General features: G+C 43.6%; 2 protein-coding genes and 1 long non-coding RNA gene across 8 annotated transcripts; 1 reads left to right on the top strand and 2 right to left on the bottom strand.

The window, feature by feature from the left end:
- Positions 1-45,332: 45,332 nt before the first annotated feature.
- DCAF5 (DDB1 and CUL4 associated factor 5) lies at positions 45,333-150,759 on the bottom strand. 4 transcript variants are annotated; one of them, XM_054715965.1, is made up of 10 exons: positions 150,678-150,729; positions 150,499-150,610; positions 122,023-122,166; positions 119,105-119,141; positions 117,583-117,722; positions 115,425-115,554; positions 95,610-95,823; positions 77,213-77,279; positions 57,719-57,846; positions 45,333-49,053 (listed from the first exon to the last, which is right to left on the bottom strand). In XM_054715965.1, exons 3-10 carry the CDS (start codon positions 122,132-122,134, stop codon positions 47,290-47,292), a joined length of 2,592 nt encoding a protein of 863 aa, XP_054571940.1. In that variant the 5' UTR covers positions 122,135-122,166; positions 150,499-150,610; positions 150,678-150,729; the 3' UTR covers positions 45,333-47,289. The 4 variants fall into 4 exon arrangements, with proteins under 4 accessions (XP_054571940.1, XP_054571938.1, XP_054571939.1 ...); XM_054715963.1 differs by having other exon boundaries at positions 150,499-150,759; XM_054715964.1 differs by having other exon boundaries at positions 117,583-117,719; positions 150,499-150,759.
- On the bottom strand, positions 77,611-89,109 carry LOC129149119 (uncharacterized). The gene is made up of 3 exons (XR_008556073.1): positions 88,852-89,109; positions 80,719-80,752; positions 77,611-77,630 (listed from the first exon to the last, which is right to left on the bottom strand). It is a non-coding gene; the product is annotated as an uncharacterized LOC129149119 (long non-coding RNA).
- A 345-nt stretch (positions 150,760-151,104) lies between the features above and the next one.
- EXD2 (exonuclease 3'-5' domain containing 2) lies at positions 151,105-221,185 on the top strand. Of its 3 annotated transcripts, XM_054715962.1 has the most exons (10): positions 151,105-151,415; positions 186,284-186,666; positions 201,789-202,045; positions 210,633-210,759; positions 214,391-214,722; positions 215,939-216,045; positions 216,295-216,430; positions 216,921-217,277; positions 219,706-219,940; positions 220,227-221,183. In XM_054715962.1, the coding sequence occupies exons 2-9, from the start codon at positions 186,331-186,333 to the stop codon at positions 219,920-219,922; spliced, it is 1,869 nt and encodes a 622-aa protein (XP_054571937.1). In that variant the 5' UTR covers positions 151,105-151,415; positions 186,284-186,330; the 3' UTR covers positions 219,923-219,940; positions 220,227-221,183. The 3 variants fall into 3 exon arrangements, with proteins under 3 accessions (XP_054571937.1, XP_027997310.2, XP_008137135.2); XM_028141509.2 differs by having other exon boundaries at positions 151,106-151,415; positions 219,706-221,185; XM_008138913.3 differs by lacking the exon at positions 151,105-151,415 and adding an exon at positions 181,267-181,335 and having other exon boundaries at positions 219,706-221,185.
- The last annotated feature ends 18,413 nt before the right edge of the window (positions 221,186-239,598 follow it).

Raw genomic sequence — 239,598 nt, 5'->3', positions numbered from 1 at the left:
CCCCCCCCACTCCCCACTCCACTGTACTTCCCAGCAAATACCAGAGCAAAAACACCCAAGTCACAGCTGGGAATTTCCTGTAGAGTAGGACACTCGCCTCCCCCCTTTGGGAGTTGGCAGGCAGATTCCAGGTTGGGGGAGTAAATTGCAGGAGAGTCTGATTCATTCCAGCTCCACCCATCACCCACCCCTCCCAATAGCAACTGGGTCCCACTGGTTTTCCACAGCAGCTCAATCCTAGAGGCCTGCCCAGGTCACTTCCATGGATATAATGGGGTAGCTTTTGGGAGCAGGTATCCCATCTGGGTGGCAGAGAAAAATAGTGAGACCTGCGCTCACTGGGCTTCAGTTTCTTCATCTGCAAAATGAGAGGGCTGGACTCACCAGATGATCTTTAAAAAATATCTTTTTATTGATTTCAGAGAGGAAGGGAGAGGGAGAGAGAGGGATAGAAACGTCAGTGATGATAGAGAATCATTGATCTGCTGCCTCCTGCACACCCCCTGCTGTGGACTGAGTTGGCAACCCAGGCATGTGCCCTGACGGGGAATCGGAATCAAATTGTGACCTCCTGGTTCATAGGTCAACACTCAACCACTGGGCCACATAGGCTGGGTTCACCAGATGATCTTCAAACTCTGAGCCCTGTTCTCACATCTCACCTTTCTCAGGCTCCTCCTTGACAAGAGCGTCTGAGTCTTCTGAAACAGTGTTTCTCAACCTTGAATACTAAGCAAGTTCCTTTAGAAAGGACACAAATTCTCACAAAGTTACCTAATTTTTGTTTTAATGTTCCTTAAATGTGCAAAGACATAACCAACTAGGTACACACTTCTTAGGATTTTAGGCTTACAATCAAAACAAGCTTACAAACTCTATCTAAAAGAAACTATAAAATCAGTAAGATTCAAATTAGTCATTAATTTAAATGTGACTGTTGGTTTTTGCTGAAACCAAACTGCTACTCCCAGCAAGATTGAAGTTCTGACTAGAGCAGGTGGTTCTTTTGCTCTCAGGATGCCTGTATTACCATGTGCCAGAGGATGACTCAATTCTCCTACCACATTCTCTATTTGAACCACTTCATCAGGGCACCATTTAACCTCACTTGGTGGGAACACACTGTAATGCATTAAGTCCCCTCTGATGTTTTCTCATTAGTACTCAACAATTAAAATATAAAATAAACAATTTTTTAAAATAGTTTATTGATTTTTTTCAGAGAGAGAGGAGGGAGAGGGAGAAAGAGAAACATCGATGTAAGAGAACAACATCGATGGACCAATTCCTGTATACTCCCATAGGGGATCAAACTCAAAACCGGGCATGTGCCCTGACCAGGAATCGAACCAGCAACCTCCTGGTACACAGGAAGATGCCCAACCAACTGAGCCACACTGGCCAGGGCTAAAAATATTTTTTTTTCTTTTTAATCATTTTATTTTAAAATATCTATCTATTTTTATTGATGTTAGAGAAAGAGGAAGGGATAGAGAGAAACATTAATGTGAGAGAAAAACATCGATCAGCTACCTCCTGCACGGCCCCTACTGGGGATTGAGCCCAAAAACTGAGCATGTGCCCTGCTGACCCGGAATCGAACCAGTGACTTTTGGTGCATGGAACGATGCTCAACCAACTGAACCCCACTGGCCACAGCTCTTTTTAATCATTTTGCCAACAGGATCCTTCTCTCAAGTTTCCATGCCTTTATCTATAACAGAAAGAGAATCACCTTCATCCACCTACTCCACAGAATGGCTGTGAACATTTATTCATTCATCCAATTCATTATTGATTGAGTACCTACTACGTGTCAGACACTGTCTGGGCATAGAGGGTGTAGCAATAACCAGAATGGACAAAAATCCTTGACCTGTGGAGCTTACGTTCCAATGGGAGAGGCATAATAAATACATGATGAAAACAATATGATTCTCTTTAGGAAAAAAATAAAGCAGGAAAAGGGAATAGAGTATGGGGACTCAATATATGGATTTTCCAACACTATCATGCAATTCTCTGACTACCAGCTGGGTGTTCAACAATTCAATTCATTTCTGACACTATCTACCTGGAGATAGCATCAGATTCCACAGGTGAAGGACTCAGTCTAAGACGCCAGAGCCAACTGCAGTGCAAGTCTAGGTTGTCACCTGTGCTTGACTGACCCACTATAGATAGGATGTTCCCATCACACCTTCCCTGGGTTTGATTAATTTGCTAGAGCAGCTCACAACACCCAGAGAACCATTTTACTTACTAGATTACGGGTTTGTTATAAAAGGATGGAAGAAATGCATGTGGAAGAAAGGAATGCATATTCAGGAACAGATGGAAGAAATGCATGTGGCAAGGAAGGCACCACTGTCCTGGAATCGCACCTGTTCACCAACCTGGAGGTGCTCCGAACCTTGTCCTTTTGGGTTTTTACTCAGGTTTCATTACGTAGAAAGGACTAAGTCATTGGCCATTGGCAACTGATCCAACCTCCAACCCCTCTTCCTTCTCTGGAGGTCAGGGGGGTGGGGTTGAAAGTTCTGACCTTGCAGCTCCCCTGCCCCCCTCCTTAGGTCACCTCATTCCCAAGTCACCCTATTAACATAAACTCAGGCGCGACTGAATGTTTTTGTGATGACTATCAAGGCACCTTTACTGCTCTTATCATTTAGGACATTTCAAGGGTTTTAGGAGCTCCAAGCCAGAAATGGAGACCAAACATATTTCTTATTATAAATCACTAGAGGTCCAGTGCACGAAATTCATGCACTGGTAGGGTCCCTAGCAGCTGCTGGCTGCTGGCTGGGTACTCCCTCCCTTCCCCCGGCCGGCCCTGCCCCCTGGTCAACCCCCAGAAGAACTCCCGGTTGAGGGGACAATTTGCATACTATGCTTTTATTATATAGGATAATAGAAGTGGAGGACAGTTACATTTTTTTTTATAAATGAGGTGTTCGGGGTAGTCTTCCTTGAAAAGGTAACATTTAAGATCTAAATAGATGAAGAAGCAAAAACATTAAAGGAACAGCCATGAGGTCAGGTGGCTAGTGTGGAATAGTGTGGAATAGGGCACATGAGACACACACAGAACAATACAATACTGATGTGGGTTTAATAGATATCTGTTGTTTCGCTGCCCAGCAACTCTTTCCCTCCTGGCAACAGTACCTCTAGGATTTTCCTCTAGGAGGTACCTCCCCTGCCACAGCAAATCTGTAGCACAGGTAGAGTTGACGCCACCCTTAACCATCAGGGCTGGGCTAATGATGGGCCTGGCCAATTAGAGCACAACAATTGGCTTAGGAATAGGCCTGGGACCCAATCAGAATGAATGCCACACAATGAGACTCTTGCAGGCACTCCTGGGAGAGAGGCTCACAGTCTTTCCCCTGGAGATCCCAGCAGTAAGGATGGTATAATATGAGTCTGTGGCTTTCAGGAGCCACCAGATGGAATCTGCCCAAAAAGCCATGCAGAGGAAAGCAGATCTAAGAGGTAAAGAGGAACTGAGTTTGGGTAACATCCTTTTTAAAAAATATTTTTTTTATTGATTTCAGAGAGGAAAGGAGAGGGGGGAGAGAGATAGAAACATCAATGATGAGAGTCATTGATCGGCTGCCTCCACGCCTTTGTCCATGCTGTTCTCCCATACAGTTCTGTTCATCGCTCAAAACTCAATTCAAATGTCATCTCTTCTGTGAAGATGTCTCTGACTTCATCCCCCAAAAATGATACCACTTTATTAATGCCCCCTGAGCATGAGGCACTTTATATTTATTTTGTCCAACCCATAAATCCATAACCCTGAATGCATGAGCGCATGATAGTATCGCATTCTACAATGGGAAGATTCGGGCTCCTCTGGAGAGGGTAAGCAGCAGAGCAGATTTTGGTGCTCCCTCGTTATTCACTCCTGTCCTCCTGAACCACCCCGTCTACACGCACTAGATACGCTTATTGACAAATCTGGCTCCCCTGAGAGACCATGGGCTTCTTGGGGTCCCGGCCCCATCTTGATAAGCCACCATTCACGGAGTCCTCACTGTATGTGGTAGGCACTGGGATTCATGTTGCCCATTTTAATGAAATCAAGGCTCAGAGGGACTGAATGACTGAGGCCTGACTCCAAACTTGCCCTTATCCCTCACATATAACTGTGCATGAGATATGATAAGCACTTGATATGCATTTGTTGGGAGGTATGACTAACGTGAATGTGAACTGGATGGGCCCACAGGCTCTCCATCCCCCACCAGCTCCAGCTGGCGTTGACCTGCTCCTGGCCTGGCGGGGCCTGCAGACAAGATGGAATGGAAATACTCCCACTGGAAGCCAAGGGCTCCAGCTTCTGGTCTTGGTTCAGCCTCCATCTAACTGGGTGCCCGTGGGAGTTCTCCCCACCTCTCAGGGCCTTCTTTTCTTTTTAAGTTGTTTTGATTGATTTTTTTATTATTATTATTTAGAGAGGGAGGGAGAGAAACATCAACTTGTTGTTGCACTTATTTATGCACTCATTGATTGATTCTTATTTGTGCCCTGACCCGGGATCAAACCCAAAATCTCGGCCTATCAGGACGACACTCTAACCAACTGAGCTACCCAGCCAGGGCAGGGCCTCCTTTTCTAACGTAGGATGAAGAGGTAGCGGTACTGAGATTTCACCAATGAATGCCAGGTGGGATTTGATGCGACTCCAGACAGAAAGGGGCAGCCCAGACTCCCTGGGGGTCCAGCAGCTGCTCAGGGGCCAGAGCCCAGAGCCCTCCTCGCTGGCATGCTGCTTGCTCTGGGGACTAAGGTGGGCCTCTGCCCTGAGCGGACTGAGTGCCCAGCCTCTGCCCTGCCGCAGCCTCTCGGGCTCCACCCCGGCCCTGCATCATAGAAGAAGAGATGGTGTCTTGCCTTGAATGTGTTCAAGTTAAACTTTAGCTGCCACCCTTGCCTGGGACCCAGAGAAGATGAAGTCCATCTGGAGTTGCTCGCAGGCCTCCACCGCCTCAGCCAGCTGAGCCGTGTTTGGATCAACGGCAAATTTCATCAACTCATTTCCGCCTCCAACCCTTACTAAAAGCATTAGGCAACAGCAGCCCCTGGGCTGACCTTTGCAGCATCCATTGTTATGGCTGTTATTACAGACACAAATAACAGCCAGCGTAATAATTCACGGTTAAATGGTTCTTTAGCCAGAGGGCCAGAGGGCTCTGGGGCCATTACCTCCTGGGCCTCCTGGAATACTCCCACAGGCCTTTTCTTCAGGTCCCTCTTCCACCCCGCTGCCTCCGGAAAGCCCTCCTCCACATTCCCTCTAATTCCACGTTGGCTCATTCCCGCTAATTCCAGGTCCTAGCCTTGAGGAGACGCCTCATGGAGGACAATGCTCAGGCTTCAAAGATCTTCTTGTCTCCCACCTTAATACTGAGCAAGTGCCTTCACTGACCCACTCCTCTATCTGCTCAGAAGGAAGAAGGATTTACTTTATTTACTTTTTATTTGAGGGAAGGGGAGAGAGAGAGAAACATCAGTTTGTTGACCCACTTATTTATGCATTCATTGGTTGGTTCTTATATGTGCCCTGATCAGGAACAGAACCTATAACCTTGGCGTATCGTGATGACGCTCTAACCAACTGAGCTGCTGGGCCAGGGCGCGAAGAAGAAATATTAAGGGTAACTGTATCGAAGTGTTTTCAAATACGAAGGATGAAAAAACAAACACAAAAAACACAGCTGGCTAACTGTAATCGTGTAGTTGGTACATGGCTTGCTGTGCTTATTGGTACATTGGTGCCCCTGCTCCTGGTTGGCTGGAGGAAGAGTTATCTGCAAGTGCAAGCTGTTCCTGCGGAACTATGACCGTAACGCACTTACAAACTTGGTCGTTGGGTTATTGGTTTCTGTCTTGTTTTCTTCCCTCTCCTTTGTTCTTTCTTTCTTTTCCCACCTAGAACTCAGAATACATTTGTTGTCACGCCAAAAGCACCCAGCCTAACTAAGCCAAGAAGAAGCTAGCCTAGATATCTCCAAAACATTCTGGAATCACAGCAGGTCAAAATATGTAGGCTAAACACCCGAATTGTTTTGGAAACAAACCCACAGGCTGGGGGAGATTATCTGGAATGTACAAAGGAATGTACAAAGCTGCTTTGTACAGTGTGCTCTGAACCACTGAGCTCAGAAGAGAATGTCAACCCGGAGAGGCTGGGTAACCGGCCTAAGGTGTCTCAGGAACCATATCCTAGAGCTGGGCTTCGAGCCCCCACCCACTGCCCTTCCCTGAGAAAGGAATGTTCAAAGAGGTGGGGAAAGAAATGGAGATGAGAAAGACAGTCTCCAGGAAATACAGCCTTCTCTCCAAAACAATGGTGTGGCTTAACAACCAAATGGAATATGTGGGTTCTGAAATATTTGCAACAGTTGAAAAGGGAAGTGACTGCAGAGCCAGGAAAGGCCAGTGAATGTGTTTAGCTCCCCCCATGAGTATGGTTTCCCCAGGGAGGACTCACAGATCCTAGATCCAGGCATAGGGTGGTCCCAGTGAGGAAGGGGATGAAGATGGGGCTTCCACCTGGACAACAAAGACCTGGGCAGAAAGGAGGGGAGGAGAGGAGAGCTAGAATGAGCAAGAGCGGGCAGGGCAGTGGACACCTGAGTGGGTGTGGTGGCTTTGATTCTGAAATATTTTATCCATCTGCAAAATGGAGATATTAACAAGATCTCTGAGGCAAGGTGTATCAGTCAGGGTCCTCCAAAGAAACAGAACCGTCAATGGGGGGTGGGAAGTGGGGGAAAGGGAGACATATGTAATACTTTCAACAATAAAGAGTTAATTTTAAAAGTAAACACAGAAACAGAACCAATAAGATGAATATATAGAAAGAGATTTATTAGGAGGAGTTGTCTAATGTGATTATGGTGGTGGGCAAGTCCCAAGATCTGCAAAGTCAGTAAACTGAAGACTCTGGAGAGCCAATGGTGTGGTTCTAATCTGAGTCTGAAGACCTGAGAATCAAGAGAGCTGATGGTGGCCCTTGCTGGTTTGGATAGAGCGTTGGCCTGAGGACTGAAGGGTCCTGGGTTCGATTCTGGTCCAGGGCATGTGCCTGGGTTGCAGGCTCAATCCTCATTAAGGGGCATGCAGGAGGCAGCTGATCAATGATTCTCATCATTGATGTCTCTCCCTCTCCCTTCCTCTCTGAAATCAATAAAAAGATATTTTTTTAAAAAGAGAGAGAGAGAGAGTTGATGGTGTAGTTCCAGTCCAAAGGCCACCAGGCTCCAGACCCAGGAAGAGCCAATGTTTCAGTTCAGTTCAAGTCCAAATGCAGAAAAAAAAAAGCCAACATCCCAGTTTGAAGGCCATCAGGCAGAAAGAAGCACCTTTTACTCAAAGAAGGATTAGCATTTTTTTGTTCTATTCAGGCCTTCAACTGATTGGATGAGGCCCACCCACATTAAGGAGAGTAATCTGCTTCACTCAGTCTACTGATTTCAATGTTAACCTCATAAAAAACCACCCTCACAGAAACACCATAATATGGCCCAGTCAAGTTGACCCATAAAATTCACCATCCCACAAGGTTATTTTGAGGATGCACCAAATGAATTTGAATGTGTAGAAGCAATTCATTTATGTTCAGGTGTATAGACGGTGATCAGCCGAGTTATCACTATACCTGTGCCTTGTTCTTGGCCTGAAATTTCCTCTGTTGCTTCCAAGATAAAGTATGTCCTTGAGTTGAGGGAAAGGGGTGGGGACTGCCACAGAGGAAAAGGGAAGGGAAGTAGCAAGTAGATGAATGTTTCTGTTAGTATCAAAAAGCTAATGGAGAGCCAGAACCTGAGCATCTTGGGGAACTTTAGGATTAAGAAAAAAGACAACTAGAAAGGCTGGAATATAGGGCCACAGACAGAGGGACCCAGGCAAGGCCTGGCCAGTCCCAACTAAAGGTTGTGGGTGCTGACGCTTACCCACACAATCCCTGCAAGGCTACATGAGAGTAGGGCTTATGCCGTGGTCCCAGGAGAATGTGCTTTTTAACAATCTCAGTGCGGGTCAAGAGCATGTTCACGAACATGGCCTCTCCTGGTCTGGACCTGACTCCAGGGCCATGTCCTTGTGTGGGGGCTAAGCAGAGTCAGCTCTCAGGGGTCCCTGAGCATGTCTACACCATTTTCCAGCACTCCAGACAGCACCTCCCACGCAGATGCCTTTGTCACAAGGAATCCAACATTGTGGGTGAGAGCAACACCTTCAGAGCTGGGCAGACTGCAGAGACCATCAAACCCTATTCCTCACCCCTCATCCCTGCTGGCACCCCACGCTCAGGGGCCCCCATTTGGGTCAGGAGGGTGGGTGTGCTCAGAGGAAGGGAAGGGCCGTAGGTGGGGGCTCGAAGCCCAGCTCTAGGATATGGTTCCTGTGGCACCTTGGGTTAGTTACCCAGCCTCTCCGGGTTGACATTCTCTTCTGAGCTCGGTGGTTCTCAATCCTGGCTAGAGTCGCTTGCTGAACTTCAAAAAACAACCATGCCCGGGCCCAAAGCCAGACCTATACAATGAGACTCTCTAGGTGTCAAACCGGGGAACTGATAAGTTAGAACGTCTACAGTGCATGCCCATCTTGTCTAATATGCTGCTTCCAGTCTGCCCACCTGGCCACTAGATAACGAAGCTGATTAGGATGGAGTCGCGTGGGGAGAGGGGTGATGAGGACAATTCCATGTGGCTCCACGATGCAAAGTGGAGCCACAAGAGCAAATTACAAGGAGGCCGGTTTGGGTTCAAGACGAGGAGGAAAATTCCAACAGTTCCTGCAATACCTCTTCTGGAATGGCCTTCATGACCAGCCTATAAACCACACAAGATGATCAGTCTTGCGTAAAATTTATATTGAACGTGTCTAATACTGCCAAACTGGATGAAGTACCTAGTTTAGAAGACTTTGCTCAAAATAGCTTTTGGCTGCTTCCAAAAATCAAATCCAAGAGTTATTGCGTTGGCTCTTTTATTTTATTTTTTAAATACACTTTTTATTGATTTTAGGGAGAGGAAGGGAGAGGGAAAGAGAGAAACATCAATGATGGGAGAGAATCATTGATCAGCTGCCTCCTGCACACCCCACACTGGGGGAGACGGGGCGGGGGGGGGGGGGGGGAGGGGCACGCGGGGCGTTGAGCCTGCAACCCAGGCATGTGCCCTGACCAGGAATCGAACTATGACTTCCTGGTTCATAGGTTAATGCTCAACCACTGAGCCACACTGGCTGGGCTGCATCGCCTCTTACAGCAAGTTCCTTAACCTCTCTGAGCACCCTGGCTTCTTCCCTAAGCCAGTTGTGAGGATCACCCACATGCCTCACTGTGGTGAGAGTTCAATGACATTAGGAAGTGCAAGTTCCCTGATTTCCCTGGTTGAACCTAAATGAAAGTGAATCCTCACACCATCAGTCAGTATCTGATAGGACAACATTCATTCCAAGTTCTGGAGTCATTCTAACCCTGGAGTGGAGAGCTCTGGGCCAGGCTTTCACCAGGAGTGACAGACTTGACCTCTCTGAACCTCGATTTCCTCGTCTATTAAGAGGTCTAAGAGGGTCAAATGGGAAATTCTTATAAAGCTCTTAGCACAGCTGAAACCGGTTTGGCTCAATGGATGGAGCGTTGGCCTGCAGACTGGGAGGTCCCAGGTTCGATTCCGGTCAAGGGCGTGTGCCTTGGTTGCGGGCACATCCCCAGTGCGGGGTGTGCAGGAGGCGGCTGGTCGATGTTTCTCTCTCATTGACGTTTCTAGCTCTCTATCCCTCTCCCTTCCTCTCTGTAAAAATCAATAAAATATATTTTATAAAACAAAAAAAAAAATAAAATAAAATAAATAAAGCTCTTAGCACAGAGCCAACCATTTGGCCAATGGTCCATAAATGTTGATGCCTTGTTATCATTATCATTATCATTATAGATTACCTTGAGGTAAATCCACGGTCGGCCTAGGGGCCTGTTTGGAAGGAGACACAGTTACGTGGATGCGTAAGTCTGGCCGCTTGTTAAGGAAGCGGCCCCACCACCGTGTCCACAGCTCACCTGTGTTTGTTGAGTTCCATTCCAGACCCAGGTCCTGGGCTCAGGAGCTCCGCTCCTGCGGAGCATGTCTGGGCACGGGAACAGAAGCCAAGACAAGTGTTTGCTTTGGAACGAAGAAGGGACAAGGATGGATTTCTGGAGGCGCCCGCCAAGTCCGAGAAAGGAGTCATCTGTTTCTCATAAGATGGAATGCTGGGAGTGGATCCATTTTCCTGAACTGTCTGGGGCCGTTTGTTACTAGCCTGGCCACGGCTTCCGTGGGTCCGGAGAGGGACTGCAGTAGGACCAGGGCCCACCGCAGCCAGGCCTAGATTTGAAAATAGACTTGAATTTCTTTTGAGTCTTCAAAGATTAGTCTAAAAATATTTCTAAGTTCCTATGCTCTGCTCCATAACTGGATGAGAGAGAGAGAAAGAGAGAGAGAGAGAGAGAGTATGGGGGCGGGGAGGGCGTGGCTGTGGATGGGGAAGGTGTCCAGGTGAGCAATCCTGAGTCACTGGCTCTGGGAAACACTGCTGTAGCCCTGGTTTAAATGTCTAAGGGCTCTTGAACTTCTCCTGTCCCTCAGCATAGGATTCAGGAAACTGCTTTCCTGATGCAGCTGAAAGTATCAGCCTGATTGCAAAGCCCCACCCTCCCCACCCACTCCGGTGCAGCGCAGAGCCCTGCCTGGGACGAACCCACAGGCCAAGGTGCTTTTTCCAAGGGGGTTTGCTTCTCCCTATTGAGCTCTCATGTTCATGCTTTGCTTCTAACACCACCACCATGTCATTAAACTTTACCTACCTACCTACCTACCTACCTACCTACCTACCTACCTGCATACATAAATGGCACCCACAGCTCAGTTTTGTGTTTAGTTTATTTATCTTCTAAATGTTGTTATTAGAGTCAAGGCATGGACTAGCGAGGTTCAGAGGCTCTGCCGAATGCTGATATTCCCCAAAGTATTTTGTGCTGCTTGGCGCTGAGGGGACAGTGCAGGGCAAATGAGGCAGGAAGGCTCCCCTTCATCACCCCTTCAATACCCCTCCTCCCCCAGTGGTGGCAGTGGTGCGGGGAGATGGAGTTGCCACAGCTTGTTGCAAGTGGAAGGTGGATGCCAGGGGATGTCAGTGCCACATCTCTCAACAGCTCCAAATTACGGCCCCAGGATTTGCATGGAAAGAACTGGGAAGTGTGGAGAGACAGAACCCATAATACCCGCTGCTGAATGAGGACTGTGTGTCAGGAGGAACTACTGACCTCATTGCTGTGCCCCTGAGGCCCATGGGAAGGTCTGGTCAGGTGGCCTGTCTACCTTTGCCAAGAATGACCATCTTGCTAGGGGAGGGTAAGAATCAAATGCTCAGTGAGCTCATTCTGTGAGCCAACATTGAGCTAAGAGCTTGACACACATTCGCTCATTAAATCTTCACTGCAACTAGGAGACATAGGTATTCTCCCAGAGGAGGGGAAATAGAGACTCAGGCTGAACATTAGCCAGGATAGGCTAGGTTGCCTTGCAGTAACAAACAGCCCCAAGAACCTCAGGGTTTTATGTAATTAGAGTGTATTTCCGCAAAGCCTCACCCATGTCAAAATTTCAAAATGTACATTGCTTCACCAAATCCCTGAAACACCATGAAGAAGCAAGCAGGGCAAATTTCATAGCCCCATTTCTCGAAACTGAAAACACAAAGGTGGAGAAACTTGACATGCTCAGAGCTAGTCACTGAAATACCCAGACTCAAGCCTAGTGCTTCTGAAGCCTAATTTGAAGTCCTTCCCAATACGTCCAACTCCCTGTCATTTTAGTCTCTGGAAAGAAGATTCTTTGATTTCCCCCAAATTAACTCCTCTTCTCTACCTGCTCACTAATGCCTAAAACCAAAATCAAATGCAGGTTCCATCCCTGGCCCCAGTTGGATGTGTCTCACATTGAGACATCCTGCCTTCACTGGGCCCTGCTCTCGGGAAGTCATCATTAATGTGTACAAAACAAAGTGTCACAGTGTGAGGCCCTGGCCAGGTAGCTCAGTTGGTTGGATATCATCTCAATATGCCAAGGTTGTGGGTTCAATCCCCAGTCAGGGCACATACAAGAAAGAACCAAGGGATGCGTAAATAAGTGGAATAACAAAGAAGTGTTTTCTCTCTGTCTCTCAAAAATAAATTTAAAAACAAATGTGTCCTTGTATAGCCTTAAGTTTAAGAACATCTGAGAGAGAATTCAGAGAACAGAGAATCAGGCGAATGGGAGGGCCCAGGAAGCCTGCGCTGAGAAGCGCTGAAATTCCCTCCTCATTCTCTTTCCTCTGTTCTCCTGCAGTTTAAAATGTGCAGCGCCTGCCCATTTCCTATTGTTCCTGAACAATTCTGTTAGTGAAGTGAGAAGTTGGTCACATCTTTTTTCCATTTGACCAAAAACTGAAACCTAGAGAGGATAAAGTGACGTTGCTAACACGAGAGCAAACCAGAACCTGAACTGGAATAAAGAAGCAAAAATGTTACAGAGTAACAATCATCAATCTGTTGTGTGTATGTGGTTAAACTTAGAGCTACCTGTGGTGTATAAATTAATATATTTTATAAAAATCAAGTTTTTAGTATGAAATATTTCATATATAATGGAGTTTATATAATGCATATTTAATATCTACACCAATAAAATGCTATATCTACCACCCTGCTTATTACCAATGTTCTAAAGCATTAAGTCACTTTAAATTATAAAAATGGGCCTGGCCAGTGTGGCTCAGTGGTTGAGCATTGACCCATGAAGCAGGAGGTCAGGGTTTGATTCCTGATCTGGGCACATGCCCGGGTTTTCGGCTCTATCCCCAGCAGGGGGAGTGCAGGAGGCAGCTGATTGATGATTCTCTCTCATCATTGATGTTTCTATCTCTCTCTTTGATAGATCCTCCCTTCCCCCAACTGGTGGGTGGAGTATGACATAACCTGCGGCCTGGACATACCTGAGTACCTAACCAGGCACCTTATATGGACTATACATTGAACCACCAATCAGCACCTGCCAAATACCCTAAGCCCTTGTCCCTAAGTACCTGAGTGACTATGTACCTTATATGGACCATACATTAAGCCACCAATCAGCGTGAGCCGAGTACACTATGCCCCCATTCCTTCCCATTCCTCCCCTCAAAAGGCGTGTTCACCTCCGCACGTGTTGCTGTTCTCCCCTTGTGAGACAGCCCGGCAGGTCCTTCTCTGATAAAGCCTGTAGTCCTGGTTTTCGGCCTCTGTCTGATCTTTCCCTCTTCCTCTCCCTTCCTCTCTCTGAGATCAATAAAAACAATTATTTTTTTAAATTATAAAACTGATATATACTCACCTTAGCGGCTTCGGCTCAGTGGTAAGAGCATGGGCCCGCAGACTGAAGGGTCTCAGGTTCGATTCCTGTCAAAGGCACGTACCTAGGTTGCAGGTTCCATCCCTGGCCCCGTTGGATGTGTCTCACATCGATGTTTCTCTCTCTCTGTGTCTCTCCACCTCCCTTCCACTCTTTCTAAAAATCAATGGGAAAATATTCTCAGGGGAGGATTAACAACAACAACAAAAGATATATAGTCTTGGCACAAAATTCAAATCATGCAGAAGATGGAAACTTTAAAGTCTCTTTTCCCATGCTGTCGACCTCTGAATTGCACTCCCCAGGGAAAATGGCTGTTAACAACTGGACACATAGTCTTATATATATTCATTTTGGAAAACAATCCAGCAATATATATCAAGAGCCATAAAAACGTCTGTAACTTTTGGTCCTGTCACCCCACCGTAGAATTTACCCCAGGAAAAGACCTCCTAGGCTTCCTTCCCTTCTTAGAGACGGTCAAGCTCATTACCACACGTCTTTCCCTTTGCTGTTTCCTCTGTCTGGAACTTTGTTCCCCCAGATTTGCTCATAATTGAGTGTCCATTTAAGTCTCAGCTCAAATGTCACCACCTCTGAGAGGTTGCCCATAGTCAGGCATCTAGACTTGCTCCCTCTCCCCAGAAACCACCTGGCACGCGGTAGGAATGCAGATCTTAGTGGAGGGGATAAATGTGCACTCGTGAAACCACCACCTGATCTATTGGGGAAGGGATGTTATTTGACTCACCTTGGAACCCAGGCAGCTGCTTCTGCAAAGAAACCATTCATCCTGGCTTCACCAAACAAGAAAAGCCTGTGGGAGGTCTGGCCGGCCTGGGGCTGTCCTGCCTGTCATTTCTTCCGGCTGAATGGCTGCCTTTCAGATGTAGATACTGCAGGGAGGCATTCTAACCCCCCTCTAAAGCCTTTTCGTTCTTGGCTTCTAAAACAAAGAGGAGGTAGAGAAAATCCGTGAGTGAGAGTCTCTGTCAGAATAACACCTAGGCCCTAGTTAATTAGGATGAATAATTGAACACTCTCAAGTCAGACAATGGAAACATTAAGACTTTCCACCAAAACATAAACTTGGCCAAGTGGGCGGGGTGTCCAGAAGTCTCCAGAACATTGGGGGTTGGAGGAGTTTCTTATAAAGCCTAGGGGTAGAGGAAAGACGGGTGAAAGAGACCTAGATCCCTATCCAAGCCCCCCAACACTTGCTAGGTTGCTTGGGCTGAGTAACTCTAACTTTTTTTCCTTATAGAAAAATAAATCATGTTTCTATAGAGGAGTTAAAACAAAAATTAAAACCTACCATCTAGGAAGACAATATTGTTATAGTGTCCTTTGTAGTCTTTTTAGTCTGTTATAGTCTTTTTTTTCTTAGCATACTTTAAAAAGTTAAACTGTGATTATATTATGTACTGTCTTATAAACTTTTTTTTACTTAATAATATATTGTGAACATTTTCCCACGCCATTAAACACTACTTAATGCTGTAATTTTTTAAGGCTGTGTGGTATTCCATTGTATGGCTGCATCATCCAACCAATGCCCTGTCAGACATTTAGGTAGTTCCCAATTTTTATAAGCAGCTTGTCATTTATTATTTCTCTTCTTTTCTTTTTTTAAAATATATTTTTATTGATTTAGAGAGGAAGGGAGAGGGAGAGATAAAAACATCAATGATAAGAGAGAATCATTGATTGGCTGCCTCCTGCACTCCCCCTACAGGGGATGGAGTCTACAACTCTGACCAGGAATCGAACTGGCGACCTCTCAGTACACAGGACAACACTCAACAAACTGAGCTACACTGGCCAGGGCATCCTAAATTAATCCTATGTGATAAAAGGCTAATATGCAGATTGACCAAACGGTGGAATGACCGGTTGCTATGATGCACACTGACCACCAGGGGGCAGATGCTCAATGCAGGAGATGCCCCCTGGTGGTCAGTGCGCTCACACAGGGGGAGCACTGCTCATCCAGAAGCCAGGCTCATGGCTGGCGAGTGCAGCGGTAGTTGCGGGAGCCTCTCCCGCCTCCGGGGCAGCACTAAGGATGTCCAACTGATGGCTTAGGCTAGGGAGAGCAAGCCTAAGCCGTCAGTCGGACATCCCCCGAGGGCTCCTGGACTGCAAGAGGGCACAGGCTGGGCTGAGGGAACCCCCCCCCCCCCCCGCCCAGTGCACAGATTTTGTGCACCGGGCCTTTAGTTTAATAATATAAAAAAATAAATAAAGGAAGACCTTGATCTTTCTTGTTCTCTCTCATTAAATATTTAGTTAGATTTGCCACATGTGCATTTGAATTCATTTGTACCTTTTATGGCTGGCTACCCAGTAGCCCTTTCCAATCCCCTTCTCCATTTTCTGCTTTCTATTATAGACAATGAAAAAGCCAAATATCCTCTTTCCCAGACTCCCTAGCAGCTAAGGGTGGCCTGTTGAGAATCAAGGAGACATTTGTTATTGGGATATGAGAGCCTTTTTTCCCTTTCTCTCCCCACCCCCCCCCCGCCCCCACACACACACCAAAAAATCTCTTATTACCTTGGCTCTGTCTATGTGGGTACATGATTCCAGGAGCTGTGGCAGCCGTCTTAGAATCATGAGGCAAAAGCCTAAGGATTTTTAAAAAGAAACCTCTGGTAATGGGGGCTGCTGTACCTACACTGGAGCTGCTCTGGAACCTAACCCCAAAATAATAACTTTATGGTTTACGTTAGTGGTTTTCAAAGTTAGTGGTTAAATGAACAAATTAGAATCACCTAGGAATTTTGTTAAACTAAGATTGACTCGGCAGGTGTGAGATTCTGTATGCCCCCAGATGATCTTGCCACTGCTGGTTCAGGGACCACACTTTGAGTAGCAAGCATCACTGTTACACTAGCTCGACGTATCCTAACTGATACATCCTTTTCCTGGATGCGAAGGTCACCCTCCTTACTTCACAGGTGCAAGTATGGGGAGCCCTCTGGGAGCACTAAGACAGCAGGAAGGGCCCCTCCCTGCCAGGGGCCCATTAGCCACTGTGGCACCAGCCCCCAGCTGGTGGGTTCCTAAGTTACGGCATCATCCAGGGATAAGCCAATCCTGTTCATGAGGCTGTGGAGTATTCGTGCAAGTCCTGCCCTGTGCTCACTACCCCAGCCAGGCCAGCTTGTCCAACCAGACCCCCGGGGCAGATTCCGCCTGAAGCAAAAGGGATTCTAACTAGCGCTCATCCTTTTTCTGGGACCTTCCTCCACCAGCCTTCCTCTCAGCTACACTCCAGGTAATGAGGGGAGGGGCACTTTAGGTAGCATCTTCCTCTTTGGTTACTAAAAGTCAGGTCTCCAAAGACAGTGGTGGTGAAACTTCAGGCCAGAGAGACAGGATACTGGCAGGGGCCTCCCACAGACTTATCCACATATTTATCCTTGCTTTTCTCTTTCCTTCCAACCTCAGGAAGACTGCGGCTTCCCGAATGACTGACACACAGGGCCCGCCTCTCTGCTCTGCGCTCTGAAACCCTCAGCAAGGTCGCAGTGGCCGCAGGATTCTCCTCCTTCTCCCTGCAGGTCCCACGGGCCCGCCTGTGGCTCCATTTCTCTGTTCCCTGGTAAACCACATCCCTCAGATTGATTTGTCGGTTCTTGTACCTCCGTCTCCTGGGGTCCCTTCACTCCTGTCCTCACCCTCATCAGGCCCAAGTCCTCGCCACCTGCTGAAGCTCTCTCGTCAAGGTCACCATGACCTCCAACTTGCCAATCTAAGCATTTCGGGGTCCGTCCCTGTCTTACCAGCTTTGGGCACAGTGAGACCCTCCCTCTTTCCTGTCTGTCTGATTACCTTTGTCAGCACCCTGTCGCCCCCCCTCGCCCGGCTCACTCTTTCCTCGCTGCTCCTCTTTTTCAGTCTCCTGGGCTGGTTCAGCCCCCTCTTCTGGACCTCTCCAAGGTGGAGGCCCAGGGTTCAGTGCTCACTCCCCGTGCCCTCCCTTCTAAGTGTCCCCCGGGATCCCATCTCTCTCACAGCTGCCAGTTCCATCTACAAGCTGTTGAAATGGGTGTCACCAGCCTTACCTCCCCTCCAGGACCCTCACCCCAGATCCATCAGCCTCACACCTCCAGCTGCACACCCAGCATCTCCCATAGGGTGCCTGACAGACACCTCAAAGAGAATTTTTAAAATATGTGTATTTTTATTGATTTCAGAGAGGAAAGGAGGGGGAGCGAGATATAGAAACGTGGATGATGAGAGCGAATCATTGATTGGCTGCCTCCTTGCATGCCCCATACTGGGGATGGAGCCTGCAACCTAGGCATGTGCCTGACTGAGAATCAAACCTTGACCTCCAGATTCATGGGCCTACACTCAAACGACCCTGGAACGGCCCTGAAAGAGACGGTAAGAAATGCTGATGCCTGGGCCCCGGCCCTGGAGATCCTGATTTGGCTGGTGTGGCTGTGAGCATCTCTGGGAGGGGTGAGTCACTCAGCGCCGTGAACAATGCCGCCTGGCAAGTGTTTCTGAAGGAGCCTGGTGCCAGGCCCTTGCTGGCTGCTTAGAAATACAAAGGGATGTGGTTTCTCAGAGTTTCCATTTGCCTTGGAAAGCCAGACTCAGGAAGTGAGCTCAGGGTTCTGGGGATGAAGTGCAGGGTGAGGGGAGGAAATGGCTGCCGTGAGGGGCATCTACTAGTACACTGTGCCAGGCCGGCTCCGTTGGTTCAATCTTTCCTGCAAACCTGTGTGTTGGTGTAAAAAGGACCCAGGTGGCCACCCAGGCATTTGGCCCCGGAGGGCTGGGAGATCTTGCACGCTCGCTGCCCAGGTTAGGATCCCACCAGCCCACCCGCCTGCCCCCAGTCCTCCGTTTCCATGTGCCCCAGGTATAGACCTTGGACTCTGAGTCTGAGCTCCTGCCCTGGACTTCTCCAGCCCTTTTCTTCATCCTGGGGACAGTCAGGCCAGGTGACCTTTACAGCCAATGACCTTCATAGATTTGGGGCTTGGTACCTAGGAAGCCAGTGGTGCTTAGTTGGCTGCCTGCTAGAATCACCTGGGGAACCTTTGAAAATGCCCCTGAGCCCTGGCAGGTTAGCTCAGTTGATTAGAGCCTTGTCCCGATTAGCCAAGGTTGTGGGTTCAATTCCAAGGTCAGGACACATACAAGAAGCAACCAATGAGTGCATAATTAAGTGGAACAACAACTTGATCTCTCTGGCTCTCTCCTTCCTCTCCTTCTCTCTAAAATCTATTAAAAATTATTTTTAAAAAATTAAAATGCCCTATTAACTTAAAATCTCTGGCAGTAGGACCCAAGTATCAATATATTTTTTAAATTCTTTATTGTTAAAAGTTTTACATATGTCTCCTTTTCCCCCCTTTGGCCTCTCTCTGCCCGCTCCCACCCCCCAACACATGCCCCCACCCCACTATTGTCTATGACCATTGGTCATGCTCATATGCATGAATACAAGTCCTTTGGTTGATCTCTTACCTGCACCCCAACCTTCCCCTGCCTTCCCTCTGAGGTTTGATGGTCTGTTCGATGCTTCTCTGTCTCTGGATCTATTTTTGTTCATCAGTTTGTATTGTTCATTATATTCCACAAATGAGTGAAATCATGTGATATTTATCTTTCTCCAACTTGCTTATTTCACTTAATATAAGGCTCTCCATGTCCATCCATGCTGTTGCAAGTGGTAAGAGTTCTTTCTTTTTTACAGCAGCGTAGTATTCCATTGTGTAGATGTACCATGGTTTTTTAATCCACTCATCTGCTGATGGGCACTTAGGCTGTTTCCAAATCTTAGCTATTATAAATGATGCTGCTTTGAACACATATAGGGGTGCATATATTCTTTCTGATTGGTGATTCTAGCTTCTTGGGATATATTCCTAAAAGTGGATTACTGGGTCAAATGGGAGTTCCAATTTTAATTGTTTTCCACAGTGGCTGCGCCAGTCTGCATTCCCACCAGCAGTGCACAAGGGTTCCTTTTTCTCCACATCCTCACTAGCACTTGTCCTTTGTTGATTTATTGATTGTAGCCATTCTAACAGGTGTGAGACAGTACCTCATTGTTGTTTTGATTTGCATCTCTCGGATGATTAGTGAACATCAATATTTTGTAAAGCTCCCCAGAAGGTTCCAACAAGTGGCTAACGCTGGGCAGTGCTCAAAGCTTATTCCTCCTGCACAGGAGAGGCCGTCCTCTGGTAGCTAGAGCCTGGGCTTGGGAGTCAGACAAGTTTGACCAACTCTTGTCCTACTAGCTACATGATGTGACCTTGAACAAGTTACCTAAGATCCCTGTGACCCAGTTTTCTCATATATGAAGTGGGGGATGGTACCAATCTCACAACTAGGGTTTTTTTGTTTGTTTGTTTGTTCGTCTGTTTTGTTAATCCTCACCTGAGGATATTCTTTCCATTGATTTTTAGAGAGAGTGGAAGGGCGCGGTAGACACAAAGGGAAACATTGATGTGAGGAAGACACATTGATTGGTTGCCTCCCACATGCACCTGACTGGGGCCTTGGATCGAGCCTGCAATTGAGGTAGGTGCCCTTGACCAGAATCGAACCCGCAACCTTTCAGTCTGCGGGTCGACACTCTAACCACTGAACCAAACCGGCTAGGGCCACAATTAAGTTTTGAAGAATAACATTAAATTAAATAGGGTGCCTGATTCATAATGGGCATTTAATATGTATTATGATTTACTAGTATAGTCCATAGCTCAAACTTGTCCTCATTGGTTGAGTAAAGCTTCCAACATGCCAAGGAGATATTCACACACACACACACACACACACACACACACACACACCACATTTTAAATTCTGTTCCCTGAGGCTACATACTGTAAGCCTTTTTAGTTTCCTTCTTGCCTCTCACCATTGCCAGCCACTTTCTTGGGATTGTAATGTTTAGGAGGTTGCCCTTGGCTGCCATCTTTTGTGTTTCTTAAATATTTATTGATTGATTGATTGATTGATTGATTGATTTGAGAGAGAGAAAGAGAGGAGAGAGAGAGAGACATCGACTTATAAGTTGTTCCACTTATTTATGCATTCATTGGTTGCTTCTTGTATGTGTCCTGACTGGAGGTTGAATCCAAAACCTTGGTGTATGGGGATGACACTCTAACCAACTGAGCTGCGGGTCAGGGCCTGGCTGCCACCTTCAAAGCCTCTCTGTGTCCAGCTTGAGTCCAGCTTGCAAGGCACTGCTCCTGCTGGTGGGTCCCACCAGGTAGGACTTTTTCATTTTAAGTCTTCAAATCCCTGGGTTAGGAACGGGGCAGGGGCCCCGGTGCATTCACCCAGGAAAAGCTGCACAGCCTGATTAAATTGTTGTTACCTTGCTTTGGGCTAACATTATCTCACTTGGCAGGTGAATGCCTTGGATTAATTAAAATGCACAAATAAATCAATGAATACTTATTCAATGCATTTTTCCTCAACAGAACCTCTCAAATGTGAGATTTCTAGAGAAAATCCTGGCAATAGAAGGGATCACTGGCCATGACATGATCAGGGACCCCTGGACAGGATAGGATCAATCAGAGGGGCAGTGGGGGGAGGGTGCAGTAGTGGGACAACGTTTAGCCAATTCATATTCAGGCCTTGGGGTTTGGGTTAAAACCAAGATGTGGTGGCTGACCTTTGTGCTCTGAGTAAGTGTCAGGAGGTCACACACACAGAACCTGTCTGCCATCCTAGGCCAGGACTGATGTCTGAGGTGAGGGGTGGGAGCTGAATTACTAGTACAGGGAAACCTTCATGGTTGAGCCTTTGCCTTAATAGACATGATTATTATAATAGACTAGAGACCTAGTACACGAAATTCATGCATGGGGGGGGGGGCCCTCCCTCAGCCCAGCTTGCACCCTCTCGCAATCTGGGACCCCTCGGGAGATGTCTGACTGCCAGTTTAGGCCCAATCCCTGTCAGACATCCCTCTCGCAATCCAGGACCGCTGGCTCCTAACCGCTCACCTGCCTGCCTGCCTGCCTGCCTGATCGTCCCTAACCACTCTGCCTGCCTGATCACCCCTAACCGCTCACCTGCCTGCCTGCCTGCCTGCCTGATCGTCCCTAACCACTCTGCCTGCCTGATCGCCCCTAACCACTCACCTGCCTGCCTGAGCACCCCTAACCCCTCTGCCTGGCTGCCTAATCACCCCTAACTGCTTGCCTGCCTGCCTGATCACCCCTAATCACCTCTGCCTCGGCCCCCGCCCCCACAGCTTCATCTGGAAGGATGTCTGGAATGACGTCCAGAAGGTTGTTCAGCTGTCCGGTCTAATTAGCATATTATGCTTTTATTATTATAGATATCATATCTGAATGCCTACCTTATATCAAGCATTTAACATACTTTCTCTTGGTTAAGTTCTCCCAACAGCCCTATGAATTAGGTACTAATGTCCCCAGAGAGAGTATCTTCATTAATTCATTCAACAATATTAAGCTCCTGCCCAGCTGGTGTGGCTCAGTGGTTGAGCATGGACTTATGAACCAGGAGGTCAGGGTTCGATTTCGAGTCAAGGCACATGCCAGGGTTGCGGGCTTGGTAGGGGGTATGCAGGAGGCAGCCCACCGATGATTCTCCCTCATCATTGATGTTTCTATCTCTCTCGCTTCCTCTCTAAAAACAATAAAATTTTATTTTAAAAATATATATTAGGCTCCCATCATATGCTCAGTTCTTTTTGGAAGCAAAAGCCAACATGGTCCCTGTCTCGTGGAGTTTGCAATCTAGTGGGGGAGACTACTATTACTGAGATAATACACAGACAGATGTATCAGAATGCTTTTGGCAACAGGGCAGATTAAGCTATTTCAGACAACCCTTTCTTACTACCATATATAAATCCTGCATAACATACAAGAAAAACACCTGAAAATATGCAGCTGACCTCAAAAGAAAGAAAGGAACATTCTCACATTCCAGAGATAGTATAAGAACTCAAAGCCAGAGTAAGCTGGTCAGAGGGATGATTCACAGGGTTTTGACTAGATAAAGACTCTAAAGCCTGGATCCTAAGAGTTCTATGGCCCTTGAAAAAATAGGAGGCAGCCCCAGGCAGTTTGAGGCAGGAGAGCTGGAATTTGTCCCTTTGAATTTATCCTTTTAAGGCATGGAGCCTTAAAGAGAACTCTAAGGGAAAAAGGCTACAAAAACTCTACCAACCAGGGCTGCAGAAGGAGCCACAAAATGTTCTCACTGTCCTGGGCTTGGGAGGGAAGTTGCTGTGAAAGATGGAAGGTCTAGGCCTACCCCACAGGGAGGAGAGAGGTGCATCGATCTACCACAAGCCCCCTCCCTCAGCGAGCTCCTGACCCCAGGACTCTTGTGCCAAAAAGTTAATATAAAAGTTAGTCCAGCCAAAACCGGTTTGGCTCAGTGGATAGAGCGTCGGCTTGCGGACTGAAAGGTCCCAGGTTCGATTCCGGTCAAGGGCATATACCTTGGTTGCGGGCACATCCCCAGTAGGGGTTATGCAAGAGGCAGCTGGTCGATGTTTCTCTATCATCGATGTTTCTAACTCTCTATCCCTCTCTCTGAAAAATCAATAAAATATATTTAAAAAAAAAAAAAAAGTTAGTCCAGACCTTAGGGCCCTGACAGAAGCATAACCCAAAGTACTCTGTAAGAATATTTTCACAACTCAAGGCAAAAACAAACCCCAATGAAGATGCGTTCCCAATCAAAATTTACAAACTGCAAAAAAAAAAAAAACAAAACACCAAAAAACAAACTGCACAGGGAAACAAACTACTATAAGAGATAATCAGTAAATACAAAAACAAGACCAAAAAATACAGAAGAAGTATTTACCCCCTAAGAAGTGGAAATAATAGAAAAATCTGAAAACATAAAATAAACATTTTAAGTGATTATGAAGAATTTTTAAAAGAAAGAAAATAATAATAAAGAATAGGATAATATGGCCATGACCGGTTTGGCTCAGTGGATAGAGCGTCGGCTTGCGGACTGAAGGGTCCCAGGTTCGATTCCGGTCAAGGGCATGTGCTTGGTTGCGGGCACATCCCCAGTAGGAGGTGTGCAGGAGGCAGCTGATCGATGTTCCTCTCTCATCGATGTTTCTAACTCTTTATCCCTCTCCCTTCCTCTCTGTAAAAAATCAATAAAGCATATATTAAAAAAAAAAAAAAAAAGAATAGGATAATATGGCCCTGGCCGGCTTGGCTCAGTGGATCGAGCGTCAGCCTGCGGACTGAAAGGTCCCAGGTTCGATTCCAGCCTGGGTTGCAGGCTTGATCCCCAGTGGGGGGGGGGGGGCGTGCAGGAGGCAGCCAATCAGTGATTCTCTCTCATCATTGATGTTTCTATCTCTCTCTCCTTCTCCCTTACTCTCTGAAATCAATAAAGAAATATATTTTAAAAAATTAAATTTCTGAAAAATGTGAAGAATCTTTAAAAAAAAAAATAGGATAATATGAAAAAATTAGAGGCCCAATGCATGAAATTCATGCCGGGAATGGGATGGGGGTGGTCCCTCAGCCCGACCTGCGCCCTCTCATTATCCAAGACCCCTTGCTCCTAACTGCTCGCCTGCTCGCTCCTAACTGCCTGCCTGCTCCCTTGGCTCGCCGCTCCTTACCTCCCGCCTGCTCACTCCTTACCGCTTGGCTTGCTGCTCCTTAACGCTGCCGCGGAGGCGGGGAGAGGCTCCCACCACCACCGCTGTGTTCGCCAGTCCAGCTTCTGGTTGAGTGGCACTCCCACTGTGGGAGCGCACTGACCACCAAGGGGCAGCTCCTGCATTGAGCGTCTGCCCCCTGGTGATCAGTGCACATCATAGCAACCTGTCGTTCTGGTCGTTCCACCGTAAGGTCACTGGGCTTTTATTATATAGGATAGATGGAAAACAAGCCAAATAGAAGTTCTATAAATGAAAAAATACAGTTTAAATACTTTATTAAAATTGGTAAGTTGAACAGCAGAATAAGACACAGCTAAAGAGACATTTAGCAAATTGGGTGATACCTCTAGAAAAAAATCACTTTGCTAGTAGCACAGTAAGAAAAAGCAGAGAAGAAACATATGGAAGGAACCAAGGCTAAGAGAAGAGGAAATGATGGCAAGATCTAGCACCCTTAGCTGGCGGATCCAGGAGAATAGGGAGAGAATGGGGGAGGAGCAGTATTTGAAGAGTTAAAGCTGGGAATGAATCAAAATGGGGAAAAAAACCTAAATCTTCAGATTGATTAAGCACCCAGAGACCTGAAAAGAATAAATAACACACATTCACACCTTAGGCACTGGAGAACAGCAAAGCTAAGCAGACAGTATTAGGAAGTGTCACAGTTCTATGATGGGGAGGCAATAAACACATTCCTAGAATTGCATGCAAGTAGGAGCAGAAGAGGGAAAGGGTGTTGATGCTGATGCTGATCTTCCCTAGAGGTCAGGGAAAGTGTGATGGTTAATTTTACATCAACTTGGCTAGGCTATGGTACCCAATTGTTTGGCCAGACACTAGTCTAGGAATTCTTAGATGTGACTAACATTTACAATCACTAGATTTTAAGCAAAGCCGATGACCCTTCATAATGTGGGTGGGCCTCGTCCAACCAGTGGGAGGCCTTAAGAACGAAGGCTGAAGTTTCAGAAAAAGAAATTCTGCCTCAAGACTGCAAGTTAGAAACCTTGCCTGAGTTTCCAACATGCTGCCCTGTGGATTTCGGAATCAAGACTGCGACATGAAATCTTACCTGCATTTCTTTATTTTTTTTTATAATATATTTTAATTTTTTACAGAGAGGAAGGGAGAGGGATAGAGAGTTGAAACATCGATGAGAGAGAAATACCGACCAGCTGCCTCCTGCACATCCCCCACTGGGGACGTACCCGCAACCAATGTACATGCCCTTGACCGGAATCAACCTGGGACCTTTCAGTCCGCAGACCGACGCTCTATCCACTGAGAAATCTTACCTGCATTTCCAGTCCACCAGCCAGCCCTATGAATTTTGAACTTACCTGTCCCCACAATCAAGTGAGCCAATTCCTTAAAAATCTCTCTCTCAGACCGGCTGGCCGCTGTGGCTCAGTGGTTGAGCGTTGACCAGGAGGTCATGGCTCAATTTCCTGTCATGGCACATGCCCGGGTTGTAGGCTTAATCCCCAGTGTGGGACATGCAGGAGGCAGCCAATCAATGATTCTCTCATCATTGATGTTTCTATCTCTGTCTCCCTTTCCTTCCTCTCTGAAATCAATAAAAATATATTTTAAAAAAAACACTTAAAAAATTAAAAGTCTCTCTCATATATTATATAGATACAGGTCGATGGATATAGATATGGATACAGTTTCTCTAGAAAACCCTGACTAAGCCTGCTCTTCTTCAGAGACCCTCATCCACCTCCAGAACCTTGCCCGGCTCCTCAAGCTGAAGTCATTTGTTTGGTCAGTGCCCTCAAGTGCCAGTGGGTATGTGGAGTATCACCCCACTCATGAACTTTCTGTACCCAAGACACCAGCTGCTTCCTGGCCGAGGGGTTTGGCATGGGAACGGGCAGAAGAACCACTTAGCTAAGACCACAGGGGCTGGCCTACACAGGATAACAGCCACAGAGAACTCAGGTGGCACTTGGCATTCCTGCAGGGTTCTCATGGCCAGGAAACGGCTTTGGGAGAACTGTGCTCCCTGTGCTGTGGTGGAAACACCCCGTACCTCGGAGCCAGAAGACTGGGTCCTACTCTGGTTCTGAATACCTAGCTGTGTGACCTTGAGCAATGACCTAATCTCTCTGAGCTCCTGAAAATATCCCTTGCATAAGGTTGCCAGGGGGATGAACACATTGAAGACTTGGGAGCTCAGTCCCTCGTCTCAAGGTCCTGTGCTAAATGCAGACCTGTAAATATAGCAGAGAGGATCTGCCCCCGCCTGCTGGCTGCTGCTGTTCCCAGAAGTACTCCCAGTCCCTGGCGATGGTTACCAGGATGCCGGCTGTAACCAGGTGCTCCTGTGGCCAAGGAGGCACTTCCCTCCTCCTGAAGGGCCTGTGGATAAACAAGCAGGGACTTACTGGAGGGGCTGCTGGCCCACATGCCTTTTCTCTGCCCTGTCTGTTCCTGGTGAGTAGGTCTCATTGCTGGGGGGCAGGGGGACATGGTCACCCCCCACTAGGACTCTTCATCCTCTCATCTTCCTCCGCTCCATCCCACCAGACACTCATGCGCACTATACACTCAGACACACTCAGGAACATATACACTTACACTCATTCTGACACACGCACACACACCTATACTCACCTACCAGGCAGCAACAATTACATATACACTCACATACATATTCATACACACGCCCATGCTCACATTCACCCATATGCACACACATGTATAACTACACACACATCCCATTAGATACACACATACATGCTGACACTCATTCATACACATATTCCTAAGAACGTGTAAAAAGTACAGTATGTGAAATAATTTTAGGTGGTTCGCATATTTTAAAATATTTTTAATGGTTAGGGATTTATTTTAATATGCAATGAAGAATAATGACATACCTGTCAAACTAGTGATTTCACAGCAGTGATTGTTTAGGACAAAGGTAAGAAGGTGGGACAAGATTTAAGTTGCTTTAAAGGGAATTGTTGAGTGAATTGTGGCAGGGGTCCTTGAATGATATGGTGGCTATGGAGTGGAGGGCTGGGGGCTCTGCGTGGAGCATGTGGGGAGTGTTGGCACCTCGAGGTGCAGGGGGGCATGGCTGCTGTGGAAGCAGATTCTCAAACTCTCCTAGAAGGAAAGGGAAAGTTATACATTTTTTTCTTTAAATCCTCACCAAAGGATGTAAATTTTTTTTTTTTTTTTTTTTTTTTTTTTAGTGAGAGGAAAGGGAGAGAGAAACATCAATGGGTTGCCTCCTGCATGCACCCTGACACAACCTAGGAATTGAACTGGCAACCTTTTGTTGTACTGGACAACACTCCAACCAACCCAGCCACCCAATGAGGGCATATACATTTTATTTTATGGTTATTGCTTTCTGTGCCCTGTATTTTTAAAACAATCTTTGCCTACAAAGATAGCTTATGAAGATAGTCTAGTCTCCCATGTTCTCTTCCAGAAGCTTTAGAGTTTCAGCTTTTGTGTTGAGGTTTGTGATATATAATGAACTACTTTTTGTGTAGGAGATGGGGCCGAGGTTCATTTTTTTCTACATGAGTAACTTATTATTCTAGCACAAATTGTTGATATGACTTCCTTTGCCCATTGAAGTGTCTGCTGTCTTTCTCAAAATCATTGACTGCATTTTGTGTGGATCTGTTTCTGGACTCTACTTGTTCCACTGATGGATTGGTTAACCTTTGCCAATACCGCAGTCTTTTTTTTTTTTTTTTAATTTATCTTTATCATTGAAAGTATTATAAACACTCCCCCTTTTTTTCCCCATTGACTCCTTCCACCCCACACCTACCCCTCCCAGGCCTTCACCACACTATTTTCTGTGTCCTTGGGCTATGCATATATGCATATAGGTTCCCAGGTTAGTCTCTCTTCCCCTAAACCTCCCAACCCCATCTTCCCTCTGAGATTCATCAGGATTATTACAACAGCCTCCCAGTTGGTCTTCCTATTTAAGTTCTCGCTTTTCTTTGTTTATTCTCCACATAGCAGCACACGCAGGTGATTGTGCTAAAATTTCAGTCAGATCATGTCATCCCTTTGCACAAAATGCTCCTTCCTCAGGGCCTTTTGCACTTGCTGTTCTCTCTAGCTGAAACCCTCTTACTCAAGAGACCTGTGTGATTCACCCCTCACCTCCTTACATCTTTTTTTTTTTTTATTTTATTGATTTCAGAGAGAAAGGGAGAGGGGAGAGATAGAAACATCAATGATGAGAGAAACATCAATGATGAGAGAGAATCATTGATCGGCTGCCTCCTGCACACCCCCTACTGGGGATTGAGCCCACAACCTAGGCATGTGCTTTGACCGGAATCAAACCCGGGATCCTTCAGTCCATAGGTTGATGCTCTATCCACTGAACCAAACTGGCTAGGGCTAGTCAGTCAACCTTTTTTTTTTTTTTACAAAAGCACCAAGGTTGTTTAATGGAGAAACAATAATGTTTCCAACAAATGCTGCTAGAACAATTTGATATCCACATGAAAACAAGTAACTTCAACCCTTACCTCACACCATATTCAAAAGTTAACTCAAAACAAATTATAGAAATACAGATGATTTTTGTATATTGACTTTGTATCATTTGACCTTGCTAAACTTGTCCAAGGAGATGGGCATTCAGGACAATGGAAAGTAGGGTGAGGTCAAGTATGCGATGGCTAATTTGGATCAGGGAGTCAGGGAGGCCCTCCTGGGCGAAGTGACATATGAATGGATTTGAAAGAGAGGCAGGGAGCTCTGTGACAGGGGGAGTGGGTGTCTTGCAGGGCTGCCCAGAATCTTCACTCACAACAATGGTGGCAGCAGAAGCAGGGGGCTGAGCCCAGCCTGAGAAAAGGAGCTTTTTTGGGGATGGGGGGTAATACAGACTGTAACTTGGGGCATCCAGAGTGATTCTGATAGCAGGCTGACTGCCTGGGGAAGCAGGTGCCTATTGTCTGGATGAAGTAATGCATGGAAAGTTACTTGTCACTTCCATGGGTGGCAGTAGCTGGGGGCCCAGTACTATTGGGGCAGAGCATGTTTCACAACAAGATACTTTACATATTCATTCATGTATTTGTTGTCTGTCTGTCTCCATGAGGACAGGGATCCTCAAAGAACAAGCAGGTGACCCCAGTTTCCATGTGATGAGCAACATGGCAAGTCCCCTTGCATCCTCCCAAACTCTGTGAGGACCCTAGGATTCCTGGGGAGGAAGTCAAGTGGAGGGCCAGATGGCCAGGGACAGGTGGTGCGGGCTCTGGGAAAATTCTTGGGCAGTGTGAGTCATAATTCTCATCCCACACAGTGAAACGGAGACTAGGTTGCATGTCCTTTACTTCATTTAATTCTCAGAGCTGCCAGTGTAGATTATACCATTGCCATTTCCCAGATGAGGAGTTCCCGGCTCAGAGGTTAGATAACCTGTCAAAGGCCACACAGCTAAGAGGTGGCGAAGCTGCTTCTCCCCAGGGCCCAGTGTCCTTCTTTTCACCTGTCCACACACCCTCCAGGATGCTTGGCAGGCTGAGCGTGGATGTCCCAAGTGGCTAAGGGCTCCCATTAGGCACTAGGAGGCTTGGGTCAGATGCTGCTTCACACTCAGCCAGCCATCTTGCCCTAGAAACACTGCTACTCTGAAGATTACACAAGAGCTGGCCAAAGACCCCAAACCCAAGGGCAAGTCCATTCAAATGGAGGGAGACACCTGTGAGGAAGGGGATCATTAGCCAAAGGACCAACTTGGAGCACCTGTGAACTCACAATGGTGACAGCACACCTGGTGAGTCTTCAGATATAAAGCACCTGGTGCTGTGTCTGGCACACAGTAGGTGTTCAATCTCTGGTTGCTATTATTATAATAAAGACTTAATTTCCTTCTGCAGAAATTGAATTGGAAGCTGGATTTCCTTCTGGGCTGAGACTTGGAGAGCTCTCCAGGGCCAGGGCTGTGGAAACCAGATGAAATTTGTCCCTAATGGGGGTTCTGTGGAAGCTCAGCAAGTAGTTCTATCAAATTAGCAGGCCCAACAGACACGAGGGAGCGGATTTCTTCCTGAGCCTGGGCCCTGCCACCCCTTAGTCCCTTGAAAATCAGATTACCAGGAGGGCAGGGCCAGGGAGGAAACTGAACTAACACAATTACCAGCCCCAGCTTGTCCGTCTCAGCCTGGGAACAGGGCGGGGAGGAGGGGAAGCAGAGGGGAGTCAGAGCCTCTCTCAGGAAGTTACGAATCCAAGAAAGTGGACAGGATGAGCCCATCCCTGCTGTAGGGCCCATCTCCACCGTCCCATCTTGGGAGTAGTTGTCTCATCTCTGTGCTGTTCCCACAGAGCACCAATAATAGAAGCCTCTGTCCTCCCTTGAAGATCACTGTGGTCATTCCTTTTATAGCTATGATGCCATCCAGTCTCGCTTGACTCTCCCTAGTGATGGGGTGTTTGTTACCCATCAAGGCCTTCTTTTTCATTATTGATGCAAAACCAGCCAGCTGTAGACTTGGGGTGGTGAAGACACAATACAATATACAAGATGATGTGTTATAGAATTGTACACCTAAAGCCTATATAATTTTATTAACCAATGCCCACTCCCCAATACATTCCATTAAAAAACAAAACAGCCCTAGCCGGTTTGGCTCAATGGATAGAGCATCGGCCTATGGACTGAAGGGTCCTGGCTTCGATTCCGGCAAGGGCATTGCAGGCTTCCAGCTCTGGTCAAGGGCATGCGGAAGGCAACCAATTGATGTGTCTCTCTCACATCTGTGTTTCTCTTTGTCTCTCCCTCTCCCTTCCATGCTCTCTAAAAATCAATGGGCCGAAACTGGTTTGGCTCAGTGGAGAGAGCGTCGGCCTGTGGACTGAGGGGTCCCGGGTTCGATTCCGGTCAGGGGCATGTACATTGGTTGTGGGCACATCCCCAGTGGGGAGAGTGCAGGAGGCAGCTGATCGATGTTTCTCTCTCATCGATGTTTCTAACTCTCTATCCCTCTCCCTTCCTCTCTGTAAAAAAATCAATAAAATATATTTTAAAAATCAATGGAAAAAATATTCTCAGGTCAGAATTAAATAATGAAATAAATAAATAAATAAATAAAAAATAAATAAATAAAATTCACCTGGACTCAAGTTGGGAAACTTTTGGGAAAACAACAACAACACAACAGAAAACCAGCAAACTGTAGCCAAGACCACTGATATCTGGTCTTAGATTTGCCACAAACTAGGCATAGAACCTTGGGATGTCTTTGGCTCCATTTCCTCATCTGTAAATGAGATTTGTGGCCCCGTGGTAGGTAGGCAGTGGCTATGTTCTTAGTGTCCTTCCACCCTCTCCCACTGTTAAGTTGTGCTTTTCCAGTTGAACTCTGATCTATCAAAATGCTTCAGCCCAACGCCATGCCTCTTGCCATTTAGTCTCAGGAATCATCGTGGGTGTTGCCCTGGCCATAGTGTCCAGGCAGAGCCACCCCTTCAGACTTTCCTTCAGTGATTACAGGAAGCCACTCTTGGCCCATCCCCAGCTGGGAACAAGGTACTGCGTTGCTCTGACTGATTATGATGGAGGAAGCCAGTCTGAGACAAAACAGACACATATGGAGACAGAGCTAACAGAACTGCAGGGGAAGAGACAGAGCCCTGACGAATCCAGAGGCCACTATGCCGCAGGACTTTTCCATTATGTTGGGAGCCAATCAATCACCATCATTGTTGGAGAAACCAAGATGGCGGCATAGGTAAATACCTATACTGCTGCCTAGCACAACAATTCCAAAATTGCAACTGGAAGACAGAGCAGACATCGTCCAGAACCACCGGAAAGCTGGCTGAGTGGAAAATCTACAACTAGAAGGAAAGATAAAAGGACACTATAACCCCGAGGAGCTGTGGAGGACAGGTGCGGAGGCCCACGCGCACGGAAAGGGTGGGCGGCTGAATACGCGGCTGGCAGACTCGAGGCGCTGCTCGGAGACTCGCGGTGCTGACCGCCGGCAGCAAGTGCGTGTGGCTAGCTTCCTCGTTCGGGAGGGGAAGAAAACCTCCCGACTGCACTGAAATCCAGTTCCGGGTGAGACTTTGAGTACCCAAACTCATTCGGGGAGAAACTGGACTGTCTGGCAGCGGGCGAAACTCAGGGCAGCCTTCTCTCAGAGGTGCGTGCGGCCATCGTCGCGGGACACTGAGATACGGGCCTTGTAGGGCTGGGCTGCTGGGAAACAAAAGCTGTCTGCTCAGCCCTGAGACTCCGCCCCACCCAAGCTGAGCACAGAAGCTCTCCCAGCGGAGACACTGCTGATCCTCACAGCCAATTGGCCTGGAGGTCAACTTCCCCCAGTAATACCAGCAACAATCAAGGCTTAACTACAACAAGTCTGCACACACAGCCCACAAAGGGGTGCACCAAGAGTGTCCACCTCAGGTAACTGGGGAGGCTGAACCACTGGGCCCTGCTAGGACACCTAGCACGCAAAACCACTCCATCAACTCAGGGAAGCAGCTAAAATGTGGAGACAAAGAGGCAGGCAACAAATGAAGGAAATGGACGAAAGCAAAAGACTGGATATAGAGCTCAAAACCACGGTTATAAGGTTTTTCAAGAATTTCCTAGAAAAGGCCAATAAATTTAACGAGAACCTCGAGGATATGAAAAAGGATCAACTAGAAATTAAGCATACACTGACTGAAATAAAAAATATTATACAGAGACCTAAAAGCAGACTAGAGGATTGCAAGAATCAAGTCAAAGATTTGGAATATAAAGAAGCAAAAAACACTCCTCCAGAAAAGCAAAAAGAAAAAAGAATCCAAAAAGTTGAAGATAGTGTAAGAAGCCTCTGGGACAACTTCAAGCGAACCAACATCAGAATTATGGGGGTACCAGAAGAAGAGAGAGAGCAAGATGCTGAAAACCTATTTGAAGAAATAGTGACAGAAAACTTCCCCCACCTGATGAAAGAAATAGACTTACAAGTCCAGGAAGCACACAGAACCCCAAACAAAAGGAATCCAAAGAGGACCACACCAAGACACATCATAATTAAAATGCCAAGAGCAAAGGACAAAGAGAGAATATTACAAGCAGAAAGAGAAAAACAGTTAGTTACCTACAAGGGAGCTCCCATACGATTGTCAGCTAATTTCTCAACAGAAACTATGCAGGCCAGACGGGAGTGGCAAGAAATATTCAAAGTGATGAATAGAAAGAACCTACAATCAAGATTACTCTACCCAGCAAAGCTATCATTCAGAATTGAAGGTCAGATAAAGAGCTTCACAGATAAGAAAAAGCTAAAGGAGTTCATCACCACCAAACCAGCATTATATGAAATGCTGAAAGGTATTCTTTAAAAAGAGGAAGAAGAAGAAGAAAGATAAAAATTATGAACAACAAATACGTAACTATCAACAAGTGAATCTAAAAACCAAGGGAATAAAAAATCTGATGAACAGTATTAACTGGTGAATATAATAGAATCAGGGGCATAGAAAGGGAGTGGACTGACAATTCTTGGGGGAAAAGGGGAGTGTGGGGTGTGGGAAGAGACTGGACAAAAAGCATACACCTATGGGATGAGGACAGTGGGGGGGGAGGTAAGGGCAGAGGGTGGGGTAGGAACCTGGTGGATGGGAGCTATGGGGGGAAAAAAAGAGGAACAATTGTAATAATCTGAACAATAAAGATTTATTAAATAAAAAAAAATCACCATCATTGTTCATGCACTTTGAGCTGCATTTTCTGTCACTTGCCACCACCAGTCTCCTAATGAGGAGAGACATCATTCAGGCTTAAAAGTGTTGGAATTCTTGACAGGAAATTGGCTTCTCTGTCATTTCCATCCAATGATTGTAGTCCCACCACTGGACATATCCACTCTGTTTCTACAGGAAGGGGGTTAGGAATCTGTTGGAAGATTCCTCTAATCTCCTACCTCTGTCCATAAGCTAGGAGGGATAGGAATCTTCTAGGCCATAAAGCAGAAGCCCACCCATAGAAAATGATATGCAGGAGGAAAAGGAGGAGGAAGAAGAGGAAGAGGTGGAGTGTAGAGAGGGAGGAGGAAGTCCCAATAACTCAGCTCTATTACTGAACCACGGCAATCCCTTTTTCTTTTTTTTTTTAAATACGTTTTTATTGATTTCAGAGAGGAAGGGAGAGGGAGACAGAGAAACATCAATGATGAGAGAGAATCATTTATCGGCTGCCTCCTGCATGTCCCCTACTGGGGACTGAGCTTGCAACCTGGACATGTTTTCTGACTGGGAATAGAACCGTGACCTCCTGGTTCATAGGGCAATGCTCAACCACTGAGCCATGCCAGCCGGGCCTGCAATCCCTTTTTCTGCTGCTGTCACTTTAAGTTGGGTTTCTGTCATTTGTACCTGACAGAAGTTATAAAAATTATAATTTATTCTTCCCATGATATGGACTCTTCTACCAATTTTACCAAATTCAAGATTGTACTAGTATTTTTGATTGGCTGTTTGGAGGAGCAGGTGAGGTTTTTTCGGAAGCAGATTCAGCAAACATCTACCAGGTACTGCCTGTGTGTTAGGAACAGGGCTAGGTTTTCACATGGATAACTTCATTCACTATCCCAAACCGCTCTAGTTAATTTTAGGCCCACTTCTCAGAGAGAGAAACTGAAGCTCAGAGAAGTTAAGTAACAGTTTAAAGTTACACAGCTAATACTGGCAAAGCCAGGAAGGAAAGACATGTCTTCTTAGAGTCACACTGTTGACTGGTGATAAACTTAAGGTTAGTTAACAGAACAGCCAAGACGTCCTTTCCAACTTCCAGGATGAGAAAGCCCTCTGTGGAGGCTGGGTGAGCCTCCTCAGGCACTGAGGAAGTGGTCTGCTGTGGCCCATTAGTTCTGCCCTGGAGTCAGCTTTGAGTCAGTTCCTGGGAGCCTTTGGCCAATGCTGTGTTTTCAAGCAGGAAGGGCCAGAGGCAACTGTGCACCACTCAAGGGCAATGGCCTGTGGGCAGGGTTAAGGTGGGTGAAGCTCACCCAGTTCCCACAGGAAACCAGAAGCACAGAGCAGGGCCAGAGGGCAACCACGTGAGCACATGCTCCCCCTCGGTTTTTCTTTTTATACATGCTTATGGAGATATAATTTGCATACCATAAAACTCTGCTATACAAAAAGTACAACAATGTTTTTTTTAGTCTATTGTGAGTTGTACAACCGCCACTACAATCTAAGTTTAGAAGATTTCCTGATACGCCAAGGTTACGGGTTTGATTCCCAGTCAGGGCACATACAAGAATCAACCAATGAATGCACAACTAAGTGGAACAGCAAATGGATCACGCTCTCTCTCTCTCTCTCTTTTCCACTAAAATCAATTTTTAAAAATAGAACATTTCATCACCCCCAAAAGAGCAACCCTACGCCCATTAGCAGTCACATCCCACTTCCCTCCCCCATCAGCGCCCCCACTCCAGCCCTAGGCAACCTTAATCTGTTTCTTTAGATTTGCTTATTCTGGACATTTCATGTAAGTGGAATCATACAATATGTGGTCCTTTGTGACTGGCTTCTTTTACTTAGCATAATGTTTTCAAAGTTTATCCATGTGGTAGCATGAATCAATACTTTATGTCTGTTCATGGCCAACTCATTGCATGATGGGCCACAGTTTATTTATCCATTCACCAGTTGATGGACATTTGGGCCGTTTCCACTTTCTGGGTATTAGGAACAATGCTGCCATGAGCATTTGTGTACACATTTTTGTATGGTCCTCTCTTCTCTGAGTTTCTTTGTGTGTTCATCTCTGCTCCCCACTCTCACTTTCCTTCCCACATTGGTAACAGTTCTTGTGCATGTAATGTGTAACTTTTGTTTTACGTTTATGATAAACGTGTATTCCTCTAGTGTGAGTGTACTTTTAATTTATGTTCGTGGTATTGTTATAATTCTTAATCTATTTGTTCACTCAGCACTGTGTTTTTGGATCTACCTATGTAGGTCCCGGGATGGGCTGCTACCACATTTTGCACATTCACTCCCACAGAAACAAATATTTTACTGCTCCCACTTCCCTGACACCACCCACCAACCCACTGTGGACATCCTGGTACACGTCCCCTCCATGACCTGGTGAGAATGTCTAGAGCGTATGTTCAGGGGTGGATTGCTGGGACACAGAATATGCACACACTTACTCTGGGTAGGGCCGGATTGTGAACGGTCTCCTGACAGCAGGCAACAAGGAGGAGATGGAATTGTTCATTCATTTTTCTTACATAGAAATAATAGCCAAAACACATACTCACCATGCAGGTCCGCAAAGCCGCAGGACACCAGTGCTGAGATGTACCTTGCCCAGGAAGGAAAACAGACAGACGTATCATTTTGTTTCATGTCTTATAACACTTTGCTAAGTTTCTAGAACACTGGCTCCATTTAAACATTCTGGTCTCATAAAGTGAGGTTGTTCTTAATCCCTCGTGGATTAAAATTTTGAAGGAAAACTACTGTGCCCAAAACTTTTTTTGTGTGCAAAGATCTGTGAACCTATAATGACCATTTTTGTGTTATAACTGAAGAGGAGGTGCTGGGGGGATGGGGGACTGGCTCCTAAAACCCGCCCCAGCACTCAGGAGTGCCCAGGAATGGAAGGAGAGGGAGGAGTCAAGTGATCAGCTGGGAGTTTTTACCTCTGATTTGCGGTGACCTCCTAGAGGGAGAGGTTAAAATCCTTACAGATAGTGGAACCTGAGAAGTTTCTTCCCTGGGGGAAGGTCCTACATGTGTTAGGCCTATTGCCCATCTCAGCAACGCTCAGGATGGTCATAGCACTGCGGGTCTACAGAAGAGCTTTCATGTTAAAGGACTCACCTCCAGTTACCCTGCATCCCCACACCCAAGGGTGCCCTTTTACACACCAGATGGGCGCCAGCAGAAGTCTTTAGCAAAGAATCTCCTTACACATCTTGTGAGTCCCTTTGTCCTCATTTTGGTTTGTCCTAAGTTTGGATTTCTCAGACTTGGCTTTTTAAAAGTGAAAGCCATACTCCTGCTGGACAGTCCCAGCAAGTCCCTGGGAGGGCAGCTGGGAGGGGACACAGTAGCTGTGAGTGCCTGGTGCTCCCTCCATCCATTGCCCCTTCTTTCCCCTCACTAGCTTCAGGTTTCCAACTCTAGCTCTGTGGCTGGCTTTCCTTGGAAGTGTTCAGGACAAAAAGAGAACCCAGCATTACACAACACCAAGCTTCATTTCCAGTGCCACTTTCTCACAAATGCTGAGGGAGCAGAGTAGGAGGAGGAGAGGACATCTCTGGAGTCCTCAGGACTCTCTTCTGCCTTCTGTCCTCATCGTGGACATGCAGGTCATTGTCCCTGGAAGAAGACATGATTATGATGACAGTAATAGCAGCTCTCTTTATCCAATGCCTATGGCCTGCTGAACATTGTGCTGGTGATATATAACATAAACATAAATTTATTTATTTATTTATTTATTTATTTATTTATTTATTTATTTACTACAGGCAGTCCCCAGGTTACGTCGGACTCGACGTACATCGTTTCATGGTTACGTCGCCATCTCCCATTTACAGTATTTATATAAAAAAAGTTCCGTCATTTCGACGTATATACGTATGTGCTTTATGTTTTTTATTATTTACCACAAGTAAAGGTCAGGAATTATCTTTCTTTTAAATTTTTTTTACTGTTTCACTTTATTACTGCTGTGTCTATGCTCCATGTGAGTGACGTAGGTGCTTATGTAGGTGGGTTCCGACTTAAGGCGAAAATCGCGCTACCTCGAGCCGTAGGAACGGATCTCCGACGTAACCCGAGGGCCTACTGTAATCCACACAGCAGGATCACAAGGTAAGCTCCATCTCAACTTCGTGGGTGAAGAAATTCAGGTTTCGAAGCCGGTTCCATGTCACAAAAGCAGAGATTTGCCGGTCTCTCGGGCTCTTCAGGCCACATTCTACTACCCCAGGCTACCCTGGAGCCCCACTTTCCAGCCCACCACGGGCCTCATCTCTCCCTGACTCACTACTTCTGCTATTCTAGGCGCCTGGGCTCTGACTCAGCGCATGAGGGAAAGGAGGTTTCTTGGCACCAAGAGGGAACATGGGGCTCAAGAGACAGTTTAGAGATGGGGTAAACCTGTTAGTTCCCTCTCTGCCCGGACGAAGGGGAAGCAGCAGCAGCAGAGGAGAAATGCCCCGAAGTGGGCAGAGGGGGGACCTGGTCATGAGAGGCTACTTCTCGGTCTCACCCTCCGATCCCGCTGCCCCTCCCAGAAGCGGGGCCCACAGCATGGCTCAGGGGAGGAGGACTGGACCGAAGCAGCCTGGGAAACTGGGCAGCCCAACCTCTCCTAGGCCTTGAAGTCACACTGAGGGCCGAGAAGAAGAAAGTCCCTGTGACTGGGCTCAGCAAGTGTCACAGATGTTTTCCCTCCACCCCTGACTGCACAGCAACCTGGGCTCCCAAGCCTGGCTAGTCATGGGGCCAGTGGGTCTGTCAGAAGAGGGGAGAGGAAGGAAGACTGGGGAGGATAATGTGCAAAGCTTTGGGGAAGATCCCTGGTGCACTTGGCATGGGGGGCAGGGAGAGAATAAAGGAGGAAACCACGGGGCTCACATGCCCCCCTCTCTGGACTGAGTTCCACTTGACAGAGCTTGGGGGAAGGACTGTGATGTACAGCTGAGCAGGTCATGCCTCCCACAGCTCTGGGGGGTGCCATTCGAGTAGACCACGGGGGTTAGGCACTCCACAGGCTGCAGAGGCATAGGAGTGTCCTGCCCTCGGGTGCTGAGAGATCACCGCAGAGAGGCTCCCTTATGCTAGATTTTGAAGATAGGAACCCTGGAGCTTGAGCACCGTCCGGGAATTGAAGAGGACATCTACTGTCCCAAGGTCAGCTGTTCCTGGCAAGGGCCTGGCCAGAGTCTCCTTCCTGGCTGTCCAGGCCTTGCCCCTGGCTCTCTAGGCCCCCAGGGCCGAAGGGGCAGAGTCTTTAATCTATCACCGCATCAGCTTCACAAGAGCCAATCCCACTTAAACACAAAGTCTAAATGATTTTGTTGGACACAACAGCTGATCCCCTTGAAGGCATAGCCTGGCCTCTCGGGCCTCCTGTTCCAATAATTCCAGTCTATCCAGTAAGTCTGACTTCTTTCTGAAGGAGACCCCAGAGGCAGGCTTGCCCATGGTCCTCCGCCTTTTCGGGCTCCCATCCTCCTCCCAGATCTCTGCAGCCCCTGTTGTCCAGTGCACCATGTTCAGGATCGGCCCGCCAACCCTTCTCTCCCCTCCCTTCTGGGTGGAACCCAAGAACTCGCTTTTCCCTGAATTCTTCATTTCACACATGCTAATTTATAGAATGAAGAGGTGGAAACAGCATAGATGTTTACAGGCTGGGGGTCCAAATCCCACCCCTCGGAGATACCATTTCATCTTAGGAGGAAATGAGGTTGCCAACTGCACCACGAATCAGGAGAGGACAGAGAGGGGGTCGATGGGCCAGATGTAGCTGCTGACTAGACCCAACTGGCCTCAGGAGGAATAGACAGAGGGCCCTGATTCAGCAGGAGCCCGGCCTGGGACAGCCTCACAGGTCTCGCCACAGAAGGACAAGCTGGCGGAGCTGTAGGCTTTGGACTCTGGCCTGAGCAGAAGGACACACTTGCCTTCCAGCCAACTCTTGCCCCTCCGGTCAGCCAGACCTGGAATGAGCCAGTCTCCACCAGCTGTTCTACCTACTGGGGCTGGGCCCAAGGCTGTCACGTTGGCACTGACCAGCCTTCCCCAGGAAGGCTAAACTTGGCAGCTCTTGCCCATGAATTCCAACCCAGGCAGCTGCTTGAGGAACAAAGTGCCCGAGTTTCCTTTGGGCAGGGAAGTTGAAAACTGAGATAATGATAAAGGGATCTGAGCTGTAAGCTGTTTCTCACAGCTAGTTTAGGAAAAAGATATTACTTACCAGGCAGGGCCCGACAGCCAAGAAGAGCACAGCGCTTTGAACCAGTTTTCTGAGCCTGCAACTTGGCGATTCCACTTAAAACTTGTTCTTTCCTCTTCTGATCCTTGGGTGCTTACAACTTAAAAGGTCTTCCACTGTTGAGCCCCCGCCTTCCTAAAACCTAAGGACCTCAGCCCCCACCCCCGCCCCCCAAACCTGAGCCTTTTATTTTTTTCTCGTTTCCCAACGTGTTGATTGCTCCTCTTTGAAAGGCATTCGAAGGGATAGGGATTTATTGACACCTCCTGGTGCTGAAACACCAGGATGGCATTCAGCAACCCAGGAGTGGTCAGAGTTGCTGAAAGGTACAGGGAGGGACAAGGCACATGTTAGTTTGCGTGTAGGGCCCTTGTGTTGATTTTCTGAGGGTGGCCCAAGCTCAGCTGGCCCCGTTTTTTCCTTTGCATAAAGCTTTTCCCTCTTAACCCTGCCTCCTTCCAGGCCATTTTCAGCCCCTTGCTACAGCTGCATATTGTAAGCAGAAACCCACTGGAATCAGGCTGAGTGAGGGTGGGGAGATCAAGGTAAGCAACCCCCCTAATTAAAGAACCACATCTAGGAAGAGCAAGATGTGAGGAGAGCACTAGCCTTAGGAGCCAGGCCAAGCCACTCTCTGGCCTTGGGCTCTCAATCTCTAAAATGAGGGCTGGACTGGATGATGTCGCTAACCACCCCACCTCCTTCAGGATAAGGTCAAAATGCTAATTTAGGCCTGAACTCATCTATGACCTCTCAGTCTACCCCACCCTTGCTCTGGCTTCTCTCTGAGCAGATGTGTTTTATTTGAAAAGCTTGTTCTCCCAAGTATAATTCCATTGCCTCTTTTCCATCAGCAATTCAAAACCTTCCTCTCATATTTCTCTGCCTGCCCTCTCCACGTGCCACAAACAGGCTAAAGGATCTCTACTCCAGATCTGTCCTGAGGGTTTAGTAGGATGGGACTGAACTCTGACCCTTTTTCCCCTTGGCTGAGCCCAATGTTGCAAAATATTTAATACACACACACAAAACAATCCTGCATGGAAAACTCTGGTCAAAACCTTTCTTTAGCACAAACACGGCGCATTCCCATGGCTTGCAACTCTCCTGATTCTCTAGGGCTGGCCCAGCGCCAGATGGGGGAATTTCAGCTCAGAAGGCCAGAGAGAAGTTTGCTGTCCCAGCTCCTGAGGTCTGGGTCATCTCCAGCACCACCATATTAAGACTTCAGTTTACTCTGCCACTCCTCCCCTACCCGCTGCAGACTTGCTGCCTAAGCAAGGATCTGGAGGCCTCTGTCAGCCAGACCTGGCTTTTTTTTTTTTTTAAAGCTCCCAGCTCTCAGAGTCTTTATAGACAGTTGGCTCCCCAAGTTGGAGGTGGTGTCCAAGGTTCCAAACTCAGCTTTAGTCAAGTCCACCATAATGGGGATACATTACTTTTTTCCTATGGTTTCAGACTAATAAACAGTAAATTCTTTCTCTGGACTTACTTTCTATATTCCTTGGCAGACCCCATCCAAAAAAGCCTTCCTACTATGTGATGTGCATGTTGCTATCAACAAGCAATGAGACCAGAAAAGAGAAGATATGCTAATGAAGCAAATACTAGTGCTTTCTGTATACAAGGCACTGGTCCAAGCTAACTATATATATGCTCATTTAATCCTCTAACAATATGCCAAGACAGGCATTCTTTCCCCATTTTACAGATGAACTTGAGGCTCTAAGCAGTTATACTCTTGTCAGAGATCCTGGCTCACCCACTGGTTCTGATAGGCACTTAGACAGACATGGGCAGAGCAAGGACGATGGGCCAGGTACAGAAGGTCATCAGGGCAGAAAGCCACAGGTGCCTAGCAAAGGACAATTGTAGGGTGGGACCTTGCCTCCGGGGAGACCTTTCCTCCCCTAGCATATCGATGGTCACATGGTTTGGATCCCCTGACCATTCCTCCCTAGAGATAACATCTGGGCCTCAGTTGTATTTCAACTCCATGCCCAGAAAAGCAGCAAAACCAGTCAAGTGACGCTAAGGCTGATGGCAGGATCAGCTGCACTGAATGACCCCCTGCCCTGGTGCTGACCAACCAATGAGTAGAAACTCCAACCCTGAAAGGATCCAGCTGGAAACCTGCTGAATATTCTACGGAGATCTTCCCCTGGGACCTCCCCTAAAATCTTCACCCTTAAAACCCTTAGGACAGAGGACCCAGGGTACTCTCCCTCTTGATAGCATGCCGTGCCTGTCCCTTCCCCACCGCCATCCCCTCAGGCGTTACCATTGCCTTCCTCACTCCCAAGCTCCAAGGGCCCTTCCTTTACTAGAACTTGTTTCCAAAGCCCATTTCTTCTACAAATTACTTGTACTTCTGTGATTTTCCAAATAAATGTTCTCTTATAGTTTGAGTCTTGGCTCTGAATTCTTTTCTAGCCAGAACTCAAGTACCAAGGTTGATGAACCCGGGTCCGGTCTGACCTAACACCTGGTGCCATTCTCACCATCCCCAACTTGAGAATTCATGGAATGGAGGGAAAAAAATCAGATTTCAGAGTTGAGAGGGACCTCTGTATTTCAGTTTTCAAGAATTTGAGTTAGGCTTAACAATTTAAGGAAGGGTCTTGGACAGACTATAAATGTTAAAAAACAATGACTCTGAGGTATAGAGAAAGAGTGGAAAAGGTGGTAGGGGTAGGCCCCGCGTAGCATCACTAACCTGTCTGGGAAGTCAAGTTGGGGGATGTTTGTTTCCCTATGAAAGCCTATGCCAATCACCAATAATCACACACTCACCTGTTTTAGGTATACAGTTTATTTAAGTGTGCTGGTGTTCAGGTGATTATATGATCATCATTGCATGGAATTTATGCATTCTATAAAAGAGAGTTGCTCCCAAACCAATCCTGCATTTTTACTGATGCCCATTATTGTAAATGAAGAATTTTACTTGGGGATTTTGAACAATCTTAATGACTAAGTGTTTCAGACGCTGGTTCATGTTCTGTTCAATGCTAGTTCTGTGGATCTGGAAAGCTGTTGAACCCACCTGATACTTCATTTCTTCCACTGCTGTCTTCCTAATCCCCTTCCCTACAAGTGTCTTCCCTAGACCACAAGAACGTCTCTCATGCCTAAGGATCCTGGGTCAGCACCCAGATTCCTTAGTGTTTTACTGACTTTCTCCGGCGTTGTTGGGGTTACTAACAAAGCCAGATAGAGGGACACTTGTAAGCTAGCATTCTGTACTTCAGCTGGAATATCCCATTAGCTCATGGCATTGGGCTCCAGAAAGAAGTCATTTCCCAACTTCAGTCATTTGAAATGCTAGACATCCCATTTCCTTACTGTGACCGTCTTACAGATAAGCACTGCAGGGCCCTTCTGCACGGCTCCAGTAAAACCTGTGGTGCGACGAAAAGTGAGCAACTCCTCCTGCTTGTTCCTGGCCATGTTAGTGCTGGGCCCAGTGACATTTATCTTTGCCGCTAAACCTCCATTTTCAGAAGCATCTTATCACCTTTGTACTAACAGTAAAATGTAATGAGGGTACAGATGGCTCAGATTTTCTTTCATACACTTTTCCTCTGTTGCATGCGGAAAGGACTGTCCTTTAAAGAAATTCAAAATCACTTCCAAGCACTTGAATTCACATTATTTCATTCCAGGATGAGTACTCAAGGACAAACAAGCACTGAGACCGAAATCTCTCTTCTGAGAGAACCACACACCTTGTCCATTTTCCTGCTGCTGTGGGCAGGTCTGGACTCATGAGCCCTATTCACCTAGTGTTTCAACCCTGGCACAGTGTCTTGCTCAGGTCCTAAGGGAAGACAGTCTTTCATTGGAAGGTCTATTTTCCTCACAAGAGTCTTGGCTGGCAAGATTTTTCAGTTAACTGGAGGCAGTTTTAGAGGCAGGATGTATAAGGCCTTTTGTTTGTTTTTCTTTTAAGAAAACAAGTTTGTAGTGCATGCCTGAGACAGGGCAGGAAAAGCAATCTGATATTTGGAAACATCAGAAAACATTTCTTTGGGGGCTGTTTATAATGTTGCTTTACTGCCTCACTCCCTCAGTTCCAACTAATAAAAGGGTCAATTCCAGACCAAGAGGATACCTCTGCGTATCCTACATTTTGTTGTTCAGATGTGACATTTGTCCCAATACCTAGAAGTGACAGTGACCATTGGCCAGTTCTTCTGGTCTTCAGTGTAGTTTTGAATCAAGTTTCCAACTAGGCAAGAATTAAACCAGTAATTTAAGAAGAGGAGTGTCTAAGAAACCTAGTCTCCACTGGAAGAGAAGAAGAAGCCATGAGAAGTGAATAATAGGTTTATTTGCATATACACAGGAGAAGAGTTAGCGCTGCTGGGAGAGGTGGGCTTGTGAGGAGGTAAGGCTTCAGCAGAGGAAGGCACCTTGACAAACAGGGGACTCCGGCTTAGTAAACCAAGCACGGTAGCAACCTTCGTTTGCCCCAAGCCAACTACTCATTTACCTGCTGTCCTACAGACACAGGACTCACAAAACCAGGCAGAAAATAAAGTGGAGAGAAATGGTTTTATCTATCTGGACCAGCCACTGAAATTTTTATGTATAGGATGCAGAAAAAGACACGAGGCACTTTTGAATAGCTCTTGATCTAATGAGTGCCACAGTCCTGCTGGTAAAAAGACCTCTCCTGGAAGAATCTGGAGATTAAATGTGCCTCCCACTTTGGAGCCTCTATATTATAGGGGTTTGGGCAAAGGGATCCTGGAAGTGGTTCCAGCCAGGTTTCCAGGACCACAATCACAGACAGATTTCTAGAAATGAGAGTGGAGTGGCCACAGAGACAAGCATTTCTCCTGCTCCTGTGGATATCCTGAGGGCCTATCTATCTCCTGGCATGTTGACCCTGGGGTGCTGGGAAGAGTCTCTCCCAAGGATGAAAGGCATCCTTACTAAAAAAGGATCTTTCTTGGATACTAAAGTTGAACCAGAATAAACTTTGACTTCTCTTTTGAGTACCCAAATGAGATGAAGGCTTTTTAACATGAAAAGACCAAATTCTGCATTTGGGAACAGTAACTACCAAGTGGCTAGTTCGCAAGGGAACTTGAACAACTTCTTTATTCCCCAGGAAGATATGTGGATTACCAGAGAAGTCAGAAAAGGGTACCTACTGATTGGATACCTACTGATTAAATAAAACAAAAACGTTAGGTATGCTGACTAGGAAGGGGAAGAGAAACACACACTGAATGATTATATCTTTTTTAGTATATAAAGGATTAAAAAATTCCAATTTAATAAATTTTGGAAAAGCAAATGTAAAATGACTTGGGCTTATAAAACCAGAATTTACAATTATCTGTGAATAGTCAAAGACAAATCATAAAATCATTTTGATTACAAATCCAAAGCAATTCTAATGGTTACAGAACCATTTTTATTCCCCCAGTGAGATTACAATTGTTAAATTGTAAGCATCCCCACTGCTACTCACATTTCTTCAGCTCCTTCTCCTAAGACAGTTTTCACGCCCAAGTCACATCACACAGACCAGGCACATCTTTCCTTTCACAAAGCTTAGCAAGCTATCTCCTTTTGGCTTAACCAACAACCTTCTATTTATAAATAACCCCTCTTCCCCCCGTGCCTAAATCCATCCGAGTCTTCATCCTGCATAGGTTGTCTCCCCTTGGTCCCGGTTCCAGTAGGACAGGTCCTCCTCTAAAAGGATCAGTGAGGCCACACCAGTCACACATTGGTTCCTGCCTACACCAATGCCGACTGGGCTCCTAGTTGTCTAGCACCTTTGTGCCCAAGAAAGTGATTGTGTTCTCCTCTCTCTCTTCCTCATTTCTTGCCACTATTCTCCTGCCTTTTCATGACATCTATGACAACAAGATATCTGGTCATCCTTAGTCCTTCCTGTCTTGCACAACCCTTCATTGATAACCAAGTGACTGTAACTACCACTGCAATGCTGAAAATCTCTTGGTCTTTTCCCCTCTCAATCTGTATGTACCTCAATGAAACAGAGTCTCTTCTAGGAGCCAGGAGTCTTAAACCAGTGACTCCTCTCTCTACACACTCTGCCTCCTAACAGACCTACGTAATAAGAATCTGTTACTTCAAGATGTCCACTGCTCTGCAAGATCTAGTCAGAACACCACAGCCTCTGTCAATTGCAAGCTTGGGGGAAGATGCTAGGCCCACCAATTCTCACCAATAATTTCGGGTTGAATTAAATTAATATAGTACCACACTCTGCTCTTTACTACACTTTTTAACACACATATAACATCCACTTTAGTAGTTTGAGCACAAAGTTCTTGAGAGCTATCTTTCCCCCTTCTTTCAATATGCCTAGACACCATCCCATGGGGCCAAGGAAGCGCCTGCAGGTCTTCTGAGTGTCTCTTAGAACTAAGTATCTAACTGATAAAAGTGTTACCCACAACTAGTTATATTTTATGGCCTCCATATAGTATGTTGCAGCATCACTCAATTTGTAATCAGTGAAATTTATCAGAGATCTATGTTCTCTTGAATCCCATCTTAAGTGCTAACCTCTTAGCATTAAAAATGCTTCACTTTTAGTACGTCTATGTTAAATGCTCAATGTAGAAGTGCTACTGAGAGAAAACATGGAATATTTCTTTAAAAAGGAACCATGCTTTCCTTTCCAGCACAGCCAATGGGCTGAAGGCCGGTCTCTATTCTCCTCCCTAGTCTTTCAGCACAAATCCACTACTTACTGGCAGCACAACCTGACTTAGCAGGTACTCATCATTAAGACCAGAACACCTATGGCATGTAAACAAAGTGAGATGGCAAAAACACAGATCCATAGATCCTTTTCTGATGGAGAACTAAGGACAAGTCTGAAACAATGAGTTCACGCATACCAGTGTACACACACACAAGAACAAATCAAATGTCTCAACAAGGGTTTACTTTGACGGAATCTAATCTGCACAGGTACACTATGCTCAAGTTTTACTAGAAAGGAGTCACTTGGATTTTTCCCCTTTCTTAGCACAGCACAAGCCAATGGACAACTAAACATCAGACCCATTGTTGAATAGAAGGGAGCAGCATCAGACACAAAATTCAGGCCCTGGTTTTATGTGCCTTTAATACTTTTTTTTCCTTTCCTCTGTATTCACTAAACAGGATTAAAAAATTTTTTGTAAAGCTCCTTTTTGTAGCTTTTTGTTTTCCCTTTGTATTTATCATGTTTTTAGTTTCTTCTCTGAGGAGGAATTCTCTGAATCTGTATCTTCCAATTCAACTCGGTGCCTTTTGAGGCCACCATGGCCATGAACAGCCCTGCTGCTGTCTATGCCTGGGGGGTCAGGGGGGTCCTCTCTCATTCCAGCACTGGGGGTCTCACAGGCCATTTCAGACCCACAACAAGCTTTGTGTAGGAGTCCCCCGGTCAGGGACAAATTATGGTCAGTGTCTGAATGTCCTGGAGACGAGCAGGCCACTGCTTCCAGCTCCCCAAAGTTCTGTCCATTGTTGTGAGGGTGAGGGGGGCGAGGGTGTAAGCGTCCATTATTGTGGTTGGCACAGATGGTTTCGAGGCTTCTCTCTTCACTGTCGTCAGATTGGGTCCTGGGACAGTTGCCAGACTCACTGTTGAGAGTAGAGCCAGATGCCTTGGGGACAGGAGGAGAGGATGGCTCCTCGGCCCGGCTGCTCAGGGCCTTGCTCAGAGCCTTTCCATTGAGCTTCTTGGTTTCAAAAGAGTGTTCTACGGAGCCACCATTGTTAGTGTCCTGAGCGGTGTCCTCTGGTGCCTCTGCCCAAGAGTGGCCACTGTGCTCATGGCCTGGGGCAATGCTGGGATGTTTAGCAGAAGTCCCTTCTTTTAAAGCATCCTTGCTGTGGCCTTCAGGGGGTAGGTCCTGGTTCCTTTGGGCCCCCAAGGTGTTTAGACGGGTTTCCTTACTGGAAGAAGGGCCCGGGCTGTCCTTAGGACTGGTTCCCGCTCTCCCTTCGTCTGCTTCCCCAGACACCAGGGAGCTCTCTCCGTCCTTATTTGAGTAGGAGATATAGGAGTAGCGGAGCCACTTGTAAGCTTTATAAATCTTGCGCTCAACTGACTCAATGTCTGAAGTTGGTGATGCCCGGCCTGGCTGCATCTCCAGAGCGGAAGTGCTCCGCTCAGGAGAGGAGGTGGGGGAAGAGGAGAGGTCATCCACTTTGATCTGGGGATAATCATAGTTGTCTTCTCCAATGTAGGTGTTGGAGGGCTTGGGCGGAGCAGTGGGCTTCTCTTCTCGGGGCGCCTTTTGCCGGCGCCGCATGGCATTCCGCTGCCGGGTGGACGTTCGGCGTTCATTCAGTTCCTCCTCATCCTCGGAGCTACTAGAGCTGCTGGAGCTGCTGGACTCATCTTCGGGGCTGGGAGACCGAGGCCGGGGGAAGAGATCCGTGTCCAGTTCAACCTCACAGGCATTTTCTTCAGAGTCCGACTCATTGGAGAGCGCCAGGAGGCGTTTGTCCTGGTAGCGCCGCAGAGACGACAGGCGCTGCTGGCGGGAAGTTGTGTCCTCGCAAGCGGGTGGTGGAGGAGTTGCGGCCACTGTGTTCGAGGTGGTGACCCGCAGGGGCCCCAGGTGGAAGGCGCCGTCTGCAGACTCGTCCACTGTAGGTGGCGGGGACCGGGGCAGCGAGGCCGAGGACTCGGAGTCAGTATAGCCCGAGCGCTCGCTGACCCCTGCGTGCAGCTGGAGAATGGTGCTCTCGCTCAGGTCGCTGTCGGAGTCAGAGCTCCAGCCCTCGATCTCGCGGCGCACCAGCGAGTCAAAGAAGGCCATCATCCGGGGGTCCTCCTGCACAGACTGGTTGGCATAGTCGTGCGACAGGCCACTCCCACTGTTCAGCACGAGGCTGATGTACTCTTCGTGGGTGTAGAGGCAGCGGGAATCATCCTCAATCCGACCGTCGAGGTCTCCTGTACATCCTGGCTGTTTGTACGGGCTCCAGATCTGCACAGAAGGTGAAAACAAGACCAAGGAGGGCTGATTGGAAAGTATTCTAAACCTGGTCGCAATAGAGAACACCAAGGCAGAGCTTTCCCAGACTCTTCCTGTCACTTAGCCAGGACTTGTCAACCAACTTTAAAAATAGTCTTTATCAGACTAGATTATATTGGGGCACATATGAAAACTGAGGCTTCTAACGTCAGCTATGGGAAAAAGCCTTGTCTAGGCCACAGCATTAGTCAGGAGACCTAAGTCCTGTCTCTAGGCCCAGGATAATCACCCACCATCTCCCCCAAACCCACCTGCTCCTTTCACTTCCTCTATTAGTAGAATGAAAATTATAATACTCCCCTTCATAATCTCAGAGGACACAGGAGGATTTAAAGATTGGCCAATGTGTTCAAAACTCTCAGAAGATTGAAGCTGTGCACAGAGAGAGACACCACTTTGCCGAAGCGAAACAGAACCAGCAGTCAGTCCTCTGTGACAGTTAATATTTTAGCCTCTAACTCCACTTCTCTCCAACTGCAACATTTCTATTTTTAACTAATGGGAATTGCTTCTGGAGCTTGATGAGAATAGCCAACTGCCTACATTGCACTTCCCTCTTGGACATGCAGACATTAGTTACCCAGGAAACTGGGTTCTCTTAACCAGGGATTTGCTGGCTTGCTCCTCAACTCTTCTGTTACTGCAGGAATAGATAGAGCACCCCTCACCCCAACACTGCAGCCCCATCCCTTAACATCCCTCCACTCCATGGTCAGAAACATGGATTCATAGCTAAAATGTGGCTAAACTAGAATTCAAACTCAGATCTGTCTGAATGCAAAGGCCCAACTTCACAAGTTGAATAAATTATGCAAAAATCAAGTTCAAGGTAATTAAGCTGTCACTGCAAATGAGGACGATTAGCTTCACCTGACTGCCAGACTGGTCCACAGAGCAGCACAAAGAAGCCTGGTTAGATCAGCTAGTAGCCATGGCAACTCAGATAAAATTCCAGGCGATTTTCTTGCCTGACAGGCTGGTGTCTATCTTTAGATGGCACCCAACCCAGAAAACAGTGGCTCCTCATTCCCAATGCTCTGTCAAGACAATGGCTTCATTTCCCCAAAGCTATTCAAAGCCAAATTTGCCTCCATAAATTTACTGAAGCCTGTTCCCTCCATGCTTTACTTGAACTCCTGGTTGGTAGTGCTTCTTTGGAGGATCCCCATTTCAAGAGGGGCTGAAGAAACCTTCTAGATTAGCTCTCTACCAATTTCCAACTCAGATTCATTCCTCCTTCAACTTGTGCCCTGCCTTCAACTCCTCAGGTGTTCTCCCCACTCCAGCTACATAATCTCACCCAGGGGAGTTTGAATGCAGTGGTTCTCAAACTTTGGAGTGCACAAGAATCACCTGAAGAATAATTACAACACTGGCTCCTGAGCCCCACCCACCTTTAAAGATTCTGATTCAATAAGTCAGGGGAGGTGTCAGGGTTCTGAATTTTTTTAAAACATATTTTTATTGATTTCAGAGAGGAAGGAAGAGGGAGAGAGAGAAACATCAATGATAAGAGAGAATCATTGATTGGCGGCCTTCTGCACACCCCCTATTGGGGATTAAGTCCACAAGCCAGGCATGTGCCCTTGACCGGAAACGAACCTGGGATCCTTCAGTCCACAGGCCTACACTCCATCCACTGAGCCAAATCGGCCAGGGCCAGGGTCCTGAATTTTTTTTTTTAAATATATTTTATTGATTTTTTACAGAGAGGAAGGGAGAGGGATAGAGAGCTAGAAACATCGATGAGAGAGAAACATCGATCAGCTGCTTCCTGCACACACCCCCATCGGGGATGTGCCCGCAACCAACATACATGCCCTTGACCAGAATCGAACCTGGGACCTTTCAGTCCGCAGACCGACGCTCCATCCACTGAGCCAAACCGGTTTCGGCAGGGTCCTGAATTTTTAACAAGCACTCAAGGAATGAGCAAGTGGAGGGGAACCAACTTATAAGAAACACTAGAATATAGTTACTAGAAAATAAGTAGCAGGAAATAACAGATTTATCTGAAGAGTCTCAAATCCTTTGTGAGATTCAATGTTTGAGAAACATTTAAACAGGGCCTTCAGCAACAGGCTCAAACTATAAATTATTATCCCTGAGAACAGATGTCCAAGGGAATAGAAGTTTAGTGGCTTAGAAAGGAAAATGAGGCAAAGCCCTTAGATGTTTTGTGGTCCTACACTATATTCTGGACCAAATCTCACACTTCCCCAGTTTAAAAAATGGTAAAATGTTACCAACCATGTGGTCAAACATGAAGCTAAATCTATATGTACTTCACAGAAACTCAGAATTTGTTAACAGAAGCACAAAATATTAATAGAAAGATGCTGGTCTAACGATCCAAAAAGCTAGTTTTGAGGTTCTAATCTACTACCCAGAGCCCTATGTCTTCACTTAAGGAATGAAAACCAAAACACTGAAAGTCAGCTTTTATTTGGACTCTGGAATACATTAAGCTGAGGCAGACTTTCATTCCTGAAGCTTGGAGTAATGGAACAGGAGGTAGGAGACTTGAGTGTGGGTTTTCACTCAGCTTCTAGTTAGCTGGTGATCTTGGGTGAAGCTCAGCTCCCTCATCTAAGCAGTGAATAGATGTAACAGATTACCCAATCCTAAAATTCAGAGCAAAACAAAACCCTCATCATAGACAGCCAGTTTTCTAGCCTCAGGAGACTTGTAGCACAGAGCTGCTGGAGCAGGTAGAACAGATAGGAACCCCAGCCCCACTGCATGTCCCTGAGCAAATGACTTCACCCTTTTCTCTTCTGTAGAAAGTCCCTTTTCTCAGCTGTAGAAATAAGAATCATTTCTATAGTCCATACCAAAACACCAATAAATGGGGTGCTTTCTCTTTCATTTAGCAGATGAATGCCTCAATCAGAAAGTTTCAGACTCATCCTCAAAGAGACTTTTGAACACAATAAGTACTGATGGTCCCTATTATCTTAGTCCTCCATCATCCATAATATAAATTTCAAGCATTTTTGAAGTTGTTTATTTATTTACAATGAAAGTGAAAAATGAAAATACAACTTCCTGTGACATATGAAAGGTAGCTAGACATGCCTCCTCATAGGGCAGGCTCATGAGAAAAGGAAGAGGGATGAGCAGCTCTCTCTTTCCAAGTCCAGTGTAAAGTTTAGCTCAAGAGGCTGCTGATTAAAAGGATACAGTTCAATTCTTATTCAAAAGTTCTCCACATTCTTTAATCTGGCCCACCTCCAGCCTACCTTCCCAGCCTTATATCTTAGTCCTCCCTTTTTGTGCTCTCCACTTTGGCCAAACATGATCATTTTGGCCTAAACCGGTCCTACATTTTGCTGCTTCTGAGCATTTATTCATAGCACAATGCTTGGAACACAGTAAGTGATCAATAAATATTTGTTGATTCAATGAGGCAGCGGGAAGAGATCCGTGTCCAGTTCAACCTCACAGGCATGAACTGGACAATATCCATTCCCCCCATTTAGAATGTTCTTCCAATATTACTCTTCTTCTTTTTTTGCAGTCTTTATTCTTCAAAATTTAGTTCAAATATTACATAAACTGAGATTCCCCCATATGGGGAAAAATATCTCTCTCCTCCCACAGCATTTTTTTATGTCTCTTGTATACCTATTGCATTTCCCATTATCTTTATTTCTTGTCTCTCCTACCAGGTCATCAATTCCTAGGGGACTTGCATTACCTTTCTTTACCTTTGTGTTCCCTATAGGGCCTAGCACAAATGGCACACAATAGTTATATCACACCTATGGGGTGAATAAATATTGGTCTTTGAGAAGAAAAAAAAGCCAGTATTTGCTCTGCTGGTGTGGCTCAGTGACTGAGCGTCGACCTATGAACCAGGAGGTCACAGTTTGATTCCCGGTCAGGGCACATACCCAGGTTGGGGGCTCGATCCCCAATAGGGAGCATGCAGGAGGCAGCCGATCAATGATTCTCTCTCATCACTGATGTTTATATATCTCTCTCTCCCTCTCCCTTCCTCTCTGAAATCAATAAAATATATTTTTTAAAAATCTTATTTGCCCCATCTTGCCCTTGCTTGTGTTTAACTACAAAATAGACCCCTCTTTTGCTAAATGTGAGCATTCAGGGGGACAGAAAACCTGTTACGGGTGAGAAAAGGCTGGTACTGACAACAGGGATTCTTCTCCTCAGGGCTAGAAAGGCAGCAGTGAAGGACAAACAGGGAGAAGGTGGAATAAAGTAGAGAGAAAGAAAAGCAGGTGTCAGGGTGGACTAGAGCATGGTGGGATGATCTTCTTTGAGCCACTGACCTTCTCAGAAACAACAAGTAGGACAGTGATGTTTATTAAAACAGTCAGAAATTGATAAGCACAGGTAAATCATAGGCTCTCCTAGGTGATAATTCATGGTTAGTGTTTTCAATTGACAGATAGGAGACAGACTCAAAAAGCTGCTTGAGGGTACCAAGTGACTTAAGGTTCAAATGGCTTAATGTGCCTCCTGGTGGGACAGGATTCAGATCCTACTGGAACCTAGAAGCAGTTAAGCTCTATAGTTTAGTCTGGATAAGCTCACAGAGAAAACATTTTCTTCTCTTTCTCCTCTGAGAGCTTGGCTAGTTTCCAACCTATGACCTTTAGGGTAAGGATTCCAGTTGACTAAATAGTAATTGGGGAGACTCAGCACAGAAGCATCCAAGATTGTATAGTCATGCAGGAAATTTTCTTCTAAAGGAGATGCCCAAGCAGAGCTCTCTGAGAAAAAGAATGACGTCAACAGACCTGGAGAGGGCATGCCAACCCATTAGTCATAGGCCAAAGCAGAAGGGAAAGCAATGCAAGGGACAAGGCCAATTCAATGACTGCCCAAGTCAAGGACTACTGAGATAATCAAATCCAGCAGGACATCAGGCTGCCAGCTTGCTGCCTTCCCACTAGCATGGTGAGTGTGGCAGTGTTTTGGGAAGAAAAAAAACCAGGGCTCTATCCTACTTTACCACTAAGTAGCTGTGTAATTAACTTTAACCAGTTAATCCTATCTAATAGAAGAGTAATATGCAAATTGACCATCACTCCAACACACAAGATGGCTGCCCCCATATGGACACAAGATGGCCGCCACAAGATGGCCAGCAGGGGAGGGCAGTTGGGAGGGACTGCAAGGGAGGGCAGTTGTGGGCGATCAGGCAGCAGGGGAGGGCAGTTAGGGGTGACCAGGCCAGCAGAGGAGGGAAGTTGGGGGCGACTGGGCCTGCAGGGAAGGGCAGTTGGGGGGGAGACCCAGGCCTGCAAGGGAGAGCAGTTGGGGGGGACCAGGCCTGCAGGGGAGGGCAGTTGGGGGGGGGGGGACCAGGCCTGCAGGGGAGGGCAGTCAGGCATGACCAGGCCTGCAGGGGAGGGCAGTTAGGGGCAATCAGGCTGGCAGGGAGCAGTTAGGCATCAATCAGGCTGGCAGGGGAGTGGTTAGGGGGTGATCAGGCTGGCAGGCAGAAGCGGTTAGGGGCAACCAGGAAGGCAGGTAGGCAAGCAGTTGGGAGTCAGCAGTCCTGGATTGTGGGAGGGCAGTCAGACATCCCTCGAGGGGTCCCAGATTGGAGAGGGTGCAGGCTGGACTGAGGGACACCCCCCGTGCACGAATTTCGTGCACCGGGCCTCTAGTGTATAACATAAAACATCATTATCTGTAAAAAGAAAAAGTTAATAAAAATGATGTATAAATCCTGTTCTAGCCCTATGGGGAAATGCATGCAATCATGAAAGTCACAGGACCAATAAAATCTAAATACAAGAAGCTGGAATAAGGACAAATAAGCATGTTGACTGAAACTCCAACATTATATCTTTGATAGCTTCCCTTCTTCCCTTGCTTCAGATATAACTTGGTTTAATTTTAGATGCCTTTTTTAAAGAGCAAAACAAAACAAAAACTACCAAATCATCACAAACCAAGTTTTACTTTCCCCCTAAACCTCCCTCACATTTTCAAGGCCATTTTAGAGGGGATAAAACAGGAGTTTTAACTTTTGCAAGGGGGGAGGGGAAGAGAATATCATCTATCCTTAATTAAAGTTCAAGTTATGACAGCATTTGCTCCAAAACCTCATTTTCAGGTATGGAAAATGGTGAGTGGCAACTGGAATGTGAGTGATGGGCAGTGAACCATCCTTCTGTGGATACAAGCCAGGCTGGGTCTCTCAGTTGCAAGCTGTGAAAATGTTCTTTGGCAGGCTTAAGTTCATTCAGTCAGTGTGCAGTTGATGCAGTCTTTAGCCTAAATGGCAACCACATGCAGTGGGGTTTTTGGTATGTCCTGAGACAATTTAGCTATGATTCTGGCAGTCAGTCATCTCTGTGCCATATTAGGACAGTGATTAATGCAAAGGGCACACTAATTACCTAAGGGGATAGTGGCTTCTTAACCTCCAGATGAGTTTTAGAAATCAGAATTCATCACACTCAAGATCAAAGGCCACTGGAAATGTTGCAGCATACAGATAGTTCAAAGCCTAGTGACTATTTAAAAAATGGTCTTGAGACACAGAAGAGAAGGTGATATAACGACAGAGCAGAGAGAGATCTGAAGATACTCACCATAGTGTGATGTGGCCATAAGTGAAGGAATGTTGGCAACCTCAAGAAGCTGCAAGAGGGTGCTCCCTAGGCCTGGCTATCTCTAGGGCTTCAAGGACAGGAAGGGAAGCAATTTCTGTTTCTTGAAGTTTCATAAAGTATCTGCCAGGGTTTATCATGTGTCCAAAAGAGAGACACTGTACATTTCGTAAATTTACCTCTTCTGACCACAAGGAAGTTATCTTCCACCACTCAGTAGAAATAATTATTCTGTGTGGGTTTTTTTTTATTTTTTTTTAAATTCTGTTTTCTATTGATGCTTTTCAAAACCCAGTTCTTTACAAAAGCCTCTAAGTGACTATCTTCTGAGTTAATACATCAATATCTATATATTTAAAGAGCCAGGGTTCATACTGTCCAAAATGACCGAACAGACAACCAAATACCAGAAGTCAGTCCTGCACTGACTGCCGCTGCTGCAGGTGCTGCGACCCAGCACTGACTACTGAGGGGCTGCGGATCAGGCCTGGAGAGAGAAGCAGGGTCTGACCCGCAGCCCCCGTGGCAATCAGTGCTCGGTTGGCGCCACGGAAGTCAGTCCTGCAGTCAGCACTGCATCTCTGATCAGGCCCGGAGATAGGCCCACAGATGCTGACTGGCATAGAAACCGACCAATCAGAACCAAATCTGGGTCAACTGCAAGGAGCCAATGACTGCCTAGGAGGAGGAGCTTTTGATGCTGACTGGCATAGAAACCGACCAATCAGAACCAAATTTGGGTGAACTGCAGAGGCAGAACCTAAGGTGGGGGCTGAGGAGGGGTTTTAAGGGCAAGAGCTGTTTGGTGTAAGGTGTAAGAAAGCGGTTCAATTTTTTAATGACTGGTTTTGCAGTATAGTGCATATGGCTGGCTATTAGTCCAGATATAGGGATTATGTAATTTTGTCTACCAAGAGCATCTCCTCCTGCTGAAAAAGGATCCCCCCTGTCCCCATTTAAGCAATCCTATTCTATATAATCTATCTATACTACTAAAAGGGTAATATGCTAATTAGACCAGGTTGACTGGCCATTTTCCGGATGTCTGACTTCCTTCCGGACAAAGCCATGGTGGAGGGGGCTGAGGCAGAGGCCATTAGGGGCGATCAGGCCAGCAGGAGAGGGCAGTTGGGGGCGAGATCAGTCCGGCAGGGGAGGGCCGTTGGGAGCGAGATCAGGCCGGCAGGGGAGGGCAATTTGGGGTGAGATCAGGCCTGCAGGGGAGGGCAGTTGGGGGTGATATCAGGCTGGTGGGGAGGGCAGTTAGGGGTGATCAGGCTGGTAGGGGAGAGCAATTAGGGGCGAGATCAGGCCAGAAGGGGAGGGCAATTAGGGGCGATCAGGCAGGCAGGCAAAGGGGTTAGGGACAATCAGGCAGGCAGACAGGTGAGCGGTTAGGAGCCAGCGGTCCCAGATTGCAAGAGGGATGTCCCCGATTGGAGAGGGTGCAGGCTGGGCTGAGCCCCCCCCCCCCCAACACCCCCTTGCACGAATTTCATGCACTGGGCTACTAGTCCATGTATATAAAAGCCTAAGCGACTGTTACGACTGGTCGACTGGTCACTATGATGCGCACTGACTAGGGGGAAGATGCTCAACACAGGAGCTGCCCCCTGGTGATCAGTGCACTCCCTCAGCTAACCTCCCACGGCCAGCCAACCTCCCATGGTCCCTCCCCACGGACTGGGCAAGACAGCCCCAACTGGCCCGATTGCTGGCCAGGCCAAGGGATCCCACCAGTGCACGAATTCATGCACTGGGACTCTAGTATTTGAATAAATGACAATACATTGTTTCTTATCTTAAAAAAAAAAAAGTCCTGAAAGGAGGTAAGTTTTAAATCTTTTTAAAATCAATTTTGCAATATTTTGTAATATGTCAAAATAATTGAGAATTTTGATAGACTGTTAGTATGTTTAGATATGAGGTCCTACATTTCTGGGTGAACTGCAAAGGCAGAACATTTCTTCCAACTGTGAATTGTAATAATTTCTCTAAAAGGACAGAAAAGGAAGTTGTCTCACCTTGATAATCTTTTCTACACCAGAAGAGCAGATCATGTAGGTGTGGGGGTTAAATCGGACCTGGTTAACAATAGACCGATGCCCTTTCAGCACCATGAAGGCTCCATTGACCACTCTACCAATGCCACCTGGGAAGACAGAAGGAAACAAAAATCAAATGAGGAAAGTATATATGTTCCAGTAATGGCAGGCAAACATCTCTGAACTGGAGTCAAGTTTTTTTATTAACTATTCCACCAGCAGATAGCTTAATTTTACAGATAAAGTTGCTATGGGAAGAGGGAAGATGAAATATCTCTCAGCATATGTGCTCTTACCAAGAGCCTTTATTTAGCCTTTAAGCATTGCCCACGCCCACCCACTGTAATTCCATTGTCAATGAAGCTACATCCACTTAAAACATTTCATAAGTTTTTTGATACCAAGATAGCATCCAAATGTTACCTTAGCAAAAGCCAGTCATGAGCAAAATGAGACTGAACTGCTCAGGAACAGTTAGGCAGCTGAGCCAGGGACAAGCAGAACCAGAAGCATGTAATTATTCAAATGCACAAAAACATCTCTGGTCCATTTGCCCTCAATTTCTATGATGCAGATAGCGAACAAAACAAACAAATATACAAAAACCACTGGGAAATAATGGAAGAAAATATATACTTTCTTTCTTTCTTTCTTTTTTTTTTTTTATCCTGATAGAAGGGAAGAACTAAGGATAAAGAGAAGAGATTTGGGTCACTTTCATAATACGCAGGGCCAAAGTTTTGAGAATCTGAAATTAGAGTGTGTGGGCCTTAAAGACATCGCATATGGATTAAAATCAAGAGGCCACAATAGAAAGCTGTACTTTAAAGACCATCCCAAAAACTTTTTTCTTCAATGGCTAAGAAAAGTACCGGAGGCCTGGAACTTGCACCATAAATGAATATGTCATTATTTATGAACTTGGGATAATCGCAAAGGTTCAACCTCACTGGTCAGGACATCACAGTCACACAGAACACATGCACCCAAGTCCTGAGCAAGGTTGCTTCTGAGCAACCGTCAACAACAGCTCAGTACACACAGGCCAACCTGTGACCCTGGCAAACTGGCAAATATGATGCATTCAGACACAGACAAATGAGTGTTCACTTATCTAAGCAATAAATACCTTCTTAGTCTCTACCAGGAGCATGGCATACCCTAGTGGTCTAGGTTCAGCTCCACATTCCATACCATCGCACTCCCAAATCTACCTTGCTCAAATATCAATCCAAACATGTATTGTTTTGGTATTTGGAAGGAATATGACTAAAACATCACTTCTCTAGAAACATTCTGGCTCTGGGGAAGGGGTCCTCTGCTTTTGGCATCCCGATACAACTCCTCTTTTGCCTCATGGAAGATATTCCTCTTTATTGCCATGTAAATATTATTTTTATAACATCAGTGTCTCAGACTGTACTGATCTGTCCCTTGGCAGTGCCAACTTATGCAGTACTAGGTGCTTACTCTACTTGGTGGGTGACAAAAATATCCTTTGCCTAATCCCCCCACTACATATTTGACATTACTAATATTTGAATTACCCAGGATGGATAATACATTTAAAGCTATTAATATCTCAGCCTAACACCAAATTTGCTAATAAACCAGAAAGGAAAAGAGTGACTAGACATAGAACTGTTATGATTTTATGAAGAAAAGTAGGATCAGAAAAGGTTAAGCACCAAAGTAGGATGCCACGACGGAATCCCCTAGACAGCCTCAGTGCTCCACATTCCTAGGCTGGAGTGAGAGGAGGGAAAAGTAACCTGAGTCTACTCAAAATAAAAGGGATCCATGGGAATCTAAAACAGTTGTCTCAATATAGGAATCTCACGACCACCAAGGAATTCCTTCAAGTCTAATTTTGTTCTATATGAGGTTGATTCAACAAATAGCATTCCTGCTCACGGTCTCTTCTGAATTCAACGTTTAACAACATCCTACTCCTATCTATACCCCCATGGGGGTGGGTCACTAGCAAAGAAACTTCAGGTTAAACCTAGTACCAATCTCTTGTTTAATCCTACTGCCTCCAAGAAAAGGAATTTAAGTAACTCAGAAAATTTAAGTGGCTTCTTCCAAGTCATACAGCTAGTAAATGGCAGAGCCAGGATTTGAATCAGAGTCTATTTGGCTATCATGTCTAATCTACTACCTTTCCACCATATTGGTAGCCTTTAAGAAATGAAATGATTTGAATAGGAATGAAGAAGCTCATAACTGATTTCCAAATCCTTCTAAATCTTTATCTTATAGATTGTTTTCTTTTTCTTTTTTTCTTCTTTGAGAGAGAGAGAGGAAGGGAGAGGGAGAGAGAAACATTAATGTGAAAGTAAAACATTAATTGACTGCCTCCTGCATGCCCCTGACCAGGGATTGAACCAGCAACCTTTTGGTGCACCAGGCAACACCCAACCAACTGAGCCACACTAGCCAGGGCTGGTTTTCTTTTTAAGTCCTGAATTTAAATGGGGTATCAATGCTTGAAAATTCCAGACCATGGAAAAACTGTTTCTATTACTCTTTTGTGCACTGTGACCTCATCTGGTTTCTCTTCTTGGTAGCAATACTATATAATAAAAGCCTAATATGCTAAGTGTCTGGTCGTCTGTTCAACCAATCAAAGCATAATATGCTAATGATATGCTAAGGCTGCTCAACCGCTCGCTATGACGTGCACTGACCACCAGGGGGCAGACAGTTGACCAGTTGCTATGACATGCACCGACCACCAGGGGACAGACCGCAGTCGACCAGTCGCTATGACATGCATTGATCACCAGGGGGCAGATGCTCCGACCGGCAGGTTAGATTGCTACTGGGGTCTGGCTGATCAGGAATGAGCAAGACGGGCCAGACACACCCTGGATCCCTCTCACAGTCCCTCCCTGGCTGGCCAACCTCCCGCATCCCTCCTCAGCCCCGATCATGTACCGGTGGGGTTCCTCGGCCTGGCCTGTGCCCTCTTGCAATCCCGGACCTCTCAGGGGATGTCGGAGAGCCAGTTTCGGCCCAATCCTGCAGGCCAAGCTGAGGGACCCCACTGGTGCACAAATTTGTGCATGGGCCTCTAGTTTTAATATGAAGTCTTCTCTCTTCTTTCCACCCAAACTGATACCTAGAAAGTCTGAAAAAGAGGAGGAAGCCAATAGACCAAAAGACTGATAGTGTAAACAGCTACAGGAAGAATTATTGCTTCCATTTGTTTAAGGTAACCAAAGCTATGTACACAGAATCATAGCAATGAAAGGGCTTCAGAAAGGTTCTTTATAGTTCCTTTTCTGGTTTCCAGATTTCAAGTGATTGGCTACAGCTGCTACTATATAGTTAGACACAATGATTTTCAGAGAATAAATTTTTATCAGTTCTGGAGATTTGAGTAATTCAGATAGATAAGATTTCTTTATTCTGAAATGGCTAAAGTAAAAATACCAGCATCAGTAAGAACTTGGGGTCTCCTCTCCTCCATTACTTAGCCAGACCCTGCCCATCATTAGACGGATCAAGTTGAAAGGAATTAGACAGAGATTATTTCTTCCAACAACTACACGACCTATATACTCCCCTGAGGGTCATCTCTAGACTACAGGTCAGGGGCCTGGTGAGGATCAACCTCACCCATGGTTACCAAATGAAGCCATGACCTAATCATTAATAATGGGTACCAGTGAATAAATTAGGACACACCCAGGAAAAGCGACACTCATTCTTGAGCTGTCATTTATTTGTACAATTTTGTACAAACCGATGATCATTTCTCTGGTGCATCAGTTTGGCCAGCTCAACCAAACATGTTAGCACCACTTTGTAGGTCTCTTTAATAAGTCAAGGCCAAAGTTCCCTTATTTCCATCTTTCCTTTGGTTCAGTAGGGATAATAGGGAGGTGGGGAAGGCTATAAATCACTTTACTCTAAAACCTCAGAAAATAAAATAATTGGGCCATCTCATAAGATTCCAACATCAGTGACTCACTCACTACTTTAGGGGGATCTAGGAAACACAAGGGACTCAGAGATAAGCCCTTGCTTAGAACTCTGAAAAAGACCTTTCTAAAATGCCAAGGCCAAATGTTCCCCTAGAGAAGAGCAGGGTCTAAGCATATAGGTCCTCATTTTCCTCCCCTTCTTTACCTATGCTCCTCTTTTCACAACATTCAGCCAGAGACTTGTCTCTCAGGCCCCTCAAGGGTCAGGACACCACTCTCATTTCTCACTAACTTATTACTTCTCTTTTTGTCAATTTAATTTGCTTCAACAAAGCCCTCCAAGAATGACTATGTTTTCAACTCAAAAGGTAAAAGCAACCTGGTCAGGGTTTTTTTTTTATGCCTTAGTCTAACAGCAATTTATCAATCATGCTACAAAGTGGTCCTCAATGGCACTTGGGGCTATAGAACAGGACAATGCTCCCCAATCTTCCCCAATCTAGTCTATCAGGAAATTCTGATAGTTTTTCCTTCAAAGTATATCTAGATTACAACCCTTATTGCCTCGGTTCATGCCACTATCACCACACAACTATATAATGTGACACTTTTGCTAGTTCTCCTCATTTCTATGCTTGGCAGCCTCGTTCCTACCGTCTATCTTCAACTCAGTAGCTGCAGTGATCCTGTTAAAATAAGTTGATCATGTCATTCCTCTGCTCAGAATTCTCTAATGGCTCTCTAGTTCACTCACAATAAGAACCCATGACTAGACACCCTGTGTCCCACTTACCTCTATGACTTCAACCCCTACATACTCAACCCCCTCCCTCACTCTGCGTCAACACATTGATTTCCTTGTTGTTTCTCATATACATTAGGCACATTTTAACTTTAGAACCTTTGCACTGATTTTACCTGAAATGTTCTTCCCCCAGATTTCTGCATGGCTAACTCCCTCACCACTTTGAGGATTTGCTCAAATGTGATCTTCTCATTGAGGCCTATACTAAATATCCTATCAAAAACTGCATTTCCCTGATCCCCCTCTCCCCCAATACCACTTCCTGTCCCCCTTATTCTGCGCTCTACTTTTCCTTTTCCATGGTACTTCTAACTTTTTAAACATATATATAATTTATTGTGTCTATTGTTCATTGTCTGTTTTCCCTTCTAGAATGTAAGCTCCATGTTGGCAGGACTCTTTTGTTCCTCTGTTGTACTCCAAGCCTATAGAATGGTGCTGATCATATAGTAGGTTTTCAGTAAATATATGATAAATAAATGAAAAGATGTGAATGTATTAGAGAATTAGACCACAGGATATAAGCATGCAGGGAAAAATGCAGTCTCTATTAATGGGCTCCATCATCCAATATGTGGATTATCCAAGTGTTTCTCTTTCTCCATCTTTCTGCTGTCAGTTTTGAATGTTTCATTTTCTTCCTTTCTTTCTTTAAAGTATTTTTACTATGGTAAGAGCAGAGAAATAAAGGGACTAAAATCCTACCTATCCTTCATGGTCCTCTGAAATGCTAATCCCATGAAAATTTTACTGATACACACCATCTCTTCAAGCCCTCTTTAATCATCCTTTTTATGGGCCTTGGAACTCATTTTTAAATTTAGAGTACCATACATATGTACCCTTTTTTCATCTCCCTTAGATTGGAAGTTCTCTGAGGGCAAGAAAATGTTTATCTTTCAATTGCTCATAGGGCTTTGCATAATATAATGTCTTATATAAGGATACCCAATAAACAAACAAATTGAAATAAATGCCCTCATCATTTTCTCTGGAACAAGGCTTGAAGGAGAAGGCTAAGGCTAATATAGTGGAACCTCAGTTCTTGAACTTAATTAGTTCCGGAAGGCTGTTCAAGAACTGATTTGCTGGAGAAACCAAGATGGCGGCATAGGTGAACACCTATACTGCTGCCTCGCATAACAATTTCAAAACTACAACTAAAAGACAAAGCAGACATAATCCAGAACCACCGGAAAGCCGGCTGAGTGGAAATTCTACAACTAGAAAGAAAAAGAAAAGGACACTGAGACGCAGGAGCGGTGGAGGGCAGACGTGCGGAGACACGGAGGGGTGTGCGCGCAAGAGGAAAGGCCGGGCGGCTGAATACGTGGCTGGCTTTCTCAAACCGGAGCGAAACAAAGGCTCCCCATAGTGCTGAAATCCAGTCCCGGGCGAGACTCGGGGAACCCAGACACATATGGGGAGAAACTGGACTGTCTGGCAGCGGGAAAAGCTCAAGAGCAGCTGTCTCTCAGAGGTGCGTGCAGCCCTTGCCGCGGGGCACAGAGACCCAGGGGAACTGCGGAAGACAGAGGTGAGGAGGCGCGAGCGTAGAGAGGGCTCGGGCAGTTGAATGCGAGGCTGCCTTTCTCGTTCCAGAGGGAAACAAAGCCTCCTGACTACACGTACTCCAGTTCCGGGTGAGACTTTGGGTACCCACACTCATTCGGGGAGAAACTGGACTGTCTGGCAGCGGGCAAAACTCGAGAGCAACTTTCTCTCAGAGGTGCGTGCAGCCATTGCCGTGGACACTGAAACCCAAGCCTCTTAGTGCGGGGCTGATGGGAAACCAAGGCTGCCTGCTCTGCCCTGAGACCCCACCCATCCAAACTGAGCACAGAAGCTCTCCCAGTGTAGACACAGCAGATCCTCACAGACAATTGGCCTGGAGGTCAACTCCACCCAGTGATACCAAACAACAATCAAGGCTTAACTACAACAAGACTGTGCAGTCCATAAAGGGGTGCACCAAGAGTGTCCACCTCAGGTAACTTGGGAGGCTGAGCCACTGGGCCCAAAGGACACCTCGCACACAAAGCCACTCCATCAACTCAGGGAAGCAGCTAAAATGCGGAGACAAAGAGGCAGATCACAAATGAAAGAAATGGAGGAAAGCAGAAGACTGGACATAGAGTTCAAAACCACATTTATAAGGTTACTCAAGAATCTGCTAAAAACCTCTGAGGAACTTAGTGAGACCTTTAAAGATCTTAATGAGAATGCCAAAAAAAAAGGGAAAAAGACCAGTCAGAAATTAAGCATACACTGTCTGAAATAAAGAATATACAGAAATTCAACAGTAGATCAAAGGACCTCAAGAATCAAGCCAAAGATTTGAAACATGAGGAAACAAAAAACACCCAACCAGAAAAACAAAAAGAAAAAAGAATCCAGAAATATGAAGATAGTGTAAGAAACCACTGGGACAACTTTAAGCGTACCAACATCCGAATTATTGGGGTGCCAGAAGAGGAGAGAGAGCAAATATTGAAAACCTATTAGAAGAAATAATGACAGAAAACTTTCCCTACCTGGTGAAAAAAATAGACTTACAAGTCCAGGAAGCACACAGAACCCCAAACAAAAGAAATCCAAAGAGGACCACACCAAGACACATCATAATTAAAATGCTAAGTGCAAAAGACAAAGAGAGAATCTTGAAAGCAGCAAGAGAAAAACAGTTAGTTACCTACAAGGGAGTACCCATACAACTGTCAGCTGATTTCTCAACAGAAATCAGGCCAGAAGGGAGTGGCAAGAAATATTCAAAGTGATGAACAGCAAGAACCTACAACCAAGTTTACTCTACCCAGCAAAGCTATCATTTAGAATTGAAGGTCAGATAAAAGCTTCACAGACAAGAAAAAACTAAAGGAGTTCATCAACACCAAACCAGTATTATATGAAATGCTGAAAGGTATTCTTTAAGAAGAGGAAGAAGAAGAAAAAGGTAAAGATAAAAATTATGAACAACATGCCGAAACCGGTTTGGCTCAGTGGATAGAGCGTCAGCCTGCGGACTCTGGGGTCCCAGGTTCGATTCCGGTCAAGGGCATGTACCTTGGTTGCGGGCACATCCCCGGTGGGGGGTATGCAAGAGGCAGCTGATCGATGTTTCTCTCTCATCGATGTTTCTGACTCTCTGTCCCTCTCTCTTCCTCTCTGTTAAAAATCAATAAAATATATTAAAATATATAAAAAAAAAAAAAAAAACAAAGACATATCTATCAACAAGTGAATCTAAAAATCAAGTGAATAAGAAATATGATGAACAGAATAAACTGGTGAATATAATAGAATCAGGGGCATAGAAAGGGAGTGGACTGACAATTCTCGGGGGAAAGGGGGTGTGAGGGGTTCGGGAAGAGATTGGACAAATATTTTACACCTATGGATGAAGACAGTGGCGGGGGGTTAGGGCAGGGGTGGGATGGGAAATCAGGTGGAGGGGAGCTACAGGGGGAAAAAGAGGAACATATGCAATAATCTGAACAATAAAGATAAAAAAAAAAAAAAGAAATGATTTGCTGCTGACTGGTTTGGCTCAGTGGATAGAGCATCGGCCTGTGAAATGAAGGGTCCCAGGTTCGATTTCGGTCAAGGGCATGTACCTTGGTTGTGGGCACATCCCCAGTAGGAGGTATGTAGGAGGCAGCTGATCGATGTTTATCTCTCATCGATGTTTCTAACTCTCTATCCCTCTCCTTTCCTCTCTGTAAAAAATCAATAAAATATATATATTTTTAAAAAGAATTGATGTGCTAAAAAACTGAATCATTTTTTTCCCATTAGAAATAGTGTAAATGGGATTAATCTATTCTAGACCCCCAAATGATTCTGTTTTAACCTTTCTTAATTGCCCGTGATCGTTGTTTCATCAGCACTTTCACACCCTTTGCAACATAACATTAGCACTCTTTTTTTGTTGTTGTTAATCCTTACTCGAGGATATTTTTTCCATTGATTGTTAAAGAGAGTGGAAGGGAGGGGGAGATATATATATAGAGAAATATCAATGGGTACCTCCCACATGCACCTGACCAGGGCCAGGGATTGAGCCTACAACTGAGGTATGTGCCCTTGACTGGAATCAAACCTGGGACTTTCAGCTCGTGGGACGACACTCTAACCACTGAGAAAAGTGGCTAGGGCAACATTGGCACTCTTGATGGCCTCTTTATGTTTTAAAATTTTCTTTTTTAAGCTCTAATGTTGTTCTCACATCTTTCCTTTTCACTTTGCTGTTATCACTAACCTTCTTAGGACCTAGAGAGTGACTTACTATACAATCCTATATAATAAAAGGCTAATATGCAAATAGACCAAACAGCGGAACAACCAGAACAACTGAACAACCAGTCGCTTTGACGTGTGCTGATCACGAGGTGGCGTGTGCGGAACATGGCAGGCATCAGCTGCAGCAGGATGGTGGAACAGGTGAGTGGGGGTGCCAGACCAAGGCAGGGCACCAATCGCCATCATTGGGATGAGCCTCTGGTGGTTACTGAAAATTCTTTGCTCCTGTGCAACACGGTTCCCCCGGCGCTCGCAACTGCTGCTGGCGCCGGCCTTGCTCACACCTGCTGCTGGTGCCAGAGTCGCTGCTCGTACCCACTGCCAGCGCCAGCCCTGCTTGCACCCGCTGCCGGTGCCCAGCGCCAGTCCCGATTGCTTAGCACCATCAGCAGGTGAGAGCGGCGGCTGCCAGCCCTGACCACCCCTGAGGGCTTCTCTACCTCCCCCTGCTCCTGAGTGGCGATCGGGACAGCAGCCGCCACTCACACCTGCTGCGAGCAGGGCCGGTGCTGTCAGCACAGAGGAGTGGCGGCAGCGGGAGCGGGGCTGCCGGCAGACAGGGTACCAAGGGCCACGGTGGGAGGGGCTGGGCGGGGGCGCAGAGGATGGGCTAAGACCCGCCCCTGTGCCTACTGCAGCCTCTCGGCCCACAGTTCCTTTCAAGGTGCACGAATTCGTGCACTGAGCCCCATTTAATAATAATAAGCACCAACAAAAGCAAAAAACCCCACAAAAAAACAAAAATATCCACAGCACAATTTCATGAGATGTTAACAATGCAAGGTTTAGCGGTAAACTGAGTCATATCAGCATGAAAGTGTTGCTGGGTAGAGAACCAAAGTGTTGTTCAACAACCAGACATTCTTTCATGAACAACTTGGTTGAGAACTGAATTGTTTGAGATGGGAGATATTTGAGAACCAAGGTTTGACTGTATCTACCAAAATGAGGTTTGATAAGTACCTGTTGAGACAATCTATTTCATTCCTGAATCCACTGGTAGAATTAAGAATTTATAGTTATAGCTCTGGCCAGTGTGGCTCAGTTGGCCGAGTTTCATCCCATGCACTGAAAGGTCTCTGGTTCTATTCCTGGTCAAGGAGGGCATGTATCTAAGTTTCAGGTTCAATCCCTGATTGGGGTGCATATGGGGAGATATCCGATTGATGTTACTCTCACACTGATGTTTCTCTCTCTCTCTTCCTCTCTCTCAAATTAGTAAGAACATTTTTTTAAAGGAAAGAATGTACAGCTATAAGAGTCAAGGGACTACTTCTTTTCTTTGCTATCATTCAGAGTTTTCTAAACATCCTTTTAGCCATTCCAAAAGGCCTGAGTGAACAATCCTAAGGTCTCCAAGTTTCAAACCATAAAGAGAAGTACAATCAGCGTACTGACAAGACAGAAAGAGCAGTGACTATCTCCTGGGGATCACGAGCCACTTAAGAGTTAAGAAAAGCCAGATGGGGACAGGCAGTATTGTCAGTAAAGCTCAAGGCGCCCACAGACAGCAATGCTTAATTGCATCAATTAGGTAAGTTCTTCTTTCATCATCTGTACTTCACATGTGCTTGCAACCAACTACTTGTACCAATTAAAACCAGTTGTTCTTCTAATTACATGGGGAAAATCAGGTGCCCAGGCCTAACTCATTGAGAGTCAACGCAGGTGTAGAAAAAGGAGGAGACAGAGCATGCACACATAGGCAGGCCTCTGAAAATGCATTTACAGCTATTTCCAGCATACTTCATCAGTCTACTGGCAGTGCGGGTAGCTGCAGTGACTTGGCAATGAAACTGCATGTCTACCCCCTCCATTCAGGGAAAAATTTGTCATATAACTTCCCCCCTCTTAAACTACATAGTCAAAAGCAACCTTCATGCAAAAACAATATAACCGACCATTCTGGAGGGCACCAGAGGGGGAATAAATGATGATGGAAAAAAATGTTATTTAAAAAAAAAAGGGGAGGGGGGGGACTTGGCCAGTGTGACTGACTTAGTTGGAGTGTCCTTCCATACACCAAAAAGTGGTGGGTTGGATCCCAGATCGGGCGCTCTCTCTCTCTCTCTCTCTGAGAGATCAATAAAAAAGAAATAACACTCACTGAATGGCTACTGAGTACCCTCACAATATCCCTAAGAAGGTAGATATTACTATTGTTATTGTTAACCTTCTTATTTTACAGAGAAAGAAACAGAAGTTTGGCCCTGGCCAGTGGGGCTCGGTTGGTTGAGTATCATTCCATGCACTGAAAGATTGCTGATTCCATTCATGGTCAGGGCACATGCCCAGGTTGCTGCCTCCATCCCTGGTCGGGAGGTAGCCAATTGATATTTCTCTCACATCAATGTTCCTCTCCCCTCCCCCCCCGTCCTCTCTCTCTCTCTCTCTCTCTTCCTCTCTCAAAAAAATAACACACACACACACACACACACACACACACACACACACAACCTATTTAAAAAAACAAACAGAAGCTTGGCAAGATTAAATAACTTTTCCAAAATCTCCAACTAGAAGATGAATGGATCAGGAATTTAAATCCAGGCCTACCAACTCAATTACATTCTGCTTCTTTCCATAAACAGTAAGGTCTTAGTGTGGAGGCATGTCTCAGGGGAAGCAACACTATTTGTGAAAATCCTAAGCCCTTTCCAACAAGAACTAGGAGAATGGGAAGGAGAAGGCAATATGAATATTTTCTAGAGACACCCACCTCCACCACATGTTACCAAATCCATTATGTCCATACTTAAGTTACCAGGGAGAAAATACTTTGGAAATTATGGTTCTACTAGGGGCCCAGTGCACGAATTCATGCACCTTAAAAGGAACTGTGGGCCACAAAGCTGTGGTGGGCACAGGGGCAGGTCTTGGCCCATCCTCTGCGCCCCCACCTGGCCCCTCCTGCCATGGCCCCGGTCCCCTGTCTGCCAGCAGCCCCGCTCCCGCCACCACCGCTCACATGTGCTGACGGCACGGAGTGATTGGGGCTGGTGCCATCAGTGGGTGCAAGCAGTGGCTCCGGCGATGGCAGCGGGTGCGAGCAGCGCCAGCGCCAGCAGCAAGTGTGAGCGCTGGGCAGGACTGTGGTGCACGGGAGCAAAGAATTTTCAGTAACCACCAGAGGCTCGCCCAGATGACGGGAACCGGCACCCCACCCTGGTCTGGCGTCCCCACTCACCTGTTCCACCATCCTGCCGTGGCCAATGCCCGCCATGTTCTGCGCTCTGCCACCTGCTGCTGACACCTGCTATGTTCTGTGCACGCCCCCTGGTGGTCAGTGCACATCATAGCGACAGGTTGTTTGGTTGTTCCACCATTTGGTCTATTTGCATATTAAGGTTTTATATATATAGATGGGCACTGGTCTTATTTTACATAACAATAACAATATCTTACATTTGAAAGCACACAATTTTCAGAAAGCTTCTAAGTCTATTAAATCATCTCATGAGCCCGGCCAGCATGGCTCAGTGTTTGAACGTTGAACTATGAGCCAGGAGGTCATGGCTCGATTCCCAGTTGGGGAACTTGCCCAGGTTGCAGGCTCGATCCCCAGTATGGGGTGTGCAGGAAGCAGCCCATCAAGGATTCTCTCTCATCATTGATGTTTCTCTCTCTTTCTCCTTCCCCCTCTCCCTTCCTCTCTGAAATCAATAAAAATATATTAAAATGAATAAATAAACAAATATTTTTTAAAAATCATCTCATGATTTGGGGTGGTAGGAGCAGAGGCAATTTTATAGAAGAAACTGAGGCTCAGACAATTGTTGTTACATAATTTGCCTCAAATGGATCACTGGATCAGCTACTTAGAGGCAGCACTGGACATGAAACCAGGTATGGTTTTAAGCCAAATGCTCCTTCCAATACACCACAGTGACGCTATACTTAACCGCAGGTCTATTTCTTTTCTTTTCAGAATTATCACAGAAAAACAGATGCTCTTCCTATGTTCTGCAGAGGTGTAAAACATATTCTGATGGGCTTTTTTGCCACAGTAAAATCCCCAGTACTAGTCCTCCTCTAATTTTTAAAGGTTTTTAGAAATGAGTTACTTTGTGACATTAACTAAAAAATCAAGTCTAATCTTGCCAGTAACAAGTTTTACAATGGATTTATATCCTACATCTCAAAATGATGTTCTCAGCCCACTAGGAAGCCTGATGAGAATTACTTAGCCAATTCATTGTCAGTGTTGTTTATATAATGAATAAATTTCATCTCTCTGGAGTTTGTGTAGCAAAAAAATTTCCCCAGTGATTGTCAGTTTTTCTGAACAGAAGAGCGAAGAAGAAAAAGATGCCCTTGCTTTTGGCTCACACTCAGGACTTCTCTCCATCTAGCTCTCACAGCATTTGACATACACTGTGAAGCACACAGCAGGCATTCAATAAATGCTGATTGCTTGTCATGTGATTATGCCACACGGAATATAACAGCAAACCAACTTCAGACTGTCTTAGTATCTTACGTTCAACTGGCATGCATAGAGAGCTAGTTCAGCCTCATTCCATTATTTGTTTAAATCAAAGAGGCAGTAGATTAGATTAGAAATCTCCTGACAGACTTTTGGTCCTTTAAGCATTCTAAGCTAGAATCCAAGAACCACATCTAGCCCTTATATGTTATGTTTAACTTGCTGAACTTTGCCAAATATTTTTTGAACTATGAATTACCAAGGTTTAAAAATAGAGAGATTACATAGAAAAATAAGAAGTGCTCAGTATCCCCAAAGCCAGGTTGAAGGGTAGGGCTGAAAACAGGATGAACTGAAAGCCTACATAAAGAGCAATTTCACCATCACACCCTTCCCTCAGGAAACTACCCCTTCCCCACACAAAAGCAGAGGCCTGCGGGTTGCCAACTGAAAGAGATTTTGGACTGGGAATAGACACAGACGGGAGAATGGGGATTAAACAAAAATCTGTCTAGATATGAGATCCATAGTTCTATTCCCCTATTTGGCTCTTGGTACCATAGTTCAACTACTAGGTAAATATCCTCTTGATAGGAAATCAAAGATTCTTACTTGGAGAAACTGGCTAATTTCAATAGTAGAAAGCCAATGGACAATGGACAAAATTTAAAACTTAAAATATTATGTTTATGTTATCGGAAGAAAAAGAAACTTGCATTTTTTTTAAAAGCTTTGTAATATTATTTGATTTAAAATGTATGTACCTGTATTACTTTGATAATAAAAGTACTTAACTCTAAAAATAGTAAAAAGTAAAATAACATGAAAAAAGAACAAGGAAGGATAGAAAAAAAAATTTTTTTTTAATGTGGGTTAGAATAGTAGCAGGAAGACTGAATCCCCAAACGAGCCTCGGTTGCTAAAAATAATCCAAAAAAGTACTTTAGTTACTTGCAAAGCAAGATGATGATCAAAGAGACAGCCTCACTGTGACAGACTGATGATGCAAAGTTGAAGTACAGAAAAAACAAACACCTCAACTACCAGTTAGTGAATCTAACAAGAGAAATAATTATAAGGTACTGTCCTTTTGTACAATAAAACCCAAGCACCAAATAAAAGATATGATCCAGGACCAACCACACAGCCCATGAAGAAACTATGGGGTTTCTAGCCAACTCTAAGTATGAGTGGATCATGGGTCCTGTGACCTTCAAAAACAGCTTTTGTGATCGTGTGTACTTTCTGAAACACCATGTAGCAAGAAGACTAAGTTTTTCTCTGTTCTAGTCAGACTACATCTGTTGAACTTATTCATTATTCAGTTAATCCTTAAACAGAGGTAGAACAAATCTAGAGGAAAGAAATGAGTACATCCAAGAAATCGGTATCATTTCGTTGAGGTGCTGCTAAATAAACCTGGGGGTGCTATCTCTGGAGGAGATAGAGAAGGGGACATGAGAGCCACCTTAAATGAGTAAAAGGCTCTGAGGAGGAAGGATGATAATAAGGCCCTTCTCAGTAAGCCACATTCAAAAGATTGCAGAGGGATGCAGAGTAAGGCTTCCAGAAAACTTTCTCATCACTGGAGTTACCTCGGGGCAACAAGCACCCTATCATGGTGGGCATCTTAACAGAGGTTTAAGTTATGCCTCAATAAAAGTGTACTTTAATATATACTCTTTATATGTAGCGTATAACTCAAAAAAAATGATTGTGGGGTTGAGAGTATGTAAACAAAATTGTGTAGATCCCTGATCGGGGCCAAATATCCATGCAATACTTGAGCACCTTTCATGTTTTTATTTTTATTAAGAAAATTTTATTCCTATTGTGATTTATTCTTTGACCACGGCTATTTACTTATTTTTTTTCATTGAGGATTTTTAAAAAAGATATGGAATCAAATATAAAAAGTATAGCTTAATGAAGTTTCATAAGGTGAATACCCTTATAACCAACACCCAGGTCAAGAAATGGAATTTTTCTGGCCATTCATTCCGAGGCCCCTACATGCCTCATTGCAATTACAACCCCTTCGTTCCCCCATTATTATACATTATTATTTAATGGATAATAATGTAACCATTATCCTGACTTCTATATTAATCACTTCTCCGCATTTAAAAATAATTTTATTTACCCAGGTGTGCATTCCTAAATACTTTAATTTTGCCTGTGGTGTTTTTTTTAGGTCTCTTATGTTTCTTAACAATAGGTTTCTTCCTATCCATCCTTCTTTTCCCATTAGAATGTATTTGTTGAAGAACATGGGTCTGAGAATTTCTGACAGTTTGGATTTTGTGGGTTGTATCCTCACAATACAGTATAATATACTCCTCTGACCTCTATACTTCCTGCAAATCAAAAGGTGGATCCTGAGGTCTGTTCAGATTTGGGTGGTTTTATTTTGCAAGACTATGGGTAGTATTGTTCTTTCATCCAGAGGCTCATGTCTAATTGCCTTTCCTTTTGTAATGTTAGTTGTTGTTGATGTTCGATATTTAGATGTATTAATTCATTAAGGGCTTCTAAGTCATTGTATTAAAATTCTATAATTTTTTAAAATGTCTGTTTTACCTACATTTTTGAAGGATTATTTTCCATAGATATAGAATTCTGGTCAGCTGGCTTTAATTCTTTAAGCACTTTATTTATTTACTAGGAGCCCAGCGCGATATTCGAAATCACGCGGCACTTCCCACCCTCGAGTCACGGGTCCGGCCCTGTCTCGCTCCCCGGGCCCTTGAAGCAGCTGCGGCCACTGCTGATCAGGCCCTCCCCCAATGCAGGCGCACGGGGGTCCCTGCCACCCTGCCCGGATGCTGTGCGTGCAACCTCCTCCTGTCCGGTTGACCCATTATGGCATCCCGGTTAATTAGCATATTTCTCTATTTTATATATATATATTACTGATTTAGACATTTTCTCAGGCTGCTTTTGGGCTTCTCATTATCTTTTGCTTTCAATAGTTGGGCTTATGATGTGCCTAGGTGTGTTGTATTTATCCTATTTGTCATTACTGAGTTTCTTGAATCTAAGAATTGGCATATTTCATTTGTTTTGGAAAATTAATTTAGCTATTGTATCTTCATATATTGCTTTTGCTCATTTTCTCTTATTCTTCTGGAACATCAACTTCATATATATCACATCATCTGTGTTCCACTTGTTTCTTATGCTCTCTGTCCTGCTCTTTACATTCTCTTTTCTCATTGTCCTATGGTTTGGTTATCTTTTTTTGGGGGGTGAGGGAGGTTATCTTTTATTGATCTGTCTTCTATTCACCAAACCTGCCCTCTGGAAGTTAAACTCATCCAAAAATTCTTAATTTTAGACATTTCAGTTTTAGAATATCTATAAGATTATTTTCCTAAATAGATTCCAATTTTGTTGAAATTCTCCATATTTTCATCCATTTTGTCCATCTTTTCTTCTATTTTCTTTATCATATCTATAATATTTGAAGTCACTGTCAGTTAATTTAAATATCTGCATAACCCGGGTCCGGGTGAGGCCATGTGTCCCTGGATCTGGGTGAGGCCTCGCGCACCTAGGTCCGGGTGAGGCCACGCGCCCCTGGGTCCAGGTGAGGCCAGGTGTCCCTGGATCCGGGTGAGGCTGGGTCCCGGGTCCGGGTGAGGCCACACGCCCCTGGGTCTGGGAGAGGCCACGCGCCCCCGGATCCGGGTGAGGCCATGTGTCCCCGAGTCCGAGTGAAGCCGTGCCCCTGGGTCCGGCCAAAACCAAACCAGAGGGAGTCAGACCTCCGTTACCACCATTTGTCCACCATCCAGAGCGGAGGGGTCTGTGCTGACATGTACACATAAGGAAGTGGTGGACATTGAAATTGGGTCTCTAAAGAACTGTTGGTCCAGAAAAAAATATATAATTAAATAAATAAATATCTGCATAAAATTGTGGATTGGCTTATATTAATTTTTTTCCCTCTCTTGATTATTAGCCACATATTCTTGGCTCATAATTTTTTACTGTATACTGGACATTGAGTATAAAAGAACCATAAGACTGTTATGGTGCCCTGGCCAGTGTGGCTCAGTTGGTTGAAGTGTCATCCTACCTGTGCACCAGAAGGTCGTGGGTACGTGGAATCTGAAGTCTAACATGTTCTTTTTTAAATAAAAATATTACATCATTCCTTTTCTTCCTTTAAATAATATTTACACTTTATCCCCTAAAATTTCAACCTAATTTATTTTTATGGGAACTCTATTATAGTTTCACCAACAAATTAAAATTTTTCTTTATTTACTGTGGCTATAAGGTTCTAAGTGTTAAAATTTTTGTCTTGGATTTGAGTTACCATTACAATTATTACTGGAACACATGTGATCAAAACAAATATGCTTTTAATGGATTCCTTTAAACCAGCGGTGCCTATACAATCCTTGGAAAGTCCAGGTACCATTTTCCAGACTTCATATTGGAATGCTAAATCAGCTATCAGTTTCCACCAACCCAGAGATTACATAATCATCTACTCACAGAGTTAGCCCAACAGTGGGCCATATCCTAAGTTAGAAGAGAAATCAACAGGGGGAGGAAAATATTGCAATACTAGAAGCCCAGCGCATGAAATTGTGTGGCCCCGCCCACCCGCGCAACCTCGCTGTGCTCACAGCCCTGCCCACCTGCGCGTGCCCGCCCACCACTGCACTCACAGCCCCACCCACCCGCGCCGGTCTTTGGGTCTTTGGTCATTACAGCATTAAGGCCACAGGCCTTTTATAATACAGACTATTGCTAACTCTTTCCCCTTTCTCTGTTTATACAAACATGAAAAAGATTCCAGAGAACATCCTGGGGAAAGAGGATTATCCACTTTCTATTTTGACATATTGACTTAATAATTAAAAGTTTTTCAAAATCTAATAAAAGATACAATTAAGCCCAAAGTGTATTCACCAATTAATCAATTTAGAACATATGGGGCCAGGAACATTGCTTTTGGTTCAGATAGATGACGCTGTCCCTTCTGGTTGTGTTTCAAAGGTAAGCTGCTTTACTCATGCTTTCCAAATTCCAGAAGGGGAAAAAGGCCTTTTGCAATATGTTTAGTAACTAAACCACAGCAACAAGAGTTATACCAAAGGGGTCCTCAACAAGTTTTGAAAGGCAAATGTTTGTTAATTTAGCAACAGGCAAGCCAATAACTTCCTTAAACTGAGCATTAGATACACCTGTGCAATATACATTGGGCATAGTCCTGTATAATTTTCCTAATGGCCATTTTCCAGTTTGATGCCATGTATAACCCAGAACAGATGGCTACATTAAGCTGTCCTGAGAATAAAAAAATATATACACTTTCTACCAGTAGGAAGCAACCAGTGTAACAGGTAACTGAGCATGTAAGGTCACTATTATCAAGAATGAAGAATGATTCATGCTATTTGAAATCTTAGCTGGCCTAAATCCCAATTTATGGAAAGCTGTAGTTGTTTGTTTTTTTCAGAATACATCTAGAACAAATGCAGAAATATTCCTCCTAATTTCTTTGATGTCTGGCATCAGCCAAACCCCAGGGAATGCACTTGTCATTCAATAAAGAAAATATCACTTTAGTTGAAATTACCAGGGAGGCCAAAGACAAAGAAGAGGCCTTAACAAGTATTTGTAGAGTAATAAGCACGAACATGCAGATGGATAATAAAGGAAAAGCATGTGAAAACAAGATAAAAATATTCTATCTTGCTTTGTGAAATAGGAGAGAGACAAATGGACATAGAGGAGGTCTACAAAGTCTAAAGAAAAGTTCTTAGGAGTAAAAAGATTTGAGCATCATTATGTCAGATATGTATGAAGGTTATAGTTAAGTCTGGCTTCTAATTTTTATTTTATAATTTCCTTTGGTCACTTTTCTGATAAGCTTTTATTATGTTAAAAGAGAAATACCTTCCTCTTAAAGTTACAGATCTGTCCTTTCAGGGCACAGCATGCCAAAAGTCAGTAGAGCCAACATCAGCAGCAGGTTTATACTAGGGACTCACCTGCTTCTGGATCTGCAGGAATTCTCCACATGTACAGGTTGAAGTCATCAGAGCCTGAAAGGATATACTGTTGGGACAAAAAAAGTATTTATATATATCAATTCATTGATAGTCTATAATAATAAAAGCATAATATGCTAATTAGACCTGACGTCCTCCCAGATGAAGCGGCGGTGGGCGGGGGCCGAGCCCCTTGCACAAATTTTGTGCATCAGGCCTCTAGTATATATCTATATTTATCTTCTTAAATACCAAAAGATTCTTTGAAAATAAACAAGACAAGTGAAGATATATTCAAAAGGCACCACACAGCAAAACCCTCTTAAAAGTATTTGCAAATCAAAAGGCTCCTTGGTTAAAACTCAGCAACAACCAACCAACCTGATTCAAAATGGGCAATGGTCTTGACCAGACATTTCTACAATGAAAAATATACAAATGGACAATAAACACATGAAAAGATGGTCAACATCATTAATCATTAGGGAAATAAATATCAATACTACAATGAGATACCACTTCACACCCATTAGGATGGCTATTACCAAAAAACAAACAACAGAAAACAAGTGTTGGCAAGGATGTAGAGAAATTGGAACTCTTGTGCACTGCTGGTGGAAACATATAATGGTGCACATACTGTGGAACATAGTATGGCAATTCCTCAAAAAGTTAAACATGTAACTATCATATGACCCAGCAATTTCACTCCTAGGTGTGTGTGTGTGTGTGTGTGTGTGTATGTTTGTGTATCCTATATAATAAAAGGATAATATGCAAATTGACCGTCACTCCAACACAAAGATGGCTGCCCCCATGTGGTCAAAGATGGCCGCCCCCATGTGGACACAAGATGGCTGCCACAAGGTGGCCTGCAGGGGAGGGCAGTTGTGGGCGATCAGACCAGCAGGGGAGGGCAGTTAGGGGCGACCAGGCCTGCAGGGGAGGGCAGTTTTGGGGAACCAGGCCTGCAGGGGAGGGCAATTGGGAGGGACCAGGCCTGCAGGGGAGGGCAGTTGGGAAGGACCAGGCCTGCAGGGGAGGGCAGTTGGGGGCGACCAGGCTTGCAGGGGAGGGCAGTTGGTGGCGACTAGCCCAGCAGGGAAGGGCAATTAGGGACTACTAGGCTGGGAAGAGAGGGCAGTTAGGGGTGACCAGGTCGGCAGGGGAGGGCAGTTAGGGGTGACCAGGCCAGCAGGGGACGGCAGTTGGGGGTGACCAGGCCAGCAGTGGATGGCAGTTAGGCGTCAATCAGGCTGGCAGGGGAGTGGTTAAGGGGTGATCAGGCAGGCAAGCAGGTGAGCAGTTGGGAGTCAGCAGTCCTGGATTTTGAGAGGGATGTCCGACTGCCCATTTAGGCCTGAACCCATCAGGATCGGGCCTAAACGGGCAGTTGGACATCCCTTGAGGGGTCCCAGATTGGAAAGGGTGCAGGCTGGGCTGAGGGACACATACACCCCACCCTCGTGCATGAATTTCGTGCACCGGGCCTCTAGTGTGTGTGTGTGTATGTGTGTGTGTGTGTGTGTGTGTGTGTGTGTGTGTGTGTGTGTGTGTGTAAATGAAAGCAGAGACTTGAGATATCTGTATACCAATGTTCATAGAAGAATGTTTACAATAGCCAAAAAGTGGAAACAACCCAAATGTCCATCAACAAATGAATGGATAAACAAAATGTGATATATACATACAATGGTATATTATTCAACCTCAAAAAAGGAGGGAAATTCTGACACATATTACAACATGGGTGAATCTTGAAGACATACTAAAGGAACAAAGCCATATAGAAAAGCAAATATTGTATGATTCAACTTATATGAGGTACCTAGCTAAATTCAGAGACAGAAAGAATGGTAGCTGCCAAGGGAGGAATGGGAAGCTATGTTTAATGGTATGGACTTTAAGTTTGGAAAGAAGAAAAAATTCTGAGATGGATAGTGTACAGTTCTGTGGCATTAAGTGCATTTACACATATGTACACTTAAAATGGTTATAATGGTAAGTTTTATGTTTTGTATATTTTACCACAATTTTTAAAATGTTTAAATGCAGAATAAAATTTAGGAGCTTTTATGCAAGGCCAAGCATCCTGAACTTCCCTGCTGTCAGCTGACATCTTTGAGCAGGAAGTCATTGCCAACTCAGCCACAAGTTAGTGCCAGGGGCATACGCAATCCCCTTTTATGTGGCAGTTTCAAACAGTTTAATCTCAAAAATGGTGGGCCCACTGTGGAATAATATACACTAAGCTAGATGTATTCTAATTAGGACTCAGAAAAGCACTGTCTAACAGCAACCAATGAGCAATTCTGAGAGCTTATTTATTTCCAAAGATTAACAAAAGTGTTCTACTTTAAGTTGAGGTCAGCATTACTAACTGCCTCTTGGCTCCATCTCCTTATTTCCGTAGGGGAAAAAAGGCCTATAGTTTTATAAAGAAAATTTCTTAAAAATAACACTGAACAATTAAAAGAAGTCTAAGTCCAATATATATACAACTTCATGCCTAATGCAAATACTTTACTCAACACTTGAAAAATCAATTTACAAGTTTTCATAATATTTGTAGGAACATGAGAAAGGAGACAAAGAAAGGCATGTTTAAAGATGACAAAAATGCTATCCACAGGGCCCAGGGCATAGTGGGAAAAGAAATGGGTTCAGTTGCCTTGTATGGTCACTTTCTGCTATGGTCTGAATGTATCCCCCTCCAAGTTCATATGATGAAATCTTAATATGCAATATAATGGTATCAGGTGAGACCTTTGAGATGTGATTAGGTCATGAGGGTGAAGCCCTATGAATGGGATTAGCGCTCTTATAAAGGAGGCCCGACATAGCTTCCCTAGCCCCTTCTACTATGTGAGGATACTGGGAGAAGTCAGCAGTCTGCAACCTGGGAGAGGACCTTCACCATAACCCAACCAGGCTGGCATCCTGATCCTGGACTTTCAGCCTCCAGAACTGTGAGAAAGAAATTACTATTGTTTGTAATCCACCCAGTCTGTGGTATTTTGTTAATAGTAGCCAGACAGACTAAGACACTCTCTGAGGCTCAAATTAATTTTAAGATTCTATGATTACTCTGTGAAAGAATGACAGAAGACAGATCAGAGCTGAAAGTCCCTAAGTTGCCAGTCCATGGTTACTTAACAAATCACTACATAAATATGTTCAAGGCAAGGAAACTCAAAGACCAACCCTGCTATACTTCAATTAAAAAATTTCCTTAACAACAAAAAAAATAAACCACGTGATTTTAAAAATGGGCAAGGGACCTGAATAGACATTTCTCCAAAAAAGAAATATATAATGGCCATTTACAAATGGCCAATAAGCACATGAAAAGATGTTCAACGTCACCAATCATTATGGAAATGCATATTAAAACCACAATGAGGTATCAACTCACAGTCATTAGGATGACTACTATTAAAAACAAACAAACAAACAAACAAACAAACAAACAAAACAGTTCTTCGAATAATCAAAAATAAAATTACCATAGATCCATTAATTCCACTTCTGGGTATATATCTGAAAGAATTGAATGCAGGATTTCTAAGAGATAGTTTTACACCTATGTTCATAGTAGCATTATGCACAATAGCTAAAAGGTGGAAGCAACCCAAGTGCCCAACAGATGAATGGATAAACAAAATGCAGTCTATACATAAAACGGAATATTTTTCAGCCTTAAAAGGGAAGGAAATTCTGCCACATGCTACAACATGAACCTTAAACCTTATGCTAAGTGAAATAAAAGTCATAAAAAGACAAATACTATATGAGTCCATTTATGAGGTTCCTAGAGTAGTCAGTCAAATTCATAGAGGCAGAAAGTAGAATGGTGGAGGAGGGAAGGGGGCGGGGAGTTGGTGTTTATGGGTACAGAGTTTCAGTTTTGCAAGATGAAAAACATCTGGAGATGGATGGTAGTGATCGTCATCCAACTATGTAAATGTACTTAATACTACAAAACTGAATACTTAAAAAAATTGCTCTGACTTCAGGATCCATGCAGTAGCTCCCTACAGTTTATGGCACTACACTAGTTGAAGTTAGAAAGTTGGAATTCAGAAGATCAAGGGCTTTCCTCACAGAGCAAAACCACCTACTAGTTGGGAGGAACGATTCGTTCTAACTAACCAAACATTTATGTACCAGGCACTTGGTGCTTACAAAGATATAAAAGGTAATACTTGGGTTCCCAAGGAGCTTAAATCAAGCAGAAAATTTTCATGTAGGCACATGCCATGTAGCAGAAATCACTAGAGAAAACAGGTGCCTGGTGATTCACAAAAGAGGCAAGGCAAGATTGATAGGAGCACTGAGCCAGCTCAGGTACAGATGTGGGTAAAAGAGGGAACAGAAGGAACAAAGATAAAGGAATAGTGCCCAGGTAGATTACTGTTTTAACAGGAACAGAAAGTATGCCATAGGTCACTCCTTGATGCTCAAATCTCTCAGGCCTTACTGCTCTGTATACTCCACTGGATCTCCAACTGGCAGTATTCATGTCCCTTTACCAAGGTTTCTCCAAAGCCTAGGAGACTGCAGCCAGACTGCTCTAGGGAATGAACATTCCTTGGGAGCAGGCTCAACCAATGACTGGATATCCAACCAATATCCCAGCTGCCTTATCCTCAGGTGGAATAACTCTGAAGTGCATTTTCTATACCCTTTCCCCTCAAGATCAACTCCAATTGCCCGCAGTTGTAGTTGGCTCACTATATCACCCTTTCTTTCTCTATCTCACTTCATTCTTCTACTATTTCCTGCATTTCCAAATAAACTACTTGCACCTGAAAGTTGAACTCAAATTAAAACACATAGGCAGGGCGAGGGAAAAACAGAACATAAAAGAACTGTCCACTAATAATTTATATACAGGGTGGGGCAACAGGTTTACAGTTCATATGGAAAGTAATACAATAATTAATAAATAATATAAGAATAAACTCTGTGGCCTGGCCAGTGTGGCTCAGTAGTTGAGCACAGACCTATGAACCAGGAAATCATGGCTCAATTCCTGGTCAGGGCATATGCCTGGGTTGCAGGCTCAATCCCCATTATTGGGCATGCAGGAGGCAGCCGATCAATAATTCTCTCTTATCACTGATGTTTCTATCTCTCGCCCTCTCCTTCCTCTCTGAAATTAATAAAAACATATTTAAAAAAAAGAATAAACTCTGTGTTTTGCATACTCACAAGTGTACACCTACTTTTGTCTATCTTGTATATATATATAACATTTATTATTCAACATATCATTTCATGCTCTATGTTTCAAAAAGGCTATAAAACTTCATATAGAATTCCTGCTACCCTGTCTCCCCAAACTAAACAATAAAAAATAAATATTAAATAAGAGTGAGCCAAGGGTGGGCTTTTCAGAGGTTTTACTATTTCATTGCGAAGAATCAGTGCTTTCCTATTCAGCTATTCACCAGGGAAAGCCATGAAAAGGTAAAAGGGGACTGACTCCCAGACGGAACGCTGACTCAGAAGACTGCCTTATAAGGAAGAAAACTCCCACAGAGTTAAGGCCTGCTGGAGTTAATATGACAGCTCCTAAAATACGTAGAAAATGCATACAATATCCAGGCTTCCTCTCAGGGATAAATAAGGGCAACTCCTGTCCCTCTCTTCCTCTTGGAACCACCACAAGGGAACAGCTCGGGATGATTTCCAAGGAGGGTGCCTTGACCCACTGCCGTCTAGTCAGACCATTTAAGTGTTCACACACTGGAATTACAAACCTCTCCCGAGGAATTCATTTATGGCATTTCATGGTTATCTGCTGGGCCCTTTCCAGCATTCAAAGTTGGCTGCCTAGGACAGTGCTGACTGTGAGACTGAAATAAAAATGATTCCAGCCCTATATTCATTAAACAAATATTTATTAAATGTCAACTATATGTTGGACACTGTTCCAGAAAAAGAAATACAGGATTTAAAATAAAACAACCCTGCCCCTACCCTCATGAAGCTTAACCTACATTTTACTGGTTGGGAAGAGGGAAAGAATTATATACATATACTAGAGGCCCGATGCATGAAATTCGTGCACTGGGGGGGGGGGGGGGGGTGTCCCTCAGCCTGGCCTGTGCCCTCTCGCAGTCTGGGAGCCCTCGGGGAATGTCCAACTGCTGGCTTAGGCCCGGGGAGCAGGCCTAAGCAGGCAGACATCCTTAGCGCTTCCACAGAGGTGGGAGAGGCTCCCACCACCACGGCTAAGCTCGCCAGCCATGAGCCCAGCTTCTGGCTGAGCGGCCCTCCCCCTTTGGGAGTGCACTGACCACCAGGGGGCAGCTCCTGCGTTGAACATCTGCCCCTTGATGGTCAATGTGCATCATAGTGACGGGTCATTCCGCTGTTCAGTCAATTTGCATATTAGCCTTTTATTATATAGGATAATGTGAGTGGAGTGGGTAGAGGAAAAATAAATAAAAAGAACATGGATATGTAATGTATCCAGTGGTGGTAAGTAGTATAGAGAAAAATTAAACAGGTTAGGGCATATAGGGAGTGCTGGGGTGGTTAGTTTCCGTTTTCTATAGGTGGTCACAGAAGGTCTCTCTGATAAAATGGCATTTTGAGCAGAACCCTGAAGGAAATGAGGGAGCAAGTTATTGGATATCTGGGAGGAGAGTATTCCAGGAGAAGGGACAGAGTTCTGGGCTATTTTAAAACATAAGGTAACCAAAAGAACTCTTTTGTCCTCCCTTCCTCCCTCCCTCCCTCCCTCCTTTTTAAAGCTTTGTGGAAATAAAGATTATTTCAAGTGGGCTGAGTGCAGAGATACATTTAACATCATCAGACCAGTTGGAAAGATTCCTCTCTTCTAAAGCCTCCAACTGCGGTCCTTCAAATGGTTAGTGCTCAAGAGGACAAACAGCATTGCAAATCTTTTGTTGTTGTTGTTGTTAATCTCACCCAAGGATATTTTTTCCATTGATTTTTTAGATTAGAGAGAGTGGAAGGAAGGCAGAGGAGAGAGAGAAAACATCGATGTGAGAGAGACACATAGATTGGTTGCCTTTTGCACACACCCCAACCCTGGGCCAGGAATCAAGCCTACAACCCAGGTACATGCCCTTCAGTCCATGGGCTGATGCTCTAACTACTGAGCAAAACCGACGAGGGCAGCATTGCAAGTCTTGATTAGCCATCTCACAAATATTTAAACATTTGCTATTAGAAGCAAGAAAACAAAGACCAAATAGTGTCAACACTGATCACTATCAAAAGAAATTCAAACTACATGTGCTAAGCCACACCCCTGCAGTGACTGGTGAATGCATGCATTTACTAGACCTATTCAGTATAAATTTAAATTTACAGTAATACATAAAGAAAACTTTTCTGTGAAATTACATACTTAGTTTTAATTACACAAACATGTCTACATAAATAAAAACAGGTAAACTAACTTTTTAAGAAATATTTTTACTAGAGGCCTGGTGCAGGAGTTTGTGCACCAGTGGGGTCCCTCAGCCTGGCCTGTGGGATAGGGCCAAAACTGGCTCTCCGACATCCCCTGAAGGGTCCCGGATTGCGAGAGGGCACAGGCCAGGCCAAGGGACCCCACCAGTGCATGATCAGGGCTGGGGAGGGATGCGAGAGGTTGGCCAGCCAGGAGGGACCGCGGGAAGGGTCCAGGGTGTGCCCAGCCCATCTTGCTCAGACCCAATCAGCAGGACCCCAGCAGCAAGCTAACCTACTGGTCGGTGTGTCTGCCCCTTGGTGGTCAGTGCACATCATAACGAGCAGTTGAGTGGCCTTAGCATATCATTACTATATTATTCTTTGATTGGTTGAACAGCCGACTGGATGACCAGACACTTATAGCATATTAGGCTTTTATTATATAGGATTGATTTCATAAAGGAAGGGAGAGGGAGACAGATAGAAACATCAATGATGAGACAGAATCATTGATCAGCTGCCTCCTGCAGGCCCACTACTGGGGACCGAGCCCACAAACCTGGCACGTTCCCTTGACCGGAATCGAACCTGGAACCCCTCAGTCTGCAGGCCAACGCTCTATCCACTGAGCCAAACCAGCTAGGGCTAAACTAACTCATTTGTCAAATTTGTAACATACGCATTTGGAAAACCTACAATGGACTTTCAGCTTTAATACCCTCTCACCCGAATTGGTCCATTATATCACAGTTTTACTGTGTTAACTTGTTCAAGCATAGAGGCAGAGAAACAACTGCTCCTCTCAATCAATTTCAAGAAGGAACCACCACCATAAAAATAAAAGTTTGCCGTATTAGCACTCTGTCACTGTCTCACTTGCCCACATGTCCTCTGTCAGTCCACTAATCATTATAGAAAACAATGACTCATGTAATGCTCCCTCCTCTCCCGTAGACTGCTGTAATGTCCAGCACTCTCCAGGAACTCCTGTCCCTTTCTTCAGCTCTTAGCAGTCCCGAATTACATATGCTCTTAAGAAAGACCTTTATTAGATGAATACCCAGAGAAGCCCATGCCTCTAAATATATAGACCACTTTTGTAGAAGTCACAAGAAATTTTTAACAATTTGAAGGTTCAAAAAAGGATCTAAACGTAGCCATAGCAAAACTGCTTACTAAATAGAAGCTTACTGGGAAAAAGTATGTATTAGCCAAATTCAAACAAAGTAACTATTTCTCCCTCCCTAACACCTTTATTTAAACCTTAATGATTAAACAAACCAAAAAAAGTACAAATTTGGAATACAGGTAACAACCCACCAATTTTATTCTAAGGCCTTATTGAGTTTAGAAATATGGATATATATAATCCTTCCGACCCCCACCCAAAATCCACATTAAAAAGAGGAAAAAGTGCCCTGGCCTGGTGGCTCGGTTGGACTGTCGTACAGGATGCCAAAAGGCTGCCCCATCAGGGCACATACCTAGGTTGCAGGTTCCATCTCAGGTCAAAGTGTGTATGGGAGGCAACCAATAGATGTTTCTTTCTCACATCAATGTTTCTCTCTTTCCCTTCCACTCTCTAAACATATCTTTGGATGAGGATTTTAAAAAAAGAGGGAAAGTTTTAGAAGGCAGGAGGGACAGACCATCTATCCTATCTAATAAAGAGGGAATATGCAAACTGACCGTCACGCTATAATGGTCAGATGGCTGCGCCCACAGTGGAGCAGGGATTCTGTAACACAAGATAGCTGTGCCCACAGTGGAGGCTGAGTTCCCGTAACGAGCCTTAACGAGCAATCAGCAGGGACTTGAAGCTGCTGGTGCTGGGCTGGGGCAGGGGATCTGAGGCTGTGCCCCCCGCCTGGTGGGGCTTGACAGGGGACCTCAGGCTGTGCCCCCCGTCGGGCTTGATAGGGGACCTCAGGGCACACCCTCTGCCCGGCGGGGCTTGACAAGGGACCTCAGGCTGTGCCCCATACCCCGGTGCCGGGCCAGAGGACCTCAGACTTCCACCCCCCGCCCCGGTGCCGGGCCAGGCAACCTGAGGCCCTGCCCCCCCACCCAGCAGGGCTTGATGGGGATGGGGCCAGCTGGGGCTGGGTCTCGTATGATTTCAAGGCACACATGGGTGGGCGGGGACTTGACTCTGGTTCCCATGGCGCGCCCCAGACTCTGACAGGAGGAAGATTTTCATATACATTTTACTAATTTCTTTCATCTCTGACACTTCTATTAGAGAGAAAGGGAATATAGCAATATTAAAATATTTCCTCTAATTAATTCCCTTTTAATATGCACAAATTTCGTGCACTGGGTCACTAGTCTAATAATAACACAGAATATGTCTTAACAGGCCTTTCAATATTTCTCTCTCTCTCTGTGTATACGTATATGTGTATGCATAAGTATGCGTGTATGTGTTTGCACAGCATTTGATGTTCTCCATCTGTTGATGGAAAAGGAAACATATCAATCAGTTACTATTCACTAAGCACTGATCAACTTACCCAGTTCTCTCCAAGACTCCTTCCATAGTAACTGATTAATTATTCTCCAGTATATGGCATGCCTTTCTAATTAATAGTACTGACTAGGAGAAACCAGATGGCTCTCTAGCCCAGATCAGTAACAGCAAAGAAATTACAATTTAACATTTAAATCAAGCACAGCTCTTATTTCTCCCTGACCTTTTGTCAGCTGGGGGGGAGGAGGGAGAAGAGATATGATTGAACAATTTTGTGATGTGCTCTCTAGAAGACTATTTCCAGAAAAAGGTTTGCCAATATGGCTTTAATCATATCACTTATACCCAGTGCCTGCCACAAACACCATCCAAAACAATCAGGGAAATTTTTCTTTGGAAATGGCCAAAACCATATATTTATTGTATTTGCGGTTGGAAAAAAATAGAATCCCATTGGCTCCAAATAAAAGCACACAAATATGTATACCCATAAGATTAACATTATTTTTTGCATATGAAGTCACATGATTCTTGCTTCTTTGGATCATTTGCCATTTCAGTTCCATTAGGCTCCTGGAATTATTTGATTTATTAAAATAACTGAGCTGTATGGGTTCTGAGTAGGAAAAATTCTATTCATAATGAAATGCTCCATAAAAACAGACAATAATAGTCAAATAATCAGTAAGGGAAAAAATTTTGAAAATGTTCTAAATCTCCAACAGCTGCTTGTAACAAGGTAGCCTGCATTACTTAAAAATGAATCTTTATTTGGCAAAACTCTTTTGGGAACCTTGGCAAGATGAGGGGCCGTCAACCAAAAGGCCTTCAGCAATGTCTCCTCTGTGGGCCTCAGTTTTTGTATGTGGGGCCTGGGAAGTGGGGAGATGGCATCACTCCTTTCAGTCTTCGTATGAGTATTTATACTTTTCATTCAAGCACAGATTTCACCGTTCAGAGGAAGGAATATTACTTTCCTTTTTTTAAGACACCCCAAAAAAGGGAAGAGCTACTGAAAGTAAACACTCTAAGGAGGATGAAAAAGTGGAGTAGGAAAGGTTGTACTCTGTTCCGTCATTAATATCTACCAGGGATTTTTTAGTAAAGCCCAGGCTTCTGGCCAGGAACCATTAATTAGAGAACTGTCATGTTGTATCACCAGATCTTATCAATTCCGTTTGTTCCTAAGAAGAAATCAGGTGCCTAGTGTTCCTTTTCAGCTGAATAATTATAAACCAGACCATATCAAGCAGGCCTGCATACACTCCAAAACGTTTTAACCTTTCTAAATTCTAAAACTGCATCAGCAAATGAACTAAAAGATTATATAATCCATGGGTAAAATCTTAATCCAGGATTGCTAATACCCGAAATCCCTATTTCAGGAATTCCATAAACTCCTTAATATTATATGTAATGAATAAAGATTCATTTTTAAGTAATGCAGGCTACCTTGTTACAAGCAGCTGTTGGAGATTTAGAACATTTTCAAAATTTCTTCCCTTACTGATTATTTGACTATTATTATCTGTCTTTATGAAGCATTTCATTATTAATAGAATTTTTCCTACTTAGAACTCATACAGCTCAGTTATTTTAATAAATCTGAAATGAATGTTCATAGCTTTTAGAATTTGAGAGAGGCTCAGGATTCAAATAGTTATAAATGGTTGACTTAATAAAGAGGTTATTTTCATGCTACTTTCTATAAAATAAAGTATCCTTAAATATTCACCTAAATAACACATACAAGGAATTCCTCTGCCACAGCATTCTGTATTAGCTTTTCTTCATCAGCCACGGAAGAGGATATCACCACTTAATCTGTACAACACAGGTTATAAGGAAGAGGATACAATCACAGGCAAGAGACTGAGTCTAGTCCTGTTTCTACTATCGATTAGATCTGCCATTTCAAACTACTCTAGGCCTCAGTTTCATATTGAAGATAAAACCTATCCAACCAAACCCAAAGGTCATTGGGAAGATTATATAAAAGAAACTGCTTTAGAAGCTAAAGGGCTAAAAACATATGTTATATAAGAAAGGCAAAGAGAAGAAGAAATTAGCGTAAAGTCATAAAGCAAGTCATAGGATGGAACCCGAGTTGAATCTCCCCCCCTCCCCCTTATAAAAAGTGTGCCTTTATTTCAGAGGAAGAACCTGTGGGCTGCCAGGCCCCCAAGTGAGAGTAATCAGGACTGCATGGAATTATACAAAAAATAAAGTTATAACTTTATAAGGTGCTTCACTGGCCTGGAGCGTACTAACTGGTGAATTCCTGCACCTCTGCTATACCCATATAATGTCAACACAGAAAAGTTGAGTGGTGATGTAATGTCTGAGGCCAGGCCATGTATTCAAGGCCATTTTTTTGGATTCTCAGGGTACAAGTCAGCTCTTTTCTCCAGGGAATGAGATAAAATTATTAAATTATCAAGATTTCAGAGGCCTTGACATCAAGTTTAAAAGAAAGACCTGTGTAAAGCAATTCAAGTGTTCAGACCCTTCTGTGCTCAACTCTTTCAAGAAAATTGTATTATATTTTTCCATTCCTCTTTCAACAAGATGTAGGGACAGACATTAGATGAGACCAAAGCCAGGCATTAGCTGAAACTAAAGCAAGGGAAGATTTAAAAATTACCACACTGTCCATTTCCAGGCAACATATACCTGTTGGCCTGAAAGACTAACTTTCCAGAAGCCTGAGCTGCTCTGCTGGATTCTCATAATCTAGGACAAGAGCCATTTAAGAAATTGTGAAAGAAAAGGAACAAAAGCCAAGTGCTGTCCTACGAGTGTGTGCCAGAAGAGCTAGCAGGTGGAAAATTGGCCTTCTTTTTAATATATTTTTACTGATTTCAGAGAGAAGGGAGAAGGAGAGAGATATACTAGTAGAAACATCGATGATGAAAGAGAATCATTGATAGGCTGCTTCCTACACGCCCCCCCCCCCCCCCCCCCCCGCAACCCAGGCATGTGCCCTTGACCAGAATTGAATCCGGGACCCTTCAGTCTGCAGGCCAATACTCTTCCACTGAGCCAAACCGGCTAGTGCTGGCCTTCTTTTTTTAACTCTGTTAAGAGATTGGCTCACTGAGTTAATACAGGGGAACGTGTGAAGCTTGGGAGACAGAATGTATACCCAGTCAGGCTTCAGGGAGAAAACGAAAGACAAACACACAAAAAAGAACCTTTGGGTTCAGGCAGGCTCGAGAGAAAGGAATGCTGTTTTACTGCAAGATTCCTCACTATACTGCAAGACTAGAAGGTGGGCTGGCTAAGAAAGATAAAAGATAAATTCAGGCTTTGAAGGGGCGGGAGTGTGTACTAATTGTTTCTGTGGATGCCCAGCCAATCTCATGTCACTTATGTCACCTTATCTGATAGAAGTTATTAAACTTTAATAATTGAAAGATTGTACTAGAAATAAACCATGTATTTTCAGCCAAAAGTGGGAAGACATTATACAGTAGTATAGAGAGCTCCTGGGAAGGCACATGGGCATTTCTTTAAATTGTCAGCTGAACCCAAGGCGACAGGCAAAGCCACGCCCTGGGAATACGCTTTGCCAAAAAGTCAAGGGTGTTATCAGCTTGACCTTCATTTCAGCCCAGGTAGTGGGTTTTGATATGTAAATCCAGTCAAGCACCAGGAATGCTCAGGCCTACTCAAGAATGCAAATAATCTCCTTTGTCTTGACTTTTGGTGAAACTTCCTGGTATGTGGGGGTATAAAATAAACGCACTGCAACGGCTATGGGTCACTGTCTCTCCAGCAGAAGAGGGCTGTGGTCCCACCCGGTTCCCAGCTTTTTCCTTCTATCTTTGTGTCTTGTCTCTTTCTTTCTTTTATTTCTCAATCCCCAGCTCCTCTACTCAGAAACTGGACCCGCTCTCTAGCCGCGCTGGACGCAGAAAAGAGAGAAATACATTTACATCAAGTAGGGCAAAAGTAGGTTTACAGTTGTTCATATGGAAAATAATACAAGAATAAAATGTGTTTCACATACAACTATAAACCTACTTTTGCCCAACCCTGTATATAGGGTTTTAAATGAAAATCTCAAACAGGTTACTGTCTGGCAGTCATGTGAATGTGTCTACCATAGCATCTGGAACAGAGCAGATGCTCAGTAAATATCTGCTTTCTTATTTTAAAAGATGGGGTGGGAGGAAGCATGTAGTTGGGAAGGGTTTAGTAAGAGACAGAAAAAAGGAACATGTCTCCACTCACCTATGAATTAGTAACAGACCATGAAACTAAACATGAGAGTAAAACATTCTGCTCAAGCAAACTGGTGGCTCTTGAGAAAAATAAGTATGGTGCACAGATTTGTTTTATCCATACAATAAAGTATGAATCTGTTGCAATTCTTAAAAATCAGGAGATTTCACATATAAATCTTTATTTCTGGCATCCCTTAAAAAAACAAACAAAAAACACCCAGAGGCCCTCATGGCAACAATGGGCTAAAGCTTGAGTCAAAGATTCAAATGGGAGTCTTTTAGATTTAGATGGGGTGGTCTCTCCTGTTGGCCACAGTCCCCACCACTCCCTATGGTACATCTAGACCAATTCACTCATTTTTGTCACTTGCCTTGCTATAGTTGGCATTAAGTGTGACTGTATAGTGCAAAGGGGTATTTAATGAAAGCTCAAAAGTCTGGGTTCTAGTCCTGGCTCAGCTACAAACTTATGTCTTAACTTGTGTAAGCCGTACCACCTCTCTGAGCTGCAGTTTTCTCATCTGGAAAAGGAAGATTTATACAAAACGATCTCTAACAGTTGTATAATAGAATTCATATACAATGGTGTAATGAGCAAGGGGAGACACAGAGTTGACTCAGCTTATTTCACACTTTATTCCCTGAGTCCAATTTGTTGAAATGTTCCTTTCATTTTAATACTAACGAATATTTTGTGAACCTAGGACAGTCTAAAATGAAGTGCATGCTCTTTGGCAGTATATCTGGGTCTATTTGTGTGAACTGACTAGTCTCACTGTAATTGAAAGCCAAAAGACTGTTTCAGATAGATAGGTCACTTAGTGCCTTTCTTACCATGTTCATTCCTATTATGGAAATTTTCAGATTTCTCTCTGGGATAGTTACCCAGCCTATGACTACATAAAGAGTTCCAGAGCACAGAGCCTCAGGCTGTGCACGTTCTTACATTATACAAGAACAGATCAAATGTAAAGACCACTGTAAGCAAAGGGTAGTCTTTGGAATGTGAAAGCAGCAAAAAAGATCCTGTCTAGACTAGTCAAGGACTGTACATGTTAGACCTACAGATCACACTGTAACTGTGGCAGCTGCTGCTTCAGCCCAGAGTGTGCAAAGTCAGAGCCTATAAATCACTTTTGAGAGACTTGTTCCAGGAATAAGACAGGAAGTTTGGCCTTCTGTGCCACACTTAAAAAATATAAACTCAGATTAGTTTCACTAAAAATCCATTATTTAATTCATCTTCCTAAAGCCCTAAGAAGTTGAGCAGGAAAATGGTACTGATCAATCCTGATTTACAGTTAGCAAAGCCATAGGCCCAGAAAGCTAAAATCTTCACACACATTGTACTCAAGATTCACCTCAACAAATATATTTATTGTGCCCTTGCAGTGTGACAGGCAATGGACACAAGATAATGATGAATAGCTACATTTCTTAGTCCCCAAGGAGTGGACAACATAGGTAAACATAAATCTCTATTTCTTATTCCCTAGGTTATATATTTTGTTAGTCCTCACCTGAGGATGTTTTTCCATTGATTTTTAGAGAGAGTGTAAGGGAGAGGGAGAGACAGAGAGATAGAAACATGGATGTGTGAGAGATACATCGATTAGTTGTCTCCCACACATACCCAGACCCTGGCTGGGGATTGAGACTGCAACGGAACTATAGGTTCTTGACCAGAATCGAACCTGGGACCCTTTAGTCTGTGGGCTGACGCTCTAGCCACTGAGCCAAACCAGCTAGGGCAGGTTATATATTTTTGATAATCTATACAGTGACTATGAACAGACTTTAAAGACTTTAAAACTGATCCAAAGTTAGATTCAATGACTTCTCATCCTCCTTTACCCATAGAAAACCACTTACCCTAATCAAAAAGCTATCTAGCTTGTCAGAGAGGCTATATAGTACCCATAAAATCTTTCCATAGGACAAAAGTCACAAATAACAAGTCAGTCAAATTTGAATAGGGAAAATCAAAAGCCATTCAATGTTTTTATCATCGTATATAATCTGAAAAGCAAAACAACTACATCCTGTCAATGTACATAACCAGGACCATCACAAAATACCTTGTGTGGCTTTGCATGTGGCAATACCTGTCGCAGTGTATCTGGGGAAACCGGGTAATTATAATTTAGGCCACAGGTTATCAAACAGGGGCAATCTGCCCCTTCCTTTTACCTTTCCCAATAGACATTTGGCAATGTCTGGAAACATTTTTTTTTTGTTTGAAGAGGACAGGATGCTACTATCGTATGATGCACAGGATAACCCTGCACAACAAAGAATTAACTGACCAAAATGTTGATAATGCCAAGGTTAAGAAACCATGGTGTTCTACATATTGATTAGAAGCCTTTATTCTGAGTCTTTTAAGGACTCCATGCCTCACTACTAATATAGAAATTGAAAGGAAACACAATATCCATTCTCTTTCACCTTTCCCTCTGCCCCTGTGTTTCTGGCAAAAAGCCTATAAACCATCACATATAGTGCCTACTCTTTGTTGTTAAATGAAACAGGATCTCATACATACATAAGAGATTGACAGAAGATGGATAATCAATAAAAGCAAGGAAGAAAGGAAAGAAGACAGGAAGAGAGAAGGAGGTGCTTGGTTATTACTTCCACAGCTAAATGAAACTAGATCAATCAATCTGCAGAGCAGACAATTACAATGGTCTGTTCTATTCTGAGACTGTTCATTTCTAGACTGTTTATTGGCAGTTAGTTTCTTCCCACCCAAGAAACAAACTGCCAATAAAAACAGTCATTAGCATTGTGGCCTCTCCAAGGAGACAATGCTTATATAACTGAGGCCACCTAGTGGTTTCAAGTGTGGATCACAGCTACATAGGCCCCGGGACTCGGACTTGAATATAAATTCTGAATTTGGATATTTACAAAAGAGGAAATCCCTAGCCTGGACAACTTAAGAGGTATTCGCAATTTCTTTAACATTCAACCCAATTCAACAAGCATATATTATGCTCCTACTACGTATACTAATCCTTAAACTATGACATTGGGGATTCTCTAGCAACCTCAATCTAAGAAGAAAAGTCCTAGCTACCTGCCTTCAAAAAGCAGGAACTTCACAGGTTCTCAAAGAACTGTTTCTTTTATGCCCGAGGCCCACAAATAACTTTAAAGAGATGGAGTACAGTATGCAAATTACATGTCAAAATTTGATCCAAAGAGAACACTAAACATTAGCAGGAGAATGAGGTTTCTCTGTTTCCAATCTAAATGTGAAGTAGTAGTAAGATTTGTTGTTTGAGAAGAAAAAAAGTCCATTTGTTTATCTGACCAATCTTTCTTTAAATTTGTCTTTTTTCATCTTGATTACTCAGACCAGTCCAATAGGTCCATTCACTGACATCCACTTCAGAACTTCTATGGCCAAGACAGACAGTCAAGAATGCAAGTATGTTTTTGAACTGCCAGCTCTAAGTCAGTATCAGTGTCTTGATACTGTGAAAAGGCTGGAGACTCACAGCTTGGGTTCTCCTTCTCAGTTGTGATGCTGGCAATAAAAAGAAAAAGAGTCAGCATCTGGCTTCCTCTCAAATAAGTTGCTCAGCCCATTTTATCCAAGAAAAAGATGCCATCCCAAGGGGCCATTCAGGATATATGTCTCTTGGATGGTACTTAAGAGTGTTTCATTCATCATAGTTTATTGATACATCTCTTCTTTTGGCAAGCTAATTTTCCATGGACTTTCTCCTTTCTTTTGAAATGATACATTCTTAGAATCTTAAAATCTGTTCACAAACTTGGCAGAGCTAGATTGCTCAAAACCACACTGTAGCCAGCCTTGGTTTAGGGTGTGTGCCTCACATTACTCACTGGCAGCCCTGATAAAGAAACTCACTGGTAAACCAGAACATCCCCAGACACTTACTGTTTCCCTCAATTGTTTCTATTGGACATTATGCTAAAGAGAAATAAAGACCAGTACAGGAACAGCAATCGAAAGGAAAGCAAGAGTGTGGGGCCCAAGCTGGTTTGGCTCAGATAAAAGGGTTCTGGGTTCAATTCCGTTTGGGGGGCATGTGTCCGGTTGCAGGCTCGATACTGCTGGGATATGTGCAGGAGACAGCCGATCGATGTGTCTCACATCGATGCTTCTCTCTCTGTGTCTCTCTCCCTTCCACTCTCTCTAAAAAATAGTGGAAAAATATCCTCTGGTAAGGATTAATTAAATGAGAAAAAAAAAGGGGGGGTGGGGAGGTGGGATGCAGAAAGCACTTACCTGATCACGATCTCCTGCAAAACAGCAGCTTTTCATGGTACAAGAGTTGAAGTAACCCTGATTGTCAAACTGGAACACAGGCAGGCGGGAGTGGATGTCATAGAGCACAGGGGGCAGGCGACGCCTCAGGGCCAGGAGCTGAGTCCCGTTGCTATTGAATCGCACACTCATGGCACTTTGAAGGGACAGGTTGCCACCATAGCGCAGGAGAGAACTAGAAGGCACAAAGCACAGGGATAGGGCGTAAGACAGGCTGGACAAGAGTCTGCAAAACACACTGCATTTATTTCTTCCCAAAATGTGCCCAGGTTCCTGTCAAGCCTGTAATCTGAATTTCAGAAGAAAGGTATTTCTCTGCAGTAAGCTTGAAGGTAATAACAAGGATAGGAGAGGCTCCTTGATTACACTAAAGCAAGTTATTTACTCTACTAGTTCCCCTTTTAAACCTCCAAAAGGTGAATTACCACTAAATTTACTTACAAGGATAACGCAAGCATCTTGAAAAAAGAGACAAATTAAAATGATTTGCCATTTCATTTATCTGAGCTAACCATAGAATCAAACACATACTCCGTCGAGATGCTGGGAGATGAGTCGTGTCCATGCTAATTGGCTAATAGATGGTATTTAAAGGATATATTTACCGTAAGTATTAGAGACATAAGAACCATTAGAAAGAATAACAGATACTTTATAGTTAATTCTATTTTACTAGTGGCCCGGTGCATGAAATTCATGCACGGGGGGCGGGGACGGGGGTGTCCCTCAGCCCGGCCTGCACCCTCTCCAGTCTGGGACCTCTCGGGGGATGTCCAACAACCAGCAGTCGGACATCCCTCTTGCAATCCGGGACCGCTGGCTCCTAACTGCTCACCTGCCTGCCTGCCTGATCACCCCCAACTGCTCCAACCACCCGCCAGCCTGCTCACCCTCAACTGGACCTCCTGCCGGCCTGCTCGCCCCCACTGCCCCCACTGTCGGCCTGATCACCCCCAACTGCCCTCCCCTCCTGGCCTGATCGCCCCCAACAGCCTCTGCCTCTGCCTCGGCCCCGCCACCATGGCTTTGTCTGGAAGGTCTCCCGGAAGGTCTCCCAGTCTAATTAGCATATTACCCTTTTATTAGTATAGATTATTTTTTAAATTTTTTATTGACTTCAGAGAGGAAGGGTGAGGGAGAGAGGGATAGAAACATCAATGATGAGAGAAAATCACTGATTGGCTGCCTCCTGCACACGCCCACTGGGGATTGAGCCCACAACCCTGGCATGTGCCCTGAATGGGAATTGAACCATGACCTCGTGGTTCATAGCTCGACGCTCAACCACTGACCCACACCAGCCGGGCACTTTATAGTTAATTCCTTAAAAACAATTTTTTTTTTAATCCTCACCTGAGGATATTTTCCCCATTGATTTTTTGGAAGGGAGGGAGGATGAGGGAGAGAGAGAGAGAGAGAGAGAGAGAGAGAGAGAGAGAGAAGAGAAACATCAACGTGAGAGAGACACATCAATTGGTTGCCTCCTGCCAACCGGGCTGGGGATTGAACATGCAACCAAGGTACATGCCCTTGATTAGGTCAAACCCGAGATCCTTCGGTCCGTGGGCCAATGCTCTAACCACCGAGCAATTGGCCAGGGCTATAGTTAATTCTGAATATTTTTCAAAAATCACTTTATTACTTGTCTTTATTTTTCAATTTTTAATCTGTTCACAGAAAACTTTTATATTCCATATGGCATGACTCCTGAGTAAATATTAAAGAAAAATTTTTAATTAAATGCAGAGTAAGCAGTTACAACAACTAGAAGAACAAAATGACTTGTTTCCCTTTACCACCTCTATAACTGGATTCTGCTTTGGGGACTTCATACTAAGAACTGGAGACACTATTTGTCAGTCATTTAAAAAGCAATTAATTGGGGCTTAAAAATATTTCCTATGAAAAGTATAAAAAATACTACCATAAGAGATTTAATATTGAAAGAAGAGAACACATTTTCTTTTCCTTTCTTTTTGGTAAGAAAGTTGATGGGGGAATTAAGGGAATAAGAAAGAGATATCCCATGGGGAAAAGAGCCTCTGAAATCAGTGCAAAGGCAGCTGCCAACCTTGCCTGGTCATAAAAACACAGTCTACACCACAACTAGCCAGTCAGTCCCGTGTCCCCAAACAGACTTCTCACCAGAGGCAAGAATACTCTGGTACTCCAGCTATTTGTAGAAACAAGTCTCGGGCAAACAGACTCTAATTTTTATGATTGGAATGACAGGAAAAAGAGGAGATTTAGAACAGTCCCTAGAACTGAAACATCAAGAAGCCTGGTATCCCTGCAGGCCCCAACTAATAACCTCTGCAGAAAAATGTTCTTATAATGGTCCTAAACACAGGCCACAGTCACTCACATACAGAGAATAATGACGGGGCTGTTAGAGCCCAGGCATTTCCTTTACAGGGTGCCCTAGCTCCTACAAGCATGTGGTGTTATCTAAACACTGAGTTCAAAAACAATGAGAGGCTTTCAACCCAAGATCAGCATGGAGTGTGCAAATAAACCAGCATCTGTAGGACTGAAGAGGAGTTGGGGGTGGAAACAAGACTCAACAAAAAGAAACTTGGCTAGCCCCACCAGCGCAAGCAGCAAGGGTTTGTATCAGCTCAGGCACCCCTGACAGGAAAGCTGGGGCCTCTGGCAAATGCGCTTTCCATCTGTTAACAGGAACTTCCTCTGCAGCTTCCAGTCAGGTCTGTAGGAATCTGCCCAGGACAGGAATCTGGGCCCATCCCATCCCCAGCCAGGCTCCCAGACCAATGGTTGCAATCTGGCCACTCCACTAGGGTCTTAGGGAGAATCGCTATTTTCTTGCCTATGCTACTGAGCAGGGAACTCCTATTTCTCACACTGATAGGGTAGGTACATAGGAATCTTGCTCCCAGAGTGCTTAGGGGTGCTATCTAAAGAGCAGCAGCTATTAAAGGCTGGCCAGTGTGGCTCAGCAATTGAGCGTCAACCTATGAACCAGGAGGTCAGGGTTCGATTCCAGATTAGGGCACATGTCCAGGTTGCGGGCTTGACCCCCAGTGGGGGGCTGAAGGTGGTGGCTGATCAGTGAGTGATTCTCTCTCATCATTGATGTTTCTATCTCTCTCTCCCTTTCCCTTCCTCACCAAAATAAATAAAAATATATGTACATACATTTTTTTAAAAAAGAGCAGCAGCTACAACACTGAAAATACTTCACGTTTGGGTGCAAAATTTAATTCCTTCCAAAGGGATGAAATGACACCAGAAATCCAGAAAGTGAGCTACATTAATGGGAATTTCTAGTAGGGGTTCTGCAGCTGGTTCCTCCTGATGAGAATGGTAAGCGCAATCTAGTTCATTAGAAAGAAAAGACTTAGAAGCAGTTTGCCCTCATAGTCACAATATAATGTCAAAGATCCTACTGTTTTCAGTTCTAAGTGTAATGTGCATGAGAAATCAACTGGACGTTTTAAAAATGTAGATTCTAGCTAAGATTTGGAAACATCCCAAGTGCCCATCAGCAGATGAGTGGATAAAAAAGCTGTGGTACATTTACACAATGGAATACTATGCAGCTATAAAAAAGAAAAGAACTCTTACCATTTGCAACAGCATAAATGGACATGGAGAGTATTATACTAAGCAAAATAAGCCAGTCAGAGAAAGGTAAGTATCACATGATCTCACTCATATGTGGAATCTAATGAACAAAATAAACTGATGAACAAAATAGATCCAGAGACATAGAAGCATGGAACAGACTGTCGAACCTCAGAGGGAAGGTGGGAGAGGATGGGTGAGTGGGAAGAGATCAACCAAAGAACTTGGATACTTATATGCATAACCCATAGACACAGACAATACGGTGGTGAAGGCCTGGGGTGGGGGTGGGGGGCAGGCTAGAAGAAGTCAATGGGGGGGGAAGGGGGACATATATAATACTTTCAACAATAAAGATTTTTTAAATTAATTAATTAATTACTTTTTTTAAATGTAGATTCTCAGGATCCACCCCAAGATAGTCTAATTCAGTGTTTTTCAACCTTGTTCATCTATTGGCACACATAAGCTAATTACTAAAATTCTGTGGCACACCAAAAAATACGTTTTTTGCCGATCTGACAAAAAAAAGGTGTAATTTTGATTGATTTACAAAAAAATTAATAATAGTAATGACCTACCCTTTTTGCTCCAAAGTGAATTTTAAAAAATCAGTTACCTATACTTGTATATAACAGTTTCTGGTACCAAGAATTAACCAATAAGATGCAACTCTATTAATATGATCTATATATTTATAGTTTAAGACAGGGCAGTCACATAGGATGGCTATTGTTGTGTTAGCTTTGACAAGCTAAGGGAAAAGAGGTTAGTACCCCTAAATAAGAGTCAGGTATTGCATGTTTTAAAAAATTCTTGTGGCACATTGGTTGAAAATTACTATTCTAATGCAATCTGGGAAGTGAGCTCAGGAATCTGATTTTAACAAACAATCCAAATTAATTGTGATAAATGCAATTTTGAAACCACACTTTGAGAAATATGGTTCCATTTGGAATTTTGGGGAGTGGGAATGAGGAGGGGGGCTGCGAAGGGGGGGAAGACAGGTGGAGAGAAAGAAGATGAAAAGCCAACCAAACTATATGGCACTTTTTACAGCCCCATGTCTATTAACAGAAAGATCTCCAATTCCTTTTAAGATTAGAGTTCCACTCCACCAACAATGCATGAAATGCTTTTTTTGCTGTCCTCAACACATTCTCTGAAGGGGAAAAAGTTTCTCATTTCTTCTTGAAGAACTGAGGATACTTATATATAACAAGAATGCCTCAATCCTGACTTGCTTTCTGGATTCTGATCTTAATAACAGAGATGCCACTAACTCCACTCCTCCAAAGAAATGACCACCATTACACACCCAAATAAGGTGATGAGTATTTTGAAAGGACTAGCAACAAGTTAAAATGAGTTTAAATCAAAATATACCTACACAAAATAAAAGCAATATTCCCAATCTATCTTCAACCAAGGGTTTGTCATAAAATGCAGTAGAAATGGGGTAGGAGGTGATCCAAGGGTCAGCATGCAAAAGACCCAGCATAAAAAGCAAGAGAACCCGAACATCAGGAAGATATTCTTCACTAGCGTGGTTTCCTAGTCTTTGCACACCCCGCTCAAATACTCAGTTGGACTACTTTATTGCTTGAGTGGAGTAAAAAGAACATTAAAAGGAGTACTTGGCCAAGGCTATGGTCTTGAAACAGAAGAGAAACAAGTTGAGGTTGTTTTCAGGTAAAGTATGGGAGTATCCTATCCAGCAGCACAAGATAAAGCAATCATAAAAGTTCCCAGATCAGGCTCCACAAAGTCCATGATTAAGCAACTCATCTGATGGTGCCAATATTTTCCAAAGCCCACTGGCATGAATTTCCTCCTCATTTCTATCTGAAAGTTTCATAAGACCTGTGAAATGCTTGGAGACAAGGCACTGTTATTCCACATCATAGACATCAGAGCTGGTATCATACAATCAAAGAGGCAAAACCAAGGTCTACAGGAGAAAAAAAATCCTCCAGCTTCTGCTTTAGGGCAAGATGACCTATAAGGAATATGGGTTATTTTGTACTTCCCTATAACACAATCCATAGAAAGAGAAATCCTAGAGGCATTAGAGTTAGGTAAAAAGAATGAGTTCAGGAAGTCTCAGCCCATACCAGTTCCATTTAAGTGTGTTCAGGGTCCCAATAATCCCTTAACCATTTCATTTTTTTTCTAAGACAATCCTCAGTTCCAAGATTGAGACACTTTCTAGAGGAAAGCAGAACTGTTGGGCAACCACCCTGAAAAACACATTGTGATCTGTGACTGAACAAACTTCTTTTCCTCAGAACAAGATTCACTGCTAAGCCGCTCTGGCTTGAAATATATAAGTTCCGTGGACACGGTAAAATTTCTTTCCCTTTTTGAACATCCAGAAATTTAAGTCTGACTGAGGTCAGCAGAGACCTTGACTAAATTGCTGAGGAAGAGATCTTAGATAACCAAATGGCATATCCAGTCCCTCCACAAAGCAAACATGGACAACAGGCATTGGCATGCTTCTAATCACCATCTTCCAGAACAGGGACATGCCCAGAGTTGGAGAACTAGAGTCCAAGATTTTGCATTTGTCTCAAAGATACCAAAAGCCACGCAGAACTACCCAAAATTTCAAAATGAATGAAAAGGCAGTGCCATAACATATTGTTCTAGAACACTCATGAATTTTCCACAGAATTAGGGACTCAACAATAGTTAATCAGATGGCCTGGCTTATTCAAAACACCCCCTTTTCCAAGCTACAGAAAATAGAGCAATTTTGTAAGCAGCCAGTAAAATCATCTTAAAACTATTCCTGGTTCTACCTTCTGAAAGATGTTATCAGCCCTGACCTCAGTGTATAAAACTAGGGAGGGAGAGTTTAATGAACAGTGCTTGGCAGGAGGAAGAGAAAAGCAAGAGGAAGAGAAAAGCAAGAGGAAGGGGGGAGACTGAGATGATGCCAGTTGCTACAGCAACAGTTAAAAGTGCAAAAGTGAGTGGGTATATACGCAGGTAAATAGGCAGTCCCTGATGGCAGGAAAAGAAACTGGGGCGAGTGTGCTATTAGGTAAGTTACAAGGCCACGAAACTAGAGAAATGTTAAAGAGGAAAGAAGCAAACTCTGGGAAAAATCCTAAGCAGATGAAGTTCTGAAAACAAAATCGGATTTGGTACCTTTTACTAAGATCTCTTACACAAAAACAAGAGAGGAAGGGAACATAAAGGAAAAGGGAGAGAAGGCCAGACTGCTGACTGGTGAGACGTGATTACAGGAAGACAGCCCGTTTCATACAGGAGTCACTCACTGAGAATGTGTCCAAAAACCAAAGTCACCTCTAGTTGGCAGTAATAGAAATGTCTTAAAATAACAGCTTTCAAACTTTTTAGATAGTAATCCTTTAAGTACATTTTATACTGCATCCCAGTATACCTACACTTATTTAGCACAAATTCATTGAACAATACTTACCACCTACTATATGCAATGCATTGACTTTTTATTCTATACTAGTGACCCGGTGCACGAAATTCGTGCACATAAAAGGGGATTAATTAGAGGAAATAATTTAATATTGCTATTTGCCCTTTCTCTATAATAGAAGTATCAGAGATGAAAGAAAATTAGTAAAATGTATATGAAAACCTTCCTCCTGTCAGAGTCTGGGGCTCACCATGGGACCCAGAGTCAAGTCCCCACCCACCCACATGTACCTCAAAATTGTATGAGACCCAGACCCGGCCGCCCCCCTCCCCTATTGGGCTAGATTCAGACCCGGCCAGTCCCACCCTTGTCAAACCCTGCTGGGCAGGGGGCATAGCCTCAAGTCCCCTGGCCCGGCGCCAGGACAGGGGGCGTGGCCTGAGGTCCCCCATCCCAGACTGGGGTGGGGGCATGCCTTGAGGTCCTCCGTCAAGCCCCGCCAGGTGGGGGACACGGCCTGAGATCCCCTGTCAAGCCCCACTGGGTGGGAGGCATGGCCTGGGGTCCCCCATCAAGCCCCGCCAGGCAGGGGGGCGCAGCCTCAGGTCCCCTGTCAAGCCCTGCTGGGCGGGGGGCACAGCCTGAGTTCCCCCAACCCAGCACTGGGGGTGCACCTTAAGGTCCCCTGTCGAGCCCCGCTGGGTGGGGGACATGGCCTGAGGTCCCCTGTCAAGCCCAGCTAGGCGGGGGCGCAGCCTCAGGTCCCCTGGCCCGGTGCTGGGGCAGGGGGCGTGGCCTGAGGTCCCCTGTCAAGCCCCACTGGGCAGGGGGTGCAGTCTGAGGTCCCCCGGTCTGGCGCTGGGGCTGGGGGGAGCAGCCTGAGGGCCCCTAGCCCAGCACCAGGACGGGAAGCGCTCCTTGAGGTCCCCTGTCAAGCCCCACGGGTGTGGGGGAGGGCGTAGCTTCAGGTCCCTGCTGATTGCTTGTTAAGGCTCCTTATGGGAACTTGGCCTCAGCTGTGGGTACAGCCATCTTTGTGATGGAGTGATGGTCAATTAGCATATTCCCACTTTATTAGATAGGATTTTCTATTTAACAAACACTTGTGACACCTAAATTGATTTCATGACCCACTAGATCACTGAAGGAGCTTCCTATTTTTTGTTTCTTTGCTTCCATTCTTGGACCCATGCTTCAGTTTATCCTGAACAAAACAGCCAGAGAGATATTGAACCATATAGTCAGATCACATCATTACTTTGCTGAATATCCTCCAGGGCTCCCCCATTCCAACCACAGTAAAAATCAAATTCCTTACAATGCCAACAAGGCCTTAGACAATCCCTCCCTATTCTCATCCATTATGTCTCTGACGCCACCTTCCAGAGTTACCTCGTTCTACTTCAACCACACGATGCCTCCCTACTGTTCCTAGAACACATCAGGTATGCTTCTGCTTCAGGACCTTTGCACTTGCAGATCCTGCAGCCCAGGATGTTCTTCCCCAGATATGAGCATAGATCACTTACTTACCTCTGAATTTCTGGTACTCTATGCAAAAATGCAACTTCCCCAATACACCTGGTCTCCCTGGCCTGCTTTACTTTTCTCTACTACATGAATCACCATATTGTATGTATTTTATTTTGTTTCTTCTTTGTCTTTTCCCACTGAACTATTAGCTTTTATAACTTTTCCATGTGCATCCCAAGTGATTAAACAGTGCCAGACACATAACAGGCATTCGGTAAATAGCTGTTAAATGCATGATCTAATGGATCATAGGCAGTAGTTTGAAAAACACTGACTTAGAACATTAAGAAAACAAAAACAAAACAAAATGACCCAGGTTTCACCAAGATTCATATGGCTCCTGATATGTCTGCCCACAAAACCTAATCTTGAGAGGCAAGCAACAGAGCAGCATAAAATCAGAAAAATAGCAGGAAGATCACTGAATCAATGTCCTCTTTCACAGGCAAATAACTATGGCCCAGAAAGCAAAATGATTTGCCGACCACCCAGATCTCTTCATGTAACACTGCTATACATACTTCAAGTGAATTAAATTCATCTGCCTGCTAATTAGCAGTCAATAAAAAGGAAGAATGAGGTAAACAGGATTATTAATTATATCATGTATACAATTTTCAGAATAAAAGTTCAAAAGGAAAATTAGTAATCAAATTTTAGGAAGTTACCATGGCTAGTGTGGCTCAGGGAATAGAACATCAGCCCTGAAGGGTCACGGGTTTGATTCCAGTAAGGGCACGTACCTCTATTGTAGGCTTGATCTCCAGCCCTGGTCAAGACACGTAAGGGTAGGCAACTAATCCATGTCTCTCTCTACATTGAAATTCTTTCTCTTTGTCTCTCCCTCTCCCTTTTACTCTCTAAAAATCAATGGAAAAAAATATCCTTAGGTGAGGATTAACAAAAAAAGTCAAAAGTCAAAGACCCTGGGTCTGAATAAACATAGTAGCAAATTCAACAAGGGCTTCTGAATAACCAGTGTCCATCTTGCAGCATAAGCAAAGTTACTAAATCACCTAAGTATCTGTTAAAAAGTGGCAAATTCACAGGTCCCACCATCCCAGATCAACAATTCCATCTCTGGGTCTGTGATCTAGGAAGGAGCTCTTTAACAAGTTCCCCAGGTGATTCTGATGCCCTCTAAAGTGTCAGAATCATCTCGCCAGTGTGGTTCAGTAGCTGAGCGTCAACCTATGAACCAGGTTATGGTTCAATTCCTGGTCAGGGCACATGTCGAGGTTGCAGGCTCAATCCCCTGTGGGGGGCGTGCAGGAGGCAGCAGATGAATGATTCTCTCTTATCATTAATGTTTCCATCTCTCTCTCCCTCTCCATTCCTCTCTGAGATCAATAAAAATATTTAAAAATCTTCTAAAAATACAACCAGTTTAAAAAAAGTGTGAAATCACTGGGTTAGGATACCAGAAGCCCTGCGCATTTCAGTGGACAAAGTTAATTGTAGAGCTCCACCTTGTGGCCTAGAAGTTAGAAAGCAACTTTACCAGAATCTCTGGTTCCCCCACACAGTTCTAATTGACAGGCTTTCAAAGCCCAAAGAACTCTTACAACCTCCTCTAATGGTTTATTCCTTAGAGGCATTTTTGATCCATGCAATTACACTAAGAATTTAGGTCCAGAAACATTATAGAAAGACTAGAGGCCCGGTGCACAAAATTTGTGCACGGGGAGAGTTGTCCCTCAGCCCAGCCTGCACCCTCTCCAATCTGGGACCCCTTGATTGGGGTTGGGCAGTCGGACATCCCTCTCACAATCCAGGACTGCTGGCTCCCAACTGCTCGCCTGCCTGCCTTCCTGATTGCCCCTAACCGATTCTGCCTGCCAACCTGATCACCCCCTAACCACTCCCCTGCCAGCCTGATTAATGCCTAACTGCTCCCCTGCTAGCCTGTTTGCCCCTAACTGCCCTCCCCTGCAGGCCTGGTCACCCCTAACTGCCCTCCCCTGCAGGCCTGGTCACCCCTAACTGCCCTCCCCTGCAGGCCTGGTCCCCCCCAACTGCTCTCCCCTGCAGGCCTGGGTACCCCCAACTGCCCTTCCCTGTAGGCCCAGTCGCCCCCAACTTCCCTCCTCTGCTGGCCTGGTCACCCCTAACTGCCCTCCCCTGCAGGCTTGATTACCCACAACTGCCCTTCCTTGCAGGCCTGGTCCCTCCCAACTGCCCTCCCCTGTTGGCCATCTTGTGGTGGCCATCTTATGTCCACATGGGGGCAGGATCTTTGACCACATGGGGGAAGCCATATTGTGTGTTGGAGTGATGGTCAATCTGCATATTACTCCTTTATTTAATAGGATAGAGGCCTGGTGCATGGGTGGTGTCCGGCTGGTTTGCCCTGAAGGATGTCCCAGATCAGGGTGGGGGTTCCCTTGGGGCGTGGGGCGACCTGGGCCAGGAGCCTATGGTGGTTTGCAGGCCGGCCACGCCTCCCCCCCCCCCCCCCGCCCATGCGACCCAAGTGGAGGCCCTAGGATCTGGGATTTTATGTATCTTCTACAATTGAAACTTTGTAGCCTGGAGTGAAGCCAAGCCTCCTGCTTGCTCCGTGATGGCAGCCATTTCTGTTGGGATTTATTTATCTTCTATAATTGAAACTTTGTAGCCTTAAGTGGAGGCCTGGGCAGGCCAGGGTGTGTGGAAAGTTTGGCTTCCTCCGTCGTCGGGGAAACCCAAGCCTCCCTTCTGCTCTCCGTGGCCGCAGCCATCTTGGTTGGGGTTAATTTGCATAATTTCTCCTGATTGGCTGATGGGCGTGGCTGGTGGTTATAGCGGAGTGATGGTTAATTTGCATATTACTCTCTTATTAGATAGGATAGTTGTGAAAATGTAGACTATTTTGGGATGAGTAAAACACTGTGTATTCATTTCAATATTTACTGAGTATCCATAACATTCTAAGCACTATGCTAGGCACTAGAGATTGAAGATGAATAAAACATGATCCTGTCCTTAAAAATCCACAGAAAAACATTACAAGTAATAGTATAGATTAGGACAAGTGCCTCCTTTCTAAGAAGCAATTATTGGGCACTGGGAAGGAAATCAAGAACATAATCTGGTCTAGCTGGATATAACACATAATCATATTCAAGATAACCAATGATGGCAAAAGCAGTGACTGAGACATGCAACACGAATGCCACAGATCATAAGTGCTTTACAGAGGCTGTAAATAGGGCAATCCCTTCCTGCAGAACAGGGGTGGGGAACATCTGGCCCACAAAATCATTTGATCTGGCCCTGCCAAGGCATTAGGGGTGAGTTAATTAAATGTTTGATCACATATAGTAGACTAACTTTTAAGTTGATCATTTTGCATAGTCCAAAAATGATGTTATAAATATCCAAATGGCCCTTGTCAGAAAAAAGGTTCCCCACCGCTACTCTAGAAGTAAAGGAAAGCTTCATTCATTCAACACATACTCTGTGCCAAATTGTGCTAGGTGCTAAGGATCTAGTGGGCAAAGGAAGCTTTATGAGCAGGGAGGTCTGAGCAAAGATGTTTTCCCTGGTGCCTTGACGGGTAACTAGGGCATGAATAGGCAAAGAAAAAAGGAGAAATTCTTCTGTGTGTTTGTATGTGGAGGAGGAATAAGGGGGAAGGGACACTGGCACAAGAGAAGGGGCAGACTGCTTGTTTAAGGAGTTTTATTTTATCCTGTAAAGTAGGACATGATGCAGTCATTCCAAAGGAACATTTTCTTGGAGCATCCCACATAATAGGTTCTGGAGACATGGCCATGAACAAAAATAACGAGAAGCCACTAAAGCTCCTGAGTAGGGTAATGGCAAAAGTGATGTTTAAAGATCTGTGCTATATTCCAGAAGAAAGAGGCAAGTTAAGAAGCCAGGGCAGTAATTACCTTATGGAAAGAGTGATATGGGCCTAAAATGGGACAGGGACTTTAAGAACTGAAAATAGTGGCCAGGCACTGACACAAAGAAAGGCTGGTTATGGGAGAAAGATGAAGGGACAGAAAAGTCAAATGGGACTCCGGGATTTCAGCCAGGTTGATTGATTATAAGAGTGATGGTAACATTAAAAAAAAAAATAGTTAAGAAAGGAATACACTTTTAGGAAGAAAAAAAATTTTATTACAGGTTTCAGTGAGTGAAACACTTGCCTGAGTATTGTGTATGTACACATAGACAGTAAAAAGGAATGAGTGGAAAAAGAGATATACTAGTAGAAAGGAATGGCTAAACCAGAAGACATATTCCTGATTAGAGCTAACCATTCTGACAACTACACACCAATGACCCCCAGCATTTCTCCTGCAGGTTTCTATGATACTGTCTAAATTGCTGGGTCCTCTTGACTTCGCTCTTCTCTCCCTCTTCTGCCCCTTCAAGTTGCTCCCTAAAGAGCAGGTGATTTTGCTATAACTGGAATTGTATGGAAGAAGATAAATACCCACTTGAATATACTAGTGACCTTGGATGCTTCTAAAAAATGTACGCTAAGCCCTAGCTGGTTTGGCTCAAGGGATAGAGCATCGGCCTGCGAACTGAAGAGTCCCAGGTTCGATTCCGTCAAGGGCACACGCCTGGGTTGTGGGCTTGATCCCTGGTGGAGTGCTTGCAGGAGGCCCCCAATCAATGATTCTCTCTCATCACTGATGTTTCTATCTCTCTCTCCCTCTCCTCTCTGAAATCAATAAAAAAATCAATAAAAATATTTTTTTTAAAATGTACGCTGAGATATAAAGTGCATTAATTCTAAGCATATAGCTTAATAAATTTTTACATAAATATACACTCATGAAACTACCACAGATATAGAACCAGAGAAGTTTCCCTTATGCCTTCCTAATACTCTACCCAGAGGTAACCCTATTCTGAGTTCCATAACCTGTCTATCCTTAACAGCACACACATGGAATCACATGCTCTTTTGTATCTGACCTTTCATTCAACATTAGGCTATGAGAATCATCCATGTTAATGTATGTTTCTATTCATTCTTTTTCATGTCTGTGTCATAGTCTGTTTTATGGTTCTTCTGCAGTTTACCTATCTATTTCTTCTTTGATGAACATTTGGGTTCTATACCTAAGAGTAGAGTAAGATTGCATAGAGTCATGTGTAGCTTTAGTCAATATTGACAAACTAGTGACCTGGTGCATGAAATTCGTGCACATTAAAAGGGAATTAATTATAGGAAATATTTTAATATTGCTATTTGCCCTTTCTCTGTAATAGAAGTGTCAGAGATGAGAGAAAATTAGTAAAACGTATATGAAAATCTTCCTCCTATCAGAGTCTGGGGTGCACCACAGGAACCAGAGTCAAGTCCCCACCCACCCACATGCGCCTCGAAATTGTGAGACCCAGCCCCGGCCAGCCCCACCCCCATCAAGCCCCGCTGGGTGTGGGGCATGGCCTCAGGTCGCCTGGCCCAGCGCCAGGGCGGGGGGTGCGGCCTGAAGTCCCCTGTTAAGCCCCACCAGGCAGGAGGCACAGCCTGAGGTCCCCTGCCCCGGCCCAGTGCCACACAGCCTCAGGTCCCTGCTGATTACTCATTAAGGCTCATTATGGGAACTCGGCCTCTGCTGTGGGCGCAGCCATCTTGTGTTACAGTATCCCCGCCTCTGCTGTGGGTGCAGCCATCTTGTGTTACAGAATCCCTGCCTCTGCTGTGGGCGTAGCCATCTTGACCGTTACAGCGTGATGGGCAATTTGCGTATTCCCTCTTTATTAGATAGGATATTTCCTCAAGTGATTGTACCAATTTACACTCACCTAAAATGCATGACAGTTTCAGTTGCTCTATTCCCTTGGCAACAATTGGTGCTTTCAGTTTCTAATTTTAACCATTCATGGTGTATAGTAATAATTCATTGTGGTTTTAATTTGCACTTCTCTCATCCTATATAATAAAAGCCTAATATGCTAAGTGTATGGTCATCCATTCAACCAATCAAAGCTTGATATGCTAATGATATGCTAAGGTTGCTCAACCGCTCATTATGATGTGCACTGACCACCAGGGGGCAGTCGACCAGTCACTAAGACATGCACTGACCACCAGAGGGCAAGATGCTCCAACTGGTAGGTTATCTTGCTGCTGGGGTCCGGTCGATCGGGACTGAGCGAGATGGGGCTGGACACGCCCTGGAGCCCTCCCGCGGTCCCTCCCCAGCTGGCCAACCTCCCACATCCCTCCCTGGCCCCAATTGTGCACCGGTGGGGTCCCTCAGCCTGACCTGCACCCTCTCGCAATCCGGGACCCCTTGGGGGATGTCAGAGAGCCGGTTTCAACCAGATCCCACAGGCTAGGCCGAGGGACCCCACGGGTGCATGAATTCATGCACTGGGCCTCTAGTAGAGTAATGAAACTGAGTTCCTTTCAAGTGCTTATTTGCTATTTGGATATCTTCTTTTGTGAGGGGCCTATTCAACATTTCTACTAATTTAAAAATTTTAGTTTTGTGTATTTTAGTTACTGATTTGTATTTCTTTATATATTATGGATATGAATTTTTGCTCAATACATATATTTTGAATATTTCCCCCTAGATTATGGCTTGTTCTTTAGCTCATCTTTTCATGTAATGATATCTTTGATGAACAGAAGTTCTTAATTTGAATGAAATCCAATTTATTAATTTTTTTCCCCATTACTTTTTTGGGGGGGGATTCTGTTTACAAAAATTTAAGAAATCTTTGTCTAACCTAATGGCCTTGCATTCTGAGAGGAAGGTCATTCTTAAAGTTTCAGCAAACACCAGAGCATGAGTGCATTTTCCAGCCTTTCAAGTTACAACCTGGGCTCTATTTTACATGGAATAGTATGACCAACCTCGAGTGCAACGTGGCAGAGATTGTCTGGCTTGTTCAGAAGGCAAGGAGTTACACTTAATTTGGTCTCTACACAAGTAGGATTGACACAGGTCCTACAGGACAGACATTTAATTAACCTGAGGCCTCCAAAGCCAGGCCAGGTCCTAAGAGCAACTTCTTTCTGATAGTAGGAACTGACACTCATTGCCCATTTTCAGATGTGTCATTCATACATGTAAAAGCATCATCTCATGAGTTAAGTCTTTACAGGAATTCTTGGCTTGCCCTAGTTTTATTATTGAGTGGGAAAGAAACACTCTCTTTATTATTCTTGTCAAAGCAAGACACTGTTACCTGTCACAGAACTAATAGTTCCTGACAAAAACTGGCAGGAACTAAAGATATGAGAAGGAAGAGAGGTAGTCAGTGAGCAAACAGCTAAAACAGGCAATGAAAAGGGTGAGACAAGGAGAGTAACAGGGGGACAACATCACTTTTCCTGAACACTCTAGATGTTAAGAGAATCTCAGTTCTGAAAACTGTTCAGAGGCCACTGCAACAGCCCAAGCAAGATATAATTGGGATGTGGGCAGTGACAAAGAAGAAGACAGTTATAAAAAGACATCAGCAAAAATAATTCAAATGAAGTGAAATCTTTCCAAACATGCAATGTATACTTGTACATGTGAAGTTTTCTCTCTTATCCAGTCACTTACACTCAAAGTCCCCCCGCCTCCCACCCGCCATGACCTACTCATTAATCACTAAAATTGCTAAAGCAGACCTTTGCCAGGCAAGTAATGTAAATGAGAAAAGCATACTTGGATTCAGACATCAAGAAGTGGTGAGACCCATAACACATCCTAAAGGTTTAAAGAGGAATTCATGACTCAGCTTCAGCAGACTGCTGTCACGTGAGAATAAAGATCCAACGGTAACACATTGGATTTTGACTTTTTCAAGAGATGCTAGAAATCGTGATTTTTCTGTGTAACTTTCCAAACACTATTACATCATGGTGGCCAAACAAAATATTTCTGTGGGTTGACTCTGGCCTACAGGACCATTAGTTTACAATCCCTGTTCTAAAGCTTTGCAGCAAAATTAATAGCATGTGCAGGTTTCTAAGGTTAGAAGAGCAAGAAACTGGGAAAGCCAGCATGCAGACAGGGACTGGGCCAGGAGACAGTAAAAAGAAATTTAACTTTTAGAGGTAGAAAGTCTAAAGGACTTAGAGTTGGACCAACTTCAGAGTTGAACCGGTCTGTATTAAAAAACCTAAGAGGAATTCTTTCTAAGTTCTATTGCAAGGATGTCCAGATTAAAAAACAAAACAAAATTAGAATGTACAGGGACCCTAACTGATTAAAAAAGGATGGGAATATGATACACACACACACACACACACACACACGTAATTTTACCTCTCTGTGTCTTTATTTTCTTATCATTAAAATAGGAATAAATATATATTGTGACACATTTATGCATTTCAGTTCTCTATTATATGGTTTGAAACTTTATTTTCTATTTTTTCATATTACTCCATATATATATATATATATATATTTTTTAACAATTTTTAGTGATTTCTTCCTCAGTACTTCAACTGTCCTTTCGTTCTTTTATTTTTCTCTTTCATGGATGCCATGTTCTTTGGAAGCTTGTTTAGACTAAGTTAATGGCCTTTTAGGCTTCCTCCATGTGAATAGTTCGCTTTTCGAATGATAAGAATATTATGTCACGGGGGTGGGGGATGGGGAGTGGCAGGGGGATACCAGGATTTTAGAGATGCTTAGGTGGGGCATGGCTAAAAAAAGGTTGGGAACCACTGCCCTAAACTATGAAGCTCTTCAGCCTTGCTGGGCTAGATCTGTACAATGAGGAAGTCAGATCAAATGATAACTAAACTCCCTTCTAGAGCTGACATTTTTATTCTACCAGGAAACCCTCTAATTAGATTATTTCAAAGCAATAGTAACAAAAACATAACCCTGCTCATACTTCTATGGTTTACCAAGCTAAGGTAGGGAAGTACAGCTTAGGCTTGGGGTAGGTCAGAGAAACCATTCCAGTATGGAATAATCTGTAGATTAAGCCGGGGGGGGGGGGGGGGGGGGGGGGCGCGGTGGAGGGGGTGGAATAGTGTTTGGTGTGAGGCCTCCTTATTGATCCTTGGTGATTACATTTGTTTCCAGGAGGCCTCCCAAGTAGGCCCAGAATTTATTCACATGCCCAACCTTTTACAAGCTAGAAATCATTTATTAGCCTGCTAAGGAACCACAATAAGCTCACATCTAGAATCTTTAGAACACCAGTGACTTTTATCCTCTTGGAGGTCAAGGGTCTCTATGAGAACCTAGTAAATTCTCTTTCCCCGTCCTTGGGGGGGTGGGGGTGGGAATGTCATGTGTACTCATTCAGATACACAAGCACACACATTTTACCTGAATTATGAGGGGTTCACAAATTCCCTAAAATCTTTCCCTAGACATTTTTTTCTCTTTACACTCTTCACCTGAGGATATGCTTGGAGGGAGGGAGGGAGGGAGGGAGGGAGGGAGGGAGGGAGGGAGGGAGGGAGGGAGGGAGGGAGGAAGGAAGGAAGGAAGGAAGGAAGGAAGGAAGGAAGGAAGGAAGGAAGGAAGGAAGGAAGGGAGAGAGAGAGCTGGTTTCCTCCTATATATGCCAGGACCGAGGATCAAACCTGCAACCTAGGCATGTGTCCTGACCAGGAACCGAACCTGCAACCCTCTGGTGTACAGGATGACACTCTAACCAGCAGAGCCACCAGGCCAGGGCAAACATCTTTCCCTAGACTTTAAGAATCCCTGAAATAGACCTATCCGGTTCCAGCTTATCCTCCCAGGGGATTCAGAATTGCCCCAAGATCTGGGTTGGACTTTTGAGGTAGCTTTGTTTACTAGGAGACAAAACAAGTATTACAGCTCAACATAATGATCCTAGATGGAAAAGACAAAAGGCCCTTTCTTCTTCCCCCAACACCAACATGTACTGAGAGAATTCAAACGGAGAAGATCTGTAATTTAATCCCAAAATACCAGTGGATGAGGAACAGAACCCCAAGAGTATTTCATGCCCCTTTTCTGCTTCATACCCATAAAATCACACAGAATCTCAGAAGAGTTTAAAGAAACAGGTAAAAACATCCCAGTCCTCAGAGCACTGTGCTCCTCTGTTTATAAGAAAGGAAATCTATCAAGATTGCTAATTCGGCCCTGGCTGGTTTGGCTCAGTGGATAGAGCGCCGGCCTGCAGACTCAAGGGTCCCGGGTTCGATTCCAGTCAAGGGCATGTGCTTTGGTTGCAGGCATATCCCCGGTGGGGGGTGTGCAGGAGGCAACTGATCGATGACTCTCTCTCATTGATGTTTCTAACTCTCTGTCCCTCTGCCTTCCTCTCTGTGAAGAATCAATAAAATATATTTAAAAAAAAAAAGATTGCTAATTTGCCTTATTAGATAACTTTTCTCTCATATGGGCTTTGAAAACTATAGGTAACAAAGAAACCATATAACCTCACCCATTACTGAAGAAACAATCAAAACAAGATAATATTCCCACCCCACCCCCCGCCCCTGGCCATAGACTAGCAACAGTTTAAGTGTTGGTGAGAGTCTAGAGAAACGTATGGTCTTAAGCACAGTTGGTGGCCTTATAAACCAGTACAGTCTTTGGTGGTGGTGGGACAATTTGACAATTTCATGAACAACGTTAGAAACACACACCCTTTGATACAGCTACTCCCTATAGATATTTCTGCAAAAGTAGGCCAAGTAGATGTGCAAGAGGTGCAATGCAGCAATGTCTATAACAAAAAGCCCTGATTGTTGGGTTTATCATATAAATGGAATATCATGTAGCCATTAAAAGAATGTACTAGGTCTGTGAGTGCTGATACAAGTAAAGCTTCAATATATATTATTAATTTGGGGGGGGGGGAGTTGAGAATAGTGGCATTATTACATGATTCCTTTAGTCTACAGTTTTTAAAGGACACACATACATGCCAGTATATAAAGTAAATTATGTTCCAGAAAGATACATAAGAAACGATTCACTGTGGTTCCCTTTGGAGAGAGTGACTTCAGACCAGGATGTACAAACATTGGAAACATGTAAGTAAACGAGATAAAAAAGCAAAAGCTCTCAGGCATCTGGGGAAAACTGGGCTGAAGATAGAAGGCAGGACTGAAGGAGGTTCTCACTACTGCATCATTTATTTGCCTAGAATTGATCTTCCCAGAGTCCAGACTCCTCCTCAGCAAGGGGTGTGATTTCTCACACTGCCAGTCCCTTGGGAACATGGCTCCCTGACTGCAGAGATATTAGTTCACGTTAGGAGATGTCCAACTGAGACCAACTGCCAAACAGGTTCTCACAACCTTTGTTGGCTGATCACATTACCTGAGACTTGAAGTGGAGAAAGAGGCTCACCTCTGAGGTTTTCGAATATCCCAGAGTCCCACTCCTTCCTTTGAATTAGCTGTGGCCAACAACCTGGGCTCCACAGGGTTAAACATGACACTGTGAAAGGCTGATGGATAGTTTGCCAGGCAAAAAGGCTCTGTGAAGAGAGAAACTACTATCAGTCCATTTCAGGCACCTCTGGGCCAAGGGCAGGAAGACAACCAGGAACGTGAATGCGAGGAAGAGCACACCCTTTAATAACCACACCAATGGGCCAGAACCCCAACTTGGTCACCCTTACTCACAAGGTTCCCATAAGTCCTAGCACACACTTTCTGCACATAGAAAAAGCAACTTAAATGCATATAAACAAACTTTAAGCTATAATATTCAAAAATACATATAGTACCTATTCAGATTCTGTGATACAACAGGAATGGTCACTCTAAATTGTAAGTAAGCTGCATTACAATAAGTAAAACTGAATTCCACATGAGCTGAAAAAATTCACACCCAATTAACTGGTAGGATTATTATACCCTAATTCAAATTTATGAGTTTTAAAAATTAAAAGTTTTTCCTGGCTGGAGTGGCTCAGTTCGTTGAGCATCGTCCCATGCACTGAAAGATCATTGGTACGATTCCCAGTCAGGGCACATACCCAGGTTGCAGGTTCGGTCCCCAGTCCCCGGGGTGCATGTGGGAGGCAACTGATCAGTGTTTCTCTGCCTCCCTCTCTCTCTAAAAATCAATAAGAACATTTTTTTAAAGTTTTAAAACTATAAAAAAATTTAGTGAAGTCACTGTAAAACAATGAGAAAAACAAAGACAATAGTACAGTTTTCCCTCCTGATCAACTTCACCTAGAAATCATGCAGCCCTCTGCATATATTAGCTGGCTCCAAGTGAGGAAGGAATTACTTGCTACCTAGGAAGATATACTCTTGTGGAAGTTGTTTAGAAGCAATAGAAAGCATTCCCGTCTGTAATTTCCATATGTGACACTTCACAGGGATGGGGGTTGGGGGTGGGGGATTCAGTCATCTCAGCCAGCAGGTGTCTCAGACAAAGATAAATTTCACCTACCAAGCTGCTGCTTGCAGCTATCTTACCTGCCTGACCCTAAGAACAAGCTTCAGCCGGAACCGGTTTGGCTCAGTGGATAGAGCGTCGGCCTGTGGACTGAAAGGTCCCAGGTTTGATTCCGGTCAAGGGCATGTACCTTGATTGCAGGCACATTCCCAGTAGGGGGTGTGCAGGAGGCAGCTGATCGATGTTTCTCTCTCATCGATGTTTCTGACTCACTATCCCTCTCTCTTCCTCTCTGTGGGGGGTCAATAAAAAATATTTTTTAAAAAAGAACAAGCTTCAATAATGGGCATTTAACATTCCCAGCATGTTAAATACTCAGAATATAGAATAATAAAAATACCCAGATCCTGTCAGACAAGGCATGCAGGAAAGTAACTCTATGTACACAGGTGTAATCATGACAAAGCTGCACCAAGAGTGGGGTAGGGATGGCACTGGAGGAAAGAGCCTTTGAAGACAGGCACAGAGAAAGAAATCTCTCTGTAGGAAATGAGCTGAAAAGATGCATCCCCGAAGATCTTTGGAGAACTTCAACATTCATGTCTTCATTTTATACTCCAGAGACTCAAAGAAAACATTTGGAGGAGGAACTCACCCAGATAATCCCCTGTAAACAGTGTATGTGACATCATTTGAAGTTCTTATACACAGTGAAGGTGAGGTTCTGTGGTTCTTTCAGCAAAATAACAAGCCCCTGAAATTAGGATTCAAGAAAGTGCCTAGTAACCCCTTCTCTGTAAATAACGAGGAATGTGTGCATGCCAGAGCCACACACAGAGCTGGCCCGTGCTTGCTAAGTTCCACAATGAAGCACCACATCTTCTGTTCCTTGTGGCCACTCAACACCAAGATACTGCAGTGTTTACTATGGGTACAAGGGTTTGTGGTTGGAAAGAACTGGCAAGGGGCTTCACTTCTGACTACTTAGGGGTAAGGTAGAACCTCAGAAACACATATCTATTCCCCTATGTGAGAGTTTCCTCTCCCTTTAAATCACTCCCACCCAGGTTACTCAGGTCATAAACTGGATCTGCAATGAACTTGATATCAAGCCCTTCAACACAATTCAACAGCATTTTGCAAGTGACCCTACCTCCATGGGGAGACTCCCGGATGTCCCAGATGAGAACCCGGCCATCATCTGAGGAGCTGGCAAAAATGTTGTCATTCACTGGGCTTACTGACAAGCCATATACTGCATCTTCATGAGCAAACACGTCCAAGGTCTCGCTGCTGAGAGACAGAGAACAGAGAGGAGCACACATATACACATACACACAAATAGCCAGACTCCCAGCCCTCTACTCTAGTTCCTAGGGTAGGATTCCCTTTCATTTCCAGGAGAAAGTCAATTTAACTAAACCCAAAGAGTATATTTCCTTTAAAAGTAGGTATTCAAGCCCTAGCAGGTTTGGCTCCATGGACAGAGCGTCGGCCTGCAGACTGAAGGGTCTCAGGATCAATTCCAGTCAAGGGCTCCCATACTTAGGTTGCAAGCTCAATCCCTAGCCTTGGCTGGGCACCTGTGGGAGGCCACTAATTGATGTGTCTCTTCCATATCGATGTTTCTCTCTCTCGGTCTCTCCCCCTCCCTTCTATTCTCTCTAGAAATCAATAGAAAAATGTCCTCAGGTGAGGATTAACAATAACAACAATAATAATAATAGTAATAGTAGGTATTAAACTTTCAGGTGAAAAAATAAAAGTACATTAAAGAGATTTTTTATAGATTTCATAGTAAGTTGCTTTTGGCGCTAAATGAATATATTTAAAAGTGACTCAACAGATGAGTTTCATGTTTTCACTTACTACAGAAGGCATCTGCTTGTGTACAGATTTTGGGGTGCTGTTTGATTTCCAAAAAGCAAAGGAAAGCTTTAAAGCAGCCAGGTCTGATGCCAGCTGGGTAAAAGAGGGATCTACTGGCAGTCTGACACAGTGAGTAAGCTCTTGGCCAGGTTGCCTAAGTTCAGATCCTAGCACTACATCACCTTATGTTTCCTCATCTGTAATTGAGACCATAATAGTATAGCCTCATAGAGTTATTGTAAAGATTAAATTTATCATTTTTAAATATATATATATTTTATTGATTTCAGAGAAGAAGGGAGAGGGAGAGAAACATCAATAATGAAAGAGAATCATTGATCGGCTCCTCCTGCTTGCCCCCTACTGGGGATCGAGCCTTCAACACAGGCATGTACCCTGACTGGAAACAAACCTGGGACACTTCAGTCCCAGACTGATGCTCTATCCACTGAGCCAAACTAGCTAGGGCAGGATTAAATTTATTAATACATACAAAGCAATCATAAATATTAGCCATTATTATTATTATAAATTATTATGTTTCCTTCCCTTCCAACTATCCTTCTTTTAAGTTTTCTCCTAAAAGCTGTATTTCATACAAACTTTGCAATTTTTTTTCTCTTTTTAATCAATAATTTATTTCAAAACTATTACAGGAATGTTCTACAAAAAAAGGAAAGCTGATTTCATGGTTTGTTAGTTTTTTTCTCAGAAAACAAAAACTACTGTTGTCTATAAAGAAATATTTGCCTCTCTTCATATGAAAAACAGAATCAATCACCTTCTCATAGCAACAATTTATTTACCTTTCAACATCATGTAGGATAACTTGCTCATCATTTCCTGTAAGGAAAAAAAGCAGACAATTGATCATTCCTACAAAGTGATCCCTGTCCATATTGCAATTTAGTATTTTAAGATTTTCAGTGAAAATTAAATGTGAACAAAGTAAATGTTAGTACAAATTAGAAGTGTTAATTAGAAAAATATTTATAAAAATAATTTAAGAATAGGACATTCTTTAGAGACTTTTAAAAAGCATAATAGCAACTAATTATAACAGTTTCGAAAACGTATTATCCAGTGGACAATGTAAAAAAAAAAAAAAAGCTGTGGCCATTAAGGAAAAAAGTAAATGATCACGGGCAAATCAATTCAAGCTAGCTTTCTTTATTTCTTTATTTTTTTAAGCAAACACTCATTAACTGCAGACCCTGAATAGTATTTGTGACTTTTTGATGCCTCCATTTTTTATCTGCAAAATACGTCTAATAATTGTACCTACTTCATAGGTTTATTGTGAGGATAAGAGCACATTTGTAAAAGCATTCAGAATAGGGCTGAGCACTTAATAAGTCCCCAACAGATGTTTGCAACTATTCACATCCTCATCTATAGCATTAAAATGTGATGACTATATGATTCTAAATAATGGGAAAGTTTTTATCTACAACTTTTGTCTCTTGCATTTTTTTATACCATCAAGAAATCTAAAAACACTACATTCATGATTATGTGTAGTGCTACCTTCAATTAGATTACATAGCAAAAAGATAATAACCTAAATATGAAAAGACAGAAAGTAAAAACCTTCCCATTTTGTGCTGAAAGCACAACCAAAAGTAAAGTTAGCAGTGGTCCTGACCATCTTAAATCTCTGGCTATAAACTCTCTTGTAGGTGCATATCAAGTGAATCAAACCCATACTATTTAATGCCTTTCAGGCAACAGGCACTGCCAAGGTGCTGGGGATATGAGAAGAATAAGGTTCTGCCCAGCCTTGAGGAACTCACAGTCCAACTGCACAAATAATTAACAGTGTACAAGATAGGATATCTTGTATCAATATGCTTCAAATGGGGACACAAATAAAAAAGCAGTATCTCCTTCATGAGCAGGGTGAAAGTGCATGGCAGAAGGGAAGAATGTTTTTATGGGGAAGGAGACATTTGAACAGAAACTCAAATTATTCAAAACTCTTACTAATGGTAGACTTAGGGAAACTGGTGGGAACTGGACAAATAATCATGACCCATGGAGGAATAGCATGAGCAAAAGGCACAAGGGCACCTAAGATGGTAAGTGGTTTAGTGGGCTAGAGTACAAGATGCAAGGGCCAGGAGATGAGGCCAGAGAGGAAAACTAGGGTTTAGACATTATCCTACGGACACTATAGAGTCAAAGATTCACATGGTTATACCTTTATTGTTAAACGCATAGACATAGGTAGCAGTATAGTGATTACCAAAGGGAAAGGAGGGTAGGGGAGCTAGAAGGTATAGGAGGGGATAAATGGTGATGAAGAAGACTTGACTTGGGGTAGTGAACACACAATACAATATACAGATGATGTATATTGTACACCTGAAACCTATATAATTTTATTAACCCATGGCATCCCAATAAATTCAATAAAAGAAAAAAAACCTTTATTTTTTAAAGAAAATTTGTATAAGCAAAGAATTAGAAGAAGGGTTAAAGACGGGAAGCAGAAATGACAAGAGTACATTGCAATAGTCCAGGCCAAAGATGAGGAACTGAATCAGAGCAGTGGGTATAGGAAGAGAACAGAAACTAAAGAATGAATGAGAGGCTTTCAAGTCTAGCCATTGACTAACTGAATGTGTAAATGAAAGAAAGGCATGTTTGAGAATGACTTCAAGGTTTCTATTAAGCTGAACTATGTGAAATTGTCATTTCTGTAAGTTGAAAATGCTTCAATGTCAATAGTTTCTTTTTTTTTTTTTCCTTTTTAAAAATATATTTTTATTGATTTCAGAGAGGAAGGGAGAAGGAGAGAAAGAAACATCAATGATGAGAGAGAATCATCAATTGGCTGCCTCCTGGATACCCCTTATTGGGTATTGAGCCCACAGCCCGGGCAATCTGGGCATGTGCCCTGACCGGGAATCAAACCATGACCTCCTGGTTCATAGGTCAATGCTCAACCACTGAGCCAAATGGGCCGGGCAGGAGTTGCTTAAAGTGAAAACTAACAGCATAAATAAGTAGGTGAATGGGGATAATAACTGAGAAAGGAAATCCAGGGAATAAGAGGAATACTTGTGCAGGAGAGGCTAACTAATAATCTTGGTTTTAGATCTACTGCATTTAAAATACTTCTGGAACACATAGGGAAATCTGTAGTGAGAAGAGAGGTCAGGGCTAGAAATGTGCTGGTCAGAAAGGAGTATGGTTATGGAAACCTTCACCAAGAGGCTGGCTTGTGCTCCAATTGTATCCTAGCACAATGTTTTTCAAACAGGAGCCATTTATGGGTCAGAAGATTGACTTGAGTCACAAACTTTAAAATCTTTAAAAGTGAAATAGAACAGAATAAAAAAAAAAAAAAAACTAGAGTGCACCACACATAGTAAGGTTAAGTACTATTTCAAATACGTGTGTGTGTGTTTCTGTATAGCAGATTGCAATGTAAAAAGTTTTCTACCAAAAAAGAGAAATAATGAGAGCAAAAGAACAGAAGGAAAGGAGAGAAGGCGGAAGGGAGGGAGGAAGGAAGAAAGGAATGAAGGGAGGGAGGGAGGGAGGGATGGATTACTCTAATACACATGTCTAAATTACTGTAATGCAGAGAAGACAAGCTATGGAAAACTAGGAACTCCACATAACAATAAAGGAAAATAAGGAGTAATTTTAGCATTCCTTTATGTAAAATATCGGCCCCAGTGAAACTTCCCAATGTGGAAATCTCCCTTCTTCTCACCTCCAGAGAATACTTTGGTGTTCCCACTGTTGAAAGCCAGGCAGAAAATGTTAGAATGATGCTCTCCTTTAAGCTGTATGGGCTTGACTCTGGAGTGGATAGCTTGTTCCATGTGCCATAGCAGAACCCGGCGATCATCTCCTCCTTAACAGGGGAGTAAGAATTCAGGGTTAAAACAGCCGATATTTCAAGGCTGACACTTGATTTTGCCAGCCTTGAATCCCATTCTTTCCAAAACTGCATCTCCTCAACCCCGAGAGTCTGATGGGGCACATAAACCCAGGACTCTACCCCCTTTAATAGACATCACCCCTAAGCCACTCACGTTTCCCCAGGAATTAAATCTTGGACATACAGAAATGGAAAGATATAAGTACGGATACTGAAACCCTCAAATTCACCACATTCCTGACTTTCCAGAGAACATAAATATTTCTTCATTTACTACCTAAAATCCTTCACTAATATCTTTTTGGGGGGAGGTGGAGGGAGTCTAACAGAACCTTAGTTGGTTTCTAGTGCTTGTAACAAAAGGCCTTAAATATTTGTAGCACCCTAGTTTTCAAAGCACTCTCTTTGATGTGATCTCATTGACTGTGGACACCATACAAATGACAACTAAGGAACTGCCTGTCACAGTAGCAGAACCTAGACAGAACCCAGGTCTCATGAAGCTCAGTCCAGCTCTTTCCTCTGCATAACTAATTCTCAATAGTCTGAATTAGATGAGCAATACTACACTGTGCGAGCCAGCTCCTAGAGAATAAGAATATATATGTTCTATATATTCTTTATATTTGCAGACACATTAAAAATGTCTGGAAGGATAAACTACAGACTGTTAACAGTGGTTACTACTTCAGGGAAGAAGATTAAAAAAGAGGTAGAGGACAGATTAGAGGGTTTTTACTTTTACTTTATATATTTGGCACTGACTGTTTGACTTTTTATTACAAGCCTATATTATATTCCTAATAAAATTTTAGGTTACAATAGGAGCAAACACAGACAGCAAACCATAGGAAGCTCTATACCTTTGCCTCCCCTCCTCCATTCAATACAACAGACACAAATTATAGCACATCCACTCCACACAGAGGCATACCACACAGCCATTAAATCACTAGATCTTTTTCTTTTCTACAGTGAATTTTTTTTTAGTCCTCACCTGAGGAAATGTTTTCATTGATTTTAGAGAGGAAGGGAGGGAGAGATGGAGGGAGAAGAGGAAGCGAGGGAGTGGAAGAAGAAGAGGGAGAGAGAGAAAGAGAAACACTGACCAGTTGCCTCCCATGCAAGGAGCTTGCCCTATGCTCTCATATTGGGGATCGAGCTGCAACCCAGGCGTATGCTCTGACAGGAGCTCGAACCCACAACCTCTTGATCCTTGGGATGACGCCCAACCAGAGCCACACCGGCCAGGGCTAAAAGTGAATTTAAATTTTTTTAAATTTATTTTTTACTTTAGAGAACAGAGAGATCAGGGTGAATGGCAGGGTCCAGGAAGGCTGCACTGAGAAGCCTCTGACCTTGGTTAAGATGTAGGAATTCATTCCAGATGAAAATTCCTTCCTAATTCTCTTTCTTCTGTTCTATTCTACTGCATTTTAAAATAATTAGCAGCACGGTTTGGCTCAGTGGATAGAGAGTCGGCCTGTGGACTGAAAGGTCCCAGGTTCAATTCCGACCAAGGGCATGTACCTTGGTTGCGGGCACATCCCCAGTAGGAGATGTGCAGGAGAGAAGGCAGCTGATCAATGTTTCTTTCTCATCGATGTTTCTAATTCTCTATCCCTTTCCCTTCCTCTCTGTAAAAAATGAATAAAGTATATTTTAAAAAATAAAAAATAAAATAATGTGCAGCGCCTTCCCATTTACTATTTTATTTAATTTCCTGAACAATTTTGTTAGTGAATTGAGAAGTTGGTCACATCTTTTTTCCCCTTTTGACCAAAAACAGAAACTTACAGAGGATAAAGTGACTTTGCTAAGACAAATATCTGTTTAACTCCCTACTTTCAACTCTTTTGGGTATATAATGTTGAGAAACTTTTATGTTTTAATTTATACCTTCCTGTACTACTTGACTTTTTGCCGTAAACATATTTCCTTTAATACTAATTAAAATACATACTAGAAGATACATTGGTCAAATCATACTCATTCTTCCTCCCCTAAAAAAAAAAAGTTAGTTCCTTTGTTTCTTGAGTTCATTCTTCTTCCATTATTGATCAAAATCAAGTTCTGTCTCCTTAAAAGTATTTCATTGTCTACCAGATGCTCCCTAAGTACAGTCCACAGTGTTCTGTGTTTATAATTTACCTATTTCAAGTCTGAGTTCTCTGGCCTGGGGTAAGGTTATCTAAATTCTGTATCTCTTATAAGTTAAGATCATTAAAACAAAGGTTTCAGTTTTTGTTGTTTTATTTTAATGAAAAATGACACAAAGTAGTTTGTTTTACCCTGTGGGGACTTTAGTTCTACATAGTCTCTTATTGTTTTCCCCAACACTGAGGCCACAGGTCAGAAACCTATTACTGCTTTTGCTACTATCCTAATACATAAAAACCCTGGGTCCGTCACATCTGCAATGACCAGGAGGCTCGACCAACCTGAAGTCAGTCCTGCAGTCAGTGCTGGGGTACCATGGCAACCCAGCGCTGACTGCTATGGCTGCAGGCACAGTGACCCAGCACTGACTGCTGAGGGGGCTGTGAATTAGGCCAAAAGAGAGGCCTAAAGAGAGAAGCAGGGTCTGATCTGTAGCCTCTGTGGCAGCTGTTGATGAGCACTTGCCTCTCTCTTTAGCTCCAGGCCTGGTCAGCAAGCCATGCCTCCATTTCTTTCCAGGCCTCCACTGGGGCTGCTAAACAGCCCCGCCTTTCTGATCAGGCCCCGTTGATAGGCCCAGAGACAATGACTGGCACAGAAACTTGACCAATCAAAACCAAATCTGGGTCACCTATGAGGAACCAATGGCTGCCTAGGAGGTGAAGCTTTTGACACTACTGGCATAGAAACTGACCAATCAGAACCAAATTGGCTGGAAGAGGAGGGCAGTTACGGGTGAGATCAGGCCTGCAGGGGAGGGCAGTTGGGGCAAGATCAGGCCGGCAGGGGAGAGCAGTTGTGGGCGAGATCAGGCTGGCAGGGGAGGGCAGTTGTGGGCAACCAGGCCAGCAGGGAAGGGCAGTTGGGGGGGACCAGGCCTGCAGGGGAGGGCAGTTAGGGGCGAGATCAGGCTGGCAGGGGAGGGCAGTTAGGGGTGATCAGGCAGGCAGGAAAGAGCCGTTGGGGGCGAGATCAGGCTGGCAGGGGAGGGCCATTGGGGGCGAGATCAGAGTGGCAGGGGAGGGCAGTTGCAGGCAACCAGGCCGGCAGGGGAGGGCAGTTGGGGGGGACCAGGCCTGCAGGGGAGGGCAGTTGGGGGCCATCAGGCCAGCAGGGGAGGGTAGTTGGGGGCAAGATCAGGCCGGGAGAGGAGGGCAGTTGGGGGCGATCAGGCCGAAAGGGGAAAGCAGTTAGGGGTGAGATCAGGCTGGCAGGGGAGGGCCATTGGGGGTGAGATCAGGCCGGCAGGGGAGGGCAGTTGGGGGCGACCAGACCGGCAGTCAGACATCCCTCGAGGGGTCCCAGATTGGAGAGGGTGCAGGCTGGGCTGAGGGACACACCCCCAGTGCACAAATTTCATGCACCAGGCTTCTAGTGTATCTTATACTAATTCGAGAACTATTTATTTGTGCCCAAGTCTCTGTCAAAAGTACAAAATTAACAGATAGAGGCTCGTGTATTTCTTTTATTTACTCATGCTTCTAATCTAATCTCCCCAAGCCCGAGTTTCACCAAATATAAAATGAGGATCATAATAGCTCTACCCTCATAGTTTTTTTTAGATTATAAAGCCAAGTACCAGAGAGTTAAGTTGCCAATGTCACACAGTAAGAAAAGTGCTTAAGCTAAGATTTAAAAGCAAGCAGTTAAGACTCCATAGTTCCCCCCTCTTAACAAGTACTCTGGATTGTCTGCCTTATAGAACAACAACAATAACAACAACAAAACACCCCATAACTGACAAGGCATATTCATCTGACAGACAACTGCCTTGGTAGCAAACTCAAAAATGTGTAGGTGAGAATAACACAAGGGACCACAGCAATAGAAACAGAAGCCAATTTAACTGGAATAATCAGAGGGGCCAGGGGTAGGTAACCTTTACATTTAAAGAGTACTTGTTTCCAAAGAGTTTATGAGCTATAAGCAGAAACTATGCACACCCTCACACCATACTGTAACAAAAGAAATTATTTAACATTCTTATTTTACAGCCCAGAAAAGCTGAGGAACAGAAGGAAAGAATTTGCTTGGGGTTTCCTCCTCAGAGTCAGCCAAGCACAAGACAGAACTGAGAAAGCACTCTGATTCACATAAGCCAGCAGCACAACACCATTTGAAGAGCAACAAACCCAAAACATTTAAATGTCCATCAACAGAAGCCTGGTTACAATGATTGTTCAGTGAAATAAACCAAACACAAAAGGACAAGCACTGTGTGATTCCATTTATATGAGGTACCTAGAGTAGTCAAATTCATAGTGACATAAAGTAGAATGGTGGCCTGGCTGGTGTGGCTCAGTTGGTTGAGCATCAACCTATGAACCAGGAGGTCACGGTTCAATTCCCAGTCAGGTCACATGCCCGGGTTGTCTCCTCGATCCCCAGCGGGGGGCATGCAGGAGGCAGCCGATCAATGATTCTCTCTCATCATTGATGTTTCTATCTTTCTCCCTCTCTGAAACATATATATACACATACATATATATTTACTTTTTAATTTTTTTTATTATTATTTTTTAAGAAGAATGTTGGATTCCTGGGCCTGGGGTGAGGGGCAATGTGGAGTTGTTTAATGGGTATAGAGTTTCAGTTTTATAAGATGAAAAAGTTCTGGAGACAGATGGTGGTAATGGTTGCACAACAATGTGAATTACTTAATGCCATTGAACAGTACACTTAAAAATAGTTAAAAGAGCCTCGGCTGGTGTGTCTCAGTTGGTTGGGCACCATCCCATGCACCAAAAGATTGCCAGTTCAATTCCAGGTCAGGGCACATGCCTGGGTTGAGGGCTCGATCCCCAGTGGGGGGGCAAGGAGGAGGCAGCCGCGGGGTTCTGGTCACTGTCATCAGGATGAGCCTCTGGTAATTACTGAGAATTCTTTGCTCCAGTGTGCTGCGGTCCCTCCAGACGCTCGCACCCGCTGCTGGTGCCCAAGCTGCCGCTCGCACACGCTGTTGGCGCCTGGCACCAGGCCCAATCACCTGGCGCCGTCAGCAGGTGCGGCGGCTGCCGGCCCTGATCGTCCCTCAGGGCTTCTCCACCTCCCCGTTCCTGAGGGGCAATTGGGGCTGGCAGCTGCCTCTCACACCCACTTCCGGCAACAGCCCTGCTCGCACCCACAGCTGGCACAGGAGCAGCCGCTCGCACCTGCTACCATCTCCAGTCCCGATCACTCGGCGCCATCAGCGGTGGCCCCTGAGGGTTTCTCCACCTCCCCCTGCTCCTGAGCAGCAGCTGCTGCTCACACCTGCTGACAGTGCCAGCCCCACTCGCACCCACTGCTGGCAGCAGCCCCAATCGTCCCGTGCTGTCAGCAGGTACGAGCAGGGCCGGCGCCATCAGCATGTGGGAATGGCAGCAGCAGGAGCAGGGCTGCCAGCAGACAGGAGACTGGGGGCTGTGGTGACAGGGGGCAGGTGGAGGCATGGAGGATTGGCTGGTGCCCACCAGCCTCCTTTTAAGGTGCACGAATTTGTGCACTGGGCCCCTAGTCCTATATAATAAAGAGGTAATATGCAAATTAACCCTCACACCATCACAAGATGGCTGCACCCACAGCGGAGGCGGGGTTCCCTTAACACCAGATGGCTGCGCCAACAGCAGAGGCGGGGTTCCCATAACAAGTGATCAGCAGGGACCTGAGGCTGTGCCCCCTGCCCGGCAGGGCTTGACAGGGGACCTCAGGCCACGCCACTTGCCCGGCGGGGCTTGACGGGGGACCTCAGGCTGCATCCTTCACCCCAAGCTGGGGGACCTCAGGCTGCGCCCCCCACTCCGGTGCCAGGGTGAGGGACCTTAGGCTGTGCTCCCTGCCCTGGTGCTGGGCCAGGGGACCTCAGGCCACGTAGCCCTCCCCGGCATCAGGCCGGGGGACCTGAGGCTGCGCACTCCCCCCATCTGGTGGGCTTGACAGGGCTGGGGCCGGCCGGGTCTGGATCTCACCCAATGGGGGTGGGGCCGGCCGGGTCTGGGTCTGGGTCTCACACGATTTTGAGGCATGCGCGGGTGGGCAGGTACTTGACTCTGGGTCCCGCGGTACAACGCTGACTATGACAGGAGGAAGATTTTCATATACATTTTACTAATTTTCTCTCATCTGACACTTCTATTACAGAGAAAGGGCAAATAGCAATATTAAAATATTTCCTCTAATTAATTCCCTTTTAATGTGTGTAAATTTCGTGCACCGGGCCACTAGTCTATATATATCTATATATCTATATCTATATCTATATCTATATATATATATATATATATCTATATATCTATATATCTATAATGTATGTAATAGTCACGACCAGTCAGCAGGAGGCTGCATGCACAGGTGAGGCCCGGAGCGGAGACAGAGACAGGGCGGGCTGAGCCAGCCCCAGAATGGACACAGGCAGGGGGGCCTGAGGCTGCTCCAGCTGCGGCGCACCAGCAGTCCCACCTCTGCGCATGAGCTGCAGAGGAAACACCTTTTCTGACTGCTCACTGGCTAAGCTCCTGGTACACCACTTACAGTGTTCTTGGTAACTTGGGTAATAAGAATCCAATAAGGTGATCTAGGGTTTTTCCACCTCACTCCTAGAGGAAAAAACGAAGGTCCGCTGCTGGAGGGGTTAAGAAATGTCATATCCTGCCCTAGACGGTTTGGCTCAGTGGATAGAGCCTTGGCTTGTGGACCTCAGGGTCTGGGTTTGATTCTGATCAAGGGCATGTACCTAGGTTGCAGGCTCCTCCCTGGCCGGGGCCTAGGTCAGGGCTCATGCAGGAGGCAACCAATTGAAGTGTCCCTCTCACATTGATGTTTCTCTCTGTCTTTCCCTCTCTCTAAAAATCAATGGAAAAATATCCTCAGGTGAGGGGGAAAAAAGACATGTCATATCCTATGGAAGAGATTATCTTGGAAATACCTAAAGAAAGTTGTCATTTTTTTCGTGGTGAAGAGACTGGAGTCCGTGTTGATGAAAACACCTTGGTGGCTGTAGCAGCTGGCAGTGGCAGCAACAACAGGGTGATGGGGGTGGCACCTTCCCCTGATCAGCCGGTTGCCTCCTGCAGAGGGAGGCCAGTCTGCAGCTTAGGCCCGCTCCCACTAAGCCGTCAGTAGGACATCCCCTGAAGGCTCACAGACTGAGTGAGGGGGCAGGCTGGGCTGAGGGACCCCCCCCCAGTGCATGAATTTCATGCACCAGGCCTCTAGTCTATATTAATAAAAGAGAAATGTGTAAACTGACCATACCTCCGTGATATCCATAAGCCAATCAGGAGGCAATAGGCAAATTAGCAGGACAAAGATGGCGGTGGCCCCGCCCCCCAGCCGCTCCAGGCATAGAGTGGCCGGGCAGGGCAGGACGCTTGCTATGAGGGGGAGGGTGGGAGGCAGAGGGTGTTATAGGAGCAGTGCTCCGGCTGGAGCAAAGTGAAGACTGCAGACTCCAACCAGAGTCAGCAAGAAGCCTGCACACTCTGGCCGGAGTGAAGGCGGAAGTCAGCAGCCACAGCGAAGGCCTGGGTCTCGGGTGCCGGAGGAAAACTGGTGCCGGCAGCCAGGTGAAGGAAGGCCTATTGCACGAATCTTCGTGCTATGAGCCTCTAGTATATATATAAAAGCCTAAGCGACCATTACAAACAGCCGACTGGCTGGTAGCTATGATGCGCACTGACCACCAGGGGGCAGACACTCAATGCAGGAGTGGAAACCACAAGCATGGAAACATAGAACAAACTGATGACTCTCAGAGGGAAGGGGGGAGGGAAGAGGGCGGGAAGAGATTAACCAAAGATCTTATATGATTAGAGGCCCGGTGCACAGATTCGTGCACCAGTGGGGTCCCTCAGCCTGGCCTGCGGGAATCAGGCTGAAAGTGGCTCTTTAACATCCCTGGAGGGGTCCCGGATTGGGAGAGGGCCTCTAGTATATATATAAAGGCAGTTAGCCTAGTATGTATAGATGAGGAATACACAGCCCTAAAAACATCCTAGTTTCTCTTTAAGTATCATCCATGACTTTGTCCTAATCTTTCATACTCTTGTTTTAGGTAGCATAAGAGTATGAATAGCATGGTATATTTTAATAAAAGAAAAATATACCAAATTTATACATGGAAGGACAGATGCGAAATGATTAACAGAGGTTATCTCTTATGGATAGCAATTTTCCTTAATACCTTTTTTTTTTTTAATTAATCTTTATTGTTGAGATTATTACAGATGTCTCTCTTTTTTCCCCACATAACTCCCCTCCACCCGATTCCCACCCCACCCCGGGTCCTCACCACCTTGTTGTCTGTGTCCATAGGTAATGCATATATGCATATAAGATCTTTGTCTAATCTCTTCCCATACCCTCCACACCCCCTTCCCTCTGAGAATCGTCAGTCTGTTCCATTTCCATGCCCCTGATTCTATTCATTCACCAGTTTATTCTGTTCATCAGACTTTTTTATTAATTCAATTTTTAGATTCACTTGTTATGTATTTTTTGTCATTTTGTTGTTCATATTTTTTAATCTTTACCTTTTTCTTCTTCTTCCTCTTCTTAAAGAATACCCTTTAGCATTTCATATAATTCTGGTTTAGTGGTAATGAACTCCTTTAGCTTTTTCTTATCCTTGAAGCTCTTTATCTGACCTTCAATTCTCAATGATAGCTTTGCTGGATAGAGTATTCTTGGTTGTAGGTTCTTGATATTCATCATTTTGAATATTTCTTGCCACTCCCTTCTGGCCTGAATAGTTTCTGTTGAGAAACCAGCTGACAGTCATATGGATACTCCCTTGTAGGTAACTGTTTTTTTCTTGCTGCTTTTAATATTCTTTGTCTTTTGCCCTTGGCATTTTAATTATGATGTGTCTTGGTGTGGTCCTCTTTGGATCCCTCTTATTTGGGGTTTTCTGTGCTGCCTGGACTTGTAAGTCTATTTCTTTCACCAGGTAGGGGAAGTTTTCTGTCATTATTTCTTCAAATCTGTTTTCAATATCTTGCTCTCTCTCTTCTTCTGGCACCCCAATAATTCAGATGTTGGTATGCTTGAAGTTGTCCTAGAGGCTCCTTACACTATCTTCATATTTTTGGATTCTTTTTTCTTTTTGCTCTTCTGGTTGGGTATTTTTTGCTTCCTCGTATTCCAAATCATTGACTTGATTCTTGGGATCCTCTAGTCTACTGTTGAATCCTTGTATATTATTTGCCAACTATTATTTAATAAAAAAATTTAAAAAACATGATTTCATAGATATAAGTTTCCTTCAAGCACTGTGTTTTAAAATATTTTTTTATTGATTTCATAGAGGAAAGGAGAAGAAGAAAGAGATAGAAACATCAAAGATGAGAGGGAACCATTGATCAGCTGCCTCCTGCATGCCCCCCACTGGGGATCAACCCTGCAACCCGGGCATGTGCCCTGACTGGGAATCAAATTGTGACCTCCTTGTTCATAGGTTGATGCTCAACCACTGAACCACGTCACTCAGGCCTTCAAGCATTGTTTTAAGAGAAGTCAACTAAAAAAAAAAATTTTAAGTAACACCACAGGTGATACCCCTTATATATGACAAAAGTGAAAAAAAAGGTAGAGTTCAAACTTCTGAAATTTAGAAGCTATCAGGAGCCTTTATTACAACTACAGTTCCTTATGGGAAGGCCTCTAAAGTTAAGGCTGGGATTTGATAACACACCCAAATGCAAATAGGGTAACTATGCAAATAGGAGAGTGTGACTATAGTAAGAAAGTTGCAGTCTAATCCGTTGTGATGTAATCAGTCTAAAGAAAGACTACAAAACTGGCCAAAACTATATAAAAATATTCAGACTCACTAATAATCAAGGTTATATGAGAACTGAAGCAATAATAATTTTTTAAATGATACAATTTTTCACATGCTGATTGAATTGGCAAAGATTCAATGATGCTCAGCAATAACCATGAACTGGCACAAGTATAAATTAGTTTGTTCAACCACCTTGCAGGGCAAATATATATCAAATGTATTTTATAAATATAAAAAGACATTCATATCCTTTGACCCAGAATCCCATTTTTAAGATTTTATTCTAAGGGGGGAAAAACAAATTTTCACAAAAGCTTAGCTACAAAAATTGTGATGAAAGCAAAAAATAAATACAATGAGAGAACTGGTCAAATTCTGATATAGGCCTTGGACAGGATACAATGCTGCCATAATATCATGCTTTAGAACAGTTGTTCTCAGTGTTCCATGAACTCCAGGAGAACTGCAAAGTTGAAACTATTTTCATAATAACACTAAAATGTTATTTGCCTTTTTCACTGTGTTGACATTGCAATGATGGTGCAAAAGCAATAGTGGTTTGTAAAACTACTGGTGTCTCAGCGCTAATGAAGGCAGTACAGCAAACTGTACTAGTCATCAGGGTATCCTTAACTGCCATATGCTGGCAGTAAAAAACAAATGTCAATTTTACTTAGGTCCTTGATGAAGCAGTAATTTTATCACATTTCAACCAGAGTTCACCTCTTAATACTCTGTATGATGAAATGGGAATTGTACACATAAAGCATTTCCACTGAATAGTGAAGAACAATGGTTATTTTGTGGAAAAACATGTGTGGGATAGTTTGCATTGTGAGCTGAACTGGTTGCTTTTTTCATGAAATACCATTTTTACTTAAAACTGACAAACTATGATTATTCGTGAGTATTTGGCATATATTTTCTCAAAAATGAACAAGATGAACCTGTCACTTTAAGGAAAACAACTGGTAGTATTTGTTAGCCAATGATAAAATTCAGAAAACCTGTATTCACAACAGCAAGAGCTATCATCTCCCAATACTTAAAAACATTTCTGCTGAGATTGGTGGTGATAGGAACAAATATAGTTTCTTTTCTTAAAAAAAGAAAGAAATGTTTTTACTGATTTCAGAGAGAGGAAGGGGTTGAGAAAGAGAGATAGAAACATCAATGATGAAAGAGAAACATCCATTGGCTGCCTCCTACACACCCCCTATTGGAGATCGAACCCAAAACCCAGGCATGTACCCTGACCGGGAATGAAACCATGACCTCTTGGTTCATGGGTCGACACTCAACCACTGAGCCACACTGATAGGGCTGATTTCTTAAAATGTAGTATATAGTGAAATGTGTCAAGATTTGGAAAATCGGCACGACTCAGCAAACCACTATCTTCTAAATGACCAATGCATGAGGTTATAAAACAATACACAGGACTCTTCTAATCCTTTACCAACCCTATGAAGCAGGTATTGTTACCCTTTTTATCCAGGTGAAACCACAACAAGAGTGCGAGCTGGGATCTGAACTAGGTCGTCTGGCTCCAGAGATTGCTCTTTACCAATATACAACTCAGCCTTTCAAACACAGCAGAGGCCAGGCAGCAAAGCTACCAGATAAAATGGCATACTGAAGAATACACAACCTTTTTATTTATTTATTTTTATTTTTTATTTTTGTTAATCCTCATCTGAGGGTATTTTTCCCATTGCTTTTGAGAGAGAGTGGAAAGAAGGGAGGGAGTGGGAGAGAGACACAGGAGAGAAACATTGATGTGAGAGAGACAAATCAATTAGTTGCCCCACACATCCCCAGCTAACCACTGAGCAAGGCTTGCCAGGGCTACACAACCCTTTTTAAAGGACAAGCCACTACTCGTCTCCAGCCAGTTATTGCCATAGAGCAGGGGTGGGGAACCGTTTTTCTGCCAAGGGCCATTTGGATATTTATAACATCACTAGAGGCCCAGTGCATGAAATTTGTGCACGGGGGTAGGGGGGTGGTCCCTCAGCCTGGCCTGCACCCTCTCCAATCTGGGACCCCTCGGGGGATGTCCAACTGCCAGTTTAGGCTAACTGCCTCTGTCTGCTGGCCTGATCGCCCCTAACTTGCCCCCATGCCAGCCTGATCGTCCCTACTGGCCTGATCACCCCTACCTTGCCCCCCTGCCAGCCTGATAGCCCCTAACTTGCCCCCCTGCTGGCCTGATTGCCCCTAACTTGCCCCCCTGCCGGCCTGATCAACCCTAACCGCCTCTGCCTCAGCCCCGGCCTAAGCCACAGACTGGCCTCTCTCTGTGGGAGGCAACCTGGCGATCAGGGGAAGGCACTGCCCCCATTACCCCACTGCTGCTGCCACTGCCGGCCTGAGCCTTGGCCCTTCACAGCTGCTGTGGCTTTGTCCGGAAGGACGTCTGGAAGATCGTCCGGAAGGTCCTCCGGAAGATGTCTGCCCTAATTAGCATGTTACCCTTTTATTAGTATAGATTTGCAGACCACACAAAATTATCAACTTAAAAATTAGCCTGCTAGGAGGCAGCCAATCAATAATTCTCTCTCATCATTGATGTTTCTATCTCTTTCTCCCTCTCCCTTCCTCTCTGAAATCAATAAAAATATACTAAAAAAAGTTAGCCTGCTATATTCGATCCAACACTTAATTAACTCACCCTTAATGCCTTGGCAGGGCCAGATCAAATGATTTTGGGGGGCCTTATATGGCCCACAGGCCAATGGTTCCTCACCCCTGCCAAAGAGGAACGCAGGCTCCAAGTTGCCTGATGTTCCAATTTTTCAAAAGAAACCAGCAACCTGAGGGGAAGGCTTTAGACAGACTAATAATTTTTAATGTCACAGATACTATAAAAAGTTCTCTGCTATGGTTTTAGATTATACATTGTAACTAATCTTTAAGAAACTTCTACTTGTTGCCAAAACTGGTTTGGCTCAGTGGATAGAGCATCAGTCTGCGGACTGAAAGGTCCCAGGTTCGATTCCGGTCAAGGGCATGTACCTTGGTTGTGGGCACATCCCCGTTGGGGGGTGTACAGGAGGCAGCTGGTCGATGTATCTCTCACATCGATGTTTCTAGCTCTCTATCCCTCTCCCTTTCTCTCTGTGAAAAATCAATAAAATATATTAAAAAAAAAAAAGAAACTTCTACTTGTTGAGTTCTGATAGAGTACCAAAGAACATACACAATTATTTGATAAGGCATTCAAATACTCTTCACCTTTTCTAATTACATATCTGTTTAAGGCTAAATTTGCTTCATATACATCAGCTAAACCAATATTTCACAACAGAGTAAACATAAATGTCTTCAAACATTTATTATGACATTAAAGAGATTTGGAAAAGTGTAACAATGCTACTCTTGTCACTATATTTTTATTTTAGAAGTTATTTAATTAAAATGTTATTATTAATATAAATTTTATTATTGCTATTCTTTTAGTAAAAGTCACCTTTGAAAAAAAATAGATCTCTTTAAAAAGTTTTTATTTCAGAGAGAGGGGGAGAGGGATAGAAACATCAATGATGAGAGAAAATCATTGATTGGCCGCCTCCTGTATGTCCCCTACTGGGGATCAAGCCAACCACCCAGGCACGTGCCCTAACTAGAAATCCAACCAGTGACCTCTCGGTGCATGGGAGGACATTCAACCAACTGAGCCACACTGGCCAGAACTATCACTACTATTTTTAAATAAACTTTTAAACTTTCTCAGCTTTAAATTTTAATACAATAAAAATCAATAAATATGACCCACAATAAACAGAAATTCTTTGAGGTCTTCAATGATTTTTAAGAATGTAAACTGCTCCTGAGACCAAAGAGTTTGAGAAGTTTTGCTTTAGAACAACGGTTCTCAAACAGAGTGATTTTGCTAACCAGGGAGCATTTGGCAATGTCCCAAGAAATTTCTGGTTGTCACAACTAGGGAGATGCTACTTGGCATATACTGATTAAAGACCAGGATGCTGCTAAACACCCTACAATGCACAGGACAGCCCTCATAACAAAGAATTATCCAGCCCAAAATGTAAACACTGTTGAGGTTGAGAAACTGCTTTTCAAGAATATTCAATGACCTATAAAAATGTTAATATTATGTAAGAGAAAGATTACAAAACAGCAGAGATGGCCTAATTCCAGTTTTATTTTTAAAATATGTACATATGCATATAAAAAGGCTAAAATATTTCTCATGTGTTAAAAATGGTCATCCTGAGTAGGTGGAACACTTCTTACTTTCTTTAAATACCTTTATTTTCCAAATTAATTAACATGATAATACATGATATTTTTAAAATTATAAGTGGGAAGCCTGTCTTATAAGTGCCATAAAATGATTACTTGTATGACTCAATAGGAAATTCTCAATAGTAAAGTATGGATTTAGTGAAATGTCCAAAAACAAAAGCTCCTCAAATAGAGCTAGAAGAGCACACACATGCACAACAACAACAAATAGATGCTCAGGCCTCAACAACAGTAAGGATTTGCAAAGAGGTTATTGAGATAGTGAATGATGCATTGAAAGGTATTCCAAAAAAAAAAAAGAGAGAAGAAAGGTACTCCAGACCACAGATTGTCTCTATGTCCAGTCCCTCTTCTTTTGCCAGACAACTAGCCTGGACAATATGCTCACCCCTAATTATATCACATATGCTCTTCCTTCATTCTAAGCAGGTTCTGATTTTTCAGTTCTTTTTTCAATAAGAACACTACTTGTCTGACTTTTGCAAAATTCCTTCCACAAAGAATATTAACAATGCCCGGGCTGGTGTAGCTCAGTTGGTTGAGTGATATCCCATGTACCAAAAGGTCACTGTGATTCCCAGTCAGGACACATGCCCTGGTTGTGGGCTTGATCCCCAGTAGGAAGCAGCCGATCAATGTTTCTTTTCTCACATCAATATTTCTCTCTTTCTCCTTCCTCTTTCTCTCAAATCAATTAAAACATATTTTTAAATAAATAAGTAAATAAAAACATTAACAAGCCCTGGCCAGGTAGCTCAGTTGGTTAAAGCATCGTTCAGATACCCAAGGTTGCAGGTTTGATCTCCAGGACTCATATAAAAAACAATCGATGAGTGCATAAGTAAGTGGAACAACAAATAGGTATTTCTCTCTCTCTCTCAAATCAAAACATAAACAACATTAACAATATAATAAGGCCTTCTTTTCTCTTCTTGGGCAATTCTAAAAAGATTAAACCAATGCAGGCCCCAATGCTTTCTTGGTCCTTCTAGAAAGGTATAAACAGAGATGTCAACTCTGAAACTGAATCAAGGCTGCTTGAAGTAGGTTCCCAAACATGCAAATTTTGGTTGTTTCTTGCTAGTATGTCTAAGGCAAAACACATGCATCAGACATCTATGGAAGAAAGTGATTAAGATATCTGCACTAGGCCATCAAACATTGTTACAGCATCTGTAAAATAAAAACAAAACAAAACAAAAAACATTACAATCTCAAAGGCTCCAATTAGTCACTTGGCCTTAAGTAACACAAAAGATTCAACTGGAATTTAAATACAAGATTTGAATGGAAATTCAGAATGAGGGAAGTTATGTAACAAGATCCTGACAGGCATCTGGATTTGCAAAAAATCCCTCCTCCTGAGTAATGTTCTTGGAAGGAAACAGACTTTCCAAAGTAAGGAAGTATAGACAGGCTGAGAATTAAAACTGGAGACCCAGCCAGAGTGACAGTCTGCCTCCACCCTGGAAATCTCTACTTACTCATCTGTAAAACAATGAACCACCCACTTAATCAGAGCAACCATGTTCAGGAACAATGAAACCTCATATCAAATGTACTGGCAGAGTAAGCCACACTTTACTAAACCTCATAACTTTCCCTACTGAGGGACCAGGTCAGAAGACCCACATTTTAATCCTGATTGTACTACTTAACTAGTAGTGAGATGCTGGAAAAATCACTTTACCTCTTTGCTCCTTTGTGTCCTTTTATGTAAAATTAAAGGTTTCATCATTAGTCTGTTCCAGCAATAAAATTCTATGATTCTACAGAGACAGAAGATCAGTAGCATAAGATCACAAGTGAGAATGGGGAAATCAGGACTCTAGCCCAGATTTCTGTAACTTCTTTATTGCTGACATTCCACATGAAAGACATTCCAGAGCCAACTGGCCATCCACCAGAAAAACTACAATTCCTGAAAACCCTTCTCAGGGCCAATCTATAGTCCAAACGTGCTAGATAGATAATCCACAAAACTATGCCTTAGTTTTAATATCAATAGCATATCCACTTCTAGTTAAAAGCACCTCAAAAGAAATTCCTCTCAGTGGAGAATAATTCCTCAAAACACCTTTCATCAAAATCAACTCTTTGAAAAACAGCCAACCACAGGAAGACTTTAAAAAAAAAAAAAAGAATGTACGGTGAACTGAAGAACTGTAAGAGGAGATATATAGGAAAAATGTGGTAACAAGTCTTTGGAGTTAACATTTTCTTTTCTTCTCTTTTTTCTTTTCAAATTCTAAAAAAAAGTTTATTTAGAAAGTTACAGAGGTAGAAGTTAGCCAGCTGGGCTTCATAGGCTTAGGAAACAAGTTACACAAAGAAAATAAGGGCCCATGGAGTTTAGGAGAGAAAGGCAAAGGAATTGGGCCTTGGGGAAAAAGAGGGGGAAGGGAAAGGCTCAGCATGCTCCCAAGAGGGAGAATGTGCCTGGATTTAACATTTTCTTAATAGTTTTATTCACTTTCTAATAAGAAGATGAGGACAAATAACCAACCTTATGCCTCTCAGGCTCAATCCAGTACATTAAAAGTGGCAGCAATATAGGGAGTATGGAGGCTTTCCCACCAGAGGCATTCAATGGTGAAAGGGAAAAGCTAAGATTAGGGCTTTGGTTTTACCGGAGTACCAGACAGCTGGGATATTATGAGTAAGTGGCCATATAACTTATCATTCAGCCCTGACCAGGTGGCCCAGTTGGTTAGAGCATCATTCGATACCAAGGTTGCGGGTTCCACCCTGGTCAGGGCTCATAGAAGAATTAACAAATCAATGTTTCTCTCTGTCTCCCTCCCTTCCTCTCACTCTCAAATATCAAAACAAAACAAAAACCACCTTATCATCCAAACTAGTACCTTTTCTAAAGAAATTTCTCTTTTAAGAATGAAAAGCATGCTAATTGTAGTGGGACAATTGGGATGGTCTCAAGTGAACCAGGATATATGGACCTTAGTTATGAAGGATCCCAGCAGGTAGCAAGGCAGGCAGGGGACCTATAGAGCTACCTTATCAATCATATAAAGTAATCTTATCTCACTTTATCAACTAGCAGGGGTCACAGCAAAGGCAAAATGGAAGAAGGGTTGTAGGTTCGAATCCTGGGCCTGGTCCAGCTGTGAGCAGGAGGCAACCAATCGATGGGGGGAGAGGGGAATGGGAAACTGCCTTTCCACCACCATCATCTCTGCTATTTGGATCTATTTTAAACCTGTCAATCTCCTCGAATGCCATTTTCTCATTGATTCCTACATGTCCCAGCCCTGGAATATTATTTCCATATTAAAATCGGCCCCATAGGAAAATGGCACTCAGAGCACATGGACATGATCTCAGAGCACATGGACATGATCTCCAATGTATATCAACTCTATCCTGAGAGATGATAGAATCTCGGTATTCAAAACTGCAAAGTGCAAAGAGTGAGGATATGAAGGCATGGGAAGAGGAGACAACTAAAGTGACAAAATTCTATTGTCATGTCTTTCCCTAAATCCCTGTGAGCCCAGCCAGTGTGGCCTAGTAGTGAGCATTGACCCATGCACCAACAGATCACCAGTTGATTCCCAGTGAGGGCACATGCCCAGGTTGAGGGCTCAATCCCCAGTATGGGGCATGCAGGAGGCAGCCAATCGATGTTGATGTTTGTCTCATCAATGTTTCTACCTCTTTCCCCCTCTCCCTTCCTCTCTCCAAAATCAATTAAAACATTTTTTTTAAAAGAGCTGAACCTAAAGAGCAACCCTCCTTTTCAACCAATCAGTGAATAACCTTGGAAATGAAATGCCTTCTTTTTCACAGAAACATAATGAAGGTGCTGATGACAGAAGTAAATTTTACTTGCAAGAACACTATACTTCCAGTTTATTAAGGATTGAACAGGCTTATCATCTGGTCTAGGAGTTATATCTCTCTTTATGATACTGTATCTGTGGAAAAGTGCTTCCAAATGACTTGCCAATGAGTGTACTCTCTGGGCAAATAATCCCATGTTACACTATTTAAACCTTCGTCTAAGAAGCACTTTATTCTGAACCACATTATTCATCTGTGCCTCAGGCACAGATATTTTCTCCCCATGTATAATTATGAGGAAAGATACATATTTCTGTTGATTGAAATTCAGCCAAATGTACTCAATCAGCATGCTTTCAGCAGATATCAAACTCAATCTACCGGCTCAATAAATACATATACTTTTAGTTGGGCTAATGTAGAAGAACCACCAACTTGGTAACCAGAGCATTACTTACTCTTAAATAAAGTAGGTGATGTTAACCCAGTGTGAAGTTAGTCACATGGTTTATGTAATCAAGTGTGGAGATACACAAAATACAAAAAGGAGACTTTAGATGACTGCCAAGACCAATCCCAGGTGAAGTGATTTCTAGCACCAAGAGAAACCTGCTTGAGGGGTAAGTATAGTAGCTATGACCAGAACAGTGCTTACTGGCTCCAAGGTCACTGATCTACCCCCTCATGAAGGGATTTTTAAAAAGCAGCTAATAAAGTATCAGAGTTACAGCATCAAGAGATGAGAATGTAGGGGGGAAATCAAATCCTTTTAAAATGTACTAACATTCTACAAATTTCAGAGCCGATAGCAGCATGTCTTGGAGCTCACGCAGACCCAGGCTGGAAATCCAGTTCCACCACAAATTACAGACATTTTCAAAGTTACTTAACTTCCCTAAGCTTCAGTCTCCTCAGATGTAAAATAAGAAAAATAGGACTGCCCAGCTAGTGTGGCTCAGTGGTTGAGCATCGACCTATGAACCAGATCACAGTTCGATTCCCAGTCAGGGCACACGTCAGGTTGTGGGCTCAATCTCCAGTAGGGAGCAAGACAAGAAAGAGACAGCCAATCAATGATACTTTCTCATCATTGCTGTTTCTATCTCTCCCTCTCCCTTCCTCTCTGAAATCAATTTAAAAAAATTTTTTTTTAATCTCAAAAAAGAAAAGAAAAATAGTACTATCCCTACCTTAGGAAAGATTCTATTAAGTATTTATTTTTTTAAAAATAGATTTTATTGTTTTTTTTTTTTACAGAGAGGAAGGGAGAGAGATAGAGTTAGAAACATCGATTCAGCTGCCTCCTGAACACTCCCTACAGGGGATGTGCCTGCAACCAAGGTACATGCCCTTTGACCGGAATCAAACCTGAGACCCTTCAGTCCGAAGGCCGATGCTCTATCCACTGATCAAACTATTTAGGGCTCTATTAAGTATTTAGATATGCTCAAGTATGTAAATGTGGCTGACATATGAAATGTCCCCAAATAATATTTGATAAATAACATGATCAAATATTAGCTATTTTTATTGGTAAACATTTATTTTATAAACAGTAATGTCTCAATAGATCGACACTGGGGAGGGAACACTAGATTTCTGAGGGGTCAGCAGGGGATGTGAGAAAATGAGAGTTAAGTTTTAGGAAGCTTTTGTTATGTTGGCAGTGGTGCCTAGTAAGTATTACAGAACAAAAATTTGGGAAGCACCTATTGGAACCAAATTTTCTACAAAGACCAAGGTAATAAAAATATTTTTTTATCCCTAGAATTATATTTCACTTCATTTTAAACAGAAACGATGTATTGTAGTATCTTTTTTTTCCACTAATGCTCTACCTATTCTTCTCATTATAGAACCCTCAGCAGTCCTTTATTAAGGTCCTTTCTTGATTTTCCAGCACAGTTATGACAATTAATACAAACCCTTCAAATTCCTTTGTCTTTCTAGACTACAGATAATACTGGCTATTTTCAAAGTGGCAAATAAGACATATAAAGTGGTTTAGCAGAGGGCCTGGTACACATTACATGCTAAATAAATGTTAAAAAATAAGTCTTATAGTTATTAAGATTAAAGAGGCACACATAGTAAGTTCACATTAAATATTTTTAATGAGTAAACGTAAGATACTTGTGTGGACCAAGTTAACTGTACAGCAAAACACAGAAATACAATTTATCATCTAAGAGGAGCAACTAGAATTGTACATGTGCTCAGAAATTGCTAGCATTCAACTTTTATATTTTTTAAATTTTATTATTTTTAAATATATTTTTCTTGATTTCAGAGAGGAAGAGAGAGGGAGAGAGAGATAGAACCATCAATGATAAGATAGAATCATTGAACCCTAGCCAGTTTGGCTTAGTGGGTAGAGCATCGGCCTGTGGACTCGAGGGTCCTGGGTTCGATTCCAGGCAAGGGCATGTACCTTGGTTGCGGGCACATCCTCAGAGGGGGGTGTGCAGGAGGCAGCTGAATCGATGTTTCTCTCTCATCGATGTTTCTAACTCTCTATCCCTCTCCCTTCCTCTCTATAAAAAATCAATAAAATATATATTTTTAAAAAAAGATAGAATCATTGATTGGCAGCTTCCTGCACATCCCCCACTGGGGATGGAGCCCACAACCCCGGGGATGTGCCCTTGATGGGAATTGAACCCAGGACCCTTCAGTCCACAGGCGAACACTCTATCCACTGAGCCAAACTGGCTAGGGAGCATTCAACTTTTAATTCTTTAAAAAAGATCCAGAAAAACTGGCCTGCCCTATAAGAAAAAAAAGGGAGTGGAAAAGAAACATATAAAAAGGCAACTTAGAAATAGCCCCTTCCTGGGAGCAATGAGCCCTACTGAGAGGGTCCTGACTGCCAAAGACTAACTGGGCAGCTCTGGGTAAGTCACTTTTATATTGTTCCACTCTTCCTCCATAAAATGAAGTTCATTCCATCTCTGATTCAATGAGGAAGAAAGATGATATAAAAAAGGTTACCTAATGTAGTATTTTCCAAGCTTCAATCTTGATCATCTTTTGAATTCTGCTTTTCTGAATAACACATACACCATTATTTTTCTTTAAATTGATTTTTAAAAATTTAACCATACCTTAAACAATAAATTAATTAAAAATATTTTATACATGCTAACTTTTCTAAAAGGTATAAAAATAAATGCACTAATCATCAAAATTTAAATATTAATTCAATATCACCTAAAATCTGCTTACATACCCAAACTTTGGCAAATAATAACCTAACCCTTATAATTTAAAATAAAAAATTTTATAGGACAGAATTAAGTAGATAATATAACTTCATATTCTCACAATAACCTAAGGGCTAATCCTAAAAGATTACTATTCAGTTCTTTGATTATAAGAAACAATATAATGTAGGGCACCAAAAATTAATAACAGAATTGATTCCTTCTTAATCTCCATTTGAATTAGGGTTTTAGTTCCTTTAAACTCAAAAGGCTTTAGTTCTACCCTTGAGTATATAAATTCAGACTATAACAATAAGAAAAGCTATTTCTTTCTTGAAACTATGGGGAAAAAAAGGATTAAAATCACGTTTTATTAGCAATGCATGGAAAAATAAATGCAAAAAAAAAAGAAAACTCATGGACATGGACAACAGTGTGGTGATTGTGTGGGGGACTTTGAGGGGATGGGGAAGAGGGTATGCAGGCGGGGGAGGGGGGGGTAAAATGGTGATAAAGGAAAAGTAAAATAAGAAATGCATCCACTTTGTAACTCAGCATTCAGAAAGCAGTATCCATTTGTGTCTCAAATTTTACTGGTCAATAGTTTCCCTGATCTGAATCATACCAGCTATACCTAACAACCAAATCTATCAATTATCAGTGAATGAGCACACCTCTTTCAATATGGAAAATGAGAGCTTCTACTCTTAGGAACTCTTAATAACAAAAACTGCATTGGTGGTCCTACTCGGTTTGGTCAGTGTTTAGAGCATGGACCCATGTACTGAAGGGTCTTGGGTTCAATTCCAGTCCTGGGCACATACCTTAGTGCAGGCTCAATCTGGGACACGTGAAGGAGGCAACCAAACAATGTGTCTCTCTCACATCGGTGTTTCTATCTCTCTGTCTCTCCCCCTCCCTATCACTCTCTCTAAAAATCAATGGAAAAAATATCCTTGAGAAGATTAACAGAAACAAAACAAAACAAAAAAAACACACTGGTGTAAGTCAAGTCATAATGAAGGATATGAACACAAAGACACCTTTTTATGTGCTAATAATGTCTAATGAGACTGGTGGTCATCGATTAAGCCTCACTAGGTTATCTTAAAGCAGAGGTGACAAACCAGGGCATAATTGTAAATTTGACAATCTTTGATAGATACCACTTAGCTGACTGAAGAACAAGTGGGAAAAATAATGTGTATCTATAAATATCCATGTTGCCTTACCCTTATCACATGATCTATATAATTTATCATAGGACTGTCCTCCAAGGCCATCTCTATGAGCCTTTCTTTCTTTTCCATTGAAGCTCATAGGCAAGAGGATTTCTGCTATGTTAAGTACCAAAAAACCAGATATCTATTAAAGTATCATAAAGCAGAGGGGCAAAATTAAAGAGTCATGCACTGTTACCAATGAGAAGTAAATGCTCCTAAATGCAAGCTTCTCGAGAGCATGATTTATACCAGATTCATCATCTCTGATCCTCTCATAGCTCCTGTCTTATAAGTATTATGCACTTATACTATTTGTTGAACTAATAAATAGACCAAAGAATAAAATTTAACACCTTCAAAACAATGAACTATCAGTAAATAGAAAAGCCCAGAAGAAAATTCAAGAATTGATTCCCTAATCACCTTGTCAAAAAACTACTATGAAAGCTTTTCAAAGTCAGAAATTTGCCCAACCAATAGCCATATTTCTCCTGATAAACTCACCACTGGATCAAGAAATTCATTCTAGCCCTAGCCGGTTTGGTTGCAGGCACATCCCCAGTAGGGAGTGTGCTGGAGGCAGCTGAATCGATGTTTCTCTCTCATCGATGTTTCTAACGCTCTATCCCTCTCCCTTCCTCTCTGTAAAAAAAATCAATAAAATATATATATTTTAAAATACTTAATAGAATCTGAAGGGTCCCAGGTTCGATTCCGGTCAAGGGCATGTACCTTGGTTGGGGGCACATTCCCAGTAGGGGGTGTACAGGAGGCAGCTGATCGATGTTTCTCTCTCATCGATGTTTCTAGCTCTCTGTCCCTCTCCCTTCCCCTCTATAAAAAAATCAATAAAAATATATATTTAAAAAATTTCATTCTAATTAAACTCATGAGGTTTATCAGTCAAACTTTAACTGGCTCAAGCCAAACACTTTACCTATAAGTTATATGCTCTTAGGTAAATTTCTATTATTATTTTTAATATATTTTTATTGATTTCAGAGAGGAAGGGAGAGGGAGAGAGATAGAAACATCCACGATGAGAGAGAATCATGGATCGGCCGCCTCCTGCATGCCCCCTAGTTGGGATGGAGCTCAGGACCCAGGCATGTGCCCTTGACCGGAATCAAACCCGGGACCCTTCGATCCACAGGCCAATGCTCTATCCACTGAGCCAAACCGGCCAGGGCCACAAAGCATTTTTAATAGTTCACTTAACAAGATCTTTCTCTGGGGGGAAAAGGGGACATATGTAATACCTTCAACAATAAAGAATTATATTTTTAAAAAAGAAAAAAAGGTCTTTCTCAACTTTTCACTTTGTGCTCTGCCATAAATGTTAGGTGTTACTGGTGTCAATCTCTTTTTTTTTTTTAAATATATTTTATTGATTTTTTACAGAGAGGAAGGGACAGGGATAGAGAGTTAGAAACATCGTGAGAGAGAAACATCATCAGCTGCCTCCTGCACACCCCCCCTGGGGATGTGCCCGCAACCAAGGTACTGCCCTTGACCGGAATCGAACCGGGGACCCTTCAGTCCACAGGCCGACGCTCTATCCACTGAGCCAAACCAGTCAGGGCGGGTGTCATCTCTTAAAAGCTTTTTTGTGAGCTTCAAGTTAAACCAAAATTGTTAACAGTTGCAGCAGCAGTAGCAACTAGAGCAATAGCAGGGGCTAAACCCTGTGCTAAGAACTTTACAAATGTTATTTCATTCAATCCTCACCACAACTGTCCTTATTATATGGATGAGGAAACAGAGAATAAATGACTTGTCAAAGGTAACCCAGTTAGAAAAGTAGTTGAGCTTAAATTCACCACTACCCCTCCTCAATCACACCCCCTCCACACACACACACACCTTTTCCTGACTCCAGGGTTCATTCTCTTAATCTCTCTATATAACTGTGGATGCTTATAATGATCACTTAAGTCAGAGGCCCATGTGAAATAGAAATAAACTAGTTATCCCAGTTATAAATAGAAGGCAGAGTTACAATTCAACTCAGATACACAGAGCTACATCCTGATTGGTCTCCCAATCAGATCCCAAGGTATTCATCCTCTTCCCAAAGAAAAACAACACTTTCAGGAAACATAAAGAACTCCATTCTAGAGAAAAGGAGAAGCATAAAGGGAGGCGATGGAAAGTACTAGATGAAACCAAAGACGTAAAAGGTAAATTTAGGATTTCCTTAAATATGTGTACAACATCCTTGATGTTATTGAGGATCTTTTGTAAGCAGGACTTCAACATACATTTTTCTTTGACCCTCAAAAAATTAACACATAAAAAGTCTGAGACTGCAAGCATCAAGTACAAATTGTTCCTTATAAAAAGTAATGTTCACTCAAATCCATGCAGTTTACAAAGTGCCTTCACATATAACATTTCATCAAATACTACTGCCCTGTTAGGTAGTGAGAGCAATTTATGAACCCCATTGTACAGATGTTGAATGAGGGACTTGCCTTCTTACCATTTGTGACTGGTAGAGCCTCCAACTCCTATCATGTGGCACCAAATTCCAGGCTCCCTCCACACCACATTGTGCCTCCTCATTCCACATCAAAAGGTCACAAAACTATCCTGCCTGCCCCATTTGCACAAGTTCATTACCAATATTGTAAAAACAAGTATCAACTAATAATGACATAAGTACGAAGGGGAAAGGAAACAAACTTGGAATTTTCTCTGAGAGGCTGGTACTCTGTTTAGCTCCCAACCTAAACCTTGCCTAATGTAGTTCTTACAACAGCCCTTCAGGTAGGTGCTGGTATTCCCATTGCATAGATCAGGAAATAGACACAGAGGGGCTCAGCAACTTAAGGTCACACATTAAGTGACAAAGCAGTGATTTTAACCATGTCACTATGCTATGTACACTGCCTTACATGATGTCACAGTAATACCCTTTTCTGATCAACAATAAAAAAAAATCTTAGGTTAAAATATTTTAATGTTTTAAAATATCAGAAAGAAAAAAAGTATTCTGCCACTTGTTGCTGTCACACTCTCACTTCCCAGCAGAGTGCCTTTTCTCTTTACTGATTTTCTCCTGTTTACTCTTAATATCTACTGGCTTCATTGTACCTAGAAGGAGAGCTAACTGTTAGAACAACAAGTAATGACATATCCTTAACAAATAGCATTTTATAAAGCCACAGGAATCATGCAAATATTATTTTGTCCTAGGTCTAATTTAATTCTACAAAATAGTATGTCAGTTACAAGAAATGTGAGCCTGCCTAAACACTTAGGAAATGAGAACAATGAACAAACTCTGAACAATCATTTTAATCACCACTTTCTGAAGGTTTTAACCAATCCAGACAAGATATAAGAACAAAATGCATTAAAAGTAATCTCATTACCACCCTAGAGTCTGGCCTCCCACCCACCTTATTCTGAAGCATTAGGGATGGACAACATAAACCTCAAAATACTGTGCCCCTCCCCTCAGGTGCTACACTGCTAAAGAACAGTGATAGATAAAATGTAAACATGACACTATAAATAGTTTTAAACATGGAAAGATTCCTGAAGGACTCCCCAGAACAAAATTTAATTAGCTTTAACAAGTTAAGCTGTATTTATGTTCCCAGAGGGGGCTTCCTTATCTGAAGCAAACAGGAGGAACATTCTGTTAGCATAAGTTGTACTCATAATGAAGCTGAATAGCTTAACAGGCTTTTAAGCAAAATTCTATGTTCTGGGGACAAATAAGAAAAGCTAAAGTCTATCTGAGCTAAACTGGAGGAGTGGGTGGAAAAGCCAGCTGCAAGGACTAAAAACAGGGCAGGAGTAGATAAAAAGAAAACAGGAAGAACTGAGCTGAAGGAAGTATGAGGCTTAGGGGCAAAGACGGCTGGAACCCAGAAAGTACCGGTGGATATGGGCAACCCAGACCTTGAAAAAGTAAGAAACCAATGCCTAGAACCAAGCTGGTCAGAGCCTGCCCTGTGGAAAGGAGCTCGGCTTCTACAGACTAAAATTCAGATAAAGGAAATGAACTGGCCAAGACTAGAGAAAATGGAGTAGAGGAAGGTGCTGAACAAGGAGTATCACTGGTAGAGAATGGAGGCAACTTGTTAGTGCTTTTTAAAAAGTGTTAACTTTTTAAGTGGGTGAACTGTATGGCATGTGAATTGTATCTTAATAAACCTGTTACTTTTATACTTTTTTTTTTTAATGTATTGATTTTAAAGAGGGAGAGAGAGGAGACATGGATTGTTGTTCCACTTACTGATGCTTTCACGGGTTGGTTTTGCATGTGCCCTAACTGGGCGAGTCTCCTAGTGTCTGTTGGAACACATCAGTCTGGACAGGTGACAGAATTTACAGAAGAAGCCATAGGGGGGAACCGGGCGGGTTTTCAACAGGCCTTCCCCTATTCTGCCTTTGGGACTTGGGGCCCTGTGGGGAAAGAAACCTTTTTTCGGGGTATGCCTTGAAGAAGAATATCCGGTTTCTGCCGGGGATGATCTAGGGCCAACATCTGCCTGGTCAATGAGAAAACGATCTGGGGTGGAAAAGTCAAGTCAGTTTCTAGAGAAACCTCAGAAGGTTCATCGTGAAGTGATCACAGGTCTTATCTCTGCTCCCTCCCCCCCCCCCCCACATTGGTCTGCACACCCCGTGTCGCTTCGACTGTTTATCGTGAAGAAAGGCCAATGCTTTGCCCTGATCCCAGGCGTTTCTGGCCAGCTGCCCACTGACGTAAATTAGAAAATCACTCCGGACCGGCCTGGGTGAAGCGAAGCGCCACGTCCAGCCCGGCCTCCGTGCCTCTCAGTGTAGGAACGGGGACGAGGAGGCAGAAGGCGAGCGGGAACGCCAGATCGCTCCCCTCCTCCCCGGAGCCGAGTTTCGGGGAGCCGCCCCCAGAGCACCCCATCCCCACTCGCCAGCCTCAGGTCGCGACCCCTGGGAGGAGGGAAGTGGGCGGCGCCGGCGAGGGCCCCCTGGAGCACAGGCGCACCTCCCCCGGGCAGCCGTCGCCCCTCGCCTCCCGGGAGCGATAGGCTATCGATTCAGCGGCCTGTCGCTAGGCGCCCCGGGAGCGAGGCCTACCCGCCCGGCCGGAGCCCCGGCCTCGATTTCGCCACTCTCCCCACACCAGCGGCGGACCCCGGAGGAAGGCCGGAGGCTGGGAGACCACCAGCAACGGCAGCCGCGGGAGGGGGCGCGGCGCGGGGCTCCCCGCCCACCCGTCTCCGGGGCCCCACTGGCCGCCCCCAGCCTCCCAAGTTGCGCATTCAAGTTCAGGCCGGCTCTTCGCCTGCAGAGCCCGCGACACTCCCGAAACCATAATACAAACCGTTCGGAAGGAGATGGAGCTGGGCCCCTGAGGACGCGAGGGGGCGGCCCGCAGCGAACCGCCCGCCACCTCCCCCCGGCTCACCCGGCCCGACCCTTCCGGCGGCAGCCCCGGCACCCAGGTCCTGCCCCCAGGTCGCCGCGGGGGGCTCGGGCTCCCGGGCCTCCTCCCCTCCGGCTCCCAAAATGCCCCCCATCCCCTTGGAAGTGCGCGAGGAAGAGTTTCCCGTCCAACTTTACCAGGAGGTCCCCTCGCCCCTCCCGACCCGCACTCGCGGGGCGGCCAGCAGGAGAGATCACTTTACACTCGGGATAAAGAGAATTAAGGACCTGTCAACCATTTTGGGTCTTTTTTTATAGAAGACATCCTCTCCTCCCCCTCCCTCCCTCCCCCGGCCGAGGTTTTAACCTGACACCGAGCCTTCCCACCGCAGGAGGGGGTTGAGGGAGGAGGTGGGAACGGAGGGCAGGAGGAGGGCGGCGAGGGCGAGCGCCGGGGGGGGGGGGGGGGGGGGACGGGAAGGGGCCGAGAGGCGCGGGGAGGGGAAGGGGGTTGATTTACCTGAGACCAGCCACTGGCCTCCATTGTTGGAGAATTCAATGGCATTGACACAGCCGAAGTGGCCGAGGAGGTCCTTCTTGTAGAGGTTTCGGCAGCCCCGCAGGCGTCTCCTCTGAAAGTCCTGAGTGAGCAGGGGGTCCCCATGCAAGCCCCGCTGGGACAGGAAGCCCACCACTGACCTCATGCTGCCCCCCAGGCCAGCTCTCCTCTTCATCCTGGAACCGCCGCCGCCGCTCGCGCCGCGCCCCTCCCCGGGCCCCCGCGCGGCCGCCGCTCCCGCCCGGCCCTCCCCCCCGCGCTGCGCTCCGGGCGGCGCTTTAACCCGCCATGGCAGCCGGAGCGCGGTGTGCAGGCTCCCGGCGGCGTCCGCGGCTTCCTGGCGGCGCCCGCCCTCCTCCCCGCCCCCCCCCCCGGCTCCTCCCTCTCCCTCTCCGCCTCCTCCAGCAGCTGATGCCCAGCTGGGCCCGCGCCGCCGCGGGCCGCGGGCGCCGGGAGAACGCGGGCGGCGGCGCCCCTCCCCCGCCGCGGGCTGCGGCCGGAAGAACGCGGGCGGCGGCTCCACCTCGCGCGCGCGGGGCCCCGGGGGGCGCCGGGCGGAGGCTGCGCTGCACCCCCCGCGAGAGCCGCACTCTGTTAAGTTGGGGGCGCGTAACAATCCTAGTAGCCGCGGGGCTGCGGGCTCTCCTTCCTCCTCCCGCGGTCCCCAGTCCATCGCCTCCTGGAGGCCCCGCGCCGGGACCCGTTCGGCTCCCCGCTCTTTTTTTTTTTTTCCAGGTCGGGAAAATGCAGCCTGAGGGGGCAGAGCGATGAGGGGGGACCGCGGGCAGAGGCTGCGGTCAGTCGTCTTCCCTCCTCTCGGCGGCTCAGCCCGGGGTCGCCCGAGCCCTCTCCAAGGGAAGGGAGCCAGGACTCGTGGGGTAAGGTGGCTTAGGGATTTTAGTTGGTGCATCCGTTCTTATCCCACCCAATAAATTTTTAACACTGCCCCCCCTCCCCCCAATTCTGTGCTATCATTTTCCCTCCAGCTATTCGGTAAAAGGCTAAATTGTACCGTCTGGTAGATAATGGAGCGGTATCCGGGGAAAAGAGGGTGGGAGGAGGGTGCGTGAAGTAGTGAAAAGAAAATTGCCAAAACCGACTTGAGGAAGATCTAAGATGCGGAGAGGACTTGTGCCCATTAGTTCCAAGTGCATTTGCAAGACACAAGAAGCATTCCTCGAAAATAGGAATATATGTCTGTTGCTGCATTGGGTGCGGTGAGGTCCTCTTCAAGGTCCTAAGTGTGGAGGTCTGAGGCTGCACAGCTGTTAACCAGCAGCTGGTTCCAGGCCAGAAGTAGCTGCACTTCAGTAGGCTGGGAGCCTTGGCCTTGACCCCAGTGAGGTTAAGTGCTTTGGAATTCTACCAGATCCAGTAAAAAGCCCCCTTTTCAGTGTGTTGTAGTACTTTTCCAAGGAGCTATCCTCTGTCATTAAATGGCAATACCTACTAGAATAGGCAGGTATCAGTTTTGCCCTTTGAATTTCACAGAAATTACATGCTCTGTACTAGAGATGGCATATGGTGGTCAGTTTAGTATACTGCCATAAAAGATGGGCTGAACATGGAAAACATTCACCCATCAAGAAAAATCACCTACTTCTACTTTTTTGTACAATGACAACAAGATTACTGATATACTAATGACAAATATGCAAGTAAATGTTTAATTTAAAAGTCAACATTATCACAAATATTGCCGAAGTTAACAGCAGTTCACCAAATTCCAGAAATTATGGTTTAAATGGGATATTATTTCCCTAAATAGGAAAATGTACAGTGCTTTAAAAAAGTTTTATTCTCAGGATGCTTCATCAGTGTTTAATATAATGGCCTCATAAAAATCAGTATACTGCCGAAACCGGTTTGGCTCAGTGCATAGAGCGTCGGTCTGCGGACTGAAGGGTCCCAGGTTCGATTCCGGTCAGGGGCATGTGCATTGGCTGCGGGCACATCCCTGGTGGGGGGTGTGCAGGAGGCAGCTGGTCGGTGATTCTCTCTCATCGATGTTTCTGGCTCTCTATCCCTCTCCCTTCCTCTCTGTAAAAAATCAATAAAATATATTTTTTAAAAAAATCAGTATACCAGCAGAATACCAGCGTGATTAAATAGCAATATCATAGTGTATAATTAATCATTTATCTTGTGATTACATAGCAATGTCATAGTGTATAATGAATCATTTATTTTGTGATTATATCATAGTGTCCTCCACTCTGCTATAAGCTATAAGCTTTCTGAGAGCAGGAACCATGTCTGTTCTGCTCATGGGTATATATCCAGAGCCAACACATGCCAGCTTAGGGAGTGGGGAGGAACTTGGAGAGGAAGGTAATGACTCAGGTGTGGGTGTGTGAGTTTGAGGTGTCTTCATTCCAGTGCAGACAATTTCAAGGCCAGTTTTCCATTTCACTGTTTCTTTGCTTGGCATACTTACTCTAGACATTAAAAAATGGAGTCCTCTGGCTCCTTCCAATTAATAGAGCATCATTTATACCTATTTTGTTTGCCTGGGATGAGGGCTATGGGCATAGTAATGGTGTGGTTGAAGTGACCTTCATTGTGGCAATATTTAAGACACACTCTCCTCTCCCCTTTTCAGCACTTATCTCTTCTCCACAACTTTAAATGAGACTTGATTTTCCCCAGTCTCTGGAATAACTGCCCCATTTACCGCAGCCTAAAAATAGACCAGGACCTGGTCAGATGCCAGCCCAATTCCAGGATTTTGCTGGAAACTTCCTTAACTTTCACTGACCAGCCAGGACAGATATGTAGACAACTCAGTCTGTTTATATCCTACAGCTACTTTCTGTAAGGAGAGCACATAAAACCGCTCTCTTTTTTCCATAATTAGGTTGCCAGATAAAACACAGGCTGCCCAATTCAATTTGAATTTCAGATGAACAATGAATAATTATTTCAATAATTATTATTTGCTAAATCTGGCAACCCTACCTATAACATAACCCAACTTTAGAAGATCAAGTCCCATAAGTATCTATTTGCTTTTATTAAGAATTTAACATACTCCCTTGGGTCATTTATTGCAAACTAATAATATTGTACATAACTATATAACACAAACATCTAATCAACTTCAGTGACTATACGAGGATGGCCTTTCTGATACAGGCATTTATAGTGACAAGGGCAGTGTACTTAGCAAACGGAATTGGACTCAGGAGTAATCTCTCCACTGCATAGAATGTGTGGAGGAAGAGAGAGAAAAGTGAAAATTCCTATTTTTCTTACTTAGGCCCAGAAACTTCTGTATATTAACATTCATACTTTGGAAGCCCTGAAACACTGTTTCATAAATTCATCCTGGAAAAATCAAGATATTGAAATTACTTAACCCTTACTTAATCGCCCCACCAAGGATTGAATACTGATCAAATATAGAGTTCCCAGAAATTCATCTACTCTTTGACTTCTATTTTGCTTGGCCCTGATATCACTGGTGAAAGAGTCTTTAAATCTTTAAAAACTGACTGAATGCTAAGGAAAAGCTCAAACATTAGAAATTGTTTGTTTTTTAAGAAAATACTCAAACATTCAAATACTCTCAAACATTTACTAAATGTTAGTATATTAAGAGCTACATATGGATACTAACACTCAGAAATTTTTCACTTAAAAATATTTTCAACTTTTGCTCTGGCTGGTTTTGCTCAGTAGTTAGAGTGTCAGCCTGCGGACCGAAGGGTCACAGGTTTGATATTCGAGGTGCGTGCAGGAGGCAACCAATCAAGTTTCTCTCAAGTCCCCTTATCCCTTCCACTCTTTCTGGAAATCAGTGGAAAAAATATCCTCAGGTGAGGATTTAAAAAAATAATAAAAACATTTTCAACTTTAAAATAAACTGCTACTCATAGATGACATTAATTCAGACAAATAATACATATTATATATATAGTTTAATTGTAATGTCATTTAATTTTAAAGGATACGTTATTTATTGGTCATTTCAAATAGCAGTCTATCTTAATTTGGGGAGGGGTGGAAAGAAACTGATCTATTTAAATATGTTTTTATTGATTTTACAGAGAGGGGAAAGGAGAGAGATAGAAACATCAATGAGAAACATCAATCGGCTGCCTCCTGTACGCCCCCTACTGGGGATTGAGCCCGAAACCTGGGCATGTGACCTGACTAGGAATCAAACTGTGACCTCGTGGTTCATAGTTTGATGCTCAACCACTAAGCCTCCCCAACCAGGCAAAACTGATCTATTTAAATACAAATTTCTCCAACAAGATCTATAGGACATATATCCTTTCATTTTTTTAATAAGATCTTTATTAGATATAATTGACATGCCATAAAATTCATCCTTTTAAAGTACAGAATTCAGTGGCTTAGTATATTCACAAAGTGTTGCAACCATTACCACTATCTAATTCTGGAACACTTTCATCACCCCAAAGAGAAACCCCATCACATTAGCAGTCACTCCCCATTCCTCCCTCCCTTTAGCCCCGGCAACAATTTAGGTATTTATTGTCTCAATAGATTTTTCCTATTCTAGATATTTCATATGAGTGGAATCATGGCAATATGTGGCCTTGTGTCTGGCTTCCTTTATTTAGCATGTTTTCAAGGTTCTTCCTTGTAGCATGTATCAGTACTCCATTTTCTTCTAGATCAAATTATATTCCATTGTATAGGTATGGGCATTTGAGCTGTTTCCACTTTTTGGCTATTGTGAATACTGCTGCTATTAACATTTGTGTTACAGTTTTTGTTTGAATATGTTTTCATATTTCGAGTATATACCTACTATCATTATGATAACTCTGTTAAACTTTGTGAGGAACTTCCAAACTGTTTTTCCAAAGTAGCTGACCATTTTACATTCCCATCAGCAATGTATGAGGGTTCCAATTTTTCCATACCTTTGCCAATCCCTGTTATTGTCCATCTTTTTTCTTACAACCATACAAGTGTGTGAATGGTTTCTCATTATGCTTTTGATTTGCAATTCCCTGATGGCTATTGATGTTGAGCATCTTTTCATTTCCTTATTGGCCATTTGCATTTCTTCTTTGGAAAAATATCTATTCAGATCCATTCATCTCAGGGTGTTTTTTAATTTCCCTTGTGAATTCTTCCATGACCAATTGGTTATTTAAGAGTGTATTGCCTTAGCCGGTTTGGCTCAGTGGATAGCGTGTCGGCCTTCGGACTGAAGGGTCCTGGGTTCGATTCTGGTCAAGGGCACATACCTCAGTAGCAGGCTCAGTCCCCAGCCCTGGTGAGGACATGTGCAGAAGGCAACCAGTCAATGTGTCTCTCTCAGATCAGTGTTTCTCTCTCTTTCTTTCTCTCTCTCTCTCTCCCTCTCCCCCCACCCTTCCACTCTCTCTAAAAATCAAGGGAAAAATATCCTCAAGTGAGGATTAGCAACAACAACAAAAAAGGGAGGAAGGGATGGCTCTAGATTAGATACTTGAGAGCTAACAAATTAATTTTAAATAGCTATTATTGAGATGAAGAAATTTTAATATGAACTGGGTACTATTAGATGACATTAAGTGTTATTAATCTTGTGAGGTGTGATTATAGCTGCATAACATTGTGATTTTGTTCATATTTTTAAGAGATTTGTGCAGCAATATTAAAAAAAATCAATAGAGCCCTAGCCAGTTTGGCTCAGTGGATAGAGCGTCGGCCTGCGAACTGAAAGGTCCCAGGTTCGATTCCGGTCAAGGACACATACTCAGGTTGTGGGCTCGATCCCCAGTGGGGGACTTGCAGGAGGCAGCCGATCAATGATTCTCTCTCATCATGGATGTTTCTATCTCTCTCTCCCTCTTCCTTCCTCTCTGAAATCAATAAAAAAAATTAATAAAAATCAATAGAAAAATATCCTCAGGTAAAGATTAGCAAAAAAAAAGAGTGCATTGATTAATGCCCACATATTTTTTAATTCCCCAAATTTCCTTTTGTTATTGATTTCTAATTCATTTTTAAAATATTTTATTGACTTTCAGAGAAAGAGAGAGAGGAGAGAGAGAGAGAGAGAGAGAGAGAGAGAGAGAGAGAGAGAGAGACATCGATGTAAGAGGGAACATCCATAGGCTGCCTCCTGAATGCCCCCTGTTGGAGATCAAGCCTGCAACCTGTGCATGTGCCCCAACCAGAGATTGAACTGGCAACCTTTAGGTACATGGGATGATGCCCAACCAACCGCGCCACACAGCCCAGAACTAATTCATTTTTTCAAGGGGGCATTTTTCACAGGTCTTGAAGTGAATACCCAGTTTGTGAAGTAGTTGAATTCAGAATATTTGTTACTAGAATTTTCAAATTACATTCCAACATACTTTCCAGACATTTGGTTCAAGTTTACCATGCATAATTCTTCACAATGAGTGAAGAAATCTAGTTTGAAATAACCTTTATGGAGTGGCAGTGGACAGAAATACTCACTAGCCAGATTATTCATTTGATATTTACTCAGTGATATTTTTTGTACTATTCTATGCCAATCACCTGGGTTTTATATATTTGACGTTTTCTTGATAGAGATCATGAGCCAGCTATTTTTACTTATTTTTAATTTTAGGCTTTCACATGAATAACCCCTGATGAATGGCACAAGAAACTGTTAAAAATAGTTACTGTTTACTGTACTGGGTATGTAGTCATATAGCCAAGATTTCTTTCCCAGAGATGAGCTCATGGGTATATAATGTTTATTAAGCATCTTCAGTGTGTTAAACACCTTTTAGAAAATAACATTGGGCAATAATCCTTCCCCAAAGTAAAATATGTCCAAGGAGAAACAAGATTTTTGGGACAGAGATCATATTTAAATTATTTCTATGGGTTCAGTGGCAATACAGGACAGGTTCCTAGAATATGAACTAACCACAGCACATGTTTATAAACTTATTACCATATCCTTCTGAACAAACTACATGAACTCATGATGTACATATAATCAGCATTATTGACTAAGTTGGATCCCATTTAAGTTGGAGCTGGTGGTATATCTGTCTGTCTATGAGCCTTCTGGGAGATAATCATTATTCAAATCACAAAATGATAAAGCCCATGGGATTTCAGAAATCACCTGGTCAAATCCCTTTATCATTCCTGTTTTTTTTAAATAATGCAAGGCTCAGAAGTTTATTTATTGAATAGCATTATTTTTGTATAGCTAAAAAGCAAAATAATGTACTGTGCAGGAATGCATCAATTTGTATTTAGGGTTTATTTTTTTAATTAAATTTATTGGAGTAACATCATAATAAAAGGCCAAGAGGTGTCATGACCAAAACGACCCGTCACCATGAGGTACATGGAGCACCTCTCGGGCCCTCCCCCACGGCTCACAGGCTCCGATCGCATCAAGGCTGGCAGCTGGCAGGTGAGCAGGGCGGCGTGATATCGCGTGCTGAGCCTCTAGTTGGTTAATAATATTATATAAGTTTCAGGTGTACAATTTTGTACTATATCAAATGTATGTTCCATTGTGTGCTCACCACCAAAAGTCCAGTCTCCTTCTATTACCACACATTTGACCCCATTTAGCCTCTTCATCTTACACCTACCCTCCTTCATCTCTGTTAACCATCATACTGTTGTTTGTGTCTATGAGTTGGTTGATGTTTAAAATTTTTTTATTGATTTGAGAGAGAGATAGAGGAACGGAGAGAGAGAGAGAGAGAGAGAGAGAGAGAGAGAGAGAGAGAGAGACATCAATTTGTTGTTTCGCTTACTTATGCATTCATTAGTTGATCCTTTGTATGTGCCCTAACCTGAGATCAAACCCGAAACCTTGGTGTATGGGGATGATGCTCTAACCCACTGAGCTACCAGTGCAGCGCTTGTTTGTTGATTTCTGTTTTATATGCTCATGTTTTGATCACCATTGAATCTACAGCATCAAAAGGAGTTCCTGGCTCCCCAGTGAAGCAATCTTCCTGAAATCCCTCTGCTCGAGACTCTCCCTTTTCTCTGTCCTGTCAAATCCAGACTCCTTTATCTGCCTGTCAAGTCCCTCCTTGACTTGTTTCCACCATATCTATAATTAGATTTCCTGTTACTCATCATACACCAACCAAGTAGGCTGGCAGCCCATTCTTCCCTAAATATCTCTGTGTTCACACTGCTCTCCCAAATCCTATAGGTCTATTTCTTCCATGAACCCCTTCAACAAATCTAGGCTACATTCGTTTTCCTGTCCTAAGATTCCTGTCATGCTTACAGTTGGGATCACAGTTTATCTTGTAAATATTTAACATATTTATATTCATGTGTAATTTTTTAAATAATTCTTTATTGCTGAAAGTATTACATATGACCCCCTCTTTCCCCCCTTGACTCTCTCCAGCCTGCCCCCGCCCCCTAGCCCCCACCCCACCCCAGGCTTCAGCACCCTATTGTCTATGTCCATGGGTTCTGCATATATGCATACAAGGGCTTTGGTTGATTACCTCCCACCCTCCCCTCCCTTCCCTCTGAGATTCCTCACTCTGTTCCATGCTTCTGTGTCTCTGGATCCACTCCATTCATCAGTTTATTTTGTTATTTAGATTTCACATATGAGTGTGATCATATGATACTTGTCTTTCTCTGACTTATTTCACTTAGCATGATACTCTCCAGGTCCCTCCATGCTGTCTCAAAGGGTAAGAGATTCTTCTTTTTTACTGCTGCATAGTATTCTATGGTATAAATGTACACAGCTTTTTTATCCACTCATCTACTCATGTGTAATTTTTAAAATTACTTTATATATGTTTTTATCTTTATAAAAATCCTATGTGGTTGGACATGAATTATCAAGTCATTCAAGAAATTTGGAGATTATTGAACACCTACTATGTGCCACTGCCCTAGGTAGACACAAGAGATGTAATAATGAGCAAAAAAAGACGACTTTGACCAATTTTTAAAAAATATATATTTTACTGATTTTTTACAGAGAGGAAGGGAGAGGGATAGAGAGTTAGAAACATCAATGAGAGAGAAACATCGATCAGCTGCCTCCTGTACACCCCCTACTGGGGATGTGCCCGCAACCAAGGTACATGCCCTTGACTGGAATCGAACCTGGGACCTTTCAGTCCGCAGGCCGATACTCTACCCACTGAGCCAAACCGGTTTTGGCGACCAATTTTTATAGTACTTACAGAACAGAGACAGAATTTAATCAATAGTCATGCAGTAAATATAGGATTACATTACTTTTATTAAGCACTTATGTGGCTCTCACTGTTCCAAGTCCTTCACAGATATTAACTCATTGAATATTCTCAACCACCCCATGAAGAAAGTATTATTCCATTTTGCACAAGAGGAAGATAACAGTTGTGACTATCACATAAAAGTATGTGATAATTCAGTTCCACATATATTTAATGGAGTTATGATAAATGAATTCTTATTGGTAGAGCCCTTAGATCAGTGCCTGACTACAAACACATCTGAGCATTAGCGATGATGATGATGATGATGATGATGATAGATTAAAATAGGAGAATCCTATTAGATTAAGGAGAGCTATGATCTGAAGGGAAGGTAGGTATAAATGAGGCCAAGTGGCTGGTTGGGAAGGCATGCTCCAAGCAAAGGCACCAGCACATGCAAAGGCTCTATGGGTGGAGAAACCTAGAAGAAGGCCATTGTGACTGAAGCACATAGGGAACAGGAGATGTGCTATCAGTGGAGGATGCAATTAGATAGCTGCTGGAATCTGCAGGAGCCTGGCCATGTTAAGGATTTCAGTCTTCATCTAAGAATCACTGCAGGGTTTTAAACAGAGGGCTGAAGTGATCAGATATGCATTTGATAAGGTTATTTTGGCTACTATGAAGAGAGGATTGGAGAGGGCTAAGGGTGGATTAGTGTAGATTATTAAGCACAGAGAAGAAAAGATGGTAGTTTAGATAAGGCTAGTGAAAGTGGACTTGGAGAGAAGTAAATGGGTTTAATATACAAAGATAGAATTTGGTGATGGATTAGAGAAAGTGGGGGACGAAGGACAGGACATAATGAAATGCCGGGGGGATTGTTTTGTTTTTTAAATATATTTTTATTGATTTCAGAGAGGAAGGAAGAGGGAGAGAGAGATAGAAACATCCATGATGAGAGAGAATCATGGATCGGTTGCCTCCTGCAAGTCCCCCATTGGGGATCGAGCCCACAGCCTGGGCATGTGCCCTTGACCAGAATCGAACCTGGGACCTTTCAGTTCGCAGGCCGATGCTCTATCCACTGAGCCAAACTGGCTAGGGCTGAAATGCCAGGGTTTTTGACTTGCATAACTATTCACTGAAATAGAACCCTTAGAAAAGGCTCTTTTGAAGGGGAAACCATGAGTTCAGTTATATACACATTGAATTTGAGGTGCTCCAGAGACTTCTGAGAAGAGTTGACAAGTAGCCTGATCTCAGATGCATGTTTGAGGCTGGTGTCAATGATAGAGATTGTGGTGAAGTGGTGAAGTCCTAGGCATAGGCAAGAATATTCAGAAGTATCAAGGGGAAAGAATAGGGAAGAAAGAAGGCCTAGGACTGAGCTTTGAGAGATGCTTAGGGTTAATGCTTGAAAGGAGGAAAATACATTTGCAAGGAGACAGAAGGAGTGGCTAGAAGTATAAGAAATAAATTGGAAAAGTATTGTCATGGAAGCTGGGACAAGAAAGCATTTCAAGACAAGAGTGGCCAATTGTATCAATTGTTGCTGAAAAGTCAATGAGATGACTACCATTAAAAAATATTGGGTTTATTGACACCAACATTTTACCAGTGATATAAAATAAAGCTTAATTTTTAGGAGAAGCTGGAGGGAGGGATATTTTCCAGTGAGACAGACACCAGGGATCTCAGTCAGAACTCCTTCAGGGGGTGTGATAGTGAGACCCAGAGGAGAACTGACTGAATAGTGAGTGGAAGGAAAGGAAATAGAGGCTGTTAGGTAAGTAGCTAAAGAGGAACCTAGAATTCAGGAAGAGTTTTGTTTGTTTGTTTTTGTTTTAATAGAAAAAAATGGAGAAGTGAAAAAGATGTATAGATGAAACTAGACTGTATAGTATACAGGGAGGAGTTCTGAGAAAGCAGGGCAGAGGAGATTCAAAGCACAGGAAAGGAATTTGGTCCTAATTAGGAGAAAGGACAGCTTCTCATGGGGATGTAAATAAAGTAGAGTAGAGGGAATATAATCAATAATACTGCGATAACTCTGTATGGTGCCAGGTGGATACTGGAAATATCAGGGGAAACACTTTATATGATTGTCTAACCACTATGCTGTGTACCTGAAACTAATACCGAATAATATTGAAAGTAAACTGTAATTAAATTTTTAGCCTGGCTGGTGTGACTCAGTGGTTGAGCATGGACCCATGAACCAAGAGGTCGCTGGTTCGATTCTGGTCAGGGCACATGCCTGGGGTTGCAGGCTCGATCCCCAGCAGGAGGCAGCTGAAGGATGATGTTTCTCTCTCATAGAGTTTTCTATCTTTCTATCCCTCTCATTTCCTCTCTCTCTCTCAAAATCAATAAAAACATAAGTAGAAAAAATAAAAATTTAAACAATATTAAAAAACCTGGTGAAGGAAGACAGGATGGGTACAGGTGAAGGGAGGATTATACGTTTGTAAGAAGATGTGAAGTGCACATATGATGGTTTCTATTTTTTCTGTGAAGAAGGAAGGCAAGGTCATCTACAGAGAGTGTGGGGGAAGAGAGGGCAACCAACGTTTGATGAAAGAGGGACTGTTTGAATTAACAGTGAAGACTAGGACAGTGAGATGACCTAGTTTGGATGATGTTGGGGTTGATTGGGAGATTCTCCGGAACCCAATTGCCCTTATTGTTTGGCTTTCTAGAGCAGTGAACAAACTGCTCATAACCAGGGCCGTAGAGAAAGCAGGTAAGTTCATTCAGGTTTGGGGACTTTCCAGGTAGATGAAGTTAAAAAAAGGAACAAAGGAGTTTAGGGTTTTGGCAAAATAATGAAATTATAGACCACTGTACTTTAAGCTAAGTCAGAAGGGAAAATAAGAAAGGAATAGAAAGAAAGCTGATCAGGATCAATAAATAAGTGTCCAAAGAAAGTTGTAGGAGTAGCTAACAGGCAATTTGGGGGGAGAGGAGGTTGTGGTTGACGAAGATGCTTTAATTAGAAGTTCTGAAACAGGCACAATTATAGTTGAAGACAGGGCCCAAGGAGTAATGGGAGGAGTGGGCAGCTTAGGTGGAGTCAAGGAGAAGGATGTTGAGGAGATAAAAATAAATTGAGCAGTCCAGCCCTGGCCAGGTAGCTCAGTTGAATAGAGCATCATCCTGATACACAAAGGTTGTGGGTTCAATCCCAGGTCAGGGCACATATAAGAATCAACCAATGACCCAGCTGATGTGGCTTGGTGGTTGAGAGAGTGTTGACCTATGAACCAGGAGATCACAGTTCGATTCCTGGTCAGGGCCCATTCCCTGGTTTCGGTTTCGGGCTCTATTTCCACTAGGGGGCATGCAGGAGGCATCAATGATTCTCTCTCATCATTGATGTTTCTCTCTCTCTCTCTCCCTATCCCTTCCTCTCTGAAATTAATAAAACTATATTTAAATAAATAAGTAAAATGCTCTTTATAAAAAAAGAATCAACCAATGAATGCATACAGAAATAAGTGGAACAACAAATTTATGGTTTCTCTCAAATCAATAATTCTTTAAACAAAATTTTTTAAAATATGAGCAGCCCAGACACTAGTGTGTGGGTCATCTTTTTTTAAAAAAAAAATATATATTTTATTGATTTTTTACAGAGAGGAAGGGAGAGGGATAGAGAGCTAGAAACATCGATGAGAGAGAATCATCGACCAGCTGCCTCCTGCACACCCCCTACCAGGGATGTGCCCGCAGCCAATGTACATGCCCTTGACCGGAATCGAACCTGGGACCCTTCAGTCTGCAGACCGACGCTCTATCCATTGAGCCAAACCGGTTTCGGCAGGGGTCATCTTTTTGATGGTTGAAATCACTCAGGATAATGGCAGTGCTTGTGATGGAAAGGAATAACGGGCCAAAGTCCGCCTGACTGAATGGGAAGTTACAGTGAGGGCAGAAAGTAAAAGCAATTAGAAAAGGAAAAGAGTTGGGTAGTGCATGGCATGGACCACAAAGAAGCTGGCTCTTCGTTTTCTTTTTACGCACAAGTGAAGGTACAGGGAATAGCAGTGAGAAGTAAAACAACCCCACCTTTGTTAAAGGAACATTTTAAAAACAAAAAAAGGTGAAATCATAACTCTCAGACAGACCTCACAGAATTCTTCGCCAGGGTAGAAAAGACACCCCTTCCATCTATGACAGCAAAGTCACAGGGCTAGCAGAACAACAATAACATCAAAAACTCTCATATAAATATAAAATGCAATGTTTTGAAGATTTTAGTTAACCATTTTTTAAAAAGTTTTTATTGATTTTAGAGAGAGAGGAAGGAAGAGGGAGACTGGGAGGCTGAGAGGGAGGGTGGGCCGGGGTGGGGGGGGGGCAGAGAGAGAGAGAGAGAGAGAGAAACATCCATGTGAGAGAGAAACATCAACTGGCTGCCTCCCATATGCACCCCTACAAGGGAATGAACCTGTAACCTGGGTATGTGCCCTGACCCGGAAACAAACGAGCAACCTTTTGGTATATGGGACGATGCTCAATTAACTGAACCACACCGGCCAGGGCTAGTTAACCATTATTAATGAGAGAACCAATAAGATGTCCAAAGTGAATACATATTTATACGTCAGGAAAATTGAAATGAACTTGAAAATGTAGGCAAAACTGGCTTCTTCCCTCAGTGGAGGAAGCAAGTCAATGGAACTTCCACTGGACAGAACTTACTTGCATTTCTATAGACATGCATTGTTTTGCATTACTATCAGTTATCTACAGTTTACAGAGTTGTAAAATACCTCAAAAGCAATGAAAAGCTAGAATCCCATAATCTGGAAAGGTCTGCTCTAGAGAATGCATAGTTTTCCATTAAAAATACCAGTTACATTTTTTCTTATTTCAAATTTCCTTACACTTCTCAGGCCTGACATATGTGGAACCTGAGAGTATAAACAGTACTATTTGAGTGGGCAATGGGAAAATGGTGTCTTTAAAGGAGAGTCAGAGCCCTGGCCAGGTGGCTCAGTTGGTTGGAGCATTGTCCTGTACATCAAAAGGTAGTGGGTTTGATTCCTGGTCAGGGGACATACCTAGATTTTAGGTTTGATCCCCACTGGGGTGTATACAGAAGGCAACTGATGGATGTTTCTCTCTCTCTCTCTCTCTCTCTCTCTCTCTCTCTCTCTCTCTCTCTCTCAAAAAAATAAACATATCCTAGGTAAGGATAAAAAAAAAGAGAGTCAGATTTTAATAAAGTAGGAAATTAGAGAAAAAGCTTGACAACGCAAGGGTTTTTGCAGCTTATGGATCATTAGTTTTATAGGCCACAGTGGGAGAGTTTAGAAGTTAGAGTGAGGCTGGTCTTATTCAAACATGAAACTAATCTTCAAACCTTCATAAATCGAGCACACTTCCCCAAACCCTTGACCTCTCCATCTTCATTTTATTGAAATTCAGCTGGTTAATTTTTATTTTCCAGGATATTGATCAGTTGCATTTGCAAATTAAACAGAAGATGTTGTACTTTTGACAAATATATTTAGAATCTACCGATTCTCTTTTATTTAGGATATACTTAAAAATAGTAGAAAACTATTCCCAAGGTGTTATGTGTGCAAATATGAGCATTTTTAGAAGTGACACACTTCTATACTTTTTTGGCAAAAAGACCACCACCAAATAATTTTTCAAAATATACATTTGCAGTAACTTTCAAAAAGCAGTTTTCTCACTTGTTACACTATTAATTTTATCTTGAAGGAGCAGTTTTAGAACATTGTTTTTTAGTATCTATAAAGTAGCATACTACTGACAGCCACCTTATCATCATTGAAAAAGTCAGCAAAATTTGAATGCACTTGTCTTCTTGTAAAAGAAAAGTGCAAGTTATTTATAGGTTCTGACAACTATTTTAATACTCAGACAAGGAACACCAGCAAGTCTCTGAGTGGAGCCAGATATCTTTCTCATCAATCCTGTTTCATCATAGCCCACCACTGTATAAAGATTCTGCTATGTAAAAGTCTTTTTTTACTCCTACAGAAATGAACACATTGACATCATACCTTAACCACAAAAAATAATAAGGGCAAGCACCACTACCAATCCATCTGCACTGTGGAACTCCTGTCTCCCTCAAGATACCAAAATGACTCATAAGCAGCTGGCATCCAGACTAAATAAGGACTCCAGTGTCCATCTGTATATTAAGCAGTGGCAAAGCTCAATTTTAGATTTTAAAAAATATAAATAGAAATCTAACATTTTCTTTTAACATCCCAATGGACCATCCATCACGCACACCCTGGACGTGCCTGCCCATCCTACTCCACTGCGGGGGGCCATTACTTTAGGATGGGGCAGCTTGAGCCCATGTCCGCTTCATTGCTGAGGAATGTGAGGCCTAGACAGGTGCAGTAAATTGAAGCCAGAGAGGCCTTGGTTAGATAGAGCTTCCTAAAATGGCTCCATCCTTCATCAGTCTTGTGCAAATGATATAATCTCTGTGCTTCTGTTTCTACATTTGTAAAATGGAATAATATTGTGAAGTGGAGATAATAACACCTTATGGGACTGATATGAGGATTAAATAACCTTGTTAATGACACCATAATATCTTCCTTAAACCCTCATAAATTGAGCACACTCCCCAACCCTTGACCTCTCCATCTGCTTCACAAGGATCATGGAGGCCATCCGTTGAGAATTTCCTTATTTTCAGGTCTCCCCGTGGCAAAACTCCTCTTATCTAAGTACAGTGCTTTCACTGTGCTCTGGAACCATCTCATGTTATCTTCTTTTGGACTCTGTTCCATCAGTTATCCCTTCTTACCCAAATAATCTACTCCAATACTACTGGCCTTTCCCCTTAGCTGGAAAGTATGTTTAAGTATCTCCAACATTGAAAATAATTTTTTTAAACTTAGGTAATAAACTAAAATTCATATGTACACTCTCCTCTCATTTCTGAGAGGAAATAACAATTTGTTTGGTATTTATAGACCAACATAATTATTTTATTTTTTTAAAAAATTTATGCATATATTTTTGAGAGAGAAACATTAATTTGTTGTTCCACTTATTTATGCATTCATTACTTGATTCTTGTATGTGTCCTGTGGGGATTGAACCCACAACTTTGGCATATCAGAATGATGCTCTAAGCAACTAAGCTACCCAGCAAGGGCTAATTCTTGCTTTACATGTTTGAAAGCTCTTTTATTAGGTATATACATAGTTATGATTATTATGTCTTCTTTTGTTATTATATTTTATTATATTATTATATTACTAGAGGCCCGATGCACAAAGTTCATGCAAGGGGCTCGGCCCTCGCAGCCCTGGCTTCGTCCAAAAGGTCATCCAGACAGTTGTCTGGAAGATCGACTGGACCGTCATTCTGCTATTCGGTCTAATTAGCATAATAGCTCTTTACTATATAGGAATTTGTTATTATATTGATACTTTTGTTATTATAAAATACCCTTTTTTATCTCCCGTAGTACCTGTGTCTTGAAATCTGTTTTATCTGATACTAATATAGCCATTCCACTTTCTTATGCTTTACTATTTGCATATCTTTCTCTATTTACTTTCAAACTATGTGTCTTTATATTTTATTTATTTAAAGTGTGTATTTTATAGGTAGTAAATGCTGCTAAACATCTTACAATGCACAAGATATCTCCTTACAATAAAGAATAATCCAGCCGAAACCGGTTTGGCTCAGTGGATAGAGCGTCAGCCTGCGGACTGAAGGGTCCTGGGTTCGATTCAGGTCAAGGGCATGTACCTTGGTTGCGGGCGCATTCCCAGTGGGGAGTGTGCAGGAGGCAGCTAATCGATGTTTCTCTCTCATCGATGTTTCTAGCTCTCTATCCCTCTCCCTTCCTCTCTGTAAAAAATCAATAAAATATATTTTTAAAAAAAATAAATAAAAAATATTATTAAAAAAAAAAAAGAATAATCCAGCCCTGGCTGGTTTGGCTCAGTGGATAGAGTGACCGCCTGGGGACTGAAGAGTCCCGGGTTCAATTCCAGTCAAGGGCACGTGCCTAGGTTGCAGGCTTCTCCCTACTGGGGAGTGTGCAGGAGGCAGCCAATCAATGATTCTCTCTTATTACTGATGTTTCCATATCTCCCTCCCTCTCCCTTTCTCTCTGAAATCAATAAAAGTATATTAAAAAATAAAAATAATCCAGAGCCAAACATCGTGAGAAACCCTGATCAATAGGTAACAATGAGTGGTTGGGGTGAAACTTGAGGAAAATAGAAATCGTTCAGATGATGTTATTACAGGGCTTTTAAGCAAGGGATGTAGGGGTGATACTGATGCTTATACTTTCCACTGATACTGGAGGTTTAGAGAGATTTGGGCATTCTAGAATCTTGATTTTGTTGGGTGATCCCCATTTCAAGTTTCAGTATCACACCATTCCCAATCAATGCCCTATATTTTACTAAAGACTTGTAGCAAGGCTATGAAATCAACTAATGTTGTAATTCTAAAACTGCACAATTTTGTGTTTGATTTTCAGCAAGGTTAGTCTGCATGTACAAAAATAAGGATTTCTTTTAAGGCTACTATTGAAGCTTTTGTTCTTTGACTGTGACTTTAACTGAATGTTTAATGACTTGAACTTTCCATTTCTTTTCTTTTTTTAATATGTTTTTATTGATTTCAGAGAGGGAGAGAGGGATAGAAACATCAATGATGAGAGAGAATAATGGACCGGCTGCCTCTTGCACATCCCCTACTGGGGATTGAGCTAAAAAAACCCAGGCATGTGCCCTGACTGGAAATCAAACTGTAACCTCCTGGTTCATGGGTCAATGCTCTACCACTGAGTCCCACAGTCGGGCTCCATTTCTTTTTCTTTTTCTTTTTTTTAAATATATTTTTATTGATTTCAGAGAGGAAAGGAGAGGGAGAGAGAGATAGAAACATCAATGATGAGAGAGAATCATTGATGGGTTGGTTGCCTCCTGCATGCCCCACACTAGGGATCAAGCCCACAACCTGGGCATGTGCCCTGATTTGGAATCAAACCACAACCTCCTGGTTCATAGATTGATGCCCAACCATTCTGCCATGCTGCCCGGGCTCCATTTCTTTCTTATTTTTTTAAAATCCTCACCCAAGGATATTTTTCCATTGATTTTAGAGAGAGAGGGAAAGACAGAGAGAAATATCGATGTGAGAGAGACACATTGATTGATTGTCTCCTGCATGCCCCCTGACCAGGGCCCGTGCTGGGGAGGAGCATGCAACCTAGGTATGCGCCCTTGACAGGGATCGAACCTGGGACCCTTTGGGCCGCAGGCTGACGCTCTATCCACTGAGCCAAACCAGCTAGGGCTCCATTTATTTTGTTTTCTTTTTTTCCTTTTCTCCATTTATGTAAGTTCTTCAGTGCAATCAAATGCTACCACTCCCAGCCCGCAGTTATTATAGTCACTATTACTGTCAAATTGTCAAATGTGGCTCTAGAGCATTTGCTAAAGTTTGTGAAGTTGATTATTTATGATGCCACTACATCCCATTTCCCATTGACAAGTTGCTCAACATTGAATTTGAGTTTAAGGACGTGACCAAATCAACCCACAATCCTCTATCTCAAAGTCTATTTCCTAAAACCATTCTTGGGACCACTTCCTATATTAGGTTTCTATAAAGAAGCGAAAACTATGGCAGTTATCTTAACTAAGAAAATTAATGTAAAGAGCTATTGGAGACATCACAGGTATTGGAGAATTGAAAAGGAAAAGCGGAACAAAGAAGTAGAAACTGCAAGAAGTAGATGGGATAGTAAAGGGTCAAGGTTGGGATTATTGGGACCAAGCACTTGTAGAGGCCCCGGGGGAGCCGGAACCTGGACCTAGCGGAGAACATGCTGTGGATTTACCTCTGGCACCTCAATAGCTCAGAGGAGGGCCCTATGGTGTCGGGACCCTGACCTCTAAGGAGGGTGGCTGACTAACTGGTACTGGTATCTCTGAGGAATGTGATGAGGCTCCTTCTGGGAAAATGTAAAGAAATCCAAAGCTAGAACCAACTGCTGCTGCTGGCAGGAAGAACTGTTGCCTGGGCGACACTGATAGAAACAGGAAGCAAACAGGAAGGAGCAAGTTTCTTCTCCCTTCTTCCTGCTTCTGATCTCCCACTGTTTGCAGAACCTAACAGAGAGTCAGCCTGGCAGAGGAAAAATGGGAATTTCAGAGACCCAGTCTCAGCACCACAAAACACAGGATGGGTGGGCAGGTTGGAAGCTGAGGAACAATTTCTTTATAGCCAGCAGAGTTAGACGAACATTGTTCAGAGTACATCCAAAAGGATAAGGGAGAGGCAGGAGTCTAGGGCATTTCACAGGTTTCTAGCATCAGTAACTAAATGAAAAACAGAGAAAGAAGTGGAATATATGTGAAGTGGGCAGGAGAGAGGAGCTTGAGTGTAGCGTGTGAAAAGATCTGTTGGGGTTGATAAATTTAGTTCAAAAACAATAAAAGGCATAAACATTGAATTTGAAACAAGGGAAGGGTATGTTTAAAACAATGCATAGATTTCTATTTCCCAATAATCTTTTGGTCCATTTAGAAGTATCGTATACTTTCTCCTATACCCTACAATAGGCCTTCTTCCTTGTCTCAAGATAGTAACAAAAGTTGGGTATATGCTCTTAACAAAATTATCTGAAAAATTTTCTTGAATACTTGGCTTCTAACATTGGTTGTTGATGTGAGAGTAAGGCAATAGTCTTGAAAGTAAATAATTTTCACTGAATCCATATATTTTTAGTATGGCACCCTATTCTTAACCAGACAAGATACCCTCTACTTTATCCTTTCCAGGGAATCAATCCTAAGCGTTCTTCAAAGGTCCTAGAGGGACAGTTACTTGGGAGCCAGGGGGGAAATCTGGTGGTTTAACTACTGATGAAATAGACTTTTAATCCATTGATTTTTTAGAGAGAGTGGGAGGGAAGGAGAGAGGGGGAGAAAGAGAAACATAGATGTGAGAGAGACACATCAATTGGTTGCCTCCTGCATGTGCTCCAACCATGGGGGCCTGCAACCCAGGGATGTACCCTTAACTGGGAATCGAACCTGCAACCATTCTATCTGTGGGCCAAAGCTCTAACCACTGAGAATACTGGCCAAGGCTACCTCTGCTTCTTAAAAATGTGTGTGTGTGTGTGTGTGTGTGTGTGTGTGTGTGTGTGTGTATCCCTAGCTGGTTTGGCTCATTGAATAGAACATCGGCCTGCAGACCAAAGGGTCCTGGGTTTGATTCTTGTCAAAGCCATGTAATTTGGTTGCAGGCTCCTCCCCAGCCTGGGGCCCAGGTCGGGGCTCGTAGAGGAGGCACCAATCAATGTGTTTCTCTCACATCAATGTTCTCTCTGTCTTTTCCTCTCTCTTTCACTCTCCCTAAAAATCAATGTAAAAATATCCTCTGCTGAGGATTAACAACAAAAAAATTATATATATACTAGTGGCCCGGTGCATGGATTCATGCACATTGAAAGGAAATTAATTAGAAGAAAGATTCGTGCAGTAATTACATTACTGCAAAAAATTACATGTCAAAATAGTATCTAATCTAATAAAACAGTAATATGCAAATTGACCGTACCTTCGCTATGCCCACAGCCAATCAGAGTGAACAAGATGGTGGTTAATTTGCATACGCTGAGGGAGGGAGGAGTGAAGAAAGCAGAAAGCATGGCGGCTGCGCGGGTGGGTGGTGGCGCAGCTGTGGAGCACGCTGCCATGGTGGCCTCTGAGGTGGTGGCGGGCAGTGTGAGCGGCAGGCGGGACATGGCAGGCGGTGTGCGAGGCTGCGGTGGCCTTGGAGGTGGTGGTGGCTGCGGGCAGGGCGTGGTGAGGCGGGTGGCGCGTGGTGGGGTGGGTGGGTGGGTGGGGCGCGCAGCAGCAGCGCGCGGGGCTGAGGAGGCGGTGGCAGTGTGCGCGGTGGGTCGGGGTGATCAGAGGCGGCGGCAGCGCACGGCCACAGAGGCAGCTGCGTCAGCGGGCGCAGAGGGTAGGGAGTGCGGGGCGAGGTGGGCTGGGTTGGGTGGGCGGGACAGGTGGGAGGCGCCCCGCCCATTCGTCCCGCCCCGCCCCGCCCGCCGCAGCGGGAGAGGTGGGGGGGCGGGAGGGAAGCCCGCCAGAAGTCTTGCAGGAAATATTCCTGCAACGGGTCCCTAGCATATAATATAGTATTATAAAATTAAAATACAAAATATTTTAATATCGCTATTTGCCCTTTCATAGAAGTGTCAGAGATGAAAGAAAATTAGTAAAATGTATATGAAAATAATATATATAAATTAATAAACAAACAATATTCTGTCGATGACATCACTTTCTTTCGGCTTCAGAGGTATGTTGTGCCAATAGTTGGTCTTCAGATAACATTCTGGCATCCCATGCGATTGGTGCCAGTGAGAGCTTTATATGTATCATGCATACGTGAGTCAACGTTTATTTTTAAATTGCCAGTGCGCGTCATATGTACTGACTAGTTGGTTAGACAGACGGTTGGACGGTCACTTAGCCTTTTCTATATATAGACTAGAGGCCCAGCGCACAAAATCACACATGGTAGCCCGCCACTGCTCACTGTGCTCGCAGCCCCGCCCACCCACTGGCCGCCCCATGTGCGCCGCCCTGCCTCGCCATACTCACCACCCCGCCCACCTGCCACCCACCTTGCTGTGATTGGAGCCTATGGGCCACAGGGGAGGGACCGAGAGGTGCGCAATGCACCTCATGGCGACTGGTCTAGCAGTTGTTCCGGTCGTGATGCTTATGGCCTCTGGCCTTTTATTATATAGGATATATTTTTTTATTATTCATTGAAAAGAAAAAGGGAGAGGGAGAGAAAGATAGAAACTTCAACGATGAGAGAGAACCAATTGATCAGATGCCTCCTATATGCCTCTCATTGGGGATTGAGCCCACCACCCAGGCTTCTGCCCTGACTGGGAATCAAACTGTGACCTCCTGGTTCATAGATCGACACTCAACCCAATCACACCACTCACTGCAGAACCAAAGGAATGCTGATTCACCAGCCTTCCAAACCCTATTATTAGGTGAACTTGTCCCATTGGAGACACGTGTGTTCCACCCTCATTCTTCATGGAAGTTTTTCAAAATGAATACAGGCATCTTTCCAAAGAGGTAGTCTCATTCCAGTTCCTTAGGAGAAAAATAGTTCCCTATACTTCTAAACTACCAAAAAAAGGATACACTTTCCTCACTTGCTAAGTCTTTTATGTTTCCAACTAGCTTGCAAGCTTCTTGAGTGCTTTGCTACATGTTTTTATAATCTTTATAATTCCTAATAATATTACAAAAGTTTATAGAAGAGATCAGTGGGCAGAAAGTATGAATAGAATTTCAATAGAAGGAAATAGTTTTTCAGAAAGAGCCTAATTAGTAGTAGTTCTAAGTTTTGACCTTTATCTTCAACACACTAAACAAATCCAATCAAGGGTATCATATTAAAAACCTTTCTTGAGTAGCTTCAGCGCTGGGTACTCTATTCAACAGGTTTTAGTTGACCTGTGTGGCACTCATTCATTATTAATGCTTTCATTTCCTGTATCAGTTAGGGATTGTTTTCCTGGTAACAAAGATTTGGTTGCAGTGGCTTTAAAAAAATTAGTTTTGCCCTAGCCGATTTGGCTCAGTGGATAGACCCCTTGAACTGAAGAGTCCTGGGTTCAATTCCGGTCAAGGGCAGGTTCCTAGGATGCAGGCTAGATCTCAGGCCCCAGTCAGGGTTTGTGTGGGAGGCAACCAATGGATGTCTCTCTCACATCCATGCTTCTCTCTCTCTCTGTCTCTCCCCCTCCCTGCCACTCTCTAAAAATTAATGGAAAAATATCCTCTGGTGAGGATTAACAAAACAAAACAAAATAAAGTTTATTTTCTCAGTTAAAAGAAGTCCAGAATTAGGTAGTTCAGTGTTAATATGAAAACGACCGAAGGCATAAAGGGTCCAGGCTTTTTTACTTCTCCATTCTATCTTTCTAAGCCTTTGGCTTCCATCGTCAAGGTGCCACTGCAGTCAGACCCTCATCTTAGCCTGAAATAAGTGGAAAGGCAATGACAAAATGGCAAAACAACACAACAAAACACACACAAAACCCTGTGGTAGTTGTCTGCACTCTTTTTTGGAACTTTATCATAAGTCCAATGCAAAAAGTTTTAGTTACACCTCATCGGCCAGAACTTATGTGACATGGTCATACTCGTTCCCAATGGAGACAAAATGTTTTTTTAAGTGCAATTTTAAAATGCTCCTGCCTTCTGTTATTAAGCATAAGAGGAGGATGGCTAAGAGGCAGGCCACTCCCTGCCACAGTTCCTTTTGAATTTTCTGTACATGATTTCCCAATGCTTGGCATGAGTTGTCCTTAGAATCAATGAATAAATGCATAATGCATTTATAGATAAATCAAGCAGTTCACAGTATGATCTCTTTTTTTAAATTAATTGATTTTGTTTCTAGAGCAGTTTGAGGTTTATAGAAAATTTTAACAGAAAGTACAGAGAGTTCCCATACACCTCCCTAACCACTCTCATACAGTTTCCCTTATTATTAACATAATGTGATCTTTGTTAACATTGACACATTATTACCAACTGAAGTCCACAGTTGATTTTAGGGTTTTCTCGCTTTGCAGAGTTCTATGGGTTTTGACACATGCATCATGTATCCATTACTACAATATCATACAGAATAATTTTACTGCCCTAAAAATCCTATGCACATCTTCCTTCCTCCAAAGGAACCCCTGATCTTTTTATTAAACAGAAAGACAACTTTTTGTAAAAGATTTTTTACTGATTTTTTTTTTTAAAGAGAGCGAGAGAGAGGAAAGAAGAGGGGGAGAGAAAGAGAGAGAGAAGCATTGATGTGAGAGTGGCTGCCTCCTGCACACCCCCAACCCAGGGATCTAACTGAAACCCGGGCATGTGCCTTGACAGGGATTTGAACTGGCAACCTTTCAGTGCACAGGATAACACCCAACCAACTGAGCCACACTGATCAGGGCCCAATGATCTTTTTACTGTCACCATACTTTTCCCTTTTCCAGAATGTCATATAGTTGGAATCATACAATATACCGTTCTCAGACTGGTTTCTTTCACTCAGCAATATGCATTTAAGTTTCCGTCATGTCTTTCTGTGGCTTAATAGCTCATTATCTTATCTATAATAATAAAAGCGTAATATGCTAATTAGACCAGATGCCCTTCTGGACAAAGCGGTGGTGGCGGCAGCAGAGGCGGCCGCAGTGGCAGGGGCCAAAGTAGCAGCTGTGGCAGCGGGGGCCGAGCCCCTTGCACGAATTTCGTGCATCAGGCCTCTAGTCACTGAATAATATTCATTGTATGGATGTACCAAAGTTTGATTATCCATTCATCTATTGAAGGACATCTTGGTTACTTTTCAATTTATGATTAAATTGCTTTAAACATTTATGTGTAGACTAGTAGCCCAGTGCACAAAATTTGTGCATGGGGTGGGGGGGGGGGCTGTCACTCAGCCCAGCCTGCACCCACTCCAATCTGGGACCCCTCAGGGGATGTCCAACGGGCCTAAACCGGCAGTTGGACATCCCTCTCGCAATCTGGAACTGCTGGCTCCTAACCACTCACCTGCCTGCCTGCCTGATCACCCCTAACCACTCTGCCTGCCAGCCTACTTGCCCCCCAACTGCTCCCCCCACCAGCCTGATCGCCCCCAACTGCCCCTCCACCAGCCTGTTCACCCCCAACAGCCCCCCTTGCTGTCCTGCTCACCCCCAACTGGCCCCCCCCACCAACCTACTTGCCCCCAACTGCGCCTCTCGCTGGCCTGATCGTCCCCAACTGCCTTTCCCTCCTGGCCTGATCGCCTGTAACCACCTCTGCCTCGGCCCCGCCACCATGACTTTGTCCAGACGGATGTCCGGAAGGTCTCCCGGAAGGTCTCCTGGTCTAATTAGCATATTACCCTTTTATTAGTGTAGAATAGAGGCCTGGTGCACAGGTGGGGGCCAGCTGGTCTACCCTGAAGGGGGTCCCGGATCAAGGTGGGGGTCCCCACTGGGGGGCGTGGCCAGCCTGGGCAAGGGGCTGATGGCTGTTTGCAGGCTGGCCACACCCCCATAGGGGTGAGGGTCCCCACTGGGGGGGGGTGGGGTGGGCCTGGGCAAGGGGCTGATGGCCGTTTGCAGGCTGGCCACACCCACTTCAGGGTGGGGGTCTCCACTGGGGGGTGTGGTCAGCCTGGGTGAGGGGCTGAGGGCCGTTTGCAGGCCGGCCAAGCCCCCCAGCTTTGTCTGGAAGGACATCCAGAAGGTCTCCGGAAGGTCTCCTGGTCTAATTAGCATATTACTCTTTTATTAGTATAGATTTTTGTTTTTAACTCATTTAGGTGAGTATCTAGGAACATGATTGCTGGGTTGTATGGTAAAACTATATTTTGTTTTTGTTTTTAAATATATTTTATCATTTTTACAGAGAGGAAGGGAGAGGGATAGAGAGTTAGAAACATCAGCTGCCTCCTGCACACCCCCTACTGGGGATGTGCCCACAACCAAGGTACATGCCCTTGACCGGAATTGAACCTGGGACCCTTTAGTCCACAGGCCGATGCTCTATCCACTGAGCCAAACCAGTTAGGGCATGTAAAACTATGTTTAGCTATGTATGAAACTGACAAAATATTTTCAGAAGTGACTACCATTTTGCATTCCCACAAGCAATGAATGAGAGTTCCTGTTGCTCCATATCCTTAGCATTTAGTGTTGTCAGTGTTTAGATTTTCAATATTCTAATAGGATTTAATTACTTAATGAAATACTGATGTCTCATTGTTTTTTTAATTTGCAATTCCCTAATAACATGTAATGTTGAACATCTTTTCATGTGCTTATTTGGATATCACATATCTTTTTTGGTGAAGTGTCTATTTAGGTCTCTCATTCATTTTTAATTGGGTTGTTGAGTTTCCGAAAGTTCTTTGTATAGACTGGATAACAAATCTTTATTAAATATGTGTTTTTCAGGTATTCCCTCTCAATCTGTGGCTTGCCTTTTCATTCTCTTGTTTAATCAATATTTTTAGCATAAAGTGGCTCATATTTTTTTGTTTCTTAAATCTCTTCTGTATTTTGTGATGTCCCCCCTTTTTAAAATGGCTTTTTTAAAAAAAAATGTTTTCTTTTTTTAATATATTTTATTGATTTTTTACAGAGAGGAAGGGAGAGGGATAGAGAGTTAGAAACATCAATGAGAGAGAAACATCGATCAGCTGCCCCCTGCACACCCCCCACTGGGGATGTGACCGCAACCAAGGTACATGCCCCCGACCTGAATCGAACCTGGGACCCTTCAGTCCACAGGCTGATGCCCTATCCACTGAGCCAAACTGGTTTCGGCTAAAATGGCTTTTTTAAAAATTGATTTTGAGAGAGAGGGGAAGGAAGAGGAATAGAGAGATAGAAACATCGATGAGAAAGGAATATCATTGGTTGCCTGCCTCCTGCATGCACCCCTATTGGGGATCGAGCCGGAAACCTGGGCATGTGCCCTAACCAGGAATCAAACCAGTGAGCTCTTGATTCCTGTGTCGATGCTCAATCGGTGAGCCACACCAGCCGGGCTGTCCCTCTCTTTAAAAAAAAAAGTGTGTGTGTGTGTGTGTGTGTGTGTGTGTGTGTGTGTGTGTGTGTGTGTGTTTGATTGATTTGAGAGAGAGAAGGAGGGAGAGGGAGAGAAAGAAAACTCAATGAGAGAGTTCAGCTGCCTCCTGCAAGCCCCTACTGGAGACTGAACCAGAAACCTGGGCATGTTCCCTGACTGGGAATTGAACCAGTGACCTCTCCGTGCATGGGATGATGCCCAACTGAGTCACATGAGCCAGGACATTATTTAGTCCTAATATTATTTGTTTGCTCCTATTATCTTTTATCTGGATCCATCTCACAGGACTTTATTTTATCTTTTCAGAGATCTAACCTTAGTTTTTTTGGCCACTTATATTACATCTATTTCTATTTTAATTTATTCTTTGATCTTTATATTCTTCCTTCTACAGAATTTTGGATTCATTCTCTTTTTTTCTAATGTATTAAGCCAATCATATAATTAATTTTGAGTCTTATCTTCTAGTGTAAAATCATAGATTATTAATTTACCTATACCTATAAATTCTCATATATATAGTATTTTTATTACCTCTCAAATCTAATATTATAAATTTCCATTGAGATTTCTTCTTTGATCTTTCAGTTGTGTTTTTAAATCTCCAAATATATGGAGTTCTAAAAATAATAATTTTATTATTGATTTCTAACTTAATTGTAATATGGTTAGACAATGAGATCTGTATGATAGGATTTCACCCCCAATTTGTAGGAAGTTGCACAATGGCCTAAATAAAAATTAATTTTCTTAAATCTTCCTGGTATGTTTGAAAAATAGCTGTGATCTCAAAATGCTGGGTGGAGATCTATACATGTTCCTTCGAAAATCTTAATAGCCCTAGCTGGTTTGGCTCAGTGGATAGAGTGTTGGCCTGCAGACTGAAGGGTCCCGGGTTTGATTCTGGTCAAGAGCATGTACTTTGGTTGCAGGCTCGATTCCCAGTGAGGGGCGTGTCTCTCTCATCGAAATTTTTAACTCTCTATTCTTCTCCCTTCCTCTCTGTAAAATCAACAAAATATATTAAAATAAATAATTAATTAAAAAAAGAAAATGTTAATAGTATTGAAGGCATTCCTGCAATGACTGGCAATTCTTGGATATCTTCATATTTAAGAGTGCTATACACTGAATGTTTTATGTTCTCTCAAAATTCATATGTTGTAAACTAACTCCAATATAATGGTATCATAAGGCAGGGGCTTTGGGAGGTGATTAAGTCATGAGGGTGGAGCCCTCATGAATGGGATTAGCGCCTTATAAAAGAGGCCCAAAAGAGCTCCCGACTCTTTTGCCCAAGTGAGGACACAATGAAAAGGACAGATGTCTATAAACCAGGAGGCAGCCACTTACCAGGCAATAAACCTGTTGGCGCCTTGATCATAGACTTCCTAGCCTCCAGAACTGTAAGAAATAAACTTCTGTTTATAAGCCAACTTGTGTTGTTTATAAGCCACTTAGTCAATGGCGTTTTGTTATAAAAGCCGAAAGGGACTAAGACAAAGAGTGAAGTATTAAAAAGCTGATTGGAAATTCTTTATGCGCAGATGAGCCTTGTTGACTGGGTTTTCAGTGTAGGATGATTGCTTATGGACCCAGACAGTTCATTATGGGATCCCTCACATGTCAATATTCTGCCATTCTAATCTATCTTCTACAATTATATTGGCATTTGTTTGTCTATTATCTTCTCTCCTGATCTTTTTTCCATCGGGTTTATAAACTTGACACTCCTTTAATTTCATTAAATACTTGTTTTAGTATTTTTTAAAAATCCTCACACAAGGATATGTTTTTACTGATTTACAACAGGGATTGGGAACGTCTGGCCTGCAGGCTGTATAAGGCCCGAGAAATCATTTGGTCTGGCCCTGCCAAGGCATTAGGGGTGAGTTAATTAAATGTTTGACCAAATACAGCAGGCTAATTTTTAAATTGATATTTTTGTATGGCCCGCAAGTCTATATATATAAAAGCCCAATATGCAAATTGTCCCTGCGGGAGTTTGACCCGGAGACGGATCACTCCCTATGAGGTGTGTTGATCACCAGGGGACGGTGCAGAACGAAGGAAGGCTCCGGCCAGCAGCCAGCAGCCGGGGAAGGGAGGCCCCAGCCAGCAGCTGGATAGCTCCAATCAGCCCTGATTGCCAGCCAGGCCTACATACTCTACCCGTGTACGAATTTCGTGCACCGAGGCTCTAGTGATGTTATAAATATCCAAATGGCCCTTGGCAGAAAGGAAGTTCCCCACACCTGATTTAGAGAGAGAGAGAGAGAGAGAGAGAGAGAGAGAGAGAGAGAGGGCAACATCAATATGAGTGAGAAACACTGGGGATCGGGGCTGCAACTTAGGTATGTGCCCTGACGGGATAGAACCTACAACTTTTTGGTATATGGGACGATGCTCCAACTGAGTCACCCGACCAGGGCATTAAAATTTTTTTATTGAAGCATATATACATTCAGAAAAGTGACCACAAATATGCCTCCTGAACATACATGTAAACTAGCATTCAGATTAACAGAACACTGTCAGTACTTCATGAACCTCCCATGTTCTCCTCCAGTCATTACTCCACCAAGACTAATGACTACTTTGACTTCTAACAGCATGGCTATTTGGGTGTTTCCAGTTTAGGATTAGTACAAAGTATGGGTGTGAACTTCTTTATACATGTTCTTTTAGTGAACATATGGACACATTTCTGTTGAGTACATACCTAGGAGTGAAATTGTTGGGACAAAGGTTTGCATATATTCAGCTTATCTGATACTGCCAAACATTTCAACAAAGTTATTGTGCCAATTTATGTTCCCTTCAGCAGCATATTAAAGTTCCAGTTGCCCCACAAGCTTGCCAATACTTGATCTATACTGTTGGTTTTTGTTTTGTTTTGTTTTTTTTCATTTTAGGCTTTCTGGTGAGTATGAAATGGTAGCTCACTGTGGTTTTAATTATTTGCATTTACTCTTTAAAATGAGGGAGTTAATCCCTTATATCTGCCAGAAATTTCCCCTTTATGGTAACTTATCTAATGGAACTTAGAACCTTCTTCCTGTGCTGGAGGGGTTAGAATAGAGGCTGAGGGCAACAAGCTTTGCACTTAGACACACTGAGGTTTGATTCCCAGCTCCAATGCTTACTTGTTTTTGTTACCGAGAAATTTATTTAACCTTCTTAATTTTATGCAAAATGGCACTAAAAATAGTCCTGCTTTACTAGGTTATTATGAAAATTATATGAGATAAAATATGCAAAGTTCCTAGCACACTGTGATCACATATTCAACCAATGGCAGCTATTATTATACTTTATATTGTTTATGCACATCTCATTTCTCCTTCTGATTTACATTCTCTGACAAAGCAATAGCACACAGCACACACTAGCTGCCTCACATACTAGTACTTTATTGCTGATAAAGACTGGTTGAGTGAACGATTTTAAATACAAACGGAAGGTATTGTGGTTGTTATAAAAGAAGGCATAAATTATTATAATGGCTATAGTACAAAATACATTGCTAATGAGTAATACATTGTTTAAACAAGTGTCTCTCCTATTTACCTTCATTATTTAACAGTTATTGTAGCAGGAAAACACTCCTGGAGCTAACTAGTAATAATTAGATGTTCCATATTGCATTTGTGAGGGTTCCAGAAAAAAAATGTCACCCTAGAAACAAAAAGAAAACACCATTTTCCTCAAGAGACGTTAAGCTTTTCAAATTTTAACCGACTCTTTGTTCAGCAGTGAAGAAACTGGTAAGGCAACAGCTGCCCCAGCAGCTTCCGTACAAGATGGCGCCGCCCACTTGTACACCCCGCCTGGGATTACGTCCCCCGGTCGCAGGACCGGAAGTGGTTTCGGCCCTAGTGGATCCGGGTGGGTGCGCGCAGGTGGCTGCGGAGGTTCCAGCTCTTCAGCCTGAGGTGCCGCAGGTGTTCGGGTGGGATCCGGGCCACAGGTAAGTGAGGGTCAGAGGCCCGCGAGGCCTTCCACCCGACTTGTGCGAGGGGCGGAGGGGGTTTCCAGTGCGGATTGAGAAGAGGGGTCGTGGAGCTGATGATGTCACCGTGTGTGGGGGCGACTAAATTGCGGGGACCCTGCCGTCCCAGAGCGACTTGGCCCTGCCCCTCTCCCCGCCCCACGGCGTGGCTTCCTCGCACCAAGTGCACGGGCCCCCCACGCCCTCCCAGAGAAACGCCCTCGCACCCCCCTCTCTCTTCAGAAGCACCTCCCAGACCTTCGTGGCTTCTTGACCCGGTAAAAAGGAAGCACCACCTGCAGCACCTGGTAACTCCTGGGGCGCTGCGTGTTCCGCGCGTCCAGTTACAGTTCCCTCGCGTGATTCGTGGGGACTTACCCCGCCCCCCATGGTTCCCACCCCTTTCCTCCCAGGCCACACCCGCTGCGTCGGGCCTTGCTGGGGAAACACCTGTTTATTTTTTCGCATCCCTGGGATAGATCAAAACTGGAACGTTAAGGAGGATCTGTTACAAAATCGATACCTGCTCTTTAAAATAGAAACAAACCCAAACCTTTATAAGCTTTCGACGTGCAATTGGACACAGACGAACTCTCTTATTAAACACCACATTAATTCTGTCGTCTGTTTTAGTTGTAAGGACGGAAGGAACTGCACTGAAAGGTTTTGCTAATTATCAGAATTGCGCGAGAGAGGAGGTTTAATATGGAGGAATGATTAATTTTGGTCAAGTTGACCTTGTTTTAATAATGTACTTTTGTAAGAAATTGTTTTAGAGAGAGAGAGGAACACAGATTTGTTGGTCCACTTATTAATGCATTCGTTGTTGACTCTTGTATGTTCCCTGACCAGGGATCGAACCGGCAACCTGGGCGGATTAGAGCGATGCCGTAACCCACTGAGCTACCCAGCCAGGGCAATAATGCACTTATTCTTCTATATTTATTTTGGTTGTAGTCCGTGCACACAATCTTGTAAAACATTGATGAAATTTTAAAAACAGAATAGATGCTCTTTGACCTGGGTCTTTCCATTTCCATTTTTCTTCTTTAGTTGCTTGCCCAAAAGTAAGAACTGTTTGGGGTGTGCTTTCCTATTTCTTTTTCTTTATATATATTGACAGGTGTTTGCACATATAAAATATATTTGTGTTAAACTTTCACAAATGTATATTTTACAAAATGATGTATTGTACCTACTCAGCAACTTGACTTTTTGTGCTTAAAAATTGGTCTTAGAACTTTTTCTTTGTCATTCTGTAGAGATCTACCTTATTCTTTCGGCTTGCTCTGTAAATTCCATAGTATGTTAAGGTTCCATAGTATGTGAGATTCCGTAGATTGCTTACAGTTTTTCACTGTAAAGACACAGTGTTGCATAGAAAATCCTCCATGTGTTTGTGTGCCCATATGAGCATGTCTCAAGTAGTTACTAGTGAGATTATGTTGTTGTTGTTTTTAAATTGATGTTTAGAGAGAGAGGAAAGGAGGGAGGGAAGGAGGGAGGGGGAGAGAGAGAGGAGAGAGAGAGAGAGAGAGGTCGGATGAAACATGGGGGTTGGCTGCTGCTTGCACACCCCTTACCAGGGATTGAGCCACACCCTGGGCATGTGCCTGACTGGGAATTGAACCGCCAAAGTTTTGCAACGACACCTAACCGAGCCACACTGGCCAGGGTGTGAAATTACGTTTTCATGATTGTTGGTTAGGTGTATTTCCTCTTTAAGAAATGTCTCATTTCTATTGGGTTGTCTTTTTATAGGCATATAGTAGTGTTTTTATATATTCTGGATAGTAATCTTTTTGTCATTTATATATGTTTTAAATATTCATCTCCAACATAGTGCTTTTTAAAGTTGTTGTTTGTCTTGCCCGGCCAGTGTGGCTCAATTGGTTGAGTGTCATCCCATGCACCAAGAGGTTACCGGTTCGATTCCCGGTCAGGGTACATGCCAGGGTTCTGGGCTTAATCCCCAGTAGTGGGCGTGCAGGAGGCAGCCAATCCATCCGCAGGCTGACACTCTAGCCATGGAGCCAAACCAGTTAGGGCTAAATAAAAACATATTAAAAAAAAGAAAAGTTGTTGCTTGTCTTTAGCCATGTGGCATCTTTGTTGAACCAAAGCTTTAAATTTTGTTTAAATGTATCAATCTTTTACATGTGTATTTCCTATCCTGATGGTTTCATAAAGCCCATATTTATAAGCCTTTTGAGATTAATACAGGAGGTTTGGGGACAATAAATGAATTGGTGGGCTTTGAATTGTTTCTGGAGCCACAACTCTGGCCTGTAAAGACTTCATTTGTAAAATAAGGACAGCTGTGGTTTTTTGTTGTTGTTAATCCTCACCCGAGGATATTTTTTCCATTGATTTTTTAGGGAGAGTGGAAAAGAGAGGGGAAGACAGAGAGAAACATCTATGTGAGAGAAACACATCGATTGGTTGCCTCCTGCAGGAACACCTCCCCCCTCCCCCCTCTTCCGGGGCCTGGGCGGGGGAGGAGCTTGCAACCAAGGTATGTGCCCTTGACCAGAATCGAACATGGAACCCTTTGGTCCACAGGTCCACGCTCTATCCACTGAGCCAAACCGGCTAAGGCAAGGACTGCTGTTTTTAATATCTCAAGAGTTGGGTTGCCACCTAGATGATGGCAGAGGACTGACAACGCCATCATCCATTGTTGGAATGTTTCTTTCTCTCTGGATACATTTCATATTAGGCTCTGACATTAGCGTCCAATTTGGCCAAATTTCTGATAAAAATGTTTATTAAATCCTTTCAGATATCTTGTCAGGTTTCAGCTGGGACAAACAGCAGATATTTCTAGTGGCATTAAACAACCCATGGGCCTAAAAGAGGGTGCAAAGGTTACTACTTCCCAAGATCCAGAGTCATTCCCAAAATAGCAAAAAGCCATAGGTCTGGAGTTTGAGAGGAAGAGACTGAAATTTTATTTCCCTCTCTTATTGGCCTCAGGATGTTATCCATCTAGAAAAACTTTTGAGGGTTCTCCCTGGGTGTAAGAAATTCTAATTAATGCTCTGACGTTAGTCTTTGACCTAGCAGTAAAAATTACTTAAGAGCCCTGACCAGTGTGGCTCAGTGGCTGGATTTGTGAGCCTGATCCCCTGTAGGGGGAGTGTGAGAGGCAGCATATCGATATTTCTCTCCCTCTCCCTTCCTTTCTCTCTAAAAATCAATTAAAAATCTTTTTTTAAAAATTACTCAAGAAAGATTGCCTGTAACCTCAGGTAGTTTTATTTTTAAAAGGCAACTGTTCAAGAGTCCTTTCAGAGTGAAAAGGCAGTTCAGACAAGAGGATATTAGAATGAGTACTCAAGTAAAAGAGGATAGGATGAAGTCATGGAGGTAGTTAGTAGTCAACTCTGTCTTATGTTCTTTTTTGTTTTGTTTGTTTTTTAATCCCACCCAAGGATATTTTTCCATTGGTTTTTAGAGAGAGAGAGGAGGAGAGAGGGAAAGACAGAGAGAAATATTGATGTGAGAGAAACACATCGATTGGTTGCCTCCTGCATGAGCCCCAACCAGGGCCTGTGATAGAGAGGAGCCTGCAACCAAGGTACGTGCCCTTGACCGGAATCAAACCCAGGACCCTTCAGTCCTCAGGCTGATGCTCTATCCACTGAGCCAAACTGGCTAGTCTGTCTTATGTTTGTTTTTGTTTTTTTTAATCTTAGGTACCTGTTATCTTTCTAAATTTTTAAATGTTTGTATTGTTATTTTTAGAAAGAGAGAGAGAGGGATAGAGAGATAGAAACATCGATTGATTGCCTCCTGGACACCCTTACTGGGGATGAAGCCTGCAACTCAGGTATGTGCCCTGACGGGGAATCAAACCAGTGACCTCTTGGTTTATGGGTGGATGCTCAACCATTGAGCCACACTGGCTGGGCTTTAAAACAATTTTTTATTATCCCTTTAAATAAATCAGTGAAGCTACTTAGAAATTTTGAAACCTTTTTTGAGCTTTGCATGCTAATGAAAATAGGTATCTCATTTTGTTTGCTCAATTGGGGAACCCCTACTTTTAAATATACATTGACCCTTTGGGCATTTCAGTTTGCAACCTCCGCCTAAGCATCTTGGAATTCTCTCATGGTTCTATCCTAATTCTTTTGGAGGCCCCCAGTTCCTTTGTACTGCCCTAGCTTACCCTCAATATCCGAGTCTGTTTCAATGGAGAACTACTGAGATTTCTGGTGCAAGAAGATCCATGTTTTCTGAAGCCCATTTGCTTCGTTCCCCCACTACCTACACCTTGCAGAAAAGTAAAAAAAAAAAAATCTCTCCACTAACTTGTTAATGATTAGATTTTTATGGAAGCATAAATTTCCACTCAATTCTTGTTAGAGATTGAAGGTTTAAAGGGCAAACACCTTGAAGAAGGTCTATATCAGTAAGTGAAAGCCAGAGTCTAGCTTAATTCTGTTTTATTTTTTTTTATTATTTTTTAAAATATATTTTTATTGATTTCAGAGAGAAGGAGAGAAGGAGAGAAACATCAATGATGAGAAAGAATCATTGATCAGAAGCCTCCTGCACGACCCACACTGGGGATTGAGCCTGCAACCCAGGCTTGTTCCCTGACCAGGAATCAACCACTGAGCCACGCTGGCTGGACTAGCTTATTCTGTTTTGATATGATTTTATATGATTAAGAGAGCCCTAGGCAACTGGTAGAGGGCAGGAGGGTTTTCTTAGGAGAGAATGGAGATAGAGATGGAGTAGAGAATGTAAAAAAGTGAAAAAATTAAAATACAACTGCTTCATATGAAAATTTGTAACAATTTTTTTAGTTTGTGGGCACAGGATTGTAAATGGAACAATCCCCAAGTTTTAGTGGAAACTTTTTTCCATACAGGCTTAAATTCTGTGTGTAAATTTATTGTTACCATTTGTCTTGCAGATTGTGGGATTAGTGACATGCTTGCCTAAACAGCAGCAAAGTTGAAGATGTCTAGACACTTGGTGGCTTTGACAGTGACCACTCTCCTTGGTGCGGCAGTGGGGGCGTTTGTCCTGTGGAAAGGCATCCAGCGCCGGAGGAGTAGGAGCAGCCGTGGAACCTGGCAGCAGCAGCAGCAGCAGCAGCAAGCTCCAAGCAGGAGCGAGCTGCCCCCGCCAGAAGAGGACCAGCTGCCTTCCAGTGCCCCCAGAGCCTCATGGGAAGAGAGGATCCTGGAAGCAAAGGTGGTCACTGTGTCTCAGGAGGCAGAATGGGATCAAATTGAACCCTTGCTTAGGAGTGGGTTAGAAGATATTCCAGTACTTGGAATCGACTGTGAGTGGGTAAGTTAAAAAGCAAAAATAGGACAAATCATGTCTGCTTTTCCCACTAGAGGTCTTGAGTCATCAGGTAAAAGGTAAGATTAAAGATTAGCTTGTTCTCAACTTGCTGGTAAGTAGATTTTAGCAGAAGTTGCTTCTCTTCTCAGGATAAGGAAATGCTCATAATCATAGATTCTGAAGCCAGGCAGATCCATTTGAGTTCCATGTTCACCACTTATCATTCTGTGAACTTGGACATGCTACTTAAGTAAGTTCGAGCCCCAGTGTACTTTTTTGTAATAGGGATGTAATGGTATCTACCTCCCAGGGAATTTCTAAGGGTTCAGATAACCTCTATATAGGCTTTAGCACAATTTTAACATATAGTAAGTGATCATTGAATACTAGCTACTATTAATATTTTTAATAGTATTTTCATAAGGATGTCATGGAGAAGTTCATTAAGGAAGTCTATTAAATGGGAATTATTATACAAGTCAGAATTTTAAAAGATAACATTTAAAATTTGAAATATTGTTTACTCTAAGCCAGGTACTATGCTGTTTTATTTGATCATTTCATTTAGTTTAATTAGATTCTCTTAATAATTCTATGTAGAGAGATGCTATTACTATCCTCACTTTTATAGATAGGAAATTGGGGCATAAAAAGGATTAGTTACTTACCAGAGGCCACAAAACTGGTAACTAGCATTGGAGGCCAGGGCTTTCTTTACCATCTGGTTACTTTTACTAATGGCTATTAACTTTGGGGGAGTTGTTGCATGGTTATGATGATAATAATATGGCACACCTACTCTTCTGTCATTCTGATTCACAGAGTGAACTTTAATCTTGAAACAGAAGATATTACAAAAATATAAATAACTCAGAAGTATCATCTTACTAATTCAGTGTTATACCTTACCAAGAATCTCTGATACTTGTTTTCTGGATATCTAGAATACAGCCAGGAACCAGAAAATGTAATCAAAAGAAGCTTTAAGCAGAATAGTTGCCACAAAATCAGATCAGGGTTGGTAGGAGTGACTACTAGATGTCAGTACAATGATGACCAAGAAGAGAACACCTGACAGTGTGAGGAAAGTTTAGTAGTCACACAGGCCCTACACCTTAGCTACTGAGAGTATTTCTTTGTATCATCAATAGTAGTAATTTATACAAATGACCTTGGGCCACCAAGAAAGAATTGGAGGCCCTGGCTGGATAGCTTGGTTGGTAAGAGCATTATTCCAATACACCAAGGTTGTGAGTTCGATTCCCTGGTCAGGGCACATACAAGAATCAACCAATGAATGCATAAATAAGTGGAACAACAAATTGATGTTTCTCTCTCCTTTCCTCTCTCTCTAAAAAATTAATAAATAAGAAAAAGACAGAATTAGGCACTTTTAGTTTATTTTATATAAGAAATGATATCCTTTTAGAAATATTTACACCAACAACAGTAGAAGAAAACATTAGTAAACAGTGAGCTTTAGTAGATTAGAAAAATTCACATTTGCCAAATACCTTGATTATTCTAACTAAATGAAGTATAAGCACAGCAACAACCGAGTATTCTGAAGTGAATAGTTACTAACAGCAATTGACTTAATAATAATAGGGTTTAATTATAGCAGAGGCATGGAAAAGTTAAAGTGGCAAATAATCCAAAACCCACTTCATTTGTGCTTTTGATATGTATTAATTTCATGCTTGATGCCACCTCTCCCTTGAGGAGTGATTGCATTTCTCCAATTGCTGCCACAGAAAAACTTTATGAAAAAGTCATCCATCCTTGTTCACCTTTCTTCCATTTCTATTTCCCTTTCTCTTTCATTTACTTTCGTGTTTAGTTACTATTTTTGCTCTTGTTTTACAGTCAGTAGTTGTTTAGATTTACCAAATAATTCACCTTTTTTTAGTTTGTCTTTTTAAAAAATTTATTGATTTGAGAGTGAGTGAGAGAGAGAGAGAGAGAAAGAGAAACAGAAACATTGATTTGTTGTTCCACTTATTTAGGCATTCATTGGTTGATTCTTGTATGTGCCCTTACCGGGAATCCAATCCACAACCTTGGTGTATCACAATGCTCTAACTTACTCAGCCAGGGCCTAGTTTGTCTTTATACCTCAGACCTTTTTTTTAGGGTCATTTTCTTTAAGGTCATACTTTAGAAGTTCATTTTTTGAGGTCTCATTGATAATAAAGATTGTTTTGAAAATGTCTTTATTTTGCTCTTGATCTTGAAGATATTTTCACTGGATCTAAAATTTTAGTTTGGCAGTTTATCATCATTTTTACCATTTATAGTTTTTTTGTTTTTTTGTTTTTTTAAATGTATTTTATTGATTTTTTACCGAGAGGAAGAGAGAGGGATAGAGAGTTAGAAACATCGATCAGCTGCCTCTTGCACACCCCCTACTGGGGATGTGCCCGCAACCAAGGTACATGCCCTTGACCGGAATCGAACCTGGGACCTTTCAGTCCGCAGGCCGACGCTCTATCCACTGAGCCAAACCGGTTTCGGCTTACCATTTATAGTTTTTCATTGTATTCTGGCTTCTATTATTGCTCTTGAAAATCACTGCTAGTCTACATGTTGATTCTTTATAGGTAATCTAATTTTTTGTAGCTCCTTTTAAGGTCTTCTCTTTGAGTTTGTGGTTCTAAAAATTCATTATGATGAGACTAGGTGTTTTCTTTCTGAATTTCCAGCTTGGGATTCAGAGAGAGATGAGGATTGGTATATTTTATCAGTTTTTAAATTCTCTTTGAAGATTGTCTTTACTCTGTTTTCTTCTCCTTTTTCTTCTCCCCCTCCTTGGCCTCCCCTTCTTTCTCTTCTTCCTCTCCCTCCCCCTTCCTCTTTCTTGCTGGAATTGGATCAGCTACATTATCAACATTTTAAAAAAATGTTTTATTGATTTCTAGAGAGAGAGGAAGGGAGAGGGATAGAAAGATAGAAACATTAATGAGATTAGAGAGAAACACCATTGATGGGCTGCCTTCTGCACGCCCCTTACTGGGGATCGAGCCCACAACCTAGACATGTGCCCTGACTGGGAATCGAACCAGTTACTTCTTAGTTCAAAGGCTGATGCTCAACCACTGAACCATACCGGCCAGGCTACATTCTCAACTTTTTATGCTAACCTACATGTCTGGTAATCACTTTTACATTTAATGTATCTTAATCTCTGGATTTATTCTACACAATTTCTTTGGGTCTTTTTCACATTTCCCTTTTTTTTTTCTTTAGCTTTGTCTAATCTGCTGTTTAACTTGCTCCCTGAGTCTTTTTAAACCTTTTTTATTGTGAAATAAAGCATCAAGAAAAGTGCCTGACACAAAAATAACAGCGAAATGATTTATCTAAAGAGAGCAGTTGTGTATCTAGAAACTAGGTCAGGAAACAAAATTGCTAGTACCCCAGAACCTCCCCTTGTGACCTCTTATAATCATTATACCCTCCCTCCCCTCTAAGGTTACCCTGATTTCATAGTATTTACTTCCTTGTTTTTCTTTATACTTTTACTACTCAAGCATGCACTGTAATTTAATTTTGCCTTCTTTTTAAATTTAACGTAACTGAAATAATCAAGTATGTATTCTTTTCGTGTCTGGTATCTTTTGTTCACCCTTTCGTTTGTGAGATTTACCTATGTTGTGTGTGACTGTGACTCATTGCCATATATATAATAGTCCATTGTATAAATATATCATTATTTCTTCATCCATCCTAACATTAATGAACATTCGGGTTGTTTACCATTTGGGACTCTTACAAAGAATGCTGCATTCTGTATTATTGGGCATGTTTATCTGTGAGTGGAGTCCTGGGTCATAGAGTTTGTATTTATACAGTTTTTATAGATAATGCCAAATGGTTTATATGTTAGTTTGAACTAATTCACCCTCAGTAGTGTATGAGTATACTCATTGTTTCCAACTGTTTTTGGTGTTTTTTGTTTTTTAGAAACATTGTTGTTCTGCTTATTTATGCATTCATTGGTTGATTCTTGTATGTGCCCTCTCTGGGGAGATCAAACCTGCAACCTTGGTGTATCTGCATAATAGTCTAACCAACTTAGCTACCCAGCAGGGCCTGGTCCAGGCACGTACAGAAGGCAACCAATTGATATTTCTCCTGCAGATCGATGTCTCTCTCTCACCCCTCCCCCTCGCTTCCTCTCTCAAAGCATGTCTTAGAGTGTCGTCCCATACACCAAAAGGTTGTGGGTTCCATTCCTGGTCAGGGCACATATCTAGGTTGTGGGTTCGATCCCCAGTCAGGGCCATATCAGGAGGCAACTGATTGATGTTTCTCTCTCACAACGATGTGCCTCTCTCTCTCTCTCCCCCCACCTTCTTCTCTCTCTAAAATCAATAAATACAGCCTTGGATGAGGATTTTTTAAAAAGTTATGCTGGCCTCATATGAGCTAGGGCTGTTCCTTATTTTTGTGTTCTTTGGAAGAGTTTATGTAAGATTATCATTTTCTTTTCCTTAAATGTTTGATTAGAATCTACTAGTGAAGCCATCTGGAGTTTTCTTTTAAGGGAAGTTTTTGGATTAGGGATATACTTTTTTAAAATAGTTTCAGGCTATTCATGTTTTTTATTTATTCATGTCTGTTTTGATAAATTATATTTTTCATCTAAATCTGTCTTATCAAAATTTTCAATTGCATGCATAAACTTGTTTATAATATCCTCCGACAGTTTTTTTCCCCCCCCTGTCTGATGGATACGTAGGGATGGCTTCTTTTTCATTTTTTACATTCTTGCTTATTTGTGCTTCTCTCTTTTTTTCTTGATTACTCTTTCCATGAGTTTATCTATTTTATTGGTCTTTTCAAAGAACCAACTTCTGGCTTTGTTGATCTTCTTTATTGTATATGTTCTATTTCATTGATTTCTACTCTTTCTCTGTTATTTCTTTTCTTCTAGTCTCTTGGGCATAATTTGCTGTACGCTAATTTATTCTTCATCCTACTTTAATGACATCCTATCATGATGTCCACTGAAACTGGTCAAGTTGGTGGCTTTCTTGTTTTCTGATCTACCATAGTGGACACTTATTTGGACTCATATTATTCTAGTTTTCAAAAACATCTGCACAATTCCTACTCAAGACAGTCTCTTCTTAGCTTTCATACCTTCTCACTTTCCTGTTTCCTATCTTACTGTTCTTTCCTCTTTTTCCTTTTCTTACCCCTCTTCTACCTGACATCTAAAGACAGATGGCTCAGGCTTGGTCTCTTCTCTCTACCCCAGGGATAGCAAACTCAGATGCCTACAAGCTCCAGATAGGACATGCAAATGAATGATGTAGAGTGATTATATTTTGAATGCATTGGAATATTCTTAAATTTCAAAAAAATATGTTTCCTCCCCTTTTTTTCTTTAAACACAAGGCCTCTATGGTCTATCTTTCATTTTCCTAGTTTTGAGAGAGACATGGACCCTGAGAAATACCTCTTTGTATTAGAAAAACAGTGGTATACAAAAATAATGATAAATGGAAGATGACAGTTGGCTTCAGTGTTGAGAAGACATGGTGAAGCTGCTATGCAGTTCAAGCCAAGTGTTGCCAGATCATTCAGTTCTTTTTTTTTTTTTAAATATATTTTATTGATTTTTTACAGAGAGGAAGGGAGAGGGACAGAGAGCCAGAAACATCGATGAGAGAGAATCATCGACCAGCTGCCTCCTGCACACCCCCCAACAGGGATGTGCCCGCAGCCAATGTACATGCCCTTGACCGGAATCGAACCTGGGACCTTTCAGTCCGCAGACCGACGCTCTATCCATTGAGCCAAACCGGTTTCGGCTCATTCAGTTCTTTAAAGAGAAACTTGGAATATAGATTTTTTTAAAATGTAAACTCTACTAATTTTAACTTCTGGCACAAGTTTTTAAACAGGTGGAGACAAAAAAATGAAACATGTCTGTGTGTCAGCAGTTGAGTCCATGGACCACTAATTTGGTCCTCTAATCTACATTATTTTTCTAAGTGATGTCATCTAATGTTTAGGAGAACTGGTTATTTAATTTCTTTAAATTATAGTTGGCATACAATATTATATTAGTTTTATGTGTACAACAGTGCTCCAGTACTTACGCACCTTACAATGTCATCATGCAAAGTTATGGTATTATTGGCTATATTCTCTGTGCTGTACACTCCATCTCTGTAGCTTATTTAATTTATAACTGGAATTTTTTGCCCTTATTTTCCTTCACCTTTTTCATCCATCCTCCCACCCCTCTTGCCTCAGGCAACCATCAATTTGTTCACTGAATCTGCGAGTCTGTTTTTGTTTTATTTATTTTTTGTTTAAATTCCACATGAAGTGAAATCACATAGTATTTGTCTTTCTCTGACTGACTTTATTTCACTTGGCATAATATCCTCTAGGTCCATCCCATGTTGTCACAAATGGCAAGATTTCATTCTTTTTTTATTACTGAATACATTCCATTGTATATGTGTGTGTGTATGTGACACACACATATCACATATTTATTTATTTATTTAAATATGTTTTTATTTATTTTAGAGATCAAGGGAGAGGGAGATAGAAACATCAATGCATTAACATCGATCTGCTGTCTCTTGCCTGCCCCCTACTGGGTATCAAGCCCACAACTGGGGCATGAGCCCTTGACCAGAATCGAACCCGGGATCCTTGAGTCCACAGGCCGACACTTTATCCACTGAGCCAAACCAGCTAGGGCTGGGTTTATTTATTTTTATTTAAAAAATATATTTTTATTGACTTCAGAGAGGAAGGGAGAGGGAAAGAGAGATAGAAACATCAATGATGAGAGAGAATCATTGATCAGCTGACTTCTGCATGCCCCACACTGGGGATCGAGCCCACAACCCTGACCGGTTCATAGGTTGATGCTCAAACTCTGAGCCACGCTGGCCAGGCTTATTTCTTTTTTAATCCTCACCCAAGGATATGTTTCTATTGAGAGAGAGACAGACAGAGAGAGACAGAGACAGACATTGATTGGTTGTCTCCCATACTCGCCCCGACCAGAGATGGAACCTGCTACCTATGGATGTGCAGGAATTGAACCTGAAATCTTATTGGTGTATGGGATGACACTCCAATCAACTGAGCCACCCAGCCAGGGCCATATATCACATCTTTAAATATTCATCTACCAAGACACTCATCATAAGCAAGACTACTGCTTTGATATCTTGGCTGTTGTAAATAATGCTGCAATGAACAAAGTGATACAAATATCTTTTCGAATTAGTGTTTTTATTTCCTTTGGATAAATACACAGAAGTGGAATTGCTGGGTTATCTGGTAGTTCTGTTTTTAATTTTTTTGTGATCTCATCTAATTTTATAGTTTTAAATATAATAGGCTGATAATGTTGAAAAGTAGAACTCCAAACTTTTATAGCCACCTGTCTACTTCACATCATCCCTTTAATGTCTAATAGTCATCTCAAATTTAACATGTTCCTAACAGAATTTTTTATTTTTCTTCCAAAACCTATATTATCCCTAGTCTTCTCCACCTTTAAGATTAAAATCAGGGATACAGCCTCCCCTTAAGGGTTGTTCAACAGAAGTGATATAATTGAAAGTCAAGACACAAACAGGCAGTTATAGTATGTTATGTTTCTTTAATGGACAAATACACTGATATTCAAAGAAATGGTTATAGAAACCAGGAAATAACATAGCATGCTACCAGATAGAGGCATGGGTTTCCAGATCCCTCTGAGTTACCTATGATGATGTATAATTATGGCTAAATCACCTGTACAAAATGAGGATGCTGCCATGTTTTAGAAGCACTATTTTGCCTTTCTCCTGGGGATGTGGGGATGGAGATGTTAAATATGTTTCTGGTCCCTGACTCATGCCTGATTTAAAAAAAAATTATCTCTATTATTATTGAAAGTATTACAGATGTCCCTCCTTTTTCCCCATTGACCTGCTCTAGCCCACACCCACCCCCCTCATGCCTGGTTTTTTTCTGGAATCTCTAGCTACAGACTTCCTTGCTTATTTACAGGTACAAATAATTGGTGTAATAAATATTGATTGAAGTGAAGGTCATTTTCCCAAGAGCATCCTTCTGTAGGCCCAACCTTCGGACTTGCCCGAGGTCCACTGTTTTTTCTAACTATTACACTTCCCTTCCCATTTAGGAGGTATTACCAGTGCTATCTCTAAAACAGATTATGCATCCATCTGCTCTGTATTTTCCTCTAATTCCTCCCTAGTCTAAGCCTCAAGAATCTCTCATCTGGATCTTTGCAGTAACCTCCTGACTGGCCCACCCTGCTTGGACTTTTGTATTCTTACAATCCCTTCTCCATACAGTAACCAAAGTGATATTTTAAAAATGCAAATCAGATCATGTCAGCCCTCTGCTTAAAACCTTTCTGTAGCTTCAAATAAAACTAAGATGTCTTAATTACTTATACGCCCTTAAGGATTTATATGCTCTGGCCTCTCTCAACATCTGAAATTTTCTCCTAGTCGCTTCCCATCCTCCTCATTACTTTCCAGCCTCATTGGGCATTCATTTGATCGCTTGAACAGAACAGTCTCATTCCTGTCTCAAAGTCATGGTTTAAATTGAACTGGTATATGAATGCCACAGGCTAGAGGTGCTCATTAGGTAACCTGTTCAAGCCCAGAACATGGTATCAGATCCTTCATTACTCTCTGCTGCCATCGTGGGGCCACTTAAAGAATCACTGGCTTTTCTATAAATATATCAGCTCTGGACTTTTAAGAATTTTGCATAAAGGTTAGAATAATTCCACAGGTGTTCGTTATATTATTTATGCTTTCTAAATTACATACAAGTCATATCATTTTGATGTATCGCAATATATAAAAACATAATAGAGACAATAAAATATAAAAATTAAAACAATATTCCATAGCATATAATCACAAATACGTTAAAACTACAAGTATTTTTAGATGCAAAGAAAAAAGTCTGGAAAAAATATCAGAATGTTAACAATGGTTATTTCTGGGTTGTGGAGTTTGGATATGTTTTTTATTTTTGTATAATTGTATGTTTTTGGCAATAAATATGCAGTGCTTTATTTTAAAAAAGAAAAGAAAAAGAATCCTGAAGCTAAAATGGATTATCCACTGGCCCTCAGGAAAGAGGATTCTAAACCAGTATTCTCTAAGTGAGTTACTGAAATATGGAAAAAAGTGTTAGAAATTTTTTCTGTAATGATTGATGCCATCATTCATTTAAAATTGTTACTTTTGTGTATATGTAATAATGTAACACATTAGTATATTACTACATGTATATAATTATAAATACCTATGCATATATGTTGTGTATGTCCCAAACTTTTTTTTTAAAGCCTTACCTGAGGATATTTTTTGTATTGATTTTCAGAGAGAGTGGAAGGGAGAGGGGGGGGAAGAGAGAGGAGAGAGAGAGGAGAGATAGAGAAAGAGAAGGAAGGAAGGAAGGAAGGAAGGAAGGAAGGAAGGAAGGAAGGAAGGAAGGAAGGAAGGAAGAGGGAAAGAGGGAGGGAGGGAGGAAGGAAGGAAAAAGAAAAGGAAGGAAGGAAGGAAGGAAGAAAGAAAGACATCGATTGGTTGGTTGCCTCCTGCACACACCCTGACCAACTAGGGCTAGGAATCGAACCTGAAACTCAGGTATCTTTGATGGGGAATCAAATCCTTCAGTGCTCGGGCTTTCACTCTAACCACCAGCCAGGGCTCAAATATTAAAAAAAATTTTTTTTAATATATATTTTTATTGATTTCAGAGATGTAGGGAGAGGGAAAGAGATAGAATCAATGATGAGAGAGAAACATTGATTGGCTGCCTCTTACACACCCCCTACTGGGGATCAAGCACAGAACCCGGGCATGTGCCCTTGACCGGATTTGAACCTGGGACCCTTCAGCCTGCAGGCCAACACTCTATCCACTGAGCCAAACCAGCTGTTTGCCTCCTACACACCCCCTACTACAGACTGAGCCTGCAATCTGAGCAGGTGTCCTGACCAGGAATTGAACTGTGAGGTCGATGCTCAACCACTGAGCCAAACTGGCCAGGCTCAAATATTTTTTATGAGTTGACCAATAAAAAAAAAAAAAATCAGAGACCACCAAATTAAATAATACTAATAAAATTAAAATATGTCATGTCTTTTCTCATTAAGGGTTTCATTGTTTTTCATGAGTAATAAGTGATATTGAGACAAGATGTTAGAAAGCAAAAGGGTATGAGAAATAAAAACTAGATCTTTTGTTACTTAAGCCATATTGACTCTGCTAGAGGCATTATTTTTCCAATTATGCACTTAGTATAAATTGCATACCTATTGGAATCATAAACATTTGGATTCCCAGTAGGAAAACCCTAATTGTAATATATTGGATCTTAAGCACAATCCAGAAACAGTATTAAAAAGACAAGAACTTGTCTGTCTGTCCACCTAGATACTTATTTACTAAACTAGTGGCCCGATGCACAAATGAAGATTCGTGCAAGAATGGGCCTTCCTCCCCCTCCCCCCGCCCCCGGCACCTTCCTTCGCTCTGGCCGGAGCAGTCTTTCCGCTCCAGCCCTGAACCACCTTTCTGCCTTCCCACGCTGCTCAGCGGCCCTGAGTGGCTGGGATGGTGTGGAATGCCTGCGTCGTCGCCATGGTGACAATGCAAGCATCCCCCGCCCCACCCCCAGCTGCTCAGTGCCTGCGTATGCAAACTAAGTCGCCATCTTTGTTGGGTTAATTTGCATACTCCTGATTGGCTGGTGGAAGGTACGGTCAATTAGCATGTTACTCTTTTATTAGGTAGATGTATTTTAGAAAGGGGAACCTGATGAAAAAGATGTGCAGAGATGCAGCTTTAGGAATTTGCAGTGAGTATTGTGTCAAATTAGCAGGCTAAGTATTAGAAGAAGAGATTTGTGGCTTTTTCATAGAAAGAGCTGGTATTACAGAGGAAATGAATTACTCAAAAAAGGCAATTTGGCCACATCCAGATGAATTATTATGGAACAGAACTCAATAGTCAATTTCTTGTAGTCTTTTTTTACCTTGTCTGAGCCCCAAGAAATAGGCACATTAAAGATCAATCTGGCATGCTTTCATTTGAGGATATGGAAATATCCCTCATCGATAAATCAGTGCCTAAGCAGGGAAATCCTAAGGCTTTATGAGTTAAGCCATGGTTTTACTTAGCATTGAAGTTCAAGTTGAGGGCTTAAGGCCCTACTGAATTTTGTTTTTAACAACAATTCTTTGTGATCCTGATTGCTTCTTTGTGATACTGGTCATCTCAACAATGACATATCCTTCCCTTGATTATTTGTAACACTTTGGTTATTTACCATGCAGTTTCTAGGGTGTGAGCTGTATAGTACTCTACCTGAAAGGTTGTAATCCTTAAGGCAGGTTCCATCTCTTGTTAACTTTATATCCACAGTGGCACCTGGTGCAATGCCTTGCATACTGTTACTGTAGTAGTAAGAGAGTAGCATTGCTTAGAGCAGGGTTCTCCACTGGTAACATTTTGGGGAGATGATTCTTTGTTGTGAGGGGCTATCCTGTACATTGTAGGGTGTTTAGCAGCATTCTGGCCTCTAACTAGTGGAAACCAGTGCACTCTCTCCCAAGTTGTGACAAACAACAATTTCTCCAGATATTGCCAAAAGTCCTGGGTGGGGTGTGTAGGTGCAAAATCAATGCTGGTTGAGAACTACTGTTCTAGAGATAGGGAAGTTTAGTTTCTAGCCCTGACTTTGCCATTCTCTTTCCATGATTAAGCAAACTGCTTTACCCTAGGCCTTACATTTTCTCTCTTGGAAAATGAGGATTGGAATTTATTGGATACTAAGGAACCTTTAATTAATGTGAATTTTGTATGTAAATATTTCTGGAAATAGCTTCCTTAACTTTAAGCATTTTCTCCAACTTATCTATTACCTCAAAAAGATTAAAACTATACACCTGAGCCCTGGCTAGTATAGCTTAGTTGTTTGGGCATTGTTCTGTGCACCGAAAGATTGCTGGTTCAATTCCTGGTCAGGGCACATGCACAGGTTGCGGGCTTGATCCCTGGTAAGGGGCTTGCAGGAGGCAGCCAATTGATGTTTGTTTCTCTCTCTCTCTCCTTCCCTCCCTCCCTACCTACTCTCTCTCTCCCTCTCCCTTCCTCTCTTCCTAAAAACAAATAAAAAATCTTAAAACATCCGGGTGAGACCATGTGTCCCTGGATCCGGGTGAGGCCTTGTGCACCTAGGCCCGGGTGAGCCCAAGTGGCCCTGGGTCTGGGAGAGGCCAAGCGTCCCTGGGTCCGGGTGAGACCATGTGTCCCTGGATCCGGATGAGGCCTCGTGCACCTAGGCCCGGGTGAGCCCAAGTGGCCCTGGGTCTGGGAGAGGCCAAGCGTCCCTGGGTCCGGGTGAGACCATGTGTCCCTGGATCCGGGTGAGGCCTCGTGCACCTAGGCCCGGGTGAGCCCAAGTGGCCCTGGGTCTGGGAGAGGCCAAGCATCCCTAGTCCGGGTGAGACCATGTGTCCCTGGATCCGGGTGAGGCCTCGTGCACCTAGGCCCGGGTGAGCCCAAGTGGCCCTGGGTCTGGGAGAGGCCAAGCGTCCCTGGGTCCGGGTGAGACCATGTGTCCCTGGATCCGGGTGAGGCCTCGTGCACCTAGGCCCGGGTGAGCCCAAGTGGCCCTGGGTCTGGGAGAGGCCAAGCGTCCCTGGGTCCGGGTAAGACCATGTGTCCCAGGATCCGGGTGAGGCCTCGTGCACCTAGGCCCGGGTGAGCCTAAGTGGCCCTGGGTCTGGGGGAGGCCAAGCGCCCCTGGGTCCGGGTGAGACCATGCGTCCCTGGATCCGGATGAGGCCTCGTGCACCTAGGCCCGGGTGAGCCCAAGTGGCCCTGGGTCTGGGAGAGGCCAAGCGTCCCTGGGTCCGGGTGAGACCATGCGTCCCTGGATCCGGGTGAGGCCTCGTGCACCTAGGCCCGGGTGAGCCCAAGTGGCCCTGGGTCTGGGAGTGGCCAAACGTTCCTGGGTCTGGGTGAGACCGTGCGTCCCTGGATCCGGGTGAGGCCTCGTGCACCTAGGCCCGGGTGAGCCCAAGTGGCCCTGGGTCTGGGAGAGGCCAAGCGTCCCTGGGTCCGGGTGAGACCATGCGTCCCTGGATCCGGGTGAGGCCTCGTACACCTAGGCCCGGGTGAGCCCAAGTGACCCTGGGTCTGGGAGAGGCCAAGCATCCCTGGGTCTGGGTGAGACCATGTGTCCCTGGATCCGGATGAGGCCTCGTGCACCTAGGCCCGGGTGAGCCCAAGTGGCCCTGGGTCTGGGAGAGGCCAAGCGTCCCTGGGTCCGGGAGAGACCATGTGTCCCTGGATCCAGGTGAGGCCTTGTGCAACTAAGCCCGGGTGAGGCCACGTGCCCCTGGGTCTGGGAGAGGCCAAGCGTCCCTGGGTACGGGTGAAGCCAGATCCTGGGTCCGGGTGAGGCCGTGCGCCCCTGGATCCATCCGGGTGAGGCTGGGTCCCAGGCCCGGGTGAAACCACGTGCCCCTTGGGTATGGGTGAGGCCACGTGCCCCTTAGTCTGGGTGACGCCGTGCCCCTGGGTTCGGCCGAGACCAAACCAGAGGGAGTCGGACCTCCGTTACCACCATTTGTCCACCATCCAGAGCTGAGGGGTCAGTGCTGACATGTACACATAAGGAACTACTGGACATCGAAATTGGGTCTCAAAAGAACTGTTGGTCCAGGGGGAAGCTCGCTACAGATTGATTCATTTGCCTGTCAGCATAAATATTATTGCTCGTCTCACATTCAGTTCTTATTAGTATATATCTAGTGACATATGATCTCGTTCATCTAGAGGAAATGATGAACAACATAGACTGAGGAACAAGAACAGAACCAGAAGCAAGGAGGCATCGATCGGACTATCGGGCCTCAGAGGGAGGATAGAAGAGGGTAGGGGGAGGGTGGGGGGGAGGGGGAGAGTTCAACCAAAGGACCTGTATGCATGCATATAAGCCTATCCAACGGTTAAGTTCAACAGGGGATTGGGGCATGCATGGGGAGAGGGGTGGGATGGGAATGGGGGGATGAGGACAAATATGTGACACCTTAATCAATAAAGAAATTAAAAAAAAAAAAAAAAAAAAAAAAAAAAAGATCACTGCAGCACACTCCTCTACAGGGCCCATCAAAATCAATGTTACACAGTAAGTAGCTGAGCCAGAATTCAGGTCCTAGCAGACTGGCTTCAGAGTTACATTTCCAATTAACATGTTACATTGACAAGACCATGTCTCACTTGGTACTGGAGATAGAAAATAAAAATAGTTGTGCTGCTGAAAAAAAAAAAAAAAAAAAAATCTTAAAACAACTATACACCTGCAAGCAATACAGAATAATATTGAATGTAAACTGTAATTGAAAAATAAAATTAAAAAACAAAGCAAAACAAAAATGATTAAAACTAGATCAGTTAATATATAGTTATTTTCATCTCTTAAGGTATAAGGATCCTAGCTTATGCCAGTATATATTTTTTCTTTTTGTGACCAATATTTGTAACCATAAAGTTGAGAAAGCATTCTGTGCTACCAGGATTTATTATAATGACAGGTACCACTTATTGTACTAGCATTGTATTTCCTACCTCTTCTTAAACATTGCATCTTGAAGCAGTGATGGTAAGGTAAATGAGTCAAAGTCACTAGCATGTACGTAAGAGAGTCTGGATAATAAAAGAGTTATGCTTATCATCCTGCACTCTGCTCCTTAGCCTTTTTTCCCCCATTAGCCTTTTAAAACCAGTATGTTTCACATGACTCTGCCAGTGTGTGTCCCAGGGCGCCCCTGTGTCAGCTGGTCACTATTTATGAACTGCTCGTATTTCAGGCTCTGGAGTTTGGGCCTTTAGTAACCTTTGTTTAAGTTGCTGCTTTACAAAGTTCATTGCATTTATTAGCATAAGCTGATTCTTAGATTTGAACCAAAATCTGGTCAACTGCTCCCTTTGGGAAGTTAAGGATGTACCTCTTAGACTTTTGCCACAGTTTCATGTTGTACTTGGTACTGTGCTAGGGTATGAACTGTGGCCCTGTTTTTTCTTCTGTTGCAGGTGAACTTGGAAGGGAAAGCCAATCCTCTGTCGCTTCTTCAAATGGCCTCCCCAAGTGGCTTCTGTGTCTTGGTTCGCTTGCCCAAGCTGATCTGTGGAGGAAAAACAATACCAAAATCATTATTGAACATTTTGGCAGATGGCACTATTTTAAAAGTTGGAGTAGGATGTTCAGAAGATGCCAGCAAGCTTCTGCAGGATTATGGCCTCTTTGTTAAGGGGTGCCTGGACCTCCGATACCTAGCCATGAGGCAGAGGTATGGTTTATGTGAATGCTGCTTGGATTCTTGTAGCTGTGGGGCAAATATTTTAGCAAATTTATAGATTAATAAGAATAATGAAGCATCTAAAATTCATCACAAGCCTAGAGGCTTCTGAGATGCATATTAAATTTGTAAGGAAATATTCCAACTTCTGAGAAAAGTTTATTTACCTGGAATTGATCTTTTTGTTTATATTTATTTTTCTTAGAATTGGTCTTTTTAGATGAAACATTGATAAGATGTCTCTATAAGTTGTACACTACTGGCCCCACTGGATAAATGAGGGCCGCAGCTTATTTTTTTGTTTTTCCCCATCTAGTATTTTTAGGAAATTTTAGTTTAAATGCAGAAGATGTATATTTCTGATTTCTCTTGAAAAAGTTAGGTGATTTGAATATACTAGGTCAGTAGTTCTAGGTGGCAACAATTGGCTGGGTACCCTGTCCACTTTTGATGAACAAGCTCTATTCAATTTGCCGGAGTCCCCACCTCTCCCATTGTAACTGGGAGTCATCCTGAAGCATGAGTTTGGAAAACCTGCTTTAGGCCAAAATGATGGTAGCTCTAATCCTTTACTTGGAAGAAGAGAGATTTCCCTTTCTCTGAGAAGTCTATTTTTATGGAAATGCAGTTGCAATCACCTTTTCATGTATGTATATACAGGTCCTCCTTTTAATAATATGGACTGAAACGGCCTCTCTCCCTGCCTCAGTGACACTGACATTAAAGTTTGGAGGCCCTAGCTGATTTGGCTCAGTGGATAGAGCGTCGGCCTTCGAACTGAAGGGTCCCGGGTTCGATCCCAGTCAAGGGCACAAGGATTCAATTCCGGTTGTAGGCTTGATCCCCAGTGGGGGGCACGCAGGAGGCAGCTGATCAGTGATTCTCTCTCATCATTGATATTTCTATCTTTCTCTCCCTCTTCCTTCCTCTCTAAAATCATGGAGGATTTAATCAACTAAGAGAAGGCCTGATTAAAATCTATGCTGATCATAATATTTTATTAGAAAACTAGAGGCCCGATGCACGAAATTTGTGCAAGGGGCTCGGCCCTCACAGCCCCAGCTGCCTCGGCCAGCCCTTGCAGCTTGGGCCAGCCCTCGCAGCCCCTCGTAGCCCCAGCTGGGCCTCGTAGCCCCGGTTTTGTCTGGAAGGTCATCCAGACTGTTGTCCAGAATGTCATCCGGACGGATGGTTGGTTGTTCGGTCTAATTAACATGTTAGCTCTTTATTATATAGGATGAAATTTTATTTTAGCTCTGTAGTTTGGCTTATGTAAATAAAACTCATAAATAAGTATCAATTTTTTCAAGTACTATATTAAAATACTATAAAAAATGTTGAACTCTGTAAAAGTATTTGGAGTATGCCTGCAGAAGCCTCCTTTCATCGGGCCCTCCTCCCTTTGGCACCACCTCCTAAGATGTGCCCACCATTGCTCTGTAGTTAGAGGCAGTGTGTACAGTGGCTAAGAGTTGACTCCAGAGCAGCGTGTGTGGGTGGGAGACCCCGCTTTGCCATTTACCAGCTGTGTGGCCTTTGGCAAGTTAGTGAACCTCACTATTCATTCCTCTGTCTCCTCATCTGTGAAGTAGAGATGATAATGTTCCCACCTCAGAGAACTGATGTGAATATTGAATGAGTTAAACTATGGGAAGAACTTAGAAATAGTATTTGAAATACAGAGTGCTGTGTAAATTTTAACTATTACTGTCACTGTCATCACCAGTTTCCATTCTATCATCATCTGATTGGTTTGTTTTTCCAGATCTCTTTGTATGCAATTACAGTCCTCATTATGAATATATAGAAACTCGTGGTGCTCTGAATTGTTTGGCTAAATGCAGAATGGCCAAGTATCAGAATAAGAATTTGGCCAAAGCTGACTATGACCAAGAACTTTTCTAGAAATAAAAGTGAAGCATTTATCAGAGCTTTAAATTTTAATGAAATTTTATTAAAATGTAAAGATTATTGTATTATTAAGCACTGTAGTGGTACACAATAAAACTTTCTGACACTGTAGTACAAGAAATTTGGCATTCTAATGCAAGAATTATACTTAGCACTGTTGGCTATAGGTTGCTTCTGATGTTTGCCATAAGGAGTTGTTACTTTCATTGACTACAGGGAGGAGTACTTTTTAAAAATTCTGTCTTCTTTTCTTCATACTCTTTATATTTTATATTTTTATTCTATGTTAACTGAAGATTATTTATTATGGAGATTGTTGTATATGATTTTGGAATTTTTCCTAGTGAAACTTTGAAAGTGGCAAAGGTGGCATCTTGTTTTTATTTTTTAAAATATATTGGTTTTTTATAGAGAGGAAGGAGAGGGAGAGAGAGTTAGAAACATTGATGAGAAAGAAACATCAATCAGCTGCCTCCTGTACACCCCCTACTGGGGATGTGCCCGCAACCAAGGCACATGCCCCTGACTGGAATTGAACCTGGAACTCTTGAGTCCGCAGACCGACACTCTATCCACTGAGCCAAACTGGTCAGGGCGGTGGCATCTTGTTTTTAATTCATCCTCAAGAAATGTGAAACCTTCCCAAATATGAAATTCTTTATTTATTTTTATAGATTTTATAGAGAGGAAGGGATGGAGAGAGAAAAAAACATTGATGTGAGAAAAATCGATCAGTTGCCTCCTGCATGAGCCCAACCAGGAATCAAACCTGTAACCTTTTGGTGTATGGGATGATACTCCAACTAACTGAGCCACACCAGCCCGGGCACCAAATATGACATTTTAAAAAAGGCTAATGACCTAAATGGAATTAAATAACTAAAAATTAAGTACTGTCCTTTCAATGAGGGAAATGATTTTAAGAATTATGGAATATCCATGCTTGAAAAATCACAGTTTTTAAAAAGGATGAAATAAGTATATTTGTACTTACTGTCATGGAAGGAGGTCTCTGATACATTGAGTGATAGAGCAAGTGGCAGAACAATAAACAAAACAAATACCATAAAATGACATCTACTTCTCCACTGAATCATCTCTTTGTTTATTGTGCATAGAAAAAGTCGGGAGGGGCCCTAACCGGTTTGGCTCAGTGGATAGAGCATAGGCCTGCAGACTGAAGGGTCCCAGGTTTGATTCCAGTCGAGGGCATGTACCTTGGTTGCGGGCACATCCCCAGTGGGGGGCGTGCAGGAGGCAGCTGATCGATGTTTTCGCTCATCGATGTTTCTAACTCTCTATCCCTCTCCCTTCCTCTCTGCAAAAAATCAATAAAATATATATTTAAAAATATATGTGTGTGTGTGTGTATGTGTGTGTGTGTATGTGTGTGTATATATATATATATATATATATTTATATATATATATATATATATATATATATATATATATATATATATAAAGAAAATGTCAGGAGGGAGCCACAGCATACTGTTAAGAGTCATATTCCTGAGGAGTGGAAGTGTGGAGCGAAGGTCTTTCACTTTTCACCCATTATATTACTCTCTAGTCTGAATTTTTAATAATAAGCATTTATTACCTTTAGAATTTATTTTTTTATTATTATTTTTAAAATATATTTTATTGATTTTTTACAGAGAGGAAGGGAGAGGGAGAGAGAGTTAAAAACATTGATGACAGAGAACCATCAATCAGCTGCCTCCCGCAAACCCCCTACTGGGGATGTGCCCACAACCAAGGTACATGCCCTTGATCGGAATCGAACCTGGGACCCTTGAGTCTGCAGGCCGACGCTCTATCCACTGAGCCAAACCGGTTAGGGCACCTTTAGAATTTCCAGTAAAACAGAAGAAAGTTTTATGTCTCCCCCAAATCCTTAAATTCCATTAATGAACCAAGACCTTATGCATTTTACCTAAGTGTGTCTGGACCTTTTTATACTTTTTAGTCAGCACTTCTGTGGGTGATGAAATCCATCAATTTATTGCTTGTTTTTGTAAGGAAAGACTTTCTTGCCGAAACCGGTTTGGCTCAGTGGATAGAGCGTCGGCCTGCGGACTCAAGGGTCCCAGGTTCGATTCCGGTGAAGGGCATGTACCTTGGTTGCGGGCACATCCCCAGTAGGGGGTGTGTAAGAGGCAGCTAATCGATGTTTCTCTCTCATCGATGTTTCTAACTCTCTATCCCTCTCTCTTCCTCTCTGTAAAAAATCAATAAAATATATTTAAAAAAAAAGACTTTCTTTTCTTCATCATTATAATGATTTCATTTCCTACAGTACCTCAAGCAATCCTGCATGTTGTAACACTGATGTGAACCTCCACCTCCAAGCTTCCTGCTCTAAAACTTCTAGTCTCACACTTGGTAACCAGAAATCCAGTTCCACTTAAAAAGCAAAAATCTTTATTGTTGAAAGTATTACACATGTCCCCTTTCCTGCATTGATCCCTTCTAGCCTGCCTTCACCCCAGGCCTTCACCGCCCTATTGTCTGTGTCCATGGGTTATACATATATGCATACAAGCTCTTTGGTTACTCTCTTCCCACACACCCACCTACACTTGCCTTCCCTTTGAGATTCAACAGTCTGTTCCAATGCTTTTACATCTCTGGATCTAGTTTGTTCATCAATTTATGTTGTTCATTAGATTCCACATATGAGTGAGATCATGCAATACTTATCTTTCTCTGACTGGCTTATTTCGCTTAGCCAGGTCCATCTATGCTGTTGCAAATGGTAAGAGTTCTTTCTTTTTTACAGCTGCGTAGTATTCCATTGTGTAAATGTACCACAGCTTTTTTTATTCACTCGTCTAGTCACTGTTTCCTTGTTAATTTTTTGTCTGGAAGAGCTATCCAGTGAAGTCAGCAGGATGTTAAAGTCCCCTACTATGATTGTATTGCTGTCAATCTCTCCCTTAAAGTCCTCTAGAAGCTTTTTTATATATTTAGGTGCTCCTATATTGGGTACATATATGCTAACCAGGGTTATATCCTCTTGTTGGGTTGATCCCTTTATTATTATGTAGTGACCTTTATTGTCTCTTGTGATGGCCTTCATTTGAAGTCTATTTTGTCTTATATTAGTTTTGCTACGCCAGGGGTTTGTTTGTTTTTTCATTTCCATTTGCAGGGAAAAATTTTTCCCATCCCTTCATTCTCATCCTGTGTGAGTCTTTTGTTCTGAGGTAGGTCTCTTGTAGACAGCATATACTTGGGTCATGTTTTCATATCTATTCAGCTACCCTATATCTTTTGATTGGAGCATTTAATCCATTTACATTTAAGGTTATTATTGATAGGTACTTACTTATTGCCATTTTAATTCTTTATGCCTATGTTTCTCTCTGTATTTCTTCTCAGTACAGCAGTCCCTTTAGCATTTCTTGCAGTGCTGGTTTGGTGGTGATAAACCCCTTTAACCTTTTTTTGTCTGGGAAGCTCTTTATTTCACCATCTATTTTGAATGATAGCCTTGCTGAATATAGTAATCTTGCTTTTCACTACCTTGAATACTTCACACCATTCCCTTCTGGCTTGTAGAGTGTCTGATGAGAAATCAGCTGACAGCATTTTGGGAACTCCTTTGTAACAGCTTGCTTTTCTCTTGTAAGATTCTCTCTTTGTCTTTAATTTTAGCACTTTAATTATGATGTGTCTGGGCATGGGCCTATTGGGTTCCTTTTGCTCTGGACTCTCTTGCCTCTTGAACTTGTGTGACTTTTTCCTTCACCAGGTTAGAGAGTTTTCTGCCATTATTTCTTCAAATACATTCTCTATCCCTTGCTCACTTTCTTCCCCTCTGGTACTCCTATGATGAGAATATTGTTACATTTCATATTGTCCCACAGCTCCCTTAAGTTGTCTTCCTGTTTTTTAATTGTTTTTTCATTTTGGTTCTCTGATTGATTGATTTTTTTTTCTACCGTCTTATAATTCACTGCTCTGATCCTCGGCTTCCCATAATCTTCTGTGTATTCCTTCCAGGCTGTTCTTTATTAGTACTATGTCATTCTTATTTCTGACTGCTCTTTTTTCATAGTTACTATATCTTTTCTCATACTGTTGAGCATCATTGCCATCATTATTCTGAACTCATATCTGATAAATTTCTTATCTCCATTTCATTCAGCTCTTCTGGAGAATTCTCTTGTTCTTTCATTTGGGGCTTGTTTTTTTGTCTTCCTATTTTGCCTGCCTATTTGGGTTTGTGTTTATGTATTAGATAGATCTGCTATGACTTCCAATCTCTAATGCAGGACAATGTCAGATGCTGTTTGTGAATGGCCCTGAGCAACCTGTTTGGAGCTATTAGCAACTCACAGCTTGTGACTCCCTCTGCTGGAGCTGGTGCCTTTGAAAAGAAACAAGATGTGCACCATGTTCTGCTTTTCCTAGCCCTGGGCCAAGAATTAGATCAGGCAAAGACTCAAAGCCTCCAGAGACCAGCTTCTGCCTACAGTCTGATTGTTATTTAGTCTTGATTAACCTCAGGCTATCAGTGACAGGTGGGGTGACAGGTTTTCCAACAGGGTGGGGCAGTTGCTTCTGCCTGCATGCAGATTGTTATTCTCAGTCTCTTAAAGGGCTCAGAAACTCCACAGGGTGGAGCAGGGGGGTTTTCTAATAGGGTGGGGCAATTGCAAAACACCCTTCCCTCCAGGCAAAAGCTGCCTGGATGGTAAAGGTCTGCCAGAGAAAGATGTCCTCTGCAGTATGAGGGAATGATTCAGCACAGGAATTCGGGGTGTCTGCCTTCTGAGCTCTAACCCTAGAACTCCCAACCCTGGCTTCTGCTCACACAGCTCCAGTCCACTCTGCCCTCTCTCTGCTGGAGCCCAGGGTGAGTGGCTGCACACAAAATTTTGTGTGTTGGCCCTTTAAGAGTGTGCTTGCATTTCCATCCATCTCTCCCTGGCAGACAGAAACCCTACTGCTTTTCACAGCCAGATGTTATGTGGGCACCTTTCTCAGTTCTGGTGCTGTGGGCTGGGGAACCCAGGTTGGGGTTTAGACCCCAGAGTTCTCAGTGGAAACGCTCCACAGCTGAGATATCCCTCCAGAATTTCAGCTTCCGTCTGTGGGAGCCTGGCCTGCCCTTTTGTGCCTCCACATTTCCTACCAGTTTCTATGTGGTCTCCACTTTCCATCCTTGGTTATCAGGGCTCACTTCAGCTAATCTTCAGTGGATTATTTAGGAGGGTTTTTCTGTATTTTAGTTATAATTCCAGTTTGATCTTGGGAGCATGTCAGTGTAGCTTCCACTTACTCTGCAGCCATTTTGGAATCTCTAGCTTCACTTTTATAGACCAACATGTTCTTAATTTCACAGTTAACTCTTGTTTGGAATCTCTTATTCTTGCACACATTAATTTTTTCACCACCCCATAGCTATTTTAACCAGAAAGTGTTTGGAGAGCAGAAAGGATACTTAATTTTATTGTATACTAGAGGCCTGGTGCACGAATTCATGCATGGGTAGAGTCCCTTGGCCTGGCCAGTGATCAAGGCCTATTGGGGGGCTGGCCGGCCAGGGGAAGGGGCCGTGGGGACTGGCCGGGGGAGGTTGGCTGGTGGGGTGGGGAGGGGCCACAGGAGGTTGGCTGTCTCGGGGGAGGGGCTGCAGGAGGTTGGCCGGCCGGGGGGAGGGGCCGCGGGAGGTTGGCTGTGGCAGTGCACTGACCACCAGGGGGCAGCTCCTGCATTGAGCATCTGCCCCCTGGTGGTCAGTGCACATCATAGCGACTGGTCAACCGGTGGTTCCAGTCATTCCGGTCGTTCGGTCATAACGGTCGCTTAGACTTTTATATATATATAGATTCTACCCCTCAATGAAAATAGCCTTATCATTTTTTCAAATTTGAAAAGTTATACATGAACAGTAGCCAACTCAAACATAGAAAAATATGAAGAGGATATATAATCATTCCAAGTCTCACAACAAGAGATAATATCACTAACATTTGATCAATTTGTTTCTAGTTATCTCTTTGTGTTTCCTCTCTCTGTGATCACATATCTAGAATCACATACACACATTTATTATGTAGTATATATGTTAACATAAAGGGACTGTAGTATATGCTTTTCTTCACAGTCTCTTTTTACTTAACTAATGTATCATGGACATCTTTTCACATCAATATAAATCCACGTACTTATTTGTAATAGCTGTATATAATGCAACTGCATGGATATTTAACCAGTCTTCTATTGATGGGCATTTAGGTTGTTCCTAATTCTTTGCTACTGTAAATAGTGCTGTAATGAAGATTATTATATGTACATTTGTCCTCAGGCTGAATTTCTAGAAATGGAATTGTTGAATCAGAATTTTCATGTTCAACATTTTGATTGCTATTTATTGTTAAACTGTTTTTCATAAAGGTTGTAAAAAATGCAAAGTTCACAAATGTTAGGTTAGACTGTCTAATTATTCATGCTCCACCAATACTAGATATAGTTATTTTTAATAGATCTTTGCAATCTAATAGGTTTAAAAATTGTATGATTTTATCTTACTTGATGTCTAGTGAGATTGAATATCTGTCATCTATTTATTAGCTGTTTATTTATATTTATTTTATTTGCCTGTTCTTTTCCTTTGTCCATTTTTGATACATGATTTTATTTATTTTTTGTAGCAACAATTTGCTCTGTAATGGGCTTAGCCTGAAATCACTCGCTGAGACTGTTTTGAACTTTCCCCTTGACAAGTCCCTTGTACTTCGTTGCAGCAACTGGGATGCTGAAAATCTTACGGAGGACCAGGTACTTCTTATCAGAGTGCATGAAGAATAGAAGTATAATTGTTGTTAAAATTCTAATCCTCAAATATAAGTATTGGGCAGAAGTGCCTTAAAATAGATTCCTGGTCTGATGATAACCAAGATAATTGGTCTAAAATAATGCTTAATGAAATTTTAGGAAATGCAGAAAATAATTTTTAATTTTGACATTGAAAAAAATGGATTGAGACCATAGCACATATGGCCAGGGCTTTTGAACTAGTGGATTTTTTTTTTTTATCAGTAATTATAGATTATAAAACATTAGATAATATTATCAGTAACAGTTAAATGTCAATAACTGTAAGTCTTTCCTCTCAGTCTACTCAGTTTCTCCATAGATGAATCTTCTAGTCTTTTGCTCAAGAGGTATAAGCCCACAGCCTATATTCTGATGGCTGAGTCGGGGAAAGGTGCTGCTAGTCTCACCGTTCAGTATGTAGACTTTCTCGTGATCCCCTCTTTTTCAGTGACACTTTGCCTCCAACCTCCGCCATGCCTGGTTTTACTAGGTCCAGATCCTCTGTGATTTAGCCATTATATGACTAAACTTGTCAAAACCAAATTCTACACGTTGAATAAAATAAGATTAGTTTGTTTATTTATTTATTTTTACTATATTTTATTGATTTTTTTTACAGAGAGGAAGGGAGAGGGATAGAGAGTTAGAAACATCCATGAGAGAGAAACACGGATCAGCTGCCTCCTGCACACTCCCTACTGGGGATGTGCCCACAACCAAGGTACATGCCCTTGACCAGAATTGAACTGGGACTCCTCAGTCCGAAGGCCTACGCTCTATCCACTGAGCCAAACCAGTTAGGGCAAGATGAATTTATTGTAAGGGTTTCAACTTGCAAGCCGAGAAATTCAAGGCTACGGGAGCAATGAGTTCGGAGTTGCTCACAGACGAGGGTAATTGCAGAAGTTGTTTGGCTTTTTCAGCTTATTGGTTGTCTAGTGGTCTTCTTCCTTATTTGGATCCGGGTAGCTGAGACAGGAACAAGGAAGTCCAAAGATGGTATGAACAGACTTGGTGTTTGGGGATTGGTTGGCGTCCTCTGCCAATTTCTAAGGAGAGCTATAAATTCCTGCAATTTATGTTAGGTGAAGTTTTGTTTTCTTTAATGTGTCTGCTTTGGCCTGCTCCATTTTGTCCCTGACATAAATGACTCCATTTTAGTTTTGGTTCTACAAACTTTCTCTCTTTTGGGTTAGAGAAGGAGCAATTGGCCCTGTGATATAAAGAGGTCTGGGGTTTAAGTGTGCTTTATGGAGACTTTCACCTTATCCTCCTGTTTTCACCCCTACGTGTATCCTTGCTTTCACAGACAACTGCTGCCTCCCATTCCTTATGCTTTGTGGCTCAAATTAATTTGATTTTTAATTTTTGCTTCTACCCCCTATTATAGGTCTAGGTTTCAGCCTTCTTTTGGTGGCCAAGTCAGTTACCACTTGTTCATCCTTCCAAAATGTTGTTAATGGAGGTAGCAATAGTTAGTATCTAAGGTTAATATTATCCTGTGAGAGTTGTAGGAGTCAAATTATGTGAAATTGGTTTCTATAGCCATTTCTGATTTGCTATGACCCTGAGTAAATTACTTCTTTGTGCCTTGGTTTGTTCATTCATTCCTTCTTTGCTTCCTTCATCTTAATAGTTTTACTGAATTGTCTCTCTGCCTTTTGGCTAAGATCAAGTATAATAGTTTTACTGAAATATAATTCACATACAATAAAATTCACCCATTAAAATGTACAAATAAATGGATTTTAGTATATTTAGAGAGTTATGCAACTACCACAATCTAATTTTAGAACATTTTCAACTCCCCAAAAAGAAACACTGTACCCATTAGCAGTCATTCTCCCCTCCGCCTTCCTCCAACAGCTAGGTTTGGTGGAGTCGTTTGAAGCACAAATGTTTTTAAATTTGATGGGGTCAGTTTTTTACTTTTAAAAAATTATTCATGCTTTTGGTTTCATATCTAAGAAATCATTGCCTAACCCACAGTCATAAACATTTACTCCTGTTTTCTCCTAAGAGTCTTATGTTTTAGCTCTTACACTTAGGTTTATGATCCATTTTGAGTTAATTTTTGTGTGTGATATGAGGTAGAGGTCCAACTTCATTCTTTTGCATGTGGATATCCAGTTGTTCCAGCACCATTTGTTGCAAGTACCTTGGTTTTTTTATCACTTGAAAAACAATCACTTAAAAAGCACTCAGAACTTTTCATTCAAGTATACTCTTTTCCAGTGGGAGACAACTTGCTGATAGATATGTAGATTGTTGGGTCTAGGTGGAAATTTTATTAAGCATTTAAAAAAATTAAAAAAGATAGTTCCGTTTACCAGGCTTGTTTTATTTGTGTGTGCTTTTTAAATTTAATTTAAAAAAATTTCCCCCCATCATCATTTATCCCCCCATACCCTCTTCCACCTCCACCCACCCTCTTCCCCACCACAATCACCACATTGTTGATAGTGTCCATGACAGGCTTGGTTATTGCAGTGAATTAAAGTAAGCCCAGTCGGTGTGGCTCAGTGGTTGAGCATCGACCTACGAACCAGGAGGTCATGGTTCGATTCTGGTCAGGGCACATGCCCAGGTTATGGGCTCGATTTCCAGAGGTGGGTGTGCAGGAGGCAGCCGATTAATGATTCCCTTTTATCATTGATGTTTCTATCTCCCTCTCCCTTCCTCTCTGAAATCAATAAAAATATATTTTTAAAAATAATAAAGTAATCTTAAAGTCTTTATAGCCTTTTTGAGAAAAGCTATTAATTATACTGTTGACTACTTTTATTTAAAGTCTTTATAGCCTTTTTGAGAAAAGCTATTAATTATACTGTTGACTACTTTTATTTTTTATCAGCTTGCTTGTAACCAGTTGCTTGGGAGAATGACTTCTCATTATTAAATAAATAAATTCCACAAATGGGCTTTGTGATTTTTAAAAATATATATTTTTATTGATTACAGAGAGGAAGGGAGAGGGAGAGAGAGATAGAAACATGAATGATGAGAGAGAATCATTGATCAGCTGCCTCCTGCACACCTGTACTGGGGATTGAGCCCGCAACCTGGGCATGTGCCCTTGACCAGAATCGAACCCAGGACTCTTCAGTCCACAGGCCAATGCTCTATCCACTGAGACAAACTATCTAGGGCAGTCACACAGGCCTCTTAATGAATGTTGGTCTCAGCTGTTCTAGATGATGACTATCCCCAAAGTGAAGTTCATGTACTAGTTGTAACTACCCTACCCCAGATTTGAAAAATATCTGTCCAGTGGATTTGGTAGCAGATACAATAAAATTATGCAAACAGAAATAAACCTCACTGATTTATATAGATAGGATTTTCAAGCATTTAAAGTAAGTCATTATTTTAACTATTTTAGTTAAAACATAGGGAACATGAGGATTCATTACACATTTGATTTGCTTTTGTATAGTTTTACATTTTTCATAATAAAGTTTTTAAGAAGATGTCTAGGTTATCATATATCTTGAATTAGACCTGAAAGTTGTTTATATCTTTGTGATGCCTTTGAAGTTGCTCTCTCTGGTTTGCCTTCTAGATTCCACTGATCTCTGACTTTTCTCTTCAGGTAATTTATGCTGCCAGGGATGCCCAGATTTCAGTGGCTCTCTTTCTCCATCTTCTTGGATACCCTTTCTCTAGGAATCCAACTTTAGAAGAAAATGATGACCGCATTGGCTGGAGAAAAGTTTTGGAGAAATGCCAGGATTTGGTAGACATCCCATTCCGAAGCAAAGGAATTAGCAGATTGGGAGAAGAGGTTAATGGGGAAGCAACAGAATCTCAGCAAAAACCAGGAAATAAGAAGTCTAAGGTCGATGTAACGGTGCCAGGCAACCATCAAGGGAGAGACCCCAGAAAACATAAAAGAAAGCCCCTGGGGGTGGGCTATTCTGCCAGGTAATTGACTTGTTTCCTGTCTAGTAAAGTGTCAGAGGCCCAGCCTCGAGCAAAAGGCACATGTGATATCTCACCTTGGGGATGGGAGGAGGCGTGTATGATAAGGAAGCAATGGTTCTCCAGGGGTTACTATTCTTCCTTTCCTTCAAGGACATTTGGAGCTATCTTTTGATTTATTTGTGTACTTTTCTCCTTTTAATTTTTTTTTTTAATCCTCACCTGAGGATATTTTCCCCTTGATTTGTAGGGAGAATGGAAGAGAGAGGGAAAGACAGAGAAAAACATCCATGTGAGAGAGAAACATCGATTGGTTGCCTCCTGCATGTGCCCGACCAGGGCCTGGGCTGGGGAGGAGCCTGCAATCGAGGTACGTGCCCTTGACCGGAATCAAACCCAGGACCCCTTGGTCTGCAGGCTGACGCTCTATCCACTGAGCCAAACCGGCTAGGACCCCTTTTACTTCATTGTTGAGCAGTTGGAGTGGAAATGAGGAGAGCTTAACTTAACTTTGTCGCTGACCCTGATTTGACCTTAGACCTGTACTTTCTCCAGTTATAAATGAAGGTATAATTAATCATTCATGCTTGCTTCAGAATAGCTGTGAAAATGAATAACATGAAGTGCCTCATACTTTTCAGGAGAAATGCGTCATCTGATTTCTTGTTCATTTGGTATTTGACTATTTAGAATGGCATCAGCTCTAAGCCAATGTTACTCTCTAGCTAAGGAAATTTTCCTGTACAATTTATGCCCGTGTTGCAGAAAGATGACTAATAATCTCTGGTCCCTGTAGCAAAGTTCCTTCAGGAATTGGATAATTAAATTGAAGCAAGTGTTGCATTTGAGCCAGAAATAAACTCACGTGGCCCTCATTACTTTAACTTGAAGTTCTTTCATTTTAATTTACTTTGTTTAATCCAGTGATTACTCCATAGGGCAGTTTTCTTGGTGCTCTGTTCCTGCTTGTTTTCACAATAGAACTTAGTCCCAATCCATACATATTAAAACTAGAAGTATACACTCTTCATTTTTATTTCTGTTTCCTAGCCCAGTGCAAATGGAGGAATTAGTATGCTCTTTCCATGTTTAGTTTTGTTGTTGTTGTCCCTGGTGTTGAGAATAGCCTGGCTCACTCAGAAGAGAACATGGGAAGATGACTGATGCCTTGACCAATAGTTAGCTTTCAGGTTTAGCCCTCTTTCTCCCTTCCCTGCAGAAAATCACCACTCTATGATAACTGCTTCCTCCATGCTCCTGATGGACAGCCCCTGTGCACTTGTGATCGAAGAAAAGCTCAGTGGTACCTGGACAAAGGCATTGGAGGTTTGAGAGTCAACTGTCATATTTGATCTATAAATTAGGTGCATGTGGGCACTGGCAGGAGTGGGGAGTGAGATGAGGGAGAGGGATGGATAGAAGTAGGCAGAGAGACCTTGAGTCACATGGGACAGGACTATTCAAGACCCAGACATAGTGATGTCTGCCAGGACAGCCGAGAACAATTAAGGTGGTTTTTCTTCTCTGGGGCACAGCTGAACAGGCAGATACTAACTAAGACTTCTTTTCTCTAAGAGCTGGTGAGTCAAGAGCCTTTTGTGGTCAAGCTACAGTTTGAACCTGCGGGAAGACCGGAATCCCCAGGAGACTACTACTTGATGGTTAAAGAGAACCTGTGTGTAGTGTGTGGCAAGAAAGACTCCTACATTCGGTGAGTGTGGGTTGCCTGCTTGTCTGCCTCCACGGAAATTGCCTTTGTAGCCATATGCAGAGCCCTCAGGGGCCTTGCTGGAGTCTGCCCACTTGGCTGAGAGACTCGTCCCGAGGGCGCATCCCAGTTTCCCTGAGAGTTTTGCCACTTGGCCTGGCCTTGCTCTGGTGCCCCTACCCCTCCTGAGCCCAGTTCTTAGTTTCTGGAATGCAGTACTCTTCTCAGTAACAGCTTGCTAGAAAGAGAGTGGTTCCCTTCTGCTCGCCAAGGAATGGAGAGCAGTTCCTTCAGAAGCTGCCATTCTCTCTGTAGGTGGGCCGAGAGTGGAATAGGTAGTATTGTTTTTATGTCACCTCTGTCGGGTTGTGGTACCCAAGGCTTCACAGTTATGTTCAGGCCCAGATCAGAATCCTAGCAGCCCCTGTGCTAGCTACAGGTGTGTTCTCTGTCTCATGCTAATGAGCACTGCCTTCTGGGTGGGCTTGTTCAGGAAGAACGTGATCCCACACGAGTACCGGAAGCACTTCCCCATTGAGATGAAGGACCACAACTCCCACGACGTCCTGCTGCTCTGCACCGCCTGCCATGCCATCTCCAACTACTATGACAACCACTTGAAGCAGCAGCTGGCCAAAGAGTTCCAGGCCCCCATTGGCTCTGAGGAGGGCTTGCGCCTGCTGGAGGATCCAGAGCGCCGGCAGATGCGCTCTGGGGCCAGGGCCCTGCTCAACGCCGAAAGCCTGCCTGCTCATCGAAAGGAGGAGCTGCTGCAAGCTCTCAGAGAGTTTTATAACACAGACACCGTCACAGATGAGATGCTTGAAGAGGCTGCCAGCCTGGAGACCAGGTACAATGGACAGTTCTGGTCAGAGAAGGAGTGGGGATTAATCCAGTGACATTAACCCTGACTACTTAGTGGGAACACTTGCCAGGGAGAGGGGAGGGGCCATTAGTCATTTAGGTGCAGTGCATAATCTCATAATTATCCCAGTATCTAATGGCTTGAAATATCTCGGGGGTGAAATAGAACAATCTATTTGAGAATTTCCTTTCTATAGGAGACTTTCTATCTTAAAGTATATGACCCTTTAAGTCATAGTCATATACTTATATCTATTTTCATGATTAGCGGGAAAGTTGAAATGCAGTAGAGTTGTGCTTTATATGTTTAGTGCAGAAGTAAATCCTCAAGTCAGCACATAAAATGAAAATAATAGTCAGGAAATGCCCTCAAATCACTGAAGTTGTCCATGAAATACAGCATGTGTGGTTTTGTGTCTCACCTCATTCAGGTCTGTGGGAATTGTGACAGTGGATTCATGTGTCCTGTTTCATCTGCACTCCAGGGTACTGACCCACTGATGGAATGCTGGCCAGAATTCCATTACTATTTTCTCCTTTTTCCTTCCTTCCTTCCTTATTTTCTCAGACCTCCTTCTCCATTAGTACACAGTTGAATTCATATGCGTTAACTCAGTGTTCCTCAATGAGAAGTTTGTGGTCCTAAGAAATGAATGGGTCCATAGCGCAGATGATAAAAATTCTGGGCCACCTGCTATAGTTCTGCTTCCCAACTCACTTTCTTCAGAAGTCCTAGGAGTTGAAATAATTAAACTGATAAGTTCACAAAACCCTGTTAGTGATGCTGGTTGCCTATAATATTTTTGTTATAAAAACCCCCAAAATACTTTAACTGTAGCAGCAAATATTTATCAAATATTTATAGATATATGAATCTATCTAGCAGGCTATTAACCTTTACATAACTTGCTTTGATTATTCCTTCTAACAGACCCTATGAGGTAGAATTTAGGCTTCTTACTGGTAACTAACATTATATCTTACTTTAAAAAAAGAAAATCATAGTTTAAAAAAATTTATTACTGAATTTTATCCTTATTGAGGTTATAGAATACATGTTGTTTTCCAAGTTTCATATTAGATACCCTGAGGTTAAAATTAAGTAACTTGCCAAGGTCATATTAGAAATTAATGACAATGACTCCTTTAACCAATTCCCAAATGTACTTCCTAAAGCATCCAAACTTCCCCTTTCAACCACAGACCTTTCTAGTATTTATCTTGCTAGGACCAAGAAAAACAGCTGTTTTGGAAAAGATAGACAAGTTAGTGGGGTGCTCAGGAGCTAACTAGTAAAATGTCTAGAAATACTCAGAAGGCAATGATGCTGCTAGACTGGCGGGGTCTTGGGAGGAGGATGAGAGGGGCGTGGGTGCAGGGAGAGGAGCTGCGTCTGCCGGGCAGGGAGCCCCTGAGAAAGGAGACCTTTATTCAGAGGAGGTGAAAGCACTGTTCACCTGGCTTCAGAGCAGGTTTTTTGTTTTTGTTTTTTTAAAAAATACATTTCTTTATTGATTTCAGAGAGGAAGGGAGAGGGAGAGAGAGATAGAAACATCAATGATGAGAGAGAATCATTGATCGGCTGCCTCCTGCACGCCCCCGACTGGGGATCGAGCCCACAACCCGAGCATGTGCCCTTGGCCGGAATCGAACCTGGGACCTTTCAGTCCGCAGGCCGACACTCTGTCCACTGAGCCAAACCGGCCAGGGCCAGAGCAGGTTTTAAGGCCCCTCAGCATATCTGGGAAGGAAGCAGGGATTTGTTTTCCTGTTAAACAGCGCCAGCTGCACAGCTAGCCACCGCAGCATTTCATTGTGACTACAGCACTTCTCAGGATGTGATACTTGTCATGGATGTGACACTTCTCAGGATGTGATCATTCTCATGGATGTGATTTGGCGTTCCTTTTGTGAGGAGGAAGGCCCTAAAGAAATGCCCCCCCTTGCATTTTACATTTAGGTATTACACTGTTCTGAGAAACCGGAACACAGGTTAACAGCCTGGTTTAACAGCCTCATATAAATACTGGGCATGGTTCGGGATGAATAACTTGGAAGAGGCGTGAGCTGGTAACTGAGCACCCTGGAGTGAATGCAGGGCCAGCATCCTTCACCCTCATCAGCCAGACAGGAGGGCCCTCTAAAGGGGGCTGAGCACGATGCAGTGGTTTCCCCACAAGTTCAGCTCTGAATCCCCAAATGCCCTCTGTTGAGTTGTGGGCGACATGCCCAAACTTAAAAAAAAAAAGAAGCATATATGAGAAAGGATGTTTCGGAGACATTAACGTAGCCCGCCCGCTAGTCTAGCAGCCTCCCTCATGCTCTGTGGAAGCCCGTGGCCGCAGCATGTGGAGCCGTCTGTGAGACCGTCCTGTGCCCATTTCCCTCAGACTTTGCACTTCGTGTCTTGGCAGGATTTCCAATGAAAACTACATTCCTCACGGGCTGAAGGTGGTGCAGTGCCATAGCCGGGGCGGGCTGCGCGCCCTCATGCAGCTGGAGAGCCGCTGGCGCCAGCACTTCCTGGACTCCATGCAGCCCAGGCACCTGCCCCAGCAGTGGTCAGTGGACCACAACCATCAGAAGCTGCTCCGGAAACACGGGGAGGACCTTCCCATCAAGCTGTCGTGATGGCTGCTTTCCTCCCAGGTGAGGACAGCTGGGGAGCTGGAGCCAAGGTGGAACCGTCACCTCTTCCCGTTTTAATACGTTGTTAATTGTCAAAGCCTGTGACACAACTCGGAATACTAACCCATACTGATCCCAGAATGCTTCTGGTGGATGGAGTGTGGCTCTGGTTTTAAGGGGAGCTTATGGTTTTGAGTTTTAGTTGGGCAGAATGAAAATTCTCTTTTTTCTCCGTTTTATTTTATTTTTGTGGACAAGGAGGGTCTTGAATTTATTTTACTCTTTCTCTTCTGCTTTCCCCGTGCAGATGGCAAATGAAGGATTCTCCCTGAAGTGACTTGTCAGGACTCTCAGGTTTTTTTAATACATTTCTCCCTGTTCAGTACATTGATTTATCTCAAACGGGCTGTCAGTATTTCAGAAATACTGTTAGGCTAGGAGGGGAGAAAAAGTTCTTCTAGGGGGTTGACAGATGATCAAGGGTTCAGATTAATTTTCCCAGTTCAGCCTCATAATTATAAATTCTTTGGCTTATTGCTGTCCCACAATGCACCTGTTTGGGATCCATTCCCAACGGAATCACTTCAGTTTATTTCACACACTTGAACTTGCTCCCCTCGACATGTCAAAGACCAAAGCGACAAAGTCCTTACTTTGCTTCCACACTAACTAGAGGAGTCATTTTCTAGAGACAGGCCTTCCACCTGGGGGCGCCGAGAGAAGCCTCAGCTCCATGTCCCCAGAGAACTTGGATAAGTTGCTGTGCTTTTTCTCTCATGCTGTTCATTGTCTGCTGGTTGCCATCCTCCTGCCCATAACTGCAAGGCTTTTAGCTTAATCCCTTTCTGGGAGGAAGATTATCTTTTCTCAGAATCAGTATCAGGTCCCTGCAGAGTTCTGTTTCCATCAATTTGCAGTACTGACCTCTTTCCAGCACTTAATCCTCCCCTGGAGCCTGGTTGCAGTGAGGATCTCTCCACCTCCCCCCATACCTGGAACACTGAGATTACTTATGTGTTTAGATGTTAAAACAGGGGTGTGTTTTTTCTTTCAAAATGTGAGGTCGCCACTTTAAGCATGAAATGTGCCCAAGTTGGTGATGGTTGCTCTAACTTTGATAAATAAAACTTCTAAGCACAAAACTTACTGACTGTAACTGTAAAAATTGTTTCATCATAACTTTATAAAGTTGGTAAATATTCTTGGGGAAAGAGATAGTTGTCCATGCAGCAGTACCATCGTATGTGAGCACGGATGGACACACACACACACACACACACACACACACACACACACACACACACAGTACAGCTTTGGCAGGTCAACAGCAACCCACAAACACACGTGCACATCCTACATGTTGTTCCTCTGCCCCTTCATTCCAACTTTTCCTCAAAAAGGCATTTCTGGGATCTAAACTAGAAATCCTTGAAAATGAATAGTACCAGGCACTGTGGGGACCATATGTTCAATGCTGTAGGTTATTAGGGGGCCTGTGTCTCTGCCCATACTGCTTGGAGCCCATGGAGACGGACAGGTGGTCATGTAGTAGTCAGACTTGCCACAAGGTGGCACTCAAGGATTTTGTTTTACATTCCTTCTTGAGAAGAGACTTTTATACATGGTTCCTGAACACAACTCATGATTTGTTTCAAAATTTACGGACCTTAGCCCTAGCCGGTTTGGCTCAGTGGCTAGAGGGTTGGCCTGTGGACTGAAGGGTCCCAGGTTCGATTCCAGTCAAGGGCACATGCTCAGATTGTGGGCTCAATTCCCAGTAGGGGGTGAGCAGGAGGCAGACCATCAGTGATTTTCTCTCATCATTGATGTTTCTATCTCTCTCTCCCTCTCCTTTCCTCTCTGAAATCAATAAAAATATATTTTTAAAAATGTGTGTACCTTACTTGGGGTCATTTTGATAGCTTTTTAAGAAAAACTTCCTCTGAAACAGGGATTAGGACTCTTTCGTTCTCTTCCTGGGTGATCCTCTTGCTAAGAGGTAAGAGACTCGTACAAGGTCAGTTAAGGTGCAGTGGTTGCTGTGAGAAGAAGGAATGGGGTCCCCAGCAGACCTTCCTGCAAAGCCCAGGAACAGAACCAGCAGCCACGGTAAAGGGGGAAGCTAGACTGCGGCACAGAGGTGTCTCATCCTTTTCAGAAGTGATTTGTGTAGATTTGAGTCTTTTGTTCACTGAGTCAACCTTGGACTCTATTTTTACAGATTTTTAGAGAGAGAGGAAGGGAGAGAGAGAGAGAGAAACATCGATCGGCTGCCTCCTGCACACCCCCCACCAGGTATCAAGCCCATAACCCAGGCATGTGCCCTGACTGGGAATTGAACCTACAACCCTTCTGTCCACGGGAAGATGCCCAACCAGCTGAGCCACACTGGCCAGGGCTAGTCAGCCTTGGACTTTAGCAGCCTTTCCCTAAGGCTGACAATTGCTATTTTAAATGAGATATTTTAGAGTAGGCATACTATAAAAACTTAGTTTTTTCTGATACAAAAGTAATGTATGTTTATTATAGATGAGTCTAAAAAAAAGAATAAAAATCATCCATCTTACCTCCATCTAGAACAGAGCTAACCTTTGCTGATATATTTATGAATTTCCTTTTGGTATATAAAAATGCATGTAATATATGTATTTAAACCAAGTTGAGAGTCATATACAGCTGGGTATCCTGTTTCCCCCCCTCACTTAACATGGTATCACAAGTAAGTAATTTCCTGTGTCTTTCAGTATTGGAAAGTAGATCTCTAGTGGATCTCCCTCACTTTAGTTATCCATTCCCATACTTGAAAATTTTGGTTGCTTCAGGTTCTTTGTTAATACCAGTGACGCTGTGGTGAACTTTCTTATGTATAAATCTTTGCCTGTGTCTTTAATAATTTCATTAGAATAGAACCCTCGAGATTGGATCGGGAGGAGGGGACTCATTGCTGGTGTGAGTACAAGTTGAAAGCATCTCTAGGGATGTGTATTAAGGGGCTGCTTCTCTGTGACCCTGTGGCTCATGTTCCAGTGCATTTGCGGAGCTTCTCCGTGAGTAGCGGTGAGAGGACAGTTCCCAGCAAGGGCCTCTCTCAATGTTCCCGTCAGAGCCTTTTCTCTGCTTCCCTCTGTGTCCCGCTCTCCATCGCCTCATTTGCCCCTTGCAGTCAGTGTTTTTTGGAAAAACTGCTTGTTTGAAAATAAAAATGTAAAAATAACTTAAAATGAACGTTTTTATTTTAAAATAAAAACCTCAGTTTTGTGTTTTTTTTTGCTAGACGGTGATTTACTATCCGAAAGGGAACAAAGTACAATATTCAGGGATTTGTTGCTTCTTAAGAGTGCAGCCATAAGTTCCTTATTCTTACCCCTGTCACGGACAGAGATCAGATGACAAAATGTGTTCTGTAGAAATAAAGCCATTTTAATCCCTCATTTTAGACGCTTAGGAACCCAGCAGGCAGAAGGAGCTTTTTTGTTCAGCTTCCTGTTCTGCCTGTTAGTTCGGGGCTCTAACATTTGACTGTAATTTAAATTCTTAGTTTACCTTGCCCCTCTGAGATTTTTACTCATTCATTTATCCTTTCTTCCTTTTTTTTTTTTTTCATTATGTCTCATCCTCATGAGAGGTACCACTTTTTATTTTTAAAGGAGATAGTTTCTCAGTTTGCTATTTACTAATTATATATATATATATTTTTAATATATTTTATTGATTTTTTACAGAGAGGAAGGGAGAGGGACAGAAAGCTAGAAACATCGACCAGCTGCCTCCTGCACATCCCCCACTGGGGACGTGCCCGCAACCAATGTACATGCCCTTGACCAGAATCGAACCTTGGACCCTTCAGTCCGCAGGCCGACGCTCTATCCACTGAGCCAAACCAGCTTCGGCTAATTATATATTTTTAAAGGATTCCTCTTTCTCATCTTTTGCTCTTCTGTTGTGTAGATGGTCATTTTTAGAGTACCTAATCCCTTAGGAAAACAGTGAGAACCAGTTTTTTTGTTGTTTTTTTTTTGGATGAGAAGGTATAAGAATGATTCTTGTTATGATTAACTCTTGATCTAAATAACATAAAAATAATACATAATCCCCCAAACATTTTTAGTTTAGAACTCAGTTATAATTTTCAGGTATGCACCAATGTTGCCTCCTCATGCTGGAGCCTAATACCTTCTGCCTGTCCCTAGTCCTGGAGCAGTTTTGCATCAGGTGATGGAGCAGGGCTGACATGCCAGCGGCCCACTTGTTCGTTCATAAGTACCTGCCCCACCAGCCTACTAGGACATGCGTTAATCACTCTTTTTTTTTTTTTTTTGCTCGAGGCATCAAGGCCCTTTTTGGGAATTCCAATACATTTTTTTGGGAAGATGGGAAGTACATCAGACCGTTGTTTCCTACTCACCAGCTCTGTCTGCAGACAGCCCATTGGAGGTCCCTAGACACTGTGGGTGGCGGGCACAAATGGGTATCGCTGGCGGGAAATCAAGAACTGACTTCATTTGCACACAGGGAATGTCAGGGACCTGGTTCATGCATCCTGGTTTGTCCCTCTTCTAATGTGACTGCCTTGAAGATCATTCTCTTGAATGGAGTGGTTAATCTCACACCCTCCAGACTGAACTCAAAGCATTGTCCTCCTTCCTTATTTGTTATTCATTCTTAAATTTCTCTCTCTTGCTAAATGGGTAGCCCATTGCCTTTCTGCCAGCGTAAACTTCAAAAGCTGCTGAGTTTAGAGTCGGCATTATTATAAGCATGACGTGTGGTCCACAATATTTCTGAGTTGAAGAGGCTCCTTATATTCTACTCCTGCTTCCCAAAGATCTCCCTTCTCAGGCTGCAACGTGCTGGGCACAGTTGGGCTCCTGACTACTCAGGCTGCCAGGGTCTCGAAATCCTGGAGAGGAATCAGAAATTTGAGCTTAGTGAGCTAATGGGCTGAAAAGAAATGGGAGTTTGAGACGGTTGTTTTAAAAGAGGTACGTTTATTTGGTGGTGGTGATGGGAGTACAGTTCATGGGCTTTATATTTCGCTCCTTTCTATACTCAGTTCTGTCATGAGGTGGAGGATCAGAGGGGTGAGCTGGTGACCTGGGTTCTGGGTCTGGCCATTGCTGGGTATCTTTGAACCAATCATGTAACTTTTCTGGGCTCCTTTATTTACCAGTAAAAGGAGGAGTTGGAATTAGATGTGCTATTAGGGCCTTCTTAGCTGTAGCATTCTGTAGTTCATCCCGCTGCTTCTTTATGCGGCGCTTTCCCGGGGGTGACGTGAGTCTTCTGCCTCGTTGCACACTCTCCTCCCGCCCCCAGCCCTGGGAACGGAGACTGTGCATGGAAAGGAGGGGAGGGAGGGAAGCAGGATGCCACACCATGTCCTCCTGGCCTCCCTGACTGGGGAGTGCCTGCTGCCTCCATCTGGCGCTCCCCCTAGGATCAAAATGCTCTTCTCACCAAGCTGTGCTGTGTGTGTGTGGCCTTAGGGAACTCGCATTTCTACTCAGTTCACTATTTAACTGTAAAGAAAGAAGAGAAATCTTTATCTTCAGCCACCGTACTAGTGCTATAAGGTTTAATAAGAGATAAATGCAGAATGGAAATGAGGCAAGCTTCCCAAGTATTCTAGATGGGAGGATATTGAGAAAAAAGAGTGACTGCTTCGCCCTAACTGGTTAGGCTCAGTGGATAGAACATCAGCCTGCGGACTGAAGGGTCCCAGGTTCGATTCCTGTCAAGGGCATGTACCTTGGTTGCGGGCACATCCCCAGTAGGGGGTGTGTAGGAGGCAGCTGATGGATGTTTCTGATGTTTCTCTCTCATTGATGTTCCTAACTCTCTATCCCTCTCCCTCCCTCTCTGTAAAAAAAAAAAATCAATAAAATATATATTTTTAAAAAAAGAGTGACTGCTTCTCATTTTAAGGATAGGAGAAATTAAGTCTATACTGTAAACAGAGAATTGAGTAGAATTGGGGACTTTAAAGGGAAAGTAGTAAACCAATAAGTTAAAAATATTCTCTTTTTTTATGTTGTCATGATTACCTAAGAAAATTTGAGGGGCCAACACTGTTAACACATTGTTATCCACCATGAATTCTAAGACATGAACTCACAGGGAGGCTGGGCAGTGTCTGGGACCCGCATTTTTTATAACCGTGACTCACCTTGGACTTGTCCTGCTGACCTTTGCCAAGCTAGACAGTCATGTGCAAATTATAAAGTTTGCATTTTATAAGCTGCTGAAAGACATTTCCCTCTGTGTCCATTCCCTACGACCTGGCAGAAAAGGCACTTCCGGTCCCTCCTTGGGCCTATTTTCTACCCCAGGGAGGGTGTGGTGTACGGGTGTGGTGTGATGTCTAACAAGGACGCTAAACGTGAAGCTCTTGTTACAGTAATCACCTACACATCCAGTGAGCCCCATTTCCTACCAGATTGGTTGTTATTCCAGAAAGAGTGACCAGAGAGCCTAAAGGGAAGCTAAAGTGTTTTTCTCTGCCCTCTCCTAGAGGGACCCTAACTCTATCCAAAATTCAGACATCTTTCGTTATATCCCATAGGGCCAACTGGAGCCCCAGTCAGTTGGCTTCGTTTCTTTTTAATCAAGATCTGTCTGTCTGGCCCGGGAGGATGGGCCGGCGTGTGCTGCAGCCCATATGGCTTCCTCGGAGTTCTTGGATTCGACGAGCAGGGCTAAAGTTGGCTCAGAAAAGGAAGAGAAGATGACTCCGGGTTAGTTTTTCTTTTTAAATGTTATACAAGTGCAGAGCAGTTGGCTGCCATCCCCTCTCAACCATCAGCGGAGCTTGACCTTGGCCAAGATTTTGCCTCATCCTCTCGGCATTTCAGCATGGAGTTGCGTTTCAGCCATGGAATGCTTAACCAAAAGCACATGCTGTAGTGGCGCTTTCCAAAGAGCAAGTTTTTGCAAAAAGTCCTCATCGTGTTGTTTTCCCAAAACAACAGCTTTCTGTGAACCACCAACCCAGTAACCCCCCAAATTCTTTGCCTTGTTTGTACACAAAGGCTGAGGTTGTTATTGTTAATAATACTTTATTGGATGGTAGTATAGTGAACATACAGTAAAGTGTACAAATCCTAAGAGTACAGCTTGGTGAAATTTTGATAAATGTATATACCCATGTAACCATTAAGGCTGCTTTTTGTTTTGGGTGTTTTTTTGTTTTTTTTTAATGTGAAATATCTCTCCTGATGGTGTACAGTTTGGAATTAGAAAGTTGTACATTCATCTAGCTGAGCAAGTTACTCTAAGGTTAAAATATGATGAAGATCTGGTGGTCTGAGTGCAGACAGTTTGCCCTTTTGCCATTCCTAGTGGACTTGGTTACTGCAAAACTTCATGATGTTTGTTTTTAGCAAGTTACTTTTAAAAATAGGTAATATATGCACCTAGCACAAAACTTTTAAAAACGTAGCAGGGCGCTAGCTGGTTTGGCTCAGTGGATAGAGCATTGCCTGCGGGCTGAAAGGCCTCAGGTTAGATTCTGATCAGGGGCACGTGCCCAGGTTGTGGGCTCGATCCCCAGTAGGGGGCGTGCAGGAGGTAGCCGATCAATGATTCTCATCATTAATGTTTCTATCTCTCTCTCCCTCTCCCTTCCTCTCTGAAATCAATAAAAACATATTAAAAAAAACAAAAACATGTAGCAGGAAAAGGGAACCTCCTTGCTAGTCTTTTCAGTCCTTAAAGGCAGCCACTGTTACTATTACCGGTGCATGGCCTCTCCTTCAGAGACAGAGAGACGAGAGAGAGGGGTATAGAGAGATACTATTTTGTTCATTAAGCCCCAAGTTTCTTCTGTGGTTGTTAACCAGCACTAATGTTTCTCTGCCCTTCTCTTCATGCTCTCGGCTCTAGTCTGAGGCATTTATGCAGAAACTTGGATCCTGTAGCCTCCGTAGGATAACCCAAGTGTCCTGGACTGAAAAGTTCATTCTCTCTGTCAGCTGGCTCGAAGTCTGTGTTTCTCACAGAATTGGCCACGAGTTGATCATTGTTGAAGCTGGGTTTTTTATGTTAGGCTTACTACTTTTTAAATATATATTTGAAAGTTTCCACAACAACGTTTTTTGTTTTCCTATTTCTTTAGCAATAACTCCTGCATACACTTACCAGCTAAGTTTTGTGTTTGTTTTAAAGTAATGCTTGATTGCAAACTATAGGTGGATCTATAAACAGTCCCACCCTCAACCCACGTCGACCCAAATCAGACAATCAAAATTCCGAAGTTACGACGTGAACCGGGATGGTTATTCACCTCCCACAGGCCTCCTCTTTAAACATTGGATTGAACTGACCTCAAATTTATTTTGAAAAGCCGACTTCTCTGGCAGGCAAAATTTGATTTGATCACAAACCAATAAATCACTCATAAATCTCACGCAGAGCAGTATTTCACACAGCTTATGGGCTCAATGGCCAGGGAAGGAAGAACCCATCACTCCCACCCTCTCGGGCAGAAGGGGAAGCAGAGCTTGCAGGGATGGCTTTCCTTGGCCACTGCTCCCAGCTCCCAGCCTACTTTGTTCTCTATGGCAGGTGGATGCGGAGTCAGGCCTTCGCCAGATTTGAGCTTCCCAAAGGTACACAGTAGGTCTTGGGAAAGGAGTGAGGTTCGTGGTGTTTTCCAATTCGAGTTCCATATGGTTCCCCTGGGGCCATTTTATCCTCGATGTCCTCTCATGCTCTCTCTTTGTCTGTAATCCAATCACCCAGGCCTCTCCAGTCCTCATTAAGAATATCCCCACTGGTCGGAGAGCTCCCTTTCAGCCCCCCTTTAGAGCAGATGTCACATTTGAGCAGCATCTGCTTTCTGACAAGCTTGAAGACGGAAGGAGCTCACTGAGTCTTTCCCAGTGGAAGTGGATAACACACGCAACCTCTGGGACTGTGATCAATATGCTGTGAGCTTAGTGCCTGGCAGCTTGTGTGGGGGTGGAGAGGCAGGTGATTCCCAGATGGGGCAGGGATCTTCTTGCTCTCGGCCCTGTGGTCCGTGCAGGGTCCTAATGCTGGAATGGTTCCCTAAGCCTCTGGCTCCAGCCCTTTCTGGGCAGAGAAACAGAACAAGGCAACATGCCTGGTATGTTTTAAATAGATCCTGCTTGCTGTAGCCAATAAGCCCAACAGCTTGGGGGCTGGGTGACCCTTCCCGAGAGATTTCTGTTGTGCCATTCCTCTGGCTTACAGCCCCTCGGACACTGACCGCCCGTCCCCCTGCTTCTCTTCTCTGACCTCATCCACCGACACTGGTTGTCCTCTCACTGCTCTCTGGATGGTGTCTTCTCAGGCCTTGTCTGGTCTTAGTACTTATGACACTTTATTGGTCTTCACTCTCTGCTTCATCTTTCCCTGCAGCTGTTTTCCTCCTGGGCTGTATCGTTACATCTCGTGGAGTCTGTCTGCGTCTGCTCTACCATGTGCACGTCTGTCTGCTGCTCCGAGTCGGACTCTGCCATGGCTCTCAGTTGTCCTCTTGCCCCCACCCTCCCATGGCTGTTGGGGGACCACTCACCCCCATCTGAAAAGAAGTTGGGTGCAAGGCACGCAAGTGGAGAGTAGAGGAACTGCCTTGACCATCCCTGTGGTGGGCAGGGGACAGCTCCTGTCTGGGAAATGGACCTTTGAGGGGGCAGCTGTTTTCCTGGCAGAGAGCAGTGCACTAGGTCAGCCAGAGGAGGAGGAGTCAGAAGTCAGAGGAAGGGTGGAGGGAAGGAGGGGACTCAGATGTGAGGGGCCCGCACCCACCCAAGGTGATCATCAGAAAAGGAGGTGGGAAAGGAAGGCCCAGTGGAAGCTAGGTGCGCTGCGGGAAAGCTGTGGAGGAGTGGGCACTGGGGATGAAACTAGGGGAGGGGGCCCTGCAGACACTGCACCCAGCTCTGCCAGGTGGAGGCAAGTGGCGTGGGGGTGGGGCCAGGAGGACAGGGAGCCTTCATGACCCTTTCTCCCCACTCACCTCTGGCCCTTTTGCTGTTTTTCTTTTTTATTTTATTTTATGTTCCTGTCCTCATGTTATATTAGCAAAAAACAAGACAAAAGGCAGTCTGTCTTTGAGAGGGAATGGCAAGATCTGGAGAATCTGGCTGCATGCACATCTCCCTTTGCTGAACTCCTGGGCTCCTTTGCCCATCTGGCTGCTGGAGCCAGGGGAGCCAGCCTCTTACTGGCACACCTTGAATGGATTCCCTGTACCAGCTCGACAGCCCAGCGGAGTGTCCGTGGCAAGGGCAGCCTGCAGCGGTGTGCAGCCACAGGTCCCCTCGGTGCCTGGGGCAGCAGGGGAGCAGGCTGCTGGCCACCGGCTGGAGTTGGTCTTAGGCAGGGCCTGGGCTGAGGGGCAGCTTCCAGCTTGTGATGCCAGCCCCACGGTGGGCTCCTCTCCCCCGGGAACTGAGCTGCAGAAAGGCTTATGGCAGAAGAAAGAAACAGGGGACAGCTCCTGTCTGGGAAATGGACCTTAGGGGGGGACAGCTGTTTCCTGGCAGAGAGCAGTGCACTAGGTCAGCCAGAGGAGGAGGAGTCAGAAGTCAGAGGAAGGGTGGCGGGAAGGAGGGGATTCAGATGTGAGGGGCCTGCACCCTTGTTTAAAATTAATTAATTAATTAATTTTAATTAATTAAATTAATTTCAATTTATTAAATTAAATTTTAATTTAATGAATTAAATTAAAATTTATTAAATTAAAATAATTATTTTATTTTATTGCTTAAAATAAATGAATGGAAGGGGTAATAAATGCATGGGGTAAAAAATTCAAAAGGTACAAAATGTACAGTGAAAAGTCTCCCACTCCTGTTCTCAAGTTCTCCTTCTCGGCGGATCCCTGGATGTGCCAATTTCTTGTACACTGCTCTAATTTCTCCTTTTTAGGTATGCTGTAACCCAGATGTTTTCAGACTGATCCAATGGAATATTTTAAAGTTTTGGGGTGTATAGGTAGGGTATATAATATATGCAGGGGGGGCAAATGATAACAAAGAAAATTGTGCTCAGTTTATTGCCAATAATTCTTGCTGGGGCAGGGAATGGTTTAAAATATTAAAATAAATAAATAGAATCCTAAAATGCTAGCACTAGAAAGCACTTTCCAAGTCCTTTTGTACCAAAGATTTCATTTTAAACATAAGAAAGAGGTCCGGGTGTGGCATGCCTGGGACTCACACCCAGGAGTCCCTCCTCCTAATCACCCCCTTTGCCCAAGAACACACCAAATGCTCCATCTTTAGATACTGGCCTTTATAGAAATATGTGATTGAGAAATGGAAGGCAAGATAAATGATTGGACATGGATTTAGAAATCTTTATCACTGGACATAAATATAGGGAAAGAAATCAGTAATTCCTGGAAAACCCTGAAGTCAAATTCCAGGGAAAACCTGAAGTCAAATTCCAATTGGAAAATAGCACACTTACACACACACACACACACACACACGCACACACACACACACACACACACAGATTCACAGAGGCATTGATAGAAAAGATGAAAGTCCGTAAAGTCTGTTTTCTGTCTAAAAGCGGCACACCCCTCCACACCCTGTGCTGAAGGCCTTGCATCCTTTGGACCTCCTGTGCAGGGCTGGAGGCAGAGGCAGGCAAGTTTTTGTTGGGCTGGAGGGAGAAACGCCACCCTACACCAGAATAAGAGGACAACCTGTGCATGGACACCTGCGGGATGCGAAGGGAGAGGGGAGGATGTGCGTGGCCATGCCACCGCAGAGCTCGCCCCTACTGGCTCCATCACTGACAGCCCCAACCGTTTATAGCACCTACCAGGAGGAAACACCCCAAGATTTATACGCTGACAAACGGCAGGATGGTTTTTTAAAAATATTCTTTCTGCTTTGACATCAGCTCCAGACACTGTGAATGGTTTCAGTATCCAAGCCAGATTGATGGGCCTTTTGATGGCCTCGGAGGGTGGCTCAGGAAGAGGGGGCATGTATGACTGTACTATAAACACTGGCTGTGAAAACCCTCAATTGCGTTGCAATGGTAAGTTTCCAGGCAGTATGGATCTAATGTTACACGCCTCCTGCATTAACAGCTTTTTCATCCTGTTCAATTATTTCAGCTGGTAAGGGAGTAGAAATTACACTTCAAAATATATCGATGGGTATTTTCAGCCTTGCTGAGAGCTTCAAAATATATACCAATCCTGGGAACAGTATCTTCATTTCTGCTTCCCAGTTTCTCAAGAAAAATGGAAGTATCAGTTATACTAATACTGTTAGGCTGAAGGAAACACAGGACCAGGTCAAATTCTCTCTGGTCTTATCATCTAACCTCTCTTTGAGCCAAATTTTGTCCCAGCCCTAGGTGTGCGGTCCAACCTAACTATGTACAAAATGATGAGGCCCTTGATAAAGAAATGAGTATTCTTAAGAGCTTGGTTCAGGGCCTTGAATCAGGGCATCTGATGGAGGCAGGACCAAAAATATCTCAGTTCTCTGCATCTTCTCATGAGAAATCCAAAGGTCCTAATCTCTGATGCACATGGCCTTTTCCCCATGCCTCGGTGCTCGGTACATGGGCAGCCAGCAGCAATGTCTTTCCCTGATTGTATTCTGGTTTCTTTATCTCTTTCTGACTGGCCTCTTCCACTCCTCTTTCTGAGCACCAGACCTGGACTTGCAGCTGCCTTCCTGAACGGACCACAGAGGACTCAAGTTTAGTTGAACATGCCTCTGGAATCTGCACCTCCTCCTGTATTCCCCATGTCAGTTCATGATTACCCTACACCAAAGCACTTGACTCCTACACAGGACATTTACATGTTCTTCTCAAATCCTTTTTCTCACCTCCACCTCCCACTGATCACCAAATTCTTTGCGTCTACCTTCTTTCTCTTCTGCTGCAGCGTTCCTGCACTAATCCAGGCCCACAGAATTGCATTATCACTGTGATCCCCTGCCACTAGTCTTCAGCCTCCTCGTGAAAACTTATAACTGGTTATGTCATTTCCTGTTTCAAAATCTTGGATGGTTCTCCATGGCTTACCAGAATAAGTCCAAACTTCTTACAAAGGCATAGCAGATGTCAGTTAACTGGTGCACACCTGCCTCTCTAACCTCATTACCATCACCACCCCCGACACCATACACACCAGACCACTCACCATTCCTGAGCTCCCATACACTTCCAGATCTTAGTTCCTTCGTTTGCCTCCTTCTCTTCCCAGAATTCCCTTCCACATCTTGCCCACCTGTTTCTGTATCTCCCCATTATCAGTTACTGGGCTCCTCAGGAGCTGGGATCAGGTTTTATTCACTTATTCATATATATATCTTTATTGATTTCAGAGAGAAAGAGAGATAGAAACATCAATGATGAGAGAGAATCATTGATTGGCTGCCTCCTGCACATCCCCCACTGGGGATAAAGCCCGCAACCCAGGCCTGTGCCCTTGGCTGGAATCGAACCTGGGACCCTTCAGTCCGTAGGCTGACGCTCTATCCACTGAGCCAAACCAGCTAGGGCTATTTTTTTATTGTTGATAGTATTACATATATCTCCCATTCTCTCTCCCTTTCCCACCTAATCCCAGTCTCTACCCACCCCCGAGGTCTTCCCTACCCTATTCCATGGGCTATGCATATAAGCATATAAGTTCTTTGGTTTATCTCTTTTGGTCCCCCCCCCAACCCCACATGGAGGTATTGTCGGTCTTTGTTCATTTTTACATCCCTGGAACCTAGAAGTGCCTGGCATAGTAGGTGTACAAGAAGGTGTGGAAAGAAAAGGACTTGCAAATACCACCCGATGGGCAAACAGGCCTTGGCTGTACAGTCTATGTAGCATTTCCATGGGACAGAATGGGGAGAAGCAGCAGCCTACTGCCTTAGGTATTTATTCGTTCATTTGCTTGTTGCACAAATGTTTAATGAGTGCTGCCATGATGCCTAAAGAGGAACTGGTGATACACAAAAGAAGCTGCCAGGCCCTGCTCAGAGGAACTCCCATTCCAGGGAGTTCAGGTATGTGACAGGCACCGGCCTCACATTGTGGGCCACATGGACCTGAGGACCTCTGCCATTCAGCCCTGCAGAGGTTGTGGAGGAGGGGAAGGGACCAAGAAGAAGGTGGTGGAAATGGCGGGGGGGGGGGGGGTGGGGAGGGGGTGGTCAGGAAGGACTTGGACAGTGCTCTGCCTGCAGACTAATTCTGCTGACCAGATGGCTTTATTTATGCATTTCCCCTTTGTAGGAATTCCTTGCTGTTAAGATAAAAACACTTGACACATTTCTAATTAGCCCTCAGACTCTGAAATACTATTATTCCTAAATGCAACAGCTGGGTTATTTCATGATCGGTAATAACATTCATAGTTTCTGCAGTTATCCACCAAATTGGTCATTCCTACCCTGACTTCTGATGGGACTACAGAGGACTTTCTCACCCTCTCATCCTGGGGCAGCAGGGTTTGGCCTCTGGCCAATGGTTGGGGGAGGGAGCCTGGTGCTTCTGAGGAAGCACTGTTAGGGGACCTGGGTTACTCACTACACTGAGACTAGATGCATCCTCCTTTTCTCTGGGCTCTATCCCTGCACTGGACTCTCAAGTGCTTGACTTAAGAGAGAAGTTCATGACCTGGCCGGTGTGGCTCAGTGGCTGAACATCCATCTATGAACCAGGAGGTCACGGCTCGGTTCCCAGTCAGGGCACATGCCTGGTTGTGGGCTCCATCCCCAGTAGGAGGTGTGCAGAAGGCAGCTGAGTCAATGATTGTCTCTCATCATTGATGTTTCTATCTTTCTCTCCCTCTCCCTTCCTCTCTGAAATCTATCTATCTATCTATCTATCTATCTATCTATCTATCTATCTATCTATCTATCTAAAGCAGGCGTTCTCAAACTACGGCCCGCGGGCCACATGCGGGTGTTTTTGCCGTTTTGTTTTTTTTACTTCAAAATAAGATATGTGCAGTGTGCATAGGAATTTGTTCATAGTTTTTTTTAAACTATAGTCCGGCCCTCCAACGGTCTGAGGGACAGTGAACTGGCCCCCTGTTTAAAAAGTTTGAGGACCCCTGATCTAAAGGCTAATATGCAAACTGTCCCCTTGGGAGTTCGACCAGGAGACCGGGAGTTCAATCGCTCGCTAAGATGTGCGCTGACCACCAGGGGACAGCACGGAATGAAGGAAGGCCTCAGCCAGCAGCCAGAAGGCCCCGATTGCCAGCCAGGCCTAGGGACCCTACCCATGCACTAATTTTGTGCACTGGGCCTCTAGTAAAAATATATTTTAAAAAAAGAAGAAGTGCATGTTTCACAGAGCTACCCTACCCTTTTCCTTACCTCTGTCTCCCCTCTTTCCCTCCCTTCCTTCCATCAACAAATACTTAATGCGCATGTACTATGTACCAATACATGCCAAGCAGCGTTCTAAGCGTAGAGGAGATAGCAGTAACCAAAACATATCAGAACCCCTGCCCTCAAAGGAGCTGACATTCCAGTGGCAGAAACTGATATGAAAAGCCATGGTTATCAGACAAATAGAATGATGACTAATAAGTCGACTCTTGGAGCTCCTTACACAGAGCCAGGTCTCCTCCCCCATCTATACAGTTTATGGAAACTGCACTTATAAATAACTGTTCCTTAGACACACTGGCGTGTTAAATGTGGACACCTGTCAGTGGGGAGCAGATGCACCACTTGGTGGCTGCCTGACCTCTGCAGGCATCAGTCTCTCTCTGTGATGAGGAAATGGTCACACCTTCCTCACAGGCTCTTAGGGAGTACTCAGAGACCGTGTATCTGTTGCATGGTAACATACATCCTGTCCACCATCCCTACCTCTTTTCTTGCTTAGAGCAGGCATGGGGGTCTAAGCTGTTCCCCTCATCCAGCTCCCGGGACCCCCTGCAGCTGCAGACAGGACAAGAGGCTTCTGAGCTGGCCCAGGGTCTCAAGGGCAATGGGTATGCCGTCAAGAACAGACACCAGCAGAGGGTGGGGCCCTGCACACCGACCCCCCAACCCTCCCTCCAGTCCACGCAGCAGAGACTGGAAGAGGCAGCCACCCAACTGCAGGGCAGGCAATTGTCCTTGATGGACCTTGGGTGTGGCTGAGAGGCCTGCCTGGGCCCAGCAATCCCGTGTGTGTGCCCTGGCAGGCCCTTCAGGAGTCCCCCTCTCCCAGCAGCCAGCAGCAGCACCTGTGAGAGAGGGCCTCCAGGGGACTAGGCCAGTTACCAGGCACTGGATTTTGCATGCTTTATTTCATCCTACTTTTCCCAGCAATGCTGCAAGTTAAGAGCTGTCATGCCCCATTTTGCAGTTGAGGAAACTGAGGCTGAGAGGAGTTAAGAATTTGCTCAAGTCACTCTCCTAATATGTGACAGAACCAGCATTTCAGTTCAGGCTATCAAACCCCAGAGCTAGGGTCTTACACTGAGGGATACACTTTTTCCTTTCTGTCATCCACCCACCACCCAAATCCCCCATCAAATACAGGGGCAGAGTTCCCTGGGGCCTCTGGGAGTGCCAGGGACACATGGCACTTTGTCCAGCTTACCTGAGTGCTGGCTTAAGCAGTGTTAGAAGGAGACCATGCCCAAGAGCAGAGCCACAATGGAGAATATGCCCAAGGAACTGGAAGCCCAAAATAGCGCAGTCGGAGGGATCTTAGAGGTCATCTCTTAGAGGTCATCCTCCTTTTACAGAGGGGGAAGTGGCGGCCCAGAAGGAGAAGTGGGGTCCCCGCATACAGAACTTCTGACCTCCCTGCAGACTTCCCAGTGGCCTCAGAAGCCCTGCACTAGTTCCCAGACACTGGCAGGGAAAGTGGACTGGAACCCAGCCCCGCCACTCACCTGCTGTGGGACTCTGCCGTCGAGAGCCTCCCTGAGCCTCGGAGTGCGGCCTGCGGGTGTGGGTGTGTGACAGATAATGTGTGTGAGATGCCGCACAGCAGCTGGCACCTGCTATGTACTCAGTGAAATGTAGCTATTATTATCACGCTTGTTGTTTTCGAGGTTCAACGAATGTTAGGCAACACTGTCTCTTAGGTGTTGCTTTGATTCTATGGTTCTGCTGGAACCCATTCCTAGGACGGCAGCGGAAGCAGTGCTCACCACCATCTCTGAACACGGGAACCCGTATCGGGGATGCCGAGGCTCAGCTCTGTGCCTGTTTGGGATTAGACTCTGGAAGAAAGACCGTGGGCTGCAGCCGAGGCAGCAGCTGCCCGTGCCCATCTCTTCCAGTGGCTTGAGGAGAGATGGGCCCATCACTCAAGCTCCGTGTCAAATTTCCGTGGTCACATGAGCATGGTAATTACCTGCCTTCTTACCCCGAGCCCCAGGAGAGTGGGTTGTGTCCATCTAAGGAAGGGTTGGCCGTGAAGTCTAACACCGTCCAGAGAGGCCACGGCTCCTGTGGGGTTTTCTGGTGAGAGTTGGGGGGAGAATGGGGAAGGCTTCTCTCTGGGACAGAGCTACCAGGGAGTGACAATTTGGTGCAGATGTGTAGCATCCTCACCACTGAGCCCTGGGGAATAAGGGGTGAGACTTGTAGAAATTCCAAATTTTGCCAAATTCCAGCTCCTCCTTCCCTCCCTCTCCTCATAGAGCCCCCCTTCTGGTGCCATCAGACACCCCACCAGCCTGATTTCAGTTTGGTATGGTCCAGCTTCACCCCCATGCCTAGGGATGAGTTTGGAGCCTTTCACTAGGCCAGTGGTTCTCAACCTTCCTAATGCCATGACCCTTTAATACAGTTCCTCATGTTGTGGTGACCCCCAACCATAAAATTATTTTTGTTGCTACTTCATAACTGTAATTTTGCTACTGTTAATGAATCGTAATGTAAATATCTGTGTTTTCCGATGGTCTTAGGCTCTACACAGCGGTTCTCAACCTGTGGGCCGCGACCCACAGGTTGAGAACCGCTAGCAGGGTCGACTTCATTTAGTGACTAGGGGTTAATACGATGAGTTTGGATCCCACATCTTCTCACCTAGTTCTCTCAAGACCAAAAGCAACTGGACATGCACAGACCAGGCTGGGATGAGGGGAGCAGCCAGTGACAACCTGGCTGACGGAAAGCCTGTGAGGGCAGTTCCCTTACACTTCCTTGTCTGGAGACGCCTGTTGGCCTGATTCCTAAGGAGCAAGGGCTCCCTGGCTTCCCACCGAGGGCATGACCTCTGGGTCTGCCCCATGGTTCCTGCGTCTATTATTTGCATAGTTCAGTCCTGAGTGCTGGAGAAACGGGGAAATGAGTGGTGATGATGGGGGTGGCTGGAGTAAGGCATGAGCTGTGACCCCACTGTGTGCGGCTTCATTTAGCACAGAGGTGGGGAACCTTTTTTCTGCCGAGGGCCGTTTGGATATTTATAACATCCTTCACAGACCATACAGACTTATAAACCTAAAAACTGGCCTGCTATATTTGGTCAAACATTTAATGAACTCATCTCTAATGCCTTGGCAGGGCCAGACCTGATGATTTCTTGAGCCTCACAGGGTCCACAGGCTGGAGTTCCCCACCCCTGGTTTAGAAGGACCCTGTGTGGGCCTTCAGATCAGCCACTGCCCAGCAGCACCAGCAGGAAGCAAACTCCCTGGCACTCAAGGGCCTCCTGAGTCCAGACTTGCCCAACCTGGCCAATCTCAGCTTCCATCAAGACCTTCCCGGCATCCTGGACCCCAGCGACGCCAGGCAGCTCTTTGCCTCGAACCCATCAAATACTTCCCTCCTCAGAACCTTTCCTCTGGCTACTCATGCAGCCCATACCCTGCCCTGCCCTCCTTCTTCCCTGCCTCTTAAGAATGTATCCAAAGATGTATTCACCTTCTGTGAGAAGCCTTCCCTAACCTGGCAATGCATTGCATCTCCCTCTGTGATCCCCACTTGGTTTGTTCAGTTAGTATCTATTCATTTAGTGTCTGCGCTGTGCCTCCCAGCGGTGCTGGCCTCCTAGAACCAGTTTAGCCCCCCTGTCTTCTACGCCGGATTCTCAGTGCCGCCAGGGCTAGGGCAGAATCTCAGGGATTTTTGTGTCTGTGTCTCTCACCACCGCGTTTTGTACTTTGCCCGAAGTGTCAGATGGAGAGATGACTTCTACCCTGGGCGCTGGCCACTAACTAATTAGTCGCAAGGCCCTGAGCGAACCTTCAAGCTTCCTGGCCTCCCTTCTTCCTGATGGAGTGGTGAGATGATCTCAGGGTGGTCCAGGGGACACTGAGGCAGGATGAAGGGGAGCATCACGAAAACTGGAAGATGTGGGTTGGGTGGACCCCCATTCACCGGCTGTGCAGCAGCATCGCGTCTCCTTCCCTCTCTTCGAATGTCAAGTGCACCAGCTTCCCCTCTCTCCTGGGGCGGGTACTCGGGACGCTTGGAATCCTAGGCCGAAGGGGATTCCGGTGCAAACTTCGAGACTTTCCTCCCGCCCAGCCGCCCCTTCGCAAGGACTCGCCGAACACACCTTCAACCCCGCGCTAGAGCGCAGTTCAAGCGCAGCTCGGACCCGCAGCTCCGCAGCGCGGGCCCGGGCCGGGGTCGCGCATCTCCAGCCTGTGACTCAGGGCCGCTCGGCCCCGGGGTGGATGGAGGTAGGCGGGACCGACCAAGGCCGCGCGGGGGCAGCCGCCGGGCGCTCTGTCGCCAAGCGTTGGGAGCCGAGACAGACTCTGGCCCGTC

The sequence above is a fragment of the Eptesicus fuscus genome, chromosome 5 (genome assembly GCF_027574615.1).
Source record: "Eptesicus fuscus isolate TK198812 chromosome 5, DD_ASM_mEF_20220401, whole genome shotgun sequence".
NCBI lineage: Eukaryota > Metazoa > Chordata > Mammalia > Chiroptera > Vespertilionidae > Eptesicus > Eptesicus fuscus.
Note: the sequence above shows the minus strand (reverse complement) of the source record. Positions and strands in the feature narration are given on the sequence as shown.

Excerpts from the sequence above, each read along its gene's own strand:
- DCAF5 (XM_054715963.1), bottom strand. The coding sequence starts at position 150,712 with ATGAAGAGGAGAGCTGGCCTGGGGGGCAGCATGAGGTCAGTGGTGGGC. Across the intron at positions 122,167-150,498 it reads AGGCCAGTGGCTGGTCTCAG|GAGGAGATGATCGCCGGGTT; the intron begins GTAAATCAACCC and ends TCCCCTGTTAAG. Across the intron at positions 49,054-57,718 it reads GTGTAGAAAAGATTATCAAG|ATCTGGAGCCCGTACAAACA; the intron begins GTGAGACAACTT and ends CCTTCTGTGCAG.
- EXD2 (XM_028141509.2), top strand. The coding sequence starts at position 186,331 with ATGTCTAGACACTTGGTGGCTTTGACAGTGACCACTCTCCTTGGTGCG. Across the intron at positions 186,667-201,788 it reads TTGGAATCGACTGTGAGTGG|GTGAACTTGGAAGGGAAAGC; the intron begins GTAAGTTAAAAA and ends CTTCTGTTGCAG. Across the intron at positions 202,046-210,632 it reads TACCTAGCCATGAGGCAGAG|CAACAATTTGCTCTGTAATG; the intron begins GTATGGTTTATG and ends TATTTTTTGTAG.